General features: G+C 41.5%; 1 protein-coding gene and 1 non-coding gene across 2 annotated transcripts; one reads left to right on the top strand and one right to left on the bottom strand.

The window, feature by feature from the left end:
* Positions 1–23,139: 23,139 nt before the first annotated feature.
* On the bottom strand, positions 23,140–217,078 carry GADL1 (glutamate decarboxylase like 1). Its single transcript, XM_049870892.1, has 15 exons — positions 216,860–217,078; positions 174,641–174,813; positions 168,091–168,217; positions 165,771–165,861; positions 161,454–161,560; positions 160,389–160,504; positions 153,636–153,715; positions 153,461–153,515; positions 147,763–147,879; positions 141,823–141,887; positions 141,469–141,550; positions 108,826–109,025; positions 97,367–97,418; positions 86,360–86,449; positions 23,140–24,979 (listed from the first exon to the last, which is right to left on the bottom strand). The coding sequence occupies exons 1-15, from the start codon at positions 216,894–216,896 to the stop codon at positions 24,806–24,808; spliced, it is 1,566 nt and encodes a 521-aa protein (XP_049726849.1). The 5' UTR covers positions 216,897–217,078; the 3' UTR covers positions 23,140–24,805.
* LOC126068540 (U6 spliceosomal RNA) lies at positions 140,185–140,291 on the top strand. Its single transcript, XR_007515732.1, has one exon. It is a non-coding gene; the product is annotated as a U6 spliceosomal RNA (small nuclear RNA).
* Positions 217,079–231,550: the final 14,472 nt, after the last annotated feature.

Raw genomic sequence — 231,550 nt, 5'->3', positions numbered from 1 at the left:
AGCTGTGACAACCAAAAATGTCTCCATAACCTACCCGTTACCATTGAGTGAATTCCAGCTTATAGTGACTCTGTAAGATGGAGTGGAACTGCTCCACAGGATTTCCAAGGAGTGGCTGGGACATTCAAACTGCCGACCTTTTGGTTAGCAGCCGAGTTCTTAACCACGGAGCCACCAGGGCTCCAAAAACATCTCCAGACATTGCCAAATGTCCTTTAGGGGACAAAGTTGACCCTGCTTGAAAATCACTGAGTTGATGATGTGGTCCTGTATTACTGTGGTTGTTAGTTGTGGTTGAAATTTAACTCGTAGCTTGATAGTTTTAGCGCTTACTAATGATGGTGGTTACCATTTACCGATTATGCGATCTGGAAAAATTATTTAACCTCTTTGTGCCTCAGTTTATTCCAGGAATTCAAACCGGTTTGGACACTTACTGAGAATTTTCATTTCCACCCCAGATATACTGAATCAGAATCTGCATTTTAACAAGATCCCCAGGTGATTCTTAGGTATAATAAATCTTGAGAACCCTGGTGGCACAGTGGTTAACATCTTGGCTGCTAACCAAAAGGTCAACAGTTCGAATCCACTAGCCACTCCTCTTGGAAACTCTGAGGGTCAGTTCTACTCTGTCCTTTAGGGTCCTATGAGACCAAATAGACTCGGTGGCAACAGGTTTGGTTTTTGGTTTTGTCTGTACTATTGGTTCTCAGAATTGGTCCTTAACCAGCACTATTAGCATTGCCTGGGAACTTGTTAGAAATGCAAATTCTCGGTAGGGGTTGGAAACAGAATGAACTGGTTCAAAACCAAACTAAACCAAACCCACCTGTTGCTGTCAAGTGGATTCCAACTCTTGGCAACCCTATAGGATAGAGTAGAACTGCCCCGCTGGGTTTTCAAGGAGCACGTGGTGGATTCAAACTACTGACATTTTGGTGAGCAGCCATAGCTCCTAATCACTATACCACCAGGGTTTCCGAACTGGTTCAAAGCCCTGGTTTATTCATGTGTACAATGGGATTTTATAGCCTTGTATATAAGACCCTACACAAGATACCAGAGCCCTGGTGGTGTGGTGGTTACCATTTACCAGCTATGAGATTCTGAAAAATTATTTAACTTCTCTGTGCCTCAGTTTATTCCAGGAATTCGAACCAGTTTGAACCCTTGCTGAGAATTTTCATTGCCACCCCAGAGATACTGAATCAGAATCTACAGATTATCAAGATCTCCAGGTGATTCTTATGTATACTAAATTTTGAGAACCACTGCTCTACTACTGGAGCCCTGGTGGCATAATGGTTAAGAGCCCTGCTGCGAACCAAAAGGTCAGCAGTTTGAATCCACCAGGCATTCCTTGGAAACCCTATGGGTCAGTTCTACTCTGTCTTACAGGGTTGCTATGAGTCAGAACCAACTCGACAGCACCTAATGACAACATACAAGATACCACTGTGATAAGGAATCTATAGAAGACTCTTGGAGTTATGTCTTGAACTGGGGAAGCTTTTAATACATGTTGGTCAGCGTTAAGTTGGTATGGTATTTAGAAGCAGCCCTGGTAGTGCAGTGGTTAAGGACAGCTAACTGAAAAGTCAGTGGTTTGAAACTAGCAGAGACTCTGCGCGAGGGAGATGTGGCGGTCCGCTTCTGCGGAGATTTAATTATAGCCTTGGAAATCCTATAGGATGGCTATGAAAGCGGAATGGACTCAACAGCAGTGGAACACAGTGTTTAGGGTCAAAGACTGCTTTTTCAAAGAGGCAGATTTTGAAGTAAATTCTAGAGAGAATTAACAACAGAGGAGAATGCCCGGGCAGGACATGATTAGGACAGGAACGTGTTTGCCCTGCGTGAGTACTGATAATCTGAGAACTCCCATTCACTGTGGCGTGAGATTTAATCCTTCGCCGGCTCCATGAGGTAGGTGTTATGCCCACTTTACAGGTGTGGGATCAGATGTTCAGAAATCTCAAGTGAGAAGCCCAGGATCTCGCAGAAGTCAGAAGTGGAATCTGGGTGCAAAGCCCTAAGCTGGACTGGAACTGGACTTTGGAATGACTGAGATGCTTGGTTCTCTTCCTGGCGCCATCTGAAGGACTGGACTGCCCAGCAGGACGAGAGAGCACGCCATGAAGGGATGTCCTGCCACTCCCCGGACACAGCATGAGCCCTGTGCTCATCTCTCTTCCCTATCCTGGGGGCAGGAAGATGCCTTTTCCTCTCTACTGCCCTAACTTCTCCATTTGGACATGAGTTATCTAGACACTTGCCGAGAGAACTTTGAAAGATGAACGAATGCGTGTGAACAGCTGCTTCCTAATGTGGGAAATGTGTCCATAGCATGATTTCAGATGTGCCGACCTTTTAAATACAAATTTCAGTGGGTCTGCTTTTATTATTTAACATGCATTAGAAAAAATAATATATTAAGCCTGAGGTTTCACAGATATCTACCAAAATATGGCCAAGTTCAAAAAACTGATTTGATTTGTACAATACATTCAGTAGATGATGGGAACTACGGTGGATGTGAAGGTGAATGACTGAAGTTCGGGAGCTCCTTCTGAGGAGACAAATCCCTATAAATCACTAGTATTTACCGAGCACTGAGTAAGCACCAGACACTCTTCTCTGTGCTTTGGCTTATTTATCTGCTGTGGTCCTCACAACAAACCTACCCAGCAGTGTGCTACCTCCATATTGTAGACAAGGGTCACACAGCTAGCCATTGTTAGCACTGCGATTTGAGTTCAAGCATTGGGACTCTAGAACCCACACTCCAATCCTGAATACAAAAGATGAAGATGGAGTTAGAGGGTGAGGTGGGACCTCCAGAGGGCTTGGAGGTCTGATTTGGTAGCCTGAAATATGGAGGCAGAAGACGAAGCTGGCACTAGAAGGAGGGGTTGGCAATCAGGGGCCCAGGGAAAGTCATTCCTCAAAGGCATAGACTCTGGGCTCCTGCCCATGACTTTCAGCCAAAACAGGAGTCAAGGTTTTCTGACCCTGACTTCCAGACTCCGTTTTACTGGGGTTATTTCAGTTCCTGCTACTACAAGGTCAGGGACATTCCTAGGAGGCTAGAAGTCTCCCAGTGCCCCCAGCAGGGACTCTGTGCCTTGCTCAAGTCAGCGGCTTTTTGAATGCAGCCTCTCCTTGTGCCCAGGTGCTTCTACTTGGTGGTAGCTGTTTTTGTTTTATGTTCTCTATGCAAATGATGTGCTAATGGCCTCATCCGGAGGGGAATTCCTTCCATAGGTGACAGACAGAGGGAAACCTTTCATTTCAACACGTGAGCCCATCCTTTTTCACGAAAGCCACCGCACTTGGCATCTGCTCATTTTGTTCGTTTTCCTCCTAAAATAGGCTGCCTAATCGCTGCTTATCACATTTCCAATTACTTTAAAAAAAAAAAAAAAAAACTTGAATAATTACAGCTCCAAACTCAGTGGGTTTGGGGCCTGGCTTTCAGACCTACTTTGCGAACTGTGCTGATGAAGACAAGATTGTGAACTTGCCCACACAACACGGCCCGCCAATCAGCCTCCCACAGTGTAATTTAATTCCAGTACACCTCCTGATCTTCACTGCATTTTAAAATAACTTGTTAATAGTGCCTCTATTCTAATTAAGCTAAAATTGTACACACTGTGCAATGCTTGCTCTCTTGTTCTCTCTCAGTCTCTACACACACACACACACATTACTGAGCCTTAAAAATCACTTCTCTAAGTAGTGCAGCTGAAATTATCCTCAGAGTCTTCCCCCAGCCATGCCCACAATGGTAGACCACAGAATAACTGCAGCCCTGGTGTTCTAGGGCCAGCAAAAAAGGAAGAAATTTCTTTGAAATCATGTTTTGTTTAAATATTCATAGCAAAGTGATTAAGAGAATGGGACCTCTAGAAACAACTCCCCTTGGTTCAAACCTCAGCTCTGCCACTCTTACCCCATTCTATTCCTCGATTCTCTTGGTATACTCATTCTGGAGGAAGCCAGTTGCCAAAGAATTTTGGGAGCCTTCGAAAGGGGGGTGGGCCTGACAACACCTTGGTTTTGATTTCTGGCTTCCAGAACTGGGAGGGAATAAAATTCTGTTGTTTGAAGCCACCTAGTTTGTGGTACTGTGTAGGAGCCTGCAACAAACAACCAAACCCATTGCTGTTGAGTTGACTCCAATTCACTCATAGTGACCTCGTAGGACAGAGTAGAACTGCAATGTTGCATGGTAGTTAGTACCTAACGGCTATTATCTTCCAGATCAGTACCTGGACGCTGGTCCACAAGCAAGCCCATATACCATTCTTAAGGATATCAACTTTTGGGTTAGCAGGATTCTGTTCATGTGAAGACGGAGAGGATCTTCACAATGTTTCTAGCCTATACACATATCTTGAACACCAGTAATTTCACCAGTGAGCACACATTTGTGCATCGGTTATGACAGTTAACAAAACCTCTGCTATTGCTAAGATATAAAGGTAGGTGAAATGCCTTACTAACAGTCTCTGGAGTGTGACTTCTGATTATATATGAACTAACCATCCCTGGGGAGCCCTGGTGGCTCAGTGGTTAAGAGTTCTCCTGCTAACCAAAAGGTTAGCAGTTTGAATCCACCAGCCACACCTTGGAAACCCCATGGAGCAGTTCTACTCTGTCCTATAGGGTCGCTATGAGTCTGAATGGACTCAACGGCAAAGGGTTTTTTTTTTTTTTTTTAACGTCTCCCATACTCTATAGGATCAAGCAGTTGTGAGGCACCCACACTCAAAGCAAGGGGACACAGACGCCATCTCTCAATGGGAGAAGTGACAAAGAATTTGGGGGCAGTGTTTTAAAAACACCAGTGGTACATTATACAATGCGGGTCTCAGTTCTTTCATCTCTAAAATGGGCTCCATTAGCTCTAAGGTTCTTCTAGTGAGTAACATCTATGGGTTACTTTCCTTTATCTTATAAGTACTCACATCAATATTCATATGCCATTTCTTTTATATTATAAAATACCTGTATCACAAAAATTAGAGACAAAAGCATTCAGTTTTAATACCCTTCCAATTCTTTATACATGTATGATTTTAGAATTGTTCCCTCTGTGTGTGTGTGCGTGTGTGTGTGAGTGTGTGGTGTTTGTATGCCTCTGTGTGTGTGAGCATGGTGAACCCATCAGTAGGTCATTTTGGAATCTTTTTCTCAGAATTAAACAAGACAGAAAGGCTTTCTGGAATTTTGTTTTTAAGAGCCATCAGTTGCCATTATAACTAAACATGTTAGGCAGCAGTAAACTTTAATATCCCAATTAAATATAGTGGTTATTTAGCTCAGTTTGCAAACCCAGGTGTGAAAGAAATGTCACAAGTCTTATTTTTTCTATAAATCTACTTAATTTTGACTCGGAATCCCCATCCTACTGCCGTGGTGAGAAACTCAGCCCTTTATCTTGAGACCACCCTACCTGATAACTCCTGGGATTTTGCCGTTATTATGCCATTCAGAGATTTTGCCAGGTTTCTTGCAGTGAGAACAAGAGGGAATGATTTGAAGACTTCTGATTCTCAATTATCAGCGAATCCTAATTCCCCCTGAGACGCCCATTATCCCGTTCACTTGGTTTGCTTAGGTCGGCCACTCCGTCAGCTCTACTGCCACCAGGTACATGCCAACTCACAGCTACCCCACGTGTATCAGAGTAGAATTGTGTTCCGCAGGGTTTTCCATGGCTGACTTTTCAGAAGTAGATCACCAGGACTTCTTCCATGGTGCCTCTGTGTGGACTCATACCTCCAGTCCTTTAATTAGCAGCCAAGTGAGTTAACCATTTGTACCACCCAGGAATTCTGCCTTGCTAGGATCTTGGTCTAGACTTGCTTCCTGGCACACCATGGACTACTCCCTGAAAGCCATGGTATCTCCAGCGTCCTTCCTGGAAACAGTAGGTAGGAGCCCTCTCTTCCAGAAACCACCACAACTCTCACCCTCTCAAGTCCTAGGGTTTCCCTACCCCCCACCTTCTCCTTTACCCAGGCTCTGCTCTTTTCTCAGTAGGTTTTGATAGCTTATCAACTCAGAGCCTGAATCATTAGCACCCAAATAACTAGTTCACTTAATCTGCAAACCTTCCCTGGAGAAGGAAATATTTGCATTTCATCTTTCTAGTGCTACAAAGAAAGGGAATAAAAACCAAATGATTATTTTTCCATATTAAGAGTGAAAGTTCACATCCTGCCCCAAAAGAATATATCAGGCTTATTTATATGCATTGCATATTTCTTGGTCTAATAAAGGGAATCACATTTCCATCTGACAGTTTTCTTGAGTCTGTGTTCAACTACTGCTCAAATCTCCAGCCTCGTTTATGACTAACAACACTGAAGAAATGCCAAAGAGAGGACAAAATGGCAGACGTAGTGCTTATTCTTAGGATGACATAAGTCCGTAATCCCTTATCTGCTCTTTGAAAATCCAAACACTCTGAAAACCTAAATAAATTTTCTGATTCATTTGGCTTCTAAACCCTACCTGAACTGATATGAGGATATTTATAGTCTTTGTTTATTCCATTTAGGATGAATATTTATATATTTGCCGTTGCTGTTAGTTGCCATCGAGTCAATTCCGACTTAGAGTGACCTCGTGTGTGCAGTGTAGAATTGCTTCATAGGATTTTCAAGACTGTGCCCTTTTGGAAGCAGATTGCCAGGCCTGTCTCCCAACGCACCAAAGTGTAGATTAGAACTGCCAACCTTTTGGCTAATAGTGGAGCAATTAACCATTTGGGCCACCCATGGACTCCATTTATATTTTATGTAGCAGAAATATTAATGTGCTTGATTATGGGGCTGTCACCCAATATTCATGATATTATCATTCCAAAAGTCCAGAAATATTCTGGATTTCCAAATCTATCTAACTCAAAGGATTTTGGCTACAGTTTGGGAGCTATAAATATTAGCTGGTAAGTTTCTTGTTCATGATATTTTTTCTTGTGCCCATCGCTACTAGACCATGGAGCATCTATTGTTTCATGGTAGGATTGTTAAAGTTGAAAAGCAGGAAAAGCCTTTTTTGACTTTCAGAAGCTTGTGCTTTTGAGTATCAAGAGGCAGACCTTGAGGGTACTTGGAGCCTTTCTCCTTGAAAGACAAGAAGCAACAGAACAAGGTTTCATGTCCCTCTGCTCCCCCACCCCAAATAATGTAGACTGTTAAGATTCTCTAGTTGAAGGGAAACAAAGGAACTATAATGAGGGAAGATGGCCATGGGGCTGGGGGCCAGTGTACTGCAGACCTGGAGGGACCAAGCAGACTGAGGTCAAGTCATCGTCCAGAGAACACCCATCCCCCATTAGAGTGAGTGCCTTATATTGTCAGCTCATGGAAACAGCGCGAATCCCAAGTCAGAAAATCTAGGACCTCCAGGATCCATTCAAGCAAGCATCACACACCTCCCATGTCAAGGAATTACATCAACAATCTCTCACTCTGGCAACAGATGAGAAGCTTCCATCTGTAGCAGCTGGTCCATTGCCCACTGAATGTTCATAAAGAGTGACCTTAGTGCCCCAAGAGTTTTCTCAGGTCTCATCTGTTGTGAATCAACCTATTTTGCCAGTCATAATTATAAGACTCTTTTGGGTATCAATAGCTCCCAATGGTTAGAAGCAGGTTAAGGCTATAGGTCTAGTCCCCACAACTTCACTAGAAGGCTTCGGTGAAAGAAAGACTTAGACTGGCCAATACCTATTATCAAACAGGCACCATAACAGTCACACAACCTGTCACATAACCTCGAGGAAGCCCCAAGTCTCTCTCATCTTTGGGTGTTCACACTATACTTTGCACTGGAGACAAAAGCAACAACATTCTCGAGATGCAGGTGCAGCAATGTTATATGGCAGTTAGTACCTAACGGCTATTATCTTCCAGATCAGTACCTGGACGCTGGTCCACAAGCAAGCCCATATACCATTCTTAAGGATATCAACTTTTGGGTTAGCAGGATTCTGTTCATGTGAAGACGGAGAGGGTCTTCACAATGTTTCTAGCCTATACACATATCTTGAACACCAGTAATTTCACCAGTGAGCACACATTTGTGCATCGGTTATGACAGTTAACAAAACCTCTGCTATTGCTAAGATATAAAGGTAGGCGAAATGCGTTACTAACAGTCTCTGGAGTGTGACTTCTGATTATATATGAACTAAGCATCCCTGGGGAGCCCTGGTGGCTCAGTGGTTAAGAGTTCTCTGCTAACCAAAAGGTCAGCTGTTTGAATCCACCAGCCACTCCTTGGAAACTCCATGGGGCAGTTCTACTCTGTCCTATAGGGTTGCTATGAGTCTGAATGGACTCAACAGCAAAAGGGTTTTTTGTTTTTTTTTTAACCTTCCCTGGAGTATTTTTTGACACTAAGGCAGTTGTTCATCCTACAATGTATCTTAAAGCTATCATATACACACATATATATCAAATGCATATAAATACAGATCACAATACACTCTCTGAGGTCCTGGGTAAGTAACCCCTTTTCAGTTGCCCAGGGCTCTCATAAACCCTCTTAGTTATCAAGTGCCACTACAATAGAAATACCGCAAGTGGATGGCTTTAACAAACAGAAGTTTATCCTCTCACAGTCTAGTAGGCTAGTCCAAATTCAGGGCGTCAGATCCAGCGGAAGGCTTTTTCTTTCTGTTGGCTCTGGAGGAAGCCTTGTCATCAGTCCTCCCCGGGTCTAGGAGCTTCTCCACGCAGGAACCCCGGGTCCAAAGGGCGCACCCTGCTCCCGTCACTGCTTTCTTGGTGGTATGAGGTCCCCGTCTCTCTGCTTACTTCTCTCTTTTATATCTCAAGAGAGATTGGCTTAAGACACAACCTAATCATAGTTTGAGTCCTGCCTCATTAACATAACTGCCACTAATCTCATCTCATTAACATCATAGAGATAAGATTTATAATACATAGGAACGTCACATCAGATGACAAAATGGTGGACAATCACAATACTGGGAATTATGGCCAGGCCAAGTTGACAGATATTTTGAGGGGACACAATTCAATCCATGACACCCTCCAAGTTGGAGGGTGGAGCAATGAACACCTAGAAGGATAATGGTGGTGGGGGTATTTAGCTGAAATCCCCTCACCCTTCCTCCACCATACTCAAACTTCTTTAGGAATGAATGGAATCAGCTGAAAATCTCTCCCCAAACTAGGGAAGCAGTATGATTTCTCTAGCTTCTGGTCAGGGGAGGAAGGCAATGGTTTATACTTTTGGAACAGAGCTGGTTTTGTTGGACTGTCTTTTCACTATAGCTACCTTTTGGACTGTGCTGAGTCACGAATACCACAAGAAATGTCTCTGCCGTCGGCACAAACAGTGCAGGGAAAAGCTGTTAATGTGGGCAATACCTTCCTTCCTTGTGGTTTTGTCTTATGAGATAGGTACTGTGTTAACAGCACAGCTATTGTGTTAGGAAAACAAATCATTCACATACCAGTGCTGTGAAAAAACATTAAACTATTCACATGTCATAAATCTTTATGAATAGATATTAAATGTAATTTCTTAAAATGCTAATAGGCCAGTTTATATTAAAGCACTGAACAGTCCAAATTTTACCAGTCAGTAATACAGAAGTGATTGAGTAAATTACAGTCAGCAGATAATCACACAGAGAAATTATATAGACTGTTGTGTATGATATGATATTACGTTAAAAAGAAATATGGAAAACATAAACTATTTTATCCTTCAAAAAAATTGTGTCACGCACACGTATCTATGCCTGTTAATCGATCGCTTCTGCGTTGCTATCTGATTGCTTCTCATTTCCCATTTTTCAGGGGTTATAAATATTGGTGCAATTGATATTTTCAGGTAAATTATTACTTGTATAGTTTTGGTTGTTTCCTTAAGATAAACTACAAGAAGTTATTAATTTATGATTCTTGCAATCTTGGCCAAATTATTTTCCAGAAGGGTTGTGTCTGTTTTTATTCTACCAACAAGACGCGAAAGCATGGATTTCACAGAACATTCGCCGGCTTTGCATATTATCTTTTTTTTTTATTTAATATTCCACAATTACACTTCCTTATTGCTCTCTCTTACATCCCTCCTATTCATAGAAAGTCGAACTTTTAAAATAAATACATTTAATTAGAAATTTTAGTTTTACTTGTCTGCCATGCCCTTTACGTCAATTACACCTAAGAGGTTTTATGACGTATATTACTTGCCACAAACACATTCCCAGCTTTTTATGTGCATTTCATTTTGTTAACGTGTCCTTACTACATGCAGATTTTAAAATATGTATGCAATCCAATTACTCACTTTATTTCCTTACGAATGCTTCTATTGAATTCCTATTTAGAAAATAATTGTCTTCCCAAAGATCTAATACATATACATCCATTTTTATTTTTCGTTAAAATTTTCTGTGGCATTACGTTATATTAATCAATTATTTATTCTTTCCAAGACTTATTTAGGTACACGGTGTGGGTTTGAGAGAAAGCTGTTTCTATGTTTTCTAACTGCTATACAGACACCCCGGCTTCATTTCCTGGAGAGGTGAGGGTGGAAACCTTCGTTTATGATGGACTTACGTTTCTTCCTTAAGTGTGCAGTATATCCATCCTTGTAACAAACTATTTCTGAGTTATTTGGCTCCATTATTCAAGCTTCAGTACAAGTCGGCTACATATAACATTACATATAGTGAATGTTTATACTTTTTGTTTCCAGAATTTTCTGTAATATTATAGCTTGTTAATTTTTTTTCCTTATGTTGTTTAAAAAGGTTTACATGTATCTCAAAGAGACTGAGAAAACATTTGCAGTTCCAGATTTTCTAAAGGAAGTGCTGAAGAGAAGGGGGGAGAGAATTTCTCTTTCCCTTTTGGCACCAGGGAAAATTATTATTATTAGGTTTATATTTGCCCTGATACAAAGTACACAGGTAATCAATGCAGAAAGGACAGCCCTTTCACCAAACAGTGCTAGAACAATTAGATGCCAACACGCAAAATAAACGAAGCTCAACACCTACGTCACATCGCATACAAAAGTTAACACAAACTGGATCATCAACATAAACAAAAAGCTGCAAAACTATCAAACTTTTGGGAGAAAATCTGTGTGACCTTGAGTTTGACAATGAGTGTTTGTTTTTTCAGATACGACACCAAAACAATGAACCAGAAACAAAAAATGATTAATTGCACTTGATTAAAAGTTAAAATTTTGCTCTGTGAAGAATGGTATTAAGAGAATGAAAAGATAAACCACAGACTTGGAGAAAATATGTGCAAATCACATATCTGACAAAGAACTCAGATCTTAAAGAACTTAAAGCTGAATGATAAGAAAACAACAAATCTATTGGGGGAAAAATAAAAGGGTGGGGGGGCAAAATGCTGAACAGTAAGTTGACTAAATAAGATACACAGATGAGAAATAAGCGTAGGAAAAGAAGCTCAATGTTATCAGTCATTAGGGAAATGCAAATTAACATCCCAAGGAAACACTGCCACACAAGTAATCAAGAGGCTAATAATAATAATAAAAAAAAAAATTTCCTGAAGTCTTCTTAAAACCAAACATAGTTTAGTTAACTAGTATATAAAAAAACAAAAAGTCTGCCTTGAGCATTATGCCCTTTTAAGAACTATCTCTATGGGATCAAATTGACAACAGCAACTCCAAAGGTTAGACAGGAACCTCAGGGGCTGTGAGTTTATATTAATGGGGAGAAACAACTCAGAAAAGGAGGGTGAGGATGGTCGTACAACTGGATGAACGTAATCGATGTCACTGAATTGTACATGTAGGAACTGTCGAATTGGTATATATTTTGCCAGTGTATATTCTCAACCATAACAATTTGGGTTTTTATATTCTCAACCATAACAATAAAATAAATATACGAAATTTTAAATAGATAAGTAAACTGGCATTACTATGTGCCAGTGAGTTTATGGAGCAACAGGACACTCTACATTGCTGGTGGGAAATGTAAATGTATAGCCACTTTGGTAAACAATTTGATAAATTTCTTATAAAGCTAAATACACACTTAGCATACAACCCATCATTTTCCTCGAGTGAACCGAAAACATATGTTCGCAGAAAAAGACCTGTAGACAAATCTTTATGTCAGCTTTATTCATAATTGCCCCTAACCAGAAACATCCCAGATGTCTTTCAACAGAAACCAAAAACCAAAACCAAACCTATTACCATCCAGTCGATTCCGAGTAGAACTGCCCCAGGAGAGGCTGGTAGATTAGAACCACAGACCTTTTGGTTAGCAGTTGAGCTCTTAAGCACTGTGCCACCAGGGCTCCTCTTCAACAGGATAAACAAACTGTGGCACACGCATACAATGGGATACTACTCATTAATAAAAATAAATGAACTATTTGTTCAGAGAACAACATGAGTGAATCTTAAATGCATTTTACCAAGTGAAAGAAGCCAGACTCCAAAGGTCTATGATTCCATTTAAGTGACATTATGGGAAAGGCACTAACATGGGGCTAGAAAAACATCACTGGTTTACAGGGGTTAGAGGTGGAGGAGGAGCTGACTACAAAGTGACTACATGAGGGAAATTTTAGGGTGATTGACCTGTTCTGTACTGTAATGATGGATACCTGACTCTATACATTTCTAAAAACGATAGAAATATCCAGGACAAATGATAACTTTTACTATACGCAAATTAAACAAAATTAACTATCATTCCTGGATAACCCAGATAGAATGCAGACAAATAAATTACAGATGTTTCATATAACCTCACTGAAGGGGACTTGGTAAAAAGGACTTCACTGAAATAATTTTGAAAATGAAGCTTTGACTGGATACTGTAAAGCTAAGGAATAAAAGAACCGTTTACAAACACCATACTGTAGTTGGTAATTTTTTTTTTTTTCTCACAGGGCGCAGATTAGTAATTCTGAAACAAATTTATGTGTACAATAGGGTTGAACAAGTAAGTAAAATATATCATAGCTAAAGAGAGCCTGGTGGTGCAGTGGTTGAGAGCTTGTCTGCTAACCAAAAATTCAGCAGTTCGAAACCACCAGCTGCTCCTTGAAAACCCTACAGGGTTGTTCTACTCTGTCCTATGGGGTCGCTAGGAGTTGGAATTGACTCAATGGCAATGCATTTTTTTTTCCCTGTCTTCTGAGCTGTCCTAGATACAGTAACACTCCAATTATAACAAGCACATTTTATGTCTAGAAATCATTTTCTAAATATTCTCCACTCAAAGGAACCAGGAATTCTTGGAGAAATGGGGATTGGTATCAAGAGGAACTCTCAAGGCTGAAGGCTGGCGCAATCATTGCATTCACCTCATTTGTTCCTATTTCCTGTGTCCTTTAATTGTCGAGGTTCAGTGTCATGAATATTGCTGTTTCATATTATTTTGTCCAGTTTTTGGCTATTTCGTGTGGGAGAGTAAACCTGGTCCCTGTTACTCCACCTTGGGTGGAAGTGGAAAATTTCTCCTAATTCTTTAATTCTTTCTTTCACATCTATCATTCTATGACCCAATCTTTTTGTCTCTGTGTCAATTTATTTCACATATGACAGTTTTCTCAAGTCAATTTTTTGCTTTATTCACCTAAATATTAAAGTATCATCACTAATATCTGCTCTTTCTAGTTGAATTGTAGAAACAGAACGAGTATATGCAGAATGTATGAAAGTGAATAAATGGGTAAAATAATACTACCTTTTCAGTATTATTATAAAATGTAATTAATATCTGGGTAACCATCTAGCACTAGAACATGTTTTAAAAAATAACAACTTCTTTATATTTTCCACCCACCCACCACCAAGTTCTACCCCCTCTAGTGTCATTTCTTTTTTTCTTTCTTTCTTTGGTAACTCCATGAGATCATATCATTAGAGTTTTTCTCCTAGCTAGTTGTGGGCATTGTTTCTTTTCCAGTCATGCTCTGGCCTTAAAGTTCCTGTTGAGTCTATAGTAAAATTTTTGTTGTGTGCGTCAAGGAGATTCCAACTCCTAGTGACCCTATAGGACAGAGTAGAACTTTCCCGTAGAGTTTCCTAGGCTGTAATCTTTTCAGAAGCAGATTGCCAAGTCTTTTCTCTTGCTGGACAGCTGGTGGGTTTGAACCTCTGACCTTTAGGTTCGAACCTCTGATGTTGAGGTTAGCAACTGAGTGCTTAACCATTTTATCACTAGAGCTCCTTCCTAGTAGGTTAGACAAGTTGAATTTGACACCCCACTTCACCTCTGCAGCCCACTCAGAATCTAATTCTCCATCAGCAAAGAGATTGATATGTAATTTTGCTAGACTTCAGAACATTCTTGACTCTTGTCATCGAGAGCAAATGTTGCTGGGTATTGTTTTTCTTCTTTTCAGAATTTAATGATTATTTTGATGGAAAAGAGAGAGAAGGAATTTCAGGAACAATTACTCACTCTTCAAATTAAGAAAAGTCATCAGCAAGTAGTCAGGTTCACGATGGGGTCCAAAGTCATCCAAAACATGTATTTCTTGTTGTTAGTTCTGTGAACTCTTCAACGAACATTCACTGGTTACTTTATTTCGAAAGTAAGAACCAAAGGCAATACATTTGGATAGGACCAGGCCCAAGATTTTAAGCAACTCAGTTATTACCACAACAGGGGGCATCTCACGACACTCAGCTAGAATGATGAGCAGGGGTAGTATAAATGTCAACCTTTGGTTTCTCAATACCAGACCTTTTTTTTTAGAAGCCAGCTGGTGGCTGGTGACCCAGATTTTCTTCAGCTTTCATATGTAATGGCAATTTATGATTGCTATATTTCAGTTTTCTGTATTGTATTACATCCTTCTTACTGCAAGTTCCTTGATCATCCAAAATCAGATGCATGCACTCGCCTGCCAAACTAGCTTCCCTCCAAATTTCCCTAGTGATGACAACCACTTTCCCATTTGCCCAGAATCAAAGTCTTATATCAGTCTTCTACGAATGCCTTCATTCCTAACTGTTCTTCCTGACTTTGGCCCTTTAGAATAGTGAACTCCACACAGAGATCTCATGCATTAAACCATCGATTTGAAAAGGTAAAACTCAGACATCAGCTATGTTCAGGTCATTGCCTTGGTACCAATGCCCTTTATTTGTTCCCAACTGATCTCATTTAGAAGTTGAGTCCTCCCAATGCTGTCAGGCTCTGTCAACTCTGCCTTGCTCCCCAACTTTGATACCTGCATTCTATTGTTTAATCTTGGCCTCTACAGCATTCAACCCATGGCTTTTCACCGGATGGTGCTGCTGGATCACTGAATTTCAGTAGAAATCTCCTGCTCTCTTTCAGGTTTCAGAGAACCCAGACCTGATGCCAAAACCTGGCCGGCATCCTAATCAAGCCACCCCAGACTGATAGCCACCATACCTTCAACCTATAACACAGCCCACAATCTGTAACTACACACACACACACAGAGAGAGAGAGAGAGACTAGGAGTGGGGTCTTAAATCTACATCTATCCAGGTCACATTGGGGACACTACGCTACAGCATAAATATTCAGGGCTGGGCACATGAGTGTTATTCTGGTGGTGTAGGTAGATACAGCAGGTCTAGAGCAGGCCCAGATACCACGTAATCAATTTACACGTACTCTCCAGTGGTTAAGTGCTATGGCTGCTAACCAAGAGGCTGGCAGTTCAAATCCGCCAGGCGCTCCTTGGAAACTCTATCGGACAGTTCTACTCTGTCCTATAGGGTCGCTATGAGTCGGGATCGACTTGACAGCAGTGTTTTGTTTTTTTTCCTCCAGATCTGTGCTTTTCCCTTGATTGTTCACACTAGGAGAAGTGATGAAGAAATTCCCACCCAGACCTCATTATGTGGCTGCAACTATATACAGACACTCAGAGTTGGCAGACAGTGGGGAATCCCAAACAAATCCTCACAATTTGCATATACCAGATGAAGAGAAGTGTGCTCTTGCCTGGCAGCTCAGCATGTTTTTATAACAAGAATGCCAAACATTCCTTGCATCCATGAAGGTTGGGTTCTGCAGCTCTGTCCCCAAGGATGTAAGAAATGCCAAATTTATGCCTAGGGAAGCAGCCAGTAAACCAATGAGTTAGGGCTGCTGGTCCCAGGGTGAAAAAATACCCAAGTTGCAGAGGCCTTAGGGAAACATGGTATTTGGGTTCTTGAACACTTGGCCAACCTAATCATTCAACTATACATTCAGCTCACTTGTTGACTTCGTTATAAAATGAAAGACATGTTTCTAGACCTAGCATGGGTTCTTCGATGTGACAGTGGTGTCCTGTCCCAAGAGCAGGTAGATGAGCAGGTAATGAAGTTCCCTCAAGCATCCATTGCTCACAGTCTCCCCTACCCAGCCCACCAGCAGAAAGGGACTCCACCTGCAGAGAGAGAAGCTGTGTTTCCATTATGGTTTAATGAGCTTCTTACCCCTTGGTCTCCAGCAGAATGTGACCCACCCAAAGAAACCACACAGCTTTCAAGTAATAGAATAACAATTGTTTAGAACTCACCATCCACATGAGCCACAGTTTGTGCTCACAGTTATCAGCTATCGATTGGAACTGCAACATATTTCAAACACGAGTCTATACTAGGCTGTGTTAGTGAAATGTTAACCAGTCCATGATTTGTGTTATGGATTGAATTATGTCCCACAAAAATATGTGTATCAATTTAGCTAGGTCACGATTTCCAGTACTGTGTGATTGTCTACCATTTTGTCATCTGATGTGATCTTCCTACGTGTTGTAAATCATATCTCTATGATGTTGATGAGATGGAATTTGCGGCAGTTATGTTAATGAAGGAGGACTCAATCTACAAGACTGAATTGCATCTCCAACCAATCTCTTTTGAGATCTAAAAGAGAGAGGCAAGCAGAGAGACATGGGAGCCTCATACCACCAAGAAACAAGAGCCAGGAGAATAGCACATCCTTTGGACCTGGGGTCCCTGTGCTGAGAATCTCCTCAGCCAGAGAAGATTGACAACAAGGACCTTCTGCTCAAACTGACAGAGAGAGAAAGCCTTCCTCTAGAGTTGGCATCCTGAATTTGGACTTCTAGCCTCCTAAACTGAGAGAATAAATTTCTCTTTGTCAAAGCCATCCACTTGTGACGTTTCTGTTATAGCAGCAGTAGATAACTAAGACAACTTGTAGTATCTTAAGGCGGATGTGGACCTAATCTTACAATCTCTTGTGAGAAAATACTTAGAAATCAAAATTATATGTATCCCAAGAATAAAATTTTCTGAGATAAGTAAGTCAAACCTGAATTCATCTTTTTCTGAAAGGGCACATTTACTAACCAGAACACTTGACATCTCAGTTTTCAGCATCTGTTTTAAGGTGAGAGGTGATTTCACAGTTTCCTTAAGATAATGGGTAAGTAGTTGTTCTACATTTATACATCTACGTGTCCCCAAAATAAAGGAAATCATCTTTGAAGGCAAATAAATGCATCTGCTTGCCAGCCTTTCATAATTACTTACTGAGCAATTGTTATGTGCCAGCCCCCTCCCCCATGGATGTTACAGTTCAATTAAAAAAATACACAGAGATGTATTATTACAAATAGTGACGAGAATTAAAAATACATATATAAAGTACTTACATTGGTGTGGAAACCCTTTTAGATGGGTGGGGGCAGGCAGAGAAGGCATCCCTAAGGAATTGAGAATGAAGCTGAGATCTGAACTGTAAGTAGAAATTTAGTGAGATGAAGGGGGAAAAAGAGGAAAGAGCATTTTAGAAAAAGAAGAATACCATACAAAGGCTTTGACATACAGAAGGAGTGGGAGTGGGTTGTGAGAGAAGACTGAATTTTCTGGACCTTGACATGAGAGAGGCAACACAACATAAGACTGAACCCGTAAGGAGAGTTCAAATGATACAGAGCCTTGGCAGCCACTTGCAGAAATTTGATCTTTATCCTGAGAATGGAAATCACTTGCCTCCATATAGCTTCACTATCAGGACCGAGAACTGAGGTCACTTACGTCAACATGATTTAACTGTGTGTCTCAGGAAGTTCTGGCTCAGAAAGTTAAGGCTGTAAATCAATGAGTAACTTTACTGTTGGCTTTAGGAATTTCCGGCAAACCAATTTATCTGGATGAACACTACTCATCTCTCCCATCAGGACAAAAGAGTTCTTACCTGTGGAAGCAGCTTATGTATCCAACAGTTTATTTATCAAGATAGGCTTCAAGACACTCACTTCATTGTGACCACCAACCCTAAACCTATTACATCATGAATTGTGTCCGATCCCCATAAGTTACCTTTGAAAAACACGATACTCTTTAATGTCATTCATCCACAGCAAAAGGGCTCCTTCAGAACTACCCCATCAGCTCAAAAGGCCCACTATACCACTGCCCTCCAACTTCATTGGCAAAAACATGAAAGGAAATGCTTGTACCCTGGGTTGAGATAGGGGCCGTGGCAGTATGACACAATTCGTATCTTCTGTGATCAATCCAATCATTGATGTTTTGTTTGCCAAATATCTGTGAGATGCCAGACATGGTTGGGTTGGTAGGATTGGTCTGAGAAAACTCTTTCCTCTTGATATAGCTACAGTAAAGAAATTAAGAGCCAGAAATGAGGCTTTGAGACAAGGTGGATTTAGATTTGATTCTTGACTCCACCACTCACTAGCTTGATAATCTTGGGGAATTAAGCTTTCTGAGCCCCAAGTTCCTCGATTGTAAAATGAGGTTAATAATGAATCTGACCTGCTGCGGACATGAAAACTTGCTGGCACAATGGCTAAGTGCTCAACTGCTAACTGAAAGGGTGGTGATTTGAACCCACCCAGTTGCTCCACAGGAGAAAAACCTGGCAATCTGCTTTCATAAAGATTACAGCCCAGAAAGCCTTATGGGGGCAGTTCTACTCTGTCACATGGGGTCGCTATAAGTTGGAATCGAGTCGATGTCACCCAATGACAATAACAACCTTTTGAGGTGTTGTGAGGAGCGAATAAAACCATATAAAGTGGCTGGCATAGTGCTTGGCATGTCGTATGGACTCAATACATGTTAAGTATTGAAATTATCCTTGGTTTTCCGCACTGGGGCCCTGGTGGTGTAGTAGTTAAGAGCTATGGCTGCTAAACGAATGGTCAGCAGTTCAAATCCACCGGTAGCTCCTTGGAAACTCTTACAGGGCAGTTCTACTCTGTCCTATCGGGTCACTGTGAGTCGGAATCAACTTGACGGCAACAGGTTTTGTTTTGTTGTCTGCATTAGAGCTGCATTCTCCAGCTTGCAGAATTTTGACCCTGAAAAATATCATACTGAAGGATTAATGGGTTAAGGAAATGGGAAACCCATACAATTTTTTTTTTTTTACTTTTTGCTACTGTATCCCTTCCTTTCACCCCAATGGACTTTTAAAGTCTAGGTATGCAATGCTTCATTCGATCAATCTCATGCCAGTAGAGATGGAAGTGGAAAACAGAATGAAGGCTGAGAACTGTGATCATTCTCCACTTGTGACCTGAATTTAACCGGGGTCATTGTAGTGTCAGATGAGTTTTCTCTGAAGAGCTAGCTGGTCAAGTGTACACTTCTGCATTGCTGGTATTTGACTACTCCCAGAACCTGAGCTTCCGGAAAGGGAGAGTCTTTCTGCATTCAGTTGGATTAAGTAAGTTTGATCCAATTCTCCTTGAGTTAAACTGTATAAAACAAATCCTAGAAAAATCAGAATAAATCAAACCAATTTTAGGAATCGGTTGAAAGGAGTCATCACAATATCAAATGGGTTCAACTAGAATGTGATTGAAGAAGAGATACAAAATTGCCTCAAACAGGGATCAGGTCAGTTCAAAAAATACTGGACTTGTTCAGGCCAATTTAAATTAAGAGGAATCAAATTGGTCCTGAGGCAGTTAAGCTGAATCTAATTTTGTTGTTGTTGTTGTTTGCCTGTTTTGGTTTTTTCCAGTTCAAAATTGACTCTAGTTAAGTTAAGGGGTTTGAGATATTTCAAATTGTAGCTATACATTTCTTGTTGGCTTAATGCTGGAGCGAGGGGCAAAGCTGGCTCTGCTCAGCTTGAACCAAACAGTCTGTACTCCGAAGAGTTTAAATGGAATCAAATTGTATCAACCTGGGTTAATACTTGAGATGTCTCGGGGAGGGGGGGTGCTTTAAGAAATGATGTCACTCAATGTATGTGTCACAGAGACAAAGACTATGAGTTGTTTGCCAGTTCCCATTCTCATATTTTTCTTACTACTAAAGGAATTTCTTAAAACGGTTGTGAACAGAAATGTATCCAGCAAAACAAAATATAAAAACAATCAATCAAACAAACATTTCTGACCTTCTGAAGAGAAAGTGTGGTGAATGAAATGTGGTAGTGGGGCTTCTGGAAAGTTCCTTTCTCTTTCTTCTTGCCTGAAATGTGGAAGTAATGGCTGGATCCCCAGTAGCCAAATTGCAACCATGAGTAAAACTTGAGTATGAATCCAGATTCTAGGTCCCTGATGACACAGTGGTGATATCATCTGTAACGAAACTCATCAATCCTGTTGAGGCTTTAGCTGCAAGCACCAGTGACTCTCTGCATGCAGGCTTCCTATGGCCATGGGAAATTAATGCCCCTGGGATCAGTCCTGAGCCAATTAACCCAATGACTTAACACCCCATCTTACATATCCCTCAGATGGGACATTTCTGAAGTGTGTTCTACACCCTTGCTCAGAGATCACCAGTAGGATTCTCAGTCCATAGCACTAATTTGATCACTAACGTTCAATCTACTGGCTTCCTTCCTTTCCCTGTTTCATGTTGTCATTCCCTAAAGAGTAATGAATAGTCCACTTGTCCTCAAATCTTGTCCTACCTGCTTCCAGGGTAGCCAAACATAAGACACCATCTCTGGATTGTCTACCTTGTGATTTATTTTGAATAAAGTAAACCCATTGAATCAAACCACAGTTATTTGGGTATTTTGTTATATGCTATTAAACCTCATCCTATTTGATGCACTTTTTAACTTAAATCCTTTTGTGATCCTAAATCATTTCCCAATAGAGAACTATTGTTAAAAATGTGAAGCCAGAATAGGAGTTTAAAAGTCTTTTGATTGAATAAAATCTCACTACTATTGGAAGAAATATTGAAAATTATATTCTAAATGCTTATTTTTAGCAAATAAAATTTTGACAAATAAATGACCTCTACATTGCCAAATCTAAAATAATTTTCAGTTCTTAAACTTGACCCATCCCCAGCATTTGATACAGTTCATCACTGCCTCCTCCCTGAAAAAGGTTTCTTCAGATGGGCTCTGGGCAACCATACTCTCTTGGTTCTTCCTTAACCTCACTGGCTGCTTCTTTTTAGTCTCTTTTGCTCGTTCATCCTCATCTTGAGCTAGTGTCCCAGGGCTCAGTCTTTGGCCAGCTTCTCATTTTTATCTACAGTCACTCTCTAGATGACCCATTCCAGTTCTGTAATTTGAAATAGCGCCTGTATGCTGATGGCTCTCAAATTTATATCTTTAGCCCCAACTTGAGACTCATATAAGTTATTAGTTATATATCATCTCTGGCTGACCTAGTTCACATTTTACATGGCCAAAACCATGGAAAATTAGTCTTCTTGCAGTTCTCATCTCATTAAAAGTCAACTCATTTTGTAATACTTCCCAAGGTCAAAAATATACAGAACTATCCTTAATTCCTCACTTCTCTTTCAACACGTATCCAATCCATTAGCCAACCCTGTCAGCTCTACCTTTAAATGCCTCCAAAATGTGACCCATTTTCACCACTTTCTACACTACAAGTCTAGTATAAACTACCATAATTTCTTGCTCGAACTGTTGCAATTGCCCCTTTTGGTCTCCTTGAGTCCACCATTGCTCCATGTGCACCCTACTCTCCAAACAGTAATCAGAGCAATCCTTCTAAAGTCTAAGTCGAGTCACATCAATACCCTATTCAAATTCTCCAATGTGTTTCTATCTAGCTTTCAGTTCCCTTCCTACAGTGCCCTGCAACACCGACTCCCAACAATTTCTTTGACCTCATCTTCTACCACTAACGCCACCATTCATTCAGCTTCAGCTACATTTACCTCCATATTGGCCCTTGGGCTTATCACAAATGCAGCTTCTTAGGCCTTTTTACTGCCACACCCTTCATCTGGAACACCCTTTCTCCAGATAGCCACATGTCTCGCTCCCTCATTTCCTTAAGGTCTCTGCTCAAATGTCACTTCGTCAGAGCGGCATTCCCTAACCAACTCTTCTACAATAACAATCCCCATTCTCACTTCCACACTCTATCCTCCTGCTCTTTTTAATTTGTCTCCAAAACATTTATCACCACCTGACTTGTTAGATATTTGCTGTTGATTATCTGCCGCCCCTAGAATGGAAGCTCCAAAAGAGCAGGGTCTTTATCTGTTTTATTCACCACATTTCTCCAGCACCTAGACCATTGCCTGGAACACAGTAGGCACCCTATAAGTATTTGTAATGAATGAGTGCATTATGACCAACTTTTTTTCAAAAAACTATATATGACCATTCAGTCAAACACCTTATTGAGGGTGGTATAGCTGAGCATCTCAAGAAAAAAAAAAAAAATGGAGTTTTCAAAGTATCAGGTAGTAGTTGCTTTTTTTCACTGATCAAGGAACAAACTGTCACCTTTTACAAAAAAGGTACAGCAGGAGCTGAGCTGAGCTGTGGCTATGGAGTTTCACATAGCTTACCTAGTGGTTAGATGAAGAAACGCTAAACAAGAGACAAATCCACATTTGCTTTTTCCATTTTATTCAAGATGTTAACTAAGATATGACAGCTTCCAACCTACACCTTCAGTCACAAACTAGAACACCAGCCAAGCCCAGGTGAATTCTAACATGTATGCATAGAATCCCACAAAAAGAAGACGACAGGGAAAGAAAAGTCAACAACACTAAGTGTGTGCTAGTGTTATTTTTTTTATTTTATGAAACCCAAATCATTGCAACCATCATTTCAGGAGCATTTCATGTAGACATTAAAACAGAAAGGCAACAAAAAATGCAAAACACACACCAAGACACACAGAGACACATACACAACTAGCTATATCACCAGGGAATTAGAAGTAATTCACACAGAGATTAAAATATTCTTCAATCAATATAGATATTGAAAAACAACACACATTAAAAAGCAAATATGGAATAAAATCAAGTAGAGTTATATATCAGTTTTTTTTGCTCTTCCAAACTTAAATAATGTGAATTAATGATGGAGTCCAAAAAAACCAAACCTATTGCCATTGAGTCGATTCCAGCTGGTAATTGTGTATGCTAAGTCTAATACTTGAAGACTTTCCAATCATCTGCCCTTCAATGCAGAGCTCTAGCTAGATTCATAGTCTTACCTTCTAAACTCCGCTGCACCTGCACCTACACCTCGGAATTCTGTCCATGGCTTAGTCACATAAAACCCTCCTGGAAATCTAGGACCAGGATCAGAGACAGGACCACAATCATTCAATCCCAGTAAAAATGGACGAGGTGTTTCCACTGACAGGTCCCTGATTCCCAGATTTTCTGCCCAATGTCAACCATTTAGTATTCTACATTGCCATATCAAAGCTTGGGAAAGAAAACGTTGCACAACCCTGCACTGCGTTCTGGTATTTCCTAGAAGGCAGAGAGCATGATAAGAAATGAGCCCCTCAAGCTAAGAGAAGTACTCATTTAGAGACATACGTATCTAATGTTCCCTCCCAGATAGTGACACAAATGATTTTGGGAGGTGAATTAAGACTACTATTCTTTGATTGAAAGGCCCACACTATGAAGAGTTTGTCTTTTATCCTTAGCTCTAATATGAAAATAGATAATGGTTCATTTTAATTTGGGTGAATAAGCATTCAGCCTGAATAACAGTCTTTATAAAATAAACACCTTATATAATTTCTCTTTTAAAAATAGCTTTAACATGCTTCTGATGCCCCTACATATTCATGCTATAGAAGCCACAGACGTATTTTCAAAGACTAACTCAGGGGTCACTGACAGATTAGATACCTCTTTGCTGGTAAAACATCAGAGGGAATTCAGCCGTTGAGTCGATTCCAATTCATATCGGCCCTACAGGACAGACTAGAACTGCCCCAAGGGGTTTCCAAGGAGTAGCTGGTGGATTTGCTTAGCAGCTGAGCTCTTCACCACTGTGCCAACAGGGCTTCCGGTTGTTACAAGGCTCCTCTCATCAGTGGTCCTCAGACTTTACCATGCATCAGAATCACCTGGAAGGCTTGTTAGAACACAGAATACGAGGCCCACCCCCAAAGTTCTGATTCAGTAGATCTGGGCTGGGGCCCAAGAATGAATATTTCTAGTAAGTTCCTAGTGATGCTGATGCTGCTGGCCTGGAGACCACACTTTGAGAACTGTTAGTTTATATGTGCTTTAAAGAGCAATGAAAGCCTCGATCCCAGGACCCATAGCGTTCTTACTAAGTCTCTACAAGGCCATGCTCCAGGAAAAATCCTTGAGAAAATCAACTTTTTACTTTCCTCCTTTATAGGAACAGTAGTGCCCAAGCAGCTAAAAAGTCCCTAACATTAGTCACTTAGCAGTTTGGTTTTGCTGGGCCTGAGCTGGGAGCATTTGCTATTTCTCATTAGACAGTCTAATATCTACTATGTGTCTCTAGGTCTCCTGTATTTGTAACCCACCCCAGGACAGGATCGGAGCCTGGAGGGACCAAAAGCCACAGCTACATGTCTCTACCCAGTAGGTCTATCTCATCCAGAAGGAAGTCCATGTCCTCCCGGCTCACTTGAGGGCTGATCACCACCTGGCGGAAGAAGTTGACTTTCCCCCGGTGGGGCTGGTAGCCAAGCATCAGGCTTCCCTTCTTCATCATCCTCTCCTTAATGGCTGGGGCAACCTGCATGGGTGAGAGAAGGGGAGTAGGTGAAAGACCAGAACACCAAATCATTACCACTGCATTTTAACCAATCATTTGGTATTTATTGGACACCCACTGGTGCGAATCCCATTCTCATGAACACAAGGTCGACGTTAATAACAGTAATTTATTATGTATGTATTACACCTCAACATAAAGAAAAAAAAAAATCCTCACAACTGGACCAATAAGCAATATGATGACAAACAGAGAAAAGACTGAAGTTGTCAAGGATCTCATTTTTCCTGGATCCATAATCAACATCCAGGGAAGCAGCAGTCAAGAAATGAGACGACTACAGGTAGCATTGGGCAAATATGCTAGCAAAGACCTCTTTAAAGCATTAAAAAGCAAAGATGTCACTTTGAGGTCTAAGGTACGTGCATCATTACCTGCAATTTCAACTTCCAGCCTCCCATCTCTCATTTTCTGCTCTTAAAAAAAAAAAAAAACAGTTGCCATCAAGTCAGTTCTGACTCTTCACTTTTACAATTCCCGTATTTGGTCATAGGACAATACAGAACCGCGATCAACCTTAAGCTCACACCAAAGGCACCTGTATTTTTGATTCAAAGAACAAGTGGCCTCTTGAATGTAAACCGAAGCTATGAGATAAAAACAGAGCTAATCAATATTAAGGTTTTTACTGGGTTCGCATAGGACAAATGTCTGGCCGGAAGGGTCATGGGCTATCAGTTTTAGAACTTACAACCAGTGAGTGGTTCTGGAGGTTTTGGGTTTTTGTTTTTTTTTTTAATTTCCCTTTCTATTAATCTCCACCTCCCCTAGGCACCCAGGGTATAATAGACTCTGGTTTACTGCCAATTTCAGATTTAAAACAGGCATGTTCTCACCTCTAGCTTAATTAGCAGTTTATTCCTGTTTACTTTTTCCCCCTAAAATGTTACCTTATTCTTAACCTTTGGAGAGCTTTCTTATTGTGACACCAGCTCATAACATAAAACAATTACCAAAACAAATCTTTCAGGCCTGCATTTCTTGTAAATGAACCAAAAAACTGTCTAAGGTGAGCAATAAAGGTAACGGTAACAGGGCACCTTGGATGTTTTAATATCAAGACAGTTTGGAGGTTTAAATTCTTCTTCTTTTGTAAGGCACAAGAGGCACACACATGGGTAAAAAAAAAATAGCAAGCACTCAGTTCTTGATAGCCCTTAATAATGAAAGCATCCCTGCCCCAGGCCACTCTGCAGAAGCTGAAGACAGAAGCACATGATGAAAGAATCAAATTTCTAAAGCCAAAATTTTGTCACTGAATTTCCAAGATTATAAACAAAACAAATACCTCTATGACTCAAAGAACCAGGTAAGGAAGGATTTGACAGTAAAACACATTTTACTTATGGATCCATGGACCATGAGACTAATTCCTTAAGGTAGTTACTAGTGGGCAAGAGGGGAAGACCTCCTTTGTCAATGAACACTGCATGGAGAAAACAAGCCATAAGAAACATCAAGGCTGATACTCATTGAATCTCTAACACAATTCACTATTAATAATAACAATGTGTGAAAATGTTATTATTGTTATTATTATTAGCAAATACGTGACCAGCCCTTTATAATTTGCAATGTACTTTCACATGCCTGAGCCCCGTTAAGTCAAAACAATGCTTCTTTGGAGGGAACCCATATTTTTACAATTTAGGGACTATGGATATTCTCACTGTTGTTGGTAGGTGCCGTCGAGTCATTTCTGACTCACAGCAACCCTGTGTGCAACAGAATGGAACACTGCCTGGTCCTGCACCATCTTCACAATCATTGCTATGTGTGAGCCCACTGTTGAGGCCTTGTGTCAATCCATCTTGTTAAGGGTCTTCCTCTTTTTCACATGCATACGAGGTGATTGAAAATACCACGGCTTGGGTCAGGGGCACCTTAATCCTCGAAGTGAAGTCTTTGCTTTTCAACACTTTAAAAGAGGACTTTTGTAAGCAGATTTGCTCAACACAATACAGAGTTTGATTTCTTGACTGCAACTTCCATGGGTGTTGATTATGGATCCAAGTCAAATGAAATCCTTGACAACTTCAATCTTTTCTCCATTTATTATGATGTTCCTTATTGGTCCAGTTGTGAGAATTTGGGTTTTTTTTTTTTTTTATGTTGAGGTACAATTCGTACAGATCTTCATTAGTAAGTGCTTCAAGGCCTCTTCACTTTCAGCAAGCAAGATTGTGTCATTTACATATCGCAGGTTGCTAATAAGTCTTCCTCCAATCCTGATGCCAAGTTTTTCTTCACAGAGTCCAGCTTCTTGGATTATTTGCTCAGCATACAGATTGAATAAGTATAGTGAAAAGATACAACCCTGACACACAACTTTTCTGATTTTGAACCACGCAGTATCTGCTTGTTCTCTTCAAACGACTGCCTCTTGATCTATGTACAGGTTCTGCATGAGCACACTTAAGTGTTCTGGAATTCCCATTCTTCGCAATGTTATCCATAGTTTGTGATGATCCACACACTCGAATGCCTTTGCATAGTCAATAAAACACAGGTAAACATCTTCCTGGTATTCTCTGTTTTCAGTCAAGATCCATCTGACATCAGCAATGATATCCCTGGTTCCACATCTTCTGAATCTGGCTTGACTTTCTGGCAATTCCTTGTTGACGTACTTCAGCAACCATTTTTAAATTATCTTCAGCAGAATTTTACTTGCATATGATATTAATGATATTGTTCAATAATTCCCACATTCTGCTAGATCACCTTTCTTTGGAAAACCAGCAGCTAGTTTATCACCTTTGCACTTACCAAAAAAAAAAAATTTTCTATTTATAAGGAGGCCAGCATAATCCAGCGCAGGTAATGTGGATATCCTCCTTTGCTGATCACAGCAGAGAAACAGTCCTAAACCAACAGGATGGAATACTCACAGGGCAAAGAAAACACGCACAGCCTAAGTGCAAGTATCCAAATACGGCTCCTAAATGGAGCACGCATGAAGGAAAGCAATCTGGCAGGAGTGAGATTGCTTTCCAGCCCTCAATTATTTTACTGCTGGTTTTCCTTTAAATGGTAAATCAAATTCTTCTCTTGTGCCTCAGTGCACTGGCCCCTGCATGGTAAGTGGAGGAAGACCCTGGCATTTCTATTTGGTTGCTCAGCGACTTAATCTATATGTTTCCCTAGGATTGCTGTTTCCTTCACCCTTAGATGATCTTCCAGCAATGATTTAGTCCATTTAAACAGGATTCTGTGGTCACACCCGTGCAGCACAAAATACCGTTTGATATTTAAAAGTTGCTTAAAGCCGAGGAAAAAATAAAACGTGTCTCTCCTTCCAGCCAAGTACAAGCACTTTGATAACAAGCAACAGACCAGGTACTATCACAGCCTTTGATTAAAATAAAATTGTAATATCCACAAAATGACATTTCGTTTTTAAAATGTATTACATACTTAACGTTAACAACAACCAACTTTTTTTTTTTTCCCTAGAATACAGAGTGTTTCCTCAAGCTATCTATCAGGAAGAACCAGTTTTATTTTTTGCCAATGCATTGCAGACCGATGCATTCATGAAAGAAAATAAAAAAGAATTACTAGAAAAATGAAATAAAGACATAAAAAAAAGTAAAATTTTTTTTTTAATTTTTAAATTCAATAATAAAGTTACTCTGTCAAGTTGCTATAGGAGTTTCTAAATAGTTAACTCGTGATTTCCAATTTCCATACTTTTCTCATTGCAGATTGGTTAACAACCACTCCACAGATGGTCCTGGGACTGGGGACCATACTTGGGGAAGGGCTGCTCTGGTTTAACTCCCTTGGCTCCTTGTAGGTGTATATTATTTTAGTCATGAACCTTGATGCTATTTTTCATACTTATTTCCCCTTAATGGCATGGTCTATATACCATTTTGAATACGATGTTACCGTAACCACTATACCACTATGTCATAGCTTGCCTAACCATTTCCCAAGTGTTGAACCTTGAGACTCTTTAAATTATAACATTTCCATGAAACCATGCACTCAATCATGAAACGTCTAAATCACTTCTCCAAAGTCTCATCGAGAGAATACAATACTAAATGGTTTAAAAATATCCTAGACTTTAAGATCTTTTTCGCAACCTGCCCCAACATCAGCTATGCAACTTTGAAACTGTCACATTCTTCACCTGTAAAATATGGGGCAGTCCAACATCCACGGTGGCTGAGAAGACAGCCCTGAATTAAAGGAGGTGATCCTTTTATAGCAAGTACGATGGGCAAAGACTACACAGGCTTCCACCATGAGTCTAGAAAGAAGCCCTGGAGGCGCAGTGGTTAAAGTGCTTGCCTGTTATTGAAAGGATGAAGAGCTTGGCTGCTAACTGAAAGGTTGGCGATTCGAACACACCAGCTGCTCCACAGGACAAAGATGTGGCAGTCTGCTTCTGAAGATTACAGCCTTGGAAATCCTATGCGACAGTTCCACTCTGTCCTACAGGGTGGCTGAGTCCTAACTGACTTGACAGCAATGTATTTTGGGGGGTTTATGAGTCTAGACAGCACCACCATTCAGACCTTCAAATACAGTCATGCACCAGGTAACATTCGTTTGGATAATGGCCCACCACATATACGTCTGTTGTCCTCTCTATGCATAAAAACATTAAAGAAACACTTTCAGATGTGCTAAAATATCTTGAACATACTAATACAGTAATAATAATAATGTTTTGGTGTACGTCACAAAGCAGCGCCCGTTTGTTGTTACGAACCTTGAATATTTAAATATAATAGGGCGGGTTGGTTTGTAACTACAGGCTGTACCTAAGCCGGAAGTTTATAATCTGGGGACTGCCTGTGTGTGATATGGTGTTCGCACAGCGTCCAAATCACATAATGTCCTGTTTCACAGAACGTACCGTAGACGTTAAGCAAAGCATGACCGCAAATCTAAAGGAATTTGTGTTTTGCTAAATCAATAACAAGCTGATGCCCCTCAAACTTCAGATTTCGTAGCCATCTTCTTAATTTTGGGTTCATTAAGCTACATTCCAGTCTCTCTAAAGGAGCAAAGATTCTCCGGGGAGTTGAAAGCTAAACTCATAATCATTCGCTAATCATGAGGTGAGCAGGCAGACTAATAAACCGTCAGGGTTTCCAAAAGAATAAATGACTACGGTTTTATTGTAATTAAAAATTTTCTAAGATTTCCTTGACCCAAAGAGGATTATATCATATGCAGAAAATTATTTACACCATTTTTCTCTACATAAAAATGCCACTTTGAAAGAATTTTAATTTCTCTATAGCTACACTAGATGTCATTTTTTAGCCTCATCTATATTCCCCAGAACAGAGTTCATAGCCAATAGCAGCCATTACTATTTTCAAAGCATGGTTAAATTAAACACCAATAATTATATATAATTATTTTATTAATAATTAAAATAATGGAGGCTAATTCAGCTAATAATTAAATAAAATAGCAGAGGCTAATTCAGCTGCTAGGCTTGAATTTTAGCTGTTGTAAATCAGGGTCAGCAAGCTTTTCCTACAAAGGGACAGACAGTAAACATTTTTGGCTTTGTGGGCCACACAGCTCTACCCACTTCTGGTGTTTTAGCACAGAAGCAGCCACAGACAATATGTAAACAAAGGAGCATGGCTAGTTCTTAAACAATTTATTTAGGGACGATGAAATTTGAACATCCTAAGATTTTCACGTATCATGAAATATTATACTTCTTTTTATGGTTTTTCAACCATTTAAAAATGTAAAACCTATTCTTAGCTTGCAGACTATGCATAAATAGGTCTTAGGCTAGATTTGGCCTACCGTCTGCAGTTTGCTGACTCACTGGTCTAAATGAAAGAATGTATTATGAGATATAGAAACTATCCCAAAGGGGAAAAAAATGCCTACAAAACTGTGCGCACTGGGATTCTCTCAGAAATTCTGCTCTGAGCCAGGACGTGATAATTTGACTCTCCTTCTCCAGCAGAAGCATGCGACCAGGAGCCACAGGTGGTTGGGCAGGATTGATACCACACCTTTATTCCAGAACAATTACTCCAGGTCAATCACAAAAAGTAACTTGGTTTACACTTTTCTTCCCAAATAATCTGGGTTCCAAGTGTGCTCCCCTCTCTATGTTCACTTGACCTGGGTTCTCCTGAGTGTTATTGTTGTTGTTAGGTGCCATCAAATCAGTTCCAGTTCATAGCGAAAGAAACACTGCCCTGCCCTGTACCATCTTCACAACTGTTGTTAGCTTGAGCCCATTGTTGCGGCCATTGTGTCAATCCATCTCACTGAGGGTCTTCCTTTTTTTTCTGCTGACCCTCTACTTTGCCAAGTATGATGTCCCTCTCCAGGGACTGATCCCTCCTGACAACACGTCCAAAGTATGTGAGACATAGTCTCGCCGTCCTTGCTTCCAAGGAGCATTCCGGTTGTACTTTTACTCCTGAGTAGGATATTAAAATCTAGTTCATAAAAAAAAAACAGTACGAAATGTTCACACAAACATGAAAAACCAAAACCAAATCCCTCACCACTGAGTCAATTTCCACTCATAGTGACCCTTTCGGAGGGAGGAGAACTGCCCCATAGTTTCCAAGGAACACCTGGTGGATTCAAACAGCCGACCTTTCAATTAGCAGCCTGAGCTCTTAACCACTACACCACCAGGGTTTCCCAAACAAATGTTCCAACACAAAATCGTTTCTCAGACTTGTAATGGATTACAGATAACTCCTTCCCCTGGTAAGTCATGCTTTTTGTTTGTTGCTTTTGTTTTTACAGTTTGGGGACATCTCTGATTTCTGAGGCCAGAGAGATGCCACAACCTGTTGCCGTTGAGTCGATTCTGACTCGTAGTGAGTAGGACACACCCCTACCCCAGTAGGGCAGAGTAGACCTCCCCATAGGGTTTCCAAGGAGCAGCTGATGCATTCAAACTGCCAACCTTTTGGTTAGCAGCGGTAGCTCTTCACCACCGGGCCACCAGGGATGCATTATGGATCAATGAAAGGGCCAGCAGTCAGAGCACGACCAGCATCAAGGGCCAGAACTCAGTCCAAGAACTGAAGAACTCCAGTCCAAGAAAAGGATTAGCATGCCGAATCAATTCAGCGCACTTCAATGGGCTTTCCATGAGACTTCCTCCGTCTGAGAAGGGTGCAGGCTAATGCAGTCGCAGTCCAGGAAGCAAACACACATCGTTAAAGGATTTTCTCTCAGTGTCCCCAGGAATCAGAGTAGCCCCAGTCCCCACAAGCTGAAAGTCAATCAACAACGTGAGAAAGCCTACCCTATGGAGATTACCCAGTTGGTCTTGAATGCCCAGTTTTGCAGGCATGGAAGACTAGACATATGAGAAAGCATACAAATTCTTTATTGTTCTTCAAGTTCTCTGGTATTTGTCTGCATAACTAGAGCATTAAGGTGGCTCTTTCGTGAGACAAGGAGCCTGGTGGTACAGTGGTTAGCTCGGCTGCTAACTGAAAGGTTGGCAGTTTGAAACCACCAGTCTCTCCAAGGGTGAGAGGTGGCAATCTGCTTCCATAAAGATTACGGCCTTGGAAACCCTATAGGGCAGTTCTACTCTGTTCCATACGGTTGCTGTAAGATGGAATCAACTCAATGGCAGTGGGTTTTTGTTTTTGTTTTTTTATTTATTTTATTTTATTTTATTTTATTTTATGAGACAGTGAACATAAGGTCATGAGAACACCCACATCAGATCACAAGGCCGCAAACACAGATCTCCATCTCTATTTTCCTTTTAGCTTCAATTACCAAAAAAAAAAAGTATTTTCTCCAGTAGAAAGGGGATTCCATCTGTTTACGATCATGAAAAAGCTCAACAATACACCTCTTACAAGAACTTGCTGAAAACCAAATAAATATTTTGTCTTTGAGTCAGATATCTGGATTTCCTCTTACTGTAAATATGAACTGGCTTTTCCTTCACACATGCAACTCACAACATGCAAAGCTGAAATGGGTTTTGAATTCAGCGAAACACATATCCACCAGATCGTAACCTCCACCGTTATCCAGGGCGGCTGTTGCTAAATGAACAGCCATTTAAGGAAAACATTTCCTTTTGGTCTAAACATACAACAGCCCAAAGGAGAAAGCAATTACTGAAGTTTTTTATATAAAAACGTATTTGCAGTAATGCGTAGTTCTACATCTTTAAAACGCAGTAAATGGAACTTCTCATCTGATAGAGAAGAAACTGTGCTACCCCACAATATAGATTTTTTTTCCTTAATTTTATTGTGCTTTAGGTGAAAGTTTACAGTTCAAGCGAGTTTCTTATTCAAAAATTTATACACATATCGTTATTTGACACTGGTTGCAATCCCCAAAATGCGACAGCATGCTCACCCTTCCTACTCCCAGGTGCCTGTGTCCATTCTCCCAGTTTTCCTCTCCTTTCCTGCCTTCTCATCTTGCTTTTGGGCACGAGTTGCCCATTTGGTCTTTTTTTTATTATTATTTGACTGAGCTAAGAAGCACGCTATTGTTTGTTTTACAGGCGGGTCTGATCTTTATCTGAAAAGTAGGCTTTGGGAGTGGCTTCAGTACTGAGTTACCAGGGTGTCCGGGAGCCATAGCCTCGGGGGTTCCTCCAGTCTCTGTCAGGCCAGTAAGTCTGGTCTTTATTTATGAATTTGAATTTTGTTCTACATTTTTCTCCCACTCTGTTCGGGACTGTCTTTTGTGATCTCTGTCAGAGCAGTCGGTAGTGGTAGCCAGACACCGTCTAGTTCTTCTGGGCTCGCTGGCAATGGTTCATGTGATCCATTAGTCCCTTGAGCTAGTATTTTCCTTGTGCCTTTGGTTTTCTTCATTCTCCTGTACTCCAGATGGGATGGGAGCAATAGATGTACCTCAGATGGCTTCTGGCAAGCTTTTAAGGCCCCAGACGCTACTCACCAAAGTGGGATGTATAACATTTTCTTTATGAACTGTTATACCAGTTGACTAGAATTTTGTTTTGTGTTTCCAAACACATCTGAGTAATTTATCTCTTGCCCCAAATGTGACAGTCTCTGTAACAGACATTTGCCCTCTCAACAGAGTCCACTGCCTGTGGTCAACACTTAAAAAAATATTTAAATGTTTTGTTTTTGTCTAGAAGTTGTTCTGCGCCTACAGCCCTGAACTGCAAAGACATTGGATAGACGTGACTAAGCCGGCCATTTCCACCCTCTGTCCAAGGAAGCAACCAGTGTCTTTCAGAACAATGCTAGGCGCTTCCCCGTTCCTTACAGCCTCTAAGGATTCAAAGGAGCGGTGCTATAGCCTTCTTAGTTTGTGTCCAGACATCACCTAACTCTCTTTCTGCTTTGCTGTATTTCTTCTTGATTTAGTCTTAGGTAAAATAACCTCTTTCTGTCATTTCAGCAACTTACATATTTACCTAATTTGTACAGTTCTGTGTGGCATGAGGCAAATATTTAACCACTCAGGAACTCATATTTCTTTTCTATTAAAAAGTGAGAATCTTTGTGGAATTGCTGTGTGGACTAAATGAAATAACACCTATCAACGTGCCTAGCACAGAGCTTGGTGTCCAGTAAGCACTCAATAATAGAACGACTATTATTTACTTCCTAAAATGCATCTGTTCTCAATCAATGTACATCCACACCTGGTCTTTTATCACTCTGTTTCATTACACTCTCCTGAGACCTGAGCATTTGAAAATTCTGCACAAAACACGACTCGTAATTTATTCTTTCGCCCCAAAGCATCCAAACTGTATGGAAATAATTGTAAGAGAGGCCGTGAGTTAGCAGTTTTAGAAATTAAATCTTGCACCTCATGTATGCCACTTCTATATTAATCTTCTATTTAAATTTCAGAGTTTTTTTGACAAAGTGAGCTTTTCTTTCCTTTAAAGAGTAAGACAGTCAGTAATTATCTTGGCCACTTAAGGGGGGAGGGCAAAGTTTTCCACTGAAATTCATTGTGTGCAGGGATGGGGTTCTCTTGTCTTCTAGAAATTTCTACCTTATGTGTAAATTGTGAGAGCACAGAAATATTCCACGAATAAAAGAATTACTTCTTTTTTAGATCCATGAAAAGGTCCACGCACTGAAAAAAAAGTCATTGGTCTCCATATTCATAACCTTGTTTACAAAATTGTACAGCCTTCCCTGAGCTGTCCTGCCATTTATATTTTTATTGGAAGAAGGTTGGAGAGCAGTATTGGCATTTCTCAAATTCACCTGAAGGTGCAAATCACCTGAATTCAGGCCCTGATCCAGACTGGCTAAATCCGAGCAGCGGGATTTTGATGGGAAAGGCCTGGTGAGTGTATATTTATGAAGCACTTCAAGGGCTTCTTATCACAACGCAAGTTTGGGCAACACTGGAGACTGACCTCTTTTTAAAATTTTTATTGGCTTTATGTGAAGGATTACAGAACAAACTAGTTTCTCATCAGTTAGTACATACATTGTTGTATGACACTGGTTAACAACCCCACAACATGTCAACACTCTCCCTTCTCAACCCTAGTTTCCCTATTACCAGCTTTCCTGTTCCCTCCTGCCTTCCAGTCCTGCCCCAGGGCTGGTGTGCCCTTTTAGTCTTGTTTTGTTCCATGGACCTGTTCAATCTTTGGCTGAAGGGTGAACTTCAGGGGTGACCTCATTACTGAGCTAAATGGGTGTCTGGGGGCCATACTCTCAGGGTTTCTCCAGTCTCTGTCAGGCCAGGAAGTTTGGTTTTTCTTTTTGAGTTAGAATTTAGTGACTGCTCTTTCTTTTTTTTTTTTTTTCTTTCAAGTAGGGCTTTCAGAGAGGAGGCAAGGGTGAAGTGGGGGGGGGGAAGGAAAACATTTTAGACAGGCAAAGCAATTTTGAGAGAGGAGGTGAGAGGACACTGGGAATCTCACCTTCCTGAATTGCACATGTCAGTCTGACAACAAAACAAACAAGTGACCTTCAGAGAAGTTGCTCGCCAACTTTTCTGTTAATTGTAATACCAGACAGTGTTCAAATATCCCGTGGCCCAGAAGATAGCGAGTCTCTTTGTTTTGATTCTTGAAGAATCAATTTGTCTTCTTCAGTATATTTTCTGCCATTCTTTACCTGTCCAATTCTTCTCTTACTCCTTTGCACAACCCTCACTCATTTCCCTCGATATATTCCCCCCATAATTTACAGGCGAGAGGCATCGGTATAAGTCTCTCAAGCTTAAATTATGTAAAATTGGTGGTCTACAGCCCATGAAATCATATACGTCTAGGAGATCATTTCAGCTTGGCTGAACGTGCAGAAATAGGCCACACTTTGGGAATGCTTTTTTTCAAGATGGATTTTTACCCTTATTTCCCTCTACAGCATATCTGAAAACCAGACATGCACAAAGTGATAGAGTGCTTCAGCTTAAAAGAACTGCCCTGTTCACACCCTTTCCAACACAGATGTGCAAAGACACATAAACAAAGAGTTCAGAATCCCAGAAAGCTTGAAGAAGACAGGGAGCTTCATATTTGGTGTTTCCAAACCCAGTGCCGTCAAGTCGATTCCGACTCATAGCGACTCTACAGGACAGAGTAGAACTGCCCCATAGAGTTTCCAAGAAGTGCCTGGTGGATTCGAACTGCCGACCCTTTGGTTAGCAGCCGTAGCACTTAACCACATGCCAGAAATAACAATTCCCATAAACCCAATTACCCAAAACCAAACCTGTTGCTGTTGAGACAATTCTGACTCATAGTAACTCTATGGTCAGAGTACAACTGCCTCATAGAGTTTCCAAGGTTGTAATCTTTACGGATGCCAACTGCCACGTCTTTCTCCTGCAGAGCAGGTGGTAGGTTCGAACCCTCAACGTTTTGGTTAGCAGGCCAAACTCTTTAACCACTTGGCCACCAGAGTTCCTTCTAAAAACCTGATAATGTCAGACATATTCAAGGCAGCTGAAATGAACAGTCTTTAAAACGAACCAAACTGAACCAAAAGCTTTAGTTGAAGAATGGACACAATGAGCATTTTCTACACTCTATAAGGCAATTTTTTTTTATAAGGCAAAAACTTAATACTCAATTGTGTTACAGCAGCCATCTCAGCTAATAGCCCTTGAGTAACTGTTGTGGACCAACTTGCAAATTTAGCCTATTCTGTTGGTCCCTAAAACAGTGGGTTATTCGGTGGGTCTAAGCCAGGGGTGGTACCACCTCCCTGGGGACATCTGAAAAGGTGTAGGGGCATCGTGGATTATCCCAGTGACTGGGGTGCAGCTTACATATAGTGTCCAAAGGTCAAGGATGCTAAACATTTCACAATGCTTGGATATCCCCCCAAGGAATCTTCCCCTAAATGCCAGTGGCATCCCTGTTGAGAACACCGTTGAGGAGCCTCATGTGTTTCATAGATCCCTCTACACATTTTCCTGACACCTCTGGCAACTTTCAATTTCTTTTACGAATCGTTATCCTTGCTTTGACCCAGAGCAGATGACAACATTGCTGAGTTTGCAAAGTAAACAGGATTCTCAGAGTCTAAAATGGCTTTTATATTGTTTTCCATAGAGTCTCAACATATTCAGAGTACCACTGGATCAGAGAGGAGAACCTAAGTCCAGTTCCAGTTTTCTGTCCTGGTCCTGTGGGCATTGATCCGTTTCTAAAGACTGCAACTGGCCATTAGACTTGGACAGCTCGGGGGCCCTCAGGCTGGCCCCAGCATCACTGCCTCCTACATCAAGCCGATCGGATTCTCTGGTTTGCAGGCACACCGGTGCTGTGCTCCCATCTCACCCACACAGTTAGTGAGAAGAGGAACCCCTGAGGAACTTCCTAAAGCAGGCGGAAATGGATTCCTTTTCCATAGGTTTTCTCACGGTAACTTTTTCCATTCAATAATTGTTAATGTGCAATTAGCAGCTTGCATCTCTTCTTTTGACTTATTACATGCCAACAAGCCTCCAGTAGACTCTTCGGGGCATAAATGCAAAACTCCTACCTGGCAGCACAGGTATAGGTGTGGGAGGAGGTCTAGGTGTTGGCACAGCAGGAAATTTAAGGTGCAGGACTTGCATATTAGGCTTGGGAGGCTTAGCTTCCCAGGCAGCTGAATTCTTGGCTTTTATGATAGTGTGGGAATCGACTTGACAGCAACAGCTTTTTTTAATTTTATGATAATGTTAGTATCATAAAACCAAACACCCATTGCTGAGTCTGACTCATAGCGGCCCTGTAGGACGGAATAGAGTGCCCCACAGGATTTCCAAGGCTGTGATCTTCATGGGAACAGACTGTCACATCTTTCTCCCATGGAGCAGCTGGTGGGTTTGAACCACCAGCCTTTCAGTTAGCAGCCAAGCGCTTTAACCACTGCTCCACCAGGGCTCTTTGGGGCCTGACAAGGCAGGGGGTAAAAAAGGAAGTGAGCCCGTGGCTTTATGATTCTCTAATCTGAGAGAAACTTTGCTCTGCACAGGCTGCCAAAGCATTCAAATGAGGGGTGTGCCTCAATGAGACACTTACTTCCATCCGCTTGCATCTGTATCTCGTTTATTATACTACTGGTTATTTGCTTCCGGAGTAAGCCAAAGTCCAAACTGCCTTTTTTTTTTTTTTTAATCCTCTTTGGTCTGGTCAAATACAGGCATTCGTTATTCCCCCAAAAGTTCGCTGCACAAACAGGCTGAACTTCCCACCTCTCCCTAAGGCTTTTCTTCTCATCTCTATTTATTAGAAGTTTTCGCATCATCTCACTGCGCTTCTTCACGCAGCTCCAACCCTGGTATTTAAACCTCAGAGGCAAAACTCAACTTCTAAAGCTACCTCTTTTATGTACCTTTAACTTTTTTTTTTTCTGTCCCAAAGAGAGCTACAGTAGGGATATTTAAAAATAATTACAGCTCCTGTATTACTCATACACACACTGAGAAAATGTGTTGGTGTTTCCTCATCGCCAGCCTCCACAATTGCGTGAGCCATTTCCTCGAAGTAAATCTCTCTCTCTATTTATATATGTGCTTCACTGGTTTTGCTCCTCTAGAGAACCCAGCCTAAGACAGACATCGTGTTTGGTGAAGCAGAAGGCCAGCGAAAACAAGGGAAACCCTCCGTGAGATGGGTTGACACAATGGCCACAATGGCGAACTCAAAAATACCAACTATGATGAAGATGGAAAGCCTGGTGGTGTAGTGGTTAAGAGCTACGGCTGCGAACCAAAAGACTGGCAGTTCGAATCCACCAGGCACTCCTTGGAAACTCTATGGGTTAGTTCTACTCTGTCCTGTTAGGGCCCCATTCTGACTCGATGGCAACGGGTTTGGTTTTCGGTTTTTTATCACAAAGATGGCACAGGACTGGGCCCAGTAGCTTTCTGTTACACATAAAGTCAACATGAATTGGAGCCAACTCAATGGCCACTAACAACGCTTATGAAGAGTCTGACAAAAAGGATTCTACTATTTAAAAAGACAAAGTTTGAATTATAGCAGCAAAATGTTTATTGTTATTATTCAAGAGCTGTCCCTTTGGAATATCTAAAGAATAACTCTCAAGATGTTGGCTGAGGGATTGATTCCTACATGCCAAGTACAAGGAGAGAAATAGCTCTCGGAGTCTAATATTCTTCACCAAACTGGGGAAAATTAGGAGAAAAGTCACAGAGAAACACATTGCTTTGATGAAACCAACCTTCTTTTGCTTAAGAGTTTAGATCAGGCCACACATTGTCAAGTTTTGTTTAAGTAGAATAATAATAAATCATTAATGGCCACTTCACATAATTGAAACTCTAAGCATATCCTGCGTGCAGCTATACAACAAAGCCTTTATTATCATCCAGTCAAAAGACTCTTTCGCTTCTAGTCGGTGGTCACTTAAATTCTGCTGTCTTACTCTTCCGTATGTTTATCTCACAGTTTCAATTTATCCACCAGCCATTTGAACGTCTTCCTTTTGTGAACTGCCTATACTTGTTCTCTGCTTTTGGTGTTTCTCTTTTTCTTACCGATTTAGAAAAACGCTTTTTGACGAACAACACGAACTATCTGACTGTTACACATGTTGCAAGTTATTTATCTGCTTTTAATTTTGTTTTTAATTCTTTGAAGTACAGTGTTAATTTATGCAATCAAACCTACCAGTATATATGTTTATATTTACACACTTACATCCTTTCACACACACATATATATATTTCCCACTTTGGTATATTGTTTTGGTCTGATTTTGGCATTTAAACTTTTCATCTATTGGAAAATGCCACGAGTACCTTGCATAAATTAGATATCCTCCCCATCCGTCCACATCTCACCAGCAGCCACAGCACCAGTGATGAAATACGTATGCTTCACCCCAGTGTAGATGGGGAACACGCGTGATTCCTATGAATATTTGGACCTGAGCCTTCTATTCTGTAAGACTGAGCCGTCTGTTCTTAGAATAGTCAAAACTGTTTTATTTATTATAGTTCTATAATATGTTAAACTGCTTGAGAGGGGGATTCCCCTTTTAATATTCCTCCTTTTAAAAATGTTTCTACGGTTAACTCGATGGCAGTGGATTTTGGTTTGTTTTTCTAGAGGTTTCCCTGGGCAGGGCAAACGGTTAACACTGTTGGCTGTTAACTGAATTACTGGAGGTTTGAGTCCACCCAGAGGTGCCTCGAAAGAAAGGCCTGGGGATCTGCTTCTGAAAAATCACCCATGAAAAACCTTATGGAGCACAGTTCTACTCTAACATACATGGGGTCACAGTGAATCTGAATGGATTCGACAGCAATTCTGGTTTGTTTTTTTTTTTTCTTTTTAATTCTAGATGATATCTAGAAACACTTTGACAAGTTATAAATAACGACAAAAAGAAAAATCTTGCCTGTGAGTACAATTAGAATTATATTACGTCGTTGTTTTGTGTGCCACTGAGCCAATTCTGACTCATAGCAACCCTATATGGCAGAGTGGAACTTTCCCCACAGGGATTTCTAGGCTGTAAACTAAAAAAAAAAAAAATTTTTTTTTAATCTTTACAGGAGCAGATTACCAGATCTTTCTCCCTTGGAGCTGCTGGGTGGGTTCAAACCGTTGACCTTTTGGTTAGCAGCTCAGCACTTCACCACTATGCCGCCAGGGCTCCTTACATATTAATTAGGGAAAAATGAATCTTCTCTTTTCGAATTATGGTGTTTTTCAGTTACTAAATGAGATGGTTTTAAAAACTGCAGCTGCGAATTCTCTGGTACTCGTCTCAGAGATGTCTTGGATCTGAGAAGGCCTATGACAGGCTAGTAGCCTGCAGAATGTAGCGAGTGGATACTGTATTGCCTCTGAGGTGAGGTCAGCAGAGGCGGAGCAGTGTCCAACCTGTTCGCGGGGAAACTCGCTTTTCGAGCCCTGAACTTCAGTTGAAGAAGTCAGCGACCCTCAGCCCTCCACGCAGTGAAGAATGCCAGGCCACATGGAGCCTAGGTTCTCTGGCTAACAGCCCCACAGGAGGTCCCAGGCAAGGACCGGTATTAACCACTAGACCCGTGAGTGAAGACGCTTCCAGAATATTCTAGCCCCAGTCACTGAGTCACCCGCAGCCATTTTAGTCTTCCCAGATGAGGCTCCAGACATCCCATTTCCTCTGGGCTCTGAATTCCTGATCCACAGGGTCCGTGAGCATAATAAAACGGCTGTTTAAACCTGTTACATTTGGAATAATTGGTAATGCAGAAACTGTAATTACAACATTAAGGGGTTTTTTTTGGGGGGGGGGGAACGACAGCTTAAATAAAGTTTTAGAGTTTTCTTCTACAGGTACTAAACTTTAAGTTGCCCCTTAGTTATTTAATATATGTTTGCTATTATGGTGATGAAATTATCCTGACTAAAAGGCTGTCTTCTGATTCAAACGTCAGTTTTCCGGCTTCTAGCTTCTTAAGGTTTACGTAAGAAAAAACTTTTTTTTTTTTTTGAGGATATTCAATTTTGTACACCTACCATAGCAAATTTCTAAAAGTCTTCTGTTTGAGGCCCTCAATTACACCCCCTGAAACGAAGGCACTTTGGTCTTCTATTAAATATTTGAAAGCTCGTGTCATTGGACCGGCTAGCCCCCCAAGAACTTCGCTCAGAGCTCACGTGAGAGTGGAGATTCCTAAATTGTTACTGACTTTAAAGGACAGGCTTTTGTGTGTTTATTATACATTAATCCAATACATCACAAGAAACAAACAAAAGAATAGAACTATGTGACAAACTCTAGGCCTTCGTATTAATTTTGAAAATCATTCAATGTGTGTATTTTAGTCAATTTCTAAGGATTTTGTTTTATTCCATTTTAAGTGGGAGATTTTCATTTGCCTTCTTGATTCGCTTGTTCAGAGATAGATAGAAAATGATGAAACTGCTTTTTTAAGATCTGCTTTGCTTAGCTTTTGAATTAATGAGGTTTTGCTGAACGGAGCAATGAAAACTATATCCTTGCAGCAATGGTGTGTACTCTGCTGGCTGACTAATCCATCTCCCCAGACGGCTTCTCTGAGTCCAAAAACGCCAGGTAAATTAAGTTTTTCAACCTGTATGAGTGGATTACTGTGTGGCTTCCAGAAATAATCTTCTCATCTGTTAACACAGTTCTGACCCAGTTTGGGAGAGTATCTTTAATATCTTGTTCGACTTCACTGACCCCCAGGCAGAAGACCCAGAAGTATCTGCATTTAACAGGCAGCTTTCATCCTCAGTCTCACAGAGGGGTCTGCTTTCTTTAAAAAAGAAATTGAAACTTTTATCACAAGGCAGCTTTTTGAGTAATTTTACTTTGTATTTTATATCCCCCTACAAGCAGAAAGCAGAGATCTGGAGTAACTGAAGTACCTTGGAATGGTGGGTGCCTATTGATGGAAGTAAATTGAAAGCTGTTGGCTAGACCTACCTTGGAGCCCTGGTGGCACAGTGATTAAGATCTCGGCTGCTAGCCAAAAGGTCGGTGGTTCGAATCTACCAGCCGCTCCTTGGAAACCCAGTGGGGCAGTTCTACTCTATCCTATAGGGTCGTGATGAGTTGGAATCAACTCAGTGGCAATGGGTTCGACCTCCTTTTATCACCGCATTGATTATTTGCCAAGTCACAGGCACTCACCCCAGAAAGAACAACGGAAACACCTGTGTGAGCGACAAGGTAAGGCTGTGTTGTTGTAACAAAACAGACCAACAAGTCACCCAGGTGAGGACTGGGACAGAGACGAGCTTACAGAGAGCATAACATCAAGGTTTCACATCACACTCTGATTACCTAAATGGACGGTTAGAAGGATGAGTGTCTTCTAGGTAGCAGACGGGATTGATTGGTATGGTCTGTAATTGATACTACTGTTGTTCCCAATTGTTCAAATGCCTTTCTCCCTGTAAGAGGAGTGTGACATCCTAGTTGTTTCCTGGAGCCTGCAGGACACCCCTCTAGGGAGAGTAAATGTCCCCACCCCATTGCCATGTGGCCAACTCTGAGCTGAAACTTTAGGAGCAGGTGTGTGTTTCTGCCAGTCCTCCTTCTTCCTTTCCTTTGCCCGGAGAATGGCCTGTCCCAGGTGAGGGTTCCACCTTCAGCCTGGATGCTGGGATGAAGAAGACACAGGGGGCAGAGCAGAGCTGCCCCTGACTCGCAATCGACAGGAAATGTGAACAAGAAACAAACCTGTGTTACTCTAAACCACTGAGATTTGTGGTCATTTGCTGTTGCAGCCTAATGAAGCGCAAACTAATTAATACGGCTCAAAGTGAGGTGGGTTTGGTCAGCTCTGGGACAAGTCCCACTTCAGAGGAAACCTGGGTAACTCCTGATTGCCTTAAAAGTTTGGCTCTAATTTTCTCTGATTTAGAGACAGGAAACCAAAGCTCCCAAACCCAGGAAAGATCCTGGACTTAGATCTCCGAAGGCAAAGTCAAGGCGACAGCTCGATGATACAAAGCTAGTATTAGATGAATGTCATCATAAAAGTGCTTTAGTCATACAGAGAGACAGCATCCGTCTATAGCCCAGGGTGTGGTAAACTTTTCAGTAAAAGGCCAGGTAGTAAGTATTTTGAGCTTGCAGGTCATACAGTCTCCGTTGCAACTACTTCAGGTTGGTAAGTAAGACCAGAAAACAGTAAACGCGCAGGCATGACATGTCCCGATCAAACTTTATCTACAAAAACAGGTAGTGGGTTAGATCTGGCCTGTAGGCTAACCCCTGCAGTACCATAAGAAAACTTAAAAAAAACCTAAAACAAGCTTAATGTAGACTGTTTACCAGCCATGCTTATGTTGCTTTAACAGTGAAAGTTACCCAGTGGCCAATCAAGGACATGGATAATTCCTTGGGCTTTTTCATACACAAAATGCAAGATAATAAAAGTGATTTCATAAGGTTTTTGTAGAAATTAATTAAGATGAAATTTAAAGGGCCAATGAGGGAGTAAGCCCTCAGTGAATTTTGGCTCTTAAATGACTAATTTCTTTTATAAGGATCAGCACAAAGCTGGTTCCTATGGTGTAGAGGTTAAAGATGTCCCAAACGTCCGACTTTTCCAAGCTGCTGTCCCACTCCATCATCTCTAACATCAACTGCTCCCTCTCCCCTCAGCACTCTCCCTTCTGGCTTTGGGTTCCCTGATTTGCTGCAACGTCTCACAGAACTCATGAAGAGACCAAATAAAGGAAATGGCTCACGTGGCTGTGGAGGCTGGCAAGTCCCAAATTCGTGGGTCAGGCATAGGCTTCTCCTGACCCCACGTGGCTGCAGGGGCTGAAGAACCCAAACCAGCGGCTCAGGCCACAGGCTGCTAGCTCACAAGGCTCCAGAAGCTGGAGGATCAGGTCAAACGATAGGTCACCATCCCACAGGGCTGTGGAGGCTGGTGAATCTCTGAATCAGCATGTTAGACCGCGGGCCTCTGGCTCAATTCCCAACAACCAGAGGTCATTGGATCACGAACTGGACGTGGGAGCCAGATGCAGAGAGAGAGGTCATCCACACATTTATCTTAGATGCAGGCCACACCCCAGGGACGGGGAGTAACTTCAGTAAGGGTGAGGGTTGAGTCATGCATGCCCACCAGCAAGGCTGGGACCCAAGACACACCCTACACCAATCCTGTCTCTTCATCATGTAGAGGGCAGGATCCGCAACACATAAAATGGAGGACAACTAAACAATATTGGGAACCATGGCCTAGCCAACCATCTCAGGTTCCACATACCTTATTCGCATAGTCCCACTCAATCATTCCCTTGTGGCGTAGTGGTGAAGAGTTACAGCTCTTAACCAAAAGGTCGCCAGTTCAAATCCACCAGGTGCTCCTTGAAAACCTTATGGGCCGGTTCTGCTCTGCCCTCTAGGGTCGCTATGAGTTGGAATGGACTCGATGGCAAAGGGTTTTTTTTTTTTTTTAGCTCAATCATTGTGTGTGAGCCACAAAGACCATGGCTAGAGGGGCCATATTAAGTAATTCATTACACTACAGTTCTGTTCATCTTTCTTTATCCTGTTATGCTAGACTAGGAGTGGATTCCCGCTGAAGGCCTATTGAATGCAAGTCAAGTTAACCAATGAGGTCAAACAGTAATGAGGTAAAGCAGGGAATCCTTCAAGTCAACATTTGCTCAGCAATTGGTTTGGTAAGACAAACTTATGATAACAAAGAGTGAATATTAATATATGTCATGATTTGCATGCCCACTAATTAGACTCCTAATTATATTCACCTGGCATGGAAATGCTTTTTTTTTTTTTTAATTAAAGGGTATATTTTGAATGATAGAAAACAATTTTCTGTGTTGTACACCAAACCCACAAAATTCCCTAAAGGCTTGCATTAAAGTACTCTCTGTCCTGCTTGGTATGAGAGCAAATAAAACCCTAGTATTATCTGTTATATTAAGAGGCTGCTCAATTAAACAGAAGTCAGTTTTGTGATTTATTGAACTCAGCCAGGAGGTCAAATTTTCTTTCAAAAAACAGTGAATCTCAGTATGCTGCTCTCTGTTCTGTTAAACGTCTTCCTCATAAAAAATTAGGGTCATATGTTCTCAGGAGCCCCTGGCCATATCCCCCACATTAGTGCCTGGGTCATAGTGACAGTTGTTAAGATCATTGAATCCCTTTTTCCTCCCCTGCAAATCTAAATGCCACAGAAGAAAAATACTTTCATTTTTCTAATACATTTCTGCCTCATTTAACATGTTTAATTTCTCTTCCTAGGCCTCCTGCTTGGAGTTCCCCTTTTGCCATAAAACTAAACATCTCCCCCATTCTTTGCATTTCCATTATTGCCAAAATAATAACTAACATCATTAGCAATCTCACAATGTCTTTTCTGTCCATGAGATGGATAATATGATGTGAATTAAATCTATCCACAGTTACCTAGCAAGACCCAAGGTGGGTGTGAGCACCTCCCCACTGAACTGGTATAAAATGAACAGTAGAAATATTCTTCTGTAAAATTTGGGTATATACTAAAGAAAATCTTTACCTTGTTTACACAGTGGAGGACACTTTTAGGGTAACCAAATTTGCTCTGTGGTGAGAGCATAGTTACCATATTTTTCACTCAAATAATACAAACCATCTATGTTTGTTTGCCAACCGTGCCCTCCCCCCATGAGGTATTTTCATAAGCACTGCTATGCTAATTTTTTTACATGTTGATGTAAAAAATCAGCATAGTGCGCCTACGAAAATACCTCATGGGAGAGGACATGGTTGGCAAACAAACATATGATACGTGTGTTATATGTGTAAAAATACAGTACGTGCTTAAGTAAACATATAGAGAAGGGAGTATAGAACTGGGAAATGACTTAATATTTATTTACTCTTGATTTGAAATAATTCATGTATTTAAAAAAAAAATCAAGTGCAATCAAGTCAATTCCAACTCATGGAGACCCCATGTGTGTCAGAGGAGGACCGTACTCCACAGGGTTTCCAATAGCTGAGTTTTTGGAAGCAGATCACTCGGCCTTTCTTCCAAGGTGCCTTTGGGTGGACTTGAACCACCAACCTTTCAGTTAATAGCTGAGCACTTAACCGTTTACACTACCTAATCCATTGCTGGCAAGTCGATTCTGACTCATAGGAACCCTATGGGACAGAATAGAAGTGCCCCATAGAGTTTCAAGGAGCAGCTGGGGGGTTTGAACTGCCAATCGTTTGTTTAGCACGCATAGCTCTTAACCACTGCACCACCAGGTCTCCTTCCATAACCTAGGGACTTCGAATTCATGTATGGTGATAGGGAAAGATAGAGCAACATTTGCACCAGGCCTTGAATTGCCCTGTCTCCTGTTTCCAGAAAGCACACAAGCTGCTGTGGAACCACCTGCAGAAGGCTGTTACAAATACAGATCCCAGGGTACATTCTCTGTAGACCTACGGAACCTCCCATCTCTAGGAATATGGGCCTGGGAATATGATTTTTACCAAATTTCTCTACAAATCTGGTCTGAAGCCAAGTGTGGGAAGCTCCTCACTAAAAGACCATGAAAATGTGAGAGATGCCAATAGCCACCACCGTTAATATCTTCCTGGGGGCATGGAAAATAGCAGCCAGGTATACCTTATAAGGCAACAAGGTGAAAGGTGGACCTAAAGCTTCCTGTGAGAACTCTCTTTTTGTCTTTCTTCACTTTATACTTTTCTCCCAGCTGAAGACAGGATCTAATCCTGGGTCATTAGACTTCTCACAAGCAGGAACATAAAACATGTAAAAATGAGGTGTAATTTGGGGATGCAAGGAAAAAAAAAAATTCTGTCATGATGAAAATCGTCACTAAAAATAGCTGTGAAAGAAACTGAAAAAATGAACCAGATCTGTCAGGAGTACACACATTCTCCATACATGCAGGGTTGTGTTAAAACGTTCCTGAGGGCCAGCAACAGAGGAGAGTGAACATGAAAGACTGTGGGTCCCAGCATTAAAGGGCAGAAGGGTGCCAGAAGGCGATGGAGGCCAGGAATTTTCCACTTCTCTTCACAGTACCTTATAAAATTAGAGTGGAGTCCCTGGGTAGTGCAAATGCTAATGTGCTCAGTTGGAGGTTTGAGTCCACCCACATGTGCCTCGGAAGAAAGGCCTGGCAATGTACTTCTGAAAAATCAGCCGTCTGAAAACCCTGTGGTACACGGTTTTACTGTGACACACATGGGGTCGCTAGCAATCAGAGTTGACTTGACGGCAACTGGTAAAATGATACCAGCCATATCCGGGAATCTCTAAAACATGGTGCCTTTCTGGTTCTTTTTGCCCCTCCAGTGATTTTCATTATCACAAGCCCAAACTAAATGCTTTGTGTATGAAGCATATCATCAAACCAGTCAATCAGAATCGAGTTGTTTCTGTTTATGCTGACAGCTGAATGATCGTAGGTGTGACCAGGCAATGTTCCCTCCCAGCGGTTTTGCCACCAAACCCAGTGGGTTTGTCTGAGAGTGCCTTCCGTGGATTTGCCTCCAGACTGCAAACACGTCATGGGAAAATTCAGTCTCCTTGGCTACCAACAATAAGGAATCAACTGCAGGTATATCTGTCAGACCGATGGGGCGTCTGACTATCTGAATAACGGAGCAAAGGGGAGAGGTGAGGGAGAGCAATGTGCACGAAGTAAGTACAGTCTGAAACCACAGGCACTCAGTAATTCCGGTAAAGGGTATATCTCCATCTGCTCATGCACCTGGGGGAGCCCTGGTGGTGCAGCATTAAAGCACTTGGCTGAGAACCAACAGGTCACTGGTCTGAACCCAGCAGCCACCCTGTGGGAGAAAGATGTGGCGATCTGCTTCCATAAAGATGTACAACTTTGGAAAACCTATGGGGCAGTTCTACCCTATAGGGTTGCTATGAGTTGGGCTGGACTCTACAACAGTCGGTTTCCTTTTTTTTAATTCAGGCATCTATTTAGACGGCCTCTACAGAATCCTCAAATCCAGTTTCTTTTGTAAAGAAAAAACATATTTTCTGAATCAAACTTTTCAGCATTAAAAAAAATAAAAAGGAATTTATCATTTCCCTTTGAAACAAAGACTCCAGAAACGGTCATATCTAGGGTCACATTGATGGAGATTTCAACGAGGGTACAGGGTTTAAACATTTCCATTGGTCTATTATATTCCGTGGAAACTCTGATGGTGTAGTGGTTAAGAGCTACAGCTGCTAATCAAAAGGCTGGCAGTTTGAATTCACCAAGAGCTCCTCGGAAACCCGACGGAGGCAGTTCTACTCTGTCCTATAGGATTGCTACGAGTCGGAATCGACTGGAAGGCAACGGGTTTGGTTGTTTTGGTTTATCATATTCTGTAAATATTTTCTATTCATTACTGGTGACCCTAATCACCAAGCCCCATCAGGAATGTGGCCTATGGTTAAAACTGACTGTCTTCACCAGGAAGTTAAAATGTGTTCCCAATGTACAGCCCAGCTAGATCACTGAGGTCACGAAAGACAGACCAGCCAAGCTTCCTGTCAACCACATGGAACCATTCAAGGGCCAAAGAACCACCACCAAAGCGTTTACAAGGAAGGCCTACAAAAAATGTCAACAACATGCGACCTAATGTTCAGTGGACTGTTGTTGTTAGGTGCCATCAAGTTGGTTTTCAACTCCTAGAGCCCCCGTGTAGCAGGGTAGCACTACCCCAACAGGGTTTTCTTGGCCGTAATTTTTACAGGAGCAAGTGGCCAAGTGTTTTCTCCCACAGAGCAGCTGGGCAGGTTGGGTCCCCAGGACTCCCGCTGAGCAGATTGGGTCCAGTCATTCTGGAAACCAGAGGAAGGACGTTAGGTCAGTGAGGGAAGGAAAGTCTTGTGTTTTCCCACCTTCCTCCTGGACAAAGCGATGGTCTAGAGACTGTGGGTGGATTTGGAGCGCCACCTAGTGAGGGATTTGAGGAAGTGCATGCACGCGGAAAAACCACAAGTCAAATTGATTCAACTGCTCTAACACTTCCCTTTAAAAACTGTTTTAAATGGTTCCGAAATGAATGACGGTGTGATTTTTTTTTTTCTTTTTAACTTTGTGCAAAAGTAAAACAGAATGGCTAGCGTGCAGTCCAGCATAGACCAGACTGAGCTAATGATCCCATCCGCCTCTAGCGACTGACGACGGTAAGAACCTAAGAAGTACCCCACGGGCTCAGCCTCAGAGTCAGCTTCTGGGGACGGCACCAAGGGGTTTGCCAAGAATGACGGCAGGGCACCAGATTTTCAAACATGCATCCATCAGCCACGCTGCTTTGCAGTGAAACAGTCTCTGTCAGAGGCCTGAGCTTCAAAAAAATGAAGAAGAAAAATTTTTCTAAAACTCAATAGCTTTTATCACCAGAAAGTCTGTACCAACAGCACCTATTCTACGGTGTGGTGCACAGAAAAGGTGCTCAATAAATATAACACTGTTCAATAACCAGAGGGGGATTTTTAACTGGGGAAGAAAGCTGAATATAATTCAACCACTGTATTTTGAATTCTCTTACATTTTTTTTTTTACATAAAACTTTGCCCTTTGTGTGTGCTTTAAGTGAAAGTTTACAGTTTAAGTCAGTTTCTCATACAAAAACTTAATCACCCACTGTTATATGACCCTAGTTGCTCTCCCTACAATGTGACAGCACACCCCTCCTCTCCACCCTGTATTTCCCATGTCCATTCAACCAGCTCCTGTCCCCCTCTGCCTTCTCATCTCACCTCTGGCCAGGAGCTGCCCACATAGTCTCATGTGTCTACTTGAGCCAAGAAGCACACTCCTCACCAGTATCAGTTTATGTCTTACAGTGCAGCCTAATCTTTGTCTGAAGAGTTGCCTTCAGGAATGATTTTACTTTTGGGCTAACAGAGAGTCCAGGGGCCATGACACTGGGGTCCTTCCAGTCTCAGTCAGACCATTAAGCCTGGTCTTTTTACTAGAATTTGAGTTCTGCATTCCACTTTTCTCCTGTTCATCAGGGACTCTCTGTTGTGTTCCCTGTCAGGACAGTCACTGGTGGTAGCCGGGCACCATCTAGTTCTTCTGGTCTCAGGCTGATGGAGTCTCTGGTGTCTGTGGCTCTTTCTGTCTCTTGGGTGTACCCTCTTTTTTATACTCCACAATTTAATGTCTCACCTGTTGGACTATTGATCTATGTGCTCTTAGCATTGAATAAATATTATGTGACTGCTTCCGAACTTTCAACAAAAGACAAAGCAAAACAACATGCAAAATCCCCAGGCTCATATATGCTGGCACTTTTACTATAATTAACCATCAGGGCATCCTAACTAGTCTTGCCTCCATTCATCTTACTCTGCATTTCAGAAAACCTCACTTCAACATTCCTGACTGGGAACTTGCTTTGGCATTTCCAGCCGCTGCTCTCAAGTTACACAGTCAGCTTGCCATTTGGGGCATCCCAGTCTCTATGAGTAACGGAGTCTGGCTGCTCAGAAATGTGAGTAAATGTTGGATTTGTGTTGTTCGGATTGTGGGGTTTCCCTTTATAGGTGCAGCAAGAAAACTGCCATTAAGACCTCAAAGCCTCAGTTGGAGGCCACTGAGAAAACAGGGACCTCCTAAGAAGCCCTGGTGTCCTAACAGTTAAGTGCTCGGCTGCTAACTGAAAGGTTAGCAGCTCCTACCCACCCAGCAGCTCTGCAGGAAAAAGACCTGGCCATCTGCTTCCATAAAGATTATAGCCAAGAAATCCCTATGGGCAGTTGTATGGGGTCCCTAGGAGTGGGAATTGACTCAACGGTACCCAATGACAACAGTGGTCATGCACTTGGTCATCTCCCAGAAGAAAAGAAGACAGGCATGAATGCTGGGCATCTCTCTTGCTTTATTCTTCCAATTCTTCTACTCTTTGACAAATGGCTAATTAGCTATCACTGTATTTAACCCAGGAGCCCTGGTGGTGCAGTGGTTAAAGAGCTTGGCTGCTAACCAACAGGTCAGCAGTTCAAATCCACCATCCACTTCTTGGAAACCCTACGGGCACAGTTCTACTCTGTCCTGTAGGGTCTCTATGAGTCGGGATCAACTAGATGGCAATGGGTTTTGGTTTGGATATTTAACCTGGAGTCCTGGGTAGTGCAACTGGTTAACGTACTTGGCTTCTAACCAAAAGGTTGAAGGTTTGAGTCCACTAGAAGTGCCTCAGAAGAAAGGCCTGGCAATCTACTTCTGAGAAGTCAGCCACTGAAAACCTTACGGAGCACAGTTCTGCCCTGACATACATGAGGTCACCAGGAGTCAGTATCGACTTGATAGCAATGCACTGACTAACCCATACCTATTTTTAGCAACAGCAGAATCTTGGGATATTACTTCAAGAAGCTAACCCTTCAGACCAACTGGACTTATTTTGAACTTAGAGAATAAAAAAGTTTTCAAGCATTTCAGCTCTGCTTTTCTTATGTGTTTTGGGTGTCTTTAGCTAATTAGAGAAGGAAGGTTTTCACCTGGCAATAAATTCTCAATCAGCTAGGCAACACTAAAAAAGCACCCGCAGGCAGGCAGGATGGGGAGATGCCTCTGTCGAGTGCTTTGAACTCCGCGGTCCACTGCCATTTTCGCTTGCTCCGCACCTAACACGCACAAGCTGCTCAGACATTCGGGCATAATGAGCAGTAACCCCACAGGGCTCAGGCGAGAAAACATGAAAACACCCAGGAGGTGAAATGAAATGGTTAAGTCTCATAACGAAGAACAAAGTGTGATGGCGATTTAGGGCATGCTACCCTTCAGAATTATGGTGCTGGCCAAGAATACTGAATATACCATGGACTGCCAGAAAAAGGGCAAACAAATCTGTCTTGGAAGAAGTACAGCCAGAGTGCTCCTTAGAAGCAAGGAAGAACCAGTCTTTGGAGAAGGACATCATGCTTGGTAAAGTACAGGGTCAGCAAAAAAAAGGAAGACCCTCAACAAGATGGATTGACACAGTGGCTGCAACGATGGGCTCAAACATAGCAGCGATTGTGAGGATGGCCAGGGATTGGGCAGTGTTTCGTTCTGTTGTACATATAGGGTCACTATGAGTTAGAACTGACCCAATGGCACCTAACAACAAATGTTCTACAGCTAAGGAGCCCTCATGGTACAGTGGTTAAGTGTTCGGCTGCTAACCTGAAGGTCGGCATTTCCAACTCACCAGCCGCTCTGTGGGAGAAAGGTGTGGCAGTCTGCTCCCATAAAGATTCACAGCCTAGGATACCCTATGGATGCAGTTCTCCGTCCTATAGGGTCGCCATGAGTCAGAATCCACTTGACGGCCGTGGGTTATTCTACAGCTAGAAGTCCCTGGGTGGTGCGCACAGTTAATGTGCTTGGCTGCTGACTGAAAGGTTGGAGGTGTGAGTACGTCCCGAGGCACCTCGAAAAGCCTTGTGATCAACTTCTAAAAAACCAGCCATTGAAAACCCTATGGAGCACAGTTCTGCTCTGACACACGGAGTCGCCATGCGTCCCAGTGGACTTGGCATCTGTTTCTCTTTGTTTGTTTTTTTGGGTTTTTTACAGCAACTAGCATCAACAACAATAGCTAACGGTCAGGGCTGATGGCAAAGAATGCTCTGGACAGGAGATTTTGTACTTTAGACCAGGGCCAGGTGAGATTGTTGGCACTCAGTCAATTGTGTGGTGCGTAAGCAACTTATTCTTAGCACAGGTTAAAATGCCAGGATTTGCAAGTGCTTATTTCTCCTCTTCCTGCTTTAAAATAAATGGGAGAACATTCCAGATTATTCTCTGAAACATCCCACTCCCATGTGCTCTGACTAGCTTTCATGAATGGCAGAGGGTACGCTGCAATCAGAAGGGCACATCACTAGGGAAGCCTGTGTGCTCAGAAGAGTCCTGACTTAGGCAGGCTCTTCCGATGTGCTTAGTAATAGCATCCACTCTCGCTTTCAATGGGTGCCCAGATTTGGGCAATACACTCCCGTCTCTGTACACACACCCTCAGCCCATCCCACCTACACTGTGTAAGTGCCAGCAGTGGCTCAAGTAGGCAAGATGCATCTCCAGTGTCCTCTGGCACCACTATTGCTGTCTATCTTCCTCTGTGCAGGTTTCCAAAATACCAGGTCTATGAGACAGCCAGTCGGCACTCCCAAGGTGAGGCTGTGTGAAATGCCATAGTGGTCTCCAGCCAGTACCAACTTAGGGTTTTTAATGATGGAAAAGCCTACTGGGTAAACATTTCTCCCTTCCTTTCTTCCAGCCCTCAATCTTTTGCCATAGTTAGCATAAATATCAGCAATTAATATGTATATGTCATTTTTTCTGTAGTTTCATGTTATTGTTGTTATTAGTTCCTGTCAATTCTGACTCATGGCAACCCCATGTGGTTTCATGGTACTTATTTAAATCTGTATCTTCTTCAAACAAATGTATCTTCAGCTTGCTTGAAGCAAAGAGAAGTGCTAATTGATTTGCCTAAGCTAAAACTCAGATTTTTTTTTTTTTTTCAATTTACAAGGGAAGTTAGGACCTAGTAGGTCCTAAAATCAATAGAACATTGCTGTTGTGGTGGTGTGCCACTGAGTCGAATCTGACTCATAACAACCCTATATGACAGAGTAGAACTGCCCCATAGGGTTTTCTAGGCTGTAATCTTTACGGAAGCAGATCACCAGTTCTTTTCTCCTGCGGAGTTGCTGAGTGGGTTCAAGCTGCCAACCTCTAGGTCAGCATCTACACACTTGACCATTGCACCACCAGGGCTCCTTAACAGAACATTAAAAACCCATTGCTGTGGAGTGGATTCCAACTCCTAGAGACCCTATAAGACAGAGCAGAACTGCCCCATAGAGTTTCCAAGGAGAGCCTCGTGGATTCGAACTGCCGACCTCTTGGTTAGCAGCCATAGCACTTAACCACTACACCACCAGCGTTTCCAATAGAACATTACAAGTCTTATATACTTTTGGAAGACATGAGACATCATCTGCAACACAACGAGTTCAACCTCTGTACTGAATGTAAAAAGAAGAGTGCTTTGGTAGAGAAAGAAGAAAACCGCCATTTCATAGATAAACTGAATATACCAAGGGGCATGAAAAAATAACATAAACCTTTCAAATAGGCCAATATGAAAATTTAAAGGGAAACAGTTCAGGGAATTAGTCACTCCCCCAGCCTTGCTCTTACTAGACTTGTGCCCCACAGACATTCAGATGTACGTGCTAATGAGAAACTTGATGAGATTTCTGTAGCACTGGCACCCCCCAATGGTCTTACCATTTCAATGAGCACAGTTTTTACAGAAAAGAAGCCTTTTGGATGCTTTTTCACAGGTTTTGGTCACAGGCTGGAGTAGGATTAAGGTGGTAAGGCTAAACCCAGCTTTTCTCCTCACTCCCTAACTGATCTTATTCCCTACCTTTCCCAACAAGGGAATTACCTGTTATTGTAGAGTTGATTCCCACTCACAATGACCCTATAGGACAGAGTAGAACTGCCCCATAGAGTTTCTAAGGAGCACCTGGTAGATTCGAACTGCAGACCTTTTGGTTAACAGCCGTAGCTCTTAACCACTGCACCACCAGAGTTTCTGACAAGTGAAGGGCAAAGGGTAATGAGGCCAAGGATGAAAAGAAGGGGGTGGCGGCGGAAAGACTTGCTGATGGCAGTCTGAATAAGATAGGCTGAGACCGTGAAATTAAACCCAGCAGCTGGACGCTTGCAAAGGCCACTCAGGCTGGTGTGCTGAAACCCATTTCATTAAAGCACTGCTGTGGCTTCTCACTTGACACACAAAGAGGGACCTGACTGAGTACTTCAGTGAGGACCTTAAACAAGAGACGCAGTGCTGATGTGGCACTGCTCACAGGGTTGCCTCAGATAATTCCAGGGTTATTACCAACAGTTTTTTCTACTTTCAAAATTTAAGGGAGGCCAGAATCACAAACTGAGTACTAGCACATGCTGGTATGAGACAAAGTTTAACTTTCATTGCAGACACCACAGGGCATGCCTCTGCCTATCTGACAGTTATAAGGCACAGTTTAAGCACAAAATCAGCTCGATTGATGCACTTTGCATGGAGGTAAAAGACAACGGGAATAACAATGGTGTCTATGCCACAGCCAATCTCAACACCTAGATAATGCCCTTCATCTAATACACGTACTCATCACTTATCAACATGGTTAGGTTTCAAAGACCAGGTCGTTAATGCAAAAATCAGTGTTAATTGAAACTGGAGGATGACCACATCAGATCACAAAATAGAGGATGACTACATCATTACGTAACTGCCAAATTACATCACTACATAACTGGCAAACCCTTAAGAATCATAACCCAGCCAAGCTAACACACAACCTTAACCATCACAGCCAGCATTACTCTTGTCTCACACCTCAACATTCATTACTGCCAGACTTATGTTGTTAATGTGCAAAATAAAGTCGGACAGATTTTTTACTACTGTCATAAATGTGAAATGTCAGATAACAAGATAGTCAGTGAGTGAAAAAAAGGTGTAGTTACTATGTTGTTGTTGTCATGTGCTGTCGAGTCAATTCCAACTCATAGTGACCCTATAGGACGGAGTAGAACTGCTCCACAGGGTTTCCAAGGCTGTAAATCTTTATGGCAGCAGGCTGCCACATCTTTCTCCCGCAGAGAGGCTAGTGAGTTCAAACCACCAACCTTTCAGTTAGCAGTTGAGTGCTTAAGCACTGCACCACCAGGGTTCCTTAATAGTTACTATAAATTTGCTACAGCCCTGGAAAATGAGGAAACCCTCGTGGCATAGTGGTTACGTGCTATGGCTGCTAACCAAAAGGTTGGCAGTTCGAATCCAGCAGGTGTTTCTTGGAAACCCTATGAGGCAGTTCTACTCTGTCCTACAGAGTAGCTTTGAGTTGGTATCGACTTGACGGCAACAGGTTTGGTTTATTTTATTTTATTGCTTTCTGGAAAATGAGGGCAATATGGGCCATTGCTTACTTATTTAAATCACCAGGAAAACTCAGAAACCTATTTTCAAAGAGTTTTAAGTGACTCTTTGCTCATCTCTTTTCTCTTCACCTCTTACCCTTAAAAATACGGTGCCATGGTTGCAAAAAAAAAAAAAAAATCATTGGCACATACTCCACAGCAGGATGAGAGCAGTGGAAGAGACATTATGGATTGTTCTAGAAGAAACTTTCCCCATCTCTCTTAATTAATTTGTGGATTTCCAGAAAGGGTTGGACTCCATATATTTATTTGTTAATATTTGAGAGGCATTAAAACAACCCAGGTTTGGGAAGAGATTAAAGTGTCTGTTCTATTTAGGTTAATAACCAAACCAAAAACAAAACCCATTGCTGGTGAGTTGATTCTGACTCATAGTGACTGTATTGGACAGAGCAGAACTGCTCCATAGGGTGTCCAAGGAGTGGCTGGCAGATTCGATCTGCTGACCTTTTGATTAGCACTCAAGCTCTTAACCACTGTGCTACCGAGGCTCAATTTAGGTTATTAGGACAATGATTTCTCAAGTCCTCAAAAAAATAAATGAATGCATGGATGGATGAATGGATGAATAACTGCTAAAAAGGGTAGCTGGAAATGAAACCAGTTCAGGAAGAAGATGACAAACTGGTAGGACCCATGAATTCAGCTGAGAACTGAGAATCTTCATTTTCACAAATTTAATCAGCTTAGAACATTCCACTGTCTCGTGTATTAAATTTTAAGTATATGTAGACTCCTCAGCTAAAATCCTAACAGGCATCTTCTGAAACCAATTTCTCTTCAGGAACAAAAACACTGTCACTGCCCATAGACAAATGCAGTGTTTTCTCTTATGAGCCACTGTGACTTCAATCTTCTAAGTAGCCTTGTGACATATTACCCATACTCAGGACTGCATGCAAGTGGAAGGAAATTGCCTTGGGATTGCATGAACTGAGACAGTTCCAATTTACATTACAAGCTGTATACATAACAGCATTTGTTTCTCTGACATCTATTCCTTTATTCAGAAATCCTTCCTCAAAAGCCACATCCCCAAGTTCCAAAAACATCTTTACAAATTCCAGTGACTAGTTTGCATACGATATGCATTTTGCTTATTCACCTTGGTTAATTGAGGTTTTTCTCATTGTTTATTTGTAAATTTATTCTATTTTAATTCCTAGGGAGAATAGAAAATAATATTCTCTCATATAGTCATTTTTTCAATCTAAAAAGAAACCAAACTTTTTTTGTTAAGGGGGGATGGTTTCTTATCCTTACTCCCCAACTGATCTTATTCCCTACTTTTCCCGACAAGTGAATTACCCATTATGGTAGAGTTGATTCCAACTCACGGTGACCCTATAGGACAGAGTAGAACTGCCCCACAGTTTCCAAAGAGCACTTGGTGGATTCGAACTGTGGACCTTTTTGGTTAGCAGCTGTAGCTCTTAACCACTATGCCACCCACAACCTTTGAGTTCATCCAACAAAACCACCGCAGACCAAGAGGCCTTAGTGGGTCTTCCACCTGAGAAATACTTAAATTCACTCTCTTAACCCCAAGCTTACCTGTAGGATGAGGTTTTACAGGAGGCCCAACTGACATTTGGGTAATAATAGGAGGAAACCAAGGTGAATCTAGTGATCCCACTGTTATTAACCATCATAAAAAACAAACAAGCCTCATTTGCTTCTGAACTATAAAACCCATAAGAGTATATGTTCCTACGTAAGCTTCAGCTGATTTGTAAATTGCAAGAAAATGACTATTTTCCTTGCAAAAAAACCCACTGCCGTCAAGACAATTCCGACTCATAGTGACCCTATAGGACAGAGTAGAACTGCCCCATAGAGTTTCCAAGGAGCACCTGGTGGATTTGAACTGCCAACCTGTTGGTAAGCAGCCGTAGCACTTAACCACTATGCTACCAGGGTTTCCTTGTAGTGTAATTTAATCGACTTATAAGGTTCCTCAGTCAGCATCTTTGTCTTAGAGGGCCCCCTGAGTAAGGTAAATAGAATCGTAACTAACCAGAGAAGAGGAAGCAATTGTTTAAAAAGACATCAATCACTATTATGTTAAGGGCATTCTAAAAGCCATGGTCACCCGGTGACTTCTCCCAGGAGACTGAGCACCATTTGCAGCGCCATTATCGTTCTATACCTTACACGCTGAAGTATAAACTCAATTAGTGGCACATGGGAGTCTCTGAAAAAGCAACTGATTAATATGTATCCTCCGGATAAGTTAAAAAAAAAAAAAATTGCCGCAAATCGATTCCAATTCATGGCGACCCCATGTGTTAAAGAGTAGAACTGCTCCATAGGGTTTTCTTGGCTGTAATCCTTTTTTACAATTGTTGGCGAAGAATATTGACTCTACCATAGACTGCCAAAAGAATGAGCGAATCTGTCTTGGAAGAAGCACAGCCAGAACGCTCCTTAGAAGCAAGGATGGTGAGACTTCAGCTCCCATACTTTGGTCATGTTATTAGGAAGGACATCGAGCTTAGTAAAGTAGAGGGTCAACAAAAAAGACGAAGGCCCTCAACAAGGTGGATTGACACAGTGGCTGCATAGGCTCAGGCATGACAACAGTTGTGAGAATGGCACAGGGCTGCGCAGTGCTTCGTTCTCTTGTACACAGGGAACCAGCTCAACAGCACCGAACAAGAACAGCAATCTTTACAAAAGCAGATCGCCCGACCTTTCTTCCGTGGTACCACTGCACGGGTAACAGACATCTGTGCCAGTCCTTTTAATAGAAAGAGGAAAAAAAGGTATATTGGTTTGCCTTCGAAATAGGACTCCATCTATATGGATTTCAAGTCCAGTGTAGTTTAAGAGGCAGAAAGTCCACCATTTTTTTTTTTTTTTTTTTAAATCAAGATGTATAAAGAAAAATCCAGGAATCTCCGGGTGTTGCAAATGGTTAATGTGTTTGGCTACTAATCAAAAGGTTGGAGGTTTGTCCACCCAGAGGTACGTCTAAAGAAAGGCCTGGCGATTTACTTCCCAAAAAATCAGCCATTGAAAACCCCGTGCAGTACACATGGTACTTGGTACACATGGTACTTGGTACACATGGTACTTGGTACACACGGGGTGCTTTGAGTTGGAGTCAGCTTGATGTCAACTGGCTTCAAAGAAAGATCCACATGCAAGCCTTCTGGGGAGCCAAAAATTCTGTCCAACTGATGAAACAAAAGTTACCACGTAACACTGTCTTCCAGATTCCTCTTGGAAAGAAAGGAGTGCTTTGTGGCCACAGTTTGATTCAACCACAATGATAATCATTAAAAAGCCTACATCCTAAAAAGATATTGAAAAGAGTAGCTCTGTAGGAGTGCCAATAGCCAATTTGGAATCCACAGGAGCCCAGAAGATTCGAGAAGGATCAAGTCCAGGTTGCATAACGAAGCTGACAAATGATAAAGAGTGCATTACCTCAATGGCTAAATATTTAAGCTTCCTGGAGTGGAAGATATTTGACTGTAAATGAGCCAAGGATATGAAATTAGAAAAACTTGCCAGTGAAATTATACTGCAGACATAAAATCTCAACTGCTGAGCACTCTAGTTTTGTTGAAGGCCGTGGCTGACAGAGCAAATTAAGCGGGGAGATGTTTACTTCAACAGCGGTAAACCAGCAAATGCGGAAGATGTAATTATCCAGCATGTTTTTTCTAAAAATGAATCTTAACTCTACCAGGGCGCAACAACTGTAGGGCACTAGGTTAGTTATTTCCCTTTTTTAATTTTTTTTTCTTCCTGAAAAATAGTTTGTAGGGCACTTGGGAAGAATTTTAAAGAAAATTTAGTAACTGATATGAGGGTCGAATTTCACAAAAACCAAGAGACTTTCACTAAGCAAGCAGGCAAAAGGGGCACCACGTCAAGGCTGCAAGGTCTCTGAAGACGATTTCCTCGATAACAAATACTGTTTGAGCTAACAAGATTCCAGAGGATTAACACCTTCACCAAGCACTAACCTTTCCCTTACTGTAAATTCTGTCCCAACTAGGCTCCTTTTGATTATCATTGGAAATACCCCTGATTTATTGACTTGAAGATTTATACAGAGATGTTTACATGACGAAACCACCAGCCTGATTTATTCATGTACCTGACTGCATTTTCTTTTTATTAAATAACAGCAACACAACAGGACAGTTCCAAGCTAGCTCTTGGGAGAAGATACCACTATCAAAAATTTAGAATTTCTACAGAGCAAAACCTTTAATAAGTCAAAACATTCTTCATGCCAGTGCTGGAATAACTACAGAGATGACTATTCACATGTCTGAAAAATCTTTAAGCTAAAGGATGGATGGAATTTCTTCCTCCACTGAGGGAATTTCTTGAGCCTGTCCTCGGAGGGTGTCTTAGGCTTGGTTCTCTAGAAAAGCAAAACCAGTGAAGTGTATATATACATATAGAGAGAGAGAGACTGCCTCTTGGTCTATGTATGTACAGGTTCCTCATGAGCACAATTAAAACCCATACCGTCAAGTCGATTCCGACCCATAGCAACCCTACAGGGCAGAGTAGAACTGCCCCATAGGGTTTCCAAGGAGCGCCTGGTGGATCTGAACTGTGACTTTTTGGTTAGCAGCCACAGCCCTTAACACTACACCACCAGAGTTTCTGAGCACAATTAAGTGTTCTGGAATTCTTATTCTTTGCAATATTATCCACAACTTGTTATGATCCACACAGGTGAATGACTTTGCATATCAATAAAATCCAGGTAAACATCCTTCTGGTATTCCCTGCTTTCAGTCAAGATCTATCTGACATCAGTAATGATACCCTCATTCCATGTGCTCTTCCGAATCCAGCTTGAATTTCTGGCAGTTCCCTGTCAATGTACTGTGAGAACCACTTTTGCATGACCTTCAGCAAAATTTACTTGCACATGATATTGATGATATTGTTTGATTATTTCGGCACTCCGTTGAACCACCGTCCTTTAGAATGTGCACAAATATGGATCTCTTCCAGTCAGTTCGCCAGGTAGCTATCTTCCAAATTTCTTGGCATAGACAAGCCAGCCCTTCCAGCATTGCATCCATTGTTGAAACATCTCAATTGGTATTCTGTCAATTCCTGGAGGCTTGTTTTTCACCAATGCCTTCAGTGCAGCTTGGGCTTCTTCCTTCAGGGCCATTGGTTCTTGATCATATGCCATTCTTCACAATTGGGAATTGTGACACAGGAATAATAATAAAAATTAAATTGACCAGATAGGATTCTTACTCAAGTCAAGTGAGATTGTGGACATGGAAACACTTGTCACTCATTAAAGCATTCTGCAATACTAAAATTATAAAGAAAGGGGTCTCTGTGATAGAACGATTGCAGGTGAAGTACCCATTCTCTTCCCCCTACCGACTTTTGCAATGTGCCTTTGACGTTCCTCCCATCAAGACGCACACTCTGTTCCTCCGTCCCACCTTCTCTCTCGTCGGGGTTGGTCTTGTGATTCTTGCTCTGGTCTATATAAAACAGCAGAAGTGATGGTTTTCAGCCTAGGACTCAAAAAGGCTTGCCAACTTCCAACTGCGCTCCTGACAAGCCAAGAGGAGAAGCCTGAGTTAGGCTGATGAAGGATGAGAGAGCACGTGGGGAAGAGCCCAGGTCCCCAGACGAAGTCGTCCTAGTCCAGCCTGCAGCAGCGAACCCAGCCGAGATCTGCAGAGCTGTCTACCTGACCCATAGCTGACTCAGGCACAAGAGTAAGTCCACCCCAGACCACCAGAACTACCCGGTTCATCTGAAGATTCATGAGCAATGACAAAAGCTGATGGTTTCAAGCCACTAAGTTTTGGGGTGGTTTTTAAGTAGCAATAGCTCCCTGATACAGCATTACTCAACCAGGATCCTTGGGAACATGGCCAGAAAACGTGTGGGTCTGAGAGTCAATGATAACTGTACGTTTCAGCTTTTCCCTTCAGCTTCCTTCAGCATTTCTAGAGTGACTTTAGCCACAACTCCTAGCTGACCTCAAGACTCAGCAGAAAGACTGCCCTTAATTGATAGAACACTCTGTGAATGGCTGTGCCTCTGTTTCCAAGATGTAATCTAAAAAGAAAATAAGACACGATCTCTGGGATCCTATCAAATCCCTCTTTAAGTATGCCACCCCAATAAAGGGCTAAATATGCAGGCAGGTCTCTTTTTAAATATAGCTTCTGAAATCAACCTACCCAGTCTGACATTTAAAAATCAGCTGAATCAGGCAAGCAGGAAGAGATAGTTAGCAAAAGTGGAAAAGGGAATAGATCAGAGGCTAGACCATCAGAACCCTATAAAAACCATAAAGCTCAGCAAAATTTTCATGGAAAGTGGAAAGGGAATTAAAAAAGAAATGATAGGGTAACCCACCAAAGTCTTTTTTTATGACCAAGTATATCCTTGCTCACAGAACTATGGCCACGTACATCCAAGGCTAACACAACGCCGTTAGTGAATATTCTGGGGATAATTGCAGAGCACGTGGGTTAGTGCTTCCCTTTCTTTTTTTATTATTGTGTTTGCCTTTTATTCATTTCCCAGGGCTTAACCTCTCCTACAGCCTATGCATAAGGAGCCATGGTGGCCCCAGGGTTAAGCACTAGGCTGCTAACCGAAAGGTTGGCAATTTGAACCCACCAGCAGACTCGAGGGAGAAAAGACCTGGTGATCTCTTTCTGTAAAGATTACAGCCTTGGAAACCCTATGCAGCAGTTCTTCTCTGTCATATAGGGTCGCCATGAATTGGAATCAACTCGACAGCACACAATAACAATAACCATTCCCACAGAGTATGCATAAGATGAGAACCTAGAACTCAAGTCATCTATTACTCATGCTTACTAAATCAGATCCATAAAGTTATGACAACTTGAAGGAGTTGCAGAAATATATTCCTGCCCTTGCTGAAACGGTTTTCTTTTTAAACTCTATCTTATAAATCCCCAGCCTTCCCTCCTTCTTCTCTCTTACTGGAGTACAACAGCAACAGAGCTGCTCCAACTGCCGGCAGGTCAGCAAAAAATTAACAAAGAACATCTGTGGTGAAGATAGCCATCAACCATCATCGCAGGAAACATTTATCAAGTACTGTACTATGTATGGAGCCAGGTGGTTCATTGGTTAAGAGCTCAGCTGCTAAGCAAAAGGTCAGCAGTTCAAATCCACCAGCCATGCCTTGGAAACCCTACCCTCTGCTACAGGGTCGCTATAAGTTGGAATCAACTCCACGGCAACAGGTTTATTTGTTTGTTTTTTACTATGTGTGGAGCACCATGGTGTTCATTCATTATCTCAAATTTATCTTCTCAACAATTCCACAAGTTAGGTATTAATAAACCCATTTTACAGATGAGGCTTAGGGAAATGCAGTAACTTACCCCCAAAGTCTCCCAACCAATGAATGGCAGAGCCAAGAGCAATACTCAGTCTGGATGGTACCAAAGAACTTTTCTCCCCATAGCCATTTGAACCCTAAGTTTTGGCTTTGCCCAACTTCCTTTGGTTTTGAAATCAATGTTTGTATAACATGGTACAATCTGCCAAGTGTTCTCACAGACACAGTTGGATGAACCAAGTGTTTCATTTCTGAGTGAATCTCTCTCCTTGGCAGAGTTCAGCAGAGCACTTGGCTCCCTGCAGGAGCCCCTCCAAGGCTGACAGTCTTTCTCCAGACCACACTCTGAGTCTCTCCCAGCTTTGCCATCTGTCACATCTCCATTTTCTACACTTTATTCCCTGTTAACTTTTATCCTTGTTCCCACCTTCCCATCACCATGAAACAGTGACTGGGCTTACGGGCTTTAGGATCAGACCGGCTGTGACACTAAGTAACTAACATAAGATGTTGGACAAGTAACCTACTCTAAGTCTCACTTTCTTCCTTCGAAAAATGGAGACTAATAAAATTTACTTTATAGAAGGGATACTGCGTGGCTTAAAGTCAGGAAAGGTGTGCGTCAGGGTTCCATCCTTTCACCATATTCAATCTGTATGCTGAACAAATTATCCAGAACCTGGACTATATGAAGAAGAATGAGGCATCAGGATTGGAGGAAGACTCATTAATAACCTGCGATGTGCAGATGACACAACCTTGCTTGCTGAAAGCAAAGAGAACTTGATGCACTTACCGATGAAGATCAAAGACCACAGCCTTCAATATGGATGACACCTCAACATAAAGACAACAAAAATCCTCACAACTGGACCAATGAGCAACATCATGATAAATGGAGAAAAGATTGAAGTTGTCAAGGATTTCATTTTACTTGGATCCACAATCAGCACCCGTGGAAGCAGCAGTCAAGAAATCAAAAGACACATTGCTTTGGGCAAATCTGCTGCAAAGACTTCTTTAAAGTGTTGAAATGCAAAGATGTCACCTTGAAGACTAAGGCGCACCTGACCTAAGCCACGGTGTTTTCAATCAACTCATATGCATGTGAAAGCTGGACTAGAACAAGGGAGACTGAAGAAGAACTGACACCTTTGAATTGTGGTGCTGGAGAAGAGTATTGAATATATCATGGACTGCCAAGAGAACAAACAAATCTGTCTTGGAAGAAGTACAGCCAGAATGCTCCTTAGATGCGAGGATGGTGAGGTAGCCTTGAGTTCTAGTTCCCACAGTAACGTCGTGGCAAGTTAAAGAATGATTTTGAACTATCACTAGGTTTCATTGTCCCACATTCTGTCTCTTGTTAAATTATGCCTACATTGTTAGTTTTAAAAGTAACAATCTTTATGTGTGGCAGATTTATTCTCACCTCCTCACTTTTATGTGAGTAACATATTTTTCTGCCCCATTGATACTGGGTTTGGCCACATTGCTTGATTTGACTTTACACTTTGGCAGAGTATAGTCCCTGTTAGACTTAGAAACGTTAGATGCTTCAGCCAATCAGATGTTATCAGACATGACATGGCAGATACTCTTGAAAGGATCTTGTACAGATGGGATCGTGTTCTTCTGCCTCTGCCATTGTCATAAGAAGAATGTGCCCTGGATAGACCACTGGTCCAAAGAAGGGGGTAAGAGACTTCATGGAGCAGAGACACCCCAGCTGAGTTCAGCCTAAATTAGACTACCACCCCATTTCCATCTGCCAATGCATGAGCAATAAATGCTTATTCTTTTTCTACCACCCAGGTTTTGTGATTCTTTGTTTCACAGTATTCTTGCGGCAACAGCTAAATGATAAATAACGTTCCTGGAAAGGCAGAAAGGAAATTTTCCCTTTCAAAGAAGATAGGATATGCTTGAGAGAGAGGTACACCAATGTATGAAATGTAACATTTCCTCTAGCATACCTCTTTCCTCCACCTACACCCGTCTTCCTCCTTAAGACTCATCTCTTTCATTTTCATGACGCTGTACATTGCTAGGAGCCCTGGCTGCTAGGAGCATTCAGCTGCTATCCAAAAGACCAGCAGTTGAATCTACCAGCCACTCTTTGGAAACCCTATGGAGAAGTCCTACTCTGTCCCTGTAGTTGCTATGGGTCGGAATTGACTCGATGGCAACCGGTTTTTGGCTTTGGTACATTGCTAGTGCCCCAGCTACATCTCAGACTTTATCTTAACACCTCAAATTCTTTGGTCCTTTTAGATAGATGTTACTCAAGATTTTTGCTTCTCTTCTTTACTCCCTCTTGTATCACTCCCTGTTGAAAACCCCCAAACTCTATACCCAGCTGTAACTTTTCCTTGAAACATAGCCACAGAGTTCTAACTGCCAATCGATTGTCTCCAGCTGCCATTCCTCCTGGTATCTCTCACACAGCACTCCCAAAACCATGTCCAACAACGTCTCCTTCAAACTCACTCTTCTGTTTTCTGTTCCTTTTACTAACCCACCTTCTAGGTCATCCATACATAAAACCTCAGTACTAAGTAGTCCTCTTCCTCTCACCAAACCACACCCCAAATTTAATAACTGCCAAATACCTGGTAGTTGAAATAGATGTGGCTTTGATATGCACTCAAAAGGAGTTATTTAGGCTAGGGAAGTCTGTAAATCAAAGGGATACAATTTGGAGTCATTTTTGTAAACAAAGAGTGACTTTAGTGATGTGACTATTCCCTGGCAGAGTATGTTAATTTTTTTTTTTTTTTTTACAGTAGACATTTTTTTTTGAATTGGGGGCAGAGTGGTGATGGACGGACGGTGTAGCTTCACTTATACTAACACACAAGGCTGAGGGTCATTATTGGGGGCTTTGGTGAGAAGGGAAGCTGGGGCTCATTTCAATCAGAAAAACCAAAGGCTGATGTCCTGTTCAAAAATCAATGCCTAATAAAAAATTTAAGCAATATTAACTCACACCAGCAAAACAGGGAATAAAATTTACCGAGCAGAACACAGCCCATAAAGATATTCTGAAACTTGATCTCTTTTTTTCCATTCAAAAAGGATGTCACACTATCAGACTTTTTACAGCGGCATTTAACAGAGGACCTCTGAAGAGACCCTGGGCACTAATCTCACATGCGGGCAGTCCCCGGACTACAAATGTCTGAGTTTTGCACAACCTGTAGCCCCATAAAGCCTATGATATTAAATACTCGAAGTATACACAATGGTTCATAACAACAAATGAGTGTTACTTTGCGACCACGCAGGAAGCCATTTTTGTTATTATTACTGTACTATGATGTTAAAGATGTTTTAGCGCGACTGGAGGTGTTTCTTTAATGTTTTGTACGCAGAGAAAGGTACACTATATACTATAAGCTAGGACAAACATTTGGCCAACTGACATTAGATGCGAACCACTCCTAACCGTTCCGATTTCTGTACAAGTTCAACTTAAAAGAGACTTAGGAACAGAACTCATTTGTAATCCAGGGACTGCCGATAAAATGCTTTATTTATTCATTTTATAAGATTCCAGCTTTCCCTCAACTCTGGCTGAATTTCCATCACGTTGTGCATATCGAGAGATGGTCCACCATGGATAGCAATGAGAATCCTCAGCCAAGCCTCAGGGAGAAGGCAGCCAGAGACATCAGGGCTCCTTCGCAAGCTGCTGAGTTCAAACGGACCCAGAGAATATCTTACCTGGTGAATGCCAGGCATGAGAGCAGCTGTGTTTACCGAGTGTAAGGAGGGTCTACTGACAAAACCAGCGGCTGAGGCTCCTCCCAGACACTCACTGTCAGACACACATCTTCGCAGTCCATTAGCTACAGAACCACGGGTTTGTATTTTTACTGCGAGGGATACTTTAGCTCCTGCACTAGCCAAATGTTTGTGTGCAAACAGACATTGGGTAAGCTTCCTTCTCTGGTTCTGCAGCTGACCCTTGTTCTTTACCCCCAAAAATCCTTTGAGTCTAGACCAAACTTTACCCAGATGAAAATATCAATACTTCGCAAACGGTTTGCTACTTCTATAGTGACCCAAAAGGGTACTGGAATGAGATCACAAAGCAGTGTGTGTGTGTGTGCATATGTGTGAGTGCACACATGTTTGGGGAATAGTCAGACAGAAAATTGCTTTTTATTGGGCCAATAATAAGTTGAAAAATCATATTTGAACTGCTACTCCACACTGAACTGGTAGTAGGGCACCCCCACCAATTACTTCAGGGGTCAAACCTAGGATTAATATATTTTTAGGTAATGGTAAAACATACCAATATGTTGTATTTCACATGACATATAACACAGGCAGGTATGTATATATTTTTATATATCTGCATGCATGTATATACATATATGCATACTTGTATGTAATATATATGGGGGAGGTGGGGCAGCAGGAGGGGTCAGGTGGTAAGAGAAGGAAGCACCTGGAACTACAGAACAAAAGATGAGACCTTGAGCACAGAGCTCTTGGGACTCTGGAAGAGCTCACTGTGGCCCAGACAGGTGAGCGGTATGACCGCAGGACGCAGCAAAGTCCATGCTGCCACAAATGCCATGACTGGCCTGCTTTGGGGCTTGTGTTCAGGAAGGCAGCGGAATGGCCTTCAAGCAGTAGAACAAAGTACTCTGATGGCTAATCATACATGGTGCTCTGGCAGCGCAGAGAGAGGCTGGGAGGAGAGACAAGCCTAGAAGCAGGGGGATCAGGGTGGAGATAGTCTGAGCAGTCATCTAGGCCTGGAAGGAGCTGAGCAGGCCATACGTTTCATATAGCTTCCTTCTCTCCCCAGGACTTCAGTACACAGCTCCTTTGGAAGGCTGTATTCCAAGTTTTCATCCGATTTTCCTGAGTTGCCACAGCATGGAAAATTACACAAAGTACGTATTTCCACAGCTCAACAAACTAACCTCCAGATTTAGAAATCAGAACTTCAACAAAAACATTATTTCATAAGTTTGTAAACTGCTCTTCATTCAGCATACTTTCTACCTTCTGATTTTCCTAAAAATTTCCCTCCTTCCATCCCTCTCTCGCGACCCCCTCTGTCTGTCTGCCTGTCTGTTTATCTACCTACCTACCTATCTATACATAGTTGTTGTTAATGAGCCAGCTTCCAACTTAGGATGGCCCCATGTGTTACAGAGTAAAACTGCTCCTGCTCCATAGCGTTTTCTTGGCTGTAATCTTTACAGAAACAGGTCACCTGTGGAGCTGTTAAATGGATTTGAACCACCAACCTTTCAGTTAGCAGCCTATTGCAAACCACTTGTACTGCCCAGACTCCTTCATAAATATGTATGTATACATATACACTGTATACACACACACACGTATATATATATAGACACATACATTCCAATTATATACATATACATTTATATGTGTGTTATGTACATAATCTTTAATCACCTTTTGACCAGAATTTTTTAAATTATGTAACAAAGTTAATAAAACTATGAAATAAAGAAAATAAATGTAGGTATCATAAAATATCTCTTTCGAAATGATTCACTATTTTAGTTGTCTAGGCTGCTATAACAGAAATACCACACGTGGGCAGCTTTAACAAACAGAAATTCCTTCTCTCACAGTACAGGAGGCTGAAAGTCCCAATTCAGGGTACTGGCTCTAGGGGAAGACTTTATCTCTCTGTTGGCTCTGGGGGAATGTCCTGGTCTCTTCAGCTTCCACTCCTTGGCTCTTTGCTGATCTTCTTGTGGCATGGTATCTATCTTCCCCCATCTCTGCTACTTAATCTGCTTCTTTTATATCTCAGAAGAGACTGACTCAAGACCACCCGACACTAATACTGCCTCATTAACATAACAAAGAAAACCCATTCCCAAATGGAATTATAGCCACAAGTATTGGGGTCAGGATTTACAACACATATTTTTCGGGGACACAATTCAACCCATAACACGCAGAATTGGGATATATCGTTAAAATATAGCTTTATATGTTTAGCATTACAAAGAAAGTACCTTTCCATTATTTTTTTCTTGACAAAAAAAATAAAAATTTCATAAGGCATTCCATTAAAACTAACTTTAAACCTCTGAATGAAGATATCAGACATTAAAATATTTTATTTAATATTAATCGTATCATAATACCATAGATAATTTGAATCTAACGCATATTTGACAAACATGCAGTATATGTATGTTTAATATACTTATTAAAGCTGAGTAATTAGTGAAACTATTTTATACTAAAGGGTTGCTATGAGTAAGGAGCCCTGGTTGTGCTGTGGTTAAGCAAACGGTGGCTAATCGAAAGGTTGGAGGTTCAAACCCAACAGCTGCTCCATTGGAGAAAGATGTGGTGGTCTGCTTTCATAAGGATTGCAGCCTTGGAAACCCTATGGGGCAGTTCTACTCTGTCCTATAGGCTCGCTATAAGTCAGAATCAACTTGATGGCAATGGGTTTGGTTTGTTTTTGGTCACCATCTTGATATTCTTGATAATTGTGGAACAAGGAGCCTTATATTTTTATTTTCCACCAAAACCAGAAAACAAAACCTGTTGCTATTGAGTCGATCCCAACTCATAGTGACCCTACAGGACAGAGTAGAACTGCCCCATACGGTTTCCAAGGAGCACCTGGTGGATTCGAGCTGCTGACCTTTGGTTAGTAGCCCTACCTCTTAACCACTACACTATCAGGGTTTCAGTACTGGGTTAAGTGGTTTACATACACTATCTCATTTGATTTCCACAGGTCGATATAACACATCATTATTACTCCAACTTTAGGCATAGGAAAACTGAGACAAGAGGTGCTAATGTATACTGCCAAAGGGAACATCATGAAGAAGTGGCAAAGCCAGGATCTGAACTTAGGATTTCTGATTGTCAAGCCCATGTGTTTAACAATGGCAGCATGCTGGCTTTCCAGGTAAGGGCAGGGGCAGGTGGGTGAGTTGGCTGAAGTGCAGGGGAATGAAGAGAATTAGCAGGCAACAGGTGAGACCACTGTGGTCCCTGAATGATATGGACTCTTTCCCATGGGACAAGGGGAAGCATAAAGAAGTCAGATGACCAGGGATATATTTTAGAGATTTTAACAGTGGGTAAAGTTCTTTGGAGGGGGACAAGCAAAAAGGCAGGTGGAGGGCATTTGGGGCTCATACAGTCCTTCAAACACAAAGTAATGAGATGGATAATAATGAAAGTTCATGTTTATTGAGCACATACTCTTGCCATGTAAACCAAAAACCAAACCCGTTTCGGTCGAGTCAATTCCAACTCATAGCGACCCTATAGGACAGAGCAGAACTGTCTCATAGGGTTTCCAAGAAGTGGCTGGTGGATTTGAACTGCCATCCTTGACCACTGCACCACCAAGGCTCCTTGTGCCATACACTACTGTACTAAGGATTTTACGTGGGTTGTGCCACCAACTCCTCATCAAAACCCTATAACATAGGTACTTTTTATTACCCATATGTTATTGAGGAAAACGGAGTTTAAATAACTTACCGAAGGTCACACGGTCAGTGAGCAGCAGAGATGTTATTTAACTCCAGAAACAGTGACTTAAACTCCAATAGAAACCTCAAATCTTAGCAAAATGACATTTTAAAAAAAGTTCTGAAATACATATGAAAAAATGAAGAATGTGTAATGATAAACAATGTTCTTTTACATAAAGAACAAGGAGGGTAGCATTTTAACAGATTTTAGACCCCATTAGGAAGCAATACCATTTAAAACCTTTTGTTGCTGGCACAAAAAATGGAAACACAAATCAATAGGACAGACTGGAAAATCCAGAAATAAAAGAAAGTGTTTTTAAGAGTGTAATACCCGATAATACAAGCTTCCCATAACGAAAGTGTTAAGAACAGCTATTTAATAAATTAAATTGGAATAACCGGATAATAATTTGAGGAAACAATTAGGTTAGATCCACATTGTACACTGTAGACCAAAATAACCACCACATGGATTAAGCAGTTAAATTAAAAAAAAAAAAAAATGAATGGTAGAAAAACCAGCAGGAGATGGAATAGAATATTTATCAGATTTGTGAAGGAACAGTAACTTTTTCAGCTTTGAAGCAGTGGAATAAATCAGGAAGGAAGACTGACAGATTTGAATACATAAAAATTTAAAACTTTTGTGCAATGAAGAAAACAGCAAGACTAAAATGCAAAGGACATCACACTGAGGGCAATATTTGCATTCCGTATGACAGAGAGCTTTAAAACCCAAACTATATATATATATATAAAACCCAAAACCCATTATATATATATATATATATATATATATCCTCATTGAAATTTATAAGGAAAACATCCAGGCCTCAAAATATAAATATGAATAAACTATGAAAAAAATAAATAAATACATAGAGAAACACAATCGGTAAGTTGAAAACAAAAACCAAGTCATTCGGCCCAGCCAATATTAATACAATGTAAAGTAATGCAAACTTGGGATAGGATCTTTCCTCTTCTTGGGAGGCACAAACAGTTTGTGATCCACCGCTAATGGAAAGTTGGCAGTTCAAACCCACCCAGTGGAGCCACAGGAGACAGGCCTGGCGATCTGCTTCCATAAAGATTACAATCCAGAAAATCCTACGGACTTCAGGTCCACTCTGTGACACGTGAGGTCGCGTGAGTTGGGACTGACTCGACGGCAATGAGCTTGGTTTTTGGTTTGGAATAAAAGTGCGAATACCTAAGGCTGCCACAGTCAGGGTTAGGTTGGAACCTGTGTACGCATGCCTTACTGGTGGGTTGTAAATGTATCACCAAAAAACAAACAAAATGGTTTCCATGAAGTCAATTCCAACTCATAGCAACCCCATTTGTGCTGAATGGAACTGTGCTCCACAGGGCTTTTAAAGCTGTGACCTTTTGGAAGCGGACTGCCAGGCCTTTCTTCCAAAGTGCCTGTGGGTGGGCTTGAACCACTAATCTCTCAGTGAGCAGTTGTGGGCTTAACTGTTTGCACCACCCAGGGACTCCTGTAAGTGGATACAACCTTCTTAAAAATCAGTATCATAATACATAGCCGGAATAAGTCTCCAAACCACACTGATTTTCATCTTCAGCAATTACCTACCTAGCATTTTTATTGTCTGGAAATAATAAAAGCAAACAGGGACATGACCATGAAGGTGTCCATCTGGTGTTTCTCACAACGGCAACATATGGGAACAACCTGAACACCCCAATGATGGGAATGGCGTTACAAGCTCTGACGCTCCAAAGCTATGCTTGGGTAGGGTAAGACATTTTAATCTTTCCTTTTACAGAACTTCGTTCAAAGGAATGGAGACAGAAACAGAGAAGTAGCTTCAGGGGGAAGCAGTATTAAGATAAATTTATGCAACTATTTCTTTAAGGTTGTCAAAGCCTGGGATGTTTATCAATTGAGAACAATATAGGGGAAAAAAGAAGGAATTGAGAAGAAGAGGGAGAGAAAGAGAAGAAAAGAAAGTAGAGAGGAGGAGGGGGAGGCAGAGATGGGGTGTGCAGGGCAGGAGAGAGAGAATGGGGAGAGAGCAGGTGGAATGAAGTTCCAGGCAGGAGAGAGACTCAAAATTAAAGACAAGCATGGCAGAGCACTGTGGACATGAGGGACATGATTTCCTAGGGGTAGGGGTAGGGGTAGGGAGGAAGAAAGAGATCCAGAAACACATCTGGAGTGAAGAGGAAGAGAGATTTGCTCCTCTCAATTCCTTGCTCAGTGAACCTTCCTCGGCTTGGCAGAAGCAGGTAGCCTGGCGACGTTTAACATTAACATTTCAACAGCAGAGGTTGAATCAGCAGCCACTGTGTCACTTTGCAGCTATAAAAAGAACAATGAGCAGAAGTGCCACCAGGGGGCAGGTTTGGTACTGGCAAAGGGACTTCAAAGACATCCTGAAAAAAAAAAAAAAAATGCCTTTTCTCTTTTTGCAGGGGATTGCAACAATAAATATTGCAATGCAGCCAGAGTAATTTCCTTAATGGCTGTGTTGTGGGTGTGAATTTTGCTCCATAAAGTCAGGTGTGCAAGAAATGTCACGGTAATTTATTCCCTTTAAATAAAATTAACAGTGGTTTTAATCCATCATACTACAGGGCCAGGTTGAAAGTCCACCTCAGTTATTATTACGGCTCACAGCTCCCAAAGTCCCAAACGGTCCTACAGAGGTCCTTCCATTGTAGCCGCCCTACTAGTTAGGTTGTCAGTCCATCGTTGTTAATAGGGAAAAGCTTATGACCTGAACCAACTCAATCCCTTGTTATGCTGTGACTGTGTTCTATCCTTTCCTTTAGGATATAGGCAGAAGTTCCGGTGTCTGGGATCCAGGCACAAACACACACACACCTCCGTAGATTTCTCATAGAAAGCAAGCTGAGGGTCATTCCTACTTGTGGAACCCTTGCCTCCTGCATCCCTCTCTAGATTTGAGGGAAATTTCTCCCATGGTCTCCCCTGTGCCTGCCTCTCTGCCTCAAAACTCCCGATCTTGCTCTACTGTCTCATCATTGGTCAGCACAGGCTCTTAGCAAATCTGGGAAGACAGATAGCTTCAGGCCAAACAAATCTCATGCCCACAAAGCAACCCGAAGGCCTTGCTGAGATCTTGGGGATGGGAAAAGACAAAGGCACAGGAAAGAGACACACATTTCTATCTTAATCGTGCTAACACACTTACCAAAAGGTTCCTTAAACACCTTGTCCACAGGTCCAATGGAGTCCCTGGGTGCTGCAAAAGGTTAACGCACTTGGCTGCTAACAGAAAAGTTGGTGGTTTGAGTCCAGCCCGAGATGCCTTGGAATAAAGTCCTGGTGATCTGTGTCTGAAGAACCAGCCATTGAAAATCCTGGGGAGCACAGTTCTACTCTGACACACATGGGATGCCAGGAGTCAGAGTCGATACGACGGCAACTGGTTTGATTACAGGTTCAACAGCGCTTGGGCGCTTCTCACAGACACAAGGCTTTCTTTCTCTGGCAGATGACAGGGGACACCAGCAAACTACCAGAAGAGCTGCTGTGGAGGGACAAAGACAAGGAAGGTGCACAGCTCATCTCAAGGAGCTTCCAGTGACACTTTCGCAGACAGGAAATCGAGAGCTGACATGTTTAGCTAAGAGTTGCCAACTAAAAGCTTGAAGGCCAGATCCCACTGACATTTGTTACAAACTTTCAACTCCTTTGCCAACATTTAATCAAAGAAGAGTTCATATAAACTTCTGTATACCCAGCGTCTCTTAAAAAAAAAAAAAAAAGAAGAAGATGACCTGTATTTCCAAGTGGCAGTAATCATTAGGAACTGAATAGAACCTGGTTCCTTTAGGTGATGTCTATGCTTTCCAGCTGACCACAATCCCCACCACTCCCTATTGCCCTGTTGTCTTACACCCAGTGTACTTCTCTCATTTATGCCCGTTGTCCAGCACCTCTTGCTGTTTGAATTTGCAACTGCTGACTGCACAAATTAAATAAAAACATACTCGGGACCCAGCAGTGAATGTCTCATAAGCATTCATAACAACTTGCCTTTCCACGGTTCTTGCCCTGAAATTTGGAAGTCCAGAATTATTCCAGCTGGGCCTTAAGATTTGACAAAAGCCTAAAGAAACTGGCAGAATCAAGAAACAAACTCAGTTCATGTGAGAATGCCGTGGGCAAGGCCAGCGGAACTCCCAGCAAAGAGCACAGCACGCTCAAGCCCACGTGTGTGTGCTTGACGTAGACCCAAGTTACAAAAAGAGGTTTGGGAATTGCAGCTTTTGCTGGATTCCTGATCTCATTTTCTACCATTGCTACTGAGGGTGTCCAATGAGTCAGCCAGTCATAAGTGAACAAGTGCTGACTGGTGTTGGGGAGCTGCTGGAGGTCACCCACGTGGTAACCGACCAGCCTGGCACTGATCCCAGGCCTGTGAGCTCAGCTTCAGCCTGCAGAGACATCCAGCTTCGTTTTGCTTGATTTCAATTTTCATTATACAAGCTATACTCAGAACTCTCGGACAACAAAGTAGGACAGTGCAGCAGAAGCAAGAGAGGAGAGACTTACATTTAAGAGAGAAAAATGAAGGAAAGAAAAACTAATCTTGTAACAAGGACATATGTATTTGTCTGAACTTCTTGGGATGTTCAAGATACTGTCCACGAAAATGCCTCTCTACGTGTTTGAAAATAATGTTTAAAGAACAAAAGCAAACTAAGAAAGTAAATAAACGGAGGAGTGGGTGGTGTAAATGGTTAAATGCTCAGATGCTAGCCATAAAGTTGGCAGTTGAGGTCTACCTAGGGCCACCTCAGAAGAAAGTCTTGGTGATCTATTTCCAAAAACTCAGTCACTGAAAATCCTACGGAGCACAATTATGCTCTGACATACACGGGGTCATCAGGAGTCAGAACTGACTCGACGGCAACTAGTTTTAAGTAAATAAATGAATAACAACATTTTTTTTTTGTTTCTGTGTTGAAAGGTGTGGTTAAATACTAAGAAAAACTCATTTTCAACTTCTTTATTGTACATCCATACCCAACAAGAATTTTGTTGGAACATTTTGTTTGTTGAAATTTTATAAATCCAAGGGAGTACAGAGGTTTTTGAAAGACTATTACTAAACTAACAGGGAAGAGAGATGAGCTTAGAAGCTACAAAGTATTCAGAGTACCCTCTGTCCCTCAGCTAAAGGGACACCTAAGCTTCTCCAGCTGATTTCTGAAGAAGGCTGTACTTACATCCGAAATACATAAATGGCTCCTTGATCCTTAACTGCAGGGTGGCAGAAAAGCAAAACTGATTACAACTAGTAAAATGTTTGCCAAAGTATACACAATGGTACCTCTACCTGAGAGAATACTTAAAAGATAGCATTTGACCTCAGGTCTTAATAGTTTGGGAAAAGTGCACACCAAAAAATCTGTTGCCATCAAGTCGATTCTGACTCAGAGCGTCCCTACAGGACAGAATAGAACTGCCCCATAGGGTTTCCAAGAAGTGGCTGGTGGGTTGGAACTGCTGACCTTCTGGTTATTAGTCGAGCTCTTAACCACTGCACCACTGGGGCTCCATAAGTGCGTACAAAAAAAAAAAAAAACCCCAAACCACTGCCGTGGAGTTGATTCCGACTCATAGCAACCCTATAGGACAGAGCAGAACTGCCCCCATAGAGTTTCCAAGGAGTGCCTCGTGAATTCGAACCACCAACCTTTTGCTTAGCAGCCATATCTCTTAACCACTACGCCACCAGGGTTTCCCTAAGTGCATACAGTATATATGAAACAGGAAATTCATAAGTTAAGTATTTCCAAAATCTATATCCCACTCACTGTCAGAAAAAGGGACGCCACTCAAGTCACATTCAGAAATACTTTATTTAAAAGGCATTTCTAAAAAAAAAAAAAAAAAAAAGGGCATTTCTATATTAGACTATCTTTAAATATAAATTTTAAAGAAAGCATAGTTTTAAAATAAGTAATACGGGCACTAAGAAACAAGATTTTTAAAGGACGTGCTATAAATTCTATACCCCAAAGTTAAAAAAGAACATTATCTTTAAAAATATGAAAACCCATCACTGCACCGTTAAAGAAACAGGAGTTTTTAGTTCACAATCCTAATACAAGTGATTGGATATACTAACACTGCAGGTGATGATCAGAGGGAACCAGAACCTAAATCTCCAAGAACACAGAGGATCTCACAAAAATTTTATAAACTCTTATATACTCACACACACAAAGCCAGGAGATATAATACACATCAAAACCTCTTCGAGTATCTAGGTATTTTTGTCAAGTTTCAATATTCAGAAAATTCAGAGCATTCAAAAAATAAATGAGTGTGGCAGGGATGGGAAAAACCAAACCCTAAACCAATTGCCATCTTGTTAACTCTGACTCATGGTGACCCCATGTGTGTCAGGGTAGAGCGGTGCTCCATCAGGTTTTCAAATGGCTGATTGGGAGGCAAGTAGGTGCCTCTTAGTGGTTTTGAACCACCAAGCTTTCGGGTAGTTGGCAAGTCCTTAATTATTTGCACCACCCAAGGACTCAGGGGCCATGAACCCCTGCCTACCATCCTTGGATGTCTTTGCCCTAAGGCTTCCACTGAAGCCCATCACCCTAGCCAGGTCATGCAGCCTCAACTTCAATGGCGGTTAATCAGAAAACTGTCAGGAAGAATACCAAATCCTCACTAAGATATTTGGAATATCATATCCAGTTATATCACCAAACAAGCAATAAAACAATAAACCCATTAAGTAGGTTCTAAAAGATTTACTCTGCCTCTCTTGTTGAGGAGAAAGGAGCCTGTTGCTATAAATGATTAACATGAGTCACAAATCTGCAGGTCAGCAAACACAAAAAGGTGAAATGACCGTGCACGAGCACAAGAAGGCAGCTCGTTAATTACATCTAAGAACGTAAACTTCAGTGGCACCGTGCAGAATTATTTATGAAGTGTCAAGCCAAAGGGGAAATCCTCCGCATCAGAACACTGAGCCATGATGAGGATGGAATTTTCTATTACATTCCCTGGGCCTTAAGCTTCCTCGGTTTATCTTTGAAGTCTATCCCCAGCTTGCTGGCCCTCAATATCTGGTCACTGGTACAGCTTCAGGAGACACACGCACACATAGACGAATTTCAGCCAATCTCTTTAGAGAACAAAGTGCCAACTCTACCACAATGCTGCAAAGTTTCAGGGAACCCTAGGAAGACTGTTTAAGGTCTCACTCTGAACCAGTGCAGATACTAGGAACAGCGCAGATACTGAGAAAGAGAGGTGGGCCCGGGTGACAAATTCTATACCCTATCTGGGCACAAGTCAAGAGAGAAAAGAGTTTGCAAACTATTTGTTTAAAGATTGTATAATCATGGCCTCCAAACAAGACAATCCCTGTGGTACAGGAAGAAAAGATTAGAACATCTCTTAATAATTAAAAGTTTAAAATTCATTCTTAGAAAAATCTATTTTGTATATTTTTCAAATGCACATACAATCTCTGTAAAGTAATAAATATATATTTGGGGATGAACGCTCATGTACTTTTTTAACTGTTAGGAGTACGTGGTCAGAACCTGTATAGCTTCTAGCTAGATAACCATTCAAGGAAGCCAATGGCTTCATTAGGTCAATGTTGTATATTTTGTTTTATTATTACTATTGTTATTTCCACAAAAAGCAATATATGTTAACTGTAGAAAAACAAAAATCAGAAACCCTGGTGGTGTGGTGGTCAACAGCTACAGCTGCGAACCAGAAGTTCGGCAGTTAGAATCTTCTAGGCACTCCTTGGAAACCCTACGAGGCAGTTCTACTCTGTCCTATAGGGTCACTATGAGTCAAAATTGACTTGATGGCAATGGGTTTGGTTTGGTTTTGGTAGAAAATTTAAAGACTACAAGGAAATGCAACAGAAAGAAAAAAATCACCTATAATTCTATCTCTAAATACATTTTGGTGCCCATTGTTTGCCCCTTATCTAAGCAAATTCACGTCATTTTATATGTGTATAAATACCTATATACATATAAACATCATTTTTTCAAAATTAGTATCATGCTATCATGGCTCCTTTATAACCTGTTTTTTCAATTAAAAAACAAAACCCCAAACCTGTTACAGTCAAGTTGATTCTGACTTACAGTGACCCTATGGGACAGGTGAGAACTGCCCTATAGGGTTTCCAAGGAGCGGGTGCTGGATTTGAACTGCTGATCTTTTTGGTTTGCAGCCATAGCTGGTAACCATTGCACCACCAGGGCTCCAATTAATAATATAGTACAAGCGTATTATTTTTTAACATAATTTTAATTGCCTCCACTCTGTAGCTTTGCATACAAATTACATACTAAAATTTCACCAATTCCCAATAGCTGAGTATTTAGGTTCTTCTAATTTTTTTTGCCAATTAAAAAAATATATGGCTATGAACTTCCAAACAGCTTTTACTCCCCATAGTTCAATAACAATTTCAAAAGGACAGATTCCTAGAAGCAGAATCGTTGGAAGAAAATACATGCAAAAGTATGACTTTTGATATGTACTGGCAGGTTCTCTTCAGAAAATTTGAACAATTATTTATGCCCATGAGAAGCTCAGGTGAGTCACCCAACATTTTCACCAACACTAGCATTAAAATCTCTAGTACTCTGCCAATGCGACTGATGAAAGGTATCCCTTACCTAGCTCCTAAAGCATTTCCTAGTGATCAGGAGAATCAGTGGACCCCCTCTGGTCCAGTCTGGTTAGTTGAGGGGTCTCAACACTGGAAGTAAAAAAAAAAAAAAATTTTTTTTTTTTTTTATAGGTCAATTCAGAGAAGCACCGTGGGGACAGACAGGCAGGCTCTGCGTATCAAGAACATGAGACAAAATTATATCCTGTGGATCAATGGTTCTGAATAGGGGTGGCTCTACCCACCTAGGGAGCATTTTGGAAATTTGGGGAGATGTTCTTGGTACAAAAGGACAGCTCGTTAATTACTCGTAAGAACGCAAATTTTAGAAGTTTGGAGGGTACGATGTTTGGGGGACACCAGTGGTATTTAGTGGGTAGGGACTGGAGATGCTAACTACCCAGCAACAAGCTGAGTCGTCATGAGCAGTGAAGACCTGGCCCTCATCCTGCCCAACTTTCAAACGACCTACTGAAAATGCATGAAGTAAAAAACCTCATTATAATTATTCAAGGCCAGAACCTGACTCTGTTGTACATATCAGGGCAAGATATTCTGTGCCCAGTTTTAATGAACACTAAGGTTTTCACTGCCATAGAAATTGAGGGAAGAATGTTTTCTTTAGAAATTTACCAAGAGTTGTGTACCATTTAAAAAAAGAATACGTCACTAATACCACATTGTTCCTGTTATTTGAATCAACAGCATTACCTACTTACAACAGCCTCTTTATAAAGGTGTCCATCTACTGTGATTCCAAGAGTACCTGCTAGAATCTTGTCATGCCCAAGCCTTTATAAACTAAAATCTCTATCTCTAAATATATTTTTTTATTACTAACTTATTTCACCTTCATATCACATGGTAGGGCTTATATTGCCTTCTAGAAAATCACGAGTGTGGCTAAGCCATTATTTCCATTGGCTTCATTTTAGGAGAGTAAAGGGAACATTAATAGTATCTGTTGTAACCAGTGGCCACTGGGTCCAATAGGGCTGGAAACCCCTGCTGTCGGGAACAGGAGGCCTCCGGAGCCTCCCGTCAGGAAAGCAACACGATGAGGCAGAGTTGGAAGGGCGGGTGCGCAGAGGGAAGAGAACAACTGGAAAAGCAGACGGGAGGAGGCAGAGAGGCCAGAAGAGAGGCAACTGCCATCCGGACAGGGAAGGAAGGAAGACCTAGAATACGGTAATGCCTGAAAGAACCAGAAAGCAGAGCATTTTATGGAGGACATCTTAAAAAAGAGAAGTTGTTGGAACTCAGTGATGGGTACAGTGTCACAGAGTGACTGTCATGGTGTTTTCAGACTGTGGAGTGACTGTGTTCTCAAAAACGGGCCCATACATGGGCACCTGTGTGCGTGCGTGCGCACACACACACACACACTCCAGATTCATCACCAAATAGTTCCTCTCCCCCCTGCCCCCCGCCCCCAGCTGCCAAAGAGAAGACGTATCACACCGCTAATTCTGAAGCCTGACAGCTCAGCCTGACACTAGTCTGAATCAGAGGGGCAAAGTGTTATCTGGTTTATTTATTTGTTTGTGATTCTCCATCCAAGATAAACCCCCAAATAAATTCCAGGTGTGCTTCAAGTACACTCCAGGTTATAAATCATATACTTGCCTTCTCATACTTCAGTAAGCATGAAACCACACAGATCAACTACAGATGGGTATGCCTCCCTCCTCTCTTGCCAGACTGATGCACACACACCCACAAACAGAAAGAGAGCAGATAAAGGAAACAAAGAACCTGAGGACCAACAATAATTTACCTGTCTGATACCTGCCTGCTAATCAGAAGCAGCCACAACAATTGAACAGTGTGATATGAGGCTGAGGAAGTAGAAACCCTTTCTAATGTCAGAAAATTTATTTCTAAAATGAAGGCGTGGGGAGTCATGATATTAACTGCAACAAAGTCAATGCTGGCAGAACACCAGGGATAGGATAGGCGAGAACGTCCCGATTCATTTTCAATTTCCAGTTAAGATGAAAAGTGTATTATACTGGGAATTACCTTGTTTTGGATTATGCGGCCATCCTCAATTTCTAATTTTCTGAGACTGGATAAACATTTCTTTAAGTAAAGGAAGAGCGGGTCAAAAGTATCCACAAACATAATGGGACTCCCTAGCTATGCTGATTTGGGTCTGTGCAACATTACTAAAAAAAAAAAAGAAAAACATTACTAAGTCAGTAAAACTCAAATGTCACATTTTTGGTCTCTTTTCTTAACAATGGAGCCCTGGTGGTGCGGTAGTTAAGCGTTCAGCTGCTAACCAAAAGGCTGACAGTTCGAATCCACCAGCCACTCCTTGGAAACCCTATGCGGGAGTTCTACTCTGTCCTGTAGGGTTGCTATGCGTCAGAATAGACTCAATGAAAATGGGTTTGGTTTTTTTGTTTTCCTTAACAATAGAAAAGTGATTTTTAGTTTAGTGAGAAAATTGGCAGTGATATCTTTCACAACTCCCAGGAGTTTCCCCCCATCAATCCCACCAAAAAACATCAGTATTATTCTAAGAGAAAAATGTTCCTAGAGACCTCGCCATTAAATTCTCTGGTTGTCCAGTTCCTCTTTCTTTTTATGGGTTACTTACCATTTGAAATATATTCTTAAACACTTTCATATTTGCATTGTGTGACAAGAATACAAGACAAATCCCAAGGAAGATGTTAACTTCCTGAAATGGGTAATGAAGGGCTTGTCTGGGGAAGGGTACAGATAATACCACCCATTTCTCCCCAGTTTTGCTACCTGTTCTCGGGTTTGATAAGAGGTAGAATATTTATTTATATATTGATAACTTGTAATGTTATAATGTAGAAGGGTTAATGAGCCCTGAATAAACAGAAAATGACAAAGTAAAAAGGAGATGCTTCGAGATGAGGCTGCTGTCTGCCCTTCCCCTCCCAATTAGGCTGTGCCACAAGTTCCCAGCTCCCTGCCCTGGAAGGGAGCCCTGGTGGTGCAGTGGTTAAGATTTTGGCTGTTAACCAAAAGGTCAGCAGTTCAAATTCACCAGTCGCTCCTTGGAAACCCTATGGAGCAGTTCTACTCTGTCCTATAAGGTTGCTATGAGTCAGAATCGACTTGATGGCAATGGGTTGCCATGGGAGACCAAAGCTCCTCACGACGCGCCCCTTGGCTGCTGCTCTTACCTCACTTTCCATCACTACCTCTTATACTCCTGTGTTCTTCGAATCACACTACCCTCTCTTGAGCCTCTTGGTCTGCATGCTATGATTCTTTCCAGAATCTACCTCTTTATCATTTTCACCTGACCGGCATCTATTTCACGCTCAAGATTCAGCTCCAGTGTTTCCTCTTTTCACACATTTGGGTAGAAATCCTTTCTCTCTGCTTTCACTGCAAACAGTACTTAACTCCATCTAGGCACTTACTGGAAACCCTGGTGGTGTCGTGGCTAAGAGCTACAGCGGCTAGCCAAAAGTCTGGCAGTTGGAATCCACCAGGGCTCCTTGGAAACTCTTTGGGGGTGGCTCTAATCTGTCAGATAGGGTTGCTATGAGTCGGAATCACCTTGATGGCAACGGGTTTGGTTTTTTGGTTTTAGGTGCTTACTGGGGCAGTGACAGAATTCTTGCCTTCCATGGAGGAGGCCCGGGTTCGATTCCTGGCCAATGCACCTCATGTGCAGCTACCACCCATCCATCAGTGGAGGCTTGAGGGTTGCTAGGATGCTGAACAGGTTTCAGTAGAGCTTCCAGATTAAGATGGGCTAAGAAGAAAGGGCTGGAGAGCTACTTCCAAAAATCAACCAAAGAAAACCCTATTGATCACAACAGTCCCATCCACAACCAATTGTAGGGATGGTGCAAGCCGGGGCTTTGCACATGAGTTGAGGGCTGACTTGACAGTGGGTAACAACAGCAGGGCACTGACTAGCTGCCTTGTAGTTGTCTCCTCAATCCTTTGTCTCCTCTACCACACTATGAAGGGCCCTGGTGGCACAGTGGATACAGCCTGGGTGCTAACCAGAATATCGGCAGTTCGAATTCACCAGCCACTCCTTGGAAACCCTATGGGGCATTTCCACTCTGTCCTAAGGGCTGCTATGAGTTGGCATTGACTCGACAGCACCTGGTATACTGGTACCACACTGTGAGCATCTGGAGGGTGGGGACCAAATCCTTATAATGTCTGTATCTTTAGGGCATAGCACAGTGAGCACCTGGTCAGTGTTTGTCACTTGCCTGAGTGGGAAACTTTTCCTTTTCTTCCAAAGGGTAGGCAGAAAGGCTATATAACCTATAAAAGCTGTTAAAACTATCACTGATTTCCCCGTTAAGGACAGGGAGAAGTTTCCAGTCAGAATTTTTACTAGTCAGGCTAGGTGGCCATACTTACCTTGAGAGGGAAGATGCAAGTGATAGGGTGGTTGCCTAAGTTTGATGGCACCAACTCGTTGCAACCTGTCACTCTACGTGTCATGGCCACAGAACCATCAAGTTCAATGGAAGCTACTGAGATCAAGTACTGTTAACCCATGGGACTTCATATTTCTTGGAAATCTGGATTAAAGGAAGGATTTTAACTGGCAAGGCCACAAGGGGAGAAGTTCAGACGAGACACAAAAAGACCCTGGAGCCTGGGGCTTCTCCTCACTGTGGACTGTCAGCAGGGGAGGGTTATCCAATAAGCGAGGTAAGTATGGTACTTACCTTGCTTACTCGATCATCTGTAGTGAACAATATAACATGGGTTCCAACTTTAAAGCCTATGTGAAATTGTTCACTACAGATTAGCTTACCTTCCTTACTGGGGCAAGGGCCCCTGTGAAGGATTGTAAATGTAAGAAGAGGCTTTGATTCTGTAGGAAGGTGCTGTGGAGCTGGAAGAGAGACAGGTGTCAGCCATACCTAGGAGCAGGATCTTTGATGTGGTGGAAAAATGGGAAATTGTTCACTACAGATGGTCATGGTGCTTACCTTGCCTATTGGATAATCTGTCCCTGATTGTCAACCTCACCAGCTGTGTGTGGAGACACTTCCAAGCACATAGTGCTCAATCCATCAGTTGAAACACATTGCTGGTATCTCTTTTCTCTTTTATCATGCAAGCCCCTTGGGCATAAGCTTCAGGGCTTTGTTAGGGGGCAAGACAGAAGGTCTCACACTCACGACAGGCATCACGGTTAGATCTTAAAAAATTCTATCAACACGAAGAGTATGGCCCCCGGACATGCTTTTAGCTCAGTAATGAAGTCAATCCGGAGATACACCTTTTAACCTAAGATTAGACAGACCCATAGGACAAAATGAGACTAAAGGGGCACATCAGCCCAGGGGCAAGGACTAGAAGGTAAGAGGGAACAGGAAAGCTGGTAATAGGGAACCCAAAGTCCAGAAGGGAGAGCATTGATGTGTCGTGGGGTTGTTAATCAATGTCATAAAACAATATGTGTACTAACTGTTTAATGAGAAGCTAGTTTGTTCTGTAAACCTTCATCTGAAGTACACTAAAAAAAAAATCCTATCAAGTGAGGTTGTACACACAGTCATGGAGACACACGGCAGAGTTGAAAGAAGTAGCCAGCAATCATACAACTTCAATCTTGCGTCCCATGGCCAGACCATGCTTCCTCATACTTCCAAGTGTGCTGTGTGTGAGAACTTCTACTAAATTCTACCATATCTTGCAAACAGCACAATTATTTCGAATCTGTGTGTGTGTGTCGAGAGCATTAATTTATTCAATGTAAACAACGTTTCCAACTGTTTGGCATTTCATTATTTTCTAATATACCAAAAGCCACCTCTTTAGACCTTCAAGAGGTCCTAGCAAGGCCTGAATAACAGAATTACTTATAGAGTCAATACACAATGGACATTTAATGCACGGCATCCCAAAGAAAAGCACAATTGCCTTATTACTTACCAAATTAAGTTTCGCCCAGAATTCAGGTCCTTCTTGCAACTCTCTGAGGCTCGGTGGAATGTACCAAAAGCAAATGTTGACATATTCAGGCTGAGGATTAAGACAATTCAAAAGTTATTTTGTTAATCTAAGACCTAGCTTAGAATGCAGTTAAGCATACACTTCTTAAACTTTTAACTAGCTTCTCTAAGAGTAATCGTGTGTGTTACTTTGACAACAAATCAGAATCTGATAGAATAGACATTTCTTGTTTGAGGCCACCTGGCATCCCTCTGTCTCAATTCTGAGAACAGCCTACCGGGGCATTTTCTACTTCATCGCATGCATCTAGAGGGTGCTCTTCCTTCCAGGTAAGCGATGGGCACAAGGTCAGGAGAAAAACATAATAAAACTTGGAGCTGACTCAACCCAGCTCTGACCATCAATTAGTGCCTGATACACACATGTCCAGGGATGCCTGGGTTCTCTCCTTTCAAGCCTGAACCTCAAGTGATTCCTTATACCATCATATGGTTCTAACAGTTACTTCTCTGCTTAGGGTAGGCAAAGTTGGCTGCACCTGACAAATGCAAAATCCCAGACTACCTGTGGGCTGACAGTAGCATGACATAGCCGGCCCTCTTATGACTTTTGTCAATATTACTTTGCCAAAAAAAAAAAGGGAGCAGCACCTTGACTCCTGGCTCTCAAACATCAGTAAGGATACTAATCAGCTCAGGGGTTTGTCCAAAATGTGGACTCTCAGTCCCTGTACTCAGAATGCCCAGAGTCTGATTAAAAGTTGATCACAGGTAAGACCAAAAAAAATTGGTATTTTAAGAAGCATCTGAGGTTGATTCTGAAGTTGGTAGCGAATGGTCTATGTTTGAGAAACTCTGATCTAAATTAAGTGACCGCAGCACAAGCATTTTCCTGAATGCTCTGCGTTTTTTCTATCAGGCCTGATTTGGCTAAGCACAGGGTAACGTTCTGGAACAGGTATAGCCCAGCCACTGCCACAAAGACAAAGGCACCTTCTCTACCATGATTTCCTTCCTCACTGGACAAAATCATAGGGAGTCCCACAACAAAGGTGATCACAAGACTTGCACTCAGCAACCAGGTGATTTGGGACATTATGTTGGGGATCCAACAAATTAAACTCACAGAATTGCAATCAGGACAGAATATGGGTGACATCCACCCACTCAGCACCCACCTCATTTGATGCTAAGCACAGAGAGTATTTAAAGGGACTTTCATTGTTCTACCATAATTCGTAGGTAATAACCAACGTTACAATAGTTTTCAATAATCCACCAGAATTATGCTTTGGTGTCAGAATAAACTTTCAAAGTACTTCAGAAAGATGAAATGGCTGTCATTTCATATTTTAAAATGAAGACTAGTACTAGAGTTCTGATTTTAGTGGATTTTAAATCACAAGCGGAAGTCCAGAAACATTCCTAGCTCAACAACGTAAGTTCTTGATCGGATCATTCTCTCACCTTTGAAATTTGCAGCATGCTTATTCGATCTGCCCAAAACAGCGACACATCCTCAAAGTATCACATAGTTCAAAACGGAGTACAATCTAATTCAACTCCATGCTACAGAAAGGTGCCAGGAAAACACTACACTCTTTTACACATCTATGTAGCTTTTCAAATCAAGTAACTATGATTGATCAGAAAGTAGAAGAACAATATAGTAATCATTTGCCCCTGGATGCCAGAAATGGGTGTCTTTATAGCAAAGAGTTTTTCTCCCAGATACCATTTATGTCATTTTCAATTTATTATCTCTCAGCTCCAAACCCACCCTTTCTTGGAACTCTGCAATAATGGAGCTAGACTCTAAATGTCTCCCTTGCCATCTGGTCTAACCTTTAACTGTGTCAGCAGAGGGTGCTGGAGGAACACTGGAGGAGGAAAGGGTATCTTCCTGGTCCAAACAAAAAAAACCAAACCCATTGCCATCAAGTGGACTCCAACTCATAACGACCCTATAGGACAGAGTGGAAGTGCCCCATAATATTTCCAAGGAGCACCTGGTGGATTCAAACTGCTGACCTTTTGGTCAGCAGCCATAGCTCTTAACCACTACGCCACAAGAGCTTCCACTTCCTGATCCAGGTGTGTTCATCTCCTGGGTCTCCTGCAGAAAGCGTGGATCTTTGCAGCAGTGCTGGGTTACCAGCAGCAAGTGATCCCCTGGCAGCTTCCCCCAGCGCTCCCTTCTCAGGTGGCTTCACAGCAGAGGGCCAACAGGTGGGGTACGAGGCTTCAGGAGGTTTCATGAGGGAGTTCCACCAGCTAGACACCTTCCTTGGAAGATTTCTCTGGTCCCCTCCTGTGGGTAGCTTGCAGTGAGTAGCGTGCATGGCACCTCCCTGAGGACAGTCACCTCCAGCACCTGAGGGTGGATTTCCAGCAAGTCCCACCAATGTGACACCTCCGTGAACTTCTCTGCCATGCAGTGAGCCAGAGTTCCACTTTCTCCAAAGAGGGCTGGATCTCTGTCCTGGGGTGGAGGGGGTGGTCTCTTTTTTGGGTGCTCTATTGCAGTTCTGGGGGTGGTGGCTACCACCTATACCTGCTATTCCTGTACTTTTTAGGGATCTCTTTATCTCTGAGGAAGCGATCCTTCGTTACTTCAAACCCCTGTTAAGAATTCCTTATTTTCCCACCTCAAATGACTGTGTGGCTTTTCTCTCCTATGTGGACCCTGGCAGGTGCATCATTAAATTATTTACTCCTTCTCCTTTCGGGCCAACACTGGGCAATATTTTGCACTAGCTTTATCTGCTCTTATAAGCTTCATATGTTATAAGTGAGGACCTAGACCTTTTGGGTAAACTTTTAAATTTACTTCTTTTAGTTAGTTTCTACTCAGATATTTTAGAAGTGACATATCTGTGATCCCTTTTGCCCAAACATCCTCTTCTAGGATGGCACAGCTTCAAGACGGTGATATCTGAAAACTTGTCACACTCTTCTGACACTTCATTTTTTTTTATTGTACTTTAGATGAAGGTTTACAGAACAAACTAGTTTCTCATTAAACAGTTAGTACACATATTGTTTTGTGACATTGGTTGCCAACTCCGTGACATGCTAACACTCTCCCCTTCTCGACCTTGGGTTCCCTGTTACCAGCTTTCCTGACCCTTCCTGCCTTCTCGTCCTTGCCCCTGGGCTGGTGTGCCCCTTTAGTCTCGTTTTGTTTTATGGGCCTGTCTAATCTTTGGCTGGAGGGTGAACCTCAGGAGTGACTTCATTGCCGAGCTATAAGGGTGCCCGGGGGCCATACTCTCGGGGTTTCTCCAGTCTCTATCAGACCAGCAAGTCTGTTTACTTTTTGTTGTTGTTGACATTTCATTTGGTTGGAAGAAAGCTGATGGTTCTGTTTGATGGAATGCCTTCACTGTAGTCATCTGTAAAATGATCTGAATAGTTGAAAAAGCATCCCTTTGACTGTTCACCAAGGACATATTTGAGTTTTTCCTGTCTTTTTGCTGCCGTAGGTTGCATTTTATATAGTGACTTTCTTCAAGAGGCTTCAAAGCACCAATGAGTAATTGCAGAATACAGCCATTCACACTGCCACTTAACTTTAATTCTCTACGTATATGAAAGATGTTCTGACATCTTGGTATCTTAACATATTTACTCTATGTTCCCTAAACACCAGTCCTATGGGAAAGGTATAAAAAAGAATCCAAGTGTCGGAACCAGAGAGATGATACTTAAGGACACAAAACTACCTGTTGCAGCAGAAGCATTGTCATAATATTTAAGAATCCATGAGTAAGTAGTGAAGTGCCATTAAAGAAAGGCTGGATATAGTCTCTCCTGGCTTTCAAATGGAAAATTAATTCTTCTGAGAATTAAAGCAGGTGCTTTGATTTCAGTTCTAGGAAGGATTACTGAGCCAATGATGGGAGACCATTTGGGAAAAAATCAGTCATCGTCAAAAGGTGGTAGCCTGCATTCTGTAAAACTGAGTCATGACAAAAGAAACTCATCTCCGTAGTTTATAGTGTCATCAGATCGGAATAACAGTAATTGAAAATGGTAGTGTTATGCATCTTAATAAGCACAGATGCAGGATCTAGCACACAGATTCAAGCAATCAATCACATAAGAATGGGAAAAAGCTGGCAAGGTTGGTTTTAACTGACTTCGAGTTCATCGGTTTTAAATATTTCATAGGGCTACCGGAAAAGCTCAAAGGCAGCACCAGGTAGTAGGAAAAGCCTGGGTTTTGAAGTTACACGGATGTGAATCTAAATCCTAGCTTCATTAAGTCTTTGTTTGGACAACTGTCAAATTTTCTAAGTCTCAGCTTCCTGTTCTATAAAACTGAGATGATTTTACCTATCTCACGGGTTTTTTTTTTTTTTTTGCTTTTATTTATGAGTAGAAATTATGTATTTCCAATATTTAGTTGCATACATGGCATACAGCAGGTATAAACTTACACCCCATATGTTTAGTGATTATTATTTGGCACTATATTGGTAGGTGCCCAGGTGGCAGAGTGGTTAAGAACTCAGGCTGCCAACCAAAAAGTTGGCAGTTCGAATCTACCAGCTGCTCCTTGGAAACCCTATGGGGCAGTTCTACTCTGTCCTATAGGGTTGCTATGAGTCAGAATTGACTCGACGGCACACAACGACAACAACATATTGGTAGAAAGAGATGTTCTTCTCAAGTGATGATCAACCCAAAACCAAACCCATTGCCACTGAGTTGATTCCAACTCATAGTGACCCTACAGGTCAGAGTAGAACTGAACCATAGGGTTTCTAAGGCTGTAAATCTTTACAGAAGCAGACTGTCACATTTTTCTCCCACAGAGCTGCTGGTGAATTTGAACCTCCAAACTTTCAATTAGCAGTCGAGCACTTTAACCACTGTGCCAGCAGGGCTCCTAAGATTAGCCCCATTAAAAACTATACTAGTTGAGACATATCATTATATAAATTTCTAGGTGTCATATTTGAAGAGAATCAGTAGAAATTACAGTGTGTCCAAAGCAGGGAAATCAAAATGTCCAATTCCACTAGCAGAATTTTCTATGTTCTAGACTTTTTTTTTTTCTAGACTTACGGCCAAGAAAACCCTCTGAAGCTCATTTCTACTTTGTAACACATGGGGTCACCATGAGTTGGAATCAACTCGATGGCAACAGGTTCATTTTTTTTTTTGGCAGGGACAAGGAAATGACTTAAACTATATATTTGCTCTATGGAGCCCTGGTGGCATAGTGGTAAAGCACTCAGCTGCTAACCCAGAGGTTGAACCCACCAGCTGCTCTGCGGGAGAAAGATGGGGCAGTCAGCTTCAGTATAGGTTACAGCCTTGGAAGCCCTATAGGGCAGTTCTACTCTGTCCTATAAGGTAGCTATGAGTCAGCATCCACTCAACGGCAACGGGTTTTTATATTCTTGCTCCAGTGACTCAGAGAGTAGCAGCAAAGCTGGTTACTGACAGTTAAACCGGAATGGAATAAGCATTACAAAAGAAGCAATTTCTCATAATCCAAGAAATATTCCTGGCAAAAGGAAGAGTCCACATGTAGAATCCAGTATGTTCAGGATGGCAAGTACTGGGAATGAATAGAGGACAGGGTGTACTGAAGAGAAGTGAAGCTGGAAATGGAAACAGGAGCCATTTCATAAAGGGCTTCCTCATAAGCCATATATAGAGGCAATATGGAGCCACTGGGGAGTTTCAAAGTAGGGAACAGATTTCACTGGAGAAAAACCACTCTGGCTGCAGTGTGGAGGGTGGGTCGGAAGGGTCCATGACTGAAGGCAGGACACCAGTTAGAAGACAGTGTCAACCTGGGTGATGGGAGCCTGAATAAAGGAAGCGGCTTTGAGGGTAGAGAAGAATAAGCACCCAAAGTATATTCTGGGGAAGGGAAAGGCACATAGTGAATACAATATTAAGATATTTGCTTGGACATAGTTCCAGTGACCAAAAGAAGAATGTAGAACGAAGCTGCACCTCAGCTTGGGAAATCTTGAATTTGGGCATCAACTCAATGGCAACGGGTTTGGTTGGGTTTTATGAGAGTCTAGGCGAAAATTCAAGGACACACCTGTCATGGATTGAATTATGTCCTCCAAAAATATGTGTATCAACTTGGCTAGGCCATGATTCCCAGAATAGTGTGACTGTCCACCATTTTGTCATCTGATGTGATTTTCCTATGTGTTGTAAATCCTACCTCTATGATGTTAATGAGATGGGATAGGCACCAATTATGCTAATGAGGCAGGACTCAATCTGCAGGATTGAATTGTGTCTTGAGCCAATCTCTTTTGAGATATAAAAGAGAGAAGGGAGCAGAGAGACAGGGGGACCTCATACCACAAAGAAAGCAGCATTGGGAGCAGAGTGTGTCCTTCAGGCCCAGGGTTCCTGCACGGAGAAGCTCCTAGTCCAGGGGAAGATTGATGAGAAGAACCTTCCTCCAGAGCCTTCCCCTGGAGCTGATGCCCTGAATTTGGACTTCTAGCCTACTAGCCTACTAGACTGTGAGAAAATAAGTTTCTCTTTGTTAAAGCCATCCACTTTTGTTATTTCTGTTATAGCAGCACTAGATGACTAAGAGACACCTGTATACAAAGGACTAGAGTTTAGGAGACAAGTCAAGGATGGAAATATACATTTAGACTATTGATAGTAAAGCTCTAGATATGGATAAAACATTTCAGGGAGAGTATATGGACAGAATAAAGAGCCAAAAATAGAAGAGGAGTGGAGAAGAACATTTAAAGGGATATCAGGATAACAAGCCCTTCACACAGAGACTGAGAAAAAAAAAGTCAAATAGCTAGGCAAAAAAACAGAAGAGAAAGTCAAAGAAAACAAGACAGGAGAAAGTTTCAAGAGTGAGGGAGTGGATAACAGTAGTTTCAAGAATGAGGGAGTGGATTGCTGCAGAAATCCAACAAGATGAAGATTAAAGAATGTGTACTGGAGTTAGCAATTTAGAAGGTTGTTGTAATCTAGTACAACTACATAATAACTATGGGTGATAAATTGCAATGTACTTGACACATATTAATAGTAAGGTTCAATAGCTATTAGCATATGAATAATTAGAACTACCTAGAAGAGAAATGAACTAGTGAATTAACTGGCACAGGAAGTATTCAGCAGAAGCTGATCTCCTACGATGAGTGCTGTAAAAAGAAATTTCCTACACTGGCAGGAAGTTTGACTAGATGCCCTTGAAGATCCTTTAAAACTCTAAAAGTCTATGAAGCTAAGTAACTCTTTCTAATGTAGAATTCAGGAAAGGAAAAACAAAAACGTTGAATAATTAGGACTCCCTCAAGAGATCAAAACAAAACATGTGAATGATACACCTCTAGGAAAACATCTGTTAGATCTTAGATCCAACACAGAAAAATAGAGATATGGTTTTCAGGGGTCTATGAATAATGTAGAACTCATTTGAAATGATAGCTTTCAATCACCTTCAAGAAGATATGCATTATCTTTGCTCCTTTCAGGAAAACATATTCAAGGACTGGGTACTCGGTTTTGTTGTGTTCATTTACTATTTTCAACGTTCCACTTAACACTCTCGCTGCTCTCTGCTGAACAGTCACATATATGTATGTAATTAGCAACTTTGGTTTTTTCTAAACTGAAAATCTTGCCATTTCACAGGCCTGGAATCCAACTGAATCTTGGTATCTCCTCTCTTAAGTATCATTAGTTTATATTTAATGAATCCAAAGGTGTTTTTTAGCAAGAAGAGACTAATCAACTTGACACTTATCATACATGAAATTCAAGGACTTATTCTACTTTATTTCTTCAAAAAAGAATACAGAGAAAAGAGGCCAACGCAGACCACACACACAACACATTAAAAATAGGAATTCTCGAGTACCATTTAGGAAGCTGCTCTTGAGCCAGCTAGCTCCAATACGTAAAATATTTATGGGTGGAGGAATAATGATTAAAACACACCTTTTGTTGGAGCCCTGGTGGCGTAGTGGTTAAGAGCTCATCTGCTAACCAAAAGGCTGGCAGTTAGAATCCACCAGCCGCTCCTTGAAAACCCTATAGGGCAGTTCTACCCTGTCCTGTAGGGTGGCTATGAGTCGGAATCGACTCGATGGCAACGGGTTACCTTTCATTACAAGTATGTGAATGTTTGAAATTCCCTAAAGGTGATGGTTTGTCATACCGTGGTGGCTTGCGTGTTCCTCTGATGCTGGAATTTATGCCACCAATATTTCAAGTATACGCGTTATCTTTGCTCACCCATAGTGGACAGGTTTCAGTGGGGAGCTTCTAAACTAAGACAGTCTAGGAAGAAAGGCCTGACAATCTACTGAAAATTAGCCAATGAACAATCTATGGGTCACAACAGAATACTGTCTGATATAGTGCTGGAAGATTAGCCTCTGGTTGGACGACATTTAATGTACACAGTGGCTATAACAATGGACAAGAGCATACCAACGACTGTGAAGGTGGAGCAGGATTGGGCAATGTGTTGTTCATTGATCAGAGCTGACCTAATGGCAGCTAGCAGCAACAACAACAATGATGGTAAGAAGTTCCTCTCTCACTTTTTTTAAACCTTTAAGTGTAGGAAGATATGAATAACTTTTTAATCAGCTCACAAGGTAGACTTTCTCTCCGCTGTATCAGAAGGTTGTACCTTTGCAAGGTTTACAGAATTTTCTATGGCTTCCATAGCCAGAGAAAGTAAAGAAGGCAACTCAAACACAAGGCAATCACGTATCTGTTGTTACACCTTGACATGCTTAAGTATGCAGCTCTGAAGATGCCTAGACATTTTCCTCCAGTCCTAATGCCATTATCGACTCTAACAAAATTACTGACAATACCCAGATCGTAACTGATTCCCCAACTATTTCAAAATTACTCTTTACAGACAGTTTGTTCAAATTAGAATCCCAACAAGGCCCATATGTTGCATTTAGTTGTTGGCCTCTTCAGTCTCTTTGAACCTACAGGGTTAATCACTTGCACCTTTTTCTTCACCTGTTGAAGAAACCAGGTCAGCCTCTTGTAGAATGCCCATATTCTGAATTTGTCTCCTTGTTTCTTTGTGGTGTGACCAGGAAGCCATTTAAATATGGATTCTTCTGCTTTCTTTGCATGTTGTTTATGCCCCTAGTTTTCACACACTTAGGAATCTTAGAACCTTCTAATCTGCTGCTTCGTGTTTAGATAGTGTTGGAAAGCCACAGTCAGGACTCTCTGGAGCAGTGTTCCACAAACTTGCCTGAGGACCGTCACCATCACCTGGACTACTGCGACAGTCTCCCAATCTGTCTCACTTATTCTTTCCTTGTTCCCCACTTCAAATGCCACCCCCTCACTTTCCTCTCTTCTTAGGACACCCAACATGACCTTTCAAAATGGAAGTCAGACTCCTGTCTGCTTAAAAGTTCTCAAGTGACTACATTTGGAGTAAACGCCAAAGACCTTATGGTGACCAATCTGACTTCACATGATCTGGTCACTGCCCACCTCTCCGACCCTGGCTTCACATGCCTTCTTTTGGTTCCTTAAACCCATAAAACTCTTCGCAGCTTTAAACCTTCACAGCTGATTATTGATTCTACCTAGGATGTCTTTCCTTGAAACATTTGCATGGCTTGTTTTTTGTCATTTTTCAGGTCTCAGCTCATTGATAACCTCAGAAAGCCCTACCTAGCTAGACCACTCAAACTAAACAAGCCATTCCCCACCTGAACTCTCAGCCCCTCACCTCCCATTCTGGCATTTCACTCTATTTATTTCCAATATGAAGTTTCTGAGTGGTACAAATGGTTATTAGCACGCTCAGTTGCTAACCAAAAGGTTGGTGGTTCAAGTCCACCCAAAAGCAACCTGGAAGAAAACCTGGTGATCTACTTCTGAAAGATTAGCCACTGAAAATCCTATGGAGCATAGTTCTACTCTGGCACACACGGGGTTGCCATGAGTTGAAACAGACTCAAAGACAACTGGTTATTTCCATGGCAGTACTTGTTACATCTCTAATTTTCTAATTATTCATTTGTATACTAGGTTATCTCTCACGAATCTGTTGGTTTTTTTTTTTTTTTTTTTTTGTCTTCACAAGACTTTTCACTATCTTAAGTATCCTATGTATTCACCTGCTTGCTTATTGCCTGTCCTTTTCCATTTGAACATAAGCACCACGAGAGCAGGGACCTTTCCTGTCTTTTATCTGCAGTTACCAAGAACCGTGCCTGGCAATTACATCATAATTGCTCAGCAAATCTTGCCGAATAAGTGAATACCAAGAATCAGTTAGATAGCTTCTATACAGTACAGCTTCCTAGGCTGTGATCTCTGGGTGGTTTTCACATTAGGGCAGAAGCTGCTCTAATGTGTATGCTATAAAAAGAACTAAGGTAACCCATTTCATATTACTTAAAAATCAGACCTAAACAATATCCTTCATATTTTAGCCATATGTTTTAAGGGGGGAAAAACACAACATTCTGCACCTGTTCGACCACCTTCTTTCTTATATATGGCAAAGAATCCAATAACATCAACAACAGAATGACTTATTTTCCCACTGCTCCAAAGCTAACATGCTCTCATTCTTTTATAAGAAGAGAAAACCTTATCTATTATTGTACATTCACATAATTCATCTTTCACATGCGGGCACCACTAGAGCACAGCTGAATATCTGCAGTACAATCAGTATGCAATTTACATATCAAGGTAGTGAGTGTCATTTATTCAGTATTATCCATGGTAATTACTGCTGAGCATTTTAGTTTTCAATACTTAATGACAAGTATGTTCTCTGTGAATCCAACAAAGGGAATGCTCAGTAATAGAGTAAATTAACATAAAAAAATGGACTCTATGAATTAAGCTAATGGCTTGTTTCTAAGTCTGCAACCCAAAAACCAATGAAATATAACAGGTAAGAAAAGTGCCAACTCATCACTGTTCCTGACAAAATCGTAAGCACCATTCCCCAATCACTTACCTCCATCAGTAACTTGAATCCATCTCTCTTCTTGATCTCTTCCACGAGGTATCTAAAATTAAAAGTCACAATAACATTTTTAATATACAATCTAAAAATACAACAAACTTGACTGACATGCGACAAAACTCTTATTTCTGATACAGAGACAAGACTTAGAAATAAAAAGCTATAAGTAAAGGTACAAGTGAAGACAAAGCTACGGGTTTAGACAGAGATGTTCCAGAACCTAGTGCTATTCCCTGAGGTCTGAGAAAAAAGATGATTTACGTCTCACATATTAGCACCAGCCTTTAACCCCAGTGTAAAAACCCATGTAAAGCAGATTAGACGTACATCTTTAAGCAAACAAGTTTTACATTCATATCCTAGATGGAGATTTAGCATAGACACCTGAATCGCCTAGAAGCCTTGGAGGAACAGAGTATTTTTTTGTGTGTGTGTATAATCCTGCTTGTAAGTTCATTCAAGATCAAGGAACATCAACGCCATCTTTTGCCAAGACCAGGACTGAGGGAAGAATGACTGATTATTTATTTTGTTAAAAGTAAGTGGGTTGTAGCCATGAAAACGCTGGTGGCTCAGTGGCTAAGAGCTACGGCTGCTAACAAAAAGGTTCGTAGTTCGAATCCACCAGGTGCTCCTTGGAAACCATATGGGGCAGTTCTACTCTGTCCTGTAGGGTCGCTATGAGTTGGAATCAACTCGACAGTAATGGGATTTATTTTAGCCATTCGGAGAATGTCTATGAAGACATCCACAATCTCAAGGGAAAGAGAATTATCATGCCATAAGCAAAGGACACAGATCCACGAGATATGGAACAGGACTGAGAAAAGATGAAAATGACATTGACCCCTCTTCCCTGGGCTGGCATTTTGTCCACATCAAAATGGAAAAATATGACATGCTTGGCCTTGAAGACCAGTGATTTGATCATGAGCTTTAAAAAGCTTAGAGAGCTTGAAACACAATCGTATTTTAAATTTGGGGGTCAAATCTAAAGAAACGGTCAGAGGTGCTGACAAAAATGTACTTGCCAGGGTATTTAATGTGATTTTATATGTAATAGCAAAAAAAAAAAAAAGTGAGAGAGCAAGAGAGAGAGGAAGAGGAAGAAGGAAAGAGAGAGGGAGAAGGGAAAGGAGGAGGAGAAGAGAAAGGTGCAAACATCACCTCCAACAGCAAGGACTGGCTTTGAAAATTATGATCCAGCCACGTGACCTTAGGTACCACCATATGGAAAGTGATGCTGTCACTAATTTATATACATTCAATTAATATTTAAGGACACACCAAAAAATGCACCTCCTGGGCCTCAGTAACTTTCTCTGTCAAACTGGGATAACACAATCTGCTTTTCCAATCTCAACAGCTGGTTGTAAAAAAATTAAATTAAACAAAAAAATTTGTAAATTATAAAACACTGTGGAAATGGGCCTTGGTGGCCAAGTGGTTAAAAAGCTTAGCTGTGAACCAAAAGGTCACCACTTTGAATCCAGCAGCTACTCCTCGGAAACCCGATTGGGCAGTTCTACTCCGTCCTATTGAGTCACTATAAGTCAGAATCAACTTGACAGCAATGGGTTTTTTGGGTGGAAATGGGGGGGGGTGTTATCATCTTATATTAATCTGCTAAAGAACATTCTAGAATATGGCTATGAAACACACCAATTTACAAGACACAGTTCTTTTTTTCTAAACTTATTTATATAGCTTTTCACATAAGGTTAAATAGTAGTATTAGCACATAAATTGCATCAACTTTGAAATATGTAAATTTTTTTTTTTAATTCTACCAGTATTAGCTAAATGATACAGATTCTATTTTGAGAAATAACGTTGTGTGACCACATACACACAGTGACTCACAAAACATTTGAGGTTCCACATACTCCTTCCCCTGAAAATTTTTTCAGGAGATGTTATGTAGTTCTAAAGCTTTTGAACCTTTAGCACACTCAGAGACGCCACCTAACTTTCAAAAAAAGCACTTTCAATGGCCAAAAAACATAAGGAATGAAGATAAAGATTACTGGTATGTACTCAAAAAATTCAAACAATAATTCCAAACCATGTTGCCCACATCATATTGGAACAAAATTTTAGAGACAACATCCAGTGCTAGTGACAATGAGGGGAAAAGCTTCTATGAATGACTTTTTAAAAGACTAGTACCCCTGTGAGGAGCCCTGGTGGCACAGAGGTCAAAGCACTTGACCGCTGAAAGAAAGATCAATGGTTTGAAACCACCAGGAGCTCTGCAGGAGAAAGATGTGGCAGTTTGCTTCTGTAAAGATTTACAGCCTTGGCTCCACAGACACATCCAAACTCCCTGAGGGACCGAATTACTGGGCTGAGGGCTGTGGGAACTATGGCCTCAGGGAATATCTAGCTCAGTTGGCATAACATAGTTTATAAAGAAAATGTTCTACTTTCTAGTTTAATCTGAGGTCTTAAAATCTAGTGAGTGCCCACCTAAGATACTCCACTGGTCTCACCTCATCTGGAGCAAGGGAGAATGTAGAAAACCAAAGACACAAGAGAAATATTAGTCCAAAACACTAATGGGCCACAACTACCACAGCCTCCGCCAGACTGAGTCCAACACAACTAGATGGTGCTCAGCTACTACCACTGACTGCTCTGACAGGGATCACAATAGAGGGTCCCGGACAGAGCTGGAAAAAATGCATAACGAAATTCTAACTGAAAAAACAAAACAGATTTACTGGTCTGACAGAGACTGGAGAAACCCCAAGAGTATGGCCCCCAGATAATGTTTTAGCTCAGTAGTGAAGTAACTCCTGAGGTTCACCCTTCAGCCAAAGATTAGACAGGGCCATAAAGCAAAACAAGACTAAATGGGCACCCTAGCCCAGGGGCAAGGACAAGAACGCAAAAGAGGACAGGAAAGCTGGTAATAGAGAACCCAAGGTCGAGAAGGGGAGAGTGTTGATTGTGGGGTTGGCACCCAAAGTCAGAAAACAAGATGTGTATTAATCGTTTAGTGAGAAACTAGCTTGCTCTGTAAACCTTCATCTAAAGTACAATTTAAAAAATACAAAAAAATTAAAAAATTTACAGCCTTGGAAAACCTATGGGGTGGCTGAGTCAGATTTGACTCTATGGCAGTGGGTTTGGTTTTGGGAATACCCCTATCTTCTGATCCAGCAATGCATTTTTGATTGTTGGTCTACCAGAAAAAAAAGGAAAAAAAAAAAATTACCAGGAATAATGACAGATTGACAGATAGACAGACAGACAGACATAGATATTATACACAGATATATACACATACATACACAAATATGTTGTTGTATCTATGTTTATATGTTTGTGTGTATAACAAAGTAACTAGAAATAATATTAATATCCAGAAATGGGCAAATGGTAAAATAAAAGTATTACAGCAATACAATATAACATGATGCAGCTATTAAAAAGAATGTATCTACCTCTATTAAACTCTACGGATACTCATGATGTATTATTAAGAGATAAAAGGAAAGTACTAATTTGGATAATATAATTCCACTTTTTAGGAAATGTAAACAAAGAAAACAAAATTAATCCGTATCCACGTGTCTATATGAGCACAGAATACAATACAGAAGAATACACAGTAAATCAACATTTACCTCATGGACTGAGAAATGGGATGCAATGGGGGACAGAGGTTGTCAACTGTCTTTTTATATTCCTTTGCAAAGTTTCATAGGTGTGGCTACTTGTGTAATGTTTGAAAAGAAAACTTAATAATAGAAAAAAATGTAAACCCCCAAACAAAGCAAGTAGACATACGCAGTCTCTACCTGTATAGGGCAAGTTTGGTGAACCATACTCTTCTCCCTTCCCCAGGCACTAACGGACAGGCAACTTGTTCACTCAAAAGCAGATGCCATGGGTTGCTCCCTAGGAGGCCGATGCTATTCCCTGAGGTAGCTCCACCCCACTCTGAGCCAATCTGTCAGCTCAGCGAGAACCGTTGACGGGGTCCGGTTTTGCATCTCCAGAAATCCTGGGGATGACTCCAGGTTAAAGAGTCTAGTTATGCACCTTTGGGACCCCAGACAAATTCCTTAGCCTACCTGAGCCTGCCTCAGTTTCCTCAGGTTATAAAGGAGATGTGGAACTAGATTGGTAAGGTCCTTCCCTGTCTAATGGAGTATGACGGTACGAAACTTCACGTGCACCACCTATAGTCTCAATTTAAAATACTTATGTCCAGCTGACTCAGGTTGCACCTGGAGGAAAGGCATTCTAAAACAGCTGAATTATTTTAGTTAAAACTCTGCTTTTTGGAACCATATGGGCCCTGGCTGTATGTTGGGGGTCAGTGTCCCCACTGAAGTCGCTCTTGGAGCCCATAAAGCCCAGTGTAACCTTCCAACTAAGCTGAAGGTGGAAATGATTTGGGAGAAGAGAGGACGTTTCTATTATAAAAACACAAAAAGCTCCCACCAGAGTTCCCGAACTATGCTCTGTAGGATACCATACTAATAGGTTTCCCACATAAAAGAGTCCACTGTCAAATAAGTTTGAACAATGCTGAACCTACCAATTAGATTGTTTTTATCTACAATTAAAAATATACTTGGCTTAAGTTATAAGGACATTTATTGGGATGATTAGATGGGTCAATAATGTCATCAAGAACTAGGTATTTTCTATCACTTCAGTTTGCCATGCTCAGAAGGTGAGGTCTCCTGCCATGTTCACAAGATGGCTGCCACAGCGCCATATATCACATCCTTATACAATACTGTCCCCCCCCCCCCCCAAAAAAAAAAACGAACGCGGCTGGAGCAAACACAGCTTCTCCTCACGCATGCAATTCTATCTAGGAAAGAATATTTTTCTCTGACGTCTTCAGAGTTCTCTCTGTATCTTATCGACTTAAACTGAGTCACCTGCCCAGCCCTAAACCAATTATTGGCAAAAGAGATTTGCTTAGACCAATGTTCCCAGCTGGGAACACAATGAACATTGTTGCCTAAACGAAATCGAGGCTCTCTCGGTAAGGAAGAAAGGAGAGCAGTTGATGGTGGGCAATCAATAGTGTCTGCATACAGTTAAAGCAAAGTTAAAAAGGTGTCTATAGTGCAGGCTTCTCAAGGTCTTTAATGTGCAAATAGGTACTGTGAACATCCAAGAAAGGAATATCATAGGTAGCATTTCCCAAGCACATCTGACCATGAAGTAATTTTTTAAAGAACATGTATTAATAACTTCCAGAAGTCTAGTGTCCCACAGAGCACAGTTTCGGAAATGCCAGCTTAGGAGTGCTTATTCTACGGGTTACTTTAACAAATGGTGAGATGAAATGAGCTGCTGGTGGCAAATCTAGAATATTATTTGTGTCACTTCAGCCTACAGTCAGAAAAATGAGTTACTCCTCACAGTTTTTCTTTTTAACATATGGAGGCATTTTAAAGATGCAGTAGAATTAAAAAATTATCCTTACGTAGCTCAAACCAGAAAAAAGGATGTGCATCCAGGTTGGGGACATAATGCAGGAACCATAAACCACTAAGACCAAAACGATCTAGGTAAACCAAAACACCAAACCTGTTGTCACCGAGTGAATTCTGACTCATAGCAACCCTACAGGACAGAGTAGGACTGCCCCCCAGGTTTCCGAGGAGTGGCTGGTGGATATGAACTGTTGATGTTTTGGTTAACAGCCGAGCTCTTAACCACCGTGCCATCAGGGCTCCTAAAGCAATGATAGCTTCTGGTCAGCAAAAAAGAGAAGAGAAAAAAAAAAAAATGCACACTGGCAAGTGTTTTTCCAAATTCTACTGGCTGAGACTTACGACATGAAGATGCTGGCTTGATTTTGAAGCATGTATGAATTATCATCTTGCCCCAGAACACTTCCCCTTCCTTTGTTTACAAATATGCTTCCAATGTTAGGGGCCCACAATTTTCTGATTCATCATACGAGTCCATTTAATTTTTCTAGATTCCACTTGTTCTTTTGCGAGACATTCTTTCCTCTCTGGAAATAACCTTTCAAATCCCTTTCTTAATCCACCAGTCACTTAGAGTCTCCATGAACCACTGAACCAAGTCCTTCCCCCAGTCTCATGTCACTTGAGAGTGCTTCTGACGCATGAGGCCTCTCGGAACTTCCGAGATTGGTTTCATCTTCTGTCTGTCTACTCTGCATGGATCCGAGCGGGTCATGTGGCTTGTGTGATTCAGCACAGTCACCTACATGCTACCCTCTACTGCAACTGTGATTTTTAAAAAATTAACAATTTGAAAAAAAGAAAACGTTGGCCCTTCTATAGTCTCCTAGGCTCTCTCCTGGTCACCCAGAGGAAAACATGAACACAAAAGGGCCATTGTGTAATGGCTCATCTTTTCCACCCTGATCACAATTAATCCCTTAGTATCCATGCAAGTCTGTGAAATGAATTCCATCTGAGAGATGGCAGAGATTGCGCGTCAAGGGAATAAATAAATGATACACTGGAGACTACACAAAGGAGCAGAATGGGAGTTCCTGAACTGTTTGTTGTTGTTGAAAGACTTTTGCACAGGACTCTTCCAGACCCACTTTAAAAATTACCCCTTAGCAAACATCCATTTAACGTGAGTGTGGAGACAAAAGCTACCCTCCGCAACGGGAAGCCTTGGTTTTGTAAAACATTTTTGACTTTCCTAGGCAGATGTCAGAGACCCACGGTCATCTGCCTGAGGTGGAAGTCTTAAACCGCAGCCCTCTGGGTTTCAATTATGTTTAATAACCACATGTTGCTTTAGGCTCCTGACATTCTTGACTTCAAAGAATCAAAAGAGAAAGCAAGTCTTTCATCATGAATATGTCTTGAGGGGAAAATCCCTTCCTCGACTGGAATGACAAGGGTCAAATGAAAATTAGGAAAATCTTAGAGATCTTCTAGGCATTAATTTTTCCCTCCTTGCTGGATTTCTGACAACCCATAAAACAGGACATTCATCCCCTTAAAAGTGTCTTCTCCAATTTCCCAAGGGAGGAGGAAGCGCCCTATCTGATCAGAGTGATGGTAATCCATTGGTCCATCAAAATCTGGTCCTTAAATCTTAATACACAAATTTCAAAATTAAGTTCCATTTAGGTTCATCAACAGGGAAACATTACTTCTATGGAATCAATACAGTCCTTCCTGTGATATGTCATGGGGGAGATGGGGGAATTCCACAGTTTTTCTAGTATCTAAAAGACCTGGGAAGGAGCCCTGGTGGTGCAGTGGTTAAGCTCTCACCTGCTAATCCACCAGCTGGAACCCACCAGCCGCTCTGAGGGAAAAAGATGTGGCAATCTGTTTCGGTAAAGATTCACAGCCTTGGAAGCCCTATGGGGCAATTCTGTCCTATAGGGTCGCTAGGAGTCAGAATCAACTCGATGGCAATGGGTCAATGGGTTTAAGGGACCTGGATCTGAAACTGAAACTCGCTGTTGTTCAGTCTGTTCTGACTCCTAGCAACCCTATAGGGCAGAGTAGAACTGCCCCATAGGATTTCCAAGGAGCAGCTGGTGAATTCGAATGCCCACCTTTTTGGTTAGCAGCCAAGCTCTTAACCACTGTGCCACCAGGGTTCCCTTCATTTTAACTACATTAAAACAAAAACCCAAACCTGTTGCTGTCAAGTCAATTCCGACTGATAGCAACTCTAAAGGACAGAGTAGAGCTGCCCTGTAGGGTTTCCAAGGAGCAGCTGATGGGTTTGAACTGTTCACCTTTCGGGTTATCTATATTAGGTTTCCAATAATTATGTGTACCCCAAATAATAACACAATCAGCATGAGCAGCTTTATTCTGCTACAAAGTTACCATCTACTGAAGGAAATTACACTTCTTGGAAACAAAACCATGTCACTCTGACTTAGAAATTATGCCAAGTGGAGCCTACTTACCATGGATGAGAATCATTTTTATTAGGTAAACTCTGAAGGAAGTGTCCATGGGTCAGTGGGCTTGATGGGAAATGATGTTTTAACTCTCACCAGTCAGTGGTTTGAACTGCTTATGTTGGTTGGTTCATGTCATCAGCAGTACCCCGGAGCCAGCTCACACAGGCTACTGAGAGCCGAGCGTTCACTATTTAGGGAGCTTTCAAACCATAACTATTGCAGCTCATAATTTGCCCTGATGGGAGTATTTACACCATGGAAATTGGCAGACACAACAAGCTGGGGCTTTTTTTTTTTTTTTCCTTCCTCCCTAGAGCCAGTTTACCAGCACACCACTCTCCATACACTCAAGTAAACAGATTAGAAACCCAGAATGTTCCATTTTGCCTAAAGAGCAGAACTCTAAACCAATAAGTCAATTTGAAAAGAAATAACGTCACAAAAATAAAGCCCTTCTGCTGTGAATTGACTACAATTTTTAATCCTAGAGGCACTCTCTCCAAGTTTATAATTTCCCATTCATTCCAAGTGACATACTGATAAAGGGTTAACCAAATCACAGGCCAACTTGTTTGTCAGAATCGGAAAACCTTAAAACAATAGGAAACTACATCAAAGGAGCGGGACAGAGTGCTCTCACCCGTTCAATGGACAGTGGACTGGATGTGCGTACAAAAACTCCATAGCAATTGATCCCAGGAAGCAGGAGAAAGATGAGGCAATCTGCTTCAGTAAAGATTTATGGCCTTGGAAACCCCATGGGGGCAGTTCTACTCTGTCCTATAGGGTCACTATGAGTCAGAATTGACTCTATGGTAGGGGGTTTAATGAGTCAGTCATTAATGCCCTCAGGTAACATGGTGGCCACAAAATCTAATTGGTTCCATGGACTGTGGACAAACGTACCAAAACTAAGTAACCATTTACCCCAGGAAGTGAGTTAAAGACCTACCCAATAGCACAAGTAGCCCACATAACAAATAAAAAAACAACCATCATATGGCAGACCTGGGGTCTCTGAGACAAAAGACCACAGTGTTAGGACAAAAAAAAAAAAAAAACAAGAAAAGGTCACTCAATCATGATCTTAGTTGTCTTTAAGCAATCATAGTCCGTAAGTAATTTACTCGTAATGAATCAGCACCTGTCAAAAGTGTGTAAAAAGCACTTCTAGACTGTACTTCTTGAATTCTGGTCTGTTTATAGCCTGAGTGCTGGCAGCCAATTTCACATTTTGTTTTCTGATACGTCACAATAAAAAATCTCTTTGCTGCAGAAGGCTTTGTAAAAGTTGTTTCTCTACAACAATACTTCAAAGGACTCTGCTCTTTGGCTTGGCACCGGGTGTGGAAGAACAGGACGACTTTGCCCCACCCCTACCCCCAGGAATAGAGTGTGGGGTATCATGTAGAAATTTAAGGCAGTAAAATTATTTTGAGGAACAGCAGAAAATAGGAGGGATTATTTTTCAAATATTTAAATCTAGGTCGCCGAGTCTGTAGCAATGCTCACTGAAATGCTAATTCAATTCAATTGAACTTGACAAACATGTACAAACAATAAGTGTTTGGTGAATTGAATTGAAATGTTAACATTTATCCTCCTGTGATATTTCTCTGCAAAAATTAGAAAGTATCCTTAGACTATAAACTAAATCCCACCCTGAGATGCATGTTAAGTTTAAAATAAACACCATCATCAAATATTTATATCTAGCCTTATTTCAAGACAGCCGTCACTGAATTACTTAGCAGCTTAGACAATGAAATAATGCAGAGATTCTACCATGTCGGAATGGCACGTGAAAAGGCAAAAAAGGGAACACAGCTTCCTGGACTGTTATTTTAACTTAATGGACAGCTATGAATATTTATGGCAGATGGCTTCATTTGCTCACTACAGGATAATTATCACCCTGCTTTTCATAAAGGCACACCTCTCATCCAGGGTCGGACATACGCTGGGAGGAACTGACACTCTTCCCAACACCAAGGAGGGCTGAACACTCAGGAGTTACATTGTATGGGATATTCTCTCATTTCTTTCAAGGAAAGCAAGCCATTTTGTGATTACAGATTCATTTCTATGGTTATTTGTTTAATGTTCATCTTCCACATCGACTAAGGGTTGGGACCAGGACTGTTCTGTTTACCACTATGCCTACTCTAAGGAACTGTGGTGGTGCAGTGGCTAAGTGCTCAGCTGCTAACGAAAAGATTGGTGGTTCAAACCCACCAGCCTCTCTGCAGTCTGCTTTCATAGATTTGCAGCTTTGGAAATCCCATAAGGTAGTTCGCCTCTGTCCTATAGGGTTGCTATTAGTCAGAATCAACTCGATGGCAACGGGTTTGTTTTTTTTGGAGTTCACTGATATAGCGCACCTCAGGGATGAAGGACTGGTGGTTCAGTGGTAGAATTCTCACCTTCCATGTGGGAGACCCAGGTTCAATTCCAGGCCAACGTACCTCACGCACAGGCACCACCCATCCATCAGCGGAGGCTTGTGAGTTGCTATGATGCTGAACAGGTTTCAGAGAAAATTTCCAGACTAAGATGGACTAGGAAGAAAAGCCTAGAGATCTACTTCTGAAAATCAGCCAGTGAAACCCTATGGATCACAAGGTCCGATCCCAATGGATCATGGAGATGGTGGAGGACTGGGCGGCATTTTGTTCTCTTGTGTATGGGGTCGCCATGTGTTGGGGCTGACTCAACATCAGCTAAAACAACAGGAAAACATAGCAGTTCACCCTCATAACACTTCCCAGTGTCACAAACCTTTAAGGAGACATTTTGGTTTTACCAAGTGAAATGTGAACAAGGAAAGAAGAAGGAGAGACAATCCAAACCAAAGATCACAAGCTCTAATGCCTACCATGGCCAGCCAGGTAAGAATATAATAATAACTAAAACTCATAGGAATGTACCATATTTCAGGCTCTGTTCTCAGTCTCAGCTCATTAAGCCTTAGCTGAACGCTACTTCAGGAAGCCTCAGCCAATACCCTCCACGATGGACGAGGGGGAGCCTCCTGAGTGTTCCTGGAGTACCATGTACCTCTCCTTTCCAAAAGGGAGGTTCACCTGTCCTGTGAATTATCTGCTTATTACCTGAATGCATCTTTTACTAGGCTAGGATCCTTAAGGGCATGGGGTAGGACTGCTTTGTTCACAGTTTCTAATGTATAATCCAAAAAAAAAAAAAAAAACCAAAGCCATTGAGTTGATTCTGACTCATAGCAACCTGATTGGACAGGGTAAAACTACCCCAGAGGGTTTCCAAGGCTGCAATCTTTATGGAAGCAGACTGCCACATCTTTCTCCCATGGAGTGGCTGGTGGATTCGAACCACCGACCTTTCGGCTAGCAGCCAATCACTTTAACCACTGCACCAGTAGGTAATGAGAAAACGCTTGTTGAATGAAAAAAGGAACACACAAGTAAAAGAACACTTACAGACGTTGAAAACGTTACTTCCATTGAGTCTTTCTATCACAGACTTACATGGACACACACACACCCACACACACATATACGCACACACAGGCAGGTACCTAGATAAAGCAAGAGCACGATTTACTCTTTCTTCAAGACCTAATGTGCCCAGGGCTTTCCAGGTCATCCAGAACTTGAATGCGTCTGGTCTTCTGCTACACTGGATAGATTTGTCTCCCGTGTCATAGCTGACATCATAGAATTTATCCTGCTGGAAGAGGTAAGATGCTTTGGCAGAGTAGCATTTCTTAAGAAGGTCCTTTTGGGAAAAAAAAAAAAGGAAGGAAAGAAGATTAAAAAAACTCTCCATTTTCAGAACATACTTGATTTTGAAAATACATACAAGTGAACGATACCTATATGACCTTCTACTACACTGCATCAAGGATATGTCTCGCTTTGTGACTACTCAACATCAGAAGTGATAGGTGTGTACTGACTTCTAGACACATATTATCTGCTTTGTTTCCCAAAAAAATCCTCAAAGTTGAGAATTCTGGAATCCGTCTTCACAATTTCATTGACAAGTATTGAGAAGCTTTGAGGCCACCATGCCATCATCTATACATCAATATACAGCATCAAAGTGGGCCAGCTTCTTAAGATGAACAAATTGTTTGTAGCTCACCCAAGGCTCCACATGGTGGGAGGTGGGGCGGAGGGCAGTTACCATAATGTACTTAACTTTATACAATTTCATAGGCAAAAACTAAACTTTCACATCCTCTTCTTTTCAAATCATATTCATATTGAAAAGGCCAGAAGTGATAGTAAACCAGAGAAAAAAAAACACAAGGAAAAGCTATGAAAGAGTTAAACAAGAGCCAATAAGTTTTTACCACCACAAACTGTCAGCTACCATCCCTAAGGGTCTTTTGGGTGGGTCTCTTGTTGGTTTTATTCGCAGCTTAATACAATTTGCACTTACTGACTGGTTACTTCTAGCTAAGAAGTGGATGAGGATTTAGGAAGTGCAGTACCCATTGCAGGGTCTTCACCTTGACCCCAAATTGTTAGAGTTTAAGCCATGCTACCTTCGATGTCATTCGTTGTTGTTAGTTGCCATTCAGTTGGCTCCAACTCATAGTGACCTTATATGTAACAGAACGAAACGATGCCCAGTCCTGTGCCATCTTCATGATTGTTGGTATTCAATGTCATTTAGTACCTACAAAAATTCACATTTCTTAACCTATCAGTCACAGCCCCTACAACTCCCTGAATATCTTCATAACTGGAGAATACCTATAGAACCTTTGCTCTCCAACGCAACCAATCTACTCAACGTTCCTTAACCACTAGATCATGTCCTATTAATATCTTTGCTCACACCATGAGTTTTATCTTGTGTCATTTTTATTTTTGTGTAATATTTGACACATTCAAAAGAACACACGCAACATATTTATGAGTTCTGACATAACAACGAACTGAACACAGCCTTCCTTCTTCATCTAGTCCCATCGCAAGTTTTACCTCTTTTTCACCTTCCTTAGCTGCCCATCTTCTTTTGGCATTTGGCTGCATTTGTGGGTCAACATATATATTCTTTGTGTGGCCAAGTTGGTTCATGAGGGCAGGAATCATGCCCCATTGACCTCCACACTCACAGAGCTTAATACAGGGCCAGGCACAGAGGACCCTCACTAAGCAATCGGGATGATGATGCCACTTCCCATACACCACCCTTCTCATTCACATCTCCCTCGTATTAAATACAAGTAGAACAAACACAGATGCACGAGCTTCTTATTTGATGCCTCTTCCAAACTCTAACAACGCAAAACTATCAATGCTGCACAGCAAGCTACAGAGAAACTCCACAGTAGCCACAGTAGGGTCCTAGAAAAATATCCTCTTCTGATCACAAAGTGTTTTAAACGTGCTTCATTTGACTGATCAACTTGTACTTAAAGAATAAAAAGACAATCTCAAGGTATCACATACCAAATAAAAGAACGAATTTGCTATCTTAATTAGCAATGTTGTCTTGTGTGGACACTAATCTGGATCTAACTATGTTTCACTCCCACAAAGCAGGATTTTCTACCATAAAAATATATATATATCAGACTTCATCAAGAACTCCAAAATTTCACTCATCCAGTTTACCCAATAATCGGAGTATAAAGCAATAATGAAATGAATATCGGCACACATAGGTCACTACGCGTCAGAATCAATTTGATGTCAACTGGTTTTGGTATAGTAACCTTCAGGTTGGCTCTGACGGATGCTCTTGGTAGATACTGGGAAAGCAGATTTCTCGGGCCTGAACAAAAAGGCAGAAAAAGTCTCTTACTCGTCAATCTGTACTTCGATTCTATCAGAAATTGCTCTGCTCTGACCCCAGCTGCATCTCCCTACCTTCAAAGGTCAGAAAATCTGGTTATTGTCTCCATAGCAACTGCCGCCTGGCCATATCTTATAACATTAAAAGACCACTGCATATATTTTAAGGACAAAGCATATAAACACGATCACAACATATACACGTACTTGCATCACAATTATAAATTTACTTTGATCAGCCATCAAATATTAAAAAAAAAATCTCCAGAGCAAATGAACTTTGGACATGTCTTGGGCAAGTTTCACTGGCTTATGACAGTGATTGAAAGGGAAAGGAAACCCATCCATTATCAGAAGACAAATGGCATCATCATACGCAAATGGCGAAGACGAGAGCCAGGAAAGCACATGGCAGCATGAGTGATGGTCCCATCTTGGCGACACTGTTAATATCGTGGCACTGAAAAATCCTCCTGCCTTGGGAAGCTTTCATAAAGAACAACTGGAGGCTTGGGATTTACTTTATCGAAAATAAATGAAAACTTTCCCCCCAAAGTTCCTGCTTTGCATTTCAGTTTGTACCCTTGTATTAAAATGGATGAGGTGTCCTTTAGATTCAAGCTATGCATTAGCTAAGAGAAAATGCTCAGATCTCCAGAGAAAATACATTGTGGAAGAAGTGTAGTCAAAGTTAACATTTTTTGGGGGGGGAAAAAAACAGTTATTACTGCACTATCAAAGAGAAGGACTCTGTTTATCTTGCTCATCTTCCTACCTTTAATCCTAGCAGGACAATAAATATTGGTTATGAATTCCAAAGGCAAGAATCTAATGACAATAGCAATCTCTTTATGTTGTGATATCAACTCCAACAGTTCTCAGGGATTAGCAGACATTGTATCCGGACTCTCCTAGTGACAAGCGAAGTAAATGCAATCAAAGTAACAAGCAAAAAGGAAATTTTTGTTTTAATTTTGCTTTAGGGTGAAGGTTTACAGAGCAAATTAGTTTCTCATTAAACAATACACATATTGTTTCGTGACATTGGTTGTCAACCCTGCAATGTGACAACACTCTGCTCAACTTTGGGTTCCCCATTTCCATTCATCTAGCTTTCCTGTCCCCTCTTGCCTTCTCATCCTCGCCCCTGGGCTGCTGTGCCCATTTACTCTTGTATTGATGGTTGAGCTACGTGTATTATTGTTTGTGTTATAGGCCTGTCTAATCTTTGGCTGAAGGGTGAACCTCAGGAGTGACTGCAGTACTGAGTTAAAAGGGTGTCCTGGGCCATACTCTCAGGGTTTCTCCAGTGTGTCAGGCCAGTAAGTCTAGTCTTTTTTTTTTGTGAGTTAGAATTTTGTTCTACGTTTTTCTACAGCTCTGTCTGGGACCCTCTATTGTGATCCCTGTCAGAGCAGTCAGTGGTGGTAGCTGGGCACCATCTAGTTGTACTGGACTCAGTCTGGTGGAGGCTGTGGTAGTTGTGGTCCATTAGCCCTTTGGACTAATCTTTCCCTTCTGTCTTTGGTTTTCTTCATTCTCCCTTGCTCCAAATGGGGTGGAACCAGAGAGGTATATTAGATGGCCATTCACAAGCTTTTAAGACCCCAGATGCTACTCACTAAAGTAGGATGTAGAACATTTTACTCATAAAATATGTTATGCTAACTGAGCTAGATGTCCCCTGAGACCATGGTCCTTAACCCTCAGCCCAAAATGGAAATTTTTATCGATTCATATATTTTAAAAATCCAGGAATATATCAGTTTCTGGCACTGCTAGATCCAGGGTTAAATGATATACACCATCAGAAATCTGTCTTTTCCTTTTGCTTTATTTTCTTATGTATTGGCCTCATTCCCAAAGCAGGAAGCTGCTACCAACCCAATGGGTGGTATGGAGCCTGGGAACTGGGACTGCCTGGTGGGACCCATGGCAATGGAGGGAGGCTCTGCTTGGAAGGTGATGAGAAACAGAGAAGAGACAGCCTCTGCCAGTGACGCTGCCCAAGCAGAGAGAGAGCCATGGCCTCCCAACCTCAATCTCTTGTCTGAACCTTCTGGCCAAATCTAGCAAGGAGCCAATTGGCAAAGGAGCTTGGGAAATGCGGTTTTCAGGGGTCAGGACTTCCTTACAGAATAAAGGAGGGAAGTGCTGAAGAATGTATTATACAGCAAGCAGGCAAACGGAAGGCACATGACATGAGTACAGACAGAAACCACGACTTTGATTTTCACCTAGCATATAACAACGACCATAGCTAATGTTTATTGAGTTCTCACTATATACCAGGCACTATATATATATGAGCTCATTTAATCCTCACAACAGCTAAATGAATTAATCCTCACAACAGCTAAATAAAAAAATAAGTTCTATTATTTCCATCAGTTCCACTGCACAGATGAAGAAATTGCAACACAGAGAGGTTTAGTTAATTACCCAAGATCATGTAGCTGTGAGGTGGTAGGGTTGGGTTTCAAACCAAGGCTGTTTGGATTCAGAGCCTGAACTCCTAGCCCATTAATCTATTACACTCTACTGTTTCTAAGGTAAGTAGTTAAGAAATGCGTAAAGAGTGTGCTCCATACACACTCATTACAAATTCTTCGAGAAGTTGGTGAAAAGTCAAATGGCAGAAGAGAACACATCAAACTAGAGGTCAAAGAACTAAGATCCTGTTTCAGACCCAGTCTCACTAGCAGTAATATCTTGGTTATAAAGCATTTTGAGATTTTTGTAATACATACGACTCTGGTGATATTTAAGGATATCACTAAAGACTGGTAATGAATCCGTAGGTTGCATGTTCTCCTTGTAAAGATTAGCCAAGCCATCTTTGATTTCCGCAGACCCGACCAGATTCTACAGTTTCATTCCCAGGAGTCAGTAACCACATGGGCCTGCTTTTAATCAGGTTTCTGTATGCAACCAAGACCATTAGTTTTTCAGTTTACCAAACAAAAACTACCAAAAAATCTTCCCATATGATGCTTCCCATGCAAGAAATTGTCTAAATTAAATGCCTTAGGAAATGAGTATATTAACCATATTTGTACTAATTAATGCATTCAAAAATTATGCATTGAGGACCCATTCCAAATACTATAATGCCAGGAGCCTGGCCACAGAAGCCCATGGAGGTGCTGAGTATCTAGGCTAAGATTGATCAAATGCCCAAAACCAAATTTAGGCTGTGACTAGCAGAAAGGCTTGGTTGTAATCTAGAATATAAAAGTAGATTTTTGAAATGATTATGCCATCTGATACTGGCTTTATTTATTTATTGGACAAACACTTTGAGTGTCTTAATGTATGCCCAAAGCTGTGCTAGCCATTGGTGTTGTGCTGGTAAATAAGGAAATCATTACCTTCAAGAAGCTTAAGGAGGGGATAGGAACAGGCCACTTCAATGCAGTGCTAGACCAGGGAAAAGTACAAAGTGTTCTGGAACACAAAGGGGCTCTGACACTAAGCAACCAAACGTGGAGAGGTTATATAGAACAGCTAGCTGAGAGCTGAAAGATGAGGAGCTGTGGAAGAGGGATGGAATTAATTCAGCATGACTGGAATTAATTAACGAGGTGAGGCATAGCTGGAAAGGGAAGGTTGGAAGGGTAGAGTGGCCAAGCCACCAAGGATCTTAAATGCCACAGTAAGAACGATTGGTCATGGAATTTTCAACAAATATTACAACTCAAAGCATCACGGCGGAACTGGGAGCATAAAGTGAGTATCAGCAGGTGTGGATTCTGCTTTCGGTTTGGTCACTCAGTGTCAAGAGCTCAAGGGTAGCCACCTGACATCTTGGGTTTCATTTTTCTCATGGACTTAATGGAGAAAGATACTTGAGTTTTACCCGACATACAGAAACACTGTGAAAATCTAATGTAATAGTGTAAACTGGGAACACTTCTCAGTCTTTGGCCATAGCCCTGCCCATCACTTTGCTTCTGCATATTCCTGTACAACCTGACCCTCTCCAGTATCATGGCCTGTTCTCCCTTTGGTTTACTTCTCTCCCCAGGTGAGCAGAGGAACTGGAAATCACTGTCGACTTTCTCATTATTTATGAAACAAGGGTATTACACCCCGTCACCCGCCTTCCTTTTTGATAGGCTGTATCTGTCAGTAACGTTACAGAAGTAGACCAAGTTGATAGACTACATTAAGGATATTACAAGAAACCTTAGAGCAATAGAAAATGTTATCCATGCTCTTCATCCCCCAAATGGAGCTAGGCTGGACCTTGTTTAAGCTCCCGTACTTGAGAGCCTTCATAAACGTTATGGGTCCTTACAAATCTCAGCCTGGGTTGTATGGAAGACACAAAAGACATAATATGAAACGAGAATGGATCAGAGCACACACTAGCAGGACTGAGCACAAAGGAGCCGTTCAAATGCCTAAGTAAACACTTGTCATTTGGCTTTACTTTCTTTATGCACAGAGGGGAAATGGATGTGTTGACTGACTGCTGAGTGGCTGGTATGGGGTGGAGGGGCTAAACAGAGAGCAATAATGTATTATTTCGCCTCCAAGGAGGCAAGTCTAACTGAACCAGGGGAAATGTCTACGTACTAGGCTGAGCCATGGATGGCCTACCTAAGATTAAAATAAACAAAAAAGAACAATGTGGGGATGTCATTTCAGGAGAGATGTCAAGGGCTAGAATACATTAGCTGAAGGCATCTGTTTATATGGGTGTGTCTGAAGCTTGTATAAACTGGCAGACCATTGATTTCTCCTCCTGCACTGAGTCGCTTACGCTACACATCACCTTTGGGAATCTTTTGCTCTTATTTTTCCTAAACAGACCTTCATACAAAAAGTGGGAGCATAGCCTTTTATCTTCATTTCTCCAAAAGCATGTCCAGGCATCACCTTTGTATTTACCTCTAATTTAATGTTTCTCCTTTAATTGCAAAAATGTTCCCTCTTTCTGACTTTAAAACGTCTAGAACACTTTATAAGTCCTTAAGCAAGGAATAAGAGATAGTCACCCAAATCATGCGCAACGTCAAAGCCTTTGATTTAGCATCGCCTCACTCTCCTGGCTGCCCCTCTGCGTAACCTCCACCTGGCTCTCCTGGTCTCACGTACGAAATAACACACGTACAGTGACCGACTAATGGTGGGGATGTGTTTCCCACGCTCAACTCTGCTGCAAGAACTGTTCCCTTATTACTGGGAGCCAGCCTTCAGCTTCAGCCAGCCAGGCCTGAACTCCCTGGGCCTCTATGTATGGGATTTCTGCCTTTGCCCCACTTACGTTTATCCACGGTCCAAAGCAGGCATGCTTTCACTTGTGGACTCCGTAGATTGACATCGTTCACTGTTCTTACAGCATTACTTTGAACCATCTTTTTAAGGGTTTATGTATTTAATTCACTTTTTTTCTATGGTAGCTTTTTCATCCTCGGTTGCAGTAGAAAACCGTTTTAAAAAATCGTCTGATGTTGCATCTAGCTTGAGAGAATGCTTGTTCTTGATGAGCGGCTACAGCTTTTCTTTGTACTTGCCACCAAATTTGCATTCTTATTTGCCTTCTCCTCTGGCACACTGTGCTTCACTGGCTGCTCCAGTGTCTCCAGGAAGTTCGTGCCTTGACTCATAGGCTTCTCTTACCAGCTCTGAGTCATTTTTTTTATACGGGAAATATATATTTATACACACACACACACACTACATATGCTATTTCAATTCTTTTTACGTGTACATTTCAGTGACGTTAATGACGTCTGTCATGCTGTACAACCATCACCATTACCCGTTTCCAAATTTTTTCCTTACCCTTCACAGAAACTCAGTGTCCCTTAAGCAATAACTTGTCTTTCCCACTCCAGCCCCTGACAATCACCAAATAAACTTTGGTCTCTATGCATTTGTCTATTCTAGGTATTTCACGTAAGTGCCATCATACAGTGTTTGTCTTTTTGGTGTCTGACTTAGTTCACTCTTGAGTCATTTTTCGATCCACAGATTTGGCTCTCTTTCCTATTCCATTCAAGCATTTCCCAATCATGGGCACCACCTATAGGTCAACCTCTGAGTACGTCTTCAATGGATCCTCCAATTCCCATTCCCCGCCATCCCCTCATCTCTTATATTTTCTAGAAGATGTTATATACACGTTTGTTGATATTTATGGTGCCTTGTGCTTGAATTTCTGAAGAATTGGTGAGCAACCTGCCTTGCTCTACTCTGCCATCTGGCGACATATTTGAGGGTGTTTTCCTGCCATGTCATCTCCTTTTGTAAAGCTCATGTCTGCCTTCATTTTCTCAAAATCGCTGCTGTGCTGTGAGTCCTCTTTGCAAACCTTCTCAATCAATCGTCTGCCCCGTTCAAGTTGTTTCCATGAAGTTTCTAGGTGCTGTGTGCTAGGTTTCCAACCCAAAAAGGAAAAAAAAAAAAAACGTGATTTCCTCTGCCATTTCAGTTATTTTCCATGTAATACTTTCAACTTCACAGAAATCTGTGAAGGTCTGTTCTTGTGAGAAAACGTCATCACGTCCTTCACGATGTTTTCAAAAGGAAGTTTTACATGACACTTACTTGATTTTGTCTTTCTCCTCTGGGCTTGCGGCTGATATTCTTTTGAAGATTCCCAAGTTGCTTTGCATGGCTGAGTTTACTATCTCCTTTCCTTAATGCATTTGATTTATTTTTCAAAATCGTCAATTCCCTACTGGGCGTATTAAGTTATCAAACAGCTCCCATAGCTCTGTGGTCTAGCTCAAGGTACAAAGACACTGCATACACAGTGGGGACGACCTCTCAGGTCCCTTCCTTGGCGATCCCATAGGTAAGGAAAGCCTAGTCCTCCCTTGCCGCCGCCTCCTCTGGATTGCCTCCCTTTTCCTTTGGTTCTCCCTAGGTGCACAATGGCCGGAAGACACAGCAGCCCCTCAGCACAGGCGCCCACACCCAGAAATGAAAGTGAAGGGGGCAGACCCCGCACGCCCTGAGGGTGCCGCCTGCCAGACCCAGGAACATAAGAGCTGTCTTGGTGGGTGGGGGTTTCTTCTTTCCCATCAGATGAGCTACTAACAGATGACAGGGAAGCTGAACCAGCTTAATAACATCTGTGAAAACTACTGACTGCCCTGAAATATTTGAGCACTACTGTTCACACAGAAACCCTGGTGGCGTAGTGGTTAAGAACTCCGGCTGCTAACTAAAAGGTCGGCAGTTCAAATCCACCAGGCCCTCCTCGGAAACCCTATGGGGCAGTTCTACTCTGGCCTATAGGGCCGCTATGAATTGGAATCAACTTGAGGGCAATGGGTTTGGTTTTGGTTTTTTGCTTTAGCGTTCGTAACAACATTTCCCTTCTCCTTTCAACCTAGAAGATTCCAATTCTGCAGACTCCAGAGGGCTTTTCAGAGAACTGAGAGGACTTTAGTGCAGGACCTGGGGGTCTATATTTTCCCCTGTACTGCCCGTCTTCCTTCAATATCCCCAACTAAGGATTAGCGTGAGCTGATTTGAAAATGAGGAGACTGCGCTAAAAGATATTTTTAAGAAATGCGACTTAATGACTTTAAATAGTGACACTGCCTCCCGGAGAAGGGGAAGTTGAGCTGAGTGTCTTCGGGAATGTGGAAGTACTTCTATAAATAGGTAAGAAACATTTGATAGCACAGAGATCACTTGGCAGCCCCTCCACATGCCCCGCAAGCATTTAAAAATAGGGCAATTGGGCTTCCCTTTTAGGACAGACAGATTTTCTGGTTTTCTCTCGCTGCAATCAGCACACCTTCTCTGTTAAAGAGAACCTGAAGCTGTATTTCCATTTTGCTCGCCACCGGCAGTGAGAAAGTGTTTTTAAATAGTGACCCAGTATCAACCCTGACATGTATGAAACGGAAACAAAAGTTTCACGGACTAGCACTTATCACTACTAGATGAAGCGCCTCCTGATATTTTCTCTCTTCTTTTCTATTCTGTTCTGTTCATTCAAAGGGAAACATATAAAAAGCTGACATAAACTTATCTGCGTAACTTGGGACCAATTAGTAAGATGGTTCTCAACCCTGATGATAGAAGTATCTAAAAAAAAAAAAAGAGGTCCAAAAATACATCAGTACAGGGCCCTAACTCCAGACCAATTAAATCAGAATCTCTGGTAGAGGGCAGGGATACTAGAAGTCCCTCCAAAAATAAATAAATAAACCCACTGCTGTCGAGTCAATTTCAGCTCATAGCAACCCTTTCGGACAGAGTAGAACTGCCCCACAGAGTTTCTAAGGAGTGCCTGCCTGGAGGATTCGAATTGCCAACCTTTTGGTTATCAGCCGTAGCTCTTAACCACTACGCCACCAGAGTCCCTGGGTGGTGCAGATGGTTAACATGCTTGGTTGCTAACTGAAAGGTTGGAGGGCTGAATCCACCCAGGAGCACTTTGGAAGAAAACCCTGGTGCTCTACTGCAGAAAATCAGCCACTGAAAACCCTATGGAGCACAGTTCTACTCTGAAACACATGCTGCTGCCATGAGTTGCAGTCACTGGCCACTGGTTTTTGTTGTTTTTGTTTTTGTTTTTAAGTTATCCTAATATGCAGCTGGAGCCCTGGTGGCAGAGTGGTTAAGAGCTCAGCCAAAAGGTCAGCAGTTCAAATCCACTGTCAGGTCCTTGGAAACTCTATGGGGCAGTTCTACTCTATCCTATAGGGTCACTAGGAGTTGGAATCAACTCCACGGCAACGGGTTTGAGTCTTTTTTTTGGGTAAATGCAGCTAGGATTCAGAATCACTGCTCTGAGGCATTTTGACCTCACATGGAAAAATATAATCTAGAAGTTTCATTCAGTATTACATTCATGTTGGGGCTACATAATTTTGAAAAGTTGAGTTTTTATATTGCTGTTGTTGGGTGTCATTGAGTTGATTCTGACTCATAGCAACCCTACAGGACAGAGCAGAACTGCCCCATAGGGTTTCCTAGACTGTAGTCTTTATGGGATGAAATCATCAGGTCTTTTTTTTTTTACTTTAAAGAACAGAAATTTATTTGTTTATTGTACTTCAGATGAAGGTTTACAAAACAGACTAGTTTCTCATTAAACAGCACTCATATTGTTTTATGACATTGGTTACCAACCCCAGGACATGTCAACACTCTCCCTTCTCAACCTTGGGTTCCCTATTACCAGCTTTCCTGTCCCCTCCTACCGTCCAGTCCTTGCCCCTGGGCTGGTGTGCCCCTTTAGTCTCGTTTTATGGGCCTTGTCTAATCTTTGTCTAAAGGGTGAACCTCTGGAGTGACTGCATTACTGAGCTAAAAGGGTGTCCGGGGGCCATACTCTTGGGGTTTCTCCAGTGTCTGTTAGGCCAGTAAGTCTGGTCTTTTTTTGTGAGTTAGAACTTTGTTCTAAATTTTTCCCCATCTCTGTCCAGGACCCTCTATTGTGATCCCTGCCAGAGAAGTCGGTGGTGGTAGCTGGGCACCATCTAGTTGTACTGGACTCAGTCTGGTGGAGGCTGTGGTAGTTGTGGTCCATTAGTCCTCTGGACTAATCTTTCCCTTGTGTCTTTAGTTTTCTTCATTCTTCCTTGGTCCCGAAGAGGTGAGATCAGTGGAGCATCTCAGATGGCCGCTCACAGGCTTTTAAGACCCTAGACACTACTCACCAATGTAGAATGTAAACATTTTCTTTATAAACTGTTACGCCAATTGAGAGAAATGTTCCCTGAGACCATGGTTCCCACAGCCTTCAGCCCAGCAATTCAGTCCCTCAGGGAGTTTAAATATGTCTATGGAGCTTCCATGACTTTGCCTTGGACAAGTTGTGCTGGCTTCCCCAGTATTGTGTACTGTCTTACCCTAAAGAACAGAAATTTATTGTCTCACAGATCTGGATGCTAAAAGTCTGAATTCAAGGCATAAAGGGACGATCCTTGTCTCTTTCAGCTTCTATGGTTCTAGGCGTTTCTTGGAGTTCTTTGGTTTGTAGATGGATCCTCATGTGCTGCCTTCCCCCACATATGACTCTGTTTCCTAGTTTGTCCTTTTATAAAACAAACACCACTCGGAATGGACTGGGATTAGGACCCCCCCCCCCCACTCTGGTATGACTCGGTTAATTTAACTGATAACATCTATTAAAAAAAAAAGTGAAGTCATTTCATCTGAATGAGTATACAGAATGCAGAGTCTGCCTCAGATTCTTGCACTGGGCCATCAGCTCAATGGAAACAAACTTTTTTCCTGCTCAGACATGCTTCTGGGTTGTCACTGGAAGAAGAGGTAGAGAATTGAGTGATTAAACTTGCACACACTCCTTCCTGGTCAAAAAGAAGGAAACAAAAAACCCATTGCTGTCCAGTTGATTCCTGAGCTCTTACCAAAAACAAACAAACAAAAAAGCTGCTGTCAAGTCTATCCAATTCATGGCAACCATGTGTGTGCGAGAGCAGAGCCGTGCTCCATAGGGCTTTTGATGGCTGATTTTTTTATTTTGTACTTTAGATGAAGATTTACAGAACTAGTTTCTCATCAAACAGTTAGTACACACATTGTTCTATGACATTAGTTAACAACCCCACAGCATGTAAACACTCTCACTTCTCAACCCTGGGTTCTCTATTACCAGCTTTCCTTTTCCCTCCTGGCTTCCAGTTCCTGCCCCAGGGCCTGTGAGCCCCTTTAGTCTTGTTTTGTTTTATGGGCCTGTTCAACCTTTGGCTGAAGGGTGAACTTCAGGAGTGACCTCATCACTGAGCTGAAGAGGTGTCTGGGGGCCATACTCTCAGCGTTTCTAAGTCTCTATCAGGCCAGCATGTTTGGTCTTTCTTTTTGCGTTAGAATTTTGCTCTACATTTTTCTCCAGCTCTGTTGGGGACCCTCTATGACGATCCCTGTCAGAGCAGTCAGTGGTGGTAGCCAAGCACCACCTAGTTTTACTGAACTCAGTCCGGTGGAGGCCATGGTAGATGTGGTCCATTAGTCCTTTGGACTAATCTTTGCCTTGTGTCTTTGGTTTTCTTCATTCTTCCTCACTTCCAAAGGGGTTCGTCAGGTCTTTTCTTCTGAGGCGCTGTTGGTGGGTTCGAACCCCTGACCTTTCAGTTAGCAGATGAGCGCTTAACCACTGTGCCACCAGAACTGCCCCACAGGGTTTCCAAGGAATGGCTGGTAGATTCGAACTGCTGATCTTTTGGTTAGCAGCCAAGTTCTTAACCACTGTGCCACCAGGGCTCCTCAATGATCCTAGCTGATCTATAACCGTATACTGTTACAAAAGGAATTTAAGGCATCTTACAAAAATACAATATGGAAGAATTAAGAGGAAAAATGAGGCAGGGGAGTAAAGGGGAGGGTTAGAAGAAGTGGGGAAGGAGGGGACAGTGCAGCAGGAAAAAGGCAGAGGAAGAGGTGCAGGTAAAGACCTGAGGCCAAGGCAAGAAAAAATGTGGATGAGGAAGGCCAGTGAAGGCTGGCTGATGTCTGCATGCAAAACATGCTGGAGGAGGCAGAGAGGGTTAGATTATTTGCCCATTTCCTGGTACACCTGGTAGCACACAAGCAGCAAAGGGCCCAGGAGTCAGTTGCTACCACTGCACTCTGGGAATCTACTATGTAACTTTCACCTCCATCACTCTACCTCATCTCACCTCATTTCCATTCATCTGTAAAGGAAGGATAATGATATTGTACTGCAGCTCACCTCCTGGGGATGTTTTGAGCAGTGATGGCATATGTTTACGTGAATGCCTGGAGAAAAAGTATTTATTAACACAAGACCTGCTTCTTCAGTCTAGATGACTTAGTTGCATCTCTTCAAAATAGATGTACCTGACATGTATGAAAACACTCTCATTCACACTGGACAAAACAGACACGGAGGGAGTGGGCTGCTTTGGGCTGAGGTTAGAAGAGTAATTCCACACCAGGAGCACGACATTTAGTGAAATCAATCTATGTCTCCAGCTTATTGCGATGCTGTTAATGAGAGCCCGCGTCCTTCTCAAATGGAATTTTACACATTCAGCAGCAAGGCCGCTGGCCTACATTTCTCAGAGTTTGAGCATCCTCGAGAGGCCTGGCCTCTGAGGCCTGGAGTACAGGTAAGAGATTGATTTTATACAGGGGAAAGTGCTACGCGGGTAGGCAATTTCTGAAATACAGTTCCCTGCTCTTCTTTTTATAAAGAGTTGTTCAAAATTGTTGATATTACCATAACCGTGGGTAAGCCTACGTAAAAAAAAAAAAACATAAAGCTAACCTTAAATGATAGTACCCAATGGATCAAAAAGTACTTGGTAAAACCTTTGGATAGAACCCAAGATGCAGTGGACAAAAGCCTTTATTTTAGTTTTGTTCAAAGATTCATCATAAAATACAGAAATGTGCTCAAGTAACAAAGAAATTTTTACATTATACTAAAAATCTGTGTGTTCAGGGAGTGGCTTACTCCTCAATTTGCACATAAGAAGGAAAAGAAAAAAGAAGAAAAAACTGATAACATTCATTGAGTTCCAACTACATGGCTGGCAACACACTGTAAACTTTTGAACATTATCTCCTTTATTTCCATAGCAGACCTTCAAATGGAGAAGTGTCTCCATTCTGCAGATGAAAGAAATGAGGTTCAGAAAGGTTAAGTGACTTCTCGAAGCCATGCAGGGAAGTCCGTACCTGAGGGAGAATTTGAACACAAGTCTTGCTGGGCTTCAATGTCCTTAGGTGGATTCATGCACTGAGATACTTAATCTCAGAATTTCGTAGTTCAAACTGTAGCCCTGGAAACTGGAGAAGGCAAAGCTCATTCCTTCTGGATTTTCTAAAACAGTGGTGGGCAAACAATTTTTGAAAAGGGTCAGATAGTAAATATTTCCAGCTTTACAAGCCACACATTCCCTGTCTTACTATCCAACTCTGAGGTTGTTCAAAAATACTGCCAGAGACAATACTTAAAGGAATAAGCGTGGCTGTGTTTGAATAAAACTTCATTAACAAAAAAACAGGCAGCAGGCTGGATTCTGACCCAAGGGCCACTGTTTGCGTACCACTGTTCTAAAAAATACCCATAAGAAAACCCTCTCAGTAGCAACCATTTCCAAACTTATAGAGGTAGGAAAATCGTTGTATTTATAAGGAAAAAAACATTGCCATCAAGTCGATTCCGGCTCATAGCGACCCTAGAGGACAGAGTAGAACTGCCTCATTGAGTTTCCAAGGAGCGCCTGGTGGATTCCTTTGGGTTAGCAGCTGTAGCACCTAACCACCGGGCCACCAGGGTTTCCAATATTTATGAGAGGGCTCCAAAACAGAAGAGGCACGCTTTAATAAAGGGCAGTAAATGTCTTTCATTTTCATTAAGGCAAAATACACACCAAGAATTTAATTCTTTTTATACAGTATATTTGGCTTCTAAAAGAGAATACTTAATTTGGAAAATAAAATGGCCACGGTTTATTTTTCTTTTTGGTTCTGAGAAACTCTCCAAGCAATTTCCATAGGGAATAGCGTTTGCTAATCCAGATCCAGACTGGTTTATAATTTCTAATTTCCTTTGTTCCCTTAACACCCACCCCAAGGGGGGAAAAAAAAAATATATATATATATATATATATATATATTCTGTGATGAAACTGGTTATGTCTGGGTTCACTTCCTGTTTTCCTCTAAGGTTGTATTTTGTCATTTGTAAAGCATCTTTGCTGAAATAGTGTGGCAGGAAGGGCTGTGAATCTCAAATTGAAAGCTCATTAGATGCAAACAGCAAGCAGAAGCTTCTACTGGTAAAAGAGTGAACAAAAAGGCAGGGAGAGAATGAGGAAGGAGAAAAAAAGGGCTGTCTGGTGGGTGAGAGGCAGGGGAGTGAGGTGTCCTTTAAGATTCGCTGGCCTGATTTGTCTCTAGGTATTAGCATTGTATTTTCCTAACCAAACATGGAAACCCTTGTGTGACAAACTGTAGGTATCCCTAAGGGGACAAGGGGGCTGAGTGAATAGTACAACCCTGAATGCAAACCCTGGGCATAAAGTGACTGTATCTACAGAATTTCTGAACACCCTGGGCTGGAAGAGGAAATGTATAATGAGATAAACTTACAGGTATGGGTCTGGGGATCAAATAGAATTAGGCCTGACTGCATATGTGAAAATGAGCTAGAATTAAGAAAATCATTCACAACGGCATTTCACTTTGTATGCTCCCGAGGGGATTAGACAATCAGGTTTTATCTCTCTGAAGCCACATTTTCTAATTCTCTATTTTATTGTGACTTTAAAAATCATAGCTTTAAGCAGGAGATGAGGTGGATACCTGTCACCTTGAATTGGGAACATATCACCTGGGTGATTAAAAGCACATAATCTTTTTCATGCCTGGTTCTGAATTCCAGTTCCATCCCTTACTACTTCTGTAGCCTTGAGTATGTTATTTATTTTTTCTGTACCTCAGTTTCTTCATCTGGAAAATGCACACAGCCATACACTCTACTTCATGGAATTGATATGAGGATTCAATGGGTTAATATTTTTATCCATTCATTTCTCTGTTCATCAAACTTTGTCTAAAACCCTTAGATTGCTACCCAGACCCATCTCCCAGCAGATCCCTCCCTGGTCCCAGGCACCTGGCATATGTCATTACCTGGATACACCGAACCCTTTCACTACTGAGTGTTGTATCCTCACCTCAGAGAACACATTCTCAAGTCTTTGACTGCTCAGCACTAGTCAGAAATTAGGGTATAACTATGTTTGACAGCATCATGGATGAAGCCTACACTCCTACTTCTGCCTCATCTCCAATCACAAACACACCCTCACGTCTCATGATGCTCAGGGTACCCTCTGGACAGGCTGAAAGATACAGTGCCCTAGACCTACAGTCACTTAAAATGAACCACAGACACCTTCCTTCTCCTTTGCATCTCAAAGTCCATTAAATTGGTACAGTTATGAGGGACAATGTGTCCTCTCTACAGTCTAATCCAGCCTGGCACCAATAACCTGATATTTTTTGGTTCTAAACAATTATGATAAAGTACATTGAATGTAAGTGACAATCTTTCTCTAGAATGCCTAATGCAATAGAGGCACTGGGGGAAAAAAAAAATCCCAAATACGGAAAGCTAAACATGGTGGGTTCACATTAATACATTGTTGAAGAAGCCCTGGTGGCACAGCGGTTAAGAGCTGGGCTGCTAACCAAAAGGATTATGGTTCAAATCCACCAGCTGCTCCTTGGAAGCCCTATGGGGCAGTTCTACTGTGTTCTATGGAGTCACCACGAATTAGAATCGACTCAGTGGCACAAGGTTTGTGTTTTTTTTTTTTTTTTTTATATAGTACTGAAAGTCAGTATCAGCATGTAAAATATGCTTAAGACTCCTAGCTCCATGAACTTAGTCTTAAACCAAAAACAAAAACCAAACCCGTTGCCATCAAATCAATTCCAACCTATAGTGACCCTACAGGACAAAGTAGAACTTCCCCATAGAGTTTCCAAAGAGTACCTCGTAGATTTGAACTGCTGACCTTTTGGTTAGCAGCTGTAGCACTTAACCAGTACACCACCAAGGCTTCCAAACTTAGTCTTACCACCGATCATTGCCCCCAACCCCAATCTTTTTAAATGAAGGAGACATTCAGAGAACTCCTCTTCCTCGGTTATTTTACTCTTGGATTTCAATTGAAACCTTTATGTGAACAGTCCCTATATCTTTCCTAATTGGGAAATAAAACCCATTAGAGTGGCTAACCCTCGAGCTGCCTTCAGTTGCTACCTTGCAGGCAGAAAACGATCTTTTCCTTATTATATATAAATTCCCGGCTCTCACTGTGCCTGAAAAAAGCTACGCATTTCATTGTATTTTATTACGACTCTGGCAAGTGGGATACTGAAGCGGTACAAAGATTCTGACAGTACTCTAAACGCATGCATCAGTGCTTCTGTAGCTGGACGTCGAGCATTTAATCTGCACTACGGTGCTGTCTAAAACTGGTAATAAAACAGGAATAAAATATGTCAATGTAAGACCCAAAGGACATATAATAGTGACATGTGCTACTCCACGACAAGGCCATAATGAAATATGCTAGGAAGAGAAAAGCCTTACAAAAAAAAAAAAGAAGAAGCAGAGAACTTTCGACAACTTTTAGGGAGCTAGAAATGGTGAAGATACAATCTATTATTTTATTTTTCTTTTTTCCATTTCCAGACCAGGATTAAAACTCAACAGTCCATTAGTAAGTCATCAACAGCAAGAGATGGGAGAAGTTTACAGTAGGCACAATTCGGGCTCTTTGCACAATGACCCCTTACTTCCCTTGTCACCCATAAAGGCAACCACACTGAACCATACACAAACCCACACGCTCCATCCCCTTGGCACTAACTGACTGAACCAGGAGTGAAAACTAAGAATTTGAAATTAACACTGAGAGATTCTAATTTAGCTCCTGCTGGCCTCCTGGGCAGAGATGTAAACACCACACTGTGAGGTGGATATATTTTACCTGTCCATGACCTTAAAAGTGAATGTAATTGTTAGACATTAACAAAATTACATCGGTTTGGATGTGCAAAAACGACATTTTATCTTTCTTTAGCTGAAATTATTTCCTATTTTGAGCCCCCATTATCTCTGAGGCAGATTATTTAATCTAGTCATTTCCAGAAAAACTCAAATGGAGTGGTCTTTCATACCATTCAGACTTAAAACAAGGTCAATCAAGACTTCTCCTTTGTGGGCTTTCTTCCTCTTCTTGTTCCCTATTAAACATTATTGGGACTTTTGCAAATGCCACTGATGGGGTTGCCATATAAAATACTGGACATTCAATTAAATTTGAATTCCATGTAAGCAAAAAATAATTTTTGAGTATAAGTACGCCCCGTGCAATATTTGAGATATACAAACATGCCGTTCACCTGAGATTCAAATTTAACTGGATGGCCCATATTTTTCTTTGTTGAATATACCAACCCTGCACTGAAGCTGGAAAGTGAGTATCTACTTCTCTTGAGTGGCCTTTTTCGTCCTTGTGTTGACCACCGACTCCATCACTAGCTCACCCTATACAGTCTTTCCATCATGCTGCTTACGGCTGAAGATCTGTCAATGGCTTCTGGTTGCCGGGTCCACATGAGTCATGCTCCTTGCTCCTTGACCCTGTTTCCACCTATCTTTGTGTCTTCTGGTTTATTTTTGGTCACTTCTAGATGACCTCCACACCACTCTATAGCCTGAAGGAAAACTGGGAGCCATCTCAGGCACTCTTATGTACCTGAAATACACTCCACTAGACCAAAAAGAATCAGTCGATGTTCAACCACTTCAGGAGGTAGGATATGATCAAGAACCAATGGTACTGAAGGAAGAAGTCCAAGCTGCACTAAAGGGGTTGGTGAAAATCGAGGCTCCAGGAACTGACGGAATACCAATTGAAATGTTTCAACAAACTGATGCAGCCCTGGAGGTGCTCACTCATCTATGCCAAGAAATTTGGAACACAGCTACTGGCCAACTGACTGGAAGGGATCCACATTTGTGCCCATTCCAAAGAAAGGCATAGCTTCTAGCACTACAGCAACATGGCAAGCCGCCGCAGTATGACCACTCGTCCGTCTGCCTGTGACTCCACTAGAGCTAGAAATTCTAAATAGCTAAATAAAAACGGGAAAAAACGTACACAACAAATAATCTACAAAAAACGTTCTGAGCAAAAGTTCTATGATTGCATTTTCTGAGCATTTCTAAAACGGATGATCCCTATGCTATAGCAATTATTTTAAAACAAAGAAGAATCTTTAAAACAGGCACTCGGAATACAATCCAGCCAAGACAAAACACACACATAAAAATAATAGATCGAACATATGTATAAATATAGAGAAAAAATCTAAATATAAAACTCTATCAATATATTAAAGGAATAATTTACTGCAATAAAATGAGATAAATCAGTAATGAAGCAAATCTATTAACATGTATCTTAGTAGATAATAAAAAGGAATATGGCAAAATCCAATAGTCCTAGATAATTTCTCAAGAGAATTTATAAAGAACGTATATCTTAAGGTGATCACAATAAAAACTGCAAAGGAAAGAATGCCTTCAACTTACTATTACTATTGGCATATTTTTTGAAATTCAATCTGTGCAATATAACAAACAATTATTTTCTATTCAGATAATTGTTTTCTTACATATTAGAAAGAAAACAAAATTTCAGTTATATGCTGATGTGATTATATACTTAGAAAATGTAAGAGAATAACTCAAATGTCTCCGAACAAGAAATCTGGTAGCTAAATACAAATAAACCTCTAAACCAAGATTGGCAATTAGAAGATTTTAAAAAGGACTAATCCAGTGATAGATAACGACATCAACAAGTATAAAAATTATAAATAACCCTAGCAAAATAATGCAGGTCCTCCATGAGAAAAACCATGAAAATTCTATGAACTGAAATAATTAAAGGTAAAATGCAACAATGTCTGCAACTGTTTTTGTATAGAATTGGCAAAACAATCAACAACAGTTTGATCTAATGAATGGATTACTCCGGAAAGAGGTAATATCAAATTAAATCTTCCTCTCACCCTATCTTCTTCTGTGCCCTAATTAACATTCCTCTACCTTTTTTTCCTCGTTTATGGCTCTTATAATTCTGCAATTCCTTATTTTTAAAAAAGTTTATTTTCATCTCTGATTATTATTCATCTCACCTAATTGATATCTAGGTTTTTTGCAATATTGGGTCTCAGCTGGTGTGTCTAATGGGATAACTCTCTATTATGAAAGTCTGGTTTCATTTGAAAACTTTTCTCTGTTGATGAATAGGTGTTGGGTGTCAGAAAAAGATGCCAAAATCCCACAAGATGAACAGATGGCTGGATGAGCTTTCCAAATACTAATATCTCCTAACTGAAGAAGACAGAAATAGTAGCAGATTTAGCTTTCCATCTTTTCTACAAAGTTGCTGATGACCTGAGTAGTTATGGTTATAGGAGACATCCGAATGGGCATGGAGGGGAAGAGGTATTGTAAAATTTTGCGGTGGAAAAAAGTCTTCTGAAAACATACATGGAATTTTACATAGTGCAGACTTCTGAGCTGAATTCAAGATGTGACATGAACTGCTTCCACGATAGTGGTGGCTATCATTAAAGAAATGAATTTTTTTATGATTCTATAAGCCCTGGTGTCCTCTGTTCCTTAGACCCTAAAAAGAGGTAGGAGTGGGTAACGAAGGGGATATGCTGATAATAAAAACAAGAAGAAAGCATCCACAGTGAAGCACGGAAAGACAAAACTATGAAATATCCAACATAGTAAGCGACAGAGGACAGTGAGAAGGTCTAATAAAAATTCCTTTGGAATCACAGAAAAGAGAGAGAAAAGGAGACAGAGGCAATATTTAAAGAGATCATTTTCAAAACTGATGAAACATATTAATCTACAGATTCAAGAAGCCAAAGCAATATAAATAAATAATCCACATTTAGGACATTAGGGTTAAACAGCAGAAAATTAAAGAAATGATGAAAATCTTGAGAACAATTTACCTTGCCATCAATGGAATGGCAGATAGCTAACTTTTCAACAGCAATGCCACATGCCAAAGAAAATAAAAATGTGTCATCAAAGTGCTGACAGAAAATTGCTAAGAGAATTATGCGCACACTGAAAATATTCTTCAAGAATGAAGTAAAATGAAGACATTTTTTCAAACAAGCAACTGAATATGCTACCACTGGGCCCTCTCAAAATTCTTAAATTTAGTCTCCAACGAGAAGGAAACTTGCCTCGGGTAGAAGCTGGAAGATATAACAAGCAGTGGTTAAGGATTTGGCTGCTAACCGAAAGGTCAGCAGTTTGAATCCACCAGCCGCTCCTTGGAAACCCTATGGGGCAATTCTATTCTGTCCCACAGAATGGGTTTTGATTTGGTTATGTTCTTTGTCTTCATCTGAGTGGGAATTACTCAGCTATTTATAACAATAAATTAATTTGTTCATTTACATTTTATGCACATTTAAAATGTTTTCTTTATTTCATAATAATTAAAAAAAAAAAAAAACTTCCAAACACCCAACTATAGCCCTCAGAATGAATAACTAGGAAATATGCTGAAGGAAACCACCTGTATTATGATTTTCTGCCGGTGTCATGAGGGCCTAAAAACGGGCATGTTGGCGGTGCTTGGGGGCCTGCGCACGTATTTGAGGTACGTGCGTGAGGTACGTGCACCTTCACATTTTGGAGCAGGAGATTCAAGACCAGGGCACCACCTCTATCTTCTAGTATATCTTCTGTGGGTATTGGGATTACTACAGAAAAGATGGAGCCCTAGTAGCACAGTGGTTAAGAGCTTGGCTGCTAACCAAAAGGTTGGCAGTTTGAATCCACCAGCCAATCCTTGGAAACCCTATGGGGCAGTTCTGCTCTGTCCTATAGGGTCGCTATGAGTCAGAATCGACTCGACATCAGTGGGTTTGATTTTTTGGTTTTACAGACAAGATATGGCGGCTATTATACAGCATTTCAGGGTGTTTTTTTTTTTTTTTCCTACCCAGTCGACAATTACTTCTTTATTATATGCCACTAATAATTTCTGTACAAATTCATTTAAATATAATTACTAAAAGTCTATATAAAATGAATCTATATTTCCCCTTTCTGAATTGTTTACAAAATGGAAAGCAACTTCTTTTATTCACATGGGCTCGTATTGACACTTTGAATTGCCATGGAAGGAAAAACTCAGAAAAAAAATGGACTTCCTGGCATTTTTTGGCCTTGAAACAACAAAGCTAGAAAGCCTAACTAGAAGTATCAGCTATGTTTTCAGATATCTTCCTTGGAAAACAAGAAATATGACAACTAGAATTGTGCAAAGAAAAACAAATGGGATGATTTACTCCAAGAAGTCAAAAAAGTCCAAGTGTCATGCCAGAGGGTAGAAATAGAAGACAGAGGCTTTCTGCAATGAGTTAATAAGATAAAAAGGAAAAAAATGGTAGATGCTTGCAATCCTTTAAAAAGCTAAAATCAAATTTTGGCCTACCCACTGAGGCAGGTGTAGCATGCTAATTACGGCAGGAATTTTTCCATTAGCTTCATTCCAGGTTTCCTTTTATGCCCTTACCCTTATGCTTCTCTCTTTTCTAAGACTGTAACTTAAACAATCTTCCTGTATTATGGGACCTTAATCACTTTTGTTGTAAGACAGAATAGAAAAAATCCAGTCTGTAGAGTCCTCTTTCTGGTATATTTTTTCAACTGCTGGTGTTTGTCGAATCTGAGATGACAAAAAGACATGGGTAGCGTTTCCTATATACATATTTTTCTTTTGTGTCATTTCTTAACAAATGTAAAGTCTTCTGTGATGATTTGCAGAGAGGCAAAAGTTGGCGCCCCATAATGAAATGGAATGGCTGCCATGATGAATGAATTCTTTACCTGGAAGGGTATCAAAGAGATTCCCACACCCTTAGGGTTCTTCAGAAGTAGGCAGGAGATATTAAATCCAATGGTGGGCAACACCCCAACTCATCGAAGCCAAACTGATAAAATAAATGCAGTTCAATCAGTAGGACCAGGTGGCAGCCACCCAAGAGTTTTGAAAGAACTCAAGGATGAAATTAGGAAACTGTAGGCCAAGATGCTGGATCCAACATGACAAACTGCCACTGCCAGTGAACTGGCAGATTGTGAATGTCATTCTGCTCATTAAAAGGGGTCAAGAGAGGACCCAGGGAACCTTAGAAAAGCATGTATCTCTTCCGCTTGTCCAGTCTCCAATAAAGAACCGCATCATTAGACACCGAAACAAAAATAACTTCCTAGAGGAAAGACAATATGGTTTCTGAAAAAGGAAAGCATGAGTCACTGATTTATTATTGGTTTCTGAGGCATGTACATAAAAGGCCAAATGCTGGCATAGTCTAAAGACTTTTTTTTTAAGTGCCAATATTACATGAGATGTGAGGAGGTAACAGATAAATCAAACCATATGGATAAGACAAACAATAATTCCAACACTCCTTCAAAAGAAAATTCCTATTGAATGGCAAGAAGGGACACTCTTGGAGACTTGAAAGAGATCAGTATGTGACCATAAAGGACATACTACTTCCTGCCGAGAGGAATAAACTTGAAAAGCTCATTACCATTTGGTGGTATTGGGAAGTGAGGCAAATTTCAGTTCACTTCAGCAAACATTTTATTGAACATGAATTGAGTGCCAGGCTTTGTACTAACTAGTGGGATGACAGTGATGAATAAGATCCTCTTCCTGCCCTCAAGCAGTTCACATTCTATTAGGAGAGAGAGATGCATAGATGATTCTGAGAACCGTGGAATGGGTCCTCATGGTGGCATACTCAAGCCCTGTGTCAGGTGCACATTTATGACTAGATGGTAACTTAACGATTGAAATCAAGTAGCACAATCATGGTTATGCGGTAACACAGCTCTTGGGGCCACAGTCAGCAATAGAACTAATATAGGAGGCTATGTGGACTACAGTGCCCTGGTGGTGCAGTAGTTAAGAGATTGGCTGCTAACCAAAAGGTCGGCAGCTCAAATCCACCAGCTGCTCCTTGGAAACCCTATGGGGCAGATCTGCTCTGTCCTATACGGTTGCTATGAGCCGGAATCGACTTGATGGCAACGGGTTTCGCCTGGTTTTTTTATGTGGAGTATGGATCTGGACCAAAGTGGCAGTTCCCTTATTAAAATCCATGCCAATTACAATACCAACAATTAAGCCCTAAAACCCAACTGTATTTGTATGTTTGACAGACAAAGACATAATGGATTATGTGAGACTTTGTATCTCTTTACTTTGTTGAGAAGGAAAGCAGTCATTATTGATAATGCTATGTTGGGCTTTATATATACATATATACAAAATTTCTAAAAAGCTTCATAAAAAGAAAATTAACTTCTGTTTATTACATTAAAAAAAAAAAAATACAAGGAGAAAAAAAAGAGCTGGTCCCCAATCATGAATGTGATGAGTTCCGCCAGTTCTATGCAATTCTCAACCTTGCTCACAGGTCTGGGAAGAATTTTCTCAGCTCTAGCAAGAAGATCCAGGATATGAGGGATGATTTTGGTGAAGCCAAGCACAGGAGATTGATGGCTCTCCTACAAGTCAGACGTTTCTCTTTCCTAGTCAGTTTTAAACACCTACCCTCTCCTGTTTCTGCTACCTTAGTTTGGAGACTGTCATCCCAAAGAAATTTGCAATGCATGTGTATAAGTGAAGTGTGAGTGTTCTCTGGCATGAGAGAAAAAAGAAATTTCTTTGATGATCAGATTGTTCAGTATTTTCGAACCATTTAATGGCACTTCCAAAGGAACTTGATGCAGAAAAACAAGAGCTAAAAAAAGATATAATCTATTTCCCCTTCCTTCCTTCTTTCCTTGCACGATTTTTAAATTGCATATACTTGTCATTTGCAGTATCAATTATCATTCAGGATAGATAAGAAAATGGGGTAACTGGTTTCTCAGGTGTGGTATTCCAGCAAAAACTCCTGCCTTCTGCTGGCGGACGGCACTGGGAGACAAAATTAGTCACCTTTTTTTAATTTTTATTTTTCTTTTCATTGCAGTGTCTGGTCCATATCACACTCTTAACATTGAATGAATACCTTACTCCTTTTCTTCCTGCTACTCTTTTTCCTAAGAAAAACCTGAATCTACATTCTGAACCTCCTCTAAAATGAAGATGAAAGGAAAAGAATTGCAAGGGTATCTCCAAAGACCACACACTGAAAACCTAGACAGTTAACCAGTTATCGTCAAGTCCATTGTGACTCAAGGTGGCTCCATGCCTGGCAGAACAGGACTCTGTTCCATATGGATTTCAAATGCCGATTTTTCAGAATCAGATGGCTAGGCTTTTTTGTGAGGTGCCTCTGGGTGGACTCGAACCTCCAATCTTTGGTTAGCAGCTGAGTGGGTCAACAGGTTACACCACCCAGGGACTCCTTTTTGAAATGCTGGTGGTTGAGAGTTGCATGCCAATACCCCTAGTTGGAGAACCAAAAAAACCCCAAACCCATTGCCATGGAGTTGATTCCGACTCATAGCAACCCTATAGGGCAGAGTAGAAGAGAAGAGGGCACAAAACGTCAAGTGATAGAATTAGAAGGAAGATGTTTGCATGTGTGTTTGCATAAGGGTGGCTGTATAAATGCCTTGTCTATCAAATTGACCAATATAAACTCCCCTGTGTTGTCAAAGGAAAGCCTGGTGGCATAGTGGTTAAGAGCTGTGGCTGCTAGCCAAAAGGTTGGCAGTTCAAATCCACCAGGTGCTCTTTGGAAACCCTATGGGGCAGTTCTACTCTGTCTTACAGCATCGCTATGAGTTGCATTCCACTCGACGGCAACGGGTTTGGTTTTTTTCGAGTGATGTCGACAGTTAAAGCACACACACATACACCCAGACACACTCAAACTCTGCTAGTGAGAATGTAAACGATTTTTTGAAGAAAAATTAGAGAACAAGTATAAAAAGCATCATGAAAGCTGATCCTAGCTCTTCCACTTCTGGAGTTTCATCCTAAGGGAAGAATGAAAGATGATCACAAAGACTTAGCCTCAAAGATTGCAGCGATATTTGTAATTGCCAAAAAGTAAAAACCCATTTAATTGTTCAGTAATAAGGGGTTGGTCAAGTTAATTGCAGCAGATCAAACCGACAGAATGCTATGCAGCTGTTATGATTGCATAGAACGCATGTATTTGTTGACATCTAACAAGGCTCACAACTTTGTGAAACAGAAAACGCATGTTAAAAACAAAAAATGATGCAATTTTTATAGATTAGGTATGTGTGCATTTGTAGACATTTATAAATACATATGCATTGGGAAATACATAAAAGGGCATTTTCAGATATTAGGCATCTATATTCATTTTTCCCCATTCCTTGGCTTCTCTGAATTTTCTGATTTGTCTATGATGAACATGAATTACTTCTGAAATACAAATACAAAAGAGGATACAATTTTTTAGAAAAAGCCCTTTGTGTCAACATAGCCTTTCTGGAAAAAAAAAGAGAGATGTCCCTTGCATTCTCTGTAGCTTCTAAGTTAAAAGGGAAGGCCATATGAATTACTATCTGATGATATTCGTAGGTAGTAATAGAGAGGAATACTCTGTACTCAAAGTCATTTGATTCGCATGTTTCATACTTCATATATCTGTTAGGTTTTTAAATTAAAAAGTCCTTCTAATAAACACTAAGAATCAAAAAGCCAATGTTGAGATTTTTTTCATCTACACAACTGACTCCTAGAATATATTGCCTTTTATTTTAGATCAAAGCATGGAAACTGTGTTTGATCCAAGAACGGACACGTAGATCCAGCATTTACAACTAAAGTCAACCTATTTATAATCACAGATTTTTTTCAAATCCCTGGTTTTCTTTTTATCCCTGTGATGCGAAGAGGGTTAGTGATGGTACAACCTGGAGAACAGCACCTTGGCTTTGTCCCTGAAGTATTCCCCTTTACTAGCACAGGAAATTAAATTTGCAAACACCACCAGCTAGTCAATCAGAAAAAGAGCATTGTGGTTGTCAGGGCTTTGGGGGCATAAATTTCCCCCCGAGCAGAAACACATTCACTAAGTAATTTGCTTTCTTTTAACTAGCATATCCCCTTGTATCAACTGGAGAAATAAGTCCAAATTAAAATCACTATTCATCAATGACTGCTGCATGTATTTGGTAATAAAGGTCATCAACTATAACTTCAATCATTCTATCTCAGAGCTTCTCAAAAGGAACAGTTTGGGAGTAAGAGAGGAATCAGAACCTCCGATTTACTGCTAACACAAAGACGCATATTTCTGGGGATTTTTAATTTATTTAAATTCAATGAATTTTAATGTTTTCCTTTTTTCAGTGAGTACTTGCTAGGCACTGGGGGATACAATGGTGAACATACTGACATGGTCCCTCCTCTCGCAGAGCTTACATTAGAGCAGAAGAGAAAGACACGAAATATAGAAACCATAATTAGAAATTGTTATGATCGCTTTTGTAGGAAGACAGCCAGGTATGAGAGAGAATAATCGGGAGATGCCAATTTATATTGGGATATCTGGGATGTCCTTTAGAAGGTCACGTTTAAGTTGCAACACAAAGGATTAGAACCATTGACCCTCGTTCTCATAACGCTCTTTTCTCGATTTCATTGGCATTACACTTTCCCGGTCTTCCTACTACCTCTCTGGTCATTCTGACTCACCTTCACTGGGGGTTCCTCCTCCTCTATCCAGTCTTTAAACAATGAAGTTCTTCTATTCCAAACTTCCAACCAGGGTGATCCATTTTACTCCTCTGACTTTAACTATCACCTGCATGTCAACAATTCCCTAATACGCTTTTCCAGCCCTGAGTTCTTTTCCTAGCTCCATCCAGATCCATATATCAACTGCCTATGTGACATTATCATGGAAATATCTCATAGAAATCTCCAGTTGAGCATGTCCAACACTAAAATCAAGATATTTTACTCTGAAGATCCTCCTCCAGAGATGTCTATCTCCCTAAGTAGGACCATTCACTCAGGTGCTGTATCAGAAATCAAGGAGTCAATCATGACACTGCTTCTTCCTCATCTTGGTAATTTTCTTGTCTATTAAAAAATTTAAAGTATGTCTTGAATTTCACCACTTTTGTCTATCTCCTTGGCCATCAATTCTTGCTTGGATACTTCAAGCCTTCCCTTATTCTTTCATCCATTCTTGCCCCACTCCAATTCACTGTCTTAAACGAAAATATTTTCAGATTACTCCCTTCCTTTAAGATTCTCCCACTGTTCTGAGGGTCAAGTGTAAAGTCATTAGATGGTCTCTAAGATCCTACATGATCTACTCATTGTCTTATCATTTAGTCTCATCTCATGCCAGTCTTTGCATTATTCTCTGTTCCCCAGCCACATGGACTTTTTTCAGTGTCCAAAATTAGAAAAGAACCTTCCTTTCTTCAATGCTTTGCCCATGCTGTTCCTTCTACCTGGAACATCTGGGGTCCACCTGCTATGTGTTCTCAGAGTACTATACAATTCTCTGTATCAAATAGGGGTACATAGAGCTGCAAGTAAGAGATTACACAATAGAAATGGCTTCAGAATTAGGACATTTAATCAGCTCATTAGCGAAAAAGTCAGGAAGGAGGCATTTCCAGGACTAGTACAACATTTCAAAATCACTAGGAAACTCTGGTGGTGTAGTGGATAAGTGTTCTGGCTGCTAATCAAAAGGTCAGCAGTTCAAATCCACCAGGCACTCCTTGGAAATTCTATGGGACAGTTCTACTCTGTCCTATAGGGTTGCTATGAGTCAGAACTGACTCGATAGCAATGGGTTTTTGGTATCGTAGGCCAAGACTTTTCGCCTTTCTGTTCTGCCATTCTATGCATGTTCACTTTTTGAATTTAGGGTCATCACCTTATGGTAACAAGGTGGCTGTCAGAACTCCATGAGTCATGTCTTTACATAAGTGCATTCAAGGCAGGAAAAACAGGAAGGGCCAGCACCAGAATGCTCTCTTCTATCAGAAAGCAAAATCTTTCTCAACAGCCTCCATCACATTTTCCCTACATCACATTGGCCAGATCTGTGTCAAAGGGTGACTAGCTTCAAGGGAAGCAGATTAGGTAAGTATTGGGAGAAAAGCAGAAGAGGAGGTTGGATTAGCTGTTGACTTTACGATCAACAGTACCTGACACATTATTTGGAGCACTTATCAAAGTAGTAAGTAAAAGAATTCAATGCATAACTTTTGTTCATTGGCCCCTCTGTGAGATTATAAGCTCTTTGACTATGACAAAGGGAATATGTCTGCCTTTTTCACTATTATAAGCCCAGAATCGGCACCGTGCTTGGTCTATGTAAGAGATCAGTCACTGTTGGTTCTTAAACTGACTGTCATATCTCTTGGATCAGCACTTCATCCAGTTAAAACGAGAACATTCATTTGATTAAAAAAATAAAAAGGTGATTTTTAAAAAAGTGCTCACTTCTTTGCATGATGAACACAATTCTTCCAACCCCTCAATTCCAGCCACGTGAGTAGAGACGTGGGTACTATTGCTGTCACCAAGACCCAGGAATGAATTCTTTTTTAAAAAATAAAACTTTAACCCCTGTTATAGAGTTATGTGATCCATAAAATTTTAAATTGCCTCAAGTACATAAATGTAAATCAATTCTTGCCTAAATCACCCAAATATCATTCAGCGAGTAAAAAATACAAAAGCTAGAAGTCATTAAAAAGGGTAGTCACAAAATCTTGGGTTTAAATTTTCCACCCCCAAGAGCATTGCAACAACAGATAAGTATGTCATTCCAAATGGCTGATTAGGGAGAAAGCAAATGTAAAATACCTGGCACATAAACGATGCCTGACACAATTCTGTTCTTGTCTCTATGCCAAAGGAAAATCTGGGTTTACTCCTAGCTTTGCCATGACCTAAATATGTTACAATGGGCAAACTGATTATGTTCCTTGGTTCACAAATGATACACCAAATCAAATTCACTGCCGTCGAGTCCATTTCGACTCATAGGGGCCCTATAGGATTAGATTAGAACTGCCCTGTAGGGCTTCTAAGGAGCGGCTGGTGGATTCGAACTTACGACCTTTCATTTTGCAACCATAACTCTTAATCACTGTGCCACCAGGGCTCCCACAAATGATATAGTAATTGTAAACTACCTTCCAGTTATAACTGCACAATTTAAAAACTCCAGGCAAAGGCTGGGATAGCATTCGCTCTCAGGGAAGAAGGATGGTACTGGAGACAAAAGGTTCGAAAAAGATCCTAACAAAATTAAAAATTTTTTCTTGTTAAGTTGTTTAAACATGCATCGTAACTAAAGTTAAGATATCACCAAAAGTAAGATTCATCATTTTTTACGTACCACGGAGAAATAAGGTAAGTGGCATTGAACTCGTGCAACGAGAGCCAACCCAAGAAAACATTAAGGAGTAGATTCATATCCCTGAGAGTGTCTGTCTCTCCAGGTGCAAATGATTCCTAATTTCTGAGGGACATTCTGTTTGGTTGTGTCAAAACACACGGGGCACTGACACACAGATACCACACAAATTGAAAAACAAATCGGTGCTCGCTTCGGCAGCACGTACACTAAAATTGGAATGATACAGAGAAGATCAGCATGGCCCCTGCACGAGGATGACACGCAAATTCATGAAGCACTCCATATTTTTGTATATAGTGAAGTGTATATAAATTTTTGTATGAGAGACTGACTAGATTTGTAAACTTTCACTTAAAGCACAATAAAAAAAAAAATGCATTGTAAATGTTCACACATGCCAAAACAAAACAAAACAAAACAAAACACAATAACCTTGATGGTTGCTTAAGATGGTGAATGTAATTAATGTCACTGAATTACCCACATAAAAATGATTTAAATGGCCGATGCTTTATTATATATATATGTATCCTACCATGATAAAATTTTTTAAAGTTAAAAAAAAATAATAATACTCTAAATAAAGCATTATCAAAATCCAAAAGAAAGCATACGCACACATGCAAAGCTAGGTTTTAAGTTTTAAATATGGTTTTCACTTGAAATAAAATTTCTTAAAAACAGAAAGTGACTTTAGCATTGGCAAAGGGAGTTCCCTAAGAAAAAAAATGTAAACAGATGGCTAAGAAAGATCGCCCACATGCTGAACACAGATCTTGAGGAGGCATTTCTAAGAATGAAGTGGCACTTCCCAGCCTGGGCCACTTCCCACAAGGATCCTTATGTAACCCATGGAAAACACAGGGTTTATACCTCTGACCAGCCTCAACAACTCTTTCCCCACTTGCCCGGTAGTGACCAAGACTTGTTTCCAACTCTTCCCATTGTTTCAAAGAAAGCTGAGTACCAATCTCTTGAGACAGGCCATCCCCTAATAAATCAGCAGTTGGTGATCAGTCTCAAACTAACATCTTCCTTTATAATGGGCCGTTAAGACCTAGCTAAGTACATTAAGCATTCAGTTTAATGTATGACACATATCTGTTTCACTTTTTCAGTGAGTAGTTTCAAGATAACTTGATTCCCAAACTTAATCAAGGAGAAAAAAAATCTTGGCAACATTTAAAACTCAGTTTCAAAATATAATCCAAATGAGGGCGAGAGACCATTTTGTTGCAAGCAATGAGATTATATAATACCTAAATCAAATCCACAGAATCATCTGTGCAGAAGGATTAGGTCTTTTCTTTGGGCCTACTGATCTTTCCTTTCAATCCTATCAGCATTTCCCAAAGACCTCCATCTGCACCTGGCCCACGTCACCAGCGCAGAAACAAAATGGAGCCCTCTGCAAACACGGCGACTTAACACACTCGATACCCAAAGACCACAGAAGAAAAACTCACGGAGCTGTCTTTCACAAGCAGAGCACAGCACTGGATTCCAGCCATCAGCATCTTGTGTGGGTTCCAGGCCACAGAGTCAGCCCTGTTGTGTTCAACAAAGAGAAGGACAGGGTAGGGAGGGGAGGCGATTAGTATATGCTGAAGGAAAGAATACTATCATTAGCAGCATCCATGTTCAGTAACCCAAGTTAGTGTTCTATAAAATCCCATTTTGGGGGTGGAGGTGGGGTTATTTAAAAAAAAAAAAAATTATTTTGTTTTTGTCTGTTTTCAGAATGAAACCTGGATGGGCAAACTCCAAAGAGATTCCCTCACCTAACTAAAAGGCAACTGTGAACTGGAAATTATATTTACCTGTGGATGCCACACAGAAGCTTGCGGTGCTTCCTGGACATCAAAGCTGAGCCACCCCAAGAAGCCTGTTGAGATATTTGTATAACCAAAACAACATTATTTCAATGTTACTTGTATATCATCTGGTTGTCATGGAAAAGCCTGAGTGACAACCTCAAAAAACCAAAAACCAAGCCCATTGCCATTGAGTCGATTCTGACTCACAGTGACCATATAGGACAGAGTAGAACTGCCCCACAGGGTTTCCAAGGCTGTAAACCTTTACGGAAGCAGACTGCCACATCTTTTCCCTGTGGAATGGCTGGTGGGTTCAAACTGCTGATGTTTTGGTTAGCAGCCAAATGCTTAACCACTGTGCTACCAGGGCTCCACATCTATCTTATTTCACACTCTGTTTTATGCCATGTTAACCAATTTGTATTCCAGGAAATTTTGATCACTGGCTCTACTCAGGGAACCAGATCAGACCTCATCACAATAGATGGGCCATCATGGACCCTTAACGGCATCATAAAGAAATTGATATATTAACCAGTTGAACTGTATGTGGATGAAAAGAGGTTAAAAATATGGTTCGTGCCCTCTTGAAACTTAGAACCTAAACCAGACATCTTCACAATGCTGGCATCCTACCACACAAACTGTACAAATGCTGACGACAAAACATGGTCTAAGGGCCAACATTTCACATAAGAAATGATGCACACGCTTGGCAAGGTGCATAGAAGGGAACACAGGAATTCATATTCAGCTAGGATGGACTAGGTGGAAACAGATCCTGTTAATGAAAAATTAAGAAGCCCCTAGGTGATGCCATATGGAAATACTGTAATCTGTCAAAGATTGCATTTTACTTGGATCCACAATCAAGGCCCATGAAAGCAGCAGTCAAGAAAGCAGATGATATACTGTGTTGGTCAAATCTGCTGCAAAAGACCTCCTGAAAGTGTCGAAAAGCAAGGATGTCACTTTGAGGACTAAGGTGTGCCTGACCCAAGCCGTGGTGTTTTCAATCGCCTCATATGCATTTGAAAGCTAGGCAATGAATAAGGAAGACCAAAGAAGAATTGATGTCTTTGAATTACAGTGTTGGTGAAGAATATTGAATATACCATGGGCTGCCAGAAGAAGGAACAAATCTGTCCTGGAAGAAGTACAGCCACAGTGCTCCTTAGAAGCAAAGACAGTGAGACTTTGTCTCACATACTTTGGACATGTTATCAGTAGGGAGACCAGTCCCTGGAGAAGGACATTATGCTTGGTAAAGTGGAGGGTCAGTGAAAAAGAGGAAGACCCTCAAAGAGATTGACTGACACAGTAGCTGCAACAATGGGCTCAAGCATAGCAAAGATGGTGAGGATGGCGCAGGACTGGGCACTGTTTTGTTCTGTTGTACACAGGGTCACCATGAGTCAGAACTGACTCGACGGCACCTAACAACAACAATAGAGGATGCAAATTGTTAAGCACTCAACTATTAGCCAAAGGTTGGCGATTTAAAGCCATCCAGAGACACCTCGGAACGTAGGCCTGGTGATCTGCTTCCAAAATATTACACAGTCTTGAAAACTTTATGCGGCAGTTCTACAGAGAGTCACTGTGAGTCAGAATTCACTCAATGGCAACTAACAACAACAACAACAATGAAAAATCAGATCTTTTCAGCCAAATGGCTTTCAGAAATATTTTCAAAGTAAAAGTGGAAGAGTAGAAGACAGGGAGCTTGGAACTTAAGGAAGTTAATCACGCAAAAGGTAAAATTTTAAGAGCAAAGGAGAAAGGAGTTAAAAAGAAGATGAAAGGCTATCCCACAGTCAATAGGTCTGAAGGGAGAGGAAGGAAAAAATCAATGTAGGGCATATGAATATGAAAGTCAGTGTAGTCCTTGAAATTGGGCAGACTTCTAAGTTTTCATTTGTAGGGCAATGAAGAGTGACTGCAGTGAGAGGAACACAAGGGGACTAGCTTAAGCTGTGTGGAATGTTCTTTGAGGTTATTTAAACCTCACGACATCCCACAGAGAATAGGGTTATTACCACCTCCATTTTACAGATAAACTAAGGCTCACGGGTGGTAGATGAACTGTCCAAGGTCTCACAGGTAATAAAAATCAGATCTGGAATCCATTTTCTAATCACAGTAACATCATGGCTTAGGAAAGGGGACCATTTGACAAATAGTGGAGTACAACATGGAGTAGTGAGGAATGAAGGAAATACTATAGGCAGGTGAGGTCAAGAGCTGCCGAGGATGTATACAAGAGCTATTTTTGGCCACAGAATTTAAAAAGTTAGACCCCAATACCATGTAGGAAGACGTGCCAAGATCGTGTGCACCACGGATATGGAAGATGAAGGAAATGAGACATTTATATCTTTCCCGGATTATTATTAAAGCTGGGTCCACTGGTATGCAAGAAGAGAATGTACATACAGCACAAGCCACTTTGTGGCCTTACGTTCCATTTTAGAACAACTCTCCCATGCAAGGCTGGAACTAGGGTGAGGTGAGTGAGCCACCTGGGGTGCAGAACATAACGAGACACTCTCAGACTTGTGCACTCGTTGACCCTACCCTTATACAACCCTGAGAGTGAATGCCTCCTTAAATTTGAGCCCTAGGCACCTCTCCTGCTTCACCATAGTTCCGACTCTGCTTCTATGATTGGGTTGGAGTTCTAACAACTTCCGGGGGTCCCCAAAAGCTTGTGAGCTGTGATGTATCCCAAGGGTGGTATGTGTGCAAATAACCAAGTATCTCCGATAAAGGACTGAAGACTTGAGGTCATCAGTCATGTCCCCTTCCTGCTGCACTCTCTGCCACACTGGGATTCACAATGGACCATGGGTGATAAACACTGGGCTACAAAGGCAACTGCTTTCGCTATCTGAAAAAATGTTATCCTAGTCTACTAGTTGAAGAGCCACAGATCTGTATTTTGAGATTTTGACCCATGCAAACGTTACGATGATTTATATATTAGGTTCCTTTATTAAGCTGCCTACTTTTCTTCATCCTTTTATCCTCTGACCTCACTGAGAATCTACCAATGACATCTGTCAGAAGGATTAATGAGTAAGACCCAGCCACACCCATTTACTCTCTCCATTTCCGCCTGCCTCATGCATTACATTTGCTGTCCTTCATGTCTCCTCTTCTATCCTCTGTCTCCTATTCCTCCTAAAAAAAGTAAACAATATTCTCCCCACACCTAGTGAGCTCATCTGACGTTTTAAATTCACGTGAGCAATCTGGAGACGTTAGTTCAGTGGTTTACAGAGGGGTTTTGCAGAATTAGGAACAGCTCACCTACAACCCCATTCCTCAAACGAGCTGAAAGGCAAAAAAACACAACCCATCATTTCAACGTCCTATGTCTACTTGTATGGCTTTCTAAATCCCCAATTCTAGAACTGGTGAAAGTACCTAAGCTGTCATCTGCATGATGAAGGAGCTAGAATTTCTATCTCAATAAGAACCGTCATTTATTGAGCAATTGCTATATGCTAGGCAGTGTGGTATGCCATTTTACGTCCATGTTCTCTTAATTGATTTGTTAAAAAAATTAATAGTAGAACCAATCCTGAAATGGAGGTGGAAGTAGGGGTGGAATGCAGATCTGGAAGTGTATAAAGCCCATTATTTTAAATGCAATGTTTTCTACCACCCCTTGGACTTGGATAAAGAGCAGGCATGAGACTTTAGGAAGCTGGACTGGGTGTGTAAGCCTTTGCAGCATCCACAGCCTCTGCTTCAAGAAGAGCTGGACCAAACGTGGCAGCCTCGCCTAAGGCAGAGGTGGAATAACGTTTGCTCTCATGGAAGAAGAACGGTATTCAAGACCGAAGATTCTAACAAAATTCAAGTTCTTCTTGTTCAGTTGTTTAAACATGCATTGTAATTAATCAAATTTAAGACACTACTAAAGGGAAGATTTACTATTTTTTAGGTACCACTAAGATAGAATAAAAAGACATCAACATACTAATTTCAGAGTTGTTAAAAAATATGTATTAAAAAGTGCATTTTAGAATTAATAAAATATGGTGTATATGCAGAGTGGCTTTGTTTATGGAGAACAGGCAATCTTAATTACATTAAAAAAATAAAAGCAAATAAATACCAGTTTTTAATATTTTAAAGACTCTTTAAAATATCCTTTAAAATTTTTCCAAAAGATCAAACCAATTACTGTTAATTTTATTAATTTTTTTATCTTCAAAATCAATAAGCTACCCATGGTATATGAAGTTTTTTCAAGATAAATTAAACACTCCTGTAAGAAATTTTATCAACAGATTGATGCCTGCAATATTAAAGGAGAGTGAACACTGTCTCCATGCTAGAGCTTCTTAATTTCTTTCACAGGCCAGCTAGACCACCGTCAAGTTTAATCTAGCACCATAAGCATTTATTAGATTCTTGCTATGTGCAAACAGATAATTTGGTATGCATTAAATATTTCCTTATAAAAGTGTTTCCTTCAAAAATTCCACCTTTAATTTTCAAAGAATCTAGAGAGTTTTTCATTCCTACTTATGAATCACAATTGTAAGGCCCATAAATCTCTTAATATCCTTCCCAATTTAGATACTGTTATAATTACCCTGTTTTACATAAGCTATATAATCCATATTTGATGTTTCTCTTATGAGAGCAGAATGAGTAAGCGTAACTGCTGATGTATTTGATTTTTCCCCTTTATTTCTACAATTATAAAAGTGTTCACTTCATATTATCTTTTAGAACATAATGTATTGTTATGCGTCTAAGTCTATAAAAATCAATAAGACGTAAATTGAAATGTGAACAGATACAAATGCTATAGTCCCATTTAAAGAAGTCACAAATAACCCACCTGAAGTCCTGCCATTGGCATGCTGATAAGAGTTTATAATTCTAGTAAGGTTTATATTACAGCTGCTCTTACCAAGTATTAGGATAAATTTAATGAAAACCTTGAGTTGCTGAAAAAATTCTCTCCATATCATATCGCAGACACTTTACTTTGCAAACATGAAGTAATACAAACTATAAAATTATATGTAGGTATATCCCCCAAACGTTTAGTTCAGCAAATCAAAAATGTTGACTTTTCCTCTTCTGATAAGGAGGATCTGAACTACTCGATTACCTGAGGAAAGTTCCCTTAAGTCTTATCAGCATGTTCAACAGTCCCTTCTCTTGGGTAGAATCAAACTAATTAGCTCCTGGTTTCACCAAAAAAAAAAAAAGAAAGAAAGCCAAAAAGCTCAACAAGCACTCATAACTGGCTGAATTAAACTTTTTAACCCTCGATAAGTAAAATTTCAAGTGTTACCTTTAATTAAAGAAAAAATTATTACGAAGAGACTTCGGACTTAGAAAATTAATTAGGAAACAAAAAAAAAAAATGTGACTCCTCCAGTTATAAATTATGAAGAATCTCTCTCAAATAATTACCTATGATTGATCCAGATAAAACTTGCTTTAATTATAGCAGGTAATTACGTAATGTAGCTTTGTTTCCATTTTCTGGCTGATTGGGATCACATAATTTTTGAAGAGACTTCACAGACCACGTCAGTCATCTCCCTCTTAACAAATGACAAGACTGAAGCTTAAAGAGCTGAAGTCACAATGAGGAGAAAGCGAGTCAGAATCAAAGTCTCCTGACTCCATAATTCAAAATGTGTCCCCTGCACCACACCACCTCAATGGCAGTAGTTCCGGAGGGCAAAAAAGATGGTTCACGGGGGAGGGGGAAATAAAATGGAAGCCAGAAAACTAAAACAAGATTTAAATCAAGTCTTGGAATCTTCTTCTTTGCACCTTACAGTAAAGCACATGTCTAGTTCCCCAAATTAGAAATAAACACATAAATAAAGTAGCTCACATCCAAGATGGAGACCGTTCCACCAAAGCTGCAAAAATACTATAAAGTTGAATGTCTGTACTTACGTCCACATGAAGCCAGAGGCCATGCCTCTCACAAATGTCAGCTATTTCATCCAGAGGATCGAAGGCTCCCAAAACTGTTGTACCGGAGGTGGCACACACGAGAAATGGTGCTGCCCCCTGTGTGAAGGATCCACACACAAAGAGAATTATCACTGTTACCATGAAATTTGTCCTACAGTATGGTTATAAACATAGTGATACATCCAGATATTCATTTGGTTTCTTTGGAGATAATGGTTAATTCAGTGGGTAGTTTTAAACTTCTCCACTAAGTGGCCTCTTGTAATTAGAAACCAGTTAAGGAAACTGGGAAAATGGCAGGACGATAGGAGTCTGTCCCAACTCTTTCTGCCTCCTCACTCATTTTACTCTCATTTTCTTTCTGTCGTAATTTCTGTTCTATAGATGTCCCAGTAAGACAGTGAACAGCCTCAACTGCAATGGTGAACATTCTACATTATGTGTAGCTCCTTGGAAAAATACACTGGAGCTTCCACAATACCTGCCTGCATTGTTACTCCTCTCCAAAATAAATAGGAGCACAACTGGAAGATAAAGAGCCAGCACCAGGAATGAGCTAGGTAGGTCTGTCTACTTATCACCTTGAAAAAAAAAAAAAAAACGTAGTGACAAAACAAAGAATGTGCTGACATACAGATTTGGTATCACAGGGGATAAGGTAATCTGACTGGCATACACTCCCCAAAATGGTTGCCACAACAGAGAAATCCATTGGAAAGTGCTGGAAAAGAAAGCTTGTACCACTCCTACCGTGATAATTCCTCCACACACAGCTGGGAGAGTGAACAAGTGCCAAAAAGAAATGGAGGAGGAAGGGGACAATGTGGAACCACGCAGAGGGATGAATGTTAATCCCAGTCAAACTAGCCAGGCACCTTGGCCCCATTCAAGTAGTTTATTCCAACTAGGAGAGAAAGAAGTCCCTGAGTGGTGCTAACAGTTAATGCACTCAACTTTTAACTGAAAGGTTAGATGTTCAACTCTACCCAGAGGCATCTTGGAAGAAAGACCTGTTGATCTACTTCTGAAAAAACCAGCCATTGAAAAGCCTATGGAGCACAGTTCTACTCTGATACACACGGGGTCACCCTGAGTTGGAACTGACTTGACAGCAACTGGTTTGAGTAGAGGATGAATACATGCGATTGTTTCCAAATGGATCTATCCCGGCATGGTGGCATAAATGTGTTGTTGCTCACTGCGGAAGTTGCAGGCAACAGTGGGGATGGGGAAAGCAACTAGAACTCTCAGATTCTAGAGCACTTGAGGAACAAGTGACAAGAACATGCACTGCCTTTAGAACTCATTTTACGTCCATTTAGGATGGAAGCATTTTTTTCCCTCAGTTTTATCTCGAAGTGTAGTTGTAATTGCAATATATCTTTATGTCCTTTTAGCAACAAGGTTGTTGCAATTGAACCAGACTCATTCCAGTTAGCTGACCTTTGACAATCAAATGTTATTTCTTAATGGGTAGTGGGGCACAGCAAAGACACCTGTCCTCTCTCTAAAATGAGATGAAAAGTGAATGGCACATACGAATCCTTCTATTATTTTGGCACACAGTTCAAACACATGGAATCCGGTCCACCCAGACCTCTTACAGCCAGACCAGTAGGCTGACAGAGCTTCTGGGGAACCACAGCCTTTAGAAATTCTTCCCTGTATTCAACTACTAACAGATTATGTCTTTATTAGGCCCAGTGACCTCCACGAAATGAGACCAGATTTACATCAATCATTAAAAGTAATAGAAAAAGTAATTTACTACAATAATTTAAGGTGTCTTTAATGGCTGAGCTTTTCCTCATAAACTCTTGTGACATCATTACAGTGGTGAGAGAATGCCTGTGCAAACTATTACAGCTCATTAATGAGTTTTCTTCACCTTTTTCACAATCCTAGCTATAAATATCAGGCTCAGAAATTAAACTTTCGCCATCTGGATTTAACCTTCCATAGTATTTTTTTTTTTCTCTTCCCCAGATCTGCCGTTAATGAGAAAATTCAGGGACACATTACCCACTGCATCCTGCAGATGCGCCGTACTCTCCGAGAAAGTTTGTCATCTCAAACGCTCACATACAAAAGTACCTCCAAGTAGTCAGGGGTTATCCTCGTTTCCGCTTTTCATAAGGACTTTAGCATCTCTAATGCTTCTGTGGTTTTCACCATCTTTGTAATGGCACTGCGTAAAGGTCACTGCCCGGCAGTTTTTTACTGGGTTGTGATTGCCCAGGGAATTGGATCCCAGCAGAAAAATACTTGCTGCGCTAATCCCTATGTCAGAAACAATATGACTTAAAGGCTTGAAACAAAACAAGCAGGCCTGAGACTACTGAGAAAAATAAACTAGTCATCAGGTATTAGTATCTAAGGCTGGATGCAAGCTTCGGCCTTGGTGAATCCAATCTCAAGTTGAAGTGACTTGGAAGGAAAAACAGAGGAGGCCAGCTCTAGCCCTATTGCCCTACTTTTAAATGTGCCTAAAGCAATGTTTTTCTTCTTGAAAACATTTTTTTTCCAAGTTCTCAACTTTAGGGTTATGTCAGTTTCCTGTACTTTCATCATCGAAACAAAACTTTTCAAGCAATGAAAATAATAATGACTGCAGTAGAATGAGACACATGAAATATATTAGAATCACGAGCTTTTAATGATACTAAAAAAAAAAAGTGTTGGCTATCTTTGGAGAGTGCTAGGCAACCAACTTACTATTCTGACAACCGGTAAATACGGAAGACAATACAGCATTTATCCTGCCTTGCCTGTACAAAATATTTCCATACCAAAACAGAAAAACAACACAAAAACCAAAGCCATTTCCACCAAGTTGATTCTGACTTTTAATGACCCTATAGGACAGACAGAACTGTCCCATAGGGTTTCTGAAATCATCACAGAAGAAAGCAGATTGCCACCATCTTTCTCCCTCGGGGCGCTGGTGGGTTCAACTGCCAACCCTCCCATCAGCAGCCACACACTTAACCATTGCACCACCAAGGCACAGGAAAACCAAATAGGGGTGAGGGAACTTTCTCCTTTACAGTAGCATTCCAGCCAATAAGTGGAAGAAAGACAGAATGAATTAGAACATCAGCTAATAAAATAATGGGTCTGGACAGGGAACATCAATGGCAGCCAGATCTATGAGATGAGAGACTGATGGAGAGCTTTATAATGGAGAGATCAGGCTGACAGATCTGAACCCACCAATCAACCTTACCACAAAAAGGGGGTTCTTCCTGAAAGACAAAATACCACCTAAGACTTATTCTTGGTTAAAAAAAAAAATCCAAGATCTAAGCTGAATTTCACTGAGCCTCAAGATCTAACTACCAAAGTATAGGAAATACAGAGAACAGACTGGAGAAGGGGAAGACATGGATTAGAAAAGATTTATGTGATGTGTCAACTAAATGCCATGTGTGGACTATGTTCAAATCCTAACTCAAACAAGTCAACGATTTAAATAAATAAAACACAGGAAAGGCAATGGGAGAAACTGTAATATAGACCAGATATTTGATGATTTGCTGATGTTATGAAATTACTATTTTTTTGGTATGATCATGGAACTGTGTGTTTTTGAAAGAGACCATATCTTTCACAATGTCTGAGATTTGCTTCAGAGTAATCCTGTGGCGGTGGGAAGGGATGGGGGTATTAAAAAAAAAAAAATGAATTCAGTATGACTTAATGGGTATTAAAGTTAATGGACATAAGGAGATTCGTCATACTATTCTTTCTAGCTTTATGTATGTTTGGAAATTTACATAATGAAATGTTTAAAGGTCTTGAAGGAGAGGAAGGAAGGAGGGAAGGAGGAAGGAAGGAAGGAAGGAAGGAAGGAAGGAAGGAAGGAAGGAAGGAAGGAAGGAAGGAAGGAAGGAAGGAAGGAAGGAAGGAAGGAAGGAAGGAAGGAAGGAAGGAAGGAAGGAAGGAAGGAAGGAAGGAAGGAAGGAAGGAAGGAAGGAAGGAAGGAAGGAAGGAAGGAAGGAAGGAAGGAAGGAAGGAAGGAAGGAAGGAAGGAAGGAAGGAAGGAAGGGAGGGAGATGAACCACACAAAAACCACAATCTTCCCTGCCAACAAGCACTGATGACATAATGGAAGTTATTTCTGATAGGAATTTCTGTAGAAAAAGTGAACCTAAAACTAGAAAGCAATATTTTTAGTTCAAAGCAAAACAAACTCTTCAAGGGTTGTACTGTAGAATTTTACTCAAGATTCAGAGGAATTTTGATAGTCTGTACCATTAGACAGCTATCAAATCCCCTTGTCACTGGAATGATCTTTAAAACCACACCAAAAAAGGATAAATGTGGCTATCAGGACATACACCTGAAAACAATACATACGCAATAGTGGTAGAATTTTCCAGCATGCCCCAGGACAAGGCGATTTTTATGCAAAGTTTAAAAAAGAAAGAGTACAGCAATAGAAATGGAATATAAAGACAAAAAAAAAATTTTAAACATGTTTTTTAGTGTGAAATCCTAAGAGGATAGCTATACTTACACCTCAGCTCAGAAGCTGGGCTTTTCATTTTTTCGGCAGTCACGCCTGATCTCGTTGCTACCTATTGAAACATTATTGGAGAACGGTCTGATGCTCCATTAGTAGTGGGTGGTGTGGTGGGATAGGAGGGAAACAGTAAAGCTGGTTCACCTAATTTAGCAGGTTTTGGTTCCAGGTATGCTCATTAAGAAGCAAGACGGCCAGGACCTCCTACCTTGGCTGGTGAATAGCAGATGACTAGGGCCAAGCTTTGCCTTCCCATGCTAGGGGTATATTAGCTTTAACATATGCTGGCAGCTAAGAAAGAGAAGGCATTCTGTCAGACAGTGGTGTCACCAGGGTTGCTGTCACCCAATGTGGTAACACATAATGACCCTATACAACAGGGTAGAACTGCCCCCACAGGGTTTCCAAGGAGCAGCTGGTGGATTTGAATTGCTCGCCTTTTGGTTAGCAGCCGAGCTCTTAACCACTGCACTACCAGGGCTCCTATAACTAACCACAGGGATGTTTTTATCAAAAAAATAACAAATTCCTGCTGAAACACTGCACCAAATCTTTACAGACAGTCATTTTGGTGTCACTCCCTCTGACAGTGTCACCCGGTGTGGTCTGCACCCCCAAGGCCCCCATGGCGATGCCACTGCTGCCAGAGCTGGACCTAGACCTACTATGGGGTGAGAGCAACAGATGGACTTTGGGTTGGGAGCAACCTGGGAGGGCAGGTTGATCAAGAAATTAGTAATCATCCTGAATGGAACTCAGAGGCTTGGTTTGGCTAGTAGAATTCTGAGAGTCAGGAGTTATGTAGGAGAACAGATGCTGGACCCTGCTGGAGAGGCTGGGTTCATCCTTAGGGCTAATTCTAGGCAAGGATCCTGAATACGGTGATGCCAATGTTTTAATAGGCTCCGGCCACCTGGGAATGAGAACATCCAAGAAACTCCACAGAACATGGAGAGCCAAGCACCTGGAAATAGAACATCTGTAAATGAGTTTCCCTATTTTAACTTCAACAAATTCTCTTCATTCTCCCACACATAGAAATGGGTTAGGCTGTTTGCATTCTCTCCCCGCCCATCTCAGCCTCTCTCTCATCCCCAGACACACAAAACGCACACATTGTCTCTCCCTCTCTTTCTTTTTCTCCCCTCTCACCTCTTTTCTGGCTTGCCAGACTTGTTTCTCCAGTTCCTCAGGTATCATCTTACCTCTAAGGGATAGATTTGAGAAGTTCAGTTATGTTTAGAAGTTAACAGACAGCGCTACAGCTTTTTAAAGGGTATGGATCTCCCCCTCCACCCACCACGCTTCCGAATCCTGTCCACATCACCTTCCATCTGTTTCCACAAAGCAAACGTTGTCAGTACCAATCCCAAGAAAGGAGGCTGCCTTCTTCATGGAGTAATGACTCTGAATTAAAAGGGGCAAAGGAGAAGGGAGAGACATGAACACATAATATGAAAAAAATATTGCATATTTTCTAAACGAGTGTAAGTCATCCTGGCTGAGCACAATCTTTGGAACATTACTGCACTGACATCAAAATTAAAAGAAAACAGTAATTTAATTGAGCCCCTTAGTACAGTCGTTGAGAACATTGACTTTGGAGTCTGAGAAACCAGGATTTAACTCCCAGGTCTACCCGTTACAGTTATGGAACTTTGAGCAAATAACATATATTCACCAAGGCTGTTTGCTAATCTGTAAAGTGGGCATGACAATAATGCCCTCTCCATCAATTTGTTAAGAATTAAATGGGTTAATACATGTAAAGGGTCTGGCATAGTGTCTGGCACATAGAACAAAGTTGGTTAGTGAAGGCAGTTATTCTTCTCAACACTGAGAAAAGTTTCTCTTGATGCTAATAAGACTCAGTATTAATGGAGACTTAGAATCTAGTCCACTGTTAACTCAAAACTCTCTAAAGAGATAGCAAGAGACTGTCTCAAAGGCTACCAGTGTCTTAGCCATCTAGTGCTGCTGTAACATAAATACAAGTGGATGGCTTTAACAAAGAGAAATTTATTTTCTCACAGTCTAGTAGACTAGAAGTCCAAATTCAGGGTGTCGGCTCCAGAGGAAGGCTTTCTCTCTCTGTTGGCTCTGGATGAAGGTCTTTCTTGTCAATCTTCCCCTAGACTAGGAGTTTCTCTGCTCAGGAACCACTGGTCTAAGGATGCGCTCTGCTCCTGGTGCTTCTTTCTTGGTAGTATGAGGTCCCCAACTCTCTGCTTGCTTCCCTTTCCTTTTATCTCTTGAGACATAAAAGGTGCTGCAGGCCACACCCCAGGGAAACTCCCTTTACATTGGATCAGGGAGGTGACCTGGTAAGGGTGTTACAATCCCACCCTAATCTTTTAACATAAAATTACAATCACAAAATGGAGGACCACCACAGAATACTGGGAATCATGGCCTAACCAAGCTGATATACACATTTTGGGGGGGGTATAATTCAATCCACGACAACCGGTGAAGAATTTATTTTCAAGTGCAAAAAATGGGCTATAAATGCTGATCAGACACTTGACCAATCTTGTTTAATATTGAATGCAAGGCTGAAATTAAACACACAGGAATGTGGCTAAAATAATAATAACAAAAGTAATAATAAATTACAGGCATACGACCTTACTCAACCATGGCACGAGTGAGGCTGATAGACGGTTCTGGAATTAGGTCTGGTCTATTTCTTACTAGCAGATTGTAGTATACGCTTTAGATGGTTGAGCCTTCCTCTGCCCCTACTACATACAGCCTATAAAATAATTAGCATTCAAACATTGGAGATGTCACTCTTTATACATTAGTGAGGACAGGTGGTCAATTAATTCAATTTCATGCCAAAAAAATGAAGGTGTTAAGGACATTATTGTACCAAAAAACCTTAGTAATTTAATTTGTAGGTATGAATACATTAAAAAAGTAGTCATGCCTTCACACTTAACTTGATCTATTCTCTCCAATGTGGTGATTTTTTCTCTTCTCTGTCAAGAGGGTTATATTGGGAGCTTTTTTTTTTTTTTTTTAACTCTACACAAATAAATGCAGAAGTATGATCAGGAAGAATGATACCATCCTAACGGTATACCATCCTAAATAATTAATTTCCAAATATCAAACAGGACACGTCCAAAATGCCTGTAGGGTGCATTCATTTCAGGTCGTTACAAGAACACATGCATATTGAAGAGTGATAATGTACATGAAAATGTAATTAATTCTCCACTAGCTACATCAGCCTGGGTTGGTTGGAGGTGACATGCCCGGCATAACTAAAGTGACATAGCTGAGGTGAATTATTTCTCACCAGAGATGTGGGCTCTGGCAACCCAACAGCTATTGATTTCATAATGATAAATACTAGCCTACCTCACTGACATCTGCCTGTAAGGAAAATCACAGAGCTCTCTGCCCCTGAAAAATAGCAAAATATCCCCCAACCAATGAATCTGCTTAAAAAAAAAAAAAAAAGACTCGTAATCAGAATAGCTTCGGTGCAGGTATTTTTAGGGGCCTCAGGGCAAAATACAGTCCAATGTCAATCTCAAATGGATAGGGACAGATACAAAGTCTGAAAAACTGAAGTCTGAACATCTGAAAGCATGAAAAAAGGCAAAGAATCCTGGGGAAGGGAGGAAAAGAGAAAAAGAGCAATGCTTCAGACATGCTGAGTAGTTCCAAGGAAAGGAAAACCCTAGAAAGCTGGAGTTCAGAAATAACAGCTGCACTTAGAAACAAGTGGTCGCTGTTCCCATCACTAGCAAAAGAAAAGTCAGTCGTTCTAAGACCCAGATTCCCCGTAGGTTTAAAACGTCTACAGAAATTGCAAAAACCTCAGCGGGCATTCATTCCTATAAAGATAAAACAGCAAGTGCCTACGTGAACGGCACCACTGAGCTGAAGTCTTACTTTCTGATCCCAGCAAAGGCTTTTTATATGACCTTGGGTTTCTCAATGAACCACTGTCTTCTGCTGGATTTAGACTGTGTTCTGGCCACTTGGGCTTCTTCTAGTTCTGACCAGTTTAGTGATCCTTGAGCTCTAGAGCAGGAAGGGAAGGTTTTATACATGAGGGAATAAAGAGAATGGGTGTGTAGGGGATGTCCCTAAGACCACATAGTTGGTTCAATTCCTTGTGCTTTGCACAACTCTGTAAAAAGCACCTGCTTGCCCACTAAGAATGCACACACAAACATCCAAGCCCAGGTCAGTTCACACCCAGAGAGCAGGGCCACGACCAGGGTGGGGTGTCTAGAGGGTAAAATGTAAGAAGGCATGACCCTGAAGCTTGTACCCTAAACACACATTCACATCACGCTAGCCCCTGCCCTGTGAGAGAGGAGCTAGGCCCATTGATCGCTGGCCTGGGCGGTAACAGTTCCTTTTTTCTCCTCCATTTTTAGAGGCAGGCAATGATCACTGCTTTATGCTGATTCCAAAAAGTCATCTGAATAGTTCAGGAACACTGTTGTTGTCAGTTCTGACTCACAGTGACCCCATGTACAAGAGAATGAAACACTGCCTGGTCTTGCGCCATCCTCACAATCATTGCCATGCTTCAGCCTATGGTTGCGGCCGTTGTATCAATCCATCTCACTGAGGCTCTTTCTCTTTTTTGCTGATCCTCTACTTTACCAAGCATGATGGCCTTTTCCAGGGACTGGTCCCTCTTGATAACGTGTCCAAAGTACGTGAGACGTAATCTCACCATCCTTGCTTCTAATGAGCACTCTGGTTGTACTTCTTCCAAGACAGACCTGTTCAGGAACATTAGAAACCTAGGATTTCTCCACTCCCAAGGAATTCATATCTAAGTGCTAATCAAGTCTCAGGTGATCACTTTATTACTTTTCTCCAAAAGGTCCCTTCTGTTGGATTCCCGCTTAGCAATGGAGAGACTACTTTAGAAATGTTCACAGTATAGGGTCTCTGTCATCATCTCCCAGCTCTTCATCAAGAGCTGGATCACATCCAGAACCTGAAGCAGGCAAACGCACCCTCAGTGGAGAGAGCCAGTATTCTGCATTTGATGGTGCAAGGTGGGGATAAGTAATTAACCTGGTTAATCTGGGGCAGATGAAAATGGGAAGAGTATGACCACGTGATAAAACAAGACAGGAAAATAACGCCTGGACCATGGACCAAACACCTAAAAGAAAACAAAGAGCGTGTAGCAACAAGGCTCCCATAGTATTTGTGGCCATTTAGTAAACACAGCCCTTTTTAATTATTTTTAAATTAAATACGTTAATTTGTTGTGATAAGTAGTAAAGGCGGCCACTAAAATATGAATTAGAATTATGGAAATGCTATCAGCTGTATCTTTTAGGCAGGGCAGGGAAAAGAGCAAGCCACAAAATGGAGCTGAGTGGATGGGGAGAAAGTACATACTCGGGGCTAAGGTGCTCTCAAAGCGATGGAATTTTCCCACAGAATTCACATCCACTTCTCGCTTTTTCAACTCCATCTTCTACTGGCATGAAGCCCTGGTGGCACAGTGGTTAAGAGCTCGGCTGCTAACCAAAAGGTGGGCAGTTTTAAACCACCAGCCTCTCCTTGAAAACCCTACAGGACAGTTCTACTCTGTCCTATACGGTCTCCATGAGTCAGAATCAACTCGAGGGCAGAGAGATTGGTTTGGTTTGGTTTGGTTTGGTCCGATGGCATGCTAGCCAAGGCTTTTGCATTCAATTTCTTCTTACTCCCCTGTATTGTGACTCTTTCCCAGGCATAATCTTTATTCTGGAAGATTCTAGGATGATTTCACCTCTTTCAGGGTAATTATTCCAGAAGAGAACTCCAGCAAGTTTTAAACACAGCAAAGAATGAAAAGAGGCAAATGGGAAAACATCGAGCTGATAGCAGGGGCCCTATTAAACCAACTTTCCCGGGCCTGGAAATAGCAACCCAAACACAGAAGGGACTTCGTATTTCTGATCCGCAGGAGTCCCTCAAACTGACATATCCAGGGTTGGAACCCGGAGAGGGAAACTTTACTCCGTAATAACTAAGCGTTTTCCCAAGCTGTCCACATTAGCAAACTCTTCTCTTGCTACAGAAAGAACACCTCATGAAGATGGGCCTCTGGCTGCTGCGTAAAAATCTGGGGCCAGACGATTCCTCCCAGGGGCCTGCCAGCATTCATCACCGACTTTGCCCTTAGCACTGAGCTAACTAAAGCAAAGGTGGAGCAGGGCAGAAGGGAAACGTGAAGGTGCCAGGTTTTCTTACATGGCCGACCTCTCAGTGCACAGTTTTGTCTTTTTGCGATGGAAATGTAATGTTTGGTCTTAAAATATATATATATAACGGTACAGAAAAGCCCCGCAGGAAATAACGGAGAACTTTCAGGTTTTGGCTTCCTCGTGTGTTTGACAGAGACCTAGAATTACTGCAGAAGGTACTTCCTGGAAAGGATCTGGGGAAGAAGTGATGGCGGAGTGGACAGACACACCCACTGGGGTCACACAACACAGAGAAGGAAGAAAGAGTACTGAAGCTGTGCCAGCTACCCACCTTATCAGCTCATCACCTTATCACAGCTGGCTGCTTTTCCCTCCTCCTACAAATACTAGCCAATTTCTTTTTTAAAAAATGTGCTGGTGGTAAAATACATATGACATAAAAATCACCACTTTACCCATTACAATTCGGTGGCATTTATTACATTTACAATGTCATGGAAACGCCATCACTATTTCCAAAACTTTTCCATCATCTCCAATAGAAACTGTACCCATTTAGCAATAACTCTCTACTCCTACTCCCCAGCCCTTGGTAACCTCTAGTCTACTTTCTGTCTCTTGGAATTTGTATATTCTAGAATATAGCTAGAATTTTTGACTATCTATTATGTGCCAGACGCTACTTTAGATGAATTAACTCATTTAATCTTCACAACGATACATCAGTGCAGCACGAAGCTTGCTGGGGTAGCTGGGTTGCTTAGACGGCTTCACTTATTCACAGCTCCCTTTATCCACACCCGTTGCTGGTTGACTTTGCAGCAACTCCCCTCAAGACATAGTCTATTTTCCTACTTCTTTGATCTGGCTTCAGAGGTATGAGCTATTTTTCCAAGAAAATGAGGCAGAAGTGATAATGTTCTGAGGCTAGGACTCAAGAGGCTTGGTGGCTCTCCAGGCTCTCTGCCCCTCTACCATTGCCCTCGGAACATACCTGGACTGGCCAGCTGGAGAGTGACAGACACATAGAGCAGAGAAAAGTCATGCTATCACCCCAGCTGAGCCACCCTCGATCAGCCATCAGCCAGCCAACCCCCAGGCATGTGAGGGAGCCCAGCCTTGAGCAGCAGAACTGCCCAGCTTTCCAGAGACTTGTGAGCAATAATATACGGTTGTGGTTCTATGCCACTGGCTTTAGGGATAATTTGTTGGATAGCAAGAGCTAACCGATGTACTTGCTTGTACAGATTAGGAAACTGAGGGATAGAAATGTTCATCAGTTTACCCTAGGTCACTCAGATAGAAAGTGATGGATACAGGAATTAAATCCAAGCAGCCTAGCTCAAAGTCAATGCACTTAACCACTCTCTGATCTCCTACTTAGTGGAGAGTCAAATAAAAGATCAGGGAACTGTGGCCACATTCAATTGTGTTTGTGTGTGTGTGATGTTCATTGTTATGGGAATCTCCTTTTCCCCTTGAATAGGAATACATAAAAGATTTATATCAGTCACCCAAAGCAACCAATTTTACAAGGAAATGTGAGTGGACGACATCGCCTAGATCAGTAGCAATCATCTAAGCTCTAACAAATACACTCAAAGAAGAGATTCATGGAAGGAGACGGCACTTTCAAATTAAATGTTCTCTTTTCTCAGAGAAAAATGTTACAGGTTATAATATTTAAATAAAGGTGATGTGCAAAACTGAGTGGCCAGGGGTTACAATATCAAACCCATCCAATTTTCCTTTGGAATAAGATATTATATTTAGACATGTTAGTTATATGCCAAGAGTATAAAAATCACCTCAGGAGTCCCCACAATAAACAAGCCGGGTTATAATATTGCATTGTCAGAAAATATATACCTGATATCAAGAATAATTTTTTTTACCTCTGCAGATGTGAAAAGGACTAATCTTGGCAGCCCAGACAGCCCCTTTTCCTTAATATCAGGACAATATTTGTATCTAGCTAAGTTCACTGCATACATATTGGACACTGAACCACCTGCAAAAAAAAAAAAGCAAGATATCATATTTATAGCAGGAAGTTATAGCTCTCCCATTGCTGAATACAGTGTAACACACAAAAGGCACAAATCACGATGCAAGTCATCTGAACTTGCCCCTCCCCAGTACTCTGAATATTCCACCGATAACCCAGACCAAACCCTGAATACACCTCCTAATTTCCAACCCCAGCAATTTCCAATCTCAGCAAAGAGAGAGGTTTTAGTCTATTCTCTCACACCAGAGGTTTTTGAAGCTAAAAGTTTCCATCTACAGGCTCTAGGTTGAGGGCCAGGAGACCTATCTGGACTCAAGTCTCCACAGTTAATAATTTTCATTCTGTCGCCTGATGAATAAAATGAAAAATAAAAATACATGCTCTACCCCCAACGCCAAAAATAACAACTGTAAGGCTAAACAAAATGCAATTCCAAAACCGTCTCAAGCAAAATTGATCTGAACAACTTGAGGGGCTATTATTGCCCTTCCAAACTCCCAAGAGCTGATAAATCCATTTTTGTTAGCTACAATGCCTCAGTTGCAGAAATCTCATTTGTGTGACAATTTGTGTAGCATTTATGGAAATATTATAAGTCTCTAGAAAGGCACGAGCTAGGTTCTCGTCAAATAAAAAAAAAACATAGCTTTATTAATATCCAACTTTTTGTAACATGGAAATCTACAAGGAGTTTCAGTTCTTCATACAGGACACGAGGAAAGCCTGGCGGCGTAGTGGTTAAGTGCTACGGCTGCTAACCAAAGGGTCGGCAGTTGGAATCCACCAGGCGCTCCTTGGAAACTCAATGGGGCAGTTCTTCTCTGTCCTAGAGGGCTGCTATGAGTCGGAATCGACTCGATGGCACTGGGTTTTTGGTTACAGGACATGAATAAACCAGTTTGTAGATGCTCATAATGGAAGGCTGATGACAATAACTAGTTGCACTTACCTGGGTTAAATATTCCATCCCCTTCTTTCCAGCCAATAAATTCAATCATTTTCTTCAGTACGGCTTCTTCCACTAACAGAAACACCGGAGACACCTCATATGTGTAACTAGATAGATACAAAAAACACTTCACTTCTATGACCAGCGTCAAACCACCCCTTTGGCATCCCAAGAAATGCACGTAGAGTTTCATCAAACCACCTGGCTGTTGACATGCAGGTAGAGCCTTTGGAAATGTGTCCACTGGAAATACAGAAATACGCATTCAGGGATGCTGCTGGTCATAGTTAAATAAATGCCAGCAGCGGGTGAGCTCAGGGGTCCACACGCTACTTCACCAGAGTTCATTTGGAGAGAACCTTGAATTCCACTGGGAGAGATAAAGGTAGTGCATCCGGATTCTTTGTGTTAGCTACAGGCAGTAACCATTTCACTCTCTAAGACGTGTTCTGGATGCTGGTTAAAGAAGAACCACTGTCATGGTAACCAGGTTTTATTAGGTTACTGCCATGAGTGCATTAGCATGTTAACAGTCAGTTCTCACTATTCAACATGGAGACTACCTGCCCTGAACTAGTGCTTTCTCCATCCCACTGCCTGTGGTTGTACAGATGGGAAGAGCTCTGTGGGTACCTCTCATTATGTGGCTGACACCACTGCAAAGGCACCGCTTAGATCCCCTGTCAACGAAGGATCTGTTGCTCCAGGGGCTGGAGTGCTGTTGTCAGAGAGCGTTACCCCGTCAGCACTTCGGGGAATGCCTCAGCCTCAGCAAGTCGCCTCTTCCAAAGCCACGGCCCTTCCTATAAGAGTCTAAGCCTGATGACTGATGGAGACTGAAGTATAAAGGGCTGGCCGTCTGAGCTCAACTGGGGCCACTCTGAAGGGTCATTCTAACCACAGGGATCTCCATGTGGTCAGCCCCGGCTGTCACTGAGCCTGCATCTCAGCTTGACTCCTGCCTCTGCCCATTCCTGTATCTTTTTCCTCCTGCCCACTGGTGTTGATCCCAAGGGTCCTGCTTAATAAACCTCCTGCTCGCTAAACTCCGTCTAGAGTCTGCTTCCCAGGGAACCCAACTGGCAACGGTTACCATGCCTTGTTTTGCAATGTTTGAGTCTCTTCTCTCTCCAGATAACTTGAGGATGACTAAATATCTATAATCTCCTCCTCAATTAGGTGATTACTTTAAATTGTATTTGAATAAATGTGTACTCTAAATACAAGTTAAGCAGACACATTTAGATTTATAGCCACAGAACTCAATGCAATTATTTTAACATCTGGAGAGAAACCTTTGGGAATAAGGCCAAAAAATAAAATAAAAACTGAGCCCCTACTATGTGCCAAGCACTCTACAGACCATGTCATTGTACAAACAAGAGAGGTCTTGTTTTCAACCATGCTATGCAGCCAGTTTCAAATACCAAGCGTTTTAAAATATATATATATATATATATATATATATATATATATATATAATGTGTACCAATAAATACAAATGAGCTAATCATTCATTTTTTGTAAGGAAAAAAAGTTAGTATTAAAGCTCTCTTTGAAAGCTGGTCTAACTATATAACTTGAGAATAAGCTGCAGTTGGAGGAAAAGCCAATATAAATTCACGCCCATATTTCAAGTGGATTGTTCAACTTAGCACCCCGAGTTTTCAGAGTTAATCATTTTCTTTCTGTCTGTCACCTGATCAATAAAATGGTAAGAAAAATACATGCTCATCCTTGCCTCTGAGAACAAATTGTGAGGATAACAAAATGTGATTCAGAGATCTCAGGTAAAATCGATTTTAAAATGAAGGGATTTATTTTTATTTATTATTATTTATCTAATTAGTTCAGATAAGGAACTCAGACACGGGTTAGGAAACCTAGAACACACCAAGAAAGGTTCAAAGAGTTGTGCAGGAATCTTACTGTCTCTTCTGACTCATCTACCGTTTACTCTTCTACCCACTGTACCCTGGTGTCTGCTCTCATTCCTCTACCAAACCTTCTTTAGCTAGTGTCACCAATCATGTCCATGTCGCTTTACAAATGGACACTTTTCAGTCTTTGTCTTTGTTTACTACTCGACAGCATGTGATGCCATTGATTCCCTTCTACGTTTAGGCACACTCTCCTCCATGGCTTCCATGTCTATCCTGGTTTTCTCCTTCTCTCTCTATTGTAAGCTGGCCCTCCTCGTCCTTGGATGTCTTCAAGACCCAGTCCTAAGCCCTCTTCTCTATACTCTGTCCCCCAGGCAGTGGTTCTCTATGCTGGCTGCTTATAAAAATCACTTGATGAGCTTGGTAAATACAGCAGTGCCTGGAACACACCCACAGAGATTCAGATTTAATTGGTATATGTATATATACATTGACATTCCCAAGTTGATTCTCACGAGCAGTCAGAATTGAGAATCTGGCCTAGAGGTTATCATCCATGCCCACAATTTCAATTATCATCTACTCACAAATAATTCCCAAATTTATACCTTCCACGTAGATATCAGAATTCGAGGTATAACTCTCAGCTTTAGTTGACACAACCTCCTGGATATCTCAGTCACTGCAAACTCAAATGCCCACAACTGAAAACTGAATTCTTTTTTTTTTTTTATTAACTTTTATGGAGCTTCAAGTGAACGTTTACAAATCAAGTCAGTCTGTCACATATAAGTTTATATACATCTTACTCCTTACTCCCACTTGCTCTCCCCCTAATGAGTCAGCCCTTCCAGTCTCTCCTTTCATGACAATTTTGCCAGCTTCCAACTCTCTCTATCCTCTCATCCCCCCTCCAGACAGGAGATGCCAACACAGTCTCAAGTGTCCACCTTATATAATTAGCTCTCTCTTCTTCAGCATCTCTCTCCTACCCACTGTCCAGTCCCTTTCATGTCTGATGAGTTGTCTTCGGGAATGGCTCCTGTCCTGTGCCAACAGAAGGTTTGGGGACCATGCCCGCCGGGATTCCTCTAGTCACAGTCAGACCATTAAGTATGGTATTTTTATGAGAATTTGGGGTCTGCATCCCACCGATCTCCTGCTCCCTCAGGGGTTCTCTATTGTGCTCCCTGTCAGGGCAGTCATCGATTGTGGCCGGGTACCAACTAGTTCTTCTGGTCTCAGGATAATGTAGGTCTCTGGTTCATGTGACCCTTTCTGTCTCTTGGGCTCTTAGTTGTCGTGCGACCTTGGTGTTCTTCATTCTCCTTTGCTCTAGGTGGGTTGAAACCAATTGATGCATCTTAGATGGCCGCTTATTAGCATTTAAGACCCCAGACGTGAAAACTGAATTCTTGATCTTGCTTGGTCTCCACTCCCAGTGAATGACATGACCATCAGCCCTCGTATGAACACCAGAAACCCAGGTATTATCCCAGAAGCCTCCCTCTTGTCCTCATTTCCAAGATCCAAAATATCATCCAATCCTTTCCATTTTATCTTCTAATCTCATTTTTTCCCTCTCTATTCCCACTGCTTTCATCCAAGTCCAAGCTATCATCATCTCTCAAGTGACTAAGGTAACGCCCTCCTAACTGGTCCCCTCTAATCTACTCTCCCCCCATATTGCCAGAACGATCTTTTCACTAAGAAAACAGCTGATACCCAATGATTTAGAACCCTTCAGAGGCTTTCCATTGTGCTTCGAATTGAAAAATGGGCCCTGTATGTCTGGCTATTACTTATCCAGCCTCGTCTTCCAGCACGTTCCCTTTCGCTGTCTCGCTATATCCACGCTGGCCTTCAGTTTATAACACATGTCATGTGACTTCCTCCAGAGGCCTTTGCACATGCTGTTCCCTCTGCCAGGAACTTACCCCTTCTCTTTTCACCTCGTTAACTCTTACTCATCCTTCAGCTCTCACTTCCTCAGAGAAGCCTTCCCTGAGTTCTCAATCAGGAAAAAGTACCACATTTATATTTATAGCATCATGCACTTCCTCACATCAGAGGTCAAATTTTACGTTTTGATTAGCATCTCTTTCTCTTATCAGATTTTATGCTCCATGAGGACAAAGTCAAGGTTTGTTTTTATTCATAGTATAGCTCCAGCACTCAGTACAGACAGGGCATTTCATGAAGGAATATACAGGAAGTTGCCTAATCCATCTCCTTGTCTGTTAAATGGAAGTAACAATCCTTGCTTTATCCATTCATTGAACACTGCTAAGTGTCATAAGACTTTTTCTTTATTTAGGATGACACTGCATACGTGAAACCATTAAATAGGAATTCATGAAATAAAATTTCATTTACATAAACAAGAAATCGCTAACCCATGCTTAGTGTAACATTTCAGCAACATGGCACTTACACGCTTGGGTTTAATGCTTCTGTTATAAACCGAGCCACCAAGGAGTAGTAATCAAGTCCAGCATACAACTGGTTGAAAAACCTTGGGTGATCTGTAAATTGTAAAACAGAATATTCAACTACACAGCAATACAAAAGAAAAAAACAACTAATGGCACAGCAATAACACGAATCAATTTTTCAGATAGTGAAAGAAGCCAGACACAAAAGAACACACACTGTATGAATCCATTTGTGTGATATTCAAAACCAGGTAAAGCTGGTCTATGAAGACATCGTTAGCACTGCGGGTAACTTTGGGAAGGAGTTATTGATTGGGAGGGGGCCTTGAGAGAGCCTTTGAAATTCTGGAAATATTCTATATCTTGATCTGGGTAAGGGTTACATACGTAGAGATACGTAAAAATTCTATTGAGATGAGTAGTTAAGATTTGTGCAATTTATTGAATGTAAATTATACCTCGGTTAAAAAAGAAAACTCAAAATCTAATCATGTACAAGAAAACAAATGTTGAAAATAAGTTTCTAAGTAGGACTTGAACATACTTTTAATCCTGTTGGTTTACTTGCTCTATTTTTCTAGAAGCTAAACCCAAACCAGATTCCCTGAGGGATGGATTATTTGAAACTTGTTTGTCCACATATCAAAGCCTGCTACCTTTATCTTCTGAAAATATCAATATTAAGTCCCCGTACTTCAAATACATTTCACTCACCAATAGGGTTCACTTCAGGCTACTGCTGGGAAGTGACCTTTCGGTTTCAGGTTGGGCTACTGCGCCTGGCATTATTCAGATGGAGCAAGACGTGATTCATCACACAGTTTACACCAACTTTCTGATTCAACTTATTTCAAAGGCGGTTGCCTTTAAGACTCAAACAACTTCTAGTTTCAATCTTCTTTTTTTTTTTTTTCCTCATAGAAAAGGCCTCATAAAGGTTCTTGGCTTTACACAGTGTGAATATTCACACCAAACTCCAGGCTAACTAACTTGATATTCTCAATCATAGGAAGCCCAACGTGATGGAAAACAAAGAGGAAGAAGGTCTATTTCTAAACGTGAGAACGTGGGAACGATTTTAGTCAGTGATCTACCGTCACAATTTATAACATTTTTTGTTTGTTTGTTTGTTTGTTTTTTCTCCCTCTCGCTTTAAACTACGAGTTCAATAAAAAAACAAAATTCTCAAAAAATGGCTCTTTGTATAAAATGAAACACTTCCTCCGATCTGGCAAAGAAAACTAGACATTGCTACAAGTAATTTTAATACGATTTTTTTCAGTCCTGTGTTAATTTATGATTGATTTCCATGGTTACGTTATGGAAAATATCCAGTGAACTGAAAAATCCACTGCCTTAAATGCCATTCTACACTTCTGACATACCCTATAACAATAAGATATGTATCTCTGCTTTTGAAATGCTAACTGGGTTTTGATACATACACCAGGTTTTCCCAAGGGAATATAATCCAATTATTTTTAGCCAGGATTTTATTATGTTCTTTCTACCAAATTTAGTTCAGTATCAGAAGTCACAAAGCATAATGCCTGCATGGTCTTAAACACTAGATTAGCTTCACATCACACTGAGAAATGCGTATTTGGGGAAGTTAGTATCCCGCTTTTGAAACTTGTTCACTGCATGTATAAAACATTAGCAGTCAAGCTGGGATAGCACTTCACCACAAGAATGATATCATGTTATCGAATTTACAAAAGATCACAGTGGGTTATGCATCCTTGTGGAAAAATCACTGCAAAAACTTACCATTTTTCTTATACCTTCCTAAGGACTTTTATTTTTTGATCCTGCCAGATTTGATCAATTAATTTTGTAATTAGCAACTGCCAAGAGTTTTTCCATGTCTTTGGAATAAATTCATTTTTGTCTATATTAAAGACACCATCTCGATTTTTTTTTTTTTTTTTTGCATATTCTGGGCCATCAAAATTTAAAATCCTTTAACAAATATATCAAATCAAAATATCTCTTACCAGCTGGACCAACATAAAACACAATAACTATTCTAATAAGTAGTAGTCATAAGGTACGTTCTTGATTATAAATGAAGGATGGCTTTTGCCAAGAAAGAGGTGATACTTACGTATGACCACTAAAAGTCAAGAGTTCTCCTATCAGTTTATCTTTGACCTTGACCACAAATCTGTATATAATCAGAGATTAAACGGACCACTATTTTTGATTTGGATTTCTCATCCCCAGAAACATAGCCGTCCTTGGCTTTCTTAGGAGGTAATACATGCTTGAGAAAATGTAAGAACATGTCACATCCAGGAAGTAAACTGAAGTTCTTACTAGTTTTGACACTGTAGCGTATGACATCCTGGCAGAGTTCCAGTAGCCTGTGGTGTGGTTCTCCCGTTTCTCTCATCTCCAAATCAAGAAGCTGTTTCAGTCGTTCAGGATGCTGCCATTCACAAACCTGGAGATTGAGGCACAATTTGTTGAGCGCTTACTAAAGCCAAGAATTGAGAAGACACTAGAACCATGAACCTTACCCTCATAAAGCTTTCAGACAAGTGGGAGGGGCAGAGAACTAAATGAGACACCATAGGTCTACGTGAAGAGCTACGATAGGCACAAAGTAGGGGCTTCATCTTACACTTGGAAGATCAAAAACAATTGCCTGATGGAACTGGTATCTAATTTGTTACAAAATATAAGAACAGAGTGAGCCAAACAAACATTAGGGCAATGCAAGGGCTAGTCTAAGCAGAATTAATAGAGAGAAAAAGGCTGAAATGAAGGGAGCCTGTGGCACATCTGAAGAATGGCATAAGTTTGATATGGCTAGAACCAGAGTTTGAAGAAGTGAATGGCAAGAAGTAAAGCTGGACTACTGAAATAGCTTCCTAAGAAGTCTCTCTGCTTGTACCTTTGTCTGCACACAGTCTACTATGAACTTAGCAGCCAGAGTGATGCTCTTAAACCTAAGCCATGGTCACTCCTATGCTCAAATACCTCCAGTAGCTCCTCATTTCCTTCAAAGTAAAAGGTAAAGTCCTTAACTGGTGCCATCAAGTCGATTCCTACAATGACCTAGAATGACCCTGTGTGATATGCTTCCTGGACAGTATTTCCTCTCTGGTCTTTCCTAGCATTGCTTTCCTCCTCGCTAGCTCTGCTCCTGGCCCTCTGGCCTCCTTGCTGTTCCTTAAACACACCATGCACTCTTGCACCTTAGGGTTTTGGAACTGGCTGTGCTCTGTGCCTGGAATGTCCTATCCCCAAATCCTCGTAGCTAACTCACTTCTCTCACAGCTTTACTCAAAATGTCTCAACGTTAGCAATCCTGAATCCCATATTTAAAAACTGCAACCTGCCCATTACCCCATCTCTATCAATCCTCCAACTTGCTCTATTCTTTTTCCCATAGCGTTTATCGCCTTCCAACATACTGTAATTCATTTGCTCATTGTAACCAACATAATCTGCGTGAGAGCTGAGATCTCTGTTTGTTCACTATCCCAAGTAACTAATACACCAAATAAGTACTCGATAAATATGTGTTGAATGAATCAATAAATGAATAAATGGAGAGATAAGCAGGGATCAGATCATGACAAGCTCTATGTAGCATGTTACATAGTTCAAACTTGGCCTTAAGCAAGCCATTGAAAGTTTTGGACAGAGGAATGATATGATCCTACTTGTATTTTGGATGATAGCCTTGTTGCTCTGTAAAGATTCCATGCAAAACAGGAAATACAAAAACGCAGGCAAGAGAAGAGGTGGTCTGGACGATCATAGAAGCTGTAGGAATGAAATACTCAGTTTCTAGTGATATTTGAAATGTAGAATCAATAGAACTTGGAAATCAGTTTTATGCTGAGAGTGAGGGACAGAGATGAATCAAGGATAATCCCGGCGAAGACACACGGGTAGATGGTGGTGATGAGGATAACAGGAGAAGGCTCTGGTTGTGGGTGTGGTGAGGATGATGAGTTTTGAGCAAACTTGAACTAAGGCACCTTGAGAACATCCAAAAGGGGAAGAGAAGTTTGTTTGAAGCTCTTATGAAACATTAGGGACAGAATTCTAGGTATATATTATGATATCATAATGGTGAAAGATATGGCTCAGAGAGGATCGACATAGACAAGGAGAGGCTCAGGATCTCACTGGGACAACACCAACACCTAAGAAATGGGCAAAGGAAGAGAAGTGCACCTGCAAGGTGGTGGACAGACCAGAAAGGTAAAGAGAATCCTAGGAGATTTCAGCGTTATTAAACGCAAGGAAAAAAGAATGTTTTAAGAAGGAGAAGGTGGTCACCACTGTCAAATACTACTGAGAAGCCAAATTAGAGAAAGACTGAGAAGTGCTCATGAGATTTATCAACAATGAGGTGTTCTTGGCAAGAGCAGTTTGACTTAGAGAGGTGGGAGTGGAGACCAGATTGCTATGAAGTGAAGAAGTAGGAGGTGAGGAAATAGAGGGAGGGAGGAAAAAAGTATAGACAACTCTTTAAAAAGTTGGAGGGGTAGGACAGGAACCATTCCAGAAGACAACTCATCAGACATGGATTGGACTGGACAACGGGTCGGAGGGACATGCTGATGAGGAGTGAGCTACTTGTATCAGGTGGACACTTGAGACTATGTTGGCATCTCCTGTCTAGAGGGGAGATGGGAGGGTAGAGGGGATTAGAAACTGGCAAAATGGTCACAAAAGGAGTGACTGGAATGAGGGAGTGGGCTGACTTATTAGGGGGAGAGTAAGTGGGAGTATGTAGTAAGGTGTATACAAGTTTATATGTGAGAGACTGACTTGATTTGTAAACTTTCACTTAAAGCACAATAAAAGTTATTTAAAAAAAAAAAAAAAGTTGGAGGGGAACAGAGAGATAGAGGAGTAGCCAGGGGCTGAGGAGACAGGAAAGTGGGAGGCTAGGGAAGCAGAAGGAAATTTCAAGTTGTGCAAAAGGTATGAAACTAAATCCTGGTGTTATAACTGTGACCAAAAAAATTAAAAAATAATAAAAATAACAAGAAACTGCCGTGGAGTAGATCCCAACTCACGGCAACCCTATGCATGTCCTAGTAGTACTGTGCTCCATAGGGTTTTCAATGGCTGTGATCTTTGGGAAGTAGATCAACAGGCCTTTCTTTTGAGGCACCTCTGGGTGGATTCCAACAGCCAACCTTTCGGTTAGGAAGCAAGCACTTAACCATTTGTGCCTCCCAGGAACTTCATAAGCATGATAAGCCAAGCAAGCCAAGCCCAGTGCCATCGAATCAGTGATAGGCAGACATAAATCAAAAGTGGCTGAGACACGGTATTCACAATAGCAAAAAGATGGAAACAACCATTGACAGATGAATGGATAAACGAGTTATGGTACGAACACACAATGGAATACTATGCAATGGTAAAGAACAATGATGAATCTGCAAAACATCTCACAACGTGGACGAATCTGAAGGGCGTTACGCTGAGGGAAAAAAGTCAATCAGAAAAGGACAAACACTGTATGGGACCACTATTATAAAAACTCAAGAAAAGGCTTACACACAGAAAGAAACGATCTTTGATGGGGGTTGGGAAGGAGAAATCATTAACTAGATCGTAGACAAGTGTTACCTTTGGTGAAGGGAAAGACAGTGCACAGTATAGGGAAAGTCAGTATAATTTGACCAAGGCAAAGACATAGAAGCTTCACAGACACATCTGAACACCTTGAAGGACTGTTACTGGGGCTGAGGGCTGGAGATCATGGTCGTAGGGGTCACCTAGGTCAACTGGCATAACAAAGTTCATAAAGAAAATGTTCTACATTCTACTTTGGTGAGTAGCATCTGGGGTCTTAAAACATTGTAAGTGGCCTCTAAGATACATCTACTGGTCCCATCCCACTCGGAGCAAAGGAGAGTGGAGAAAACCAAAGACATAAGGGAAGTATTAGCCCAAAGAACAAATGGACTGCAAGTACCACAGCCTCCACCAGCCTGAATCCGGAAGAACTAGATGGTGCCCAGTTACTACCACCAACCACTCTGTAGGGACCACAATAAAGGGTCCCAGACAGAGCCAGGGGTGGGGGGAGAAATACAGAACAAAATTCAAATTCACACACACACAAAAATGACCAGACTTATTGGTCTGATGGAGACCGGAAGAACCCCTAAGACTATGGCCCCCGGATACGCTAACGGAGAACTGAAGCCACTCCCAAAGTTCACCCTTCAGACAAAGATTAGACAGGTGTATAAAATAACACACGTGAGATGGTGCTTCTTAGTTCAGTCATGCATACGAGACCAAAAGGGCAACACCTGCCCAAAAGCAATGACAAGAAGACAGGAAGGGACAGGAAAAGTGGAGGAATGGAAATGGGGAATTGGGGTGTGGAAGGGGAGAGTGTTGATACATCGTGGGGATTGCAACCAATGTTACAAAACTATTTGTGTATAAATTGTTGAATCAGAAACTCTTTTGCTCTGTAAACTTTCACCGAAAGCACAATAAAATAAAACAAAAGTGGCTGAGACAGTCAAAAGGAATGATTCCTTATACGGGCAACGACTTGGAAGCATCCCAAATGCATGTTGCTGAAGGAAAGGCAAGACTCAAAAGGCGACACAGGACACGACTCCATCTATACATGGCATTCTGGAAAAGTCAAAAATTGTAGGGACAAAAACAGATCAGTGGTTTGTAGGGGCTAGGGGTTAAGTGAGGGGCTGACTACAGAGCGGCACAAGGAAATCTGGACAGTAATGGAATTGTCCTATATCCTGATTGTGGTGATGGTTACATAAAAAATATGCATGGACTTGTTAAAATTCATGGCACTGCATGCCAAAAAGGGTAAATTTTACTGAATGGAAACTTTACCTTATTTTTTTTTAAAAAAAGTGGCTGAGAAGTGTCTACCGGAAAGGTCTCTAGAAGTAGTGGTCTCACTAAGGGTGGGGATGTATTCACAGGTCGCCTTTTAATGGCGCCCTGTTGGGTTTCAGACAAAGTATGCCAAGTTGGCAGTGACATAAACCCTCACCCTCCTCACCTAACCACAACACAACTTTCAATCCAAACTCACACAAGTTGCTTGTGCATCTCCTTCAATGCGATCAAAGTGTGGTTCTCTAGTTGATAACTCAGGATCCTAAATCTCCCGTTCTCATCTTACCTCCCAGAAGTTGCCTATGTGAGCTTTTCTTACCAGGCAAAAGGCTTCCCTTGCTGTGATAAACCCATTTTGTTCTTCTGCAATGCTGTTACCTCATTCACCTTCTTGCTTTCCTCAACACCCCTAGAAACAAGCAACTCCCCTCCCTGACTTCTCTCTGCCCATTAAAATCTTACTTGGATTTTAATTCCACATCAAAGCTCAAAGCGCCCACTTTTCTGAAATCTCCAAAGGCTTCCCCAGTCACACACCATTTATTACATTCTCACTGGGACTCCCTGTTCTGTCTTCCAATGAAACTTTTCCTTCCAATTAAATCATAAATTCTGTTCAAAGCTGGGCCTTTATCTTATTTTTTCTTTATATCTCCTGAGCCTAATATAATGCTTCATCTATAAAAATCATCTATAGCTAACAATTCATATTTAATGACTGAATAAAGGCCAATCTTAAAAAAAAAAAAAAAAAAATGCCAGAGGAGCAGTGTGTTCCAAGGTAAGCAAGGTCTGAAATATTTCATAAGTACAGATAAGGCCAGAAAACATGCAAGTGTAAATACATAATCTGGCTGAAGAGGAATACCATCAGTGGTTTGGCCTTGACCATAACTTTTCCAAGTTTACAGGTCATTTCAATCTATTTTTCTATTAGTTCTCCCAAATGAATGTGATTAAAAATTCAAAGTAAATACCACTTCACATTCAACATTTTTTTTTTAATGCCCTTTATTTCTGGCTAATTTAATTGGAACAAGAGTCTACTCTAACAACCATTTGTTGGTAACCCAATTCCAGATGAAATGGGATCATTGTGAAGAAGGGTAATTCAGCGATTTTAAGAGGCATATGTGGTGGAGACTCTGAAGCCAGACTGCTTGGATTTTCATCTCAGCTCTGACTCTCACCAAATGATCTTGGGCAAGCTACTTCACCTTCCTGTGTCTCAGTTTATTCATCTCTAAAATGGGGATAATAATAGTAGCTCCTTCTTAGGGTTATTGTGAGGCTTAAATATACAAAAACATATGTAGAAGTCATTAGAAGAGTGCCTGGCCCATAGTAAGTCCTCTTAAGAGTATATGTTATTAGCAGTAGTTCTAATATCAATTTGAAGCTGAATTTGAACTTGAATTTGAAACTTTGGACCAATAATTGGCACCAGTCAGGACTCAGACATAACCAAGATCTCCAGTCTAAACTCAGACAAGCTCCTATGAAGGACTCTCAGAAAAATAAAAAATTTTCTCATCCTTTTCTACCTTCTGCTTGCTTTTTATTAGCAACAGAAAGTGCACAAAAGTGAAGAGCAAGGGATGTTTTTAGGGAGTGTATAAATCAGAGCAGGAGGCTGTTCCCAATCTAGCTTCTTATCTAGAAGGTTTCTGTCACTCTTAGGGGTTGGAGGGCAGAGAGTGTGGAAGTAAAAACGGTTGGGGTGTCAACCCTGTGCTTCATGGCCTCACCTGGTTAAGGTCTGGGGTCCTAGCCAATCTCCCAACAAATGACAACTGGCTCCTTGAAGGAGTCAACCTTTCAAGGAAAGCAGATACTGGACTGGGAGGGGAGGTGGGTCGGGAGCAAAGTACAGACTTTGGAATCTGGACATCTCCTTGAAACAAAGGTATAGAGAAAAACGAAACCTTGCTCTTCCTGTTTCCTTTATATCTGGCCATCCAGATGTGGAAAAAGGTTTCTTACGGGCTTTTACTTTTACCTTCTCATTGACATCTGTAGCCTTCAAAACCACCTCTTCCATTATAAGCCTACAGGCCTCTTCCACGAATTTCTCTCCTGCTTTCGCATCTGTTGTAGGACCATTCAGTACAACCCCATCCACGAGAACGGCATTCCTTTTACTTGGAATCATCTCTTGTTGCTCAGCCTCTCCTGGAAGCACACAAACAAACTGTGTTTGAAAGATAATCTAATGAGTTAACACAACAAAACAGGGAAAAATTTATCATCATCCTAACTCCAATTGGCATGCCTTCTTTCAATACCTAAAAGCACAGTTTTGGGCATTGAAGCTGACAATTTCTTAAGGTGCCTAATGGCAAGATAGAGTATAAGCAAACTCCAGAAAGCCTGCAATTTATGGAATGAGTAAATCTACTTTAATATGTCAGTTTCCCTGTTTTCAACTGAGTTAACACATGGAGAAGGTGGCCATGGACTTAGTATACTTCCAGGGTTGACAGAAAGGGTACCATCTTGTATATCATTTCCCTGCTGGGTGGTGTCTGAAGCTGAAAGAATAGCACCCTTACTCCCATAATGAGAAAAATGGCACACAAAAAAACCACCCCTAGATGGTGCCTGGCTATCGCCAATGACTGCCCTGACAGGGAACACAACAGAGAATCCCTGATGGAGAAGGAGTAAAGTGGGATTCAGACCTCAAATTCTAGTAAAAAAAGGCCAGACATAATGGTCTGACTGAGACTGGAAGGACCCCAGAGGTCATGGCCCCTGAACTCTGTTAGCCCAAAACTAAAACCATTTTTGAAAACAACTCTTCAGACAAAGATTAGACTGGGCTATAAGACATAAAATGATACTGGTAAGAACGTGCTTCTTAGCTCAAGTAGGCACATGAGACTATGTGGGCAGCTCCTGTCTGGAGGCAAGATGAGAAGGCAGAGGGGGACAGGAGCTGGTTGAATGGACATGGGAAATACAGGGTAAAAAGAAGGAGTGTGCTGTCACATCATAGGGAGAGCAACTAAGGTCACATAACAATGTGTGTATAAGTTTTTGTATGAGAACTAACTTGAATTGTAAACTTTCACTTAAAGCACAATAAAAAAAGGAAAAAAAAGAAACCATCCCTAAAAGAGGATAAAACATTCATTGGCATTCCCATAAATATACAGATGATTGCCATCAGATCATTTCCTTAGAAACCTTGCCAACCCCAGTATAGACACTACAGCAGGATGCAGGGTGGAAGGGAAGAAGGTTAAGGATTTGGGGGAAAGGATGGGAAAAGAGCCCCTTCAATTTTACCTAGAATTAACACTGCCTCTATGTTAGAAGTGCCCCCTCAAAATATAAATTATATAATATTTGTCCGACTTTTCAGAATCTGGCAAACTGAGTAGATGACCCATATAACCGAGGCAGCAAGCCTCTGCTTTCATTTCCTTGTGCAAATTCACACAGCATTTCTGAGCCCTAGGATGAAGCTCTGTGCAAAAGGTTCAGGAGAAAACAGCACCTGGCCATATTGTTTGAGGACAAATTGTTTTCCTAGAAAAAACAAAACAAAACAGTGATGGTTTTTTCCAGACTGGAAAACCAAATTGAATTGTATAAAGACATATCCTGGATTTGATGCACTGGGTTAGAGAAGGGACTAAGAGAGATCATGGTCACCCTTCAGCAAGTAAATGTCAAAATCTTCAAAGACAAGGAGCAAGCTACTGTTTTTTGGAGGACTGGCACACATGGATATGTTTTTCTAAATGCATGTACCCTCATCCTTCAGGTACGTGTAGCTGTTGGTCAATTTCTCCTTAAACTGGATTATAAAATCTTCACAGGAATAAAGTTCTGTTTTCCATGCCTACCGCCTCTTGTTTAGCATCAGGGAGTGTGAGGAGCTCAGGAAATGCATATTCAACCCATTTTACTCACTCTTCCAAAAGCCTTCCAAACATATGTACAAAAAGATCTTTGTGAGCACAAGCACGTGTCTATTTCCTGGACGCACACCCTTGTAATCTGTTAATGGTGACCACATGTACCCTTTTAATAAATCATTCCTTAAGAAGAAGAACCAATATCAACATGTCACTACTCTTAATTTTATATTTTAAGCCTATGTTTAAATGACCTTTATATTCTAGAATTGCTTTGTTCCTGGGAGCCTCTCCCTAATCCTACTCAGCCACTTCCTACTGAAAGGATGATAAAAGAAAGGGATCAGAATGGTGGTTTGTAGAAATTTATCTCTGATGCCTTCAAACTTTTCGAACTTGTAGTTTCAGCCCAGACAGAAGGGTGGAGCAGAACGTGTTCAAGGCCGTACACCTGCCAGCCAGTGCCTAAAGGTTAAAAGTGAACATGGAAATTTATACCTGAGAATAAAGGTTACTGCCTGACCAAAATAGCCTTCTGTGAAAATAATTCTGGCAACTTGATCCATATATTCAACCAGTATCTGCCACAAGCTTTGATTCTATCGCGTTCTTTTTTTCTAATCAGTATCTCTGTCCTCCTTAGAAAGGACACATTCATTTAGTCGTGGACATTGACAGAAACCACTTAGAAAAGTGTTATTCAGCACCTCCAAAAGCGCCTTATAATCTATAAATCCACATTAAATATGCAGATGGAGTGTGAAGAGAAAAATACCTCTCTATACATATTTCAAACATGTCTAAACTTACTGGGGGCTCGAATATTACTACCATTCGTTATGCTTTAGAATCCGTTTTTCTTCAAAGTTAAAAGTTCTAGTGAAATTCTGTGGCTTTATACACCCATTGGGTCCATTGTTGGCAAACACAAATGGTGTCCATGTGGGCAGATACAATGTCACAGAAAAATCCCCCAATTTGGGCAAGATAGACTCTGTAGCAAAGGCTCAGTCTTTTATCCTCACACGGAGGGATACGCCATCCAGAGCACCAAGATAAATTCTAGTTCCATCCTTCACTTTCACTTGCCTTTCACTTGAAAGGGCACATTTAACATGTTTTAGGGCCCAATGCTGAAGCCCTGAGATTGAGCTTTTAGATGGAAATACTCTGTACCTGAAGGTACTTTCCCCAAATGTTCTTTAGGTCATAAAAATAAATCTGCAAAGAGAGCAATTATTCAGGGGACCCGGGTGTGTCAGTAGGCAGTGCTATTATTAAGCACACAGAAAAGTCAGGTCCTTTTTTTTTTTTTTTTCTTTAACCCTCGTTAGGAATTTCAGGTTTTTATTGCCCAGGGAATAGTAGCAGCTCTACAGCCCACTCCAAGTCAGTCTCTCTCTCTCTCTCTCTTATTCTCTCCCTCCCTCACCTCTCTCTCTCACACACACACACACACAAAACATTATAAAATACAAAATGTCAAACACTTACTTGCAACCAGAATAGCAGAGAAATTAAAACGGTCACTGTCTCCACAGCAGTCAATTAAAGAAATCCCCATAATCCATACAATTATCTAAAAGAAAATACTAAAAAAAAAAAAAAAAAACCTCCAAAGAGTTGGGTCTAGGTTATGCCTCTTTTCTTGATAAAACCAACCAAACCTGTTGCTATCAAGTCAATTGAGACTCATAGCAATCCTACAGGGCAGAGTAGAACTGTCCCAAACGGTTTCCAAAGAACAGGTGGTAGATTCGAACTGCTGACCTTTTGGTTCATGGCTGAGCTCTTAACCACTGCACCACCAGGGCTCCTCTCTTCCTGATAAGTACGTTTTATTTCTATTGCCAGATGTGATAATGTCCCTCTCCCTCCCCCTGCGTTTGACCAGACTAGATCCACAATAGGTAAGGCTGTGGTTTTCTGAGGATCTAGACTGAGAACTTCAATTTTAATCACTATAATGGTTAATAATGAAGTCTTTCAGTTGGATAATTTTTCCATGAATGTATCCAGAATCTGACTGCTTTTCATTCCCTCTACTCTTACCACCTGAGTTCAAGCCACCATCAAATGCTTGGGTTCTGCCATCAAATGTTAGCCTCCCAACTAACTAACCTCCCAGCCTCCACTCTTGCCCCTCATCCTCTATGGACTATTCTCAACATACCAAAAAACAAAACCCATTGCCATCAAGTTGATCTGGACTCATAGCAACCCTATAACTCCTGTACTCCTTTGAATAGATAAGTCAGATCACATAATGACTCCTCTGCTCCTAACAATTCAATGATTCCTCATTTGATCAAACTAAAAGTCAAAGCCCTTATAATGACTTATACGGCCCTAAATGAGCCCCTTCTCCCATCATCTCTCGAACTTCAAACCTCATCATGTATCATTGTCCTCCTAGCTCACCCAGTTCCATCCATGTCAGTCTCTTTACTATTTTTTGAGGTCTTTCCTCAAACATCACTGTCTCAGCGAGCCCTTCCTCATCCACCCTATTTAACACTGAACCCACCCCTTACTCTACCTTCTTTCTCTGCTTTATTTTACTCCAGAGCGGTGACCACTACATGACATATGATCTATATTCAGTGATTTATTTGTTTAAATATCTGTCTCTCCAATAGACATTAAGTTTTAAGAGAGTAGGAGTTTGTTGGATTCCCTGTTGTTTACACAGTATCCTGAAAGTATCTAGTGGTCTATACAAAAAAAAAAAAAAAAGAGGTCAGTAAACATTTGCTGACTGTAAAATGAAAGAAGCCCTCTTGGTTCCTCCAACTAACCACTGATAATATCTCCTTCTTCTGAGATCCACTGCAGGTTATCTCTATGCCTTTATGGTTTGATAGCACAGAAAGAAGACCAGACCTTATCAAGTATGGGACACCACTGGCCAAGGATGGAGTAGACACAGAACACAATTAATGGACTGGAGAAGGGACAGTTGGGACTAAAAGAGGAAACTTGAGAACAGGGTCAGCTAGGCATACAGGGTCTCTGGGTTATTAAAGGATGTCACAGGTGAAAGACTTCCATTTTCTCTTCTCTCCATTCTCTTCACTGGATCCACTCTCTTTACACTCTCTCCTTTCCCCTTTTGTAGCCTATTGACTTCTGGAAATCAGCCAAGTAGCCACACCCTCACTTCAGGAGCCACACATCCAAAGTTGAAAGTCAGCCAAGCACTAAACACTCTGACTTCTGATTTCCACCAATTCCTCAACTCCACACCTTAAAAAAACTCTACATTAGTTTAACTCTTGCTTTGTTCAGAAAGACATACAGCTTTCCCTTGCTTAACAAACAATAAATTCAGCTTTGAATATTGTTTCAAATATTGAGAGCTGGCCTCTTCCTTGACATAAGAGTTAAATAAGTTAATACACATAAAAATTTGAAACAGTGCCTGGGTATGTAATTAATGACACTGAATTGTAGACTTAAAAAAGGTTAAAATGGTTTCCTTTCGCCGGGAGAGAGAACCTGAGAAAACGGGCTGCGCGCATAGCACAGAGTTGTGAAAATAAGGTTAAGAATAAAAGCCAGTTGAGGCGGGGCCAAGATGGCGGACTAGGTGGACGCTACCGCGGATCCCTCTTACAACAAAGACTAGGAAAAACAAGTGAATCGATCACATACATAACAATCTACGAACTCTGAACAACAAACACTGATTTAGAGACGGAGAATGAACAAATACAGGGAGACAGCGATTGTCTTCAGAGCCAGGAGCCAGCGTACCAGCGGACTTTCTGGAAAAACTAGTTTCCCAGTGATGGCTCAGAGACAGCAGTCCATATCAAACCACATAAAGAAGCAGACCATGACAGCTTCTCCAACCCCCCAAACAAAAGAATCAAAATCTTTCCCAAATGAAGATACAATCCTGGAATTATCAGATACAGAATATAAAAAACTAATTTACAGAATGCTTCAAGACATCACAAATGAAATCAGGCTAACTGCAGAGAAAGCCAAGGAACACACTGATAAAACTGTTGAAGAACTCAAAAAGATTATTCAAGAACATAGTGGAAAAATTAATAAGTTGCAAGAATCCATAGAGAGACAGCATGTAGAAAAGATTAACAATAAAATTACAGAATTAGACAACGCAATAGGAAGTCAGAAAAGCAGACTCGAGCAACTAGAATGTAGACTGGGACATCTGGAGGACCAGGGAATCAACACCAACATAGCTGAAAAAAAATCAGATCAAAGAATTTAAAAAAATGAAGAAACCCTAAGAATCATGTGGGACTCTATCAAGAAGGATAACTTGCGAGTGATTGGAGTCCCAGAACAGGGAAGGGGGACAGAAAACACAGAGAAAATAGTTGAAGAACTCCTGACACAAAACTTCCCTGACATCATGAAAGACGAAAGGATATCTATCCAAGATGCTCATTGAACCCCATTTAAGATTAATCCAAAAAGAAAACACCAAGACATATTATCATCAAACTTGCCAAAACCAAAGATAAACAGAAAATTTTAAAAGCAGCCAGGGAGAAAAGAAAGGTTTCCTTCAAGGGAGAATCAATAAGAATAAGTTCAGACTACTCAGCAGAAACCATGCAGGCAAGAAGGGAATGGGACGACGTACACAGAGCACTGAAGAAGAAAAACTGCCAACCAAGGATCATATATCCAGCAAAACTCTCTCTGAAATATGAAGGAGAAATTAAGATATTTACAGATAAACACAAGTTTAGAGAATTTGCAAAAACCAAACCAAGGCTACAAGAAATGCTAAAGGAGATTGTTTGGTCAGATGACCAATAATATCAGGTACCAGCACAATACAAGGTCACAAAACAGAACGTCCTGATATCAACTCAAATAGGGAAAGCACAAAAACAAACAAATTAAGATTAATTCTAAAAAATAAATAAATAAACAAAATAATACACATAACAGGGAATCATGGAAATCAATAGATATAAGATCACAATAATCAAAAAGAGGGACTAAACACAGGAGGCATTGAACTGCCAGATGGAGAGTGATACAAGGCGATATAGAACGATACAAGTTAGGTTTTTACTTAGAAAAATAGGGGTAAATAATAAGGTAACCACAAAAAGGAATATCAACTCCATAACTCAAGAAAAAAGCCAAGAAAAACATAACGACTCAACTAACATAAAGTTAAACATTATGAAAATGAGGATCTCACAATCTACTAAGAAAAACGTCTCAGCACAAAAAAGTACGTGGAAAAATGAAATGGCCAACAATACACATGAAAAGGCATCAAAATGACAGCACTAAAAACTTATTTATCTATAATTACGCTGAATGTAAATGGACTAAATGCACCAATAAAGAGACAGAGAGTCACGGACTGGATGAAGAAACACGATCCATCTATATGCTGCCTACAAGAGACACACCTTAGACTTAGAGACACAAACAAACTAAAACTCAAAGGATGGAAAAAAATATATCAAGCAAACAATGAGCAAAAAAGAAGAGGAGTAGCAATATTAATTTCCGACAAAATAGACTTTAGACTTAAATCCACCACAAAGGATAAAGAAGGACACTATATAATGATAAAAGGGACAATTGATCAGGAAGACATAACCATATTAAATATTTATGCACCCAATGACAGGGCTGCAAGATACATAAATCAAATTTTAACAGAATTGAAAAGTGAGATAGACACCTCCACATTTATAGTAGGAGACTTCAACACACCACTTTCGGAGAAGGACAGGACATCCAGTAAGAAGCTCAATAGAGACACGGAAGACCTACTTAAAACAATCAACCAACTTGACCTCATTGACTTATACAGAACTCTCCACCCAACTGCTGCAAAATATACTTTTTTTTCTAGTGCACATGGAACATTCTCTAGAATAGACCACATATTAGGTCATAAAACAAATCTGTGCAGATTCCAAAACATCGAAATATTACAAAGCATCTTCTCAGACCACAAGGCAATGAAACTAGAAATCAATAACAGAAAAACTAGGGAAAAGAAATCAAATACTTGGAAAATGAACAATACCCTCCTGAAAAAAGACTGGGTTATAGAAGACATCAAGGAGGGAATAAGGAAATTCATAGAATGCAATGAGAATGAAAATACTTCCTACCAAAACCTCTGGGACACAGCAAAAGCAGTGCTCAGAGGCCAATTTATATCGATAAATGCACACATACAAAAAGAAGAAAGAGCCAAAATCAGAGAACTGTCCTGACAACTTGAACAAATAGAAAGTGAGCAACAAAAGAACCCATCAGGCACCAGAAGAAAACAAATAATAAAAATTAGAGCTGAACTAAATGAATTAGAGAACAGAAAAACAATTGAAAGAATTAACAAAGCCAAAAGCTGGTTCTTCGAAAAAATTAACAAAATTGATAAACCATTGGCAAGACTGACTAAAGAAAAACAGGAAAGGAAACAAATAACCCATATAAGAAACGAGAAGAACCACATCACAACAGACCCAAATGAAATTAAAAGAATCATTTCAGATTACTACGAAAAATTGTACTCTAACAAATTTGAAAACCTAGAAGAAATGGATAAATTCTTGGAAAAACACTACCTACCTAAACTAACACATTCAGAAGTAGAACAACTAAATAGACCCATAACAAAAAAAGAGATTGAAACGGTAATCAAAAAACTTCCAACAAAAAAAAGTCCTGGCCCGGACGGCTTCACTGCAGAGTTCTACCAAACCTTCAGAGAAGAGTTAACACCACTACTACTGAAAGTATTTCAAAGCATAGAAAAAGAAGGAATACTACCCAACTCATTCTATGAAGCTACCATCTCCCTGATACCAAAACCAGGTAAAGACATTACAAAAAAAGAAAATTATAGACCTATATCCCTCATGAACATAGATGCAAAAATCCTCAACAAAATTCTAGCCAATAGAATCCAACAACACATCAAAAAAATAATTCACCCTGATCAAGTGGGATTTATACCAGGTATGCAAGGCTGGTTTAATATCAGAAAAACCATTAATGTAATCCATCACATAAATAAAACAAAAGATAAAAACCACATGATCTTATCAATTGATGCAGAAAAGGCATTTGACAAAGTTCAACACCCATTTATGATAAAAACTCTTACCAAAATAGGAACTGAAGGAAAATTCCTCAACATAATAAAGGGCATCTATGCAAAGCCAACAGCCAATATCACTCTAAATGGAGAGAACCTGAAAGCATTTCCCTTGAGAACGGGAACCAGACAAGGATGCCCTTTATCACCGCTCTTATTCAACATCGTACTTGAAGTCCTAGCCAGGGCAATTAGGCTAGACAAAGAAATAAAGGGTATCCGGATTGGCAAGGAGGAAGTAAAGGTATCACTATTTGCAGATGACATGATCGTATACACGGAAAACCCTAAGGAATCCTCCAGAAAACTACTGAAACTAATAGAAGAGTTTGGCAGAGTCTCAGGTTATAAAATAAACATACAAAAATCACTTGGATTCCTCTACATCAACAAAAAGAGCACTGAAGAGGAAATAACCAAATCAATATCATTCACAGTAGCCCCCAAGAAGATAAAATACTTAGGAATAAATCTTACCAAGGATGTAAAAGACCTATACAAAGAAAACTACAAAGCTCTACTACAAGAAATTCAAAAGGACATACTTAAGTGGAAAAACATACCCTGCTCATGGATAGGAAGACTTAACATAGTAAAAATGTCTATTCTACCAAAACCCATCTATACATATAACTCACTTCCGATCCAAATTCCAATGTCATATTTTAAGGGGATAGAGAAACAAATCACCAATTTCATATGGAAGGGAAAGAAGCCCCGGATAAGCAAAGCATTACTGAAAAAGAAGAAGAAAGTGGGAGGCCTCACTCTACCTGATTTCAGAACCTATTATACAGCCACAGTAGTCAAAACAGCCTGGTACTGGTACAACAACAGGCACATAGACCAATGGAACAGAATTGAGAACCCAGATATAAATCCATCCATGTATGAGCAGCTGATATTTGACAAAGGACCAGTGTCAGTTAATTGGGGAAAAGATAGTCTTTTTAACAAATGGTGCTGGCATAACTGGATATCCATTTGCAAAAGAATGAAACAGGAGCCATACCTCACACCACGCACAAAAACTAACTCCAAGTGGATCAAAGACCTAAACGTAAAGACTAAAACGATAAAGATCATGGAAGAAAAAATAGGGACAACCCTAGGAGCCCTAATACAGGGCATAAACAGAATACAAAACATTACCAAAAATGATGAAGAGAAACCAGATAACTGGGAGCTCCTAAAACTCAAATACCTATGCTCATCTAAAGACTTCACCAAAAGAGTAAAAAGACCACCTACAGACTGGGAAAGAATATTCAGCTATGACATCTCAGACCAGCGCCTGATCTCTAAAATCTACATGATACTGTCAAAATTCAACCACAAAAAGACAAACAACCCAATCAAGAAGTGGGCAAAGGATATGAACACACATTTCACTAAAGAAGATATTCAGGCAGCCAACAGATACATGAGAAAATGCTCCCGATCATTAGCCATTAGAGAAATGCAAATTAAAACTACGATGAGGTTCCATCTCACACCAACTAGACTGGCATTAATCCAAAAAACACAAAATAATAAATGTTGGAGAGGCTGCGGAGAGATTGGAACTCTCATACACTGCTGGTGGGAATGTAAAATGGTACAAACACTTTGGAAATCCATCTGGCGCTATCTTAAACAGTTAGAAATAGAAGTACCATACAACCCAGAAATCCCACTCCTCGGAATATACCCTAGAGATACAAGAGCCTTCACACAAACAGATATATGCACACCCATGTTTATTGCAGCTCTGTTTACAATAGCAAAAAGCTGGAAGCAACCAAGGTGTCCGTCAACGGATGAATGGGTAAATAAATTGTGGTATATTCACACAATGGAATACTACGCATCGATAAAGAACAGTGACGAATCCCTGAAACATTTCATAACATGGAGGAATCTGGGAGGCATTATGCTGAGCAAAATGAGTCAGAAGCAAAAGGACAAATATTGTATAAGACCACTATTATAAGATCTTGAGAAATAGAAAAAAACTGAGAAGAACACATACTTTTGTGGTTACGAAGGGGGGAGGGAGGGAGGGAGGGAGAGGGTTTTTTATTGATTAATCAGTAGATAAGAACTGCTTTGGGTGAAGGGAAAGACAACACTCAATACAAGGAAGGTCAGCCCAATTGGTCTGGACTAAAAGCAAAGAGGTTTCCGGGATAAAATGAATGCTTCAAAGGTCAGCGGAGCAGGGGCTGGGGTCTAGGGAACATGGTTTGAGGGGACTTCTAAGTCAATTGGCAAAACAATTCTATTATGAAAACATTCTGTATCCCACTTTGAAATGTGGCGTCTGGGGTCCTAAATGCTAACAAGTGGCCATCTAAGATACATCAATTGGTCTCAACCCACCTGGAGCAAAGGAAAATGAAGAACACCAAGGTCACACGACAACTAAGAACCCAAGAGACAGAAAGGGCCACATGAACCAGAGACCTACATCATCCTGAGACCAGAAGAACTAGTTGGTGCCCGGTCACAATCGATGACTGCCCTGTCAGGGAGCACAACAGAGAACTCCTGAGGGAGCAGGTGATCAGTGGGATACAGACCCCAAAGTCTCATAAAAAGATCATACTTAATGGTCTGACTGCGACTAGAGGAATCCCGGCGGCAATGCTCCCCAGACCTTCTGTTGGCCCAGGACAGGAACCATTCCCGAAGACAACTCATCAGACATGAAAGGGACTGGGCAGTGGGGGGGAGAGAGATGCGGATGAAGAATGAGCTAATTAAATCAGGTGGACACTTGAGAGTGTGCTGGCAACTCTTGACTGGAGAGGGGATGGGAAGATAGAGAGAGAGGGAAGACGGCAAAAATGGCACGAAACGAGAGACTGAAAGGGCTGACTCAATAGGGGGAGAGCAAGTGGGAGATGGGAGTAAGATGTATGTAAACTTACATGTGACAGACTGATTGGAATTGTAAATGTTCACTTGAAGCTTAATAAAAGTTAATTAAAAAAAAAAGGTTAAAATGGCAAATGAATATTTTGTTATATATATTTTACCACAATAAAATGTAAAAACAAACAAAAAACAGTGCCTAGTACGTAAGTAGTGGGCATTCAAAAATGTTAGCTATGGCCATCTAAGATGCATCAAGTGTTCTCAATTCATGGAGCAAAGGAGAATGAAGAACACCAAAGACACAAAGTAATTATGAGCCCAAGAGACAGAAAGGGCCACATAAACCAGAGGCTACATCAGCCTAAGACCAGAAGAGCTAGATGGTGCCCAGCTACAACCGATGACTGCCCTGACAGGCAACGCAACAGAGAGTCCCCGAGGAAGCAGAAGAGCAGTGGGATGCAGACCTCAAATTCTCCTAAAAAAAACAGATTTAATGGTCTGAGACTAGAAGGACCCTGGAGGTCATGGTCTCTAGACCTTCTTTTAGCCTAAGACAGGAAACACTCCCAAAGCCAGCTCTTCAGACAGGGATTAGGCTGGACTATAGGACAGAAAATGATATTGATGAGGAGTGAGCTTCTTGGATCAAGTAGACACATGAGACTATGTGGGCAGCTCCTATCTGGAGGGGAAGATGAGAAGGCAGAGGGGGACAGGAGCTGGCTGAATAGACACAAAAATAGAGGATGGAGAGAAGGGGTGTGCTGTCTCATTAGGAGGAGAACAACTAGGAGTATATAGCAAGATGTATATAAATTTTGTATGAGAGACTGACTTGATTTGTAAACTTTCACTTTCTCACTTTCACTCAAAGCACAATAAAATTTTTTTTTAAGTTAGTTAATGTTAGACAATCAATAGTATTTACTGAATACATAAGAGCATAGGAGTATTAGTGAAATTTGCATGAGATGGTAAGCCACAAGAGTGGGAAGTAAAATGTCCTTAAGGAATCTAAATGACCAGGGTAATGAAATCTAGCCAAGTGACACTGAGCTGTCCCTGTGGCAAAGGAGTTAGATTTATTTAGGAAGAGGAGGCCACGTGGTGCGGGGTGGTGCCTGCAAGGAGAGTAGAGTTTTCTGACACAATGTTTAGGATACAAACAAAATGGCAGTCAAGTATTTCATCCACATTAGGTGGGCAGCCATCCAGACCTCCAGCCTTGCATCATCTACCTTGTGCTGTGGTTACCTGTGTAGACATTATATTTTTACACCAGATTATTAAAAATTCATATATTAAAAAGATCCATGTCTTTTTTTCCCCCTGGACATCTCAAAAGACAGAACTGAGCAACTGGTATTAGTAGGCACTCAACAACTATCTGAGGACTGAGTGACTGATTGTATAGTTATTTTACCTTTTATATCTATCTTTACTTATCATCTTATCTAACCTTTTCATACAATCCAGAAAAATCTCCTCCACAGCCCAGTGGCCTAGGCATCAGGATAGCTGAGCACTAGTCTCTCTTGGTCACTTCAAGCTCTAGGATCCTAGGACAATATAACCTCTCTACGTCTCAGTTTCCTCATCTATAAAATGGGCAACTATGTGAGGAAAGTGTTGGGCTGGCTGCCAGGTAATCCTTAAGATTCAGACTCTTGAGTACTTACTGCAAAAGATTCTGTTCTGGGTTGGGTGCAGATTCTGAAATTTTAGCAAGCACTCTAACTTATACTAATATGCATGTAGGTTTGGGAATTACTGTTCTAGGTGGCCTCTAATATCCTTTTAAAATTTAATGTGTTCAATTGTCTCGCCTTTCTCTTCTCCCTTAGTGATTATGTATTCATTTCAACAAACACGTATCAATTACCTACCATGTGCCATACACCAGCTAAGGGGCTAAAGACATGAAGTGAATCTTGAAGGATCTCAAAGACTCACGGGGCAGTAAACCAAAAAAAAAAGCAAACCAAACCCCTTGCTGTCAAGTCAGTTCCAACTCATAGTGACCCTATAGGCCAGAGTAGAACTGCCCCATAGTTTCCAAGGAGCGCCTGGTAGATTCGAACTGCCAACCTTTTGGTTAGCAGTCATAGCTCTTACCACTACACCACCAAGGTTTCCCACTGAAGAGTTAGGTACCAAAAAATGACAATACAAGACATGCACACAGCGCTTATGATGTGTCAGGTCTTGTCCTGAAGATTTTACAAATTAAACAAGTTCATTTGTCACAGAAACTCCAGTAAGTCATTCAGTTTTACAGATGAGCAAACTGAGGTACAAAGAGGCTAGGTGCTTTGTCCAATGAGGCGTCAGGGAAGACTTCTGAATTCGATAACTTGGCTTTTCTTTGAATGTCTGCAGTAATAAATAATACTAATTTTAAAACCTCAGGACTTCTTAAAGTGGTCATCCACTGACAGACAGCTGGTAGGTCACAAAACTCTTCCTTAGAATGACTCCAAATTCCATTCATTTCATTTTTACAGGCTTTCACAAAAAAAAAACAGGTAGACAAAGCAAGTCTAATTTCTCTTCCACAGGATGCTAATCCACGTATGTGAAGACTTGTATCAACTCTGTCCTAAATCTGTCATTTTGCCTGTTAAAACTGCTCCAGTTCATTCAATGGTTTTTGATAGACCATGGTCCCTAGCCTGGATGTGTTTGTGTCTGTCTTCTGAAATGAGGTATAGCATACAATTCCAGATATGTTCTCACCAGCTCTGAATATAGTGACCTTGTATATTTCAGGCTCTGGATACCTTGATTCCATTACTAAGGCTTCCATTAGCTCCATATTGGATTTCTAAACTTGAGCTTTGAATAAGGAGGAACCTTATTCAAATTTTAACTTTCCCACTGTGACCCTACCCATGTTACTTAACTGGGTGATCCAGAATTCTTATTTGGCAAATGGGAAATATAACCATGTCTAGCAAAGATGTCACCTTGAAGACTAAGTTGCGCCTGACCTAAGCCATGGCGTTTTCAATCACCTCATATGCATGCAAAAGCTGGATGATGAATAAGGAAGACCAAAGAAGAATCAGTGCCTTTGAATTATGGTATTGGTGAAGAATATTGAATATACCATGGACTGCCTAAAAAATGAACAAATCTGTGGTGGAAGAAATACAACCAGAGTGCTCCTCAGAAGCAAAGATGGTGAGGTTACATCTGACATACTCTGGACACATTATCAGAAGGGATCAGTCCCTGGAGAAGGACATGATGCTTGGTAAAATATAGAGTCAGTGAAAAAGAGGACGACCCTCAAGAAGATGGATTGACACAGTGGGTGCAACAATGGGCTCAAGCATAGCAACGATTGTGAGGGTGGTTCAGGACTGGGCAGTGTTTTGTTCAGTTGTATATAGGGTTGCTATGAGTTGGAACCAACTTGATGGGACCTAACAACAATTCCATAGAGTTGTTGGGAGGGCTGAATGTGACAACGTATGCACGCTGCTTAGCATGGTGCCAAGGAACTGAGTAAAGAACTCAATAAATGGTGACTATTAATGTGGGAACTCTCTTTTGGCACCCACATTACACTGTTGGCTCAGGTAGAGGTTAGAAATAACAACCTTAGGTCTTTTTCAAAATATCTGACAGTAAAAACCAAGTTTCCCATCCAAGTTTCTTTAATTGTTAAGAGCTAATTAGTAATTGAAAAAGGCTTCTTCCAAAGCACAGAGGAGGAGGAACAGTGGATCAAAATTTAACCCAGGCATCTGGTTGAGAGATCACAGAAGTCTTTAGAAAATTCATGCAGAAGCCATTGGGGACCAAGGGAGGCCTGAGGTTCAGGTCCTGGTGAGCTCAGTAGTCCAGACCAAGGAAAGTATAAGAAGCAAACCTGGGGAAGGAGTTAGGGTAATATTAATTAACAAATTAATAAGTGCCTACTATGACAGGTGGCATAGTAGCTAAGAGCTATGGCTGCTAACCAAAACGTCGGCAGTTCGAATCCACCAGGCACTCCTTGGAAACCCTAGGGGGCAGTTCTACTCTGTCCTATAAGGTTGCTATGAGTCGGAATTGACTCAACAACAACGGGGTATATGCCAGTTAGAGCTCTGGTGGCACAGTGGTTAAGTGTCTGGCTGTCAACCAAAAGGTCAGCAGCTCAAATCTACCAGCTGCTCCTTGGAAACCCTATGGGGCAGTTCCACTCTGTCCTATAGGGTCACAATGAGTCGAAATCAACTCAACAGCAATGGGTTTTTCATGTACCAGGCACCCAGCCACATACTGGGGATACAGAAATAAACAACAAAGTCTCTGTTCTCAAGTTGTTTAAAATCTACCCATGGCTGCTGAGTTGACTCCAGCTCATAGCGACACTATAGGACAGGGGAGAATTGTGCTTTAGAAACGGAATATCAAGGGAGCCAGGGCAAAGAAATACTGATTTGAAAAAAAAAAAAAAAGTTGCGATGTCCCTCTGTTCTGGATTTTTCTGAGTCAGGTGTCTCTCCTAAGCTGTGAAAGAATGAATCCCAAATTATTTGATGTACCTGGTACAGGCAGCCTTCTAAATTGCTTTTACAACTTTCAAATTTCATATATGTTTTAAACTATTTTTCCTGCCTTTGAAACAACAGGCCAACGAGAGGATCACTATGGACAGCCTACAAGGAAGAAAACTATAGGAAATAAACAAATACTAAAAATAACAATAATACAAGCAGTAATGACAGAAGCTCTGAGGAGTTTGGTAGTGGCAGCAAATGCAGGGATTTAGCTTCTGAGTCAAGCCCTGTGATTTAGTAGAATCACAGAGCCTGCTTGGGGACTGAGTGATTTCATAGCGCAACCCACAAACGTGAAGTCAAAGGAGTATGCTCATGGCTTCAGTCAGGTAGTGATGGGTGTCCAGATGCAAAGCAAAGCAAATTCAAATACCTTCTTTAGTCTCATTTTAGGGTTGAATTCTCCTTAATCGAAATCTATAGTGAGTAGGTGTTTCTTTTATTTATATCTTCATGAAATATTTATTGAATACATACTATGTGCAAGACACGGCGGTAGGTGCCGTAAAAGACTCAAACGTGAATCAGACCCACAGTGACTTCAAAATCCAGTAGAGAAAATCAGACATGCTGGAATCCTAGCCGGAAGGTAGGAAGTATGAGACCTGAGATCAGACAAAATGTGCTCGGAATATTCCAGACAAGGGCATTGCTCTGACTCTAAGAAAAACTCCTCCTAGAAGAAATGGTGTTTGAGGTGAACTTTTAGTCATCCATTGAGCAAATGTTTATTTACTGCTTGTCATGTTCAGAACACTGAGGTATTGGAGCTTGAGCACTGAACAAGAAGACAGACAAATTTACCTTTTGTTAGGGGTAGAGGGGAGATCCAACTAATAAATAGGTGAACAGATAAATACATAAGATAATCATAGACTATGATAAATGTTTTGAAGGAAGTTATCTGGCCTACTCAATAAAAATAAGAAAAGGAACTGTCATGGATTGAATTGTGTCCCCCCAAAATATCTGTCAACTTGGCTAGGTCATGATTCCCAGTACTACATGATCATCTACCATTTTATCACCTGATGTGATTTCCCTATGTGTTGTATATCTTATCAGTAGGATGCAACAAAATGGATTAGTGGCAGTTATATCGATGAGATCTACAAGATCAGATAGTGTCTTAATACAATCTCTTTGAGATATAAATGAGAGAAACAAGCAGATAAACAGGGGGACCTCAGGCCACCAAGAAAGCAGTGCTGGGAGCAGAGCATGTCCTTTGGACCTGAGGTTCCTGCACTGAGATGCTCCCAGACCAAGGGAAGACTGATGACAAGGACCTTCCTCCAGAGCCGACAGAGAGAGAAAGCCTTCCCCTGGAGCCAGTGCCCTGAATTGGAACTTCTAGCCTACTGGACTGTGAGAGAATAAACTTCCCTTTGTTAAAGTTATCCACTTGTGGTATTTCTGTTATAGCAGCACTGGATGACTAAGACAGGAGCTATTTTAGATACGGTCAGGGGAAGATATTTCTGAAGAGGAGACATTTGAACTGACATGTGAAAGAGGGAAAGAAGCCAGACATGAAAAGATGTGGAAAGAGAATGGAACAGGAAGATGGAACAGAAAATGCAAAGAAGTGATCAACTGGCCTTGTTGAGGTACAGAAAGAGATCAGTGTAACTTGAGCTTGAGGCCAAGGGGATAGGAGAAGTGAAGTGAGATTTGGAAGGTCAGAGTGGAAGCAGAGAAGTGAATGTTGCAGTTTATTCTAAAAGCAACAGGCAGCCAGCCACTCAAGGGTTTTAAACAGAGGAGTAGCACGAGCTGACCTGCATTTATAAAATAGTGCTCTGGATGCCATGAGGAGAATAAACTGCAGGCGGGCAGATGAGGAAACAGGAAGATTACTTAGAAGGCTACTGGAGAAATTCAGGTGATGGATAACAGTGACTTTGATCTGGAGGGTAGCAGTGGGAGACAGAGCGAAGTGTTGAGGTTTGAGAGATTCTGGAAGTAAAACTAAAGGGACTAGCTGATGAACTCGATATAGAGTGTCAAGGAAACAAAATAATCAAAGATGACACTTAGGTTTAGAGTCTGAGCAACCAGGTGGATGGTGGAACCCTGTAAGATATGGGGAACACTGGAAAAGAGCAAGTTAGATTTGGGGCAGGGAGTCACGATTCCTGACTGATTAGGAGGAACTGGTTTTAATGGGGTAAAACAAGAGTCATAGAAAGGGCACTCATGATAGGAAAAAAAAAACTTGAACCGAGGGAGAAAAAGTAAGTGTGTGTGTCCATGAGAACTTCTGTTTGACCAAGGGACAGGGTCTGTAAATGGAAGAAGTGGATGTTGAGAAGGTGGCATGGTGGCTGATCTTGCAGGAACTTGAGTAAAGACTGAGGAGTTTAAATGTTATCGGACAGACAACAGGAAGCCACTGAGAATTTCTGATTGGAGGAAACAGTGCTTTAGAAAGATGGCGCAGGTGCTCATGTACAGTTCAGATGGGAAGTCAAGTCCAGGCTAGGGAAAGGGAGGACCTGAACTAGGCAGTGGACAGGACGGTAGGTTTGTATTTATTTTACATTCTCCCTTACAACAGAATTACTGTAAGTGTAAAGCCAGGAATCCTGCGTCTTTGTAATGAGCCCTATGAGCGTCTAAGAATAAGACAGATTGTCTATCTTTTGGTAGGTCTAAATTCTAAACTAATCTTGGGACAAAAAGGTGATAGAATAAGACAGAAAAAAAAAGTCATTTGTGCATCCATGCATAAGCTCCTCTCTTGCAAAGAACAGATGAACACACAAGCCTTTTTGCGAAGTGTAATGTTCCCACCACCCTGGGTGTATTTTATGGGATCCTGTTGTGCTAGCATCTGGGAGGTCACTCAGATGATTCAGATTCTGCTTGCAGACCAAGGCACCCACTTCTACAAACGAGCCAGGTCCATAAACACCATCCGGCTTTTGAGAACACATGCTCCTCAGAAGGGAGTCCCGGAAACAGCCATAAAAATAGCCGGCAGTGTCCTGATGTACAAGGATTTTCATTACATTGTGTTTCATTTAGAAACTCCCATGGTCAATAAACTCATGGTGTACCATAAATTTTATTTATTTATTTTTAATTTAAAAATGCTTCCCTTTCACTGGGCACCAAGCCAGAAATTGGGGAACCTTCTATCTTTTCATGAGAGTAGCTTTGCTAGAGTCATCTAGTCCTATTGTTTGAGCAAACATTACTTGACAAACTGTGCCTGCTGCTACTGTATATCTTAGCTTGTTGTATTGATAGCCAATCCTCAAAAAACACCCTCTTCCCACCATTCAACCTCTAAAACCTCTGCTGTTTTCTCGTGAGTACAACTGCAGCCTGCAAGGAACCAAATAAAGTCAGGCTCCATGAGAAAACTGGAATAGGACTTGGTATGCCCACTCAGCAAATTCGACCCCTGCCCTGCAGTCCCAAGCTGGAAGACCTTGCTATGGTCGATACGCTTTAATTTGGCTCAGTGGTAGCTACTACACCAAGGTGCAATATATTCCACGAGAGCTACACTCAATGTGTCTTCCTTCTCCTCTTCATTGACTGCTGCCACCCTAGAAGCCACATCTCCTACTGGCATTTTCAACCTCTGCCATCTTGGCTGTTTGTCTTCTTGTCTACATATATTAGTGAAACAGCAGGACTGACTCATTGCTTTATCGGTGACCCCTGTATTTTCTAAGATTTAAGGCTGATTCAGAAGAATACACGGTTTTGGTTTGCTGGTTTGCTTGGGGCATTTTTAGGCTAATCAGCATCCCGACTTTGCACTGGAATCCACCCTTCCTTGCAGGACACAGTTTTGGTAGGATTGTCAATTGCAGTTCTCCCTTTTTTGGGTTATCTCCGAGTCTCAAGTATTCCAAATCTTCAGAGCTGCCTTGGTTCCTCTCCTTTCCAAGGCCTAATTACGTATCTTTTCTGTCAATTCTGTGTCTCTAGATCCTTTCAATAAACTCCCTCTTTTAGTGAGCAAAAGTTAGTCTGTGTTATATGAAACCACCCAAACCCATTGCCAAGGAGTCAACTCCGGCTCACAGCAACCCTTTATAGGGATTCCAAAGCCATCAATCTTTACAGAAGCAGACTGCCACATCTTTATTCCATGGAGCAGTTGGTGGGTTCAAACCATCGACCTTTCTGGTTAGCAGCAGAGCAGAGTGCTTAATCACTGTGTCACCAGGGCTCATTCTATGAAACTGGAGAATCGTAACTAATATTCTGAGTAACTTGGCTTCTGTAGCCATTTCCAACTAAGGAAAGTGAAAACCAACCAGACACGCCTTACTTAGTATATTCTTTGAAACTGAGTTTCTCATTTATTTTTATCACTTCGCAAAACTTGGTGGGTCACCAACTTTCAGAAAATAAGTATGGCTTTTTTTTCCTCCCTCTCTTTTTAACATTCAAGTACAAGTCTGAATGCTTGAGGGCATTGGGTATAGTACAGTCTTAGCAAAAAGAATTTACAATAGCACTTTCCAAAGAAATATAACACAAGCCACAGATGCTAGTCACCTGTGCAGTTTTATCTTTCTAATAGCCACATTTTAAAAAGTAAAAAGGAACAGTTGAAATTAATTTTAATAATGTATTTTATTTAACCCAGTATATCCTAAAATCAATAAGCAACATTATGATAAATGGGGAACAGATTGAAGTTGTCAAGGATTTCATTTTACTTGGATCCACAATCGACACCCATGGAAGAGCAGTCAAAAACTCAAACAACACCCTGTATTGGGCAAATCTGGTGCAAAAGACCTCTTCAAAGTGTTAATAAGCAAAGATGTCACTTTAAGGACTAAGGTGCACCTGACCCAAGCCATGGTGTTTTCAATCGCCTCATATGCCAGGCACTCCTTGGAAACTCTGTGGGGCAGTTCTACTCTGTCCTATAGGGTCGCTATGAGTCGGAATTGACTCGACAGCACTGGGTTTGGTTTTGGTTTTTTCATATGCATGATAAAGCTGGGCAATGAATAAGGAAGACCAAACAAGAATTCATGTCTTTGAATTACGGTGTTGGTGAAGCATGTTCAACATACCATGGACTGCCAAAAGAATGAGCAAATCTGTCTTGGAAAAAGTATTGCCAGAATGCTCCTTAGAAGCAAGGATGGCAAGACTACATCTCACATACTTTGGACATGTTGTCAGGAGAGATCAGTCCCAAGAGAAGAGCATCTTGCTTGGTAAAGTAGAGGTTCAGCGGAAAAGAAGAAGACCCTCAACAAGATGGATTGACACAGTGGCTGCAACAATGGGCTCAAGTGTAACAACCATCATGAGGATGGCACAGGACCGGGCAGTGTCTTGTTCTGTTATGCATAGGGTCTCTGTGAGCCAGAACCAACTCAATAGCATCTAACAATAATGACAACATCCTAAAATCAGGCAAGATGTGTGTCAGGGTTGTATCCTTTCACCATACTTATTCAATCTGTATGCTGCACAAATAATCCAAGGAACTGGGCTATATGAAGAAGAACACATCAGGATTGGAGGAAGACTCATTAATGACCTGTGATACACAGATGACACAACCTTGCTTGCTAAAAATGAAGAGGAAAGGAAGCACTTACTGATGAAGATGAAAGACTACAGCCTTCAGTATGAATTACACCTCAACATGAAGAAAACAAAAATCCTCACAACTGAACCAATAAGCAACATCATGATAAACAGAGAAAAGACTGAAGTTGTCAAGGATTCCACTTTGCTTGCATCCACAATCAACACCCATGGAAGCAGCAGTCAAGAAATCAAATGACATATTGCACTGGGCAAGTCTGCTGAACATAAATAAACCCAAACCCATTGCCATCGAGTCGATTCCAACTCATAGTGATCCTATACGACTGATTAGAACTGCGAGTCAGAATTGACTTGACGGCAGTGGGTTTTATAGGGTTTCTAAGGAGTGGCCGGTGGATTTGAACTGTCAAACTTTTGATCAGCAGTGGAGCTCTTAACAACTATGTCACCAGGGTCCCACCTCTTTAAAGTGTTAAAAAGCAGAGATGTCTCTTTGAGAACTAAGGTGCCCCTGACCCAAGGCATGGTATTTTCAATCACTTCACATGCATGCAAAAGTTGGACAATGAGTAAGGAAGACCAAAGAAGAATTGATGCATTTGAATTATGGTGTTGGTGAAGAATACTGACTATACCATGGACTGTCAGAGGAATGAACACATCTGTCTTGGAAGTAGTACAGCCAGAATACTCTTTAAAAGCAAGGACGGCGAGACTTCATCTCCTGTACTTCAGACAAGTTATCAGGAGGGACCAGACCCTGGAGAAAGATATCATGCTTGGTAAAGTACAGGGTCAGTGAAAAAGAAGAAGACCCTTGACAAGATGGAATGACACAGTGACTGCAACCATGAGCTCAAACACAGCAATGATTGTGAGGACGGCGCAAGACCAGGCAGTGTTGTACATAATGTCACGAAGAGTTGGAATTGACTGTACAGCACCTAACAGCAACACCCTAATAGTATCATTTCAACACGTGATAATCATTGAAGAAATTATTAATAAGATATTTTACATTTTTTTCCATATTTAAATCTTTGAAATCTGGTGTATATTTAACTTACAGAACATTTCAACGTGAACTCATCACATTTCAAATACGTTCAATACAACAGCGCAGGCCATAGCAGTTTCTTCAATAAAACGTCTGTTTCTTTGTCTGCTCCCTTATCTTCCAAAAGTGTAGCAGGGAAGAATAAAAAACATAACTGCCCTTATAAAATCATCACAATGGCTAACATTTACATGATACTTACAATGTACAAGGCACTAAGCTATGCACTTTATATGGACTGCTTCATTCACTCCTCCTAGCGACCGCGTGATGAAGGTATTTTTATAATTACATTTTACAGACAGGGAGACTGAGGCCAAAAGAGTTGAAGTGAATTGTTCAAATCAAATAGCTAGTAAGTGGTGAAGCCAGAATTCAAAGCCACCCTGCCCCATGTTGATAATCACCGCATTCCACTGTCTTCCCAAAGAAGGCAAGGACTCAAGTTCTTTCCTTTCAGATACTGCTTCCTGTGTCTCACCAACCACACTGAACTGTTTGGACACATATTTTGCGCTTCAAAAAAAAAAAAAAAATTTTTTTTTTTTTAAAGCAATAAGCAATTACCTTGGCATATGTATTAAACTGCAATGTGCTGCAATTTAATATACAGTTTTAAAACCAATTTGCTCAAGTGTTGACTTCAGGATTTTAAATGTATTCCTTTTAACCTGCAATTTAAATGAAAATTTAAATAAATGCTATAAACGGGTGCCTTATCTGCGTGATCTGTTGATTAACTCTGATATGAGGTTCATCTGTGCCCAGGGTTTTGCCTCCTAACCTGAGGGCTTTGACAAATGGTCTTCTGGGGAAGTACAGGGCAATGACTCTGAGCTCTTTTGCCCCTCAACACACATGCTGTGACATTCCCACGTAGCCACCCTCAGACACAGAAAACTGTACTTATTTTATACACTGACTCTGTGGAGTTTACTACTGTAGTTGGAAAAAGCATACTGAGAAGCTACTGGGAAGGGCAGTAAGACCTCCACAAGGGGCATCTTTAAATAAAAATAGATGATCCTAAACTTATTTCTAAGGAGGGAGGTTTTGCTACCTGTAGGGCTCATGTGCTGACAAGTGGGGCGTGCAAATATGGGGCCAGAGCTGAATTGCTGAGGGAAATAAAGGAGGCAAAACTGTCACCAGACTCTTCCTTCTCATTGTTTAGGCAACACAGCATCAAGCTCAGCTTCATATAAAATGGGAGCAGATATTCTAAAAAACTTTAACCTGCCTGGGAGCCTACACAGCCACATAAACTGTAAGTGGTGGCCCTGGCGGGACAAACACAGCAGCTGTTAAGGGATGCCCACGCATCTCAGTGCTACCCTGATGCTGAGAAACAAAATACTCCCAGGACACCACAAAACAGATCATAAAATCACCTGCGTTGTTTATTCCTCAGCTGAGACTCACCCAGGTATGGGTTTAGATCCATCTAGAATATGTGCCATAGATGGATTTTAGCCAATTTTTGTAGGATCATGGAATCTGAGAGCTTGACTTACAAATCACTTAGCAGATGCTTTCACTTTGCAAATGAGAGAACTAAGGTTTTCGGGCACGCAGGTCGTTTGAAGTCTATCAGATCCACTAAGGTCTGTCCAGACTTCACCTCTCACAAGACCCTAGAGTCTGTTTCATATAACGATGTTATTTATTACCTGTTGCTGTTGAGTCAATTCTGACTCATAGTGACCCTACAGGACAAAGTAGAACTGCCCCATAGGGTTTCCAAGGAGTGGATGGTGGATTTGAACTGCCGACCTTTTGGTTAACGGCTGAGCTCTTAACCACTGTGCCACCAGTATGTATGTATGCGTATGTGTTATACATATATATATATATATATATATATATATATATATATATATAAACTCGTTGCTGTAGAGTTGATTTCGACTCATAGTGACCCTGTAGGACAGAGTAGAACTGCCCCACAGGGTTTCCAAGAAGCAGCTGGTGGATTTGAGCTTCTATCGCGTTCCTGATCAGAGTGGTTGGGAGTGGTAGCCGGGTACCATCTAGTTCTTCTGATCTCAGTCTAGTGCAGGCTGTGGTTCATTTGGGCTGTTAGTCCTTAGGACTGATTGCTTCCTTGAGTCTTTGGTTTTCTTCACTCTTCTTTGCTCCAGGCAGGAAGAGACCAATAGTTGTATCAGGCAACAGCTTTCTATAGCTCCTTCTCCAGATCCTTTTACAGTCACACTTTGGCAACTGGACACGCTTGGCTGCCCAGTGCTTTAATAGGGCTTGTTAGTGACTTTTCCTTAATTTCTAATTCCCACTTATGGACTTTTCCTTGCTCAGCTCCTTCCACAATTGTGTAAGGTCTAGTTTCTATATTAAATTCATTATTCCATAATGTTCTTACAGGGTCACCTTACCTGATTGAACCTCACTGATACATACATACAATATGTCTTTATATTTAATCTTCACTACAGCTCTACAAATTACATACTAACATCCCCATTTTATAGACTAGGGCACCGAGACTCGGAGATGTTAGGCAACTTGCCCATGACCATACAACTCAAAAGTGTTGGAGCTCACTCAGATTTGAACCCAGGATTATATGACTCCCAAGACTGCTTGTAAATCCCATTCTCAGTCTATGGGGAGAGAAGGTATTGAGATAGCGGTGTGCTGGCAAATCAGCTCTTCAAAAAAGAAAAGAAATAATTTGTAGTATTTGCCTATTCTCATGGTGTAAAGACTCTCGCCATAGCTAATTCCATGCTACCAACAGTTTAAAAACTGGCTCAGAAAATCTCTGAATACTTAACACTCTCATAGCCTGGTATAAGTTGGCTCTAGCACACCACTGGATGGGGAGATAGGAAAACAAGAGTTCATGAATAGGAAACTGAATGATACTTAACAAAATGGCGTGTAAAGTGGTTCTTCAGGTATCTCATCTGTGGACAAACTATCTGATTTCCCAGTGCTAACGCCTTGACATCTTTGCCTGGGGCCTTTCCATTCTGGCCATAGCCTACTTTGACCACATACTTCAAGCAAACCTGAAGCTCTAAAGAATTAATCCCCATACCCAACAGCCCTCAACCAGTAACTAAGAGAAATTAACATACAAATACCCCAGCTCTCGTGTACATCATAAGGGATTACTCTGAGGTGCATATTCTTCATTAACACCCAGAGTTACCCAGAGGGATTATGCTTTAGTTACTCACAGAGATGACTAGCTTTATAATGCTTCCTTATTGACAATCACCCTAGGATCACTTTCCAAATAAGCTGCTTACATTCTAATCCTTGATTCAGGAAACCCTTCTGGAGAATCAAAATCAAAATAAATGGCTACCATTTTTCGAGTGCCAGTGGACCAGACGGAGTCCCTGGGTATCGCAAATGATTAAGTACTCAACTACTAACTGAAAGCTCGGCAGTTCTAACCCACTCAGGGGTATCTTGGAAGAAAGGCCTGGCGAGCTACTTCTGAAAGGTCACAGCCATTGAAAACTCTATGAAGTGCAGTTCTACTGTGCAACACATGGGGGTCACCTTGCATTGGAATCAACTCAACAGCAAGTGGTTTGGTTTGGTTTGTGGACTAGACAGACACTGTACTAGGCACTTGCATTGCGTGTTTTTACACAAATCATCATAACACCCTATGAGGTAAACATCATATCCAGCTCTACAAATATGGAAACGAAGAATCAGAGAGGCTAATGAGCTACATGGAGGTCACACAGCGGGTGTAGTAAGAGCTGCTATTCAAACCCATGATTGATTACAATGTCCCTTCTCTTTCCACTAAACTATGAGGCCTCTCTAGGTGGAGGGACTGGGCTAACACACATGAAACAACAAAAGAACAATTCACTGCTAAGCTGACATATTGTATTGAACACTTCTGGGCAAAACTGTCATCATACTTATGTTCCACAATTACTTTCTAACATTGTCTTTTGTTGAGCCATCAGCTTGAAAAATAAGGCTACCGACTAATACTAGGAAATTCAATTTTTCATAGATTTTCTTTCTCCTCTATCACTGCTTCATTCAAATTAGGTACTGAAATAAAACTGAGTTGAAGGCATAACAGAATACACCACGATGAAAATACATATGAAGAAAATACGTTCCATGGGTTTATTTTTTAACCCACATAGCATCAGGGAGAACAGATAAGATATGTCATAAAATACCAACTAAGTCTCTCTATTGATTTTTTAAGTCGATAAAAAGTATTAGGAGATCAAGAAACACAGCACCAGAGTGCTGAATTGAGAATCGTCTTATCAGCTAAAAAATGCAAACAAAGGAAAGACAAAGCAATATATTTAACAGGCAAAACTGGAGCGAGGAAATCTAGGATTTGTCAATGCTGTGGCTAAACCTCCAAAACAGATTTTAATATTTAACAATGGCTTGCTGACATTAAGTAATTTAAATAGTGGCTCTGCAATATTTCCCATTAAGAAGCTACTTAGTGTTAAAATTCTTAGGACTGCACCAAGAAATCTCAGATACTGGTGGAAACGAATATAAATCCAAACTCTGATTTAATCAGCATCTTGTAGGGTTTCTTACATTTAATTATCAGACGTGACAACACGTGCAGGGAAAACACTCTGGGCTTGGGGACAGGGGAGTTGTAGCCTTGATTCTGGCCCTAAGTAGCTCTGTGGCTGCAGGTAAATACTTTAGCCTCTTTGGTTAAATGATGCTCTCAGTTAAATGATACTCTACAACATCCCTGGCCACCCTAACAGTCAATGATTCTATGCCTTAAGTCCATTTTTCAATTAAATTCTCATTAGGGTAATTAGGATAAACCACTTCGTAGGGCCACATAAACCAGAGACTCCATCAGCCTGAGACTGCAAGAACTAGATGGTGCCCAGCTACCATCAATGACTGTCCTGATAGGGAACACAACAGAGAATCCCTGAAGGGGCAGAACAGTGGGATGCAGAACTCAAACTCCACTAAAAAGACCAGACTTAATGGTCTGACTGAGACTAGAGGGACCCCAGAGATCATGGCCCCCGGACTCTCTGTTAGCCCAAAACTGAAACCATTCCTAAAGCCAATTCTTCAGACAAAGATTAGACTGAACTATAAGACAGAAAATGATACTGGTGAGGAGTGTGCTTCTTGGCTCAAGTAGACACATGAGACTATGTAGGCAGCTCCTGTCTGCAGCAGAGATGAGAAGATAGAGGGGGACAGGAGCTAGGTGAATGGACACAGGAAATATAGGGTGGAGAGAAAGAGTATGCTGTCACATTGTAGGAAGAGCAACCAGGGTCACAAAACAATGCGTGTATAAGTTTTTGTACGAGAAACTGACTTGAATTGTGAACTTTCACTTACAGTACAATTAAAAAAAAAAAAGACAAACCAGTTTCTGGAATTTTTTTGGAAATGGTCTTCATACCACACTCTGCAGGAGCCAGAGTACCTAGAGTTCAGGGCCTCCATGGTGGGGGACCAAGGGGGAAGTGATGGGGATGATGAGCAGGTCATCTGTAGACCCATGGAGTCCACTTCAGGCACAGAAATGCTGTTTTATCTCATGCCTCCCTGTACTATTTTGTTTAAACAAAGAACCTGAATGAATAAATGAATGAACATTTTGGCTGAAAGTTACAACAGGATACGTTTGATACTCATCTTTTTGCTCTCTTAGCCTCTCTTACCACAGGCCACTCCATCAGCAGATAAAAGATCCAGCTGCGTTTATATCAGTCTTTGCCAACTGCACCCCCAAAGACAATGGCAATGCTGGTGCCAATGGCAATGCGGAAGCAGTCAATTTCATTTGTTTCGAGGCTATTTGTGACATAATTACCTTTATAACATGAAGAAAATGAAGTATCTTTATTCTGATCTGTAATTAACCTTGTCTTCCTCATGAGCACCTCCCATCCCCCATTGCTGCAAAGAGGGTACAAACTTTATGTAGCCCAATCTGGTTACAACTGGTGGCTCAGTGGTTAAGAGTTTGTCTGCTAACCAAAAGGTCAGCAGTTCAAATCCACCAGCCTCTCCCTGGAAACCCTACGGGGCATCTCTGCTCTGTCCTATAGGGTCGCTGGGAGTTGGAATCAAATCGACAGCAACTGGTTTGGTTTTGGGTTTTTTGGTTAAAACTTAGAAACAATAAATTAAGTAGTTCAATTAAGCAGTGCTGGGTTTTATTATGTAAAAATACTCTGTCTCTCAGATTTTTCCTCTCCCAAATCTCCCCTTAATGGCTTCTAGGTGCGCAGGACAAAGGCATGTCTTACTGAACTTCAAGTGGTGGAACTTAGATCAGCATAGTGTCCACTGGCCCCTTCATCTTGGGCAATATCACCTGTCTACACTGTCAAGTCTCTTCCACCTGGCAGTCATTGCTGAGGAACACTAGTGGCCTTTTCTCTCTCATCTTGGTCAGAGACTGGGGGTGCTCCTAGCTGAAAACCGTCTCATGTTGGCTTTTGGTGATGGAATAGGTCACTCTGGGTTTATGTACATCCTTTATCAGTTTCCTACTAGAGCAGATCCATCACATGGCTTCCATCTTCATCCTCATCAGAGAGGGACCCTGGGAAGATCAAGAGCATTCGAGTTGGGCTACCTTCCCTTGAGGACAAGAAGGCCTTTCTGAGTCACTTCCAGCCCTGAGAAACTAAAATATAGGCTCTCCCTCTCCATCCACTTCAATGAATCATCATCTTTGCTTTGAGGAGGCTGTAAAGTAGCCTCCTCCAAGAGAAGTTGGTGAAGATCCCAGTTGTTGTCTTCAGTGTTTCCCTAATATAAACTATCCAATCTCCCTCCCCCTACTCTCCCAGGCTTTGATCCCAAGAAATGGAAAATCCAGGAATGGGAAGTCTTTCAGCGCTTGCCTCTCTAGACTCAATCTCTTTCTCTCCCCATTATCATCTCAGGTTAAAAGTAACGATTTTTTTCTTTGACTTCTTATACATTCAATCTTCCTTTTTCTTGATTCTAGTACAGTGGATACCCCTAAAAGGTGCACAATGGTATCTGCTTTCTGTCGTGGGCAAAACTGGATGATTTGGCTTTTAAGCCTGATAGATTGTGTTAAGAAGGAAATAAATGAATTAAAAAAGGTCTATCTCAAACCAGCAACCTGGCTTGTAAAACCATTGTTTCACTTTGAAAACCCTATTGTCTAAATATAAATAATAATTGTCCTTCTCTTCGCCTTCTACCTGCAAAGATCCTAATCTCTCCCCAGACAGCTGTCTGCAAGAACAGGCACTCAGGAAGGTGGCAGAAGACCAGCAAGGTAATAGTTTTAAAAATACCACATGCATGGGTATATTCTAAAACCGGATTGTGGTGAGGGCTGCAAAGCTCTATACATTTATGAAGAATTTCATTTTATACTTAAAACAGGTGAATTTTGTGGTATGTAAGTCACACCTCAATGAAGCTCTTCAAAAATGACATGCAGTGCAAAAAAAGAACAAAACACAGTCGCTCACCCTCCTCCAGTAAGCTGTTCCATAGATTCTCCTAGTGGCCCTGTTTATGGGAGCACTGGGAATGGAGGAACTCAGGACAGAAAGGGTAAGCATTGTCCTCTCCATCAGAGTAGAGATCAGTTACACTCCTAGTGTAGCTTGACAAGAAGAAAGCTATGATTTTCCCTCATACTGGGACTCACCTACCAACTCTGTTTACATGTGTACCTCTTGAGCAATAAAATGTTATCTGTTTCTTCAAATCGTGAGTGGCAACTATAATTGTGCATGCATACATTTACATAAAAACATATTCATTTCCATACACTTATATGGAAGCTTGGCGCCCTGGTGGCTAAGTGGTTAAAGCATTTGACTGCTAACAGAAAGGTCAGTGGTTCAAAACTAACAGCACACTTCATAGGAGAAAGATGAGGTGGTCTGCTGCTGTAAAGATTTACAGCCTTGGAAACGCTTTGCGGTCATTAAAGATTTACAGCCTTGGAAACCCTTTGCGGTCACTATGAGTTGGAATCCACCCGACAGCAGTGGGCTGGGTTTGTTTTGTTTTGGTTTTTAATATGAACACTTGGAGCCCTGGTGGCATAGTGATTAAGAGCTCAGCTGTGAACCAAAAGGTCGGCAGTTCAAATCCACCAACTACTCCTTAGAAACCCTATGGGGCAGTTCTACCCTGTCCTATAGAATCTCTATGAGTCAGAATCGACTCGATGGCAATGAGTTTTGTTTTGGTTATACGGAAGCTTATCTGGCAAAGTTAAATACACAGAACCTACCCAAGAAGACAAGAATATATCATATATACATCACAATGTCAACATAACTAAAACTTAAAAAACTCTTAGTATAGTAGCCCTCTTTCCTGGTGGCACGGTGGTTAAGAGATAATGGCTGTTAATCGAAAGGTGGGCAGTTCAAATCCACCAGGGGCTCCTTGGAAACCCTGTGGGTCAGTTCTACTTTGTCCTATAGGCTCACTATGAGTCGGAATCGTCTTGATGACAATGGTTTCTTCACATTTCAGTCTGTGGCAATCTACTTCACATTATATACGATTCCAATCTTTTGTGGGCTAGGAGATCAAGATGAGAAGACGGCCACACCAGGGTCGTTAAAAACAATAAACAGGGGGAAATGCAGCAAGTGGTGAGTAAAGATGTTACCGGGACTGAAGAGAAGGAAGAAAAGACAGCTGATACTCACAGGAGACTGCGATGAAGGAAACAGCAACAGTATGAACAAGATTCAAGAGCTCAAGAACATCAGTCTGGGATCGTTCAATGAAGGCATAAATTATTAGCTGGAAACACCTGAAATCTTGAGAAGCATATAATATGCTCGGTGCTCACAATAACAATGCCAAGACACACAAAGGATGGTTAAACTTGGTCAGGGAGGCAAGTAAGTTTCTAAATTATTCTATAAATCTTTCCATTCTTAAGCATTCTTTTTTTGTTTGTTTTTTAATATTTAAGTGTTTGGCTCTTAAACAGATAAGCAGTGAGACAGCTGGTGAACAGATAGCTGGTATCCCACTGGTCTAATTCTTTCAACTCTATTCTCTTCGTTCACCTAACTCCAAATGCTTCCGTGTCTTAGTCCACAAAATTCCACTATTCCTCCACCAACAAGGAACAGGAAGGGAAGAATAAAAGATGGATTTCATGGTATCTTCTTGGGTCTGAGGACCAACACTTGCTCGGACCCATCCTCAGCTTGAAGGGCTCGAACCACAGAAGTCACAGACAGACAAGTTTAAGGAGAGTAAAAAAAAAAAAAATTTTTTTTTTTTTCTGGACACTTGGGGCCCTGGTGGCTCAGCGGTTAAGAGCTCAGCTGCTAATCCAAAGGTCAGCAGTTTGAATCCACCAGCCGCTCCTTGGAAACCCACTGGGGCAGTTCTACTCTGTCCTATAGGGTTGCTATGAGTTAGAATCCACTCGACAGCAACAGGTTTGGTTTGATTTTTTGGTCTGGACACTTGGGATGAAGCCCAGCTAGAGCAGGGGAATGCCTGTCCTGTGATCACCCCATTGCGTGAGAATCCTGTGGTATATTGTTCAAAAAATTAGTGTAAATCAAAACCTCCCTTGGAGGTCTCGGTGATTCATGTCCTGTGTTTGCAGCACCTGTGGAAGTAAGGTCCATAAAACACAGCAGCATCATTAGCAGTCAAACTTTAATTCCCCAAATCCACGAGAGATGAGATCTGCCCTGCACAGCCTTGGGGAGCTGTTTAGCTCAACCATCATTAACTCGACCAGTGCAAACAAAATCTCCAAAGCCCTCTGGCTGGCTGTCCAGGTCTTCCACAGTCTAGCCTTGCCCCACATGTACAGCCTATTTCCTGATCTTCCTCAGTCTGGGCTCTCTGGGCTAGTCAGTTGTTGTTCAGGGGAGAGGCTCAGGTCAAGCTTTCTTCTGTTGACAGGTTCTTATTCATCTCCTTCTCCACGTCCAGAAAGCTCCCCACCCTGCCAATACAAATCCTGCCCAGTTCAATTCTCCCTCTTTACCTGAGAAGCCAGTTGCCATGGAGTTGACTCCAACTCATGGCGACACCATGTGGGTCAGAGCAGAACTGTGCTCCACAGGGTTTTCAGTGGCTGGTTTTTCAGACGTAGTTTGCCAGGCCTTTCTCCTAAGGTACCACTGGGTGGATTCAAACAGTACTTGGCTGCTAACCAAAAGCTCGGTGGTTCATATTCACCCAGAAATACTTAGGAATAAAGGCCTGGTGATCTACTTCCAAAAAATCAGCCGTCGAAAACCCAGTGGTATACAGTCCTACTCTGATACACATGGGGTTGCCATGAATCAGGACTGACATGACAGCAACTTTCTGTTGTTGTTGTTATCTATCTATCAGTTTCCCACACGATATGTTTCTATTATGTTCTCTACTTGTGCTGTTTCATTCCTGAGCAGGAAGAATCTTAAAAATCACCATTCCTTTTTTTTAATAACTCTATCAGGAGTGACAGAAGTCAAAGGTCTCCCTTCCTCATTTTATAATGCACCTGCTATTTGGTTTGGAAGATTTATTGAAACTAAACCTTATTAATAACATCCTCCCCATAGAGTTCCAGGTATACTGATCCATACAATTTGATGCAATAAATATTTATGAAGGAAGAAAGGTAGAAATATTTATCTTTAATGTGCCTGGTACTTTACAAGTGTTTTCCACCCGCCCTCCCAAAATCCCATAAGTTTTGTCTAATCATTGTTGTGTCTTATTGCCTCCATAGTACTGGTAAGTGTAGAGATGCTCAGAAAAGAGCCTCGCTGCTAGCGGAATTGGAAACCAAGCCTGGGTCTACATGGGAGAGAAGCTCAAACACTGTCCTTCCCCCTAATTGCCCTGACTGCCTGGTACTGTGGGACCAACAGTGATGTGACCAAGCACAAAGCAGTCAAGATGACAATTGGTCAAAAAATAAACAGTCCCAGCCACTGGGTTTTCTGATGTACTCTAGGGCCCATTTTCAACTTTCGGCTATGCCTTAAAACATTTTTAATCTTTTCTAGAATTGTAGGGGGTCCCAATTTTTTTTTCTTTGCAATTAAAAAAAAAAGTTGAAAAACCAAGATATTCAGCAAAGGGGATTAAATTAGAACACATTTTAAATGCCAGTGTAAGGATTAGTTATAACAATAGAAGCAACAGTCCCCTCTGTCTAAGAAAATGAAAACCAAACCAGATGAATACAGCTGGGAAGCCTCATTTTTGAATGACTGAGGAAAACTTTTAAGCAGAACAAAAAAAAAAATCCCTAAGCCTCTCACCTACCAAATTAAAATAACTTTCTTTTTTTTTTCAACAAAAGCAGTGCAGACTCATTACAGAAAATATAAACAGAAGAACCTAAGAAAAATGTATCATCCACCCAATTATATATAAGTAGTTTTAACCTCTAAATGTATATTCCTTCTGTTCTAGTTCCATATGGTCATAGGTTAAATTGTTTCCCCCAAAAATGTGTGTCAACTTGGCTCGGCCAATGGTCCCAGTATTGTGTGGTTGTCCACCATTTTGTGATCTGATGCATTTATCCTAAGTGTTGTAAATCCTAACACCCTGATGGCATAGTGGTTAAGAGCTATGGCTGCTAACCAAAAGGTGGGCAGTTTGAATCCACCAGGAGCTCCTTGGAAACCCTATGGGACAGAACTACTCTGTCCTATAGGGTTGCTTTATGTTGGAATCGATTCTACGGCAAGGGTTTTATGTTAATGAGGCAGGATTAGAGGCAGTTATGTTAATGAGGCAGGACACAATCTACAGGATTAGGTTGTATATTAAGCCAATCTCTTTTGAGGTATAAAAGAGAGAAGCTACCACAGAGTAGGGGGACCTTATTACCACCAACAAGAAGAGCCAGGAACAGAGCCCATCCTTTGGACCTGGGGTCCCTGCACTGAGAAGCTCCTAGACCAGGGCAATATTGATGACCCCCAGAGCCAGCAGAGACAGAAAGCCTTCCCCTGGAGTTGGCACCCTGAATTTGGACTTCTAGCTTCCTAAACTGTGAGAGAATAAACTTCTGTTTGTTAAAGCCATCCACTTGTGGTATTTCTGTTACAGCAGCACTAGATAACTAAGACAGAAACAGAAATGGATTATTATTTTTTCAATAAAGTGGACTTTTACTGTATATACTATTTTACAATCTACTGTAATTTATATAACCCTGCATTTACATTTCAAACTAATTCTTGTTTCTAAACTTTTAATGCACTCCAACATTTTATGATTACTAATGGTAGGGGCGTTGGTGGTGCAGTGGTTAAGCGTTTCGCTACTAACCAAACGGTCAGCAGTTCAAATCCAGTAGCCATTCCTCAGAAACCCTATGGGGCAGTTCTATTCTGTCCTATGTGGTTGTTGTGAGTTGGAATCGACTCGACGGCAGTGGGTTTGGTTTTTATTTGGTTTTAATGGTAAAAAAAAATGGTAGGGAGGAAAAATAACTGCCTCAAAATTAATTAAGATATTGTCATGGATTGAATTATGTCCCTCCCAAAATGTGTGTATCAACTTGTTTAGGTCATGATTCCCAGTATTTGGTTGTCCTCCATTTTGTGATTGTAATTTTATGTTAAAGAGGATTAGGGTGGGGTTGTAACACCTTACTAAGTTTACACCCCTGATCCAATGTATATCCAATGTATTCTTTGGGGTATAGCCTGCACCATCTTTTATCTTACAAGAGAAAGGGAAGAAAGCAGAGAGTGGGGGACCTCATACCACCTTGAAAACAGTGCTGGGAGTAGAGTACATCCTTTGAACCTGGCGTCCCTGTGAAAAGAAGCTCCTAGTCCAGGGGAAGACTGATGAAAAGGCCGACAGAGAGAGAAAGCCTTCCCCTGGAGCTGACACCCTGAATTTGGACTTTTAGCCTACTTTACTGTGAAGAAATAAATTTCTCTTTGTTAAAGCCAACCATTTGTGGTATTTCTGTTATAGTGGCACTAGATGACCAAGACAGAGATAAAAACAAAATATAAGAAAAATGAAAAATTCTGCAAAAGGCTTACAATGTAAAATTTTGCACAACTGCCCCACGATGGACCCAAATTACCAATATTTGAAATAATCAATAAATGAAACATCAATTTTTCAACCAACTTATTATAATGTATAACGAAGTTAACACAAGAATTGAGGTGCTGAATATGAGAAGCTCAATAAAATGGTTGAATCACCTAATAATAGATAAAATGATTTCATGCTTCCTTCTGGAACTTGAAGATTAGATTAGAAATGTAATTTAGCCAAGAAAACTAGATGTCTCCAATGGAAGTAGCAACATGAAGAAACTTCTGCACTCTGAAAGATAAGGTCCTGCTTTCTTATCACCAATCACACCATCCAGAGGTTCTGCAGGAGTAAGCAAGGCCCTCCCCCAAGAACGAGCACCCTGAGTTACTGAGCTGCAGCAAGAGAAACATGGTTGATGAGAAGGCAGAGCAGGGAAGGGATAGCAACACCTGGGGAAGGGATTTCACTGAGGGAGGGCCCCTCATGACCTAAACAGAGCTGCTCAAGCTGGCTGAAGCAGCATTTAAACTTCTCATCATGTGGTTGGCCATCACACCAACATTCCACGTTGTGACCCCATCTTCACTGTAGCTATGCTGCACAGAGAGACCCAGGAGATTCTGAATGCTCTGTGGTATCCAGCTTAAGTGAAGGCTACATTGCTGCCTGCAGGGTCACAGGGCCAAAGCTCCTGGTAGGCAGCATGAGGTAGGCAGTAGACCAAAACAGGAACAATGGAATTGATATAGGTACTGTCATGGATTGAATTGTGTCCCCCCAAAATATGTGTCCACCTGGCTAGGCCATGAATCCCAGTATTGTATGGCTGTCCTCCATTTTATCATCTAATGTGATTTTCCTATGTGTTGTCAATACTAATCTCTCCCTGTGGTTAATGAGGCAAGATTAGGTTATGTTAAAGAGGATTAGGGTGGGATGCAACAACCTTCCTCAGGTCACAGCCCTCATCTGATAGAAGGAAAGTTTCCCTGGGGTGTGGTCTGTATCACCTTTTATATTACAAGAGATAAAAGGACAGAGAAGCAAGCAGAGAGATAGGGACCTCATTACCAAGGAGCAAGAAGAGCCAAGAGTGGAGCTCATCCTTTGGACCTGGGGTCCCTGTGCTGATAAGCTCCTCGATCAGGGGAAGATTGATAACAATGACCTTCCCCCAGCTCCCCTGGTGCTGGAACCCTGAATTGGGACTTCTATGCTCCTAAACTGTGAAAGAACAAATTTCTGTTTGTTAGAGCCATCCACTTGTGGTATTTCTGTTACAGCAGCGCTAGATAACTAAGGCATGTACGGTGGACCTTCAGTCACAAATCTCACCTGCCATCTTCCTCCTAATAATAATAATAGCAGCTAATACATACAGAACTCTTTGAACGAAAGAGCCAGGTACTGTGTTAAGCACTTACGAAGTATCGCCTCACTTACTCCTCACACAAGAACCTCTCAAGGCAGGTTTTGGTACTACTTAAGAGATGAGGAGGCTGTACCACAGAATTTGAATGGTATGTCCAAGGCAGTTTAGGAACCACTATGTCCAGAGTTTAGTAATCGGTGGAGCTTGGACTCCAACGTGGTATGTCACCTCGCCTCTTTTATCTGTTCATTAATAGGGAACCTGTTGTACGCAGGCAGAAAACCCTGGTGGTATAGTGGTTAAGAGCTATGGCTGCTAACCAAAAAAGGCTGGCAGTTCAAATCCACCAGGCGCTCCTTGGAACTCCGATGGGGCAGTTCTACTCTGTCCTATAGGGTCGCTATGAGTCAGAATCGACTTGATGGCAACAGGCTTCATTTTTCTTTTTTGTTTTTGTATGAAGGCAAGGAGAGGAAAGGAGGAAGGGCTGGGGTGGTATAAACTCAAGTTCAAAAGAAGGAAATCTTCAAGAAAAATATGAAATCATGAGCATGCAAGCAGCAAAATCCAGACTGTGGGAAATTCTACAGACCAGATGGCCCAAGTTCTTCACCAGATAAACTGTAAAGAAAAGAAAAGGATGGGAGAGGAAATCTATGAATTAAAAGAAACTTAAAAAAACATATCCTAGTTTTTAAAGTGGGTAAGACCACATTTGTATGTCTAGGAATGCAAACGTGGGTGGTTAAGCTATAAAAAAATGCAGGAATGTAATTATGATCAAAACCAGGGTAATGGCTACTTACCGGGGAGGGAAGGGACTACGACTGGAACGGGGCACGCGGGAGGGACTGCTGGGGTGGAAGGAACATTACATTTCTTCATTTGGGTGGTGATGACAAGTGTGTTCCTTCTATAATAATTTATTGAGCTGTACATTTGGTTTGGGGTGGTTTTCTGGATCTGTGTGTTATTTTACGACAAAAAATACAGAAGAAGAAGAAAAATAAGGAGGAAAAGGAGAGGGAGAAGGAAGAGAAATCCTTGTTCTTGAGGAATTTATATTCCAGTGGGATCAAGAAGTACCTCTAGCATAAAGAAGCAAAGTGTGTGTGTGTGTGCGTGTGTGTGTGTGTGTGCACGCACACCCCTAAAGGGATGGGGAGAAAGCATAAGGCTTGTCTTGGTTTGAGCCCCACCCACAACCTGTGAGCAACTATCCAAAATGACAGTGCAATGCCTCATAATCCAAAACGAAGTTTAATGAACACAAAACAGGACCAACCATTATGGAATCACCAGAGGCTCCCGGTGGAAGGAAAGTGGGGAGGAGAGAAAGGGGGCTGTGTCAGAATCCACGAGTGTCAGGACAGAACTTATGGAGAGGGATTCTGTTTTTGAGATATTTTCTTTCAAGTATTTTCCCCTTTCAATACTCATTCTACCACAATGAGATGGAACAGGGTAAAACCAAAACCAAACTTGTTGCCATCGAGTCGATTCCGACTCATAGCTACCCTATAGCTCAGAGTAGTAGTGCCCCATAGGGTTTCCAAGGAGCGCCTCGTAGATTCGAACTGTGGACTTTTTGGTTAGCAGCCTTGGCTCTTAACCACTTCAACACCAGAGCTCTGGAATAGGGGTACGACCCTCAAGTCAAGCTATTATGATTTTTAGAGAAGGATACCAAAAACAAAAACAAACCTGTTGCTGTCGAGTCGATTCCGACTCACAGTGACCCTATGGAACAGAGGAGAACTGCCCCACAGGGTTTCTAAGGAGCAGCTGGTGGATTCAAACTGTCCACATTTTAGTTAGCAGCCAAGCTCTTAACCACCTCACCAGCAGGGCTCCGCTGTCACAGGAGGATAGAGGAGGCCTAAGAGGGAGGAGGTGGGGCTTCAGAGGCCTTTAGCAAATTTATCAGGGATGGTACAAACGGTTTGTTCTCAGCTACTAACCTAAAGGTTTGCAGTTCAGACCCACCCAGCTTCACTGCAGAAGCAAGGTCTGTCGATCTACGTCGGTAAAGACTGCAGCCAAGAAAACCTATGGCGCAGTTCTCCTCCGTAACACTGGCATCACCACGTACCCGAATCAACTCAAAAGCAGCGAGTTTGGTGGTTTGGTTTTCTGAGGGAAAACCTCAAAAACGAGGTAGAGATTTTCTTCAAGACTGAAAAGGAGTCCGCCACATGGAAGAGAACAGTGATGCTAGTGGGACTTGGGGGAAATAAAAAAGTGATGCTGGCAAAACTCTGGGTCCCATTTCTCAGTGACAAAACTGAAGAGAGAAGATGCTACAGAGAAAACAATGTCCTAACTCTCCCAAGGACGGAGTAGAAGCAACAGTATAATTTCCTCAAGCTCTATAAATAGGTAAGATTAAAGGCTATTCATTCACAGGCCTGTTCATAAGGAATGCTGATTAAAAAAAAAAAGCCACCCGTACTTACCAAGGGGGCCTGTCCTGGACGAACTCTGCAGACAGAGAAATGATACCCAGCAGCTACCTTGAAGGCACCTCAAGTGCATATACAGAACAATTAAAAAAAAAAAAAAAAACTGTTGCCATTGAGTCATTTCCGACTCATAGCGACCCTCTAGGACAGAGTAGAACTGCCCCACAGAGCTTCCAAGGAGCGCCTGGTGGATCCGAACTGCCCACCTTTTGGTTAGCAGCCACAGCACTTAACCACTAAGCCACCAGGGTTTCCACCAGGGAATTACAAATAAGGCATTCAGGAACTGTTATAGAATTTTTACATAAGAGAGGAGAAAAGGACAAGGGCAGAAAGGAGACCAAAAGTGACCTTAGCTATGATTTGCAGAAAAGCAATGTATTTAACATGACAGCATGTTGGAAATTTAAGATCCTTAAATTAAATTAAACCCTGGTGGCATAGTGGTTAAGTGCTAAGGCATCTAACCCAAAGCTTGGCAGTTCGAATCCTCCAGATGCTCCTTGGAAACTCTATGGGGCAGTTTACCCTGTCCTATAAGGTTGCTATGAGTTGGAATCGACTCTTCTGTAACGTATTTTTAATCACCATTTTCAGGGCTGGAAGTCCGCACAGTCTAAACTGAGCACTTCACTAGTCAAGGCAGCTATTAAACTCCCCACAAGCTGCAGACATACCTGGTTACATCATTTAGGAAGAGGGATAACTTTTTTTTTTTTTTTTTTTCTATCAGTGTTCCAAAGGCTGTGTGGCTTTGAAACAGAAATTCAAGTTTAAGGAAAAAAAAAAAAAAAAAAAAACAAAGTAAAACAAACAAAAGATCAGGGCTAAAGTGGCCAGATGTGATTATCCAGGGCATCCTGGCCTCACAGGAAGAAGCCTGCCTTATTATTAGAAGGGTTTTGTTTTTTTGTTTTTTTTTTTAAATCAACAATCTAACTTATACCCTCAGCTGGTTCTCAAATAACTCAATGGCTTAAATTATACTGGGAGAAATGACTCCGGAAGCACAGAATTGATAGTCTGGCAAACAACAACAACAACAAAAAAAAACTCCAGAAGCTTAAAGGGTCAGTTTTTAATGCAAAATAATGGGCTGAAAACAATAACAATTCAATCTTTTTTTTTTTTTTTTTTTTTTAAGTATTTCTTATAAGAGCATCCGAGTCAACTATACCAGGAAATTTCTTTGGGACTGCAAAAGGAAGGAGTGAAATGTTTCTTTGGGCACAATCGTTCTTGGCTGGCCAAGGACTGTGCAAACTTCCAGCCCTGAAAACCAGTGATCCGCAGGGAACCCAACCTGCACGCTGAGGTACCTGCTGAGAAGCCCCCAGAGGGCTTCAACTTTAACCAGGCTTCATTAAAGGGTGCTCAGTACAATCCAAAAGGGTTATTGATACAAAGAGGAGTTAGTTATTCCTGGAGGGGCGCGCCTCCTAAAAGGTCAACAACTAACTAGTTAGTGGGATTGCCTCAATAGCATTAACAATGACCTTTCACAGTAGGGGTTCTTAATCGCGGAGGGACTGGAGGGGGGTCGAGACTGAAATTGTCAGCAACGATCCAAATAGACAGACGATAGGTAGGTAGGTAGACGATAGGTAGGTAGGTAGACAGATAGACAGACGGAGGGACTCTGTGAATTTCATCACATGTTTAAAGCAATCTGAGACCCTCCCGCCCCCCCTAAAAAAAAAGTTGGCATCTATTGTTTTACAGAAATACAAGTAAATGGCACCCGAGTTATCAAGTCAATTTAGGGAATTCCACTGCACGATATTTTCTTTTAACAAGTAATGTCCCGCCCCTCCTCCCAAAGCCCAATCCGGAACTCAGAAACGCGCGGGGCCACCACCCTACCGGATCAAGGTAGCCTCTTTTAAGGCCTCTTTATTTATTTATTTATTTTTTTACAGAGTGGTGGGGTGGAGCAGTGGGAAGGGCGGGGCGGCGGGTGGGGGGGTGGATGCTGTACTTGCCCCAAAGTAGAAGCAAAATCCCCTTTCTTTCGGAGTAGGTACTTCCACTCCACCTAAAGATACCCGCAGCGGAGCGCCGAGCAGGGAAGCCCCAACGCACTCCTTATTTAACAAGCCCGCACAGTGCCATTCTGTGCCAGGCGCGCTTCTCAGCGCTTTATAAGTTACTCCGTGTGATTCTAAAAATAACCCTAAAAGGTGTAGAAACCGGTGCAAACATCCACGAATATGGAGACTTCCTACCCAGCCCAGCCACCTTACGCGGAAAGAACCCGCCCCCTAGTCCCCCAGGTCCCCGAGCACCGGGGAGCTTCAAACCCGGCTGGGGGGCGGCTCAGGACGAGGAAGGCAGCGGCGCCCCGGAGGGTTGTTACCGTCCACCGGGCACTGGCGGTCCGAGTCGCTGCTCATCGCGGCTCCCCCACTCCGGGCTGCCCCGGGCGCGGCTCCCACAGTCTGGGCGGCGGCGGTGGTTGCCCAGGCAGCGCCCCTCTGGGACCCGTAGGTGCAGCGGCAGCCGCCCCAGGCGCACGGCGGACGCAAAGGGAGGGAGAGGAGGCCGCGCGCGGGGCGCGCCTTTCACTTCGCCGTTCCAGGCTCCAGTGCCAGCCTCCTGCAGCCCGGGGCTCTCTATTAATACTTGGAGCGCCGCTGGCTGCACGCCACGCCTCAGATGCGGCCACAGGCTTGAGCCAGGGCCAGGGTCCTCCGCCCTCTTTCCAGGCGCCAAGGGTGCAGGTGGACCAGCAGGGGTGGGGGCTGTGTGACGAGGCGTGGGTGATTTGCCTGCGTAGGAATAGGCGGATGGACCCCCTCTCGCCCTCCGAGTGCAAAAGCTGGACAAGTCGGGTGGGTGGCCCTTGGCCTAGTGACCTTCCCACGGTCCAGCTTTTTGGAGTAATCACCTCTTAGGGGTTGATCTGGTCTGTGGAGCCCCAAGCTAAATATGATGCCTGCTCCAGGCCACCAGCTCAGGGAGCCTATTTTAGTGCAGCTCTGGCGACCAGGATCGGCTACCCATTCATTCCGCACCGCCCTGACATTTAGGAGTTCTACAAGCGAATCCCTTAACTCCTATCCGATTTCAGCCTTTTGCCTCTGCAAAATTCCAAGTTTGGAGAAGGCCAAAGAGGTGGATGCTTTGTTGCTGGGTGACAATGAGCAAAAGGAGGTGGTGCCTTAGAAACGCCCAATATTTGCTTGGTCTGGTAGCACAGTGGTTATGCGGTATGGCTGCCAACCAAAAGGTCAGCAGTTTGAATCCACCAGCCTTTCCTTGGAAACCCGATGGGGCAGTTTTACTCTGTCCCGAAATCGACTTCACCACCTGGCTTTTTTAAACTAAAATTTTCTCAACACTGTAGTCATTTCAGCAACCCCCTGGAAGTTTGGTTTCAGCCATGTCCCTATTGTAAACTTAAATTTCATCAGTGAGCACTGCCTTTGTGTCATGCCTCTAACAAGCTTTATGTTTAAAGCTAAATTCCCTTAGGAGCTTTTTAACTTCGGCTGTTGAAACTATACGGGCAATCAGTTAATGCCATTTCAAAGCACATTTATGACAACTACATTACAGAACTACATTTGTAATCCAGATTCTTCAACAGGCTTAAAAAAAAAATCTCTGGTTTACTCTTGCACCGAGCCTAGCATCATTTCATAACCGGTGAATTATTTCCTCTGGCTAGCACAATTTAAGTTCACAAAATGAAGGCCGTGCAGCCCTTTTCTTCAAAATAAGAATCTATTATTTCTAATAGACCTATAGCGGGGTTATTAAAATGTTAAAGACCCTGTAGACAGATTTTATGAAGACTCTATAAAATGAGCTGCCCAGTTACTCTTTTGTATCCAGTTTCACCAGATAAGGAGCTGAGATCTCAGTGATAAAGGCATAAAGATGAACCTCAGGAGTTAACCTTTGGTAATGCTAAGCTCCATATTTATGCCTGTTCCCACGAAAGGGGATCCAACCGAATGTGGACATTGTCAAACAACATCATTAATATCACACCCAAGCAAAATTTTGCTGAAGATCATTCAAAAGCAGCTGTAGCAGCATATCGACAAGTAACTGCCAGAAATTCAAGCCAGATTCAGAAGAGGACATGGAACCAAGGGCATCGTTGTTGACGTCAAACGGATCCTAGCTGAAAGCAGAGAATACCAGAGAGATGTTTACCCGTGTTTTATTGGCCATGCAAAGACATTCGACTATGTGGATCATAACAAATTATGGGTAACATTTCAAAGAATGGAAATTCCAGAACACTTAATTGTGTTCATGAGGAACTTGTACACAGATCCAAGAGGCAGTCATTCAAACAGAACAAGGGGATACTGAGTGGTTTAAAGTGAGGAAAGGTGTGTGTCAGGGTTGTATCCTTTCACCATACTTATTCAATCTGTATGCTGAGCAAATAATCTGAGAAGCTGGACTATATGAAGAAGAACGGGGCATCAGGATTAGAGGAGGACTCGTTAACAACCTGCGATATGCAGATGACATAATCTTGCTTGCTGAAAGTGAAAAGGACTTAAAGCACTTACTGATGAAGATCGATGACTACAGCCTTCAGTATGGATTACATCTCAACATAAAGAAAACAGAAATCCTCACAACTGGACCGATAAGCAAGATCATGATAAAGAGAGAAAATATTGAAGTTGTCAAGGATTTCATTTTACTTGGATTCACAATCAACGCCCATGGAAGCAGCAGTCAAGAAATTTGCATTGGGCAAATCTGTTGCAAAGAACCTCTTCAAACTGTTGAAAAGCAAAGCTGTCACCTTGAAGACTAAGGTGTGCCTGACCCAAACCATGGTGTTTTCAATCACCTCATATGCATGTGAGAGCTGGACAATAAATAAGGAATACCAAAGAAAAATTGATGACTTTGAATTGCGGCGTTGGAGGAGAATACTGAATATACCATGGGCTACCAGAAGAATGAACACATCTGTCCCACACACTTTAGACGTGTTATCAGGAGGTATCAATCCCTGGAGACAAACATCACGCTTGGTAAAGTAGAGGGTCAGCGAAAGAGAGGAAGACCCTCAATGAGATGGGCTCACACAGTGGCTGCCACAATGGTCTCAAGCATAACAACCATCATGAGGATGGCGCAGGACCGGGCAGTGTTTCCTTCTGTTGTACATGCGGTCGCTATGAGTCGGTATTGACTCGAGGGCACCTAACAACAACAACAATGCTAAGGCAGGGTTAGAGCCTTTTTCTTAAAATTGTTGTCCCCCCAAGGACAGCCCATTACTCAGCCCATTTCCTGAAGTTGTTTTTCTCCTCAGAACTTCCTTGAAAATAGCCACCAGCTAACCAGAATCAGCTGAAACAGGTCCTGTCCTCCATCCTGACACTCCAGATGACCTTTAGCTCGTTAACTGCTTCATGCACAATAAATTCTTCACCCCTGGGTGAAGAGCTGACATGCTAATGAACAAAAATGACTAAGTTCCTCCTGCGTGGGGAATCGAACCCAGGCCTTAGGGAATGCTTACTCTTTCTGGAATGCTCTGAGCCGGCGAGCACGCCATCTTGTATTTTGTAACTGATCTTGCCTATGTAAACCAGCATCGACAAGCTGCCTGCGAGGCAGTCTTGGATGGCAAGGATCCCCAGCTGTCTCCTTGCTTGGCCAAACAATAACATTGCCTTTCCTTCTCCCCAACTCAAGTCTCTGTCTTTTTTGGCCTTGGATGGAGTTGTGCCGAGCAGAACCTAGAGTTCCCGGCAACAATGCTATTAAAAAATAATGAAAGAAGTATACACTCGGGCAACTTTTTTAATCTTTTTTAATTTTTTAGCTGTATGATAAGTGATTTAGAAAACGCAGCAATAGTTCATAGCATGGAAGCCTCTCCACTCTAGCTCAGAACAGCGACCATGTCTGCTGCTGCTAAATTACCTGTCACCCTGTGTGAGGCAAACCAGGGCCTGCTTTGGCTGCAGTGGATTGCAGAAATGTCAGTTTGCCGATTCAACAGGCACCTTCCTTCCCCCACAACAGAGAACATATTATTCAAAACTTCTTAGATTGAGAACCAGAAACTTCCTCATAAGCTCACCTTTTACTGACCTACCTCCGTGACTTAAATTATTCCTGTAGCAAAAGCGTTGCATTATATTCTTGCTTGCTTTTGTTCTTCAATTGCTGGGCACTTCTCCTCTGCTAGACACTAGGAATTTAAAGGCAATTCTGCCCTCAGAGTTCTTCCATTGGGAAATGCAGGCTTGGAACCAGCTAACACCCTTAGATGTTTTATGTTCCGTGAAAGATAAACATACAGGACATAGAAGAGGCACAACTAACGGGACAGCGAATTCTACTTGGGTGATTAAGAATTGCTTCTAACCAGAAGCCACCGTTTTGAAATACTTAGAAAATTTCACTGATAATAATTGCTATCATTATTAAGTATGTACAAGGGCTAGGTACACTGCCAAGTATTTTTCATACATTTTCTCCTGCAGTCCTCCTAAGGACATAAATGAGTATTGTCCTCATTTTAAAAACAGACAAACAGAGGTTCATACCGGGTACCTTGCCCAAGATCACAGCGGTGAGGAACTTTAGAACCATGATTGGAATGTACCTTTCTGTAATTACATGGCCTGTGCTCCATCTCTAAGCTAGACTGCAGTAGCATTTTTCAAAATCTTTGTTCTAAGAGTTTTCACCAAAACCTTTCAGCAATATGAGTTCTTTGAGAGCCCAAAGATAGGCCAGTTGGTGTTGCAAGAAACCATACCAAACCTAAGCAATCACAGTTGCTTCACAGAGTAATTTCTACTTATCTTAACAAGGACTCTTAAAGGTTCTTAAGAGCGAGCTTGGGAATCAGTGTGCCAGGCAGGACTGTTGTGAGAATCGAGCCAAACCAAACCAAACCCATTGCCATCAAGTCGATTCTGACTCATAGTGACCTTATAGGACAGAGTAGACCTGTCCCATATGGTTTCCAAGGAGCATCTGGTGGATTCAAACTGCTGACCTTTTGGTTAGCAGCTGTAGCTCTTAACTGCTATGCCACCAGGAAATAGCATTCATTAATTTGTACATCCATTCAACACTTGTTGAGTGCCTGTTAAATTCTATACACTTTTTTGGAAGCTGATTTCGGTCCAAAAACAGATTTCCCCAGGAATGCTCCATGGGACTAAGAATTTCCACGCAGAGAAAGAAAAACGGAGGATCATTCCATGCAGAGTAAGGCCAATTTCCTCGAAGGTGAGGAAAGTTCCTTTTGCTGCACAGGAAGTGAAAGAGAAAAGAAGGTCCTGAGGATCTATTTCAATGAGAAAATTCCCACCAGTCACTGAGTTTATTAGGAGGATATCAAGGCCACCCAGATTTGACTGGAGGTTGAAAGACCAGACTTAGAAGTCAAGCAAGAACCAAGCCGGCCCTGAAAATTCAAAACGTAGGTTGCCCAGCAAGCAACTTTTTCTAGGGGCAACTCTGGCCAACGATGCTGCCTCTCCCTCCTGCCGCAGCAAAACCCCATTGCCACCACCAGGCCCCACCTCAGGCTTCCTGAAAGAATCCTGTTTCATTTCTTTACATCAATTGATGCACAATGTCCCATTTGTATACATCTGATTGGTCATGTCTGGCCATGTCTGGATCCAAAGTATAGATGGGATGGATCTGTTCCCACTGGCTTCCCCATGTGGTGAAGTGCCCCTACCATGACCACACTCAAAGAGGGGACATTCCCTTCATGGGAAGGAGGGTGTCTTAGTATGGGTTCTCTAGAGGAGCAACACTAGTGAGATGTATGTGTATCTATGTATGTGGTGCGAGAGAGAAAGATTTACTTCAAAGAAATGGCTCACACAATGTAGGGGCTGGCAAGTCCCAAATCCGTAGGTCAGGCAGCAGACTGGGGGCCTCTGCTGGCTCATGGGATTGCAGGGGCTGGAGAATCCAAAATCTGCAGGTCAGGCTGCAGGCCAGACAATTCTGCAGGCTTATGTCCCAGGAACCCGAAGTCAGGAGACAAGAGAAGTGCTAGGCTGAGAGAGACAGATGGAGCTTTGCCAGAACATCCATTTATATACTGGAGGCAGGTCACACCCCCACGGAAACTCCCCTTTCAATTGATTTGTTGATCATATCAGATCACATCACGGAAAGTGACTACATTATATTACATTATGGAAGAGCAACCAGCCCAGTGTCTGCCAAATCACTGAGAATAATAGCCTAGCCAACTTAACACATAACATTAACCATCACAGAGAGTTAGACGTTGGACAGCCAAAAAAGAAAAAAAGACAAACATCAAATACAAATTTGTATTATGTGTTGACTACTTGTTATCTTCATAACAATCCTGAGAAGCAACTACTAGCACTTAAATTTTATAAATTTAACATTAGGCATTTGTCTTAGCCACATAGCTAGTAAGCAATAGAGCTGGATTTAAATTCAGGTTCATGGATTTCAAAAGCTTTTCCACTTTGCAGTATGTGACACAACTTCCCTGATTTATTTGATCTGGATTTGGCATCGTAAGAAAATGTCTGCTTTCACTAAGTCAAGGTTCAAGGGATTTGGGGGATGTCATTGAGATATGAAAATTCTTTTGACATTGAACATAGTCCTTGCAACTAGCAGACGATGGAGACACTTGATACTTGATCAGCCATTCATTCAAATAACTCTTATTGAGCTTTGATGATATGACAGGCACGGTGCTAAATGTGGCACACGAATAAGACATAGTCACTAAGAGAGATTGTTGTTGTTGTTGTTAGCTGCCATCAAGTCAGCTCCAACTCATGGTGACCTTATGTACAACAGAACAAAACACCATCTTCGGGATCGTTGGTATGTTTGAGTCCATTGTTGCAGCTATTGCGCCAGCCTATCTCACTGAGGCTGTCCCTCGTTTTTGCTGACACTCTAGAACAGTTGAATCTGAATGTGTTGTAACAGCTGCAACAGTAGATGTACAGAAGCAGGCACAGAAGTAGTGTTGAGTAGGCACTGACTAACAGTGTTAGGATGACCTAGGGTCTTCTGCAGTAACAAACAAGCCCCCAGACCCCAGCGGCCTGCAACAACTAAGATGTATTTACTTCTCCTAAAAGTTCGTCATGCATCTACTGCAGCTTCCTTTATTGTCCAGCCAGGACCCAGGATGTTGGAGCAGCCTCTCTCTGGAACATCACCAAACTTGTTTAAGAGGGATAAAAGAGCACAGTGATCCATGTCCTGGCTTACACAGTACCTACTAAGGAGCAGCAAACATTATTTCTGCCTAGGGTTCATGGGATAAAGCAAAATACATGGCCATGCCTGACATCTGATGAGGTGGGAAAATAATAATCTTTCTCCCAGGGAGAGGCAGTGAATGTTTGTAAATAAGAAAATAATTTACCACACTAGCCATCTGAAAGAGGGTCAATGGGAGAGACTTGCCTGGAGAGGAGAAATGTGCAGTGGTTAGGTGGAGGACGGGCTCTGAATTCAGCCCTGGTTTGAATCCCACCTCTACCACTTAGTGTGTGAGCACTGGAAAGTTACCAAAATTAGTTTAGCCTCTGTTTCCTCATCAGTAAATGGAGAATGAAGATAGTATATAACTCATGGGGTTACTGTAAAGAATAAATAAACCTAACATTTAGCACAGTACCTATAGTAGATAGTAAGTATGGGTCCATTGGAAGTTGGGCCATAAGACAAATCTTCCAGGACAGTGGCGACCATCACAAGCTGGTCTATAAGACCCTCTCCCATCACCAATTATTTTTTCATGTAAGACTCAAGGAGGCCCCCAAATTCTACTGGTAGAGAAAGTCTACCATCTGACAAGTATTTAAGCCAAATTTAAAGGACTTCAGGAAAATAAATAACTTCTGACATTGATTGCACTCTGAGTGCCAGGGAACAACTGCATCTGTAGACAAACAGTGTCTACTGTGTGCAGGCTCTGAAGCCACAAAGGCAAATCAGAAGTGGTCCTTGGCCTTGCAATGCTCTCAGCCAAGGGAAGGAGACAGATATGTAAAAAGGGTCATCGGACACACTGGGGTAGGTGCAATTTCAGAGAGGTGAACCAAATCCTCGTGCGGCCAAAAGATGGAGTAACTTATCTCTGCTTGATGGGACTGGGGCTTTCCAGAGGAGATGGCGTCTTGGCTGGGCTTAGAAGATTGGGTGGAATTTATTCATTGAAGAAGACAAAAAGGCTTTGTAGCCCGAGGAATCAGCTTATACAAATCTCAGTCCTGAGAAGTCTTCCAGCTCATCGAAGTGATGAGCAGTTTACTGTGTCAAGAACAGAGTGATCGAAGAGAGAAACGGGTTAGGATTGCTATGAATTGACTTATGTTTCCCTAAAGATATGTCGCCCCTGTACCTGTGAACATGACCCATGGGTCATGGGTTCTTCCTTTGAAGATGTTATCAGTTAAGGTAATGAGGTCATGCCAAAGTAGGGTAGATCCCAATCTGCTCTGATGTCTTTTAAAAGAACAGACATGGAGACAGGGTCACACAGGGAGAAGACCCTATGTAAAGATACATCTACAAGCCAAGGAATGCCTAGAGATGCGTGAGGACACAAGAAACTGGAAGAGATAAGGAAGGATCTTTCCCTACAGCAGACAGAGAGAGCATGGCCCTGTAAACGACCCGAATTTGGGCTCCTAGCCTCCAGAACTATAAGACAATAAATTTCTGTTCCTTAAAGCCACCCACTTTGTAGTATTTTGTTGTGGCAGCCTTAGGAGGCTAAGACAGGGATCAAGTTGTGTCTTCAAGTCAAGATGATCAGACCTGAACTTGTAGGTTGGATGTAGACTCAACAGAGGTGCGACATTATCAGCTTTGTTTCTTTGGAGGTGAATTCTGGTAGCAAATTCAGGATAGACTACGCAAGAAGAACTGAAGAGAGGTGGTTCAGTTGTAAGTTCAGGTCTGCACCTGAACTAAGGCAGTGACAGTAGTGAGGCATTAAGGAGGCACTTTCTAGGTAGTTCAGGACTTGCATTGAACGTGGGAGTAGGAAAGAAGGAAAAGTTGGGAATGACTCAGTTTTCTGAGTTGGGAGACTGGGTGGATGATGAAACTATCAACAAAAATAAATAATGAAAAGCTTTTTGGGGAGAATGCGTAGATGATGAGTTGTCTGACACAGTTTGAAACTGTGGTGCCTTCAAACAGGTTTATCCAAAGGATGTTTAAAAATAACTTATTACAGTTTCAAAGCACAAGAGCAAGAAAATGAGAAGGGGGTATTAGGACAGAGATTTCATTAATAATTTATGAAGCCACATGAGAGGCCGAAGTTTCTAGACGATGAGGATACAGGACAGAACCTCAGAAAGTCCTTGCATTTAAGGGCCAAATGGAGGAGAGAAGTCAGCAACAGAAAAAAGAAAAAATAATCCTAAAAGTGGGAAAGTAGATACTAGAACAACTGAAGTCAAGAGAGTAGGGGAGTTTCATGACATGGGCAACCCCAATGTGTTCTGCAGAGGATGACCGGAAAATATCCACATGATTTTGCAATTAGGAGGCCGTGTGAGATCTTGCTAAGAAACACATCAAGGGGTGGTCGTGGCCAGAAGCTAGAATGCAGAGGGCTGAGGAGTGAACTCTGGGTTTGTTGAAGTAACGATGCTGACAGTGGACTACTAATTTTAAAAATTTAATATTAATACTAAGGAAAGAGTTATATTAGAGACTTGAATTAGGCTATGGTTGTGGTATTTCAGCTTTGTCTTGTGTTTAGACTGGGGATATCTTGAGCATATTTTTAGGGATGGGAGAAGGAACCAGTGAAAAGAGGAAAATTACAGTGAAAGGAGAAAATTTTTTTCTCTTGAAAATACAGAAGGTGGGAATTCCAGGTCATGTCCAAACGAGGTAATATTTCCCAAGGTGTGGCCAGGGGAGCCGGAGAGTGGGAAGCCTTGCAGCTAAATTCCCCAGGTTACTGGTTAATCCTCGGATCCACCAAATCAGAATCTCTGGGAGGTGGGTCCCAAGACCCACATGTTAAATCAATACCCTATGGGACCACTGTGTGAGAGGCCACATGGAGTAATGCTGAGTGTGGCCTCTGAAGCAAATTGCCTGGGTTTATATCTCACCTCTGCCACTCACCAGGTGTGTGATCTTGGGAAATTCACTAAGTCTCTCCCTGTCTCCGTTCCTTCCTCTGAAAATGGGGTGCAGGGAGGGGACGGTACTTATCTCGAATAGGACACTGAGGAGGAGCTGAGGAGATGGCATATGGAAAGCACTTACAACAGAGCCTGGCACATAGTAAGCGCGCTAGAAATAGGAGCTGTGGTTTTTACTCCACACCTCCTCTCACAATGGCTCTCAGTTTATAGTTTGTCCACAAATCACCTGGGGAAGCTTGTTAAAATTTCAAATTCCATGGACTCGCCATCCAGAGATTCTGATAGCGTTGGTCTGAGGTGGGGTCCAATATTCCACATGTTAAACAAGCACCTCCTCTCTCCAGGTAATTCTGACACAAATGAGGTCAAGGAACACACTGCCAGAGCCATTGCTCTTACGGTGGTTCAGTGGTAGAATCCTCACCTTCCATGAGGGAGACCTGGGTTTGATTCCAGGCCACTGGACCTCAGGTACAGCCACCACCTGTCTGTCAGTGAAGGTTTGCATGTTGCTATAATGCTGAACAGCTTTCAGCAGAGCTTCCAGACTCAGACGGACTAGGAAGAAAGGCCTGGATCTACTTCCGAAAATCAGCCAATGAAAATCCTATGGATCACACTGGTCTGATCTGCAACCAGTCATGGGGATGGCACTGGACCAGACAATGGTTCGTTCCATTATGCATGGGGTTCCCACAAGTCATAGCTGACTGCATGGCAGCTAACAACAACAACAAGCCTACCAAGCCCACCAAGCTGGCTCTGTCCTTACGCTCAGCTCTAGCTATGCGTGGGAGGGCCAAGATGGAGGCGGGTCCCTGGAAGCCCTCCCAAGATGGCTCCGTGAGAAAAGAAAGGGCTGCTAATTAGAGCTAATTGTGAAGATTTTTTTTAAATAACCTTTTGCTTTTAAAAGCCTTTGACTTCGAAACTACTTTCACCCAAATTAATCATTTGTCTGCCTTAATTGCTGCTGATATTTTACTTGAGGAGAGGAAGCAGTTTGCAAAGATACATGTGTATACGTAGGAGCCAGCTTTCAGAGACATGAAGCAATTTTTTGTTGTATTTATAGAACAGTCTTTACTGTGTGTGTTGGTTTCAAACTTGACATTACAAAAAAAAAGCACAAGGAGACTTACAATGCAAACCGGTCCAGCCAACCCAACAATTTCTCCATTTGGGCAGTGGTGCTACAATTTCAACGTGGGTACTCAGCACAAGGAATGGTTATTTATTTTCATAAATAAAAGTAATGGAAAAAAATGATTGGAGGTGAAATTAGATTCCTCCTGGCAACTCAATGGAAAGAGGGGTAATTGAAAAGGAGAAGCCAAGTGTCTGGCTTCCTGCGTGCAATGCAAATGAGTCTCACTTGCTGGATTTTTTTCTCCTGGGTGACTTTTAGTTAATTTACTGAGAATGCTGGTTTTCTTGTTGTGTTGGAGCAACGTTCCTGGGTGGCACGGGGAGGAGTGATGTCCTGGGGCTTCCTCCTAAGGAAAAGCAGAAGCCTGAAGGGTCTACCTCTGCTCTCTCCCAGCTCAGAGCCAGTTCATATTTATTTATCAGTGTTCTCTGTATTTTGTGTATTTTGCTACTTAAAAGGCTTCCAGGGCCATTGACCCAAGGGTGAAAATGGAAGGTCTGAAGCTGGCAGCTGACCACAGAGGTATTTTCTTTGGTCTGCACAGTGTTTTTAAAAGTTCTAAATAGTTGCCAGTTTTTTTGTTTTGTTTTGTTTTTTCCTTAATTGGTAGAATTCACATTAAATTCGGATTTTAAGCTCTTAAAAAAAAAACAGGGAGTCATGACTGATATTCCTGTACAATTACAATGAGCCAGAGCCAAGTAGCTGCTTCCTGCTCCCTTTAGATAGGGAATGTGCTGCCTGCATTGGCCTCTCTGTGCCTCAGTTTTCTCATCTGAAAAATGGGGGAAATAATTATACTTGCCTCATAGAACTGTTGTGAAGAGCAAAGGAGCAGATGCGTGTAAAACACGAAGTGCCTGGTATACAATGAGTGCCACCTTCCTCACCCTGCCCAGTTTATTTAAATCCTAATCAGTCCCTTGTGTGCATTTGTGTTTGTGACTCTTGCTGCACAAAAGATGATAGGTATAAAAGTTCTTGGAAATCAGAGGAGATTGGAGGGACTAGTATAGTACATTCCTACCGAAAAAAAAGTTGGCATAGAGAATTTAAGATCTGGGCTTTAAGAAGACTTGGATTAAGCCACAGGGGAAACAAGGTGAGGAGGCCAAGTCTGCAATGCGTTACAGACCTCGCAATACTTTCTTTGTTTAACTTTGTCATGTAAGTTTGAAGTTTTGGATTTTCCCCCTTGTTGATTCCCTATCTCTTCTCCCGTGATCGCTAGGTCAAGAGACATCTTGCTGGCATTCTTGGAATGCTAAGTCTGAATTCAGCTCCCCTAAAATTGCCTTACTGTGAGGAAGCCCAAACTAGCCATCTGGAGAGGCAGCATGGAGAGACAGATGCCTGGCCAACCCCCAGTGCTTCCAGCCCTCCCAGCTCAGGTGCCAGATAAGTGAGTGAGGAAGCTGCCTTAGATGTCCAGCCCAGTTCTGCCTTCAGATGACTTTGGTCTTAGCTACCATTTGACTGCCACTATGTGAGCATCTCCAAGCCAGTAAGCCCACCCTGTGAAAGAAAAATAGTTTCAAGCCACGATGTTTTGGAGTGGCATATTATGTGTCAATACCAAAAAAAACCAAACCCGTTGCCATCAAGTCAATTCCAACTCAGAGCGACCCTATAGGACAGAGTAGAACTACTCCACAGGGTTTCCAAGGAGCATCTGGTGGATTTGAACTGCCAACCTTTTGGTTAACAGCCGTAGCTCTTAACCACTATGCCACCAGGGTTTCCTATGTGTCAACAGATAACCAGAATATAACCAAAACTGTTCCCTATACTCAACATTGTATAAAGGAGTTATCTTATTCTCAAGTAAATCTGCAAGGAGTGCCTGAGACAGGTCTCTGGAGAGTTGAACTTCTTACGTGGTGTCTGGCTTCCCTTGGACTCAGCCTTTCAACAGTCCCAGGGAGAAGAGGCAAGGATCTTTTGACCTAGACTTGGAAGTCATGTAGTGTCACTTCTACCACTTTCTATAGTTAAAAATGAATCACAGGTCCCATCCAGATTCAGGGAGGGGACACCACCAGGACATGAATACGGGAGATACAGTTTATTGGGGTCATCTTTAGACACTAGCTACCATGAGAGCAGACAAATTACAAAGTGCCACTGCCCCTCGGTATAACACTAGCTTCTTAATTTGCTAGTTAAGCCAACTGGTTGTTATAACCTGCATCAAATTATTTCATCCATTCCATTCACTGAATTCTATTCAAAGAAAGACACTGACAGCTGCCAACACAGTGGGCCAGAGAACAAACTGAACAGTCTATCAGAAACTTTCCAGGGCTGAAGGACCCTGACCTATACACACTCTTGTACTTGTCTGCACTGTAGCTAATTATGATCCTGCTGAAGCTTGAACTAACATTAATGAAAACTAGGTATTCAGCAGTGCGGTCGATAACGTACCTTTCTTTCATCATTATTGTTTGTAGAGCAAACTGCAGACCTTGAATGAGAAAAGAAATATCTGCCTCTGTTGCTTATGTTTTACCTTGTGTAACTTTGACATGGTATATTTTGTAATTGTATTAATGGAGCTGAACAAATGTAATGAAATGCATGTTTATCCCATCAGTAATGTTAAGATTCTCTTGTTCTAGTTAGCTATGCCTCCTTGCCTGGGTTAGGATTACTCTCACTATTGCAAGGAGATAGGTGCAAAAACTTTATTTCCTTTACTCTAAGACACATTTCTTTGTCACATTTTAATGCCTCAGAGATGGGGATATCCAAGTAGTCATCTAAAATACACCTATTGGTCCCATCACGTTCAGAGCAAAGGAGAATGAAGAAAACCAAAGACACAAAGAAATATCAGTCCGAAGGGCTAGTGGACCACATGAACCACAGCCTCCACCAGCCTGAGCCCAGAAGAACTAGACAGTGCCCAGTTACCAACACCGACCACCCTGACAGGGATCACAGCAGGGGGTCCTGGGCAGAGGGGGAGAAAAACGTGGAACAAAATTCAAATTCACAAAAAAGACCAGACTTACTGGTCGGACAGAGACTGGAGGAATCCCTGAGACAATGGTCCCAGGACACCCTGCGAACTCAGAACTGAAGCTACTCCCGAAGTCCACCTTTCAGCCCAAGAGTAGACAGTCCTTTAAAACAAACAATAACACATGTGAGGAATGTGCTTCTTACATCAATCAAGTGTATCAGACTAAATGGGAAACAGCTGCCCAAAAGCAAAGACAGGAAGGAAGAAAGGGACAACTGGACAGAAGGACATGGGGAAACTGGGGTGGAAAGGGGGAGTGTGTGGACACATTGTGGGGGTTTCAACCAATGTCACAAAACAGTATGTGTATAAATTTTTGAATGAGAAACTAATTTGTGTTGTAAGCATTCACCTAGAACACAATAAAATTAAAAACAAAAAGGCGGGGGGATATCCAAGAGCCATTGATGGCTACGATTGATGTACCTTTTCTTTCCCCTGCCTTCATTCCTCCTTCCCTTCCTCCCTCTCTTCCTTTTTATCTTCCTTTATCAGAGAAGCTACAATTAGACATGTTTCCCAAGTCTAAGATGGTATCTTAGAATTAAGGAAATGTGCTAATAAAAATGGCCCCAATATGAAGCCTGATACATACGCCCTTCCCCTTTGCTGCATACCATTAAGAATAACCCGAAGGAACTGCTCTGTTCTCCTTCTAACTGAAGAAGTAAGCTAGGTTTAGCTGTGCCATAGAAGACACTTCGCCTCCCCTCATGCACACAC

This window comes from Elephas maximus, chromosome 27 (genome assembly GCF_024166365.1).
Source record: "Elephas maximus indicus isolate mEleMax1 chromosome 27, mEleMax1 primary haplotype, whole genome shotgun sequence".
NCBI classification, from domain to species: domain Eukaryota; kingdom Metazoa; phylum Chordata; class Mammalia; order Proboscidea; family Elephantidae; genus Elephas; species Elephas maximus.
The sequence above is the reverse complement of the archived record's forward strand: the minus strand, read 5'-3'. Positions and strand labels throughout refer to the sequence as shown.

Coding starts and splice junctions, on each gene's coding strand:
- GADL1 (XM_049870892.1), bottom strand. CDS start 216,896: ATGAGCAGCGACTCGGACCGCCAGTGCCCGGTGGACG. Junction 161,561..165,770: donor GAAGCATTAAACCCAAGCGT/GTAAGTGCCATG, acceptor GTATCTATCTAG/TTACACATATGAGGTGTCTC. Junction 141,888..147,762: donor GCCTCTGGCTTCATGTGGAC/GTAAGTACAGAC, acceptor ATATCTCAACAG/GCTTCTTGGGGTGGCTCAGC.